This window comes from Melospiza melodia, chromosome 5 (genome assembly GCF_035770615.1).
Source record: "Melospiza melodia melodia isolate bMelMel2 chromosome 5, bMelMel2.pri, whole genome shotgun sequence".
Taxonomy (NCBI): domain Eukaryota; kingdom Metazoa; phylum Chordata; class Aves; order Passeriformes; family Passerellidae; genus Melospiza; species Melospiza melodia.
In genome coordinates this window covers 70,128,264-70,416,621 of record NC_086198.1, presented here as the reverse complement: position 1 = coordinate 70,416,621, position 288,358 = coordinate 70,128,264, and the positions used below count along the sequence as shown (strand labels likewise).

The window sequence follows — 288,358 nt, the reverse complement described above, 5'->3', positions numbered from 1 at the left end:
TCCTGTTTGTGGGTGAAACAAATTCCACTGAGTGCAATGTGGTCCTCATGGGTAGGGCTCAGATGGACTTTGATCAAATTTGGAAAGATGGAAAGCCCAACCAATTGTGTGCTCTGTTTTGTTTTAAACAGGGAAATGGAAATTGTTGCATTCTGGTCCTGGTTATACTACTGATCCATCATACTGGGTAATGCATCTACTTGTTTCAAGTTTCTATCTTACAAAGGAAGATAGAAGCTTGCTAGAGTGTTATGAAGATGAGCCAGTTACCATTTATGCAGAGGTTTACACATGTGAAGTGTAGGTTTATCAAATGCTGTATGTCTCAAATTGTTGGCATTCTTCACAATTGACCTTTTTTTTCACCTGTCTTGAAAGCTTTTCACCTATGCTGCCCATGAGTCACCTTGTTTCTCCAGGAGTTTTTTAATTTCACATAGTTCTTGTTGGCTCTGTCTACTCAAATCTACAGAAGAGTAGAAAAAGTGTTGCTCATTATTATTGCTGAGTTCATGACTGATCCTGTAAGAACAATATCTAAAGGCAGCAGTCTGGGCATACATGTGTTTCTGAACAAGAGTTTCTTGCTGACAGGCCTGGTTTGAATGTGAAGTTGAATTTGCCGGTAGTTGGATGGTTCCAGTCTCCTGTCCCATCTATCTGTCTGTATAAATATCCACAAACCTTTGCAGATGACCCAGTTAATAAAAGATAATATTAAAGAAAATCCACAAGCCCCTCAGTCTATACCAGGAACACCAGCTGGTGCTGCTTGATGACCCCCAAGGAGGAGCCTCGTGCCCAGGAGCAAGGCTGGTCACCCTGATATGGCACCTCCATGTCCACTTTTACCCCTTGCCACTTGAGAGAGAAAAGAATCAAGATTGAAACCATCATCACTGATTATCCAGGAGGTATGTCACCCTAAATCAGAAAAATATTTCTAATGTTTGAGATAGGAAAGAAACAAGTAACGTTTCTGTAGTAGGAGCCTGATTCTGATTTTGAATAACAAAAAACTGTTTCTGAGTAACATGAAGGACAAAAGGAAAAGAGAGAGAAAGATTATCAGAGACATATTCCTTCTTAGTCTCAAATGTACTCTCATCTCTGTATTTCATTGTGCACTTTTTTGACCCTGATATTGTCAGTGCGGTGTTTACCTTCCATTATGACATCAAACCATTCCTCAGTGCTTACGTCTTGGCTTATGTCCTAAGAAAGGAGCACTTTGTTCTTCTGCATTCTTTAATGTTATTCTTCACTCTTATTGGCAGAAATATATTACTGTCACTTGCACACTGACACAAATTTATTCTTTCAGTGAAAGTTGTGCCCCAATTAAATTGATCAGTGCGCATTTTATAAAAATGTTTCAAGATAAAATGGATCAAGTCAGTCAAATAACGAAGTAGTCCAATGATTCATTGCAGCTGAAATCTTTAGTTATATTAGTATTGCATCTTTAACTTATTATAAAAGCAATTTTCTTTTTGCAGCCCTGATTTTCTTACTGCTAAACACATAGGCCTTTATGACTGAATTTCTTGGAGTAGGGAGCTGTATGACTTTTTTGCCATGTAACTTTTTTCCTGTTTTCAAGGGCAGAAGAATATTTGCTTGGTCTGCTGCAGGCTGCCCCACTGTGTGGGTCACAAAAGCACTCTGCATGGCACCCACAGGTCTCCCACTGGGAAAATTGTTTCCTTTCCACTTGTGTCAGCATTTTACCTGCATTTGCAAACCAAAGGCCACTTCCTTATGGATCATTTCATTCTGAGTGATGAGACATTCAGGTGGTTTTTCTGAGAAAGATAGCATAGCATGTCCTAATGATTCAGTGTAATGTTTTAAAAAGTCAGGGCTTATTTCTAGATGGATGTGGTCATAGTTTTCCCTTTATAAGTGCATGTGCCAATTACAGCTCGACTGTACTGCCATATGAATCAGAAGTGCCTGTGTAGAAACCTGCTGATGTGGGAGTTTCAGGCATGCTTTAGTGGAGAGAAGCTGTGACTCTACCCCAAGAGCATTTTGGAAGACAATCTCATGCTCTGTTACAAATAGAAAAAAACACTACCTGCACTAGGTACACAGCACAAGTACTCTTTGCAATATCTAACCATGAAGACAGGTAAGACAGAATGTTACTTCACTTTGAATGAGTTCCTGTGAAGAAACCACAGAGCTTCAGCTACAGGCTTCATTGCAAAAATGTTGTTTAGGTACTTGGAGCTATCTCTTCTTGGCAATTATATAATCCACTTTTATAGCAAAGGATATAGGAAGGGGACTAATGAATTTACCATGCTATTATGTATCAAAAATTCTAAGGCTAAGAGTTTCATACAGCAGCTCCCTCATGCCCCTGAAGATACACGTACGAAATCAGAACCATTTGGTTGAGAGAAGACAGCAACAATTAAGGATGGAGGGTGGTTTCCATGTGGTGAGAATCAGTAAGTTTTCACAGCTCTCAGCAGACCTACACTGCAGAGAACTCGGCTGCTCAGATTCCTACATGTCTTTTTGTCAAGGATGACTCTGCCCTTGGACATGCGTGCCAGAGTCCCTGAGCTGCTGGGAAGCCCCAGAGCAGAAGACACAAGACTGAAAACCTGGACTCAACACATGTTAAACATGGGGGAAAATCTCAGATTCTTAAGTGCCTTCCTTACTCTGAAAGCTAGATAGCACTGATGAAATGCCTTGATGGAAATTTTCCATAGCAATTTTCAAACAGGAATTTGCAAATGTATTCAGCAAATTTAGAGGTTTATAATGGAATACAAGAGACATAAATTGTCCTACCTTTTTAAATAGGCTTCAAACAGTGCAATCTACATACAATCTTACAGCTGTCTGATTATTTAATCTCATTATTTGGTTTGCAGTATTTCCTTTATGATGAGCCTGGCAGCTAAATGGGACTGGACTGTTCAATTTAATGGCTTCCATTAGATTATAAGGTCCCACTAGAATGAATGGAGAATTATGAGCAATTTAATTCATGAAGAGCAGCAGTGAGCACAGGCTGAATTTGAACTCAGGGGCCATGAGGAGCAAGAAATAATTTCATTAACTTTAAACTGCTGTTAGAATCCTCATGAGATCTATGGTTAGAAAAGAAATATAGAATCTGAACATCTTGATTTTTTTTTAATTAAATGCTTATTAACCAGTCATACCATTCTCAAATTTAGATAAACAGCTATATTAAAACATAGTGTTTGAGTAAAGCAACTTTTGGCTACTACCTTGAATATATGTTCATTTTCATTGAAATAAATGGCAGAGCTTTTCTTCCATTTTCCCATCTCCAGTACTGACCAGGTCCAGATCCTCAGCTTTATTAAAGCAGCCTTAATTAAAAATCTACTGCATTCAAAGGGAAGATGTCCCTTTGGATTTCAGAAGAAGCAGAAGCAAGACATATAAGTGGCTATTACACTACCCACCAAATATTTGAAGTATGCTGCATTATTCTAAGTTAATATCAAAGTAGCCAAAAGTTTAAAGAATTATAGAAGGGATATTCTCATTTTTGCTTGTAAAATCATTTATACTTATAATTTGTCTTAACACTGCTGTACCTCCCAGGAGTCACTTTGGAGCTGTTAGTGGTGTTAGTTAGTGGAACTCCAGCCCTTCTCAGAGCCAGGTGACTTAACTGGAACAAGACCAGGTGGTTTACTGGTGAAACAATCAACCTGGGTAAATATCTCAGGGTCATACAAGCCAGTGGGCAAGGGAAAAAGGAAAAGTTGTCTGGGGTGTGGATGTGTGCCAAGGGCATCCTGAGGAGCCTAAGAAAATGTAGGAATTAGGAGCTCTGGGCTTTATAGTCCACATGTCACTGATGTGTTGTGCTACTCCAGTTCAGGACTTCACCTGGATGAGCACATGTAAAGGGATCTACAGACTTGCTCCCTCTCCTGTTCCAGAAGGCATAGCAGCCTTTTTGAAGGGAAAAAATTAGAGTTAATTAAGTAAATAATGATTACATATTATGTTGGAATCTGTAAAATGTGAGTTTATAACTTAGGTACACGGTAAACTAAAAATTTTCCTTCTTGATGAGTTGCTATAGCAAATAATAAAAAAAGATCTTTGGGAGAGATTTTCGGCAGCTTAAATGCAAGTGATTTATGTGAAAATAATCATAAAAAAAATTAAAGAGTAGATGTAGTTTTCAATTTAACTTCTGTTTTCTCTGATATCAGAGACTGGAAATTTACTTCCACAGAGACAAAATACATACTGATCAGTGACCCAGGCAGCAAAGAATCAAAAGAAATGTAGCATGAGAACATTTTTCAATTTTTTTAAACTTTACCATGCCTTTTTTGAATTCTCTTTGCTCCCAACATCAGAGAGAGACCCCTGTCAAACATACTCCTGATCAAACAGCCTAGAAGAAGTTTTTATCCAAGCTCCTTGTTTACAAGTTGTTCTTACACAAGTTGTCAGTTTACAGCCAGGGACTAAAAGAGAGGAGAAAAAAATACTGACCTCAAAACTCTGCTGTTCCATGATGAACCACTCTCCTGGAGCTGATGGCTTCTCCAGAAACCTGGCTCATTTTTGGTTTTTTCTGACTCAGTTTTTTTGGAAATTGTCCTAGAAAGCACAGGCAAAACTGTCAGAGAGCTTATAACAGCAGGAAATTCATCATGAGCTACCAAGGGCCACGATCCCCACTCTGCATTTGCAAGCACAGTGACATGCACTGAGCTGAGAGCTTTATTGCGCACTTTCAATTAACGCACACCTGGTCACTGCCTGTCCTGCACAGCTTTCCAACACAGCACAATAAAAACTGCTCCAGCTGACTTCAGTCAACACCCCAAAGCACACTGAGTTGTAGCATGCAAAAGGGAGGATTTCTTTCCCATCTGCTCATGTGTATCAAATATTGCACAAATGTAACGATGATAATTCATGCCCATTGGGGTTATTTGGATAAAGTGCTTTGTTTTGATCTCAATTTTCATCAGACCCTGTGCATCAGGGCCTGGGCCTGCTTTGTTCACTGACACTTGAGGTTTTTCTTGAGATACAGAGGGTTTGCTTTGTTAGGCTTTTTATTAAATTCCAATTATTGAAGGATGGCAGGTAGGATTTGGAAGAAAGAAAAGCAATGCTTTTTTACAGGAGGAGACTACAGTTCCAGTGTGAATGATTTCAGTGTGAGAATTCATCTGCTGCTAAGAAAATAAATTTTCTTTGAGAAATAAAATCATCGTTTTCTCCTACTGCAACTCCTGCAAATTAATATCCATGCTACAGTCCAGAGGAAACAGCAATGGGAAGAGAAGTTTCCATTGCAAAACACTTGGGTGGGAAAACACGGGTTTAAGAATATTTTTTACAAAGTAACAAGTGGGATGATATTTGGTGTTCTCATTAGCATTGCAGGACAGCGCAGAGCAGAAGGATGCCATGCCCTGAAGCTCATGCCTGAGGCAGCCACCCATCTCTTCCCCATCACCCTCCCAAATAGGTTTCCAACCTGAGTGCACGGTGTTCCTTGTGTGTGAAATTGTCTATTGACTGAGAAGCAAGTAAAAGGGGGTGATGTTTAACTGTTTAGAAAAAATCCTTGCTACTTAGAAGTTCCTGTGTTACACACTTATATTTAGTTATTTATAGTTATTTAATCTGCTGTATCACCCAGCAGGAAAGCGGGCACAACCTATCCAGCCTTCACCCCATGTCAATGGATTTGAACCACATGGCTTACAAAACTCAGAACAGTCCTAGCAGTGAGGTTAGTTGGATGTGCTGCTTCTAAAGACAAGTATTACTTATGTTTTCACACCAAATTTATAAACTTGGAACTGGTTTCAGGTCTGGATTTGACAGATCTGTGGATTTCCTGAAATTTGGGAATGCTGAGTTGATTAGTAGAAGGTTAAGTAGAAACTGAAGAGTTAAAGGCAACACTTGGTAAATGTCCCCAAAGGAAAGGACTAAGTAGAACAAAACATTTTTGTTTCACGTAGCTGATACAGCTGAAACCAAGGGACAGTGACCTTGTAATGCAAAGTCCTTGACTTCACTTATTTGTTATGTGAAGTCTCTTAGTTAAGCAGAAAAGCCTCCCAGTGACACAGCTTTTCTTACTTGTTCAAAGAAGCTGAGAAGGTTTTGTGGAGTCCCTTCCTGACTGTGTGTGTGCTGTGTGTGTGCAGCAAGCAAAAGCAAATTATTCTGCTATAGCTAGACAGCATTATAAAATTAACATTCAGCTAAATTAAGATTTTCCTCTAGAAAAGATCTTATATGCTTTTGCCTTTTCTTTGTTTGGTGACCAGTTAAAAGGGCCTGATAAAAACAGACATTGGAAATGAGCAGCAGCTTTTTGAGCCACCAGCCCATCACAGTGACAGCTGAGGATGGTTCACTTCTGCAGGGTGCATATTGTTTGTTCCAGACTCAAAACGTGGGTTATTTGATCCATACAAGCTCCAAATGCCCATGTGGGTGAGGAATTGCCCTTTATAAAGGGAACACAGCATTTCTTACTCCTCTTCATGGACATTAACCACTTCCTTCCCAGAACAGTGCCATGACTTAGTTGACTTCTCTGCTCTGCAGATACGCAAAAAAAGATTAAAATGAAGAGTATAAAACCCAAGAGTAAAATCCTTCAAGGACAGAGTTTTAGAAAAAAAATGTTTCCATAAAAAGCCTCACCTTTTTGCTATTTAACTTTATAATGCCATTAAAGGGATGTTTCTTTTTTCTTTTTTTTTTTTTTTTTTTGTTTTTGTTTTTGTTTTTGTTTTTGTTTTTGTTTGTTGGCGTTGGTTGGTTGGTTGGTTGGTGGTTGGTTGGTTGGTTGGTTGGTTGGTTGGTTGGTTGGTTGGTTGGTTGGTTGGTTGGTTTTTTCAGTATTGCCTTATGCTTGTTAGGTCAGTTTTGCTGATATTCATGTATCCATGTAATCATTCCAGGGCCCAAGATAAGTAATAATAAGTGCTGCTGTAAATAACATGATAGCATCTCATTATCTAAGGCATACATGGAAAATTATTATGGATAACAAAATACTTTTGGGGGGAATTAGCTGAGCAGATACATGCAGAATGAGGCAATACACAGTGCATAACCCATTAGCTTAATTCCTATCTGTAAAAAAAGCAACCATAAACTGAGTAAGCTTGGATAGAAAGTTTCTTTCCCTTGTAAAGTTTCATTGCTTTCTAAGGAAGTGATCTTTAATGGGTCATTTATTTCATAAGCTGTCTCCAGTAGAATTTTCTCCCCTTCCTTTGAAACCACTAGATGTAGCCATGGTGAGAGACAGAGAGCTGGACCTGGTATTTTTTAACTCTGACTTCGGTTGGCCTTGTGAGGGTGAATGTTGCTTGAAAATAAAATCCAATAGTACTGACCTTTTATGACAAATTTGGAGCACATTTGTATCACTGAATTAATTCCTGCCACTTCTGGGCATTTTTTTGTTGTCTTGTAAAGATCTTGCGTCAAATAGCAGTTAACTACTCTTAATGTTTACAAATCGCCCTCCTTGAAAGGAGTGCTGCAATTATTAACTGATGAGTGCCTGAAAAAGGAAAAAATGTGATAACCTAATTATTGTGCATGTAAGAGTAATTTAGGGGGCAACCTCTACTTCTCTGATCTAGCCTCCATAGTTCTCTGATGTGTATAAATCTTGGCTTACTCATTTTCTAGCTGAGAAATGGAGGAAGGGAGAGGTTGCATTTTTTGTCCCATGTAATAAAATGAGTTCTTGACAGGGATAAGAATGGAAAGCTCAGATTTGCCTGTCCAATCTACAGCCCTTGCTGCTTTCCTGAACATACTCTCCCAAGGGCTGAGTCCTCTGAATGTACCCAATAGTAGGGGCTAATAAATCATTGCAGAATTCACTGAAGTTGGTGGACTGACATTGCAATCCCTTGGAGAAAGAGAAGATAAGTGCTCTTCCATTCAAGGAGAGCTGGAATAGTAGATGATACTGTCCAACATCACAGCAGTAGTAGGAAAAATAAGGTAGCCCATACATAATGACTAATAGGAAGTAAAAATCCAACATCCCAATGTAAAGGGCACAAATGTCACTAGAGTACTGCCACCTTGTTCCTGTACCTTGGGTTTTTTCCTTAAGAAATAGTATAATGAATTAATATTTAACACAGTTTCATGAAAAAAATTCACCTGGGACATATGGCTTACTATTATACTGCAGGGATTTTGAGTAAAATACCTTTGGATAAATAAAGTTCAACTGTATTTAGAGCATGATGAATGGTTTGTTCTCAGCTCAGCATCAGTAGGTGGGGTTTGGCTGCACAAGAGTGAGAGCCAGAGATTCACTATAATAAGGAAACACATTTTCCAGGTACATTATTTTTACAAGTGTCATGACAACTAAACAGAGACATGAAACAGTGAACCTTTATTCACAGCCATTACCACACCAAATACTGGCTGGGCACAGTCTGTGCTCTGCAGTACCACTTCTTTTAGGACAAACTGATTGTCTTTCTTCATCCTCTGTAACTGCATTTGGGAACAATAAATAAGTATGAATGTGTAATTTTAGTTATAACGAACAGTGTTCTCTAAGTCGCGGCAAAAATACAATTTAATATAAATATTGAATATTACTCTAAAGCATGTTAATACAAAAGTTTGGTTGATTCAATGTTGATTGAAACAACATGACAGGATAGTGATGCAGTATGCCCAGAAATATCCCATAAATGTCAACAGTAGAATTAGCAACCTGTGTTTGAGTATTTAAAAATATCACAGTTGTAAAGGTTAGGGGGAAGAATTCTTTTGGGCTTTATCTTGTCCTCAAGGCCATATTCTGAAGGGCATGGTGCTGCCTTAGTCAACACTGGTCTCTGCCTCAATTACTCACCTTGCAGAATTAAAACAGACTGTGACCTCACCTCAGAATACTTTTGTTCATCTGAAAATATACATCCAAAATTAAGAAAGAGAAATAAACCATAAATAAGTTACAACATCCTTGCTTTACCTAATATTTTCTGCTAGTGTATAATAATTAATGATTACGAAGGGGCAAAAGAAATCCAACCCATTCCTTGGAAAGTGAAGTGCTGTAACGACAAAATTCCTGAGTAACCTCAACTGTTCCAGTGCATTCCAGGCAAGATGAGCTGCATTAGAGAGAGCAAGGCATCAGGTTTTAGTGGATCAGTGTGCTACAGGGTCTGCACTTTGAACTGCATCCAGTGATGCCTTAAGTTTTAGCTTTTATATTCTTCAATATAAAAGCTAAAATTTAAGCACTGCTTTAGTGTATAACTCTAAAATTCCGTGGCCTGTCAGCTGCCGTTCTCCCATTTTATTCAGACAAAACAATTTCTCTATAGGCCTGAAACTCAAGGACGCCTTACTGTCTCAGGCCCCAAAAAACATAAAGAAAAAGTGAATTGGGGGGAGCAAACTGAGGGAATGTGATTACATTACCTGAAGGTGTAATTGGACAATTAACCTCTGATATGCAAATAGACCTAACTTCTGTCTGAAAAACTTGTGATTGTAGTCCACTTTGGGTGTAGTCTCTGTGAGACTCCTGCACTGCCCAAGGTGTAACTTGTGAAAGGCTTTCAATAAATACCTACCTTTATCCTTTAGCTGTCTAGCCTCTGTTCTAGGTAGCCTTTCCAGGCATCACCAGAAGTGAAGGGGTCATCAAGGTAGTTACTGAGGAGATGGTGAAAATATTCCTACAGTTCAACTGCTCTAGCTGAGTGGTGGCCAGATTCAGCTCAAGTTGAAGTTATTTAAAATATATAAGGATTTTGGTACACATTACCCAATTTCTACCATTTTCACCCAATTAAGGCTTGAAAGTTTATTTGATTATCAGGTAAACTGCCTTGAGGATGAAAAATGCTTCATAAATGAAAGTGAGAATTACATGATTAGTGAATAAATAAAATTTAAGATTATATTTTGCTCCCGAAACTTGTTTTCAAAGAGCAGAGATAACCACACATTCAGTAACAATAGTAGTAGTTCTTCTCCAGTGTTCACAGTGTTCCACACATTACCATGTCTTACAGCTGCACAGAAATCACAGCTCTGCTCACCAGAATTTGTATGAGGATGCTATAAGAAACTTTATTCCAGATTCTGCTATTACTATTCCCACTGTTAAGCTGCGAACCTACCTGGACCTTCCTTTCAGCCATAGTGATGTGATTGGTAGTAAAACTTGCTCTCTAAGCATTTGTGATGTCTGGTTTGCAATACTGGGTGATGTCTGTATCTTCTGTTTCCACATCTTTGGTTCTGCCCTGTACATGACTTGAATATTTCTTTTCATATGTGTGTCAAATTAAATCCAAAGGCTGTTTCACTCTGTCTTATTCCAAATTTCATTCAGCTTTGACCTCTTTATTTTACTCTTGCAGTGATTTGGAAAAAAGTCTTAATCAGCCTCCGCCTCTTGACTTTTATTTGATCCTGGTAGGTCTCTCCATTCATCCTGGGCCAACCTGCAAACTCTGGGGTTTTGACTCCTTTGCAATTTCTGTATTCATGGTGAGATGAAATGCACTATTAGCACCAGGTGAAATGTTTGTGACTGGTTAAACTCTGCATTGTGCAGTGAGGCAGTGAGGCTGAGTGAAATTTAACAAGGTGAGGCAGGGATTTCAAAGTACTAGTAAAAAAATTAATAAGAGGAAGTTTTTTCCAGAACAGATAATGGAAATGTCGTGTTGCCATATATATATATATGTGTGTGTGTGTGTGTGTGTGTGTGTGTGTGTGTGTGTGTGAGTGTGTGTGAGTGTGTGTGTGTGTGTTGAAAATGGTTGTCCTATTTTTCTTGAATTGGTACAAGATTTTTAAGTTGCACACAAGCACTCAAGGAAATTGATATCTCCAGAATTGTGGAACGTGGTTTTCTATGTCATGTATTTAGTAATATCTAATAAATATCATTTGAAGTCTGGTGATTACATTTAAATGAGTAACCTTACAATTTTCTCCTACCATATCTGACTTTTCAATTCAGATTAAATTATATTTTTTAACATTTCTCCGGTTATCTGGTGCACAGAACATAACCCTGTTTAATGCAAAATGATTAATCTAATTCATACAAAAGAATAAGGAACAAAGATACAGGTAAACATCATACAGCTTCTAGGAAAGTGCATTTCTGAAGTGAGAGAAGTTCTAGTGAAGTTCACATACAATGAATATGAATCCTGCCACTGGCAACTATTTCTTGGTTTCTTAATTTGTACACCATTAATTCTATTTCCTCAAAATGTTTTAAAATAATGGATTTGTGAATATTTAGTTCAGTCATCTCCTTTGTTTTAAATTTCTGTCTCCATCCTGCAGTCAAACACTTATGTTCTAATAACCCAGGAATAAATTTGAAGGTACTTCAAATATTTTTAATTTTAAAAGAAACATGTACTATGAGATATGAAATCCTCCAACCCAGTCCTCTGATAGTCTGATGTGCCATAAATCTTACAGTGTGTTAGCTATAAATGCAACATGCAGTTTGGCAGCTATGTTTGATTTCAGTTCCTTAAATGAATATGAAGGGATAAAGATAATCCATTTAGACAGGAGCAAGAAACTCCAGTCCTTTATTTACCTCACTTTTGAGAATGTAAATTGTGTTTGTTAATGAACAACTAAAGGAAAATCAGCAGACAACAGGAACCTTTCAACTCTTGGACAAAATTTTAGACCTCAGTAGCGAAATCCTTTTCCACTCCATTAGTCACAGGTAAAATCCCAGGCTGAAAGGGCTCATTGTTTCCTGATTTAAAGGTAGTTCAATTCTGGCTGATTTTTATTCTCTTCAGTTTTAGCTGAAACTTTGAAGCTCAAACATTGACAAGGCCAATGGTGGTGTGCTTTAACTGGGTACAGCTCAGTCATGCAATTGTATGTATATTCTACCAAGACAGCTCAGAAAATACTTGCAAAACTTTTTCTTTTAAGATACTTCAGATTCAATCAGCCCATGGGGGGAAATATTCTCGGAAGTCACTTAAAATGTGTTGATCACATTAAATGAAATAAAAAGCAAGCATCAGTATTCTTGTCATCTGTAAGAACACAGGCATCTGACTTTCAAAAACGTTGTGTAACAACCAACATCAATACTTAGCCTTAGTATGGCTCCAGCTGAAGTCAAAACAAATTGAATGGAAGTGAGATCAGCTACAGAGTTTATTTTATGTAAAATATAAACATGTTAATAGGAGAAAATACTGTTTTCTTATGTTACAACCTTAATAACCAACATGATTTTTATCTTACAGTTCTGCAGGTGGTGCAGGGTTCAATTACATGTACATGATGATTAAAAAGAGCAGATATTCATCTGTACACATACACCGAATATTGTATGCTGTACTAGAAATCCAGTATTTGTATGTGTCCCCAACTGAGTGCCTCAAATTCTGCTACCTCTTGTTCCATTTAAAAAACTAGCACAAAATTTAAGTAGTTTTATTATGATTGCATCATTTTGACAAGGTAGAGAGGGACTATATATTTACAAACAGATACACATATTCAAAGCCTCTGAAAAAAACCAACCCTTTCCATATTTCATCATCTTCTCTTTCTTCTTCCTGCTACCCTACATTCATATCCATACAGGATGTGGTTGCTTTACTCCTAAAGCATCATGATAAGTAATGGAGCTTGTGTTAGGTCTTTTTAAATGAAAGCCACTGAGATTAGAAAATTGTCTCCAGGAAAACCACTGGCACCTGTAACATGGCATCCCTGATGTTGCTCTTGCTGTTAGAATGAGAGTTGAGAGAGGACTAGGAAACAATTTAGTCTGTGGCCAGAGTCTGGGGTGGGACATTTCAAACATGAACACCATTGCAAATACAAAGCTGAGGTTTAAGCTCAGCCCCTCCAAGGAATGTGTACCAATTAATGAGATTCTGGGGAGTGGGGACAGAGGGGTTGCAGATACTCATTAATTATCTACTGCAGCAAGCAATGTTTTGGTGAACTGCAAGATGTCTTCATGAAGGGCTTAGTCCTGCCACTCTGGAATCCTATGAGAAGGGTCAGGATTATCTAGAGGATGGAGATTAGAAAGCTGCATGTCAGTCCAGCTTCTCCCACAGAGCTACTGTGCTATCACAGAAAAGTTACTTTTTCATATTCTTGCCACCTGCCACAACCTTCATCAGAAGCACTAGGCTGTTAAATTGACTGCAGTGAATGGCACACACAATTTATTTTACATAGTACAATAATCCCAAATCTTGATAACCAAATGAAACAGAATTTATTGAAGAATTATAGCAAGAGATCATGAATAAAGGGAGTTATTTGCAGTTTTGTATTGAATCAGTCAGGCAAAGCCAGCAACCAAACCTCCTAGAGGGTTAAGAATCATTAGTATGTAAAATGGTGTGGGTTTAGCCAGATGGTCCCATCAGGTGGGCACATACCTCCTGATAGGTGTTATTTGATCCTGTATGCAAAAGAACTGTGCTATCTGAATACATTTTGTAGACAGGTTCAAGCAATCTCTTTGAAGTAATGCATACTAACCGAGAAGAAATTAAATGGGTGTCTATCAAGACTTGCCAAGGGCTATTTACATAGTAAGGGCCATGTTAAATTGAGAAGAAACACCTCAGGATCAGAACAGATGCAACAAGAAAAAGTTCTGGTCTTTTCACTGATCAAAGAAAATACAGTATCTAAAGCACTAGGAATAACCCTTGCATTAACAACACGGAAAGTCACTGGCTTTCTGATATGGACACCACAGATGCTGCCCTCTAAAACCCATCATTTTACACAAGCATTTATCTTACTTCATTATCTCTTTGCTTCATATTGGCCCAAGTGAAGAGAAGAAAGATGCAAAAATTTGCTCTCCTTGCCAGCACACACACAGTAGCCAAGAATAATTGTGGCTCATCAGATTATTCACAGTTGAGACCAAACAGAGCATTTATAAAGCAGCAAAGAGAGCAATACCTGTATTATCAGCTGACTGACAGCTGACTCTGTGTCTGGTAAAAGAGAATTCTCCTGTAAGAACTAGAGCTTTTCTAAATTTTAGTCATTGATAACTGTGTCACAGATTGAAGTACTGCAGTCATCCCCAGATGGGTCAGCAGGCAGAGAGCACAAGAGGCTGTGAAATGTGCAGAGTGCAACTCATCAGGTACGTCTTATACATGAACAAATATGTATGAAAATGCTTGGGCTTTCCAATTTTACAATCCAGCTAGGACTACAAGCCTAAAAATGGAAATTGAGTTGTAACTAGAGATATTGGATCACAAGCAAACAGTTCCAAAAGCAGTAAGATAAAGGCAAAATATTAAGCTGATTGGAATTTCACAAGATTGACATTGTTGCTTAAAGTGCTTGGGTTGATTACATTTTAAAAAATACATAAAAATTAAAGCAAAACAAATAGTATTAACCACATAAGTTATTATACAAATACAGTAACAGACCAACAAAAGAAAAATAAATTAAAACAAACTCTTCTAAAAGATATTAGCAAAGAACAGGTACCCAGCCAAAACTTAATAAAATTTCTAGTATTCATTCAGCTGTAAGACACTGCTCACAACTACCAGCCACATGCAGCAAAAAAGAGATAAAACAAAAAGGGTTTGCTGTTGAGAGGCATCAAATCACTGGCAGCTGCAAGCTGTCAGCTCAGGTGCCAATACATGAAGTTGGAACAGAAGAGTGACTGAAATGTAATGTCTGAAGAGAAAAGGTTGTGGTAACACTTTAGGATCCATCATGTAAGGTGAATTTCAGTTGAATTTACACTAAACCTGATAAGAAAGGAACTCCTGCTTCTTTGTTTTCTTTGCTCCAACTGCTAAAGGAACAAAACTTTTCATACATAATCTAGCACTCTGAGGTAACTAAATTGTTAAAATAGAATTGACAGGAGTAATTTTGGGACATAATTTCAAAAAGGTGTTGTGTTTCATTGGTATGGCTTTTCCATCACTCCACTCTTCTGCCTCCCTCTGCTATATCCCCACATTAGAAATGCCATAAAATCCCGACAGCCTGTTCTTGGAAATACAGCTGAGTTCTGAGTTCATCCTGTAAGATAACTGATTCATCAGCACTGCAGTGCTGTGGAAACACAGATAAGACAAAAATGAGGTTTTTTCTCAGTAAAGAACATTGTAATAGTATTTATAAATGGATAGTGCATCTCAGCAACAGCATGGGAAACAATTGAAATACTCCAATTGTTGTTAGACCTAATATACCTAGAACTGACACCATAAAATACAGTCATTTTAGGGAAGCACACAATAGTATTAGAGATCTGTGCTAGCATTTTGTTTTCTAGCTGCTAGCTGAAAATCTTTTATTGTCTTAGGTATTTTTCCATTATTTCGTAAGGGACTGGAAATCTATGCATAAGCATAAGAGAAAAAGGATTATGCTTTATTTAATCAACTGAAATACTTTACACCATAAGACTGATCCTGTGGGGATCCCAGTCCTGCAAAACCTGAGTGAATGTGCTTAATGTCACAAAGAAGAGTTCCTCTGCCTAGACTGGCACAATTCATAGAGCTGTGACAGACAGCTTTTGGACTGATGTAAGACATTCAGCGCACTGGAGACTGGATCCAATCTACAGAATTGTGACCACAACTTTGTTAACCAAAAGAAAATGCTCCTTAGTTTAGCCAATGTTAATATGAACTGTGTATTCCACAATGCTTCAGAGCTGATGTCAGACTACTGATGCTGGACTGGCGTGATACTGGTGCTGTGATCTTTCCATGGGCCAGCATGAATTAAAAATGCTTTTTCATACTTTGTGAAGCAGCTTATTCTAGTAATTTTCCTCTCAATAACTTACTGCAATGATCTGTATGTTTTACAATCTAAAGCTGTCTTGCAGTGGAGAAAAATAGATTATTATTCTGCAGTTTAGCATTTAAATATTAATTCAAACCATTAACATTTTTAAAACCAATTTGCCCATAGATCTATTGAAATAAGGAATATGTTTCCTAAAATGAAACTGATTTAAAAATTATTTTTATGAAAATTTACTTTTCATATAAACATGAGCCCAGAAGATTCAAATTAAGACCTTAAGAATATCTGGGTTTTTTGGATCTTTCAAAACAAAAGAATGCTGTGAGAATGTTCAGCAGTAAACTGCAAAATACAGACCTTTGGTCCAGCACTGATTAATGCTGACCTAGAAAGTGATTTCATTCATAGTAAGGAAACCTTATTCATTTTAAAAGTCCAGTAATTTTCATCTTTTTATACAGAAATTCTGAATGTTTGTAAATAAATCAATTAAAGAGGGATTTGCAGGTTTAGCTTTTCAGAGGAAAAGCTCCCGGGTCTCAGTGGGAGTTGAAGTCTTCTGTAAGATGTCTGTCTTCTGTATTAGAGACAGAACATTTCATTCTAACATCAATAAAAGAATAAGGGCTGCATCCTAATTATGCATGTCTTGAACCTGCATACCAGCCTTCATTCATGTGAGTGATCTCTGTAGACCACTACTCTCATTCACTTAAGTCCTCTAAGGTTACATTCTATGTCTCCCTTCTTGCATCAGTATAATAACATGATAAATCACAAATAATCTTTGCTGAAAAGTCCACTTCTGTTTCTCATTTAGTGTAAAGTGCTACATTGCCTTAGTTTAAAAAATGGCCATTGAAAAATCCAACTGAACTTCAAATGATGTCACAGTAGAAGCTACTTAATTTTCACCAATATTTCACAAAAGATATTTCACATTCACAGTAGAGAACAATGAAAAACACTATTATCTTTTCTACAGAACACTAAAATATGAGATGCAGCTGAACTTCAAAAGCCATTTCTTGAAAGGGATTGTTGGCCATAAAGTGTCAGGCAGGCTTCTTAAAGAAAAAAGACAAAAATCAACATTGTCTGATAAATACATAATGAGTGAATAAAATATAACAGGTAGAAATAAATTTTGTGGGGTGAGAATATTTCCTTATAAATACTAGAACTGTCAGTCCCCATGAAGACAAAGAAGAGTTTTTTTGCTGTATGTCATTGGAATAGGATTTTGGCTACTGAAGTTCAAGAATTGTATAATGGAGTGGAAGTGGCAAACTGAAGAAGGTAGCTACCCAGCATGACCACTGACTCAAGCCACTATCAATCCCTTCTCAAACCCTATTGATACTTTCTTCTACATCTATTCTTTGCCAAATTCAGGTATTCAGGTGAATTCAGAAATTTTATTACCCAGTGCATGACAAGTGCCATCCAAATTAATCCAGAAAAATCACAAACTTGGTCTTTTGTACTAATTTTGAAATCCAGCACTCCAGATCCCTATCTGTTTCTGTGGTGACAAAACTCTGTCAAATATGACCAAAATGTTAAGGATGATATATACATGACAGCATGTACACTAGTGGTTGGTATGCATCATATTTCTAAGAAATTGACTCTGTCTTGAGAAATGAAAATGGGACCTACAGATGTTGAGAAAATTGCAGGATCAAGTTGTGTCGTATGTACAAACAATGCTTATTTAAATGGATTGGATAATTTCAGTCCTGATGGATATGTTACATGTGAGCAGTGTTGCAATCACAACACAATCCAAGTAAACTATATAATTTTAACAAAAATCTAAGCTCAATCTTTATAAAAGCAACTTATCTCTGTATCATATGTGCGATCTTACTCCCTTTATTCCAGTGCTCTGTAAGTTCTGAAATCTCACCTCATCTGTACTATCTCATGACAAAGTGGCTGAACATACAGAATCACTTAGTTCCAGTGTAATTTAAATCCCTCTATGTGAATTTTAGGTCTGCAGTTACACTCTGAAAGTTTTTAACAATCAAAATTTAAATGATTTTGGAAGAATATCTTTTCTGCAGCAGAGTAACATGTAAAAAAATCCCCTATACAGCCACAACTCAAATAAACATGAAACTGATTTTTTTCCTTACACTTAAAAGGGATAAGTACATGTCAGGATGTATTTAAAGGAATGCTTTGTAAATCAACACACTCCAAAACCATCTAGAAAGTTTTAAATAATTTTGTCCTAAATGTAATGAACACTTTCATATAAAATACTACTCTAGCTGGATTGGGTTTAACAGTTGACATCCAAATCTTATTATCTGTAAATGTTAGTCCATATAAATTCCACTAAAATCTGACTGCAATTAGCTCTTCAATCAGACTTAAAAACTACAAACAACCCCCCCCCTCTAAAACAAAGTTCTGAATGTCAAGACTGGACGGTCACAGTCAGCATCACATAAACCATGGAACAGGAGACAGTGTATTGTTGTTCAACCATCCGGGATGTGGGCTGTGTAAAAGTCACTCTGGGGGAGCTGGCGCCTTCCTCTACGTGCAGCATCCTTGTGTGCAGTCACCACGGTTGCCAAGTCACTCTCTTGACTGGTAGAATAAAATATAGCCAGACTCTGAATTTTTTGATATATCAGAGGTCAGACCGTAGAATTCTTCAATAGCTTGAGCGTCTATTTTCTGCAAAATAAATATTTTATTAATATGCTGTTAGATAAAACAAATACTAAGTACAGATTAAATTACTGCAATTAGCAAATACTGTTTGCAATTTAAGCAGTGAAAGGGTAAAGATTAGGGGCTGAGCCTTGCTGATCTCACTCATGAAATTCATAGGCATGTTTCTGTCACTGAACATAACTGAATTAGGCTTTTTCCAATAACAGAGACACTCCTTGGAATGCAGTAATAAACACTGTTAAAACACATAAATGTGACCATGTTTCATCCCATCTTTCTCAAATTTTCAGAAATCTTTCTCAAGACTTGCCCCATCCAGCATCCCAGTTCTTACTTTCCTTACCTCTCGGGAAATCAGACTCAAAACCCCAGTTTTGCCAGTGGGCCACAATGACATAAAAGGGTTTGCATAAGAATGAATTTCAGAGTGTTCAGACAGAATCTGCAATAGCTGTGGGACAGATTCTACTCTAATCTACATTCAGGCAATCCCAGATCAACAACACAATTCAGACTTTCTTGTAATTTCCCTATTCAAAACTAAAAATTCTACAGAAATACTAGCTTTACCTAGTTCAATTTTACCAAGTGAAATGGTTTTAATGAATTAAATTTATTTTTTTAGATACAGAAAACATTCAAAATTAAACTCTTCAAGTCTGGTATTAAAAACATTTGATCTTGCTATGAAATAAAAAAATCCCTCTGACACTGACAGAGCACAAACTACAGGACTAATAATTTTGTTCACAATTTTTCTTCCTAACAGAATTGAAATAAACATTACAACCAAACTGTGGCTTTGTAGACTGTGGCTTTGTAGTCTCTACCCAGTTCTGGATCAGAATTTTAACCCCAAGCAGGGAAGCATACATTAATAAAAAAGTTGTGCTCATGACCTTCAGCATACTGACCTCTACAATGTCATCATCAAACAAGAGCCAAAATCCATGACTTTTCACAATAGTAATGTAATGCCCTCGATTAGGTCCACTAGAAAGAAAAACAAAAACCCAAAATATTAGAATGTACTATTGAGTCCATTTTGAAAAGTCACATTTCTTTATGAATGCAGAATTATAACTAAATGTTATAAAAATCATGATAAATCCACCTGTAGTGGTACTCTAGACATTTAGTCCTTTCCATTTTTATTTTAAGTTGTTGCAAAGCTAATCAGCTGAAAGCTAAAGGTGTTATTTTCATCTGTACCAGGACCATTTAGCGAATTATCCTACAGAACACTTAACAAGTTGCTCATGGTAGGCATCAAATGCATTTAAAACTGCAAGAACTAAGCATAGGGGGGGAAATGGACCAAAATGATCTGTTGTGAGACCTACATGATGACGTGTATGTCTCACAACAGATGACATGAAGACACCCTTTGGCCTTCAAAGAGTCCTGGCTCCCAACTTTTTTAAGGGGTCTTGTGAGGAAGGAGGTAGTTTTATCAATTTAAGCCAAACTTGTGACTTTTGGAGACCTGAGACATTATTTCTTAAACAAGTACAGATTTACAGTGAGGGATGTTGGTTAAATGGTCCAGCCCAAGACACGTGCAAGTCCATGCAGCAGCAGGCTTTAAGTCCATATTTTGTCAGGGGTAGCTCAGCCCTTGGCCAACACCTGCCAGCAGCCTGTGACACAGATGGAGGCCCCTCACCTTCCACAGTGAACGACCACAGCCACCAAGTCGTACATGCGATCCAGGTTGACGGCGTCGCCGGAGGTGTTGAAGAGCCGCAGCTCCAGGGGAAACACGACCCGGTAGGACAGCTTCGTGTACCTGTGCAGCTGCTCCATGTACTTGAATCTCTTGAGGTGTAAGGCAAGAATCATTGGCAGTTTTTTTACTCTCATCCTGTGAAACCATTAAGAATGCGTATAATGAACACCAGACCAGTTGAAGGCCATTCTCTCTTCCCTTAATAAGCAAATGGCTGCATTATAAAAGCACTTTGTAAGTAACAATAATCAACTAGAAGTGGCCTTTACACTAAGACACATGCCTTTAAATTTTTCTGCAGGCTCTCTCATTCACACAGAGAATGCATTTGGGATGAAAGGTTTCTAGGTATTTAAACAAAATAAATATCAAGGAGTAAGTTTGCCAGAGCCCAGGAGGAGCATGGGGAAACAGCCTGCTCTTTGCTTACCTCTTCTGTGCCTCTTGTTTACTGCAGCAAGTTTCACAGTAGTATTTCTGTTCACTACATAGTGTCTCTGTGTTACTGAAGTCTCTGTAAAAAAATACAATCATCAGCTCTTTAAGGATATGAATACATTTACTTGGGCTGATGAACTGGAACCCAAAAGACACACAGGATGAAATCTTCACCCATTCCAGTTTTCTAAAACATCTGAAGCGACTGTACTGGGGTTTGCAAATGGAGTTAGGGTATCTGGCTGCTATGACAAGTTATATTGGGAGTTGAAGCCCTCTGTATGATACCAATAAAGGTCAGGTGTCTCAAAATGGGGACCTCGGTCTGGTCTCTCACATAAAGGTGCTGCCCAGATTTGGGTATAATCACTCAATTCATTCTATTTCTTTTTAAATTATTTGCAGAATAAAGCAACTTTAAGTGCACTTCTGCCATCTCCAAATATCTCGCATTTTATGGTGTTCTTCCATAAGAAAGATTTGAATCCTCTTACAAAGAAGAAATAAATTGAACTTAGTTTCCTGCATCCTCTAACCTTCTGAACAGTTATCCAGAAGTTTATAGATTATACTTTTCCATTTTCTAAAAAAGGAAAGAGGCAGCTGGTATAGAAAATTTTGTAAATCCTGATCAAGTAAATACACTTGGAGATATTTCTGGATTGAGCTTTTAAGGTGACAAAGGCAGTGGAAGGCTGGTCTAATAGCATCTCTCAGCTCACAGAAAAGATTTGCTGGAAGTCACAGTGCTGATATGCTTTGGAGCAAAATTTAAGGTGCCTAACACCACTTAACGGTAAAAAAACCCCAGTAATTATTTTTGTCATCTCTTGTGTTACATTGCAGCTGAGCAGGAGTTTTGAGAATTGTGAACGCAGATATAAGCACCTATCTTCCATTTTAAACACATGGGTTTTCATGTAACTTTGGGCCCTAAATAGCTATATTAGAATTCCAGAACTGTCTTATTGAGCGTCCCTACCTTGTACCTGACAGGTTTCTGAACTTCAGGCAAATTCAGACACAAATAAATTCACTTCTATTACTGCAATTCACATTCATGGAGGCTGAATCCCCACTGTCTGCAACTTCAGCCTGCTCTCACAGCAGGCAGCACCAGAATTGTCTTACAAGACAAAGGGAGGACTCTGGGTGATTATTTCTTCCTGACATCATCACTACAGGGGTAGGTGGGAGAGATGAAGACTACAGAGTTTGCTAGGGCATAGATATTAGAAGTTAATTACCTAACCTCATAGAAGCTTAAGGTTGACAGAGCATGACAAAGAAGCACTTCATATGACTGCATAATATTTTTTAAAACTGAGATTACTTTTACTGATTTATTTTCTTTATAAGGTCTTAACACTGAGGAGAAAAAGCTGAAATTTAGAAAAAACACATATTTTGAAAGATAAGTTACAGCTAAATTTTGATCATAAATATTATTTTTTATCTAAAAGAAAATAAACATTGTTACTGGGAAGGATTTGCTTCAGTAGTAAATACTGATCTCAATATGTGATTTCACATTTGAATTTAAACATAAAATTAATTTGATTCAGCAAATTCCTCTGAAAAGCATGGTAACCTTTCAGGTAAGTGAAGAGCTGAAATTTTTGAAAATATTAAAGATGAGTTATATGTGCAGGGAATGTAAGGCTCAGTAGAATGTGCCTGTGAAAGTTTTAGGTTGGCTGTTAGAGAAAGAGTCTCATATTTATTTTCAAGGCCTAGAGTCTCAATTTTAGAAAAAGCAAACAAATTTGGGGAATTTATTAGTTTTCTTCTCATCTCAAATTGAAGCAAGGAAAAATGTTTTTCTAACATGAACAAACATGTGCAGATGGTAGAAATTTGATAGATATTGGTTTGTTCTATTCCAAGTCTCCCATGGAAGTTAATTAAACTCAAAGAGTTTCTGAATTCCTTTTAATATATACTGGTTATTCTGATGCTATTAATATCTATTATTATTATTATTATTTATTATTAGTAGTATTTATTTATTTATTAGTAACATGGTGGTATCCATTCTTGGTAGTATTAGAAAAATATGTTTCACTGAAAATGGTTAGAATTGAAATAATTTCAACTTCAGTAACTCTTTCAGCAATCAAGAATTTTCAGCATGGCACTTCTAATAGATGTTGAACAGTTAAAAACAACAGATCACTGGCTGGAGTTCCCAAAGTCTGCATGTGCAAGAGCCACAGCTTTGCAGAACCCTTCTCTAGACCTGCAAAGCTAGCTTCAAGATATGTCTAACTCTCTCCTGTTCCATTAATAGTCCAATCTGCATTCTGCTTATATGTTATTTTAGCAAGAAAAAGAAATTTTTAAATATACCTGCTCAAGATGTACTAACTTATCATTGACCTTGTGCTTCTACAGCCTCTCTGCTACAGTGTGAAAGATGCTTCCTATTGCTTATATGCATAAATAGTATTAATTTTGTGTTTTAAGACATGAGAGAATTATTAGTGTAATATCAATTATTACACCAGTCAGGATCAAACTGACTGATAAACATTGCAACTCCAAATGGAAATAAAAACAATGGATACATACTATATTTGTTATAAGACTTTTATTGCTTTAGGCCCAGCTGTCTGTCCTGTTGGTTTAGACCATGCCAGAGGCTTGTATTATTTCTGTCCTTTAGACATCTTGAGCACTCAAGGACTTTTTACATTTTGAAAAACTACAGAAATAAAAGAACGGTCATCTGTAGTGGTAAAGAGATTCATTATACTTAAATGTTATCTTGCACAGCTTTTCTGTATTTGACCTTTTAAATGCAGCAATCCTTAAAGCTATTAAGACACAGCAAAGCAGTTGTTAAAAAAAAGAAAACAGCAAAGATTGCAAAAAGAGTAATAACTTGGATGTTCTCATTGAAAGAAACCACAAAAGCACTTACATTTTGTGTAATAATGCATAATACCAGCAGCAATGAGAGGAAATCCATATTTTAACTGAATATATGTTTTCTAAACAGAAGTTGAAATGTTGCTAACATAAAACACAATAGAATAGATGAGAGGTGATAACTCTCCTCCTATTCAATTTGTAAACAGTGGCCTGTACCACCTCAAGAAAAGAAAAATTGGGATTTTGCTTTCCTTTATTTCCAAAAGGAGCAATGGATAAACTTCAAAATACATGTCATGCTGTGGGAGTAAAGGCTCTACACTGGAATGCATAAAGAGACTTAGGGCATTCATTCTTCTCAGGATTGTATTGATCTCTCTTGGAATATTATGTCCTGTTCTAGACAGCAACTTCAAGAAAGACAGAGTTCAAGAGAGAGGTGCAATAGGAGAGAAGGCTGAAGAGTAATAAACATGTGTAGAGATCCAGAGAAGATGGCCTAAGAAGGAGAAGTTGAATGACCTTAGGCTGTTTAAATTTTTTAAAAAGTGATTACATTCTTCCTGTATGTAAAAGGCCACTGAAGGGGAATGGGGGCAACCCCTGGTTTATATCTCAAGTACTCAGGGCAAGTAGAAATAGGCTTGAACTGAAACACCAAATATTCATATTACACAGCAGGAAAAACTTCCTAGTACTAAAGAAGGACTGGGATAGACAATCAAGATAATACTGCTGAAAAGATCTTCTGGAACAGGTTGGATAAGCATCCTCTCTGACATGAAATAGGGGATAACCTCCTTGGAGTCACTTTCAACTCCACCATTCACTTGTTGGTTGCAGTTGTGCAGATGCAGTTCTTACATCTCTTAAGCCACAGTCACTGTCTGTTCAGTAGAAGAAATGCTATTGGTATTTTTAATGAAGTGTTTTATCTGCCTTTACATAAAATGGCCATTCCCACCAAAACTTTTCCAAGAAGATAAAAATCAAGAATGTAAATAAAAAACTGGAGAAAGCCGGACAGATGGTAACATCTATGCAGCAGCAGTTTTTAACATGTTCACCAAACTCAGCTGTAAGAAAATGTCAGAGCTCAGTCTCCAGTACCACAGAACCAAATAAAAACTCAGATTAGAAAGGGCTTCCAAAGGCATTGCAGCACCCTTGCAGCTAAGTGGGATTTCAAACTGACTTTGAACACCATAGGGAAAGGTAAGTAATACTGGCAAGTTCAGGGTAGTGGCTCCAGCGAAGAACTCAAAAGTGTGCAAACAAAAACCTGTAATACCAACAAAGATTCAGCTACTGGAAGAGGCAAAGAGACTACAGGAGAAAAAGAGAATGCACTGCTTTCCAAAGCCTCTCTTTGGTTTGCTCACCTATTACAGGCACGCTAATTAATGCAGTGTGGGCTACTTGAGGGCTAAGGACTGCTACAGCATCCTAAGGGAGACTGAACAGAAACTGAGAAGGAAAAAAACCTTTCAGTTATTACAGAAGCTACTTAGTACAGTTGTCATATTCACAGAGAAGTCACTGCTTTCTGATTCAGGAAATAGTTAGTACCTCACATTCTTTCTTTCTTAACTCTCACCTTGGGATGGCACACCAGGAAACACCTCCTAGGCATTCCAGGATAACTGAATAATGCAATTTCAACCTTGATAGCAATTTTGAATTTTGAAGGAGATTGACCAATTGATAATCATTACCTTTGAACAGCAATACATTGTCTTAAATATAGGTTTATTGTATTAATGTCAAAACTCTGGACTTGTTAAATCTCTCAGAATAATCACTCATGCAAGACTGAAAATTTTTTTGATGTCTAGATTTTTTAAGTTAGGGATATACTAGGAGCAGAACAGAAATTTGGAATAAAAGACGTCACATAATTTTAGGATGAGACACAGAATAAGCTATTTCTGATAATAAAATAGACTTTTGAAATATTTTGCCCTCTATGGACTCTAGAACTCATTCTGCAAAACACACACTTAACTTTTAATATGTCTACGAATCTTAATCAACAAAGCACTTCTGTAGAAGCACATTTAAATCTCTTTGAAGCCAATTATAATTCTGCAGCAATTCTTCCAGACAACAAAGCAATCAATTATTTTCCCTGAAAGTTGATTTATTTTCCTCTTTCAAATAGAAACATTGAAAGAGAAAGGGCGTAAAGCAAAGTACAATAATGTACATTTTGTCATTAGAGGAAACATACAGTTTAAAGTTTTTTTCTCCCACTTTGGGTAAGTTCAAATCTAAATCATGTTATTGTACTTTTCTTTTCTATGCCTACTAGACCTGAAAAATCTGGCAGTTAGAGTTATCTGCTGAAAAGATGCATTCATTTACCTTAGACAGTGTGTAATCGATGTGTTCTGCTCCACATCAACAGAAAGGTCAAGAAAATCTTCATCTTTGCTACTAACCTGTTGCAAAACACATACATGTAAAACAGAGATGCCATACATCTAAATGCTGTTTATATCTTTAACAAATGCTAATGATATTTATTTCTGTACAAATTACTCTTAGATAAAAGTAATTAATTTCAATGCTTTAATTTTTTTTAGTTCAGTTTGAATAATGTTCAGTATGATATTTATTAGTAACTCTACTAATCCAGCTTTCATATAATTTAGCTTCTGTCTATTCCACTTGTCCAATCCCACCAACCATGGGCCATCAATGACAGCCTACTGTTCAGTAAAGGTGAAGCATCCTCCCTTATATCATCTGGGATTGGTGCATTAAGTTTTTCCTTGTTATGTAACACAGCCTACCTTCTTTTATTATCAGAAAATTGTTTACCCTTTGTATAACATATTACAATATGCATTCACATTTTATCCTTACATAATTATTTCCACTATTAAGGATGCAATGAAGATAATTTCCAAATATATTTCTGTTACAAAAGTCATACTTTACCATGTTATCCTTTCTCTCTAGTAAGTATTGAAAAGTGTGGGTTTATATTTCTGGTTGACATGGCTACATTTCCCCATTGGATATTGTTCCTGGTCAATATTTTGATTTAAAAAAATTAAAATATTAAAGGTAAAAATGGCTCAGTGATAATATTTTGCAAAATCATTTTGGTGTTGCCAATCTCTTTTTTAGACAGAACAAGAGGAGAAAAACTTTACTGAGGAGTTTGTATCTAAAATATTTAAGTCAGAATATTTTCAGAACATCAGATCCCGATTTTTGCATTGAAAATTATTCATAATCTCAAAGGTGAAGTAATATTAACAAAAAATCATCCAAATGGCTAATTATTGTAATACTTCAACTGAGTCAAAAGACTGCAGAAATACTGACTGCATATGAATTCAGTCATATTCATAACCATGTTTTTATACAATGCTGCATGAACACCCCATGTTTTTGCCTCCTATTGTATTTCTTTAGAATAACTAAATCAGATGGGAAAATAGTGAAGTCCAAATCAAGAACTTCTGTGAGGAGATGAATCCATTGTTCCGGCAGAAGTCCCTCACACTCAGATTTTTGCAGTGCTGTGGATGTGATAGTTATGTACCACCTTGAGCTCAAATTTGTTGTTATGTCAGGGATACTAGAAGCTTGGTGAATGCAGCCCATATCAGACCTGAATGCAGAGAAACACCTTTGGCTGGATTAATTTTGGTATTATCAGGGATGTACAGAGGCATAATGCACACCCAACTGAAATGAGCAGCAGTTCTTCAAACAAAAATCTTCCCTGAGACGTGACTTGACCCACAGAGGACAGGAATCCACAAAACTGGCAGCAATCGACTGCAGTATAAATATACAGCTAAAATTTGAAAGATAAAGCAACAAAGCTTCAGAGAACATCGTGTCTCTACAGCTGGAGCTAGAGTTCTGTCAGACACGCTGAGTATCATGAGAACTTAAACACTTGAAAAAGTCCTTGGCAGGCATTGTGCTTCATCAGAGTGCCTCAAAAAGCTAGGAATTCTGTTATTGATTCCTGCACATCAAGTATTTCCTGGAAGGGAAGATGAACTACTTAGAGCTAGAATAATACAGATTAAAACTAAAGGTAGCTGGAAAACCAGATTCAAACGGCACTCTTTGTAAGTGAGAATAAGAATTGCTGAAATCTGAATGACCCTTCATGTACTACTTAGGAATATTTTAGCAAAGGAATAACTTTCATTCTGTTTCACTATTTTCTTAAGATTTCAAGTTACACTAATCCAAGGAAAACACACTGGAAAAACATCCTGAGTAGTTTATAGTATTTCTATACTCAGAGGAAGCTACAGACAAGATACATTTTCTATAAAGCTTCATCACTTTGAGTTACAAGTACAGAATTGTGCAGTTATGCTGTTACCCAAGGACACATCCTCACTTCACCAGTTTCTCAGAGTAAACATTAGATAATGATTTAGAATTAAGGCACAACTATTTAGAGAAGCTCGTCAGTTAAAAAATAATTCTAACCTTTCACTTATTTTAACTTGCTATTACCCAAGATTTTATAGTTGAAATAGATTGAATAATTAATTTTCAGTATCTCTGTCATGTGTTCACTTATACAAGCTTGTTCCAAACTTGCTCCAACATCTTACGTCAACTATCATTGTATCTCTTCTCCTCACCATCCTCCTCTGACCAAGTTCCTGGAAAAGCCACACATATTTTTTGGAATATCATTCTTTATGATTAGAAATATCAGACTATATTCTTTTACACATCTGGTAGGACATGGGTAGAGTTCATCTCACCAAACTTCAGTTGTGTAAATCTCAGCTTGCTCTCTGAAGATACCTTCTCTGGGCACCTTCTCCCATCTTAATGCTGCTAATCTAATGTTGTGTTTTCTTTGAGGAAGCCCATAGTAGCAGCACTGATCTTAGTAAAAGTACGTCATTCTTGGGCCAGATCAGTTTGTTAACCCAGTTCTCACATTGCTGCACTAACAATTGCAACAGCTTAGTGACACCATGGAGCCAGGACAAGCTGTATGGAACAGAACACCAGATACTGCTAAAAACTTTGTTTCCTGAAACAGCCTAGAGAGAGATGGAGAGAGTTTCCTGCAGAAGCTCCTTCACAATCTCCATCATCTGCAGGAGTAGAGATAACTAGTTCATCCTTGATGCCTATCAACTTTGCTTTACCAAGCAAAGGTTAGGTGATATTAATTCCAACCTTTGTAGAAGGTGTCACTGTTCTCCCCAAAGATTTTTTTTTTCCTGTGGTACTCTTTCATGCAACCTCACAGGAACAATTTAAAAAAATTATTTTTTTGCTCTTTCAATAGGAGCATGTGTTTGAAAAAGACAGTAGTAATCAATAGGAGACTTGCAATCAGTTTTCCCAACAAAAATTAATTTTTACTTATAGCTCAAACATAAAGGATTTCAAACTGACATCATCCTCTAGAAAATATTAGGGAGATAAAAGAAAACGGTTTGTTAAAAATGAACCCTGTGTATACCTGTCAGACTCTTAAGATGGAATAAACAAAAATCATCTTAACACTTCACTTTTATAAATATGATGTGAATAACTGTTCTCAAGGTTACAGTGATACGGAAAGGTACTGATTCACTAGCAAGGATTTTAACTGTAGACATACGTATTAGGACAGCAAAACTTGGCAGAGATTAGCCAAGTAATGCTTAGAAAAATAAATTTTTAGAAAAGAATATACTCACTTCAAGAAGTAAATTCTACAGGAATATCCACAATTCTCAGATGTCTGAAAAGATTCATATATTCATATATACAAAATGTATCTATCTATTAATGGGCAACAACAACAAAAAAATCTATCCCAATGCTTACGGTTTCACAGTTCAAACATCTAGTTTCGTTAGTCAGTGTTCCCTGAAAAATCTCATGCACCCAGGTCAGTTCTTGTTTATTGTTCTCTTCAGCTTCATTCATGTTGCCATTTTTCAGTTTCCCATTTTGCTTTTCCTGTTTCTTCTCCTCCTGCAAAATGTCTGCAATGGTGTTGAGCAGGTAATTTAAAAACTCATGTGCATCCTGCTGCATGTAGTTGTCAAAGAGATCTGTGAAGAGAGTCAAGATTTGTACAGCTGAATATCCTTTCCTCAAAGAAAGAAAATCATATTTTTCCCCAAGTACTTGTACTGGCCCTTGCTCAGCAAAATATTTGGAATCATCCCAAAGAACAGTTTTGCAGCCAGTCACCCTGGTTTCAATGAAGTTACTTTGGGGGAAAGCTTCATCTCACCTAACTCAACCTGTCTAGAATAGTTACACTCATCAGAGTTGGTTGTGTAGGCTCCCATTACAGTCAATGAAGTAAGCAAGAGAGTGACTCATCCTAAATTACTTCCTTACACTAGACACTTACTGCCTAACTTTAGTCAGCACTGACTTCCATCCCCATATTCTGAGTCCCTCAGACACTCAGGAACATCACAGAGCTTTGACAGTAAGCCACATGGCTGGGAAAACTGAGGCCATAGGATGCTGACACACACTTGTGTACTGTGTCTGGGATGGAGTTACCTTTCCTCACAGTAGCCCACAGGATGTTGTGCTTTGTAGGTGTGCCTAAAATGGAGGTGAAGATGTACCAGTGTTTCAGCTGATGCTGAGCAGCGCTTGCACAGCATCAAGGCTGTCCCTCATCCCACCCAAAGTCTGGTAGACTGGGTGTGAAAGAGGTTGGGAAGGGGACATAGGTGAGGTAGCTGACCCAAAAACTGGCCAAAGTCATATTTTGTGCCATGTGACTTCATGTTCATCACTAAAATCTAAGAGAAAAATGGGTGGGTTTTCATTATTAAGATATATCTCTTCCAAACAAAGTTCTACGCATGCCAAGGCCCTATGTTCCAGGTAGTATCTGGAAATCATCTGTTGATGGAAGGTAGAGAATAAATCTCCTTTGGTTTTCCTTTGTTTCTGCATGTAATTTTTGGCTTTTTTTTTTTTTATTAAAATACTTTGATCTCAACTCATGAGGTTTTTTCCTCTTATCTTCTCCTCCCATCCTGCTAAGAGGAGGAGTGAGAGACAGGCTTGGTGGGTACTTGGCAGCCAGTCAAGGTTAACTCACTTCAAGTGATAATAATAACACCACCTAACAAAGCTCATTTTTCACACACAAGTCTGATGAGAAAAGACTTGTCTTGTTCAATATGAATTCCTTGCAGGAAGAGGGGAAAATATCCCAGTGGTGATTTAGTACAGATTTCTCCAGTAAAGGCTTAACTCACCTACCATGTCAAAGAAAAAAGAATGTGCGTTCCCAGAAATGTGTATTTTTATCCCCTGCTCCTGAAAAAGTTCACATGGATTTCCTCAGAAAATATTGTACAGAACCATTGGCTTTGTAGTGTCTAGCCTGGACATATAAGCAGGGTAATACACACTGACTCTGGCACTAATTTAAAAAAGCTGAAAACATAAGATCCAGTCTTTACAAGTGATCCCCAACAGTGTGGGGGCATTTATCACTAGATGACTCACAGTTAACTTTTTCATGATTTCAAATGTCTGCTCTGAAATGAACAGTCTGCCCATTTATATACTGTCACCAGGAAGCAATTTCTTCCAGGTGTTTGACTCATACTTTTTCTCTTCATTCAAAGCCTCTCTGTTTCTAAGCATACCATGCACACCGATATGAATCCAGGCCAAAATGGAGCTGTGACAGGCTTCTCTATCTCAAGATGTTCCTCATATCCCTTAGACAGAACTACTACAAGATTAGGTGTATGCTGTTGCCAGCTTAATGTTCAAAAGGGGTCTGATGTTTCACCAAGTGTGTCCACCACTTCCAAGAGCCAGAGCAGCAGCTGATGTGGAGTGGATTGACCACCCCATGTGTACCCGGCTCCTTATCCTCCATTGCAGACAATTCCTCTGGAATTGGTGGTGCCTGCAGCCTTCCTAGGTCACACAGTTTCTGTACTGCCAGCTGGCCTCAATGTTTCTCTCTGACATACTCCACAAAAAAAAATTTAAAAATTACAGCAGTGTCACCCTATTCCCAGCCCTAGCTCACCCTACAGGAAGGTCTGCCCCACCGTGCTGTGAAAACATCACTAATTCACACACCTCTGGGAGCCTATGAAATCTGCTATGGTTATTTCAAGCATAATATCATTTACACAGATGCTAAAATAATAATACACCCCACAAAGTACTAAAAGCAATTTACAAATCTTACCTCTGTTTCTGGTTAATATGATCACATTGCTCAATATTTATTTGTACTTCTTTGATCAATGCATTAATACCTTTCAGTTTTACACTTACCATTCTCCTTTCGTAACCTTGATATGAACTTCTTTGGTGGAATAACTCCAACTTTTTTCTTCTGAGTAGCAATACTGTGGAAAAGATCTGCCAGGCAAGTCAAGAGGTTTTCCTTCTTTTTCTGTTGGGCCTTGTATGATAATACATTTTCCCGAAATGGCCGGCAAAAATACAATGCCTGCAGCACGGAGTTACAGTAGCAGGTGTTCCCAAACTGCCATGCAGAATTAAAAACAAGATTAATCCCTGCGCATCACAACAAAACTAGCTGTTCTTTCAAATTCTGACTCCTGTCACTGTCACAAACCAGCCATTTTGCCATATAGTAGTTGCAGTAGAAATATATTTCCACATCCACCACGACACTTCATGGAAAAAACTGTGGTGTTCTAAATTAACTAGGATACAAAGTAAAGGTTTCCACTTGTAAGAAAAATATTTTTTTGTACTAGATTTCATTAAGTTTATTCCATATCTGGGCTCTATCTTACTGCTCAGTAGCAGAATGACTAATGTTTTCAATGGAAAAAATTATTATATCTATATCATTTCTATGGGAACAAACAAGTGATTAAACACTCTTCTCATTCATTTTCCCCTTGGTCAAATAAAATCTCCTCCTAAGAGTTGCCAATGCAGAAGGCTGTACCTAAACTTGTTCATACTTTCATCACTTCCTCCGTCCTATTTCGCACCTAAAATAGACTTTTAATTTTATTTAAGTGTATGTTCTAATCCCTGGAAATATTCATAGAACTGTTCTCCCTGGGGGTGTATGAAGCCATCTTCAAACATCTGATACAGTTTTACAACCCACTTTGCCTAAAATTGCAACATGAGCAGCACTTGAAAAAAAAAAAAAGACAATCCTGCATTAGAATAAGATTGATGAGACCAGGGGAGAGAGAAAAACAAAACAGAACCAAACCAAGGAACTAAGCAAATTTCAAGTAACATCAAAATTGACCACTTACATTGACCAATCCAAAGTAGTGTTCATTGATTGGAAACTGCTCTGGGCCAATGTCTTTTTCCAGAGCAGAGGCATTGGTGCCCTATACAAAGGGGAAAAAAAATGAAAAAATGTCAGAACACAAACCAAACAACAGCAACAACAAAACATTAAAAAGGAAGAAATTATTTAGAATATTAAGATTCTAAAGTACAATTATGGACAGTATCGAGACAAAAAATAATTAATTCCTTTTAGCTATGATTAGCCACGCTAACTCTGTCTCACTGATAGGCGCAACAGTCTCATGAGCCACTAAAAATATTTGCAAATCTGGATAGTTGAGCTGGCCTGACATGGACCCTCTAGTAACAGATGACTAGAAATGAACAGGTCACAGCAGTGGTTCTTCCCACATCCACCTCCCCTTTATTTTTACTGTGTTCATGGCCATCTGGATCCCATTACTCTCTTGTCTCATAAAGACAGTAGTTGATCTTAAATACAACCCTAAAAACCAATTCTTAGATGGAAGGCAGGTTTTCTAAGCATTACTGAAACTCCTCTGAATCCCTTTGAATTAAACATCAGCCTGTAACAATACCTGGGTTTCAGATTGGCACCCAGTTCTAGTAACACCACAGATGTTGAAAGCAAGTGTAATATATCTGTTATTTTGTCCTGTCTAACATTAAAGAGCACATAAATCCAAGATAGATCCCTTAGTATGTTCAGCTGTATCTTCAACATCAAAGTTGTTTAAGTAACTGCTGGTCTGTAAGCACAACCACTAATTTGGTATGTTACCTGTCATTTTGCTATATTAAAATGCCCATTTTTGAACAAGCTTAAATTACTAAGCAAGTAAGGTTGGTTGCTGCCAAAGCAATTGTCATCACTCGTATACACATTATAAGCTTGCCCCATCCTCTGACAGCCTCACTTCAGATACTTACAGATATTGATGAGTTCCCCTCTCAGCTCTCTCTCCTCCAAGCTGAACAGGCCCAGCTCCCTCAGCCTTTACTCACAAGAGAGATGTTCCAATCCCTCACTCATCTTTGTTGCCCTCCACTGGACCTGCTCCAGGAGCTCCATGTCTCTGTTGCCCTGAGGAGCCCAGAGCTGGGCACAGTGCTCCTGGCGTGGCCTCACCAGGGCTGAGTAGAGGGGCAGGATGCCCTCCCTCAGCCTGCTGGCAATGTCCTTCCTAATGCCCCCCAGGCCACCTTTGGCCTTCTCATCCCCATGGGCACACTGCTGGCTCGTGGACAGTTTGTTGTCCACCAGAACCCCCAGGTCTTTCCCTTTGCAGCTGCTTTCCAGCAGGTCAGTCCTAGCCTGTGGTGGTGCATGCGGTCACTCCTCCCCAGGTGCAGGACCCTGCACTTGGCTTTGCTGGATTTCCTCCCTGCCCATGTCTCCAGCCTGGCAAGGCCCTTCTGAAGGGCTGCACAGCACTCTGGGGTATTGGCTGCTCCTCCCAGCTTGGTGCCATCACCAAACTTGCTGAGGAGGCATCTGCCCCTTCATCCAAGTCATTGATGAATAAGTTAAACAACTCCCAATATTGAATAACGAGGGACACAAGTGTCAGGCCTCCAACCAGAATCTGTATCACTGATTGTGACTCTCTGGAGTCAACCAGTTCTCAATCCATCTCACTGTCCACTCATCCAGACCATACTTCTTGAATTTGTCTATGAGGACATTGTGAGAGACAGTGTCGAAAGCCTTGGTGAAGTCAAGGCAGATATTTGCTTAGACTTCATCAGCTAAAATTTTCAAAGTAACTGGTAATCAGATTTAGAATTCTCACGTCCCTTCCCCATCTTCTCCCCAAGGCCTAATTTCTGTTTCCTTACTGCACCTACCATCACCACTGCTTGCCAAATCAGATTATTATTTCATGCCAACTCATTAAAGGAAGATTTAGTCAACAGCATTAGCAGTGTGAAACTCAGCACAGGTACTCTTTGAGAATTTACAAGCCTTGAAAGTAAAAACTTCTCCTTAAAGTTGGCAAGTTCCAGAAAGCTCCCAAGATTTCATATTTCGTATTCCCTTCTCAGATCTTTTTCCATTCTCTCACTTTCTCTTACATACACAGAGTTCATTGCTCAGACCAAGTATATGTTACTTCTCAGAAAATCCTTTGAGACTGAAGTACCTTACAGACACAGGCCTCCATTAGAAGATTCATAAGGGATATATGTTCTCACCAGACTCTGCTAAGCCTTGGTGGGAAACTTGGGAAAAAAGATTGATTAACACAAAGCAATTATTGGCTACCATTCAACAGAGATGACAGTGTGATAATTATGTAAGTCTCATATGAAGATTAGTTTCATTGCTTGGAAAGTCAGCCTTGCCAAAGATGCACATATTCAGCAAACCATTCCAAGAGGGAAGAAGCTGATAAATATTTGCCTATCTGATATTAGCAGTGAAGCAAACAGCCACTGTTACCCTCAAAACCTTGTCTGATACAAGAGAAACATGACTACAGAAGATTAATGCAGCTTCTGAGGAAAAACATCTTCACATTAATACTCATTGTACAGCATTCAGATCAAAGCAAAGGTTTTCTTTGAATTCACTTTGAACATTACAATCGAGTTCCCTAAAAGAAAAATGAAATGGGTGTTTTTTTTCCAGTTTTGTAGGAAGTATTCTCCACACTGAAATAAATTCTCCCTCTACAGTTCATGGAAAATATTATCTCTAAAAAGTAACCTCCTACACTTTCATGAAACTACAGGTTAGTGTATTCTGTTAGACAAATATGATGCAAGTGCTGTGCTAATTAGTTGTCCTACATTACTCATTTGCCTTTCCTCCAGGCCAGGGTTTCTTACTCCAGAGGATGCCAGATGGCTGGACAAACCCTTTCTTGTATTTAAATTTTCTTGTAAATATTGTGAGAAAGATCAAGAATCAGGATTAACCAAACAATATTATCACTGAAAACCAAATAAATTAATGATGCATACTAACCAATCTTAATATAAAAACTCCACATTGCACAGAAATTTCTAAAGTACTTGCTGTTGAAAAAAACACATGCTTAGTAACATCTCATCATGGAGCTTTTCTACCTCTCCCAATCCAGGCCTTGGCTGTTGCAAATATAAAATAAAGTACAATGTGACAGCGACCCAACAAAACATGAGGTTAAATTCAATTTTTGAGTAAACTGACATAACCCACTCAGATTTCATTAGGAGTAGGGCCTTCTTGTATCAAAGGTAATTTCAGTTAGATTTTAATTTATTCTGAGGTCTCCAAAAGGATACTGTTAGATCCAAGGAAAAAGAAGTCTAGGAACATGGGTAAGAGGCACAAAGACCTGATGCTTCAAAGAAGGATATATTCCTTATATGGAGAAAAAAATGTAGACAGGTCACTTAGTAAAACTCCAACCATGTCACACTGTATATAAATTACTTGTTTTGCATATGACGTCTCCTTAATAAGCAGTTGACATGAGGACAGAAGAAGGAAATTTTTCCAAGAAAGTATACAAGGAACTGTACACCCAATCCAGGTTTAAACTGGAAAAAGTATATTATTAGGGATGTGTTAAAGGTGGTTGAGAATTCAGATTAAATCAACCATATAAAATGGAAAACATATTCATTAGTCTACTGATGTTACTCTACAGCAAACATCAACCACGACTGCTTTTCCAGCGTATTTGTGTTTGTTCTCACTCCCAGCAAGTAATTTTGATTACTTCTACAGTGAAAACCTGCTCAGACATTTTAATGCAACCACTCTCTATTGTTTTTTAAAAGCTTCAGCTAGGAGAAATATCCTACCACAGCTGAATCTACTGTAGTTCCATAAAAATAAGCAAGACCAGCAGTGTAGCTACAGAGCCTGAAATGAGGAGAGGCTGCATAAGTCACTGAAGTGGGATTTGGGAGTATTAAATAAAGTCATATCAGAGTATAGAGACAATAAAGGAGACTGGCTCCTTCTTAAAAGAATACACTAGTGAAGGAAATGCAGTGGAGTGACTGTGGTATGCAGACCTTATGAGGGTGAGAACTAGGTCAATGTGGAAACTCCTACTGTGCATTCTGTGGTGTTGGAACCTTGATTTCCCAGTTTTACCACTTAATTCAACAATTAATATTCAGCCCTCGTAAAAAGACATACAGCTAGAGACATAGCCAAGCACAGGTCAATTCAGGCCAAGATTTTTGCCACAGCATGGCTCCAAAAACATTCAGCCCATATGACCTATATTTTTTCCTCTTGTTATTTTGTCCTGGACTTTCCAAAGAATAAGACTGCTGGTTTACTTTTCAGTTTAAATTTCTGAATATGTTGCAAAGAGTTTCATTTGTGCTTTGGATCACATGAAATAGATTAGGTTAAAAAAACCCCTGCTGTTCCTTTACACTTTAGCATATATATAAAAAAAAAAGTCAGGATAAAAAAGAAGTCCCCAGATTAGTTCATTAAATCACATGTAGAAAAGTAATGTAAATACAATTATTTTATGGAGGATGAGAAATGGACAAGAGCTAATAAGAAAGATACTGTCAACAGAAGACAGCAAATCAGACTAAACTTTGTACTGTGACAGAGCTATGAAAATGGCTCTAACTTTCTAGAAATATACATGTGTTTAATTTAAAGTAAACGGATACAGTAAAGAAATTAGACCCTTCATAAGCCCCCTATTAAGTGGGTATCACTAAATAAACAGAAACATGGTATGAAAAATAAAAAATTAATTAAATTTTTCTTTGTACAGAATAATATGTCTGTACAAAGACCAAAAAAATGAAATAAGAAGAAATATCATGTTCACAAGAAAATCTAAAAAATGTAACAAAAACATATAAAAATTGAATAATTAAAACAGAAACTTAAATACACGAAGAGCAAGAGATAATGAAGGAAGATGACTGGTCCGTATGAAGGGTTTCGGACCATATACATTTATAGACTAGATTTCTTTTTTCTTAGTATTTGGGGAAAGCAAGAGCAACACAATAATTTCTTGAAGGGAGAAACTGAAGACTTAAGACAAACTAATGATGATGTTTGGGCTGGTAGAAGAAAAATTAGAGTAAAAATAGAAATGGCTTCAGGGCTAGGCAGCCTGAGTTGAAGGATTTTGGAAGGCACAGCACATGGAAGGGAAGGAAAAAAGAGAATAAAGAAAGATGAGGAAGACCTCCTGGCTAAAAAATGGCAGTGATGGATAACTCAAAAGAGAGGAGGCAATTGTAAAAACCTGAAATTAGTACCCAGAAGCAACAAAGAACCAAGAGTAAAAGGAGAACTAGCAATAGCACAGCATGCAGCATACATGCAGCTGCTTTCAAAGATGCATCACCTGTCCCCAGTGCTGGTCTTTGGCTATCCTCAGGAATGACCTCGACTTTCAGAGAGATATGGTGAGTAACTGAAATAGCTGAACCAGCCTTCTTAAAAACTCATCTATATTAAATGCCAAATGTGAAGAATTTCTGTAATTTTATAAAGTCTAAGTCCCACAAGATGGTTGAATTTAACCAGATTAGCTCTCCCTTCATTCTGTGAGGAAGTGCTTTTTGTTCCTCCAGCAAAGCTATTTTGGGTCTTTTTGACCACAAGAAGAAAGAGGAAAGAGACGAGTCTATGAAAACACAGAGGAGATCATAGTAAACAGCAAAAGAACCTTGACTGACTGAAAAACCACTGTGTATTCAAATTTTTTTAGGAGAGATGCTTTATCAAAATATATCTAAATAAATTATTTTTGTGTGTTTTTTCCAGAGAGTCTTCTGATCATTAAGGCAAATTATAAGAGCTTGAAAGGAGAGGCCTAACCTTTTTTCTTGCTGGGTACACTAAGCTATCTCTATTTACAGACCTAAGTATCACATATACCACAAATAGCTTCAGCCCTATTCTGTGTGGTTTCCAAGAAATGGATAAAAATTGCAAGACCGGAAATCCTGAACCACTTAAAACCTTGGACAGAGTTTTTAAGGTACTCAGTCTTACATAGCTGATAAACTTGGTTTTCTCAAAGCACAAAGCAACCAAGTACTGCAAATGAGGTTCTATTGAAGTGCTGCAAGTCCAGTGTCTATATCCATAAGTAATTAAAAAAAAATATTGACCTTTAAACTTTCCAAGATTAGACAGCTTTTACCAAACTGCAACTCAAAATTCTCTTGTGAGTCTTTCAGTATCCCCAGCTTAGTTTTTCTTGGATTCATGGCACCCAGGCTTTTTCTGGAGGAAGCAGCAAGACCATTGGTTTTGGCCAATTTCCTTCTTCAGAACGCAGAGCCTCAAGATGGTCTCATGAGTCAAAATGAAACTAAGATTTGCCTACAAACTATTAACTTCTTCAGTAACATTTTTGTCTAGACCACCTAGACTGCATATGTGCTGCCTCAGAGCATTTGAAAAGCAAGGCACCTTCTAAACTTCATCACAGCTGCACCAGCTGGGATACTCTGATAACTTGGAGACAGAAGTAGGAATATGTTCATTAAATCTCCATACAAGGTTGAGTAATGAGGGCTGCAGCTATGTTGCAGGACAGGTTTAAAATTAAAAATAGTTTTTACAGTATTTTTCTTTTAGAGAAATCCTGTAAGGACCTGAGACAAGTGCAAGATTCTGCACATGAAGAGAAGAATCACCATGTACAAAATGGGAAACAGCTGACTAAGGTAGTAACATTTCAGGGAAGGAAGGAAGGAAGGAAGGAAGGAAGGAAGGAAGGAAGGAAGGAAGGAAGGAAGGAAGGAAGGAAGGAAGGAAGGAAGGAAGGAAGGAAGGAAGGAAGGAAGGAAGGAAGGAAGGAAGGAAGGAAGGAAGGAAGGAAGGAAGGAAGGAAGGAAGGAAGGAAGGAAGGAAGGAAGGGGCGGAAGGGGCGGAAGGGGCGGAAGGGGCGGAAGGGGCGGAAGGAAGGAAGGAAGGAAGGAAGGAAGGAAGGAAGGAAGGAAGGAAGGAAGGAAGGAAGGAAGGAAGGAAGGAAGGAAGGAAGGAAGGAAGGAAGGAAGGAAGGAAGGAAGGAAGGAAGGAAGGAAGGAAGGAAGGAAGGAAGGAAGGAAGGAAGGAAGGAAGGAAGGGGAAGTCTATGTGTTGTACAAGAAGAATAAGCCACAGGTATGCAGTGTTACTTAAAAATTTCCCCATAACCACAGCAAAAAATGTTGACAACGTAATCAACACTTGCAGGTGGTAGTCTACAAAGATCTTAAAGTAACTTTCCTGTTTAACTTGTCAGTGGTAAGACATCTTACATCCAGGTTTGGGTGCCTGTGCCTGGTTTCAAGTAAGATAAAGGTAACTGGAAAGAATCCAAAAGAAGCCAGTCAAAACGGAGGACCCAACTCAAGAGAAAAGTGACCTATAAAAACACGTTTAATGGGGTTGTGTTGCATAAGACAGAAAAGGCTGCATAATGCAGGAAAAGGGCATGACAATATTTTCAAGTCTACAATTTGTTACAGAAAGAAACTAGTCTGTTCTTGGCCTCAGCAATGGCCAGGATGAGAAGTACCAAGTTCAAATTACTGTAATGTAGATTCCAGTAAGACTTTAGGAAATGCGATGTAGTTCCTATCATTGGAAATCTCCAACTTTGTCTGACCTACATCAGGAATAACACAGGTTTATCACATTCAGTGTACAGTGGGAGACTTTCTTGTCATAGGATACTTTACATACAGTTGTTATGTGTGAAATCAAAAAATCAAGTTAAATACCTGAAACATGCAATATCCAGTAATGGCTGGTTTGAAACCCTCAGCACAACAGCCTTTTCTGCAATGGCTGAGCACACCCAAGTCCATGCTTACAGTGGAGTCCTGACCCTGAGGATGCTTCTTCCCCAGAAGCACTGATATCCTGGGGTGTTAAGCACGTGATGTATGTAATAAATGTATGTAAGCATACCTACAAAACAGCCAGCCAAGGACAGTTTCTGCGGCTAAAGGAAGGTCAGCAGAAGAGAACTGGCTCACTGCTTCTCTGACTGGCCAGGACTTAGACCCCACAGACTGTGCCTTGTCAAATCCATCCGAACCGAACCTCCTGTGTGGCACTTGCCCATCACACACAGTTAATCAGGGTCCAGAGTCTGCTTTTAATGTCATTTCTTCCACAATTCAGATTCACTCAGCCTTGCTGAGCTATAACTAAGAGGTTCCTTTACTGAGGTGTTTAGTATAATCACTGGTTTATTCTTAATTCAGCAATATGAAGCCGAAGACTACGTGCATCTAAAACAAACACACTGTACACTACATGTCGTGTTCATGAATTGTCCTTTTGTACTTACTTTCTAAACAGCTAGTAAGTACATAAGAACCACTTTAGCCATTAAAAGGTATTCATGCAAGACAAACTTCAGCCATTACTCAAGGTTATACTTTGGGAAGTATATATTAGGATGTTTCTCATTTTGCGTATACTCCTCAATCCAATAAAAAATATCTTTTATGGACTTCCATTCATCTTTTCCTGGAATGCACACTTCCTGTCTGTTAGTCCAGTGCCCATTTGTCAGTCATACTCTCAAGTTTCTCATTACTTCATGAAGCTATTACAAAGATTACACTTCATATTCTCCATACTTTTCATATTTTTGTTTCTATATTTTCTATGTCATATTGAAATTGTCACTCTTGAGAAAAACTGCATTGCTTGAACTGTCTACATCTTATCCGATGTAAAAATTTATTTTCCTTTATCAATCTAAATATGCCTTCCGATAACTGTTTTTATTGTCTGGCATGTATTATTTTGCCTTTATCTGTATTTATGGGAAGATATATGAGACATGAAGAAATATACACTGCAGGTTGTCCAAATGAATAAATCCAATTGAAAATCATAGTGATCAATTCTGTAGCCAAATAATATTCTTACTATTCCTGTATGAAACAGGATTTTAGAATTTCCGCGGCATTAAAATCATAAGTTTTTTTTGTATAAAGCCTTTTCCAAATCTCTAGTTCGAGTCTTCATTCTGCCAATGCCCTATATGCAAACAAATGCTGCCATTAATCTCTAAAATCATGCTATTAAATAAACAAAAAAATCCCAACATTTATTCTTATTTGTTTCCTGAATGTAGAGACTCCTAGGCTTGTATATTTTTTCTCTATAACCAGTTTCTAGAATTGTTAGAAACACTTTGTTTGTTTGTTTATTTTAAAATGAAAGCTGCAATTCACAGGTGTTCACATAATTCCTGATGAATTGTGTGAATGTTTTCATGCAGAAAAACAGCTATTTTTCTGAAACTCATGAGACTATGAGAAGAAAGAGTAACATGATATTCCAAAATTAATCCAAGGAATGGCAACTTTTATTTCAAAGGATATCTATACAACAACTACCAGGAGTAACTATGAGGTATCTCAGATAATACCTTGTATCAGAGAACACTGAATGTGTTTAGATTATTCTGTTCATTAATTGTCAGAGCCCTATGAAGTTCTAATTGGAATATTTGAGATACTATTACAAAAATATGAAAGGCAGGGAATTAATGCCTGTTCTCAACAGAATTCTAAAAGAGAGAAATATGATCCACAGAGCTTGTTAGCCAGATTCAGTAAATGTATGTCAATACATTCTGAAATGGTTAGATGTCCTTCACTGCACATAACAGTAATATCCCTAGGCCACAGCTGCAGCATGAGCTTAACTCAGAACTCAAGGCTTTACCTAAAGATCATCAACTGAGAAACATACTGCAGAGGATTTCAGTAAGCATGAAATGCCAGCATGCCTGTCTACCCATGAACCAGAATTTGGTACTTGAGTCATTGGGTTATTCCACAGAAACAATAAGCAAAGAGAATTACAGCACATCCCTAGCTGGTGCCTACAGTCTCCCAGTGTTAGGAGGCACTGACTGTTGGTATTCCCTCAAATAGAGTTTTTTCAATGTATTCTATGCTTCTTCACATCTGTTGTAGCTGTCCTACATAAAAGATGAGAACTCGTATACATGGTATACAAGTGTATCCCTCAGTGTGAAAATGGTGTGCAGACAGAGTGAATGAGATTTCACAGGGGCTGAAGGGCAGGTAAGTTGAACATCCTGTGGACTACACCTCCTTCTCAGTGAACATGGCCAACATGCCCACATAAGAATCCTACTGATCCCTCAGGCACAGTTGCCTTCATCCTCTCCACCCATTCAGAACAAGTTTTAGCTCTTAATTCTCATTAAACAAATCAGTGAATAATAACTAAACTATTGCTATTATTATAACTTAGAGGACAAAACTGGTAAAAGACAATAGAGGAATTTTGTTTAATTCTAGAGAGTTGTGCATTTAAATATTTACTACAAGTAAATGTGCCAAGTGGAAACTTCCCCAGTCAAATATTTGTTTCTTACTGGCTAGCTCCTACTGTGTCTATCTCAGCATGTGAGAGCTTATCCAGTGAATATATAGTACTAAGGATCTTTTGCAAGTGAGTTAAATACTGTTCCTGTCTTTCTTGCTTCACTACACTTGTTTTGATCCTTCCTGAAAAGACTAATGACCTCTACCATCTTTAGGAGATCAAAATTACAACCCAAGATATCAAATATCAGGCAGTCAACTTAATAGCAAGCATACATCCAAAAATGCTGGCTAGCCAGGTTTTTCAATTAATTCAGTTAAATTTCAGTAATATTTTTCCCTTCAGGACATGCGAGCAAACATTGAACAAACACACTCAAAAAACTTTGTCAAGGACTACCATTGAAAACACAATCTAAGTTGCATTCAGGGAAGGACAAGCATTTCAGGACCAATTGCTGCCTCTGTCTCTCTTCCTCTACTTCCCCCACCACACCTAAAAACCAACCAGATATCTTTGTTTAGATTTTGGGGTTTTTTTCAAAAAATGGAAAACCCTCTGTGAACACTCTAAAACGGAATGGGAAAAAAATAAAGACCAGAACACCCTTTTTAAGATTACTGAGTTTAACCAGTTAAAAAACTTAGAAACCTATTATTATGTAGCATTATATAGAAAAACATATTATATTGCTAAAGAACTATACAGCTATTTCTTAGTCCACAGCTTGTCTGTAGCTCAGTTTTCAAGCACTACATTATAGTGCAGGAACAAGGTCTGGGAATCAGCATCTCAGCATCTTTCTAGATAGATTTCTACAGATGTCCTAAATCAAACTATATTTAGGGCAAATATTTAGGTTTTAAAAAGGCAAAGGTTTACTTTTATACCTCTAGCCCTCTGGAAGGTTGTCATAGCTCCTTCTACAGACCACCGAGTTCAAGTCCATCACCTCATCAGAGTGGACACATTTTTGGAGGAGCCATAATGCAACGTTGCCAGCACTTGAAAGAATTTGTATTTCTCTTACAGCCCCAAATTCCTGTAGCTGTCTAAAACTCCATTGTTTTTGCCTAAAAGAATTTCCAGTCCCTGAGGGTTATCCAGAAAAAACTAAATGTGACCAACACAACATGGCATCTCTAAACGCTAAGTACACAGACCTCAAGGAATGTGTAGCCTTAAAACATCAGTAACATTGAATAGACTACACCTTCTGTCACAGTACCATCAGCTAGAATTGTCTTGAAGTATGAATCCTGGTATGCCCCCTTTTCTGCTTGGGGCTCTCCTTCTTCCCTTTAGTCTCTCCACCTCTCAGATGCTACTTTTACAGGATTTACTGGCAATGACAGCTGAGCAGCATACCCCTGCAAGAACTTCATCAGTTCTGTTGTGAATCTGTTCAGTCTTTGGGAGAACTGTGCTGCATGCAAGTGCATCTGTCTGAAGCACATGAAAAAATCAGAGTTCCTAGTACTTTATACCAAGGTCTTACATCCACCTATGAGTCTCCAGCTCCCCTTCATGCAGTGTTCTTTTATAAAATTTGCAAGGCGTCACATCCACCATTAATCAGCAGTAAAAACTGGAGCCTGCCTCAGAGAGAAGGTAAGTGCATCTAGGTTTTCTCCTCAGTCCTGTACCATTTCCTGAAGCTCTCTTTGCAGTATTTGTGGCTCATTGGACTGGAAATCATTAAGAACAATGAAGAGTTCAGAAAACTAGTTACTATTGATGAAGAAAGGTGAGCACCCAGGTTATTATACCACAAATCTGGATTTTGTATTAATTCTTTTAACCTCAGAACCAACTCACCCTCTCTGCGTTTCAGAGCAGGCATTTCAAAGGGAGGGCTGAGGTTCAAATGAAAGCTATGCATGGGATTTCCCAGGCATCTCTTTTGCAACAAAAGACCAATCGCACTTAAGTGGAAGTGTGGACACATGGAAGGGGAGCAGGCTTGCACTCTGCACTCCCTCACTCAGACCCCGCAGCAGCCAGGCCTCCGGGGCTGTGCCCACTGCCTTACCCTAGAGACAGGCTCCATTCTCCAGGGCAGGTAAATGGCATGTGTGGCATCAGCAGCACAAGGCATGCTGGGGTACCACATGGAGGGAAGCTGGCAACTGTGTGTAGCTGCTCTTGAAGAACCTGGAAATAAGGGTGAAAAATACAGACTAAAAACCCAAAATGAACAAAAATAGGATTCTCTTCTGTTTGCATTGAGATGCTTAGCACGCAACTATTTATTTGGCAAGTTTGCTACAGTCTCACAGTATTAAAAAGTCTTTGACAGAGTTTGAGCTTTTCCTCCTCCTGCCAAGAAATTTCAAAAACCTAAACCAAATTAGGTGCTCCAAGTTTGTTAGAATTAAAATTAAACCCAAACATAATGCAGAAAGCATCGTTTCAACTGTTCCATGGGGAGAAAAGTAGCAAAGTGAACATAACAAAAATACAAACGTTTCCTTGTTCCTTCCTAATTGCCTAATTGGTTTTGAGAAAGCTAAGTGATTCAAGAGTACTTTATAAACACCAGTTCTCTTCGAGCAGCATGCAGTGCAAGTTAAACCCAGTTAGCTCTAAAGCAAAGACTTCCTAGAGCAACCACCTAGCATCGGGATCTAAAAGTGTTATTAGGCATCTAATCATCCTTCTTCTCTGTGTAATCTGGGGAGCTGCTGGCCCTAGGAGAGCGCAGGGTGCCTGCCTGAGAGGGTTAAACAGGGTCACTGATTTAATGTGGATTCAGAACCCAACTTTGGTCCTTTCGCAGTATTAGGGCAGGAGGAAGGGCAGGCGGAGGAAGGGCGGGCCACGGCTCCGTCTGCAACGCGCCTCGGCCGGGGTCAGACCCGCTCCGGGGGCCTCGCACCGGTTCTGCATCTGCGTCCCTCCCCGGCCCACGCCCGGGCTGCTCCCGGAAAACTCCTCGGGACATCGTCACTCTCCTTCGGCCAACTCCATCCCGGGCACTTCTCGGCAGCCTGCCCGGCTCCCCTGCCGCTGGGGACGGGACGGAGCTGCGAGGTTGGGCTGCGCCCCGGAGCAGCCCCCAGCCGGCCCCCGCAGGGGCAGCCGCCCCGCCCGCCCCCCGCCAGCACTCACCATATTACAGATGGAGGCGATGTTTCTGACAGTCATTAGTCTAAAGGTTGCAGCGATCCCACACCGCCATCTTTATAAGGTGAAAACAGCCCCGCTCATGGTGGGAAGAGCGCAGGAAGGGATAGGGGGCGGCGGCGGCTCCTGCTCCGGGGCTGGGATAAAAGCGAGAGGAGGGGACTGCACAGGCACCCTTTGCGCCCGCAGAGCGGCGAGAAGGACGGACCTTCCCGGCCTCCCTCCTCCGGCCGAGTGACCGGGAGCTTCAGCAGCGCGGGGAGAGCGGCCGCATCTCCGCTCCTTCCGCCTGTGCCGCTCGCACGGTCCGCAGGGCCCCGGGCTCCCGCTGGAGCGCTCAGCCGCGCCTCTGCGCCAGCCGGCACCGCGCTAATCTCTCCCTTCCTCCTCCTCCTCCTCTTCCTCCTCTCCCGGCGGCTGCCGTTGCCGCTCGCCGCTCCATCGCAGCGCCGCGCCCGCTGATGCGCTCTGACAGCGCCGGGGACGGGAAGGGAAGGGAAAGGAAGGGAAGGTCAGAGGCAGTGCCGGGCACAGGGCACCCAGCGGGCCTGGCGGGGCGGCCGCCGCCGCAGCCAATGCGCTGCGGGGCCGAGGGGGCGCGGGGGCGCTGCGCCCACCGCCCCTCCGGACGGGCCCTCCGACAGGAGCCGCGGTGCTTTAATCCCCGGGCCTGGAATGGCCACGGGGCTGGGAATCCCGGCCTCGGTGCGTGCACAGCCATACCGGCAGGCAGCGGGGTGAAGGACAGGAAGGCAGGACGACGTGGATGTGTGGCAGGAACGGCGGCACTGTGCTTTGGAACATGCTCACCCCGCCTAATTAGGAGGTACACAGGAGCCCAGGCACTTGCAAAATCCAGAACCGTAGGCTGGAATGTAATTTACTGCCCTCAGTTGGTGCTTTGTATTGCCATTCATGCAGATAACATTTATCTTCACAGATGCTCTTTTGGGACTGTCCCCGCGCCATGTGCTCACCACAAATTCACAGCATCTAGCATTTATATGACACAGTTAATGTAATAATCTCAGGTTCTCTTCAAACACAAGCAAGTCGAGGCCCATGCCTTTCTCCAAGGCAGAGCAGTGTAAGTATATTAAATTCACACACGTGACAATAGGCCCAAGGTTGTTAAATAGCTAACTGGAGGTCACATAGCAAATCTCTGAGAGAAGCAAGAGCAGAGTTCAGCTAGGGCAAACCTCATCTTAGAATTCCCCTTTCCTTAGCAGATGATGCTTTTTTTCAGCAAGAGCCTAAGGCCCGTTTATTGTTCCTCTGCTATGCTGGGGAAATCATTCAAATAAAGAGAGAACTACTAACATTTCTACAGACGCCTCTGTTCCTAACAGCACCTGAAGGGTGGCATGCTCATTCCTGGCTACACCTTTCATTTCATTATGCTAGAATAAAATAATTGCAGCCTATAGAGCCTGGGTCCACAGCCTTCATTTACAGGAAACATTCTGAAGTCAGTATTTTTTAAAATTATAATTTCAAAAAAAGATCTATGATTACTAGTAAAATCTGGCATCAGCAGTAACATCTAAAGATAAATTCCTGCCCTGAAAATACTGTTAGGTAAGTGGCCTTAATCCAGCTCACTGTGGACAAGTGCCTGCTTTATAAAAATGGTATCAAATTTGGCATTAGTTGGTATCTTGCTGAGAGTTTCAGCAAAGAAACTCAAAATTGAGTTGTCACAGAGACAGAATTTTCTTTCCTCCTTAAGTTGGATTAGTTATATTAAATCATTGCAGACATTCAACATACAGGATGGAGAAAGATTTTTGGACATAATGGAGTGAAGTCCACAGGGCCACTAAACTGCTTCATAAATCCGCAAATCACTATGCAAAAGAGCCATTAAATAACATCACTGAGAAAAAAAAAATTGTCTTTGGTATAATTCTATTAAGTTTATGGTCTTACATTATGTGTGAATTTGATCCCAAGTGTTTAATTTGCTTAAACTCAGAGGACTGGATTACACATAATATGACAGGTTTTCTCAACATAACCAGGGAAAATGGGAGTTAAGCCAACATGTCAGGACTGAAGCAATCAAGGTCTGATTAGTTTCCAGTGCATTTCTAAGTAGCCTGGACAGTACTGCACCATCCCTGGTTTTTAAACTGATGCCTGTTATTACACAAGCCTAATTACATATTCTTTGCTGTAGCCTGCTTATTCCAATTTACTGTGGAGAATCATAATTGCTATCAGTGAAAAGTTATGGAACAAACAAATGGGTTTGAAAGGTAATTAAAAATTTAAATGACACAAAATGCAGTATCTAATAAAGCCATTTGCCTCACGTATATTTTAATGTCAGTAACATTACTTCCATAATACAAACCCCAGAGAAATCATATAATGTGTGAAGACAAAAAAGAAAAAAGTGGTATTTCCATACATCTTTTTTTCTTAAACGCCAATTACTTGACTTCAGGGTAAGTTTTCTGTTGTTTCTGTTCGTTAAACTTTTTTGACACAAAATTAAATTGCTACTGATTAAGCACTTACTGGTTGTTCAAGGGAATATTTGTCAACATGCACACGCATCATTCTGTGAAGAATTCAGTATCATATTCCTTAATGCTAATATAAATACTTTCATTTAAAGGTGGACACTTTTCTTGTCTTTTTTTCTGAAGATAAATAATAAATATAGAGAATAATATACAAGTGTAATTGTGTCAGTTTGAAAATAGTCTAGCACTGTCTTTTTTGCTCTTCAGACATATCAAAACAGGAAAGAAGAAAGAAACTTTCATGCTGGAAATGGACTAGTGTCTGGTTTTGTTTTTTTCTGCTGTTGTCATTTTCAGGAATAGAAACTTTATTCCTGTCGCTGTTTGAAGATAAAAAAGTGCTAAGCAATGCAACAGATACTAGTAACAAACTTTATAGGAATTGTATAAATAAAGAACAGTGCACAATTGTTTCCACTCCAAAGCATTGCCCTATCTCCTTACAACAAACAACCAACCCTGTGTTTCTTCTTAGTGTTAGACAAAGAGAAGGAAAACAAAGGACTATTTATAACCTAAGAGTGCTTATATAATTTCTGTTGAAAGGTCAAAAAATACCTCCTGCATTTAATTTTAGATCTGTCTTGGTCTCATCTGGTTTTACACTTGAACATTTCTATTTCACTGCATAAAATATGGACCTATTGTAAATATCCTCTTTGGCTAGCAGAGGCATGGATTTCCATAACATTTTCCACTAGACTTTTCAGAGTATTTTGCAAGCATTCACTCAGAGTTGTCAAATTATTTGGTGGCAAGTTAATATTAGTTTCTTTTACAAAGCAAGAAAATTGCCAGCAGAAATGTAGTGACTTGTCCAAAGTTAACACAGGAGAGTTGGTAGCAAATCTGAGACTAGAATATCTGTTCATTCTGTGCTACAAAGAGGATATTGCATTTCCTCTCCAGAAATCTTGTAAAATTCCACAGAGGGTTCATTTATGTTTTTCTTGTAATAAACTTGGGTCCAGAAATGGGTAATCATCAGTCAGTTTGCTGAACAAATGTTTGGAACAGATCAAATTTAGGATATTTTTCCAACCAATTAAAAGGTCATTTTAATGGAAAAGGGAGTTAAAACAATACTAAGGCTTCCTGAAAGCATGGAAAATACATAAGAATTATAGGAGAATTCAGATGTCTGAAATATTACAGTGCTGACAATGTAAGTTTAGAATTTTACAATTTTTAAAATGTTTTGTATATAATATTAAATTATGTTCTACCAAAAAATAGCAAAATATCTTTAACAAAATGGCAAATGTGTAGACAGAAGAATGAGAAATCGGGATTTTCCATGAAGCTTGGCCTCATTCCAGAACAGACTGGTGGCTTTAGTACAATGCCAAATACCAGCTTGCTGCCTATGGATTGAATCTGTGGCACATGGCTCACAGCTAGTCCATGGAAACCACTCCATCTGCACCTGACATTCTAATGGCAAGAGTGAGTTGCAGTCCATGAACAATTCATGGAAATCCATAGAAAATGTGCAGAGTCTAAAACCAAAATATCAACCCAACTTTGGAATTACTATTTTTCTTTAAGACTGTCATCTTCAAAGCAACCCCTACCCAACATTTTCAAATTATCTGAGAAATTATTTCTCTTGATTCAAAATACTGTAAAACTTCGTGTTTTGGTGATAGTATGACTTGTCAGGATTCTGAAGATAAAGCATAGAAATAAAACTGCATTAAATTGATCCCTGAATCTTGCCTATCTTTTGCTAGTTTAAACATTTTAGAGTTGGCAAGTAGAGAATACCACCTCTTCATTTTTCTCAGAAATTATTACTTTACAGAAGAAAACAAAACACTTTATCCATCTTGTGGAATCCTCTGACTCCTCCCCCTCAGGGACATCCCCAGGGCCTTGCCTTGGAAGAATACATCATAAAGTTTTCCCCACCTCAGCCGACAGAGAGGAGTAAGCCATGATGCTCTGCAGCACTACTGCCAATCTACGTTAGATTGCCTCCCCCATTGGCCAGCTGACAGTGCCCACCCCGATTACTCCTCCCTCATCCCCCCTACAGGGCGCTGCCCTTTGTCCTTTGCTGTGCCCTCAGGGCACTGGTCACTGACCCCGCGCTGAAGTCATGCAGGCCACATGGTTCTCTTTTGTCTCTGCTCCCTTTGGCAGGGTGGATGCAATAAACTCCCGCTGGAACAGACCATGCACAGAGCCTCCCTGTCTTTCCTCTGCTGAGCTCTCTGTGGTGTGTGTGTGTGTGTGTATGGGCTTGAAATGGCTGCTCTGGAGACCTCACTCTGAGCAGCTTCTGAAGGAGACCTGTCAAAGAAGGTTGCAGCACTTCTGCCACCCTGCCACACTGCAACAGCATCTGACATCATCGTTTTTTGGCCGCACACCACATCTGGAAGGTCAAAGACAGCAGAACAAGACAGAAGCAAGTACATGGATGTTGAGGTACCAAAAGCTGGCTGAGTAGATACAAGGGGTTGAAGAGTTCTCTAGTGAAAGCCATTGCATTCTAGTCTATGAAGAGGCTGTTAAAGCCTCTGCAGCCAGTCCGAGTCAGTCATGGCCTGGAGCTGTGATTATCTCGTCATACCTTACCCCTGCCCCTTCCTTCCCCTTGAGTTTCAAATACACTGTGTTAAGAGCTTGGAACAGTGACTGTAATAGAACTTCAGTGCTCTGTAAATAATACTGACCTTCCCCACTCTCACTACTCAAGGAAAAATATTCCCACCTTTCCAGAAGGAAGACTCATGAAGAATGGCCTCTTCATCAGGTATATTATTCAGCAAGGGAGCTCACAAGAAAACTTTACTGGCATTTTTCTTACCTATACAAAATGTGTTTTCAGGTGGAAAAACACTATTTAAATTCTAATCATACATATTAGCTGGAAAGAGATAACAAAAACTTTTAACCATGGAAGTAATTTATCAAACAAAAAGAGACTCACTGAGCAAAAATAACAGAAAATTGAAGTTTTTACAGAAATATATTGATATTTCTGCCTCTGAAAAGGAAATAATCATTCTGGCTTGCCTTCCTCTTCTCCAAAGATTGTATTTATCATTTTTATTCTCTTTTACAGGCTCCAATTTTAACTCACAAACATTCTGAGGACAAAAAGAGCCCAAAGGACAGATAAGCTGTAACTGGCATTTAGTCTATTTTCAGCGTGAATTTAAAATAGCCTTTACATTTTATTAAATTGTGCATAAATCAAATTATACTTTTATTACATTACATTACATCTCAAAGTTTTAACCAAATTTAACCACACACAAACACACACATACACACACATATATATAAATATAAATAAAAGTCTTTTACATTCTAAGATTTCAAACATGACAATTATTTAATGCTACTGAATACCAATACTACTTTGCAGGTAATTCACCTGCAAAGACTGATGGACACAGTGAGGTTTTACTTGATTGATTTTCCTTCATTGTGGAGAAAGACAGTAAAATTGAAGTGAAATGTTTATGACAATTGCACATTGTGGTAAGCTCCTGATGTTCTTAAACAAGTTGTTTTCAAGAGTCTGTCTTCTGTGAGAAGCATCAAAGCATAAGAGACTTTGAGACTTAATTCTTGCATGTGACAAAGAGAGACTTGGCTAATTAGAGCATCACTCTTCAATATTTGAACAAATTAATTCAGGTCACCCACCTCCTCAAAAAGCTCAACACTAATCTACAAAATAAGACACCCTGCTGCCACTTAATAAATTTCAAAATGCCCTCATGATAACTGGATGTCCTACAAATTCTGCTCATGACCAGGCCTGTATTTCTCCCAGTTAGTTAAAATTAACCTGTACCCAGATCCACCAATATTGTGGTCTTTCCCTCAAGTCCCCAAAGTACCCAAGCTGTGGGCGGACTCAGTGCCCAGCTGAGAAGTTCATTCAGATAAAAGTTACATCCCACACACATGGAAACAGCAGATCTGCCTGCAGCCTTGTAGGCAGCAACTTAGTGGCTACAGCACTATAACAGGAAATGGGAGAACTAACCTGCAAGTAAAGAGGCTCAAATCCACACCTGATCCTTGCAGTAATTTATTAAAGGACAGTTATTTTGTTCTATAGAGCAGCTTTGGAATAGGACAGGCAGGTCAGGTAGACTCTGCATTTCTTCTCTTGAAGTTGTGCCGCTGTTAGACACAAAAGTTTCATGGAGCCAGAGAGAAGGCAAACAGTACAAACTTTGTATGGGGAAAACAGAAGAAAACTTCTGAGGGCCAAGGAAAAGGTGTAGGATTATGTGAATTATTAAAATGCTCAATTAGGATGGATACTGATCACTGGTTTGCTGTGGATTGCTGGTTTTCTGTGTAACAGAAGTGCCAGTTTACTTTCTGTACTGGAAAAGAAGAAAGCAAACTTGACATAAATCCCACTGGCATAAGTGCTAAAAATTTAAAGATTGAATGCCACTTCATCTTTTTGACTACATTACGGAAAAAGACTGATCTGACTTAGGTGTCTGACCACAGAAAATAGTCATTGCAAAAGGAGCCCACTTGAAATAACTTAAAACTACATGTCTCACAAATTTATCTCCAGAGACTGATTTACCTGCAGTCCTAAGACTGGTTTTGAATCTGGGTGTACAGACAATAAACTGTCAATGGGTTAATCTGCAACAATGTTTTGAGCGTCAAGAATTAGAGCAGGTAACTAGAAGTGGAAGGAAACGATTTCTAGAATCATCCCTTGATTGCAACTATGTGACTATTTGTTTCAGGCTGCATCAGATTGGTTAGCTCTGTTGAGAGTGATTTGAATGCAGGGTTCAGATTAGAGATAGCGGGCCAACTCGTTGTTTTCTTTCTACACACTTTACAGGTGGAACACGGCGTGAGCCAGGACATATTCCTCCTCACTGAGACAGGAAGGTATGAATTATCAGCAATATACACACCTATTTGAGAAGCAGGGACTTCCATTCAATTCAGTTTGGACAATGCTTTCAGACACAGGGTGTGATTCTTGGGGTGTCCTGTGCTGGGCCAAGGGTTGGACTTGAAGATCCTGATGGGACCCTTCCACCTCAGTACATTCTATGATATATTGTGATTCCTGCCTACCAGCTTTGCGAAGTCTCTGTCCTACAAACCACTAATTCCCTGTTTATGCTAATCTGCTCGTACTCACTCCAAACCCTCTTAGCAGCATCCCCAGACGGGCGGCCCGTTCTATCTGGGGCAGAAGAGCCGCAGAGCTGCGCACCGTGCCGAGGGCTGGCTCGCAGGCCAGGCCTGCTGGCCCGCCGTCACGGCTGGCGGGCAGCCCGGCACAGCTGCACGGCATGGCCAGGGCATTAGCGAGGCTCGGGGCTTTACCTCGCCATCCTCAGACAGCTCCTAAGCCTCCTAAGCACGGCTTAGACAGGAGTTTAGACAGAGATCAGCGGTATTTAATGCCTCAAACCCGCTACACAGCTGCCACTTCGCACCGAAGGCACTTTTGTTTCCCGGTGTTAAACATCTGCGGGCACCCAGAACTCGGCCCGGGGAGGAATGGACGAGCGTGCCCCCGCAAAAGCCTTGATCTGACCCATGGGGGCCGCCGCAGGAAGCTCAGCTGCTCAGCCGGGCCGGGCCGGCCCCTCAGACGCGGCCGTGGCGCGGCCCTGCGGCAGCTCCCAGGCCCTCCGGCTCAGCGCGGCTCGGCCGCGCGGCCCCGCCCCGCCCCACGCGAGGTCACGCGCGCTGTCCTCGCCAATAGGCAGCGGCGGCCGGAGCCGCGTGGGTCTCGCGGGAGCGCGCGGCGGTATTTAGCGGCCGGCGAGGCGCTACTCCGTCCTTCTGTCCGCCGGCTGTGGGCGCGGTAAGGTGAACGCGGCCGCTCTCAGGGGAAACCGCCTACCCTCCGCACGGACGGGCTTTGGGCCTAGGGGAGGTGGGACACACCTGTGGGGTTTTCCCTTCACATCTTGCCCTCTCGGAGCTTGGCGGTGCTCCGGGGAGTCAACACAGGGGGATAGAGCAGCTTTCCCTCACTAAAACCCAGTGCGGAGCCCTTCCCTCCGCCCTGCATCCTGTCGTGAGGCACAAATGGCCCGCGTCCCTCCATTCCCCCCTCGCGGTCCCCTTGCTGCCCGGCTGATGCCTTTCTCCCTCCGCAGTGTGTCCCGAGGAAGCGGCGAGCCCTTCAATGCCCGCCATGGGCAGGAGCCCCGGCGCGGCTGGCCCGGGCAGGCCCAGCGCTGGCGGGCTGCGCTCACGGCCTGGGACGCCCATGGGTGAGGGACACACCGAGCTCAGCGCTCCTACTGCAGCCTGGGGCTGGTAAGAAAAGGCTTCGGGCTTCCGAAGTGGAGGGCTATGAATCCTGAGAGTTTTTTAAAACAACAGATATATGTATGGGGTGCTGCCCTGTGTCTCTGAGTCAAAATAACTGTCTACGTTTGCACTCTTCTGTATTTTAAGTCGCAGCTATTAGGCTGCACAAACCTTGAATCTGAATCACTGCGTTTATTTAGTTTTTTAATGGGCCGCATCAAAAAAATTGCAATTGTAACCTGTGATGTTTAAACTGTAGGCACTTAGGGCTTGGGTTTAACTGGGCTTGATAATTGTTCAAACAAAGAAAAAACCCCCTCTGTCTTGGGCTTTCCCTGAATATTCTAGTCCACCTGTAACAGTATCATTTGATGTCTCTTGGATGAGTGCTTTATAAGTTGTAACAAGGTGTGTGTATATATCTATCTGTGTGTAGACACAAGGTAGCAATGAATTATCTGGCAAAGATTCAGTCAAACCTACAGGTTTATAGTTCACCTCGGTAGCATCAGCACTGAAAATAATTTAGGCTTAATAAACGTTACATTGTTTAGGATTAAAAGTATATTTTAAAAAATGTTAAAAAGGCATGGTCTATGTTGTTTAACTGGGCTAATGAACATGCCTTATCAACAGATTGAACCAGTAATTGCCATTTGCTCTAGGTTTTGATTTAAAAATAAACTTCTTGTAAATGGCTTGCAACAATATAATAGCAACTCTGTAGAATAAACTTTAGAGTTTTAACTTTAGTTAAACAGTATTAATTATAATTTTACAATTTTTTTTTGTGTTCTCTAGAGGCCTCACATAGCAACCATGCTTGAAATGTTTTAGACGAGGGTAATCACACCTAAATGTGAAGCAATGCTCAGGACTTCTTAGGAATAAATAATGCCTTCTCCTCGAAGGTAAGTGTGCTCTGTCTAATGACAATTCCAATGGTATTTCAAGCAAATTATAGTATCTCTTAAATAGTATATTCAGATCATCCTAGTTGATTAGAAAACACTATAACATGCTAAAATCTACTCCCCTTTTATGCTTTGCCCTCTTAAGTCTGGCAGTGTCTTAAGTGGCCAATACTGAGGGGTATAAAAGTTCTCTTGCAAACCCAGAGGTGAGGCTGAAACTCTTCTTTGGATCATGCTTAGGAGGAACACATTTGTATAACTGCTGAACTTCAAGAAGCTGCTAATCAACTTTGTTAACAGTTTGTAGGAAGATTTTGAACTGTCCTCTTGTTATGATAGCTGAATCTTAATATCATAGGTTTCTCAAATCTGTGCTTTGTGAACCTGTGTGATTCGTGCCTTGAGTAAAGAGTTTCTCATAAATTGTTTGGTCTCCAGGTATGTAATTGTGAAAAGGATTATCAGGTAATAGTGGCTGCATTGCCTTCTATTCCTGAAGGAGTTTAATTTACTCCTTGCTGGAAGACAAAGCAAAATAGCTTTGACTGGTGAAAAACTTGTGTGGTAATTCTTAAAACTTTATATAGATTTAGCCAAAAACAAATAGCAAAAATATCACAGGAAAGTCAATGATAGTTACTGATCTGCTTATTCTAATATAGCTGGTCCTCTGGAATGGAATCCATACTAATGGTATGGGAAATGCAGATCCCATCCTGTACAAACCAAGTAATTTTGTTTAAAAAAAGGCTCTGGCCTAAGGTTAGTGTCATGTAGAAGATTCATGTAGCTCAACCTTAGAGCAGTTGCCTGTTTTGTGTGTGCATAATGCTGACTGCAACTGAAATAGAACTTCTTTTACAGGGATGAAGACAACATGTGCCAGGAACTGACATTAGACATCAGTTTATGATTTCCTGAGTGGATGATTTTTGACTTCATACAAGATGATTCCAGTTGTCACCTCTAAGTATCATCTTGGAAGTAGAATTGAGACAAGCAATGGCTTAAATGATATGTCTTCAATGATAATGTTGAAACAGGCATCTCACCATTTGTTAAAACAGGCTTCCTAACAAAAACTGCTGTAATTTGACTGTTTGTGGATTAATTAAAATAAGTTATGAGTAATTATTAAAATAAAAGTATGCTACCAATACTTTGTGTTTTGAAGTTTTCTTCTTAAGGTATTTTCTGCATGAAGACTTTGTTTCTGTGACAGCACAAAAGTGTTTACATCCATGAAACATTCTTGCCATGTTCAGACTTGATTAATTTAATCTTAAATTTACAAACCCATTGAAAAGGCCCTCTTAAACTTTTATTCTTGGTATCTGAGTTATTTCATTACACTGTATGTGTTTGCATGTTCTCTACAAAAGAATTATCTCAAACTGAAAAGAACACGTTACCAAGAATCCCATTCCTTGCCTATTTTAAATTAACAAGGAAAATGTTGTAATATTCCATGTAAAGTACTATCAGTGAGAAGGTCCTTAAAAAACAAGATCATCATTGTTGAGCAATTAAAAGCTTGTATATGCTTTTCAGTAGCTTATGTCTTAATACTGAAAACATTTTTCTTGAAGGTAGATCTTGAATTGATTTTGTGCATCCTGCACAAAATTTGTGTTACTGCCAGTGCTTTCCTAGAATGCACAAGCAAGGATATTTAGTAGAATGGCTGTCAGGTGCTCACCACTGCCTGTTTAGGAGACTGAGATGGTGTGGATTTAGGAACTAATGTATTTACACATGTGGTCATATTGAACCCCCATCTAGACAGGAAGTGTTTCTTTTTACCTTTGCTTAAACATACACTAAAAGGGTTGAGTAATGATCTGTGGCCTTCTAGGCTCACCCAAGTCTGCTTGTTTTAATAAGAAACAACTATACAGAAGTACTTTCTCTTCACAATACTAAACTTGACAAGTGTCCATTTCCTCTTGCAAGAAACAATGTATCATTTCTTAAACGTTTTTTCAGTTGTAATAGATCTTTGTCTGCTGTGGCCATGCTTAAGGATTAATTTTTAGTCTATTCAGTCTTGTGTTATGGGGTTGTGGTTTTATGTCTCTGCTGCACAAGATATCTAATTTTCCTTTCTTAGATTCAATGTTAATTAATAATATTCAGTACAGACTGATTTCTGAACGTTCACTCCTGTTGTCCTTAACCAGTAAGCTTGTTTACATTTGATAGTTTGGCATGATGATTTCAGTGAGCTACACTTCCAGAATTTCTGAAGGAATTAGAAGCTATCTTAGAATTAGGGTTGGAGTTTTCCTTTCCAGATTAATTTATTGTGCAATAAATGGCATTAAATTCCATATGCTGCTCTGTCCACAAGGATCTTGTCTGAATCAAGATCTGTTGGGGTCTGCAGCCAGGGTTAGTTCTGAATATTCTTTTTTTTTGTTTTAGTGGTTTCATTGCTGTCTACTTTCCACTTTTTCCCCCCTTTCTTAAAAGTTTCAAGAAGTTTAATTGCAAGCATTCTAGGATCTACCTCTTTCTATTACTGACAACTAAATTTGTTTTGTGTCAGTATATCTGATGCAGAAAATAAATTTTTCACATTAGTGGCTTGCACAGTATATTGGCACTGTGGTATAAAAGCTTCCCAATAGAATCACTGTTAATGAAGTCAATTTGTTGCTCCTTTGGATGAAATACCCACATGCCACTAAGTGCCATAGCTGCATGCAAGGTCCAGCCTTTGCTGTTCTCTGTTTATGAGACATCTGGTTTGAAAGGCTAATGAAAAGAGAGTCCATTCTAGACATTATCTACTATTCTGATTTCACACAGCATAAATGGAGTAAGTTTAGTGGGTTTAGTACATCTAGAGAGAGATCAAGAATGAAATAAAGTCTACTTGAGACTCCTTGGTGAACACTTAGTTTCAACAATCTTGTTCTTCAAATAACTAGGCAAACCTAAGGCGTTATTCTTTTAAAATGGATCTGGTTAATGCAAAATCAAAGCAGAGATTATATTTGCAACTAAAGTATCAAATTATTTCACATATTTATAAACCTATCTTTTCACATTTAGCTGTTTGTAATCATTAAGTTGGGGCCATTGCTGTATGCTGGAAGCTCATTTTGAAGAAACACTCATTGGAATGATAAGTCACTTGAGAGTACTTTGTTCTGTGACTTCCCATGAGTATTTATAAGAAATCTCTCCTCAATTAACTTTGGGTTGCTCCTATTCCATCTACAGGCTTTTGGGAATATAAATATGTCAGTTCAGGCATCACCCACCTAAATACATTTATGATATATCACATTAAAGTAGTGAAGCAAAACAAAGGGATTAGTATTAATCTAGGGTCTAAATCCAGTAACTTCATTGGTGTAAATGAGCTCATTCACCCTGACCACCACCTAGGGGGGACTGTGTGCTTGGGGCGGTGCAGTTCACCAAGAAACCTGGCTGGTTTGCTGAATGCTGTGCTCTAAATGGAGTGATAGCATTTACAATTCTCCCTTTTGTTACTCCTTGGAAAATGGAAGACTAATGGGAGAAAAATAGGCAGGTTTGCCTGAGACTAGGCCAGGGCTACCAAATTGCCTTACAGCCTTGTTAGGGTAAATGACAGGAAACCATACTTGGTCATTTTATACATTTTTATATGTATGCTTTGTACAACAGGGATTATATGAGAGATTTGGGGAAAATAAATTCTGGCTGTTGATAGCAAATGTAGGAATACTGCTTTGGGTTTTCTTTGACTAAATCTGCAAGAAGGTTAATCTGTTCATCAAGACTGGGGACTGTCAAACAAAAGGGGAAATATTTACATACCGATTTATTCCTGTTCTCATAGACAATTGAAAAGCATGATATTTCCTATTTCACTTCCTTTCAGTAAGTAGTTACAATTGATGAGACACAATGATCAAAGGAATGAAAAAAACCCAAACCCTGAAGAATATAATTATGGAATAATGTGCTTAGCCTTGGACAGTTTTCTATACATAGGTCTACAGGAAGCAACATTGTGTTATATTCTGTGCAAGGATCTGGCAAGGCATAAAAATGCCTTTTTTTCAGTGATTTTGTAGTTGTTTATTTTGGTTTTGTTTTCTTGGGAGACCACCTTGAAAGTCTGGTACTCTGCAACAATTTTAGTTCTGAGGAGCTTGTCAATACCAGAGCTTGTGTGATTTCCGCTTAGTAACAGAGATTTGTGATCTCAGGGGTTTGTAGTGCATTGTTTTTGATAATCTGAAGTTTGGATGCAGGTATTACTTCATCCTAGAATAAGCTTTATGACTCTTTGTGGCCTTACATTAACAAATCAACCTCACTGATATTCAGTGGGAAGCTTGGAGGTAATACTCAAGTAACAATGGCTACTTGCTGTCCTAGCTGTTTTTCTGAGTTGATGGTTAGTTGACTGCATCTTCCTTACTTTTCTTCATGCTTTCTCATAACGCTACAGTTGTATCCAAGATCCCTCACTTCATGCAAACAGGGCGAGAACGCTGGCTGAATGCACTTGAATCAAAGAAACAGTGTGTGTGCATCCCGTGCATTCTGGTTTGGGTCGATGCAGGCAGACATTTCTTACCACACTAGAGTTTACAGCATGTTAAAATCCTGTTAATGCTTGTTACATCTCAGATCTATATAAACCACATTTTCTTAAAACATTCTACTTTGGGTTTCAGATGAAAATCTCATTGGATTTTTCCATGCATCAATACTTTTGCTTACCTTGGTAAAGGTGGCCTGACATTTGTTGCTGCAGAGAGGACTTTTTCTGTTCAGTGGACTTCAATGTAAAGCTCAGAGGTTTCCTCCTATGCTTTGATAATAAAATTCTACAGCATTGACTCAATGCATAAATAATGAACACAGTAAAACTCAGAATACTCATACATTTTCAGTTAAAAAGTATAGAAACTGTCAACAATGACTTGTTATCTTCAGATTGTACTGTGTGTTTATTGTAAGACACAAAGTTATTTAATTGACCACACATTCTAATAAATAAATAAAAGCCTACTGAATCATAGGCCACATATTTCAACAAATATACTTTATTAAATATATGAGCAGGAGTAACTGGAAATAGGCAGAGGTCTAGAAACAGCAGTGTACATAAAACCAGGGAAGGAAAAAATGCTGGGAGTTCCTGCTTTTCACACTGCCTGGGTTTGGAGACAATAGGTCATGCAGAGCTCTAATTTATTTAACATGGTAGCAAGTGAGGTCATTTTATTTCTTTCTCAGTGGTATATTGTGCACTAAAGCAGAAATGGAATGTGGCCTATGATTCAGTGTGCTTTTCAGACTTTCTACTTCTAAGTGAAGACTCCCAGTTCAGGAAAATGAAAGAAAATCGATAGCTCTGCAGAAAAAAAATCTTAGCAAGCTATTTAAAAAGATTGCCAACTATAATGTACTCAGGATTTTAGTAATGGATCCTATTAGGCTCATCACTTCAGGATTTTGTTCCTCTGAAGTGTAAACATAACATTCACACAACATGCTTTACTGGTAAACTGACTAGAAGAAATAAAAGCCAAGTACAGCGTAGAGAAGGATGCAGTTTGTTTCCAGAAATAATGTGTTCTGTTCCACATACCCAGACTGAAGGTACTGATTTCAGGTCAAGTGTGGCACAAGCTTTTTAGAGTTGCTGGCATGCCCTGACATACCATGACTTTTTTTCTGCATACTTCTTTAATTAAGTTAGCTCATGCACTAAATACTGTGTAGTCCACAATTTTATAAACCCTTCTCTTGAACTTCTTGCTCATTTTCTTTGGAAATTGCTAGGGGAAAGAAAGCATGCCAAGAATTCACCATAAAGCCTTGAGAATTTGAGTATGTGTATTTATGTTGTAGAGAGGGGTTGATGGTCTTCCTTTTTGACGAGAATTATTACAGATAAATGCATATTCATTTATCAGATGAGAGCTCTCCCTCCATAATTGGATATAGATTTTAGGTATGAAATTAAATGGTGAAGAAAAATAGTGAATATATTATACACCCTCCTGAATGTACCATGTATCTCAAACTGCTTCACAACACTCAATTATTGTGCTGCTGGCACCTCAGGAACTGTAAGCAGAACCAGCAGTTGTTATGAAGTTAGTAACAGCTCCCCTGTGACCCTTGGACAGGACCTGATTTATGAGGAAGAAAATATAGATAGGGGACCATTGTTTAATGTGTGAGGTTTTAAAGAAAATTGTTGTATTTTCTTATTAAATGAAGATGTCATTCCATGTAAACTGTAGCATGATGGAAGAGCTGCTCTCTTAGCTCTCTCTGGCTTTAGATTTATCAATTACACGTTGAAAAGGCTGCTAGAGTCTGGCTTGAAATCCTCCAAAAAATAAGGTATGCACACTTATTTGGAGGTCACTAGGACCTGTAAGAGAACTAACAAAAATATAGAGCAGAAATTCAGTCAGTTTCACCATAATTCAATTAAGCCCTGCTTGTTTACCTCAGCAGAGTCAGACCCCCCCTCATCTCTACCAGTCTTTGTTATCTGTCTGAGAAGATCTGAGGTTCTGTCCTCAGTCTTGCCTTTTTCTTATCTCAGTAGCTCACCTCACCATTCCTGCTGAGTGCTGTGCTGCCAGGTGCCCAGACCTGGGGTTATATAAAACTGGGTTATTTATACAATTTTTTACTAATTTTCATGCTGTTAACCTGAACTCATCTCTGATCTTGTTCAGCAGGGTGTCATAAATTTCTAGCCTGACTCACACATTTTCTCATGCATTCACTTTGCATTTCACTTTAAGAATTACAATCTTTATTCTTCCATGTAGTTGATCCACCCTTCTGTTGACTTCTGCACTCATTTTCATTACACTAGTTTTTGTTTTCGTTCAGAGCAATTGTATTATTAGTAAGTCTATCTTAAGAAGGTTATTTAATGTCCTGTATGTTTGTGTGAGCACAGAAAGAAAAAATGCCTTGCAGTTTGTAATCAGATTCATGAAAGTAGTTCTAGACTGTGTTTTAAGTGTCTTTGGTTTTATTCAGTTGGATTGTGTGATAGTTTATATATGTTTTTATTGTCTTGAGATTGGAGAACAAGTTGGACTGCTTGAGAAGGTCTCACATAAAATTCAGTAGTACAAAATGCTGTTGCCATTTTCTCGTGGAAAAATAAATGAGAAGTAAATATTTCATGTATTGAAAAGGGGGTGGAGAGAAGTTGTTTCTCCTTTCAAGTAAATTATTTTCAGTTGTCTGACTGCAAAGCTCCAAGTAAGAATATCATATGGATCATCTGTTTTCTTATATCCCCAGCTGCCTTTCAGCTCCATGCTGGCAAAATTTCTTGTGGTAGATTCCATAAATTGCATGTTTTGAAGCAATTTAAAATAAAGATTTTTAGGGTAGGGTTTTTCAGAGGTATTCACAACTGGATTATTTCCAGTCTTTCTGAAGAGTTTTACTGTTGATATCAATAGAATAAAATTTGGCCTGCTCTGAATAGTTTGAAAAACCCACTGCTGGTAACTAAAATAAAATCTTTGGTATTCCTTAATCTCTTCAAGTAGCAGGGTGTGTTTTCTTCAGCCAGGTAATTTGGATTGCCCACACAGAAACTCTTGTAATGTAATTCCATACTTATATCATGAAGCCAACAGGAAAAAGCAATTTATGACCCTGTCAGCACTGAAGGAAATACAGAACACACAGATGTGGTTGTACACTGTCTTTCTAGAAGTGTTAGTTCATGCCCTAGGTACCATCAAATACATTAGAAAATATAAATGGTCTTGTAAATATGAACTATTTTGAAAGGCAGAAGCTTGATTTGAGAAAATTTTGTTACTCACAATGCCATTTGTTAAGAACCTGAGCTAGTCCTGTGTAATACTTTACTGCTTGATTGAATTTTGTTTCCTAAAATACAGTTCTTGAGGTAGAGTTATTATTGACAGCTCACACCCATAGTCTGTAACACACTACAGTGCCAACCTGTAAATCAAAGCACCCACAGAGAATAGAATTTCTGGAGAAAACATAGATTCATGTGGAGAATGGTATGGAAGACTCAATCTAGTGCACAAGGACAGGCCCAGACTGTAGTGTGCATACCTCAGTGTCATCTTGGGGGCATCACAGGGTAAAAGAAAATCCTATTTAAACAATATGTAATTAATTGTAATTAAAAGCTAGATAGAACATAGAATTACAATTATTAAACAAATCTACTTAGAATATGATAGCTTGAGAAAGCACCATGAGATGAGTGAAAGAGCTGTCATAGCCATCTTACACAGCAGTATTTAATTTCAATTTTACTTTGAAACTGGAAAGATACCACAAATTTAAGATTTTTAGACTCGGACTGAAGAAAGGTGTAGATATGATTGTGTGAATGCTTAAATAAAAAAATAAAAAAAAAAAAAGAAAAAAGAAGAGAAAGCAAAGATTCAGTGGTTTGTGTTTTGTATGTTGTTCAGGAACCTTGAGAGTTCGGTTTGGTTGCTCTGGTTTAGAATACTTCAATAAACACTATTAGCTGAGTATCTCTTAGTGTGGGAATTGTATTTTGTCAGCTTCTTAAAAACATTAACTGAAGGGAAAAAGGAATCAAAGTGCCTGCTAAAGAGATGTTAAATATTTTCTGTGACATTAGTCTAATCACCTGTTCCACCCATAAAGTGTTGATGTAAATGACTTACATAATCTAAGTTAAAATGAGAATTAGTTGGTTCAAAGCTCATCTAGAGCTGATATAAATTTGGCAAAAACAGAACAAAGGACAGAACAAAATGCATACATTTTGTGAAACTGAGTAGGTCTAGTGTGCATTACAGCTAAACTAGTTTTTATTCTTGTTCAATAGCTTATGTACCAAAACCAGAAATATTTTACACACCTCTCACATTTCTGGTCTATAACATTAGCAAGAGGTGGGACATTCAATACAAGTCTTTGGTTATCAGTGTCTGTAGATTTGTTGTTTAGGAGTCTGAAATACTCTTTGTTCACAATCATAATCTACTAGAATGATGTCTAAAACACAAGCTATATGATTAATTACATTACATAAAAACACAGTAAAGTTGCTGTAAAAGTTCAATCTGCTATAATTTGCCCTACCTCCCTCTGGCCTCTTCCCCCCCCCCCTCCCCCCCGAAAAAAAACCCCTCATTTTCTGGCAGCTTGTCTAGAAAATGAGTTATTCATTTAGGTAATTGCTGTAATTCAGCTGAAAAAAGCCCTCAAGTGTAATGTCACCCCTGCTTGTCAGAAAAGAAGTGTGCAAATTCAGCAAAACCATCTTTAAGATTAAAAAAAAAAAAAGTTTGTATTGGCTGTGTGGTTTCTGTGCTGATCTAGCTGGAAACAGAGGCATTTGAGCTCAGACACTGCTGGCTCCTTGTTCAGCTGTTGCCCTGCTGAACCCAGTGCTGCTGGGCTGGGTTACCCCATTCTCCTTCTGCTTTTGATCCCAAGCTCTGTGGAGCAGGTCAGTTTGTGTAAACAGGAATATGGAAGGGACCTGCACTCAGAATGGGTGGCTGCTCAAGATGAATCTGAACAGAGGTAGAGGACTCATCAAGAACTGAGCAGGCCCTGCTTCTCTGGGATTTTATGTCTTCAGAGGGGAGTTAGGGAATGGGGAGGGAAAGTAATGGAAATGGATGGGGCCTCACTACAATGGTATACCTGTGACAGTATCCTCCCAGACATTTGTAGAACAGGAGAAGGGGACAGTTTCCTCACTCAGGAGCTCATTTCCTGTTCTCTCCTTGGAGCTGCAAGTTTACAAAGGGATGTGATCAATGCAGTGTAAAAAAAACCTCCGCTGTAATTTATATAGAATCAGCCCTTGTTGTGGTAGCAGAGAGGAACATGGTGAACAAAGCTGTAGGGAATACCATAAAACTGCAGCCTTCTTGCAGTATGCAAATTAATCTGCTTATATCTAATTTTATGGGGGAGTTTGTGCCATGGCATCTGGATATATTGTAAGGGACCTGGTTCTCTATGGTGGTGGGCATTCATCAGCAGTGCAGGATGTATCGTATTAATTATTTTATCACAAAGATAATTTTGGTCTTCTGCAACACTTTCATACTTCCAACTCTTTCATAGCTGGAATTATGTGTAAAACAATAGGAGCAATATAATTATACTTCTATAAATAACTGATTTTACTGCATTGAGAAAATTAATTCCTTCTGGCATTATGCATTACGTCAGTGTACCCTCTGTGCCACAGCCAGACACCTTGGCTACCTGAGGACAAACGTATGGTTTTGTTTAAAGATGTGCTTTTCAAGGCATTGTAATTGTTAGGTTTGCTGCACACAGCAGCAGAGATGCTTTTCCCAAGTGATGGCTTACAGCAGGTCTACCCTGACTCACAGCAACTTGAAAGAAGCTTTCCAAAATCCCAGAAACAGTAAAAATTCTAATGAAGTGTTACATATAGGATTTTGAAACTGAATGAATTGTAACAGAATGGCTTCTTGTCTGGTGAGGGAAATGTTAGTGTATCAAATCTAGGATATTTTGTAGAAGGTAGAGACTTGCCTTGGTCAATTTCAATGCTTAAATCATGGGTTGGCCATGAAGAACGAAAACCTGAAACAAAATGAGCGACAAAACGCTGGACCATACTAATGAAAACCAAAAACCACTGAAAAAAAAAAATGGACAGCCTTCCCCCCCATTATTCTGAATTATTATTAAATATTTTTTTTTTTTCAGTTTTAAAAATCTCAAACTTAGACGAAGCAAGGGAACAAGGGAAGAAAATGATCCGGAGGGTTGCATTAAGGTTTGCATGAGCCTGTGTAGGGTTCAGATCCACTGTTAAAACAACTATGTTAATAATCAACACTGAGGTCATGAGGAGTTGGTAAGATTGGATTGGAGATAAAACTACTGACTTTCTCCTTTTTGCCTTTATTTTGTAACTCAAAAAACCTGACAGCTGAGGTATTGTTGCTAGTAATAGTAATCTCACTGTAGAATGACTGCAGGTTTACGCCAGAACCTGGTGATTCTTTTCTTGTTGAGACAGGCAGCTGGTGCACAGTTTTGTACTCATCTAATCTCTCAGTGTACTGGGAACAAGCACACAGGTACATTTTGTTCTCAGAATAATTTTTGAAGAGGTTTCAAAATCATTCAGGTATAATCCTTCACCATTGGTGTTCCCACTAGCCTACCCTGTAACTTACTCCTTTCTACATATACAACATTTAGTAAGTAAACACAAAGAACTTTGCTGGCCTTCCCCTCTGGTTCCAGTGCAAGGGCAGAGAACTCACCACCACCATACTGTAACACTTCAGATAATTTTCAGCTGATATTGAAACACCAAGAGACAAAAATAGCTGCATGTAAAGTGTTGTAAAATCATACCTCCAAGGCAATATTCAAATTATGATTCTATTTAGAAAATAACACCTGTGTGCATTTGCTGTTAGAACACCTAGATGGGAGGACAAAAATCTTAAAGAACTCCTAATTGAGTGAAATTTGGCTGGCCCACATTTTTGTTTCTGCTGATCATCTACTCTGGTTTAGCTGCTCCTACAGCAGCACACAAATTCAGGCCTGGTACCAGAGGCCCTTTTCAAGAATCCTGCCAATTCAGTTTGACTGCCTAAAATTCTTGTACCTTTTCTATGTTCCTAATTTAAATTGGCAATGCTTGTGAATGGTATCAGGTTGTCAGCACTAGGGAAAAGAACTGTTCCTTTTGTTCCTAGAACTAGTACAGTGTGAGCTTTCTCATCGGGTGACACAGGATGACTGGCATGAAGAGGAAGGAAATAGTCCCATCTTTCATCCAATTTTTTTTTTTTTTTGAGGAAAGTGCTGAATAACTAAATCCCTTCTTACACAGAGCAAAGGTTCAGTGTAATATATCCCACAGTACATCTGGACCACCTTACTCAACTGTTAAAGAGCAATTAATTTCTCATAGAATTGTCTTCATATTTATAATGTCATCAAGATCAGAGTGGCCAAAAAAGAGCATTCTGAAGTACTTGCTGTTAGTCAAATTCCATAAAACTGCTATCAAGGTTTCTTTGTTTTACTATCGTGGCTTAACCCCAGCTGGCAACTAAATACCACACAGCCCCTAATTCACCTCCCCCCATCTCCAGCAAAGTTTCTGGGTTAAGAACAGTTTAATAATTGAAACAAAATATTGTAATAATACAAAAAACAGAGAGAGATGGAGAGAGGACTAAACCCCAGAAGAAACAACTGATGCCTGGTACAATTTCTCACCCCTTGATGACTGATGCCCACCCTATCCTGAGCAGTGACAGCAGCTCCCAGCTAGCTCCTGGTGTTTGCCTACTGAGCATGGCGCTCTGTGCTATGGAATATCTCCTTGGCTAGTTCAGGTCAGGTGTCTTCCCTCTGGCTTCTTGTGTACCTGCTCACTAGCAGAAATGGGAAACTGGGAAGTTCTTGACTTAGAGTCAGTAACAACCAAAATATCAGAGTGTTAGTAACAAGACTCTCATACTGAATCCAAAACACAGCCCTGTACCTGTTGCTAAGAAGAAAATGAACTCCATCCCAGCCGAAACCAAAACAGTATCCACCCCTCATTCTGTATCATTTACATCATGCTAGGTGCCACACTTTCCAGTGTGCCATTAACTGTTCTGTCTTGTGATAGATGCATACATAACAATCATTCCCTTATTCTGTTGACAATGTCTATAAAATCTGTTGAGTTCATTTAGTTTGTGACCTGGAGCTCCTTCTGTCATAGGAGTCTGTGGTGTGTCATTTTGGACTGTTGCGTGTTAAAGCCAGTTCTGATTCTGTCACTGCTGCGCTTAACCAGTTTTATTAAAGTTAATTCTTTATTAACATGATGATCAAAAGCAAGTCAGGTCCTTACCCTCAAATTTGGAGTGATGGATACAGGCACCTAATATGGTGATGGGCATAAATCCACTGTGGAAATTATAATATGCCACATTATACAGCAAATAACATCATACATTTTAATTCACTGATCATTATTGTCCAGAATCCAATCCCCCCTGGGGCACGTACTGGAGTGTTCCATCCTCCTGCAATTACCCACCAAGTGCACACAGGTCCTTGAGCAGAAGCAATCCCATGGACAGATTTGCCTTTGTCTAAGGCAGAAATAACCCAGACTGTTTTCCTCTGCATATTTTTAATGTGCACAGCAGGAATTCTATCCCCCTCTACAGTACATAACAGTCTGCTTTGAGCAGGGCCAGCCTGACTGACAGATGCCCTAGTGTTGACAAAGGAGGTGGCCTTTGCTAAATGTGTATCCCAGTGTTTGAAGGCCCCACCACCCACAGCTCTCAGTGTAGTGTTTAACAGCCCATTGTACTCCTCAGTCTTCCTAAAGGCTGGTTCGTGGTAGGGAATGTGATATACCCACTCAAGCTGCACTCTTTGGCCCAAGTGTCTAGAATGTTTCAGAAATGAGTCCCAGTGTCTGACAATTCCATCTGTGGTATCCTGTCTCCTTAAGGCTTGCCTTTCAAGGCCTAGGAGAGTATTCCAAGCAGTAGCATGGGACATGGGATATATTTCCAGCCATTCAGTGGTTTCTTCCACCATTGTAAGCGCATGGTGCTTGCCTTGGTGGGTTTGTGTGAGTGTGATTTAGACAATCTGCCAGGCCTCCCCAAATTTATATTTCAATCTTCATCCTCCTTACCAGAGAGACTTTAATCACTTGGTTTTCTTAATTGCAGGGCATGTTACACATTCATAGTTTATCTGTGTGACAGTGTTCTTGGTTAAGTGCACCCACTGGTCATGAACCCATTTATATGTTGCATCTCTTGATGTCCCAGGGTGTCATGGACCCACTGAGCTACAAACCATTAACTCTTATGATGCCAGTACAAATCCACCTGAGCCAATTCTGTCTTAGCAACATGATCCGTCTGTTGTCTATGCTCCTACTCTTCAGTGATCTGACCCTTGGGTACAGGAGCATCTATCTACATGATGTACCTTCACAATCAAGTTGTCCATCTAGCCCAGATGGCTTTACCTCTGCACTGCCAGTTATGCTGCTTCCATTGCTGCCACTACCCCCACAGGGCATCTGCCCCCCTCCATGAATCAGTACAGAGGTGAAGTATTGGGCATTTTTCTTGTTCAGTGATGTCTGATTAACCCAGCTGGATGAGTTGCACCTCTGCAAGTTGACTTACCTTGTCCTTCAGCAGTTTCCACATCTTGTCATAAGGGATTTCAAATGGAAAGTTTTCTTTCACCTGTGATGCTTTCCTACAGCACGATCCATGATTAAACAAGGCATATTGTTTTTCCCTTACCAGTTTACATACTGAGCATAACATTTTATGGTGTAAATATCCCCTTGGCCAGTTTGGGTCAGCTGTCCTGGATGTACTCCATTACAGCTTCTTGTCCACCTGCTCACTGGCAAAGCACGGGAAACTGCAAAGTCCTTGAACTGGAGTGTGCACTACTAAGCAACAAAATATCAGTGTGTCATCAAGATTGTTCTTGTACAGAATTCAAAACACAGCCCTGAGGCAGCTACTGCGAAGAAAATGAATTACATCTCAGCTGAAACCAGGACACTTACTGAGAAAAGGGAGTGGTACTCTAATTCAGATCTAAACCATTGTTTTTTCATGTAAAGGAAACAAGTTTCTTGCACCTCTTCTCATGCAACAAATTCTCTGAATAGCTTCTCCTTAGCTGGCAAGCACCTTCCTGTGCCCCCACAACTCCCTGCCCGGAGCTGCCTCCAGGTTGCCTCCCCCAGTCCTGGCCTTTTAAAATGATACTTCACCTCTGTTTACATTTTCTTCAGCAAGCCTGCAGCAGAGAAGGGAAGGTGAACAGCAGGCTGGGTTAAATTATTTTCCCTCCAAAATGTTAGTTTTGAGCCTCTGAGATGTCTTCTTCCTGCTGCCCACTGTCACCTCTCCTCTCTGCCAGGTGAGCCTGGCAAATCCACAGTCCAGCTGCTCAAGGTAAAAACCACTTAGAAAATAAGTTGAGTAATAAGGAGCCACATAAATTTAAAAAAAACCCCATGTACCTAATGCATTATTTATAAGCTAGTGTAAATTGTTTACTGATTCATTTGTGTATTTTTCACACAGGTTCACTCAACAAATATATTTTTTGTTTAAATATTCAACAAAGAAATGTTTCTGTTTAAATCTATTGTCAAAGTGAAGCAAAAGCATGTATAGCAAAATTACTTTTGTTAATCTTAGAAAATTATTTTTGCTATTATTTGTGGACTTTGGATCAGAAATCCTCTGTGTTTAATGTGTTCCCCAGTGAACAATGCTGTGTAATTAGGCCCTGATATTTCAGCAGAAAAATGCTCTCTAGCCTGCTGCCAGAGCAGCACGCTCCTGCTGCACCTGCACAAATCTCCCTGATAAGGCTGTTCCAATTGGCACCTGAAGGAATGTGGTGTAGATCAGCAGCAAGTCACCAGCACAGTGGTTCCACTGTACCCTCAGTTAAGCTGTAACTGATATATAAATAGGAAAAAAGGCTGACTTTTTGTTTGTATCAAGCAGTGCATAGAGTTAGAGGGGATTAGATTTGTATTTTGAAAAGAGCAAATTTCAGTGGCTTTCAAACTTGGATTTGGTTCAGATTCTGCAACAATGGAAAAGGTTTGCAAATCTAAACTCAAGCAACTTTAGAATTAATAGATTTTCCTCTATAACTTGCATTTCTTCTCATAGATAGGACCAAATGAATAATTTTCCCATTTATTAAATGTAAACAACAATTATAACCATTCTTCCAAAAGTCATGTATTTTTCTAGCAGATTCTTTTGAGTATGGATTGAAATTATTTGTCCTACATTAACACTTAAATGATCAGTTAGGATCCAAGCCACATTTTGCTGAATGCTGCACACAGTTGTCATGCTCAGGCAGTCTGCATTTTGGTAAGCTATGGCAATAAAACATACTCATAGGAGGAGAGAAATATTTTCCTACCCAAATACAGGTCACTGTAGAATCGCACAGAGCAATAATTGGCCAATAGCACTCAGAGGGTCTGAATCACAATCTTACGGCTGCTGCTCTTCACACTCCCTGTTACAGCCTGGATCTTCATCAAATGTTAGAGGTGATACACCAGCACCTAAAAGAGTAATTGGTAGCCATGACTCCCTTCATTTAGACAATTGGCTGATCAAGGTAAATATTACAAGGAAGATCAGATTAATCCTTGAGGTTATTTTTCTCAGAAACCCCATGCACTTCTAGCTGAATTGTTATCAAGAAATCAGAAGAGACTAAGGGCTAGAATGGGCCTGGGTGACTGATTCTACAGCTTTTGGATGGTGTGGCTCTGTTAGCAGGTTGTGTGCCATGTAATGCTCATTTCTTCTTTGCCCTGCAGTGCTAGAAAATATGCAGAACAGACTGAGACATTGGATTGTCATGGCAAAAACCTATGCATAAGAGCCTTTATAAAATCACAAACTATAAATTGCTTTTCCCCCCCTTTCTAATATCTGAAAACCAGATAAGCTCTTACTGAAAAGCTTTCTAATATCTTTCTGCTTTAGCTCTCCAAACAACAGGCCACTGGGACAGTGTTGCTGTGAATAGACCACATCTCTCAGCAACTTGAAGAGCTTTCCTGACTATTGATGTTTCCCTGACTCAAGTCCAGACCTGTGATAATGCAGCCCCTTTTGGAGCCACTTTTACTGAGATATCTGAGTAGTTTTGGAGTCTTGAGTCCATTTATCTTTGTGATAAAGCTACCCAGTTAAGGCAGCAAGGCATTCAGACTGGAATCTCAGAAATCAAAGATTACCAAAACATGCCTCACCTTGTTAATGTTTTACTAATTGTATGATTGTATGGATGCATTTTTACCTTTTGTATTTTTTGGGATGCAGGGGGAGAAATGAGGGCAGGTGGGGGCATATTTTGTTTTACTTATATTCCTAGACACCCTGATCTATCACATTTTGAGATTTAAAATCACAACCTGAATTAAATCCCCATCCATTTTTAGCTTTGTTGTTAGTACTTGAAGTATCATCTGATGTATTTTGCAGTTATTTAATTATTATCCTTTTACCCAAGGTGAAGGAAGACAACACAGCATATAGTTTTCAGAAGGTTATTTACAAGATTCTGCAAGAGCCATCCTCTGACCCGGGCTGTGTCTCCACCTTGGCAGGAGTGGGGGAACCTACAAAGGAGTTCCACTGTGACATGGTCTCAAGGTCACCATGGCTGCAATCTCAGGGCAGGCAGCTCTGGGTATATTAGAGCCTTACAGACCTTTCATGTGGCACATACACTGCTACAATGTGCCACTTTCATGTGGCACACACACCACCGCTGCAGCAATGGGCTCACAGTGATACAGCACTGCAGGAGATGGCCATAAATGTGACATAGCATGTGTGCTACATGCCATTTCTGGCGGCACCAGTTCCCACCAGGGATGCTGATGAGAGTCTTAGGGTTCTTTTAAAAAGGTTAATGAGGGAAAGGAGACACAAGCATTGCGACTGAATTTCAGAATAACCCCTACCAGATTACTCATAGTTCTCTTACTGAGGGTGTGGGGGTGTATTTGAAGTGTTTCTACAAGACCAGATACATCCTACTGCATTATTCATGGAAAAAAAACTCACTTACTTTAGCCTGAAAGACGTGTAGGAGGAAAAACTCAGTTCAGTTTGTTCACAGCATGAGATCACCTTATATTCTTGCACAGCCAGTGTGGCTGTTGAGTTAGTGGTGAACCTGTGTGCTGCTCACAGCGTGTGATGCCCTCCTGCCATGTGTGACACATTCACACAGGTGTCAGCAGGGCAATGCTCATCCTTTCTTTGTGGAAAAGGTGAAGTTAAAAAAATCGAGCCTCTACTTCAGGACACAGTGTGACAGAATGAGCTATGTACCAATCATTTTAGTATCTGGTATTTGTCATGTGCACATCCTAATAAAATCCAACTTCCCTCAGTTTCAACAACTTGCTGCCTTTTTTAGTAGCTTAGAGATGGGAAGGTCAAGGGCAGATCCAGCTCAGAGCTCTGGCTGATTTGTTTCTAGCCCTGAGATGCTGTCAGTTTACAGACCACTACTGCAACTTCCTTTCCTTGAATCCTTTCTGGAAGATGATCTTAGATGAATTTGAGACAAGGCCAGTTTCAAAGTGCAAAAGCTCTGGAAAGGTGTTTTCATGTATTTCCTTCCTTAAGCCAACAGGAACTTGGCTAGAGGAGCTTGATGAAGAAGGTGGTGTACAATCAACAATTGTTGTTTCTGAGTTACTAGTTAGATCTTTGCATTGCTAGTCAGAAAAAAAAAATTTAAAATATCTTCCAATTTATTTGTTTTACTTGCCCTGTTTATTAATTTGCACTTCATTATCTTAGTCTGGGAAAGGAAGGAATTTCTCCTTTTTCATTATTATTGTTAGTGACAAAATGTTCAGATATCCATCTTAAAAATGAAATATTCAGTAATGTAAAAAGAAGTGCTTTTAAAATGAAATGGAAATTATTCATAGCTGTTTTTATTTTGCTTGTGGGGTTTAAACTTAGGCAAAGTTCATCTAAATAATACCCTTCAGATAATGAAACTCTGGCAAATATCTCTTTATATACTGTTATCCAAAGACTCGGTGATGTGGCAGTCAATAGCTACACACATCTATATCCACTTTCCCTGTAGTTAAATAAACTTTTAAGGACAATGCTCCATTAGCTCCTGATCATCAATCTTCATGTAATAATGGAGCTGTTTAAACTCAGATAGGCTTGTCCCTGCCCCCTCCCAACTACCACCCCATTCTATTAAAATATTTACATTGTAATAACTCAGTAGGGTTTGTGTTTTGGGGTTTTTTTTTCCTAAATTGAAGGCCTGTAAGTGGGTGAAAGTATTTTAAAGCAGGGTGAGACTGAAGGGACGTGACATGTTATTGAATTAAGGGCCTTAGAAGGTGAGGGCTGTGCAGTCATAAATTTCAGGAATGCGGATGTAACTCTCTGAATGTGTATATGAAGTTGACAGAGTTTGACAGCTACCATCTGTGAACAATAATGTATAGAGCACCAGGGCTGCATGATGCAGACTGGAATGCACCTATCAGGCTCTAAGGACTGTAACAATTTACTACTCATTATCAGCGACCGTGGTCATGATTAGCTGCAGGGGTTGGAATGAAACTTGGAAATTATGAGAACAGAGTTCCCCTTGTTAAAGCAGAATAATTACTTTAATACATATGAAGAGAAAACAGGCAAGAGACTTCCTTCTTTTTCCTGCTCATGAAAACTAAAAAAATGCACAGTGAAAATGGATAGACTGTTACCTCCTTCTGCATCTCTTGAAATATGAGAAAATGGTGATTCTGTATTCATTCCCTTTCTGTTCCAGGGCTTTCCACAGCTCTGCAACCTTTTCAGAGAAAGGTTGCAGAGTTATGTCCCTGCATAGAATGGCAGGGACATAATTATGTGATAACTGTGTTAATGCTACATTCATTTACCAAAGCTGATTTCTTGTGGTCTGTGCTTTCCTGTGCTCCATCAGAGCATAGCATTGTGGCCAAAACATCCCTTTGAAGCACAGCATCTTACAAGTAAATTCTCCATAAAAAAAAAAAAAAGAAAAAAAAATTCACTCTTTTCTCAGAATTTGTAATGCAAACAAATCTGTGTTTTCCCATAGGTTTATATTTTTCTTGGTAGACACCTTAAAGTACAGTGGAGCTGGAGCCACAGAGAAATATTGTGAGAAATATTATCATTTCAGCCTGCCCAAGCACACTGTGTGTTGAGACTGAGAGACATTTTATTGCTTAGCATAAATACACATGGGTCAGTCCCACTGGAAATTGTTTATTTAAGCTGAGAATCTGTCCCAGGAAATCAAGGAAATTATCAGATAAGAAACAGAAAGCATACAGACTCCACAATGTATACCTCAATGTCCACAAGAATATATATCCATTCCCCTTCTTTTCCTGCAAACATTTGCTTTTCTTACAAAAATGGCATTAATCCTAGTCTACACACATTAGTCAAGAGTGAACTCCGACACCAGTTTAAGATCCAACAAGGTGCCCAGATTCCTAGGAAGGGCATTTGACTTAGAAAAACATCCAGCAAAAACAACACAATGAAAGAGAGAAACAGCAGGAAGTCTACTGAGCAAGAACAATATCATCCATCCTCTTTCAACTGAAAGAGAGAGGTTAAGGTTGGTTAAGAAGAATGTGTGACCAGACAAGAAAAGTATAGTAAGCAGTTCCTGTGATAGATGGTTTAAATTTGGTTGTTCCTGCCTAACAGGGGTGGGGGTTGTGGGGTTGCACTATGTGACCTTGCTGAGTCCCTTTTACAGATATTTAACAGGAAAGGACAAGGTTATTTCTCCATTGGAAAGGTTGTGTGCTTTTTCATTATCTGCTTCAGAAAAATGTACACCACTGAGGTTATCAATAGAAAGCCATTAATAAAGACACGTCCCTGAAAAGTATTGACTTACCCAGACCTGGCTTAAAGATGTGCCTGTCACAGTCACAGAGATGCACCTCAGCTCGTAGATAAGGGAGCTCTGAGCTGGCACCTCTCTGGTGCCTGGGTACCTTGGTATGTTTGTTTCTGCCTCGAGATGACTGCAGGCTGAACATGCAATGGCAAATGGCTGCAAAAAGTGGGACAAGGGGACACTCCTTGCTCTTGGTGGGAAATTTTGCAAACATCAGTCAATGCATACAAAGCCTGACTGGCAGATCAGATTGTTTTCTGAACAGATTATTTTCAACTAGATAAAGTGAAAAGAAATCAGTTTAACAGCAACATTTTATTCTTTTTTCTTGCAACAAGCTCTATCTCAGAAATGGAAGAAAGGTGTGTACTTTAGGTTTTTGATGGAAATGGTTTGTGTTCCAATGGAATAAACACCATTTTTTTCCAACTAGCTCTAACTACACATGTGTATAAACAGACCCTGAAGAGAATTGACATGCAGATGACTCTGTTACTGGTGTATGAAAGAGTAAGGAGTTTAATGATTCAGTGCTGTAATTAGTTCTTTTGATAATTATAATCTTGGGTTGTATCTTGTATAATTGTCAGGTAAGTGATAGCCACTGGACTGACAAAGCATGAACACAGAAAGCTGCTTCTTCTGGGGCTACTGATGTGTCATTTTGTGCCTTGCTTTCTTGTTCAGAGCCTGTCTAGGTGCCTGTGAACCCAAATTAGTGGCATCAACTTCATTCCCCCCTTAGAGTAGGCTTCCCTATTGCTTTGCCCCATTCGCTCAGCACCTGTCCCAGTGCAAATAAAAGTCTTAATGATGATGGTTTAAAAATAAGTTAAGCAATAGGCAGGAGATTTTAACCAGACCTTCTGCCCACTACTTGCTGGGCTGTATTTGAGACAGTCTAAAGACAAAGAGTTTTACTGATTATTTTTGATCTTGTCTCCAGTCATTCCTCAAGTGGTTTGAATCACCCATAGAGAAACAGGCTGCCAAGCATTTAACAAAAAGTACCAGTCAGGAGCCTTGGGTCTGTGTTCTGAAAACTTCCATCCCTGCAGATCTTTTCTGAGACCTTTTCTCTTAGTATCATGGTTAACATGGATGTGATATGCAAAACAACCCCCCTGCTAACAGTCTGTGATAGTGTTTGATGTTACACGTGCTTCAGTTTTGTCCATAGCCTGTTCAGATTTCAGTGGGTGAGGGAGAGCTCTGTTAATTAGGCACAGTTATCATTTGCATCTACTGCCTGTAAGACAGAAAACAAGCCTACACAACATGATGGACAGACACAGACTGGAGCACAAACCAGCAAACCAAATATAAACTCTCCTGGGGCATTCTCTGTAGATGTTACAGACACATGCTGGTGTGAAAAGCCCTTTCTACCGGCCATGTTTTTGATGCTATTGTTATCTGTAGCAGCAAGATAAAAGCTTGTTGAGGATTTCCACTCTATTTTATGTCCTTTATTTTGCTGTGTGGACATGTCCAAAGGCATTGAGGCCTTTGAGGCTATTGCAGCCTGTAGAAGAGAACCATTTTCTAACAGTGCCATTTTAATGCAGGTAACCTACAGAGCAGTAAAGAAAATACCATTAGCACTGAAATTGCCTGTAATTTTCCTCCTAGCACTTTGTAACAGGAGTATTGCTATGTTATTTTACCTCCCTTTTTTATGTGGCTGTAATTTCTGAGGTTTTGGGATCACATTCCTCTAAAAAGTCTTTATTTGCTTTAAAACATCAGTATATAACATTAAAGTTGGTAAAGATGCTACCAAACAACTTAATGCTAAGTTACAAGTATTCCTTATCTTTACCAGTGTTTGTTCCTTTCCCTATTCCAGCAAGCCAGTACAGTAGTGAGTCTGGGCAGTCTGATCTCATTCTCTACATCTCCTGCTTGCTCATTTTAAAACCTGTGAGCCAGAAATTTGTCTTACAAGTTCCCCCAGCTCCTAGTTCTCCTTTGCATTCAAGCGGTCTAGTAGTGATTAACCAACTTGTAAACATGGTAGGAATTACTACTGAAAATGGGTCTAACCTAAAAGATGGTAATCTCAAAGGCTTTTGTGGCTACTTCATGCCCTGCAAGTTCAATCTCATCAGCTTCCAGAATTAACACATTAATTTCTGTGATTTGGTTTTGGGACATTATGGGGTTGTTGAGATTTTCAACCCATCTTATTGCTTTTGCTTAAGCAATAACTTTCTGAAGATATTTTCGAAATGTGGAACATCAGTGTAACTCAGTGACTGTTTTTTTATTTTCATGGATTTTCACTATTCCATGCTTTGCCTCTATTCCCAAGACACTGATCTGTAGATCTCAGAGGGCAAAAAGTTAATTCTAAAAGATAAGCTACCTTATTGTTGCCTGCCCTTGCAAAACTTAAACTTACTTTTAGTTTTACTGAGTATCCTCCTTTCCACTCAATCGAACTTTTAAAAGTATTTTTATTTCTGTTCAAATATCTGCTATAAAATAACCTTTGTGCAGGGTTCTAGTATGCTGAATATACACTGATCTTTGAAAAAAAGAACAAACACCTTTTACTCTGTGTATTTTTTGTTTTATTTAACTCAATTATTTCTGAGATGGTATTTCTCAGGTTTCAGGTACAAGGCAGATTTTAAGATACAAGTATCATGATTCCTGTGAATTTAATGTTTAGTGACATCCCTGAGTATCCAGAAAACAGATTCAAAAGTAAAACCTAATGCTGTTCTTTTAATAATAAATCTGATAATGAATAGAAAGCTTCAACCTACAAAAATGGGCCAGAGCAGCATTAAACATCTCTGGCAGAGAGGGCAGAATTAGCAGCAAGCCTGGGGTGCAAGACTCATGCCAGCACACTGCACTGGCCCCATATCCCCATATCCTGGCTACCGGCACCCTGCTTAACAAATAAGAGATAATTGAACTTGACCTTCTCTCCCTCTGAGCATTTCAGAAGCCTGGATCCCTGTCAGTCTCTATCCCCTGCTGTTCTCAAAAGCAGAGCTGGGCCAGGGGGAGAAAAAGAACACCACAAAATCCATGCACTTGCTTATGACCTTTACCCATCCTCCCAAACTGATCACTGTCAGGCTGCCTTGCTGCTGAGTTTCGAGACAAAGCCATTCTTGAGGCCACAAGTTATCACCACTGCAGATCTGACCTTGTGCCTGCAGTAGTGACAGGACTGGTTGTGAAGCCACGTCTTTGGGCCACCCCTGATTTCACCCAGCAAGAGAGGGCTCCAGGGGAGGTCTGGACAGTTGCCACTGTGCATATTGACTCATTATAATAATACAGGTTGGCTTGGGCTGGCATCCAATTTGTGCTCTAGTGAGACACAGAGCATTACATTCATCAACAGGGCAGCAGCCCCTTCCTGTCCAGCTTGAAGTGTGAATGAATCGTTGGTTTGCCTCTGCCTATATGGGATATGGTATGCTAGCAACAGGCATTGTTGCTAGAGATAACTCCTATTTTTCAAGAGGACTGTTCATATTAATTATTCTTACAGCTGGAATGGATGTATACAGCTCCTAAAGTCCTTTTACCATTCAGAGTTAATAATGCCAATGAAGACTTCTGTATTTCGTTTAATAACAACTACAGTTTTCAGTTGTTAGTTTGTTTTTGTTTCTTTCCTTTGAATATTTAGTGCTGTAAAGCATTGTCTGAAAAGATATAAACTCTTCTGGAGCAAATGCCTCATTCCTTCAGCTGAATGTTACAACAGTGGATGACACAGGGAGGCGCTTTCTTGAGTGTTCTCTCTCTCTGGCCTCTGAAACTTGTTTCTTGTTTGTGCTATCACTCTGCTTTGAGAAAAGAGGCAGAGAATGCCCTGTCTCCATAGAAGTATCTAGTCCAGGTGCTGGAGGAGACTCCTGAAGGGAGCAAAGTATGGCTTTGACTCATCTAAGGCTGAGGAGAACACTGAATGTCTTCTGCTTTCTGGATGAGCACTTCACCCTCTTGTCCATCATGGGCAGTCATAGGCAGCCTCCATCATTCTGCCCTCTGAGGAGAAAAAAGTGAGCTGAAGATGTGCACTCAAAGAACTGACCCGTGTCTCTGGGAATCACTATCCCCAAGTGTCTCAGTAAAGCTGGGTCTAAAAATCTTCACAGCATCAGTGCTCATACAACCCAGATCATCGTGTCACCCTTTGGACATAAGGAATGTATCCTTATGGCTGGCTTTGTATCCTTCCTACTAGCTCTGATAGCAAAGTCCCTGTGAGGCTCTGCTGGGCCACAGACAGTCCTGTGGATGTCCTCCTGAAGCTGCTTTGGCCATCCCCCAGGAGAGGATGATCACCACTGACAACAGGGCAGGCAAAGCCTCCAGACTTTTTGCCTCATCCTTAATTTACCTGTTGGTAGGTGGCTCTGCCAACTTGCCAAATTTTTGAAAGTTTATTCCTCCTAGGGAATCATGGGACTTCACTCCCAGAAAGCTGCTCCAATATTCTTCCTTAGCCAGCACAACCTGGCCTCACTTGCACTCTGAAAGCACCTGCTCTTTTTTTTTTGCAAGTCATCATTTTACTAAGGATGCCTCACACCTTGATAGTGCTTTTCATCCACACAGCTGTGTGTACTTGATGGTGATGTGAAGGATTATTGCCTCATTCCAGAGAGGGGGAAAATGGAAAATCAGGCAATTCAGCTTGCTTTTGATATAATTCAGAACTGGAAGAAATACAGCATTGCAGCTAAGAGCTAGGTGAACATTTCAATATTTCTGGTCAGTTGGAGAGGGCTAACTTCATATTTTATAGTTAGGTAAAGAGCAGAGCATGTGCATTTAGGAATGCACATTCTGTGGCCACAATTAATTCACCCCATAATATCTATTAGCAGACTTGGTGGGAGGGAAAAAGGAGAGGGGGAACCATCCTGGCTTTCTTGAAGACAATGAAACGCTGTCTTGAGTTTTCTGCAATTAGGAAATCATCTACAAGTACCTTTTTTTCCTTTAATATTGTTTTTCTGTACGGCATTTTTCCTCTTGTTAAAGCTGATTGAATACTGGGGATTTGAAGAAGCAAGCAAGGCGCTAGCAGGAGGCCTAAGAAACCTCCTGGAGCAGTGGTGCTGATCCAAGAACTCATGTCTCTTGTATCAGTGGTCTTGTTTGGGGTTTCTTGGAGAGCCACACTAATCTTATTCTGGCTCTCTAAAAAAAAGCATGCACCACAAAATCATAGCCTGCTGGTACTTGTTACAGCACATATTGCTTCCATTTGTCTCCTTGGAAGATACTGCATTTCTTTACCCACAGTTTTTCCCCTCTGTGGGCTGAGGTATGTCTGAGCTCGGAGCAGCTTGCCTGGGCTGTGACTATGCTCTGTGCCATCTGGGCCTGCTCCTTCTTCACAGTGGCTGCAAGGCAGGACATGTCAGCTGAGCTTGGCAGGGGAACAAAAGCCGTTTGGATGCTATAAGGAAAACAACTGCTCCATGGTTTGGAGGCTGCCGCTGGATCTCAGGGTGAATCAGAGCGTGTCCCTCCCTGTTTCGCAACACTCTGTTCCTCAGGGCACAGCCTTGCAGCAAGGCCAAAAACAAGCCTTGTGGCCTATGGATTTTCATCTTGTAATAACAGCTTCGTTTTCTAGACATGAAGTACATGTCCTCAAGTAATATGTGATGAAATGTAAATTCTACATGTTCTGTAGCCTCACTGCCCGTGCTGGCATCCTCTCCTTGGGAGCCTCAACAGCCTGCACACCATCGTGCTTCAGCTTCCTCATACGCCCCCAACAAAGCCAGTCTTGAGGCCACAAGTTTCACCTACAATCCACCTGCAGTATCTTATGTGATCTTTATGGCAATTTGCCAGGGTAAAATACATGAGCAGGTGTTGAGGGGACAAAAAAAAATCAGGAAAAAAACCCTTGTGAGAGTGAACAGATGAACTTGCTGTGAGAGACAGGGCTTCCTGACCTCAGACCAGGCCATTCATCTCATTTCCAGCACCACTGACTGCAGTGTGCCAGTGCCCATGCCACTGGTGAGAAGACATGAGCAGATGTGACCCCGAAACTGGAGCTGCCTCTGCCTTCCTCTTGTCACCATTGGGATGGCAGCCATCTGCTGCCTGGGGTGTCCTATCTGCACCCATGGAGGATGGGGGAAGCTCTGGCTTCTTGCCCAGCAAGCCCTCAGGTCTGAGGGTGGCCTGGCACTGAATCCTGCAGGAAAGCCACCAATACAGATCCCGTGCTTTTGGCTCAGGATGCCAAAATACTGCTCAATGCATAGGGTGGGATCTGGCAGACAAGTGTGAGGACTGGGCTCAGCATGTGACTTGGAATGGGACAAATGTGGTGGTGAGGAAAGGCAGGGGATTTGGTTGGGCTTGGCCTGGCGTTGGGCTGGGTGACAGGAAGATGGAGTAAGCAGGTTGGGATGTTCTTCATCCTGAGGTGTGACCAGACAGACCCATGATCACTGCTGGTCAAGGAGTTGGCCAGCTCTTTACATCTCTTTTTGTTTGCCATCTCTTTATATTTTGATACCTACTGCTGTCAGTGGTGGCACTCAAGTTAACGTTGGGCACCGCAGGTCTAGGAGGGCACTCACAGTGGTTTCAAGGATGTAACCACTGAAACAACTACCTGGAAAAGTATGTCTGTATGGCTCTGTTTAAGAGACCTGTGCATTATGGACTACAAAATATTATAGTGTGAATGCATTCTTCCCGCAGCCCCACTTTCCATATCCAGCTGCCTGCAGTGTCTTTCTCTTTCCCCATCACAAGTGCTGGCTGTGATTCACTTCCTGTGCAGAATTTGTTTTCTGTTCTCTACTTGTTGGATGTTTCTTCCACCATATTCAAAGGATTTTTCCCTGAGAATACGTTGGGCAATTTTTAAAGTGCTAGTGGAGCTATAGGCCTGAATGACAAACCAAAACTCACATAAGTTGCCTCTGCATTTTTTTTTAATGATAAGAGATGACAAATAAAATATCTTGGCTTAGTACTTCTTTGCTAACTAAAAGACAGCCTGTCCTAATGTGAGGAAAAATTGTAAGCTAAATTGGTGCAGATGAGATGCTGTACATCTTGCAGAGAGTCCTGGAAAAAAGGTTTCTTTCTGTAAATGCAATCTTTTATTATAACTTTAAACAAAGTTTTGTACTTCTACAAAAGATTTAGTAGCCAAAGAAAATGGGATATCCATTAATACATATAGATAATACTGTATAGAGTATATTTTCTACATATAGAAAATACTGTATGAGTAGAGTTTGAGAAAATTATGCTTTATTGTAACAGTTGTTCTGTTTTTCCCCCTGGAGTATTTTTACTGAGCATTGACTTTTTTTTAATGAGTTTTTATTTCAGAGTTAACATTACAACCTCTCCCAGATCAATAATAATGTAGTTGTACTTCTTGCTGAGAGGACAGAAGAATGAACTGCAACTTCAGTTTTTTCATAGCTGATTCATAGACCAAAAGAGAATGAATCTTTTATGTGCCACTGCCTCCTGGTATTTTGAAAGAATACATATTTTGAAACAGCTGAGATTGCAGTTACTCTTCAAGTACAAGTGAAAAACATTCTAGTTATATGTTAATGTTTTATTCATTGCTATATGTAATATTAATGCAAAATACTTCCACTTCTCAGTTATAAATCCTATTAACAGTTTGTGAGGTTTCAGCTATTTCAGATGTCAAGATGTTTGAGAATGTGGGATTTTAAGCAGTGAGTCAGCTGTTATCTACATCTACAGCTGAGCAGTATGGCTGGAATAATACCTATTTGACTGGTTTTCCTAATTATTTGTGTGCAAAATCTATTCCCTTTCACACCCATGGGAATTAAGGAAAGCTGCTGACAATAACTACTGTGGAGAATTACTACTTGCAGTTAGACCTGCATATACAGTGATCCTTTGTCTGGAATGCCGTAAAAACCAATGTGTATCGAATTTCAACATTGCCTAATTTTCCAGTAGTTGATTCTAACGGGAACTGCTCTTAAGCCACCATTCTTTTCTATTGCTCTTAGCAAGCATATAGCTTGCTTTAGAGCTACCTTGATGCTGATTCTTAGTATTCTTTTCAGCAATTTGAAATAATGTCTTGAGTCACCAGTCAGTCTTGGCCAGAATTCCTTTTCAATATAAATGAAAAAAAAATCTGTTTTACAAACACAACTGTGAAAAAGCATATATTTTCCCAGACTTTCTAGATACTTTTTTTCCCCCAACTTCAGACTATGGGAATGCATTCTGTAGTCTGTAATTCTGTTCCCATACAATGGAAATTAATGTAAACTTTTATTAATACCAACAGTGGAATTAAACTTCTAGGAAAACACACATGGCACCAGTAGTACAGTGGAATATAATGAGGCATTTTCTTACATACTCAAATAAAGAGATAAAGGGTAGTACTTTGCATTTAAATGCCCCTTCATCTTAAATTTAAAGTGCAGTGTTTCAGTTGACACTTTGGAGACTTTAGCTCCAATCCTCCCTTTGCCAGTTAATAAGTGAGGGCAGAGGAGTCCTGAGGTCAGGCAAAGCCCACTGGTAGCTAAGCTGTCCTGAAGCCACTGCTCTGCAACCTGCTCCAAGCACAGGGAAATGTCCCTGATGCAAAGAGCACAGAGTTGTTGCGAGGTCTTGTCAGGAGCAACACTGAAATGAGGATAAGTCCGTGGCTATCTTGATTGTTTAGGTTATATTATATATATATTGCAGAGATTTTACGTTTTGTAACAACAAAACCGAGCCCAGTCCTACTTCCTAAATGGTGGTTTGTCTGCTGCTGAGAGCCCTGGAGAATCCCAGCCACTTTCTGGCACGTGTAAGGCTGCCATCAGTCCAAGGCACCTGCCCTGTCTGGACAGGGGGAAAATGCTGTGCTGTACTTGCATCCTTTCTGTGGCCATCCCATAATAGTGACTCCATGGAAACCAGAAACTAAGGAAAACCCACATTAAACCAACAGATCCAGATGGAAATCCCTCTGTCTTTAGCCAGCTGGTTTGTTCTCTGGGCCTCATACTCTCAACAAAACGTGCTGCCCTAGCACGCACCCAGGAGAGAGACATTTCTCAGAGGAGCTAGCCAAAGTCCAGGTTTCCTTTCACATCTTCAGCTGAGTCCAACAAGAATTAGTAGTGACAGGCTTTGTTTTGGACAGTGTCAACAAGAAACTTCCTCTTGAGGCTCTAGTTCAATCTGGATGGAATGACAAATACTTCCTAGGCAGCTGGACAAAACTCCTCCAAGCTATGGTGTGTCAGGGCATGGGGTACCCAGGCACAGCCTGTCTGAGGCTCTTACATCCCCAGCTTCTAGCTAGAAGTTAGACAATAAGCTGCTCTCTGTTAGCATTTCTCTTTCTTATTTGGTGGAGATTTCTGTGATTTATTCAGAAGAAAACATGACCAATGTATTCATACATTGAGAGTTTCTACATCTGTTTTTTTGTTTCTGAGGAATCAGAGAGACTGAGTTAAAGGTAAGTGGTAGTTCAGCCACAGAAACACATCTCCAGGCTATTCTGGGCAAACAAGATTATTTCCTTTCAGAGTTCCTGAATATCTTGGGCAGAAGGCAAAAGTGCTCTGTCGTAGTTTAAGAAACACATGGAAATATTTTCCTTCTATCTGTAACTGATGCTTTTCTTCCTTCCTATTATTAATGTGGCATTATACCTCAAAATGTGCAATGAATGTGCTGCAGCAGCAGTGTGCCCTGTGACTCGGCCTGCAGGCTGCTGGGGAGGCCGTGCCAGGCTGAAGGGAGGAGAAAAGCTGGAGGATGGCAGCACCAGGGCCCCGTCTCCTGCCTCGCCTGGGGACCCATTCCAGCCATTCCACGCCACAGCGCTGCAGGTAGCACGGGGCAAATAACTCTGGGCTCTGAGCAAGAAAGCAAATAAAAAGTGACCATGAAAATCGCCCAACCAGTTAAATCTGGTTCCAGCCAGGAGCTAAGTTCTACCTTGAAACACTTAAATCCCATTTGGAGGGCATAGATTTACATTCCAGATGAGGAATTAATGGCTTTTGCACAATATTCTCAGCAGAGATGCCCCAGCATACCAACCTCTGTGTTTTCAGTAGATGGAATTTGTAATTCCTCCAGGAGCTGCATTCTTCCAAGTGTTACTTCTATTTTTGCACTGACTACTTGCTTTATTTAGGAGGAAAAAAAAGAGAAACCCAAAAACCTGTGCTCTTGTCAAATTGTAGATGCTATATGAATCATCTATATAATAACACTAAACCATATTTCTCTGTTGTGGTGCAGTTCATCATCATCACAAAGGGGTTTATAGAAAACAAACATAGATGACAGTCTGCTCTTAAGCTTCCTGTGTTTAATCCTTGTGCATATTTAGCCAGCTGAACAGTGTACTGTTGAAAAATGGATTGTTATTAAAATGTTGGGTGTTGCAGTAGCTGCAAAGTCCCATGTTTTTTTACTAATAAAAATGAATGCCATTCCTCTGACAATTTTTGGCTGCTTATCTGCAGTCATCTGCCTGCATAGTAATTGTGTGAATGTTAATGACGATCCTGAAACTTTGATGAATAAAATGTTTTAGGACTGTTAAGACTGCCTTGTAGGCAGCAAAGCCTGCTCATTTAAATGCTTTAAGACACACATCCTTCACTAAGTATCACCATGAGCCTCGAGCATAATAGAATATAGAAATTTATGGAACAGAAACACAGTCAAGCAGAATATAACCCATTTCCTGTAGTCTGCATGCCTATATAGCTTTTAGTAGTGTTTCCCAAATGGGAATAATTTACTTTCCAGTTTTCCCTGTTACCTTTTTACTGTTTATCTAGTTTGGATATTGACAAAATGTTTTGAATCACCTGGTTCCTTACGGAAATCTCGATGGTTTCAGGCTTTTTAGAAAACCGTTACAAATTGTTAACAGCAATTGCATTTGTAAAATGGTATGCAGATCCATTTCCTACTGAGAGGCAAGATGAATAGAGTAAAACCCACTGCAAAGGAAAACCCTCTCATAAGGAAAACCTTCTGATGAGCTGCTCCTTGCTCTAAGGAGCTCTGCTTTCCTCCATGATCCCTCTCATGTGAGCTGGCAGCAGGTTATCATCTCCTCTCACAGGCACCATTTGCTAGGCTAAGGGAGTCTGTCCTTCCTTCTCTCTTCTTGTAAAACTGTCATTTCCCCCCACCCCACATTGCCCTCACAGCCCCGTGCTGCACCACTGGCACCTGGAAGAGCTGAGCCTGGTACTGCAGGAGCTCCCACCCGTCCCACCACCCTTTCCTACCAGGACTTGGCCTGACATGATCGACTGCCATGCTTGCAGTCTACATCATATTCAGGTCATCTCTTTCACCTTGTTTTTAGGGAAGGCCTTGGCCCCAGGCTGTGAAATTAATAGAAGAAGGCTCAGAGATGTTGTCTGAGCCTGATGTAGGCTGAGATGTGGTTCTCTCAGTCTTCCTGCCCAAGTTGTTCCAGTGTCCTGAGGGATTTGATGCTTGTTCAGGTAGAGAGAGAAGGACTCCTTCTGTGCTTCAACTGTTCATCTCAAACTTCAGGGCTACAGTCTCTGCTTCAATGCTGTGTGTTTATGGGACTTTGCCACAGAGTATTTGGGTGTATAAATTATGGAGGTATTTCAAAGTGAGGTAGTTGTAGTGGCAGGTACATGCTGGGCTTAGGCAGCCTAGTCCACTTGGAGTTTGAACTGTTCTCATGCATCTTTGCTATACACCATGATAAGCCTATGAAAGAGTTAGCAATTCCTGTACAAAGGGAATGCTTCCTGTGTTGCAGCATGGGCTGATTAATTGAGGATTTAAAACAAATGAAGAACAACAACCAGATCTTCAAGTGTATTTAGGTTCTCTGTTCCTATGGGCAAATAGAACACAGACTGCCAGTATGACAGGAGACAGTATAATGGTAGGATATTATGCAATTAAGGCTCTAATAAAATGCATATGCCTGTGGGAGGATGAGTTAAGGTTGCCCAGGCAATCTTATTTCTGGCATTATCTATATTTTCTGCAATTGACTTTGCAACCTACACATTCACGCATCATAATAGCTTTCTGTTGTACTATCTAATTTACATCCTTCTTGCTAAAAAAGTTATATTAGAAATTTAAAGTTTTCAGTACCTTATAACTTCAGCACAAGGCCAGCTCAAGCCGTGTTCAGTGAGGGTGTGTGCCATCCTGGCTGAAACCCTGAGCAGGGCAGGACATGAGAACCCAGGGCCACTCAACAGCTGGCACGTGCTGCGTGCCCAGAGGCGCCAGCTGAAATTTGGGGAGGTGATAATCAAAACACTGCCTTCCCTCTCTGCACTTTCAGGGATGCAACTTCTGGGTCACAATTCCACAAACCTAAAGGATCTGCATAGGTTAGACTTTAAGAATGAATATGAAACCAGCTCTTCATTTACTTACTAACTGAGAGAAACTGTACCAGCCCCAGAACTCCTCTGCCAGTGTCAACATCATCCTACAGCTGGCCTGGCACAGCAGGACTTGTCACTGACCTTCCCTAAGGCAGCCCAGGCATTGGCCTTTTGATGAACTGACTCTGTTGAGAATCAGGTGAGATTGAGAGTGGCTGGCAATGTGGCTTTAATCCCATAGCTTTTAGAAGGCTTAATACAGATTCTGAGGCATTCCTAATATGACAAACAAAAAATTTGCTATGTTCTCTCATGTACCTTTTTGAATGAAGTATTAGAGATGGTATTAATTCAAGACATTTTGCCATTGAGGTTTTTCCCCCCACTTTTCAGATCAAACCAGCACTCTGTGTGCAGAACAACTGCTTGTACTATGGGGCCACAAACCAGCTCAAAAAAATACTGACAGCAGATGGGCAGCCCTGAATGAAAAACAAAACCTTTGAGCTTTTCACTTCTTGGATTAGAGTTGGGCACCATTACATAAAGAGGAAATGGGAAAAAAAATGCAAGCTTAAAAGAAGATAAAATCTGATTAAAATGCAGACTAATATAATTGCGGAACATTACTCAGGCTTTCTTGTGGACAGAGAAAAATGTCTGCTATTGTGCTGCTATAGAAACTACCTCGGGCCTGTGAGTAGGTGAGAGTGCATGGAGCATGTCGTTCCCTCTCTCCCGCCTTTCTCTGCCCTGGAATGAAGATCATATCTTGCTCTGTAAGCTTGGATTTGCTGGCCAGGAGATCTCTCCCAGTACAGAGAGAAGTTGTTTTCCTGCCCATGTAGTTTCTTTTAATATCTCTGCTCCCTCCCTCTTTTGTTTTGCTCTTGGAAGGTGGCGCAGGACTGTGTCGGAGGAGGGATAAGCTCCAGTCTTCCCAGGCTTTTCACAGGGGATGGCTCACTTGGCTTGAAAAGCTGGGACCATGGAATAGGTGTTGTGCCATGGAAAGGGAGCTTTCTTGTATTACTCTTATAAAGCCACAGAAAGATCTCACAGTGCTTTGGAAAGTAAATGCTCATCTGGAATGAGCAGCCTTTGACCATGTTTCTGCACATCGTGTCCACAGCACTCGTTCCTCTGAGGAACTGAGCTGGAATTACCAAAACACTACGGAACAAAGCAAGGTTTACTCCCTGGCTGTCCATGGAAGTGTCTTTATAGGAAGTGTAAAATCACATACAAATATACCCTCTGTCCAGTAGCATAAAATAAGGCCAAGGAATGTGTCCCTGAACTGTGGAATTGTTTTCCCACTAGCTCTGCCCCCATGCCCATCTGGGCTAAGTAATCTCTGACTGCAGTAATTTCTGCCTGAAAGGATGATGTAAGAAATTTGTTATTGAAAAGACTGGTGGATGAGAAAGCCTGTCCACACCACATTAGAACTCTTTCTGGTCCATAATACTTAAGAAATTTGTTCAAATTTTGAGAAGATTATTTACTGCTGCTAATGAATTCCAAGGTAGCATAAAGTACTGAAAAATACATCTCCTCTTTTATAAATGCATCCTTCTTTTTATTACAGATGTAATTTTAGTTTTTGTTCCAATACCTTCTTACAGAAATTGACTCAGTGACTCAAATATGCATTTTACAAGAACATATTTTGTATCTCAGTTTTTCCAGAAGTTCTACCTTTCAATCTGGCTGATTGTTTTGCTTTTGGTATTTGAGACAGAGGAAGAAGATTCCATTCTCCAGTTATTTTAGCACTTTCATCCAGCCCCTAATTAATCATCTCCTTTACCAAACCTGTTTACTGAGGCGTTGTCTTGATTTCATCATCCTTTCCCGTTTCCCCTTTTTGTGGTTTATACCACACTCCTTCATGTGTTGGAGACACCACGGCTGTATGCATTGCTATATGTTAGCACATTTATTTATGGAATGACGTTAGAACTCACTCTGTAGGCCTTTAGAAGAGATCATGGAATCTCATTGCCCCTGAAGTCAATCACACCACATATTTCCTCCTATAAAATCCTCCAGCTCAATTTTACAGAAGTTAGGCTTGATTTTGCTCCTTCCACTCTTGTTAGAGATCTGTTCTCATGTTTTGCTACTCTGATTCAGTTTATACCCACTTATTCTTATGCTGACATTGGCCCTCAGTTTTATCTTTCCTGGCTTGTCCATTTTCTAAGCCCCACTTTTGTATATTTTATTTTGTCTCAACTGTTCTTACCTGAGCCATGAGCTTTACTTTCTCTCTGATTCTCCTTCCAAGAGAGGCAGGCAGGGGGGAGTAAGCAAGCAACTGTGTGGTACTTAGTTGCTGACTGGGGTTAAACCATGACAAACACAGATTTACTCTTGACTGGATGACAGAATCACACACTGTACTGCAGATCTTTCCTGAAATTACTTACCTGACATTGCTGGGTTTACACTTCACTTTTTAAGCAGGTCCTACTCATCTCAAGATTAACTAGTCGCTCTTATCCAAATGCTGATCTTATGGCCAATGGAAAAAAAAATTTAAATTAATCTCTGCATGTCATTAATGTTATTGAATTTAATTACATTTTCATTAAACCTGTTCCAAGAGACATACAGTTTGTCCAATATACTAACTACTCCCAGCTCTGTCAACAGCAGATTTCATTAGCTTGCTTGTGTTCTTGATGACACCATTGTAATGAAAACATGAAGGATGACAGGAGCATTGATGAATCACACAGAGCCCTTTCCTTCAGTCTGACACCTCCCATACAAAACAACCCTCTGTCATTGTCTCCTGATCCATATGCTCTTCTGCTTCAACAGCTGTTTCCTGTCTGGACAGTACCAGATATTACTGATCCCATTTCATTTCTTGAAGAAAAAGGGAAACACAAAAAGATATCTTGCTGAAGCAACATCTCATGTAATTGCATACCTTATTTTTATTTCATTTATTCTCATATCTTGAATTATTCTTTCCTTCAAAATTTGTCTAGATTGTTGTAAATTATTTCCCTCCCTTTCTTCAATGCAAGTATTCCAGAATGACTTGAGTGCTAGAGTGAAAGTTTGTGCTCCTTTCACCCTCATCTCCACATGCTTGGCCTGTTTGCACACTGGATGAGATTGATTGTTTTCCCCCACTGTGGTAATTATCCATGACTTTCTTCCCATAAGTCATCTTCCTTCTGCATCCATCTTTATTAAAACTAGAAGCAAAATACTTCTTGGTTTTCTAAGTATTGCCAGACTTCCTTCAATCTGTATGCCCTTCTCACCACATGACTGCACCGCCCTGTTTCTTTTTTCTTGGTTGAGGTTACTACGTCTAGCTGACATTATTTAACTTCTGCATTTCCCCATCTTGAAGACAAAACTTTCTTAGGAGAGTGATTATCTTCACTTTCACCTTTAGGTTTTCTATTTCCAATGACCTTAATTACAAAGATGCCACATAATCTTCTATGAGATCCTGTCCCTTTGCTCAAGGTACAATGTCCAGTTCATTTCTGCTGCATTGGCATAAAGAAATCCAGTCTTTTCTTCGCATTCAAGTCCTTGAGTCCTTCAGCCTTGTTGATTAATTTCTAATTGTGTCTCTTGCCCTTTCCCCTTTTCACTTAGAATACCTTTCTATAAATCCTTTTTACCCATCTATTTATTTTAAACTGCACCTCTGAGACAATTTCCCCCCGCTATGACCATAGTAGCCTTACAATACACCCACAACACACAAAGCTAATCCACCATCTCCTCTGCTGTTGGCCTGGTGGCTGGCAAGGACAGCAGCCTCTCTCTTGTACCCAGCACTGCTCAGCCCCAGGTGTGGTTCACAGTCTGCTCGCACCTCTCAGGGCAAGGCAGGGCAGGGCAGGGCAGGGCAAGGCAAGGCACCGGGAGGTGTGGGGCGGCAGGGTTCGGTGTGTGACCCATACTGACACCCGCAGGGCCGATGCAGCCGCCAGCCTGGGCACCAGCCGGGCGGCTGAGACTTTATGGACGCCGTGCGCTTTTCGCTCAGCCTGGCGGGATTTTGGGAGCTGAGATCTTCGGAAACGCTCGATCCGTCGCCGTCAGGGTGCTGCGGGCTTTGACTCCCAAAGAGCGGGAGGTCACGCACAGACACAACCTCCCCACTTCCCACATCCTTCCCCACCCGAGGCGCGGGGAACGCCGCGCCCCCCGCAGCCGCTCACGCTGCCCGGCACGGGCGGAGCGCGGTCGGGGCGTGTTTCGGGCGTGTTTCGGGGCGTGTTTCGAGCGTGTTTCGGGGCGGGTTTCGGGGCGCGGCGGGGCGGTGCCCGGGCGCTCTGAGTGGCCGCCAGGGCCCGGGGCGGGACGCGGGGGCGAGAAAAGGGCCGGGGTCTCGGCGGCGGCAGCTCGGGCGCGGGTGGCGGCCGGGATGCGCCTGACGCAGAGCATGTGCACCATCGCCGAGTGCGCGCCCGGCGGCGACGGCCCCGCCACCGCCCGGCCCCGCCTCGTCAAGATCGCGGTGGTGGGGGGCAGCGGCGTGGGCAAGACAGGTGAGGGGCAGCGCCGGGCCGGGCGGGCGGGGGGCTGGCTGGCGGCGGCGGAGCGCGGCTAATGGTGCCTGTCTGTGCCTGCCCGCAGCGCTCGTGGTGCGGTTCCTCACCCGGCGGTTCATCGGCGACTACGAGCGGAACGCAGGTAGGCGGGCGGCGGCGAGGCTTTGTCCCTTCCCGCCGGGACGGGGTCGGGCGGGGGCACCGCGGGGCGGCGGAGCGCGGTCCCGGCCGCTGTGCTGCCGGTGGGGGCCTCCCCTGAGGCTGCCTGGGCTGGGGGTGCGAGCCCTGAGGGAGAGCGGAGCCCCAGCGCTGAGCCGGGCACAGGTGGGGCGGGCAGAGCTCGCTCCCTCCCCCGGGGCTGGCAGCGACCCGGATCCCCGGGGTTCCGCGGCTGCTGGAGCCCTGAGAGCCCCTTCCCTGCCCGCTCTGCTCGCAGCCCTCGGAAAGGCGCACGCCAGGCACAGCCACATGCGGTTGTGGTGACAGCCGATCTAGGGATGGGTTGTACTGCAGGTCTCGGGCAGAATTTGCTTTATGTGGTGGAAGTACCCCTTTTTTGAAAGAGTCTTTTAGCTAAAAGAAGCAAACATTCTGTAAACCTACTACTGTATTGCTCTCTGCAAACTGAGTGCCAGCAGCTGCATGGGCTAGGCAGAGCCAGTCATAAAGGGGAAAATGGAGAGGTGATGTTGCATACCTCATCCAGTGAGTACAGTGCAGAGTCTGAACTAATGCCTGTGTAAAATAGACAGCTTTCTGTTGAGGAAATTACTTGGAAAAAGCCAAACAATAATGAACCCAGAAAATTTTACAGGCCAGCTAACAGGGAGCCAAAAAATGTATTTGTCTTGGTTTAGGACAAATTTGGAGGAAAGCTTTAAAAGTGGAGCTTCACTAAATGATGGAAATATTAAATGACAAGAAAACTGCTTTTCTATGTAATGAAAACTGGTTGTTTTGCACTCTTATCATTCAAGATCAGATGGTTCTTAAGTGTTAAAAGTTCCAGGTTGCCTACCATTTAATGCCCAGCTTCAAAACAAGTAAATTCATCATTAAATCCCAGGTTTCTAGCAATATCATAAGTATTGTTAACACCCAAAGAGCTTATAGCACTAGTTTCTTGCTCCATGAGGGGTGATAGGACTTTCCCTACACAACCAATGGGCAGCAGAAGTAACATTTGTCTGTAGAGTGGTGACCATACCTGTGAACCTGTTGGTGTTCTTGTCAGGTAATCTCTACAGCAGGCACATCCAGGTAGATGGAGAGATGTTGGCCATCCAAGTGCAAGATACTCCAGGAGTTCAGGTGAGCTAGATGCAACCATGCTACCAGAGTAGCTCTAAATGTTTGTGTGCTTGCATCCCTCTGCGCAGCATCTTGTTGTGGTCTTTCTGTAAAACGTTTTGCTGCGTGTTTCAGAGTTTGGTGTTCTTTGTGGGAGAGGTGGTAACTTGTGTTTGAACCAGTCAAGCCAGCTGTGTTGAGAGACTGTTTCAATGAATCATTTGTGCATTGGAGGCCTGTTACTTCTGAGTGGCTGAATTACTGAAGTGCCTTGTATATTGGGAACATTAGGCACAAATCCAGAAACAATTCAAAGTGGTATATGTGAAATATGGTATATGAGAAAATAAATGTCATGACCACTGCCCAACAAGCTTCATAAATGTGTATGGCAGAGTGAAGTCTGCTACATTGTGGCTGTGCTCATTAGTGTGTCACAGGCTGAAGTTTTAAATGTATAGACCTGAGTAATGCTGGACTGTTGCCTTTTTGAACTGGGCAACACTCCAGGTCTAAATGCTTCCAGCTCATATCTTTGCTTCCCCAGACTTACTGTCTAGCCAGTTAATTTCCCATTCTGTGGAACTACAAAGTCTTTCTCTGCATGCAGAACTACTCAGGTCAATTTTCCATTTGAGTATAGCAAACTCCAGTGTTAAATTCCAGCTTTTTGCAGCTGAATCAACATCTGCATTTACTCGGTATGCTCAGATTAAGTTCATACTTACCATGTGAAATCCAAATATATGTCTGAAGCTGTAAAATGCTATTTGGCTTTACAGAGTCCTGAAGACAGGTTCCTTTAATCTTTTGTGACTTCAGCTATCTAATTTGAGACTATTCATTTTTCAGATCCATGAACACAGTCTGGATTGTAATGAGCAGCTGAACAGATGCATTCGCTGGGCAGATGCCCTGGTGATTGTCTTCTCCATCACTGACTATAAGAGCTTTGAACTACTCAGTCACCTTTACCATCATGTTCGACAGCTGCACCCAGGGAACCTGCTCCCTGTCGTCATTGTGGCAAACAAAGCTGATCTCTTGCATATCAAAGAGGTGGAGCCTCAGCAGGGACTTCAGCTGGCCAATATGCTGGGCTGTACTTTCTATGAAGTATCTGTCAGTGAAAACTATAATAACGTCTTCAATGCCTTCCATCTCCTCTGTAAAGAAGTCAATAAACAGCAAATAACCAGCACCCCTGAGAGGAGGAGAACATCTCTTATTCCACGGCCAAAATCACCCAACATGCAGGATCTGAAGAGAAGGTTTAAGCAAGCTTTGTCTGCCAAAGTGAGGACTGTCACTTCTGTTTGACAGCACAGCCCTTGGTCTACCCAATGTTTAGCTTGAGATTGAAACCTGGGGTGTTTAATATTGGCACGTGTAGAATCCAAGATATTGTGAAAGGAGGATTGTTTGAGTAGCCTTTTGCATGGTAGAAGTCTTTAAGCAGATGCTTAAAAAAAGAACAGTATCAGATTAGAAAAGGGGAAGAAAAAGATCATAAAACCACCTGAAAAAGTTGTACTTTGCAACTTGCTGAACAGATATTTTCATTTGGAAAGGGACCTTTTCAGTAAATGAAACCATTTGCCCTTTCCCCAGTTGGACAGATTTGGCTTTCATTTGTGCAGAAACAACTTTTTTGCTGTAACTCAACTTGAGCAGGGAAATGCCCTGAACTGCAGGTCCCTGTTCAGAAGTAACCGCTTGAGTTTTGTTCTCACATGGATGAAGGACAGCATGATGCAACTGTTTAATTTTATTGCACAGTAGAACTGGTTTTGTTCTGTGTATTTCAAAACAAATAAGCAAACATCAAATGGCTCTGTAAAAATAAGTGTAAAATAAGTGGACAGGACTGAACATCAAGACTGTAAACAATGGTCTTTATTTTTTACTAGCCATGTTATTGCTGACAACTTGACCTTACTCTTTGTATGCAAAGCTATTGTCCACAGGGTGTAAACATATCTAATTGCAAACAACTTTTACTGTCTTAAAAAAGTACTTTCCAGACTAAATGATCCAACATGGAGCTTTTGAGGAATGTGTGTGGAGTGATAGTCTAATACAGATGCCATTCTAAGACATCCTTTTTTCTCTCTCTCTCTCTCCTGTGTGCAGTAGGTGCAAAAAGAACAAAAGGTGTGAAGCATGGCTGGCTCCAGGCAATGAAGCTGATGGCTTGTTCTGAGCTGAGCCAGACCCTCTTCCTTCTTAAACATATGGCAGATTTTATATAAATACTTAATTCTTTTTAATATTGAACCAATGGTGTTCAGAGCCTAAGGGCCTTATACACATGCACTTTAAAAAGCCAGTCGTGCTTTTGTTTAAACTGTAACTTATTTATTTTGTGTACAGTTACTCCTCCTAGGGAGTGGACTTTTCATTCTTACTGCCTGGTACAACATTAAATTTTTGAATTGCATGTTTCCTTGTGTGTTCTTTGGAGGTGAGAAACAAGGAGTAACAACCAGTGAAATGTTGAGACAAAGTAATAGCTTTCTTAAGGTAGTTAACATACCCTGCAGAAACAGCAAGGTGTCCTTTCCTGCCTATGCTGTTGCTTTATTAGCATAAACCACAGGGGTTTTGCTCTCACAACTGCTTTACAACTTCCTTTTAAGAAATTCCTGTAGGAGAGGAACTGAATAAGGCAGAGACCTTTCAAATTAAAATGGGATTCTTCATTTCCACTTGTCAAAAATACTTTGGTCTTTAGTGAGAAGGGAATAGTGTGAGGTAGGTCAAAACCTGGAAGAACATTAACTCTATGTGACTGCTACTTTCTTTACAAAAATCAATGTTTTGAGCTATATCACTGTGAAGACCTTAATCAAATTGCAAGTCTTCAACTACCTTTTTCACGTTTAAAGTAGCTTTACTAAAAGCCTGCCTGAGGGGGATGTTTGTGCTGGTAGTAGGCTGATGGCCATACAGGCTCACCTTGTTAGCACACAGCTGCAGTAAGTGATGCAGGGAAACTCTGACAGGGCCCCTGACAATAATCTTTTGGACCATGAGTTACTAGCCAAGTGATTCAGGGTTGGAGTTGCAAACAAAACTGAGCTTATACCAAATAGTGCTTAGCTTATTAATAGAGAAGTAAATCAATTTCCCAAGAGTAGCTTTATGTTTTCTCCTCTTTTTGCCTTCTGAATATTGCTTGGTGTTGCAGGCAGAGGACTCAGACACTCTTTGCTGTGGTCTTGCACCTGCCCATTCAACTTTCTTCTGTACTGTTTCTACTCATGTGGGACTGGCAGGAGATCCCTCATCCCTTCACCTTTTCCCCCAGCACAGGGTCCCTGTAGCTGCTACAGCTATTTCCTACAAATAAATAAGCTTACTATTGCACTAGGGCCACTGGAAAGTCTCCACTGTACTTTTGGTCCATAAGCAGCATCAATTACCACAGCTGTGGCCTCACTGGCTGAGAAGATTTCTCCAAAGTGTGTGTGGGCCTGGAAGCTAGTGTGTGTCTCTACTTGACCCAGAGGAAGTGCAAGATCACTGCTGTCTGCTCAGACTCAGCCCCTGCCTCCTCCATACAGTAGATGGCCAAGTCAGAGACCTGAGGGCATTTGATGAAAGACAGGTGAGGGGGTGAAGACCACAACCAGCAGCCTCCAGCAGCTCAGGAAAGCAGCAGCATCTCAGAGGTGGGAGTACCTGAGCTCAGCAATGGCACTGAACACAGGCAAGCCTTTCTGCTATGAGCTGAGTTTAGGAAATGTTCTAGGACCAAGATAGACAGTCTAGATTCCTAGGGGCAATCAAATAATACAAAAGTAAAAGGGATTGCAGGAATATGCACTTCTGGCATGTGTAGCTCTGCATACTAGGAGAAAAGGAGAAGGCAGATTAGGTTTGGCATTGTGAGAGCATTGCTTTATTGATTACAGAATTTATGAAACAACCATATTCTAAGAAAGATTGAACAGTACAGAATGACAGAAAAACCAAGAGACCAACTACTTGCTTGCCAGTTGCTCTATTCAAACTATTCCTTGAGCTTTTAATATTGCAATCATAGCATTTCTCATTTTTTCTAGCACAAAGTTCCATTCTATAGTCATTCTTATAAATTTCTCTTCCATAGAGGAGACATTGTCTGTGCTTTATAATCAGTCCATTGTTTACTTCCAGCCACTCAAAATTGAATTTAAACCAAAATGCACCCTTTTCTGAAGACCATAAACATTTAGGAGAACTAATGCTAGCTAGTGAACAAAATTTAAAAAACTACTTCCCATTTATTCTTCTGGCATAATAAAGAATGCTGTGATAGAATGAATGTCACTTAATTTCACATTCTCATCTCAGTGTAAGCTGTAGTTGTAGCATAACTTGGATGAAGTAAGAGGATGCAGCTTTAGAGCTCCACCATTTTATGTTGCAATTCAGAAATCTCGGTGCTATATGCAATTCTCTATTGGCTGCTGCTCTTTCATCACAGATTGTAGCAAAATTTTATAAAGAAAAGTTACATAACTGAATTTGATTGCAGCTATTTCATGATCATAAATTAAAAATAAAAGCTGTTTTCTAATCAAGCTTCAGAAATCTAGCTCAAGAAAGAATCTGTGCTGTGGCCTCTTGAAAATGGGATCATGCCCTTTTTAAAATTTTTTTGTTCCTTCTTTTTTAAATGCATGTGAGGGGAGGATTCTTTTGGGGTTATCATCAAACCATCACAGCCCATATGGCCTCCTGCATAAATCTACAGAGATGTGTGCCATCAGAAACTGTCTTTTCTTCTGGGACTGTGGGTGGAGAAACTAGAGCAGGAAACTGAAGGCTGAGAGAGAAGCAGCCATGTAACCCAGCCCTTGAGTCTGGCTCTGCTTCCCTGCTTCCAACAGTCCTGCTGAGAGAGCATGGCCAGGCTGGGAGCTGTGTGCCAGCCACATCAGGGCTCTGTTCCATGATCTCTCTGGAGTGAGGAACAAAGTGCGAGTAGATGCTGTTAACATTGTATAAGGCACACATCTTGCAAGGTAGCATGACAGAGGGTGGATTTTGCTAACCTCTCACTCCCTCAGCAGCATTTCCCACCAGCAAGTCCAGCAAAACCATCAGGAAAAACGGTACTGGTGGGGAGGGCAAATGGTGCATCACCTGGTTCTCAGCTGCTCCTTTGCTCGGGAATGATTACAAACAATCACCCTCACCATGCTGAGCGAGGCTGGGAGTGATTCAGCACTGCGCAGTGCTATCGTCAGGGAGGGGAGGTTGGTTGTTGGACAAATGGACCATTCTGAAGAGCCGCCCATGAGCTGCAGGTGTTCCCTTGCAGCCAGATACCCTGCTGTTTTACCTGCAGCTGTAATTGCAGCAGTTGACACATCAGTTTTTGGAGGGCTCTTGAGAAGAGTGACAGAGCAGGGATTTGATGTTTCCAGGCAAGGCACTCATCTTCTCCACAGCCTCCCCCGTCAGATGCGAGCGTCAGGCTGGAGACGGTCTGAGGCAAACAACAGCTCCACAGCACTGTGTGGTGTCAGGAGCACAGAGGAGAGCACAATTACCTGGAAGAAGGGGAACAAGAAGCAACAAGTCAAGCTGAGAGGGATTGAGACAGTACTAATGAGCCATAGACAGTAACTGTTTGCTTTACCCAGCTCTAGGCAGGCTGTCTGCCTCTGGTGTTTACTGATAGAGCAATGTACCTTGTCCAGCAAAACTGTCTGCTGGCTAATAACTGCAGTTAAATCTCTTTAAGGAGCACAATGACTGCTAGCATTGTATGCTTAATGAATGTGTGCTTTGACACATTTCTACCCATATTTTACCTGGTGATTTATTGTGACTGCCAGTGCATTTACTGTGAGGCACCAGCTGATGAAGCTGCGGTTTCCTCTCCTACAGCACAGATCTGAGTGATGCCTGTTTCCTCTCAGTTGAAGGTAAGGTGAGCAGCACAGAAGTGCCTGCTGCAGGAAGCCAGACTCTCGGTTCCAAACCATTTTTTCAGACCAGGCTGTTCTGCGCATCAGGCTCAACCTTGAGCACTGTCAGATGTTATCACTTTGGTTTCTTCCAGTCTTTAATCCCAGATGGGTCTGATGAATGAAAACATTGCTCACTACAACCATGACAGACATGCTGCCAGGTGCAGGTATCTGTTTTCCCTGAGTGAAAACCAGTATGTAATTATGTGGTGTGAAGGCTTCTCTGCAGAGCAAAGCTATCATCCAGGAGTGAGTGTGTACACTCTTGCTTGGAGGAGCTAAGCCAGGGTTGAAATCATAGGACACTGCTCTTACTGAGCCCCTAGTTTAGCAGTGTCCATAGGATCAGGATTGCAGGCTGGGATCTGGGGGCAGATTTAATCATTCTAGCTCACTTGCAAATGAATTTGCTTTTTCAGCGCAAAACCAAGGAGAGGAAGCACAAACATCAACAACAGAGTATGTGTGTCCATCTACTGCAGCAGCTATCAAATGCCTTGTGCTGTCCATCATGTAGCTTAAGTATGTGGTAATGCTGCATTTCAACTTTTTTTGTTGCTCTTTCTTTCATCTTTTCACTTCAGATACTGAAAAGATCCCTTCTGTATTGGTGATAGCCTCCCCCTCACTTCTCCTCTTCCCTTGTCCTCCCACACAATCTGCAGCAAACTGACACTGATTATCTCTTCCTTCATAAGCCTGAAAAAGTCTCTGTAACTTGCAGATGCCAAAGGCTGACACTGTCTTACTTATGTTACATGAGAATCAGACTATAGTACAGTATGTGCTCATCTTGTTATCATGCAGCTTTAACTCTGAAAAACATGAAGGGACATGTTACTAAAGTTTTTCTAGTGTACAAGCCAAACATCAACAATAGCCACCGACAGATAAAAGCAATTTCTTCTTGGAGTCCTACTATTGAATCCTCAGGAGATTTGTGCAACAAATAGCAAGCCCAGAGTGAAAAATGAGATCTCCAACTTTAATGTCTCAGAAAAGATGCTTGAATACATCAGGACTTCTTTCCCTCCAGTGTTTCCAAGGGCTTGTTGAGGGGGATAAATGTGAATGTTTGTTCTTTCATTTTTACAGAAGAGAATTGCCCAGATAAGTAATGTCCATCTCTTCTGCAGGCAGCTCTCTTCAGGACAGTCCTTTGCAACCTTTCTCCTTGTTCCATACCCCATGCCTGCCTTGCACCCTTCACCTGAAGGGCTCTCCCCTCCTAGTGGCAGCCAAGGTGGAAGAGCCAGGAGCCCCCATCCTGACCCACTGAACTCCAATGGGAAGTTTCCCCCTAGCACACCTGAAGGTAGGGAAGGATGGAGCTAGCATCTAAAGGGGCATCTGAAAGCTTATCAGTCTGCTGGCCTCAGCCACGACCACATTGTAATGCTGGGAGAAGGGAGGGAGAAACATGTTGGTTGTATGTTGGGAGAAGGGAGGGAGACACATTCTCTCATGCTCTTTCCCCCTTATTACTCTCCTGATAAGCAGAAAAAGAGAAGTAATTTCTTCCTTAAAAAATAGGATACTTCTCACTAGTTATGGGGAGCTATTTACCACCATCCAAAACCAAATGGTGCATAGGAAACACTGTATTTCTTTGTGCTTCTTCATGAGAAATAAAATTGTCATTCAGATTCAGATGCAGAACAGTTCTGTGGATGAAAACATGTGTCTCTTATTCCACATTTAAGTGTCATTTGCTTCAACTCCAAACAGTTGCTGAAGTAATCAGTGCATCCTGTCAGTTTTTCTTCAATTCCTTTACTCAATTTTTGTGCTTACACATTTCTCCAGTTTTCCAAGAGCCAGTAATTAGTATAAATGTTAGTGCTTTGTTTGACTGGAATGGACTTGGAAGGCCAGTGTTTCCCTGAAGCCTGAACCTGACTGCCTGAACAGCACAAAAAGGCTCTGTTAAATCCTGGCTTGAGTTAGATAAATGCCTGGCTTTTTGAAAAGAAAGTAATCCTAAACAGGTGGTGTATATTCACAACTATAGTGCAGAAATCCAGGTAAAGCCAACAAACTTACAAACTCTTTTTTTTGTGAGAGATTTGCACAACTGCTTAGTTTCTTCTTTCTCTTCCTCCTCCCTCCTCTCCCCCAAAGTTCTTTCACCTCTAACACAGCACAGTTGGATAAAGGGCAAGATGCAGCAAAAGCTTAAAATGCTTTAGGAATCTGCCTCAGAGGGTGACCTGCTGCCAGGGTTAAGCCAAAGCAAAGCAACACCAGATCCCATGTCACCACTGTCAAGCCTTAAGTCCCTCTAGAAAGCTAGTTGAAAATCTCCCTGCATAGTTCTCAACCAACTCAGATGTTAACCCTCTGTTTATCTTTCAGGGTGTCTTAATACATTTTGTGTGTGGATTAACTTGTCCATCAGTGTGTCACAACTCAATTCCCTCCAAGAAGGAAAATATAATTTGCTATTTAGAGGAGATTAGCAGCAGACTAATGGGGAAGAAAGGTGTTATCAGATTCTAAGAAACTTGCTAAAATGGTACTCCATCTTACAAAATACTGCTTGAGACTGCCTTGCAAAGACAACTGAAACATGGAAGCACATGTCAGACTGAGGGGCTGCTTTGCTTGTGGTTGGCTCCATTTTGCTAATGATTTCTCAATAATCAAAATTCCCTTCCACAGGACTTGAAAACAAGATGTTTGCCAGCCACCCTGGAAACCAGAGTTATGTTTATGATGCAGCTGGTTACACAGCACTTTGGAGTCTTTGTATTGCCTTGTGTATCTGCAGTACTCAACAGACACCTGCTTGGTCCTCCACAATTAATGATGATTTTTAACACCTCAGGTGCCACCAGAGCTCACCCATCCTCCTCCTCTCCCTCCTCCATTCCAATGACAGTTACTGTAGTCAAGTTCTGCTGCCAGAGAGCAGATGAGGCAAAGATCAGCCACATGGACATTACTGAAGGCTCACAGTGGGAACCATCCCTTCCAGGAGTCCAACTGAGGTGCAGAGACTTGGGGCTTTCTCCACATAACCTGCTTCAGGCTACTTAAGGTCAAGTGGTCTGCTATCAGAGACAGCTGGCCAGACACATGAAGAGTACAGCTGTATCCAGGTTAATTTATTTTGCTCCTCACCACTGCTAACTGGCACGCCTGCAGGATTACCACTGGTAAGTCACTAGGTGGTACCCAGGCTCCTGAATATCCCTGCACTATGTCCTGTAGATGGAAGCCCAGGGACCCTGTAGCTTTTTGGACAGCAAATGTTTCTGTTTATAAAGAATACAAAGAAACTAATCTCTTGAGACACGATGGAAACTACTTCAAATTAATGCTAGTCTGTTCTGAACTCTTCAACCTAAGTTTGAACTTTTGTTGCTGACTATAATGTGAAAAAACAAACCCTTGGTGCCTGAATACTGTTGCCTACAGATGTTTCACAGCAAAATCCCAGCATCATTCCTGCCGATATGGCTGTGGCTTTCTGTAGGTTTGGTACCAGTGCTATAGGGAACACTATTTGATGAATTTTCTTAGTTTTTGTTTGGACAGGAACTATATGCTTGGAGCTGTTTGTACCTGAGTACCAGGTTTGCGTGTTGCTACCAAATCCTTCACCATTTTGACCTCGGAGACTGACACTCCTCCAACCATAAAGATGATCAGAAGAGGATGATCACTAGGGTGAGGGCGATTCACCTGGAAAATGAAGAAAAGCATTATTTGTACTCACTTCATCCAGGTCCATCCAGGATGATCAGCTCCCTAAGTGGCTAGAGGAAGACCAAAGAGGAAGCTCAGAAAGAAATATTCATGGAATGCTGTAGCAGCTGAGAGGGAAATCAATGGGGAGGATGCCCAGTTAGAACTAATTAGCTGTTTCCAGGGAAATGACGTCTCCACGGACTCCCCTGAAACCTATGGGAGTTTCTCCTGAAGTCTCAGGGTTTCTCCCTCCATTCCTTCTTCATTACTTTCCTCCCTTTCCCAGAGAGGGAGGAGAGTACTTGGGTGGATGTTTACTTTGGATACACATACACAGGAGACTTTAGGGAATGAGGGGTAAATTACTACCCAGCAGAAGCAAGGAGTCCAGCCCAAACATGCTAGAATCCCTGCCTGAGGTCAACATGGAAAGGAATTTTATGCAATGTGTTTTCACCAGTGCAGTGAATTATCTTTTACAATTCATCCAATAAAAATAAATAAGGTCCATTGAAGTATAAAATCAGTTTACAGCTTGTTTCAATTCAGAGTTTTCAATGCTTCTATGACTACCTTTAGCTCCAAGAAAATACTTGTTTAATTTTTCCTCAATTATCTTTAAAATGGCACAAATATTCCACTTCAGTTAAGACCTCATAATTAATTTTAAATGTGAAGGTGATGCTTTAATTAATTTTAAATATGTATTTTAATTTTAAATGTGAAGATGATGCTTTACATCAGTTTCCTCTTAGCCACTTCTAGAAGTTTGATAACTTTGCTGTTTCCTAGCAAACTGTTTCCTTCTTGAGAAAACACACTCCCCTGACACTACCTTGATCCAGTCTTTGGGAGGGATGTCAACAGAGCCCATGCAATTGCTCTTGTCACATCATCCTGGAGCATGAAACACTCCAAATGTTCGGTTCAGAAAAGCGACAAAATAGTTTAATTCCTTTTTAGACTCTCTGCCTCCTCTCCTTGTGTGAGCGTAGGCTTTTAACAGCATTCACTTGACAGAATGAAATTGGTGTCAGCCCATGTTTGGGCAGAGCAGGGCTCCCTTGCTTTCCCCACCACAGCAGCTTGCTTTAATCCTTGTGGCTCCAGATCCTGGGGGTACAGCTCCTCTTCTTTTCCTTATTGTGGCTTTCCTATATTTAGTCTTTCGGCACTTTTTCATCCTGCAGGTCTGTCAGGCTTTATGCCTGGTAACCTTCAGCAAGGACTCTTCCTTTTGAAGCCAGCACAGGGAGATGCTCTCTCTCCAGGCTAGCTGGCTTTGATTACATGGGACTGGTTCCCTATTCAATGCTGCTCCCCAGGCAAGGAGCTCTTGAATTCCTGAGCCTTTAAAACTGGTACAACTGCCTTAGACAGATGTATTAGTGAGCTGAGTATTTGCATACTGGGTGTTTATTCTCTTGCTCTCTGACTTTGTTGACAGCATATATACCACAATTCCAGGTCCGGAACAGGAGAGTGGTCCCAGCACCTCACCTGCCTGGATAATACCCTTGGGCACATGGTGTGATACTTGGGAATGGTGTTGTGCAGGGCCAGGAGCTGGACTCGATCATCCTTCTGGGTTCCTTCCAACTCAAAATATTCTGTGATTATGGGATTCTATGATTCCTAAAATTTTTCCTAGCAAAAACAAACTCATAATAAACATGCATGCAGAACACTGGGCATACAAAGGACACCCAGTATAAGAATTGGAAATCATGAGCTTTCAGGGTTATGCTAAAGAGAAAATGTCTTGACAAATCATTTCCTTCAGTCAAAATAAACCTAGATCCAAACACATGGTGCCTATATAAAACTTACTATTTTTCAGAAGACTAAAGTTCAAACCACAAATTCCAGAAACGCGTATTAAAAATGCTATTAGGCATGCAAACTCTAAATTAAATTAAAACAGAAATGAAAAGGTCTTGGAATCTGTAATTTTGTTATGCTATGTGTAAGTGTTTTGAAGGAGGACAGTACTTTGGGTACAAAATATTTGGCTGTGTTAAGAATGCAAGTTTCTGCCAATTTATTTTTTTTTTCTTGTTTGATAATACAACCACCCAAGACTCTCTCTTTTGAAGGAACTGGCTGCATGTAGCTGAACACAACTCATTCCAGTGATAGAGAAGAAGAGCTGAAATGGATTGCAGCAAAAGCAATGAACTATAGAAGGATCTGGGATCCTTCTATAGTTCAGTTGATTTGGGACATTTCCACTGCCTCTGAATTTACTGTGAAATTTGAATTTTGCCAAAATCCCTGAGAGAAATTCACTTTCAATTCAAAATGCCATACATTAAAAAAAAAAAATCAGAGAGCTGTCTCAGACATTTAAAAAAACCCTCAAAACCATTATATTGACATGAAAGAGTCCAAAGGAAGGGGGATGGTGCCCCCAGCCAGCAGTGTCCCAGTAGGACACCAGGGCCTTCTCCCCAGCTCTAAGCTCGCCATCCAGGGTGTGCTTGGGTGGTCAGAGGGCTCTTTGCTGGTGCATGTGTCTGTGTGGAGGAGAGAGAGAGGAGGAGGAGGTGGTAAAACAGGGTAGCAGTGGTCAGGAAAACTCTGAAACTGAAACAGGGTCAATAAAACCTTAAAACGGAAACTGGAAGGCATTAGAGGACAGGTGTTTTCTCCTGTCCTCCTGTGGCTCATGGCAGCTCACAAAACACAGTTTTTTTCTGAGAAAAGTCAGCAAAAACAATAGTTATTGTTCTGTAACTCACCCAACAAAAAAAAGCAGCACTGATGATTCTGGTATTTGTGACCAACCAGAAACCAATTAATTTAGCTCAATAACTGGAAAAAGGAAAACATGTCAATCAGCAGAAACTAGGCTGCTGTGTAGGGCAGTGGGTATCAATGATAGCAAGCTCAGATGATCACAAAACATGTCATCTAGAGCAGTAGTCAAAACAGGAGTCCTTGAAGCCAGGAGTTGTTTTTTTTCCTTCCCCATCCCTTAGCTTCAAAACAAACATATCTGCCAGACAAAAAACTTCTGGATGAGAGATGTCTTTAAAAGTCTGTCCTGAACTAACACACCTGAGGCAATCACCAAAGTGTTTTTATGTGAGTTGGCATTTGTATTCAGGCATTGAGAAAGAAACAAAAATAAGGAAGCTCACAGAATAATTACTGTGTTGATGGTGTGATTGTGTCAGAAATACAGGCTGGTCAGACACTCATTCATGCAACAATTGAGCACATGCAAGCAAGCCAGGCTACAAACTAAGGGAGCAAGCATGGACACATATTTGTGAAGTATATGATGATGCCTATGAAATGTTTACCCTACACAAAGTTCACTTGCTCATTTCTTAAATATTCCTTATAGTAGGATATTTGTCTTACCAGGAAAGATGCACTTACAGGTACATATTGCCATAATTACCTGTGTCTCTCTCTCTTTCACACACACACCCACCCACCCCTTCTAAAAGTACAGATTAGTCCTCAAACTAGTTAAAGGTGTCAATGTCTCCATCTAACCATTTAGGCCTTCTGAAGTCCTTATATTCTTATTTTTTCCATTTAAAGAATAACCTATATTTGTGCTTAAAAATTCAATTCTGCAATAAACAAATACAATGAAATCAATAGTATTGTGAAAATTACTGGTAAATGAAACCAATAATTAAAAAATTACTTGCTTGTAACAGCCTGGTTACTTTGTTTGATAGTGGAATGTGTTTTAAACTATTATTATTGGAGTGTTGGCATAAATTTTTCAGTTCTGACATAAGAATGGAGATATATTGGGTCACTTTTTCTATATTTATCTTATGTTGTCTTAGGGCTTTATTATTAGCTTTGAAGAACTGAGAATTTCAATTTAGGAACCTAACTGAATGTATCTTGGAAATCTATTTCAACTGTGGAAACAGATTCCTGAGAACAAGCACTGGATTTTAGGCTTACTTGATTATGTGCTCAATACTAGCTTTATTTGAAACAACAGAAAAATAACGTGTTTATTCTGATACTGGGTTCTAGAATAGCACCAACACAACAGTCAAAACTACTTTTGTCACCTGACTTTAAATGCAGGTCTAGCAGGAATTTTCACAAAGGAAAAAATAAAATTCTATTACCACAGAATCACAGAATCAAATTGGAAGGAGCCTTGTATCTCATCTAGTTCACTTCCCTGCCCAAAGCATGGCCAACTTCAAAATTATATCAAGTTGCTCAGGGCTTTGTTTGGCCAACATTTGAATATCTCAGAGAGGGAGAATTCTCTGGATTTAATCACTCTTCCTGTTAGAATTTTTTTCCTTTATTCAACTGGAATTTCCCTTGCTGCAACCTGTGTCCACTGCCTCACACAGTTTGCTGATGTCTCTTCTATGTGGAGGAGTGGTGGTGGTAAAACTAAAGGAAAAACACTGGGCACAATATTGAAATGTACGGTACTCATAACCATACTACTGATATGGTTTGGTGTGAATTCAGGGTTGTTTTCAATGGAGAATTCAGGATGTGCAGTAAAACAAGGCTGAATATACAACATGCTGGCTACTCCACACTTCAACTCTGTAAATATTTAGCAGACACTTAGCATGAGCTAATTTGTAAGGCAGAGTAAATTCTTGTAGAATGACTGTCTTAAAACATGCTAAGAGGATCCACAAAGAAATTTCTAACTTACAGGCTTCCTTCCTTCCCCTATGGTACAAGTTGCACCATACCAAATTATAGACAAGGTATTGAATTTGGAGCTCCTCCTTCATCCCCTGTGAGACCAGATTGTTCATACTTACTTCTCTCCTATCTCAAAGCTGCTGAGTGTCCTTAAAGTCCTTTGATGAGGTGCCATGTGGAATGCCTTTTGGAATGCCAGGTAGGTAACAGGAACTGACACTCACTTATCAGTTTGTTTGTTGGGTGTCTCTGAAGAGCTCTAAAAGCCATGTGAGTCAGGACTTCCCTTTAGCAAAGCCACATTGTCTCTTCCCAGATATATCATACTTATTTTGGTGTCCACCATGACCCTTATTTAGATGTTCAGTCTGCTCCATTCCTCTTGTTTAGTTCAGCAGGTGCTATCTGTCTGCACTGTACCTGAAATGTGATGCCTTAAGCTATTCCCAGCTCCCCTTCAAGAATTTAACTCCCCTTACCTTATCCCCTTAAATTCTGCTGAGCAGTGTAATAAAGTCAGCTACTGCTGCATGATGCTCCGACCTCAGGAAAACCTTACAGATGAGCTTGGGAAGGCTGGTTTACCTTCATGAACATGCTGAATCCAGTTTTAAGGAGATCAGTGAGGCCTGATGAAATGTGCTCAATATCAACAGGATCGGGCCGATCGGGATTGCAGACCTCTTCCACCACCTGTTTCAGCAGAGGTTTGTAAGAAGCCTGCACAAAGAGAAAATGCATTGTGAGCAAACCTGTTTAGACTCAGTGCAACCATGATTCGAAATATTTTATTTCTGTTAAAGGTTACAGAAATAATTATCCCACAAATGAAAGCATTCAGAGAGGTTGTGACCTTGACTGCAGATGGTGTGCACCAGCACACAGAGTGACAAGGAAGAAAAGGGGGATTTTACTTTCTCTAGAATCTTTTAGGAGGTAATACAGAAATGGATAACCATACAGATGGTGCACAGAGACACTGTTGCCCATTGTGCACCCAGATCTCATTCCCTTTCTAGTGCTTTTATAAACACCTAAACAGGGACTTTTTTTTAATTGACCACTCCTACCTTATTCCAAGTGTCATGTCCCCACGGATGTCTGGATACCAGCAGGGAAGGGAAGAGACCAACCTGCCTCTTTGTCCCTCATGGGAGAGCACAGCTAAGGAGTCTCTATTAGTCCTTTAGCTTCTATGGCCATGGCACTCCACATAATACTTCCACCTGTGGAAGACTTCTGAACAACAGGCCAAAAAACCTCACCACTACCATGAATGTCAGAGCTTCTGAGAAGTTAGGGGCTAGGAGAAGTGGAAAATGTAAAGGTACAAATGATCAACATGCTGGAAGGTCTACTCCAAAAGGATAAACCTTGTATCCTCTTCAGGATCCACAAACCCTGTCTGAAAATGAAGTAGTAGCTCAATAATCTCCACATTCCAATACCAAGGTTTAAACCACTCTGACATGCTGAAAAAAATTTAAGATAAAACTTTTAGGAACCAATGGAAAGATGTTTAATGAAAATTCAAGCTTGATTTACAGATGGAGTTTTGTTTTACTGCTTTGAACTTTGCCCAAACTGCAACACCACCACGATCATTTCAGAAAGTGCAACCATCTTAGAAAATGAGCAGCTTTAAAATTAGCAGACTTATTTGGTTTTGGGACTATCCCAGATATATATCATGCCTTAGATTACTTAGGGAAATCAAGTGCAACATCATTAATTTTGCAAAGATGGTATCTACAAGAGACATACTGCAAGTAAATAGTAAAAATTGATGGAAAATAAAACACAAACCACTTGGCTTGAAACTAAAATTTTCTGGAGTCATTAAAGAAATGTTTTTCATCCAACACTTTAGAATGAGAAACAAAGCTTACAGTTTTTTTAATACAATGCTGTCAACAAAGATTTATGCAACTCATCTAGTTCTTCTCACAACATGTGCATAATTTTTAGCTGAGCCAACAAAGCAAATTACAGCAGACACGAGCTGCGGGATCTTCTAGAACATGTCAAGATTTCTGTCAAATCTAGTCACGCAATAAACAACTGTTTGAAAATACACATGTAGGCATGAAGTCCTATTTATAAAAATCTGTTTAATATCTTCATAGATGAGGAACAGAAAAACATTAGGAATGAAATATTTTTGGAGCAGAGATCAAATCACAGTTTAACAGAGAGGTTTACTCCACAAAATTAAAGGAAAAACATCATCTGACTGAAATGAAAAATATCATTCAGACAAAACTCTCTACTCAAAAGATGTCAAAAATTAGCTATGATTTTGCATGTCTGAATTTTCAGAACCAAATCTCAGAGTCCTTCAAAACAACCCAGTCAGACTACACAGATACTAAAATACAGATAGTACAATCCCCTACCTTTTTTAAGTATAATGATTTCAAATATTAAAAAAAATCTTTTATGACTTGAAATTAATCTACTATATTTGTAGGGTTTTTTTTCCATACAACTCCCAAAACCTGCATTGGTTTCTTTCTCATATAATGAAACTTGGATCAACTTTAAATTTTGGCAGGCACAGATTTGTTTAAAATAGCTGTTAAAAATCTCAATAGCTATGGGACACACATCATATGAGATTATAAAGGGGAGAAGAGAGAGAAACAGAGACAAAGAGTGAGAATGAGGAAAGGAGAGTGAGGCATGGAAGAAGGAATGGAGAATGGGAAGGAGGAAGGCAGAAAAATACCTAGATCAAGATGAAAGTAGTTTCAATAACAGGCAAAATTCTGTTCTTGCATGGTCACTACATGAACTAATTTGACAACCTGATGAAAACATTTATCATTTTATGTAAGACATACAAACTACAATGTTACAAAAAGTCCTTCTAAGAGGCTATCCAATTCCCAGTTACTTATCCATAGAAACCTTTTTTTGAGTCTTAAGAAGAAATGGAAGCTTCCCGGCTTTTAACAAGCAAAGTGAAAAAGTATGTAGAGGCTAAACCCACTCCCATAGCACTAAGCAGGTTTGGCAATGAGTGTGGTCACAGGACAGGCACTGCTTCTTCTGAGGAGCTGAACTGACTGCACACAACCCCTGCCAGCCAAAAGACAGGCCCATTTCCAGAGAGCTGTAACTATCATGGACAGTCACATACTGCCTGCTTATTTCTACTTCTATAAATCTCCTGGACTTCCCTCAGAAGGTTTGTCCTACTCAAGCAACTAGATCCCTTGCATGGCTAGATTAAGGGGATGCAAGGTGTTAATATATTCCTTGCTGTGTTCCAGCACTTATCCCTAAGCAAGCAAAGTGGATTACATCCAAAGGACATACTGATGCTAATTACACTTCCAGGAAACTTTCCTTATCTTCTCACTGCCCCTGCACTGAACTGTATTAAATGTTTAACAATTTTCCCCATTTTGGACACCAGACTGGTTTGAACTGCTAGAAGACTTCAGGAACAGGTTTTCTTCATCTTAGAAATTTCCAGTGACATTTTGCAACAGTCGTGTTCTTCCAAAGCAATGCTTAATTTGAACTACATTCCTTTGCTGGTCTACAGCACCAACTATAGCACCACTAGGAGTTTGGAAGGATTTTTTTATGGCTCAAGGCTAGAATCATGTTTTATGATCCCTCTCTAAATCACTACTTTCTGCTGTAGAACTCTATTTTTAACTGGGAAAGGTCTTCAGGAGAGACAGAGAGAAGGAAAAACCACTGTCTATTAGTCCTGATGACCTAAAGCAGGATTGTAGATCATCTGTTCCTATTTCAGAAACAGAAGCTGCTTTTGTGACCTATTTACAAACAGGTTTGTCCCTCATGCTTACAGGGACAGGAGAGGAAATACAACAAGAATATAGCTGCAGTATGGGTGCAGACATCCTGCTTCACTCTGCCTTGAGCAGTCTAAGTCGAAAGCCATCTTGACCTAGCCCTGCCTTTCACAGGCATTCATGTCATTCCACAGTGCTGCAGAGCAAAGCCCAAATCTCTTTCTCAGAGCTGACATTGATATGCATATGCCTGAGCCTGGACAAAGGACTTGAGGAAATTTTTGACGGCTGGGTCAATTATAAAATCTATGCTTAACTATCCTCTTCATGGGCAGAATGTGTATAGAACTAGCACATCCACAAAATTAGTGCTGTAATTTTGAGAGCAGGCTAGAGAAATAACAAACACAGGGAAAAAGACAGCTACACTTGCCTGGTGGGTGTTGCTGCCTGGATTATGTATGGAATGGAATTGTTTCATGGGCACTCGGACCCTGGCAATATCCCGGAGGGACCGGAAGATACCGTCCACGGCATCTGTGGCTTTCTGAGATGTCAGGTTCAGCGACGAGTCACAGCCTAAAGAAATAAAGAAACACACAGCTGAGTGAGTGAAAAATGTTCATGTGTTTTGATAATAAACAGTAGGAAAAGGGTAACTGGGAGGAAATTTTAAATTATTTTCATTGTATTATATTCTGGAAACTTGGGGGCTTTTTAGGCAGCATGTCCTCAGCATGGCACAAGTCTCTGCAGATAAGTAAGAAGGCAAAAATTCTGGACAGCAGGCAAAGTGAAGAGTGCCTCTCTTTGTAACCTCCATCACACAGCACTTTCATCAGCACAGAGGATATTTTGCTATTCACAGGCAACAGAAGGTTCCATGCTAGCAGACCCCAAAGAAGAGCCCCCTGTTATGTGGGAAGAAGCCAGCTGTTGGCTGGTCTGCTTGGGTAACAGCCATGAAAAAGGGAACTGCTCCTGCCTGGCCAGCAGCCTGCTCACTCCAAATACATTTCCTACCTTTGTGACAAGAAAAACGGAAGAGTCTGTGCTAAATACAGCAGAAAGGTCAGACAGACTTTGGAAAGAGCTGCATTATCACAAAAAATTTCCTATCCCTCAAAGTGGCAGAGTTATTACCTCTAAAGTATTTTTCCAATGCACTTCTTCTAAGGTATAATGCTTATCTTCCACTAAGGCTAAATTCCAATTACAGGACCACCTAAAATGTCCCTCTGGGTGGCCAGACAGGGCCTTGGAAAAAAGAATGTCTTAGTCTTGGCTCCATCCCCCTCACCATACGACCTATATTGCACATAAGCACTGAAATAAATGCTTTCTTAAATCCACTGCTGATGAGAATTAGCCAAGTGAGAGGTAAGTGGGTCACCTGATATTTTTATTGCCTTGTCAAGACAGTTCTACTCCTCTTGACATCTCTGCCTGCCTCTCTGCTTGCTTGACTCTTCATCCTCGTGGCAGAAAATCCATCATGAAATAATTCTTCTTGCCACATGCTCACACCAACACACTCCCTCCTGCTTATTGCTGTTGTTCTCCAGGCATGATGCTGTAGTGGCTTCTGAGTCCATCCTCCAGTTCAGAAAACAATCCTGCACCAGCAAACTTCTGTGTCTATGCAGAATACTGCTGAGAGGACAAGGTCCAGCTTGCACTGTGCTGCACCCTTGGAGCCTGGCACTGAAAACAGGCATCCAGACTGTCAAGAAGGCACCTGGATTTTGGGGTAGGAGATCCCTGAACAAACTTTCTCTGCAACTGACAAAGGACAAAATCCTTATGTACTTAAAAAAATCAATAAATAGGTGGTAAGTTCCACATGTACAGGGAATATTTGACAGTGAATCTGAATTACTTTCATACCTTGGTGTTCTACACAGTAAAAACTATACACAATATAAACACACACACACACACACACATACATTTGTAGAGCTCTGAAACTGTTCCTAAATGATGGTGATTAGACACTGAGCTATCATTTGTCTGAATATCATTTGTTGAGGAGAGGTGTGGGAGCCCTGGAGCACTGGGCTGTGCTCAGCTGTGCCTTCCAGCAAAACCAGAAGTGTATTTCCTGGAGCACTGGAGCATGGAGGGGCCAATGTCCATTTCCAGTGTCCAGGTCAGAGTGCTGAGCTGGACCCAGTTTGGGATCCCAAGGTGGCACTGGAGGATGAAGATTCAGTCTGGCTGTCTATGGCTGGCCTGACAGAGGGAAGAGAGGTGTACTTTCAAATTTCTCTAAAATGTGACTTCCTTGGGACTTTCCATCAAGAGATATAATGTCTGAGGAACCACGGATATTTATTTCCAGCCTGACATCTGGTACCTCTTTTTCAAATGTAAATGTAAAAATAAGTTTTCTTAACAATTCCTTACTGTTGAAATCAAAATCTCTGCAGGCTGCTGTCTACCTGTTGCTCTAGGGTTATAGAGGGGAGCCAAGTTTCTTTCCAGCCTGGAGAACAACAGAAGCTTGTTTTTACAAGTGGCAGGCAACTACAAATCACCTCCCATTCACACCTCCCTGCAAATGGGGCTCTGCAGCATATGGAGAGCAGAACACAGTCCCTCTTCTCTGCTCGCTTCAAGCTCCCAAGAAATCTGCCCCTTTTACAGCAGCGAAGAGGTGGAATACATTAGCTGCTGCACAGCTCATGTACTAATTAAAACAAAACTTCCTCTTACTGTTTTTTCTTGGGAAGTTAAATGCCATTTGGAGAGCATGCTGAATGGATTCTTTTGAATCCCAAGCTCTATTATACATGGGAAAAGGTGTTTAAATAAAATTTTGGGATTTCCTGTTGGACTTGAAGAAGCCCAGTTGGGGAGAAAAAGAAAATCACCACTAACCTGCAGAGGACTCAAGATTTTAAAGAACATAGCCTAGTTCTGCAGTGGAGAAAATTAGTCTGTTGGGAACTGCATTCAGTGCCTACCAGGATGACACTTATGGACTTTTTCATGAGACAAAGTACATCTCCTCTTAAGCAGCACATCTGCATAACCACTATTCCCACAATTAATCCATTTTCAAACAAATTTTGAAAAAAGGAGAATGAATGGAGATGCTCTTTTCTACAGTACTGAGTGACCCAGGAACCAAACAGGACCAGCTTTCCTACTGATTTCTGAAACTGGAAGGAAAATGCTTTAAGAAAAGGACATGGCACTGTGAACCCATAATAGAGATTCATAATTAAAGAGCAGCATGAGATTGATTATCCTCCCTCTACCTCCAAAATGTGACAAATGAGAATTTCAGACCTGAGTTTGAGGGAACCTTTCACTGTTCTTAATCTCTTTTGGTACACATAAACAAACTTGCTCTTTCTCTAAAGCAGTATGATAATTATCAACATTTTCGGAAGGACTTTGATAATTCAGAGTCATCACTAGGCCTATGATTCTTACAAAGTTGAAAGTTTAGGAAAGCTGAAAGTTAAACACTCCACTCTGTTGTATTGGTATTAACATCTGCTCTCTCCACCTTAGGTTCTCTCTATAACCCTTTTACAGAAATAAAGCAATGTAAACCCTGCAAACCCTGGAACAGAGCCAGCACCATAACCAAGCCATTTCGGAGCACACATTGAATCATGGGCTAAAACAGCAAACTTGCACTCTGAGGGAGAGAAAATCCAGCATCAGGATTTCATTATGCAGGATTTCATTATTTTCTAGATATGCAAAGTGAAAAAGCATATTGTCTTGTCTCTTGTCAGCAAAAGACAGAAGAACAAGAGAGATAAAGGGTTCCTTGAAGGTTAGAATGGAAAATACAGCACTATTATATTTAATAAATTTAAATCTTCTATTTTTATACTTTAGGTGATAGCATAGCAATGTGGGCCCTTCTTTCTCTAGTAGATAAATCTAAGGATCTACATACGCACATCCAGAGCCATATGTTTTACAATAGTTTTGGTATATTTGTGCATCAAGAGATCTTTTATGCAAAATAAATTACAAATGTGTACAGTGACACAGATCATTGCTGGTTTTTGCAGGATAAAAAAAGTGTAAAACCCAAAACTAGGATGTAATTTGTATAATTCTTCTGTCACTTTTCTTCCCTATGGATTCTGCCACACATTTGAATCTTTATTCTTCCATCTGATTTGTACTGAATTGTCTGATACTCTCTGATGCATCTAAAAAGTGAAGCTGCTAAGTAAGTGTGACACTGTGGGACAAGGAAGGACAGGCCAGAACATGAGAAATCTACCATTTCCCTATAGTTACACCAGCAGAAGGTGAAAAATTGTAATTGATTCCCTTCTAGTTTGGGGGAATTCAGAAGAAAGGTGTGTTCTACAGCCCTTGAGTGAAGAGAGTGTCCAGAAGGGGCAGACAGAGTGGTGCCTGTGACAGCTTCCCTGCAGCACATCCAGCCCCAGGGCTGCAGAGGCTCCTGCTCTGTGCTCACTGTGTCCTCTGCATCCCCAGCCAGAGCATGTGGGGTGCTGGATGGACAGGCGGGCTCACCCCTATAAACTCCTATAGGCCCTCCTATGCACTTGTTACAACAGTTCCATATCCTTCTTATGCTGGGGATCCCAGAGCTGGATGCAGCACTCCAGAAGGGGTCCCACAAGAGCAGAGCAGAAGGGGAGAATCACCTCCTTCAACCTGCTGGCCAGCCCCTCTTGATGCAGCCCAGATTTTGGACTGCCAATGCCAGCAGGCAGAAAAGATAGGGAGCAGGAGGAAAGAACAGAATAGCAGCATATGGGAAAAACATTAGAAAAAGGTGGGGGGGAATGCACACAATATCAAAAATCAAAGCTCTGTGCTTCTATAATTTTCATTTATGATCTGATCGGCACACAGAGAGTGAAAACAACGATGTGTTTTGAGGCAGTCACCAGCACCATGCAGTGCAAGTGATGGTATGGATCTGGTGTCTATGACAGGAGGGGACTGAGTCTGATCCACTTCCAAGGAAACCCTGGAGGGCAGCATTGTGACCAACAAAGATGCAATTTGTAGTTTTATTCTCATCACAACAAACATCTCCCATTTGAAAGAAAAGCCCAGGATAGTTTTTTTTTAAGAGTAAACTAAATCTAGAATCTTATATCTCTGCTTCAGCTTTTAAATATGCATCCACACTCAGCACTCAGTGCTGAGCATCCAGGGATTGCACATGTATGTTTCCAAGGGCATTTGAGCACATTATCTGATCTTTATTACATAGGGACACATCCTACAAGCTCTGGAGCTCCCTGAAGAGCACTGTGCTTGGAAAGGTTGTTTTTGACATCAAATCTTTGAACCCTCTTCTGGAAACTGCTCTTTGGTGTACAAGGGACACACAGACCATGTGGATAAGAACTTTGCTGGATCTAAAGCTGCACATGAAAAAAATCTGGCCACTAACCTGCATGATTAAATATTGATTTAAGAGCTACCTTAGGAGAGTAATTTTTTTTTTTTTTTAATTTTGGCCTTGATATCTGTCATTTGGATATTTCGATTCTACAGGAATATTTTATTGCCTTCTTCTTGCCAAAATCCAGCAGCACAACTTGTAATATCAACTTTTATGAAGCACTGCAAGCTTGGTACTGCTGGTTCTCATGTTACATGAAATTAAACCTGTCAATTCAGTGAACAATTACAGAGAAAAACTACAGAACTTACTACAATAAATTACGTTAATTAATTGCAGGAGGAATTCAAGTTAGGCTCAGATGTGCTTTCTGAAGGAAATTAATGCAGCAAATTCATTCGGGAACCATTCAGTTGCTCCCTCAAGCTGCCTATATCTTAATTAAAGGCCACAGATGCTAATAAAGCCATGGTAAATGCTCTCTAAGTCCAGTAAGGCCTCCCCACAATGTTCTTGCAAGAATTCAGTAAAACCCCAGGTTTTACTAAACAATATAGAACTTTATGAGCATACCACCCTAGGACCCATATGATCAAAAATCCTTGCTCAGTCATTTGCAAATTATTCTCAGATACCCTCTTTTTGTCTTCAGAGCAGTGGCTGCACTGTGGCAAGCACTGATTTCTACTCCCATCAAGGACATCCCTTCCATTCAGGTGGGCCATTTGCCAACAACTTCCAGTGATGATACAAAGTTTCACCCTCGGATCTACTGCCTCGCACCTTGAACACAAGGTACTCCCGGAGGAACCACGTATGTGAAGGACAAAGGACGAAGGATGAGGTTTCTGTCCAGGTAACAGCAGGTGAGGCAGTCAGGACTATCGGTCCTGGTTCTTCTGCACAGCTGCCTTGACCAGAAGTCCACACAAGCATGAGAGTCTAGTTGCTTTACCCATTTGTATTCAGATGGGAATGTCCGGAAAACAAGATCTGTAAAGGCCCTTATTTTTTAAAAAACCTTTTCTTCTTTATGTTGATTCAAATGAATCCTACTTTTAAAACAGTAACAAAGTATTAGTATTATATAAGTATTTCAGTATTTTTATTTGATTTTTTCAGTACTTTTTTCTTGGATAATGAAAATGAATACAATCAGTGTTTTTAGCGTTCACAGTCCAATTTGTTTGTGTATTCCTCAAACTGCCAAATCAGGCTTGCTGATTGGACATAATTGGTAAATGCTTCCTTCGGAAAACAATGGCCAGACCTAGAATTTGTAAAAATGCAGGAAGCAGTTTTAACACACGGATCTAAGAATGATGATAATGGAGAAGTGTCCAAGAGACATTTTCTTTCCCAGTTAAGTTCTGAGCCAAACTCACAGGACTCCCAGTATCCATAAACTAGCGTAGGCACCTTTATACAATAATGTAAATATATAGAAACATAAGACCACAATTAAAACTAATTACTGTAATCTATTTATCAGCTAGTGAAATAAAACAATATTTTCAACAGCAAGAAAAAAATGATCACATTCTAATGCTATGTGTAATTATCTTTTCCAAAAGGCCTCTTCACCCAGCATACTACAGCACAGGTGAAAAGCCATCTGAAAACTGATAAAGACAGTCAGTTTTCTGGGCACCTAGGTTGCATTTAATGGGCAATATTTAATGACAGAAAAAAAAAAATAATAATTGCAAATTAGACTTAGCTACATCAGATATTGCTACCGCCTAAATAAAAACCTAACTCCAGGCTCAGTTCAGAGCAGGTTTGCTGAGGGAGTTATGACTTACTATGGCCTGCTGAGCACAAGCTGATGAGAAGAGAAAGTCAAGTGGCACATCTCCCAGGGGCTACAGCCATTAGGAGGAAGAAGGAAGGCTTCCCTTTTTTTCTATACTACCAAGAACCTGCTAAGTCATTAGAGGGAACAATTTTCTACCTGGCAGACTGCAAAAGACCTTCTCTTGTCCTTCCATCAGTAGTGCAAGAACCATGACATGCTGTGCCTCTGCAAATGTAGCCCAAAGCTGACTAGGGTGTATGAAACCATTTACGATGCTGAAAAGCAGAGAAATGTGGCTTGTGATGCTCTGCTGGAGACCTAGAGACCAGGGGCTGTACTGGGCAAGGATCAAATTAAACTTTTTTCTGTTCCTGATGCTGCTTCTCCTGAAAAAAGACATTAACACTTTGGATATTGAAGTGAAATATGGGGCTAAAACAGGGTAAAGGCAGAACAACTGTTCTTTCACGCTGTAAGTGAGGATAATTGTGTGACAACTAGTGTAACAACTTCCAGAGAAAAGCCAGGAATATTTCTGGTAAAGGACTTAATTGCATAACACAAAAAAACAAAAAAACAACAACAAAAAAAAAACCTCAAACCTTTTTAACCTATAATACTGAAAGCAACAGCCAAAATTTTCCACAGTGAAATCAGAAATTCTACTTTAATGGCAACCTGCCACACTGCAAGTCACACATGACCAAGGACAAAAGGACTAAGAACTGGAACACTGGAAATTTCTGCATTCACACTGTGACAGCACTTGTCCCTCACAGGAGCTGTTTTGTCCTGCCACTGTCAGTGGTACCATGCACACAAAGAACAGGCCACGTTCTCCCTGGTGTCCCAGCCTTGCTGGGAGTGCCTCCAGCAAGGAGCTGAGGCTGCAGGAGAGCTGCAAAGAAGCCATGCCTGAGTCCTTCATGGGCTTCATAGGGCTGGTCACATGTGCCAGGGTTGAATCCAGGGCACAGAGTCCCTGCTCTGCAGACAGACAAGAAGTTACACTGGAACACAGCCCTCTCAGTTCTTTCCATCACAGCCAAGAGAGATCACGGCAGGGAGCTTGTGTGGTTTGATCCATGCACAGCATCTACTCTGTGCTACCAGCTCAACTGTGTTGCATGCTGTGCATGAAACAGGCCCACTGGAGACAAACCCCTGTCTCTGGTACTTGATCTACTGAATAAATGACCTAATATGAAATTACTGTGTTTCAGATGTTTCTCTGAAGAATACACGGAGAAGAACTGCCACTGTTGGTACAGATCTTCATCTATTTGTAAAGCACAACGTTGTGCATGTGGGCTTGGGATGCATGAGTCAATTTTTGAAGCTATGAATCATGAATTTAATTTTAGTATAAAAGCAACATGTATTATCTGTTACCTACCAGAGTCTGATACTAAAATGGTTTGCATTTAGGTGAAAAGGTAAATGATAACTTAGCCTACAGTATAGGTGATTATGGTATTTGGAATAAGCATTATGTCTCTGATGAGATTAGGAAAACCGTGTTTTGCAGAGGCATTTGCTCTTCATGAATCTCATGGAAAAATTTAAGCAAAACCCACGTTGCATTTGGAGTCACAAAAAAAACAGGGGAGGTTTTTGCCTGTTTCTCTCTCTAGCTTTGGTTTAAATGGTTGTATTATTCATCACCTGCTGTAAAACTATTTCATTTGAAATCGTGGTTGTAGTACTGTCTCAAAAGATAACTCTTCTTGTTTTGGGAATATGTCACATGTGATTGAGGATAACATCCTATAAAAAGTACCTTCACAGACTTTTTTAGTTTTATTTAAGTATAAATTATTTAAAAGTCCTCCTATGTTCATCTATGCTCATAACCCATTGAAACTGCACTGCCCTTTGTAATGCAAACAGCTCAGTCCAAACATTTCAGTCTATGGATGAACAAGAAAAGGCAAGCAAGTAAAAGGCCTGGGAGAACAAGAATAAAGCAATAAGAAATGCAAGTTAGAAAGAAAGAACTGCATGAATTAGCCCACTTTCTGTTAATTTTTAACTTGAAACTACTTTATACAAGACACAAGACAGGCAGCATGAAGCATACTTTGGATTAAAAGCAAAATGAAAGAAGTGAGACTGTGGAAAGGATCTGAAGAGAAGGAACCCTGCTATGGGAAGATGGACCAATGCAGTGCTATTTTTTCCCAAAGAATGAACAACACAACCATGTGCCAAGCCACCCCTTCCTCTGAGTACACGAGGGCTGAAGCTGCCCTAAGACACAGCAGATCCCCAACTATGAATAACACAAAATTATACAATCAATGCTCATTTTATTCTTCTTCTTGTCTGTTAATTAGAAACCACACTGTAGTGCAGATGGCAAGTATCAGTCAATGAAGAAAAAATTAGCAGCAGTACAAATCTCAAGTGCATGTAGGAGTATTCTGGACTATTAAGTGAAATGAACTCATATTCATAAAACAGATAATTCATAATATGTGCAATAGATTAAAAAAAGATGCTGGCAGAGGTCTCAATTTAACAGAAAATGTAAACACACATTCAACTTAGAAGGTGTGACAGGATGAAGTTAGGACAGCGGTTAAATGCCTTGTTGAGTTACTTTATGGTTTAAATTCAGAATTAATTGTGCTATTTTAATTGACAAACAATTGAATGGCTTGTGGAGTTGGTCTAAAGTGTTTCTTAAGCATAGAAGAAACAGCGTTTTTTGTCTTTAAAACCAATTGAAAATGTGTGTATTAGTGAAACACAGCTTTTAACAGAGGTTTGAAGAAACAAGTAACTGACAGAAGATGCCTGAGATCTGTAGTCATTTCCATTTAGTATAAATTGTTAATGTTTTCAGGAAGAAGAAATAATGAAAAACACTAGTCATCTTGTAGTCAAGTTTCAACACCTGCTTATTTATTGTTGCCAAAAGAAAAGGATAACTTGATTTATGTTCCAAGTATGTGGCAGAAGCACAGGGATTTTTTGCTTTGAATTGTGCCTGCCTAAAAATGAAAGAAGACTTGCAATTTCAGAATTAACTGGGGGTTTTTTTGGTTGTTGATGTTGTTTAGGAGACAAAGACATTACTAAGTGCAAACAACCAGTCAAGTCTGATGGTCTGACAGCAGAAGTTTAATCATGAGACTGGTTTGTGGCAGCTGAATGCCGTTTGCTGTCCTGGGACTGGGCAGGTGCAGGGTGCTCACACAATGAAAACTATCTAGCCACAATAGAAATATTAATATATAATATATCTAAGCTAATAGGTACTCAAATGATCAGTAGACATAGATTCGCTTCCATGGATATGTAATGAAGCCTATGGAGGAGAGGAGACTCCTTAGGCTCCTGCCATAACCATGCTTCATTTCAGATAGGGAAAATACTAATTCTGATTTGATGAGTTTCCATGGAAGCACACTTCCTTTCCTGTGCCACTGCTGCTTGATGGACACTTTACAGTTATTCCTCCTTTTTCCTCCTGTTATAAGGATACCCCCCCCCAGAAACACAGAGGGAGATAGAGAGGACATGCACAGTAGAGCAGCTGAGCTCAGTGCTGCCACCAGAGCAGCCTCCTAGAGCATCATTTCCCCTCTCCCCACAGCCATGGGGCTGGGCAGCGGCCAATGGCACCTCGGGAATGAATCACCCCCGAGTAAGAAAGTGTTTACATTTTCAAGCAATGAAAAATATTACATGAGGAAGCTTGCCCATACTCTTGATTACTATGGGGTTTTTTTGTCAGATAAGAAGGGCTGCTTACTGCAGATTCTGTGCCACCTTACAGCCTTGGCCAACATCACGGTGATGTCCTAGATCACTTCATTAAAGTTTTTACCAACCTCAGATGTAAAATTCTGACAGCCTCCATTATCTGTAATGGATGTAATAATATCTTATTTTCCTCATATTTGTGGCACACCTTAAATTTTTTTTAACAGATTTTTATTTTTACACCAAAGTGTTAGAAGTTAAGCTATTTTATATGGCATCTGAAAAAGACACTGTTTCCTTGCACAGGTATTTTGTCTCTTCACTGGGCCAGACCAGCCCTAATAACTGGACAAAACCTGAGAGCAGAGCCTGGAAATCATTACACAGTGATCTTTATGCTGGAGGGAGATGGCAGAAGACAGCACCATGCTCAAGCTCCTTGGTTGAGCTCAGTCTCTGCTGCAATACAGCAACACACCATTTTCAGCTCCCAGGAAAAACACTGACTCACAAGGATGTCACCTCATCCAAACTTACCAGGTTTGCCCATTGCAAGACTGGAATGCTGCATTTTCTGGGCACAGTGGTTCTGCATCCAGTTCCTGAGCTGAAGGGACCCACCAAGCAGAGCACACAGCAAGGAAAGATTGCTCTGAATTAGGTATAATATCATATTTGAGCTTCTGCTGCAATGTCCCAGTCTGGAATTGTTCTGTCACAGCTCACTGTAACTCTCTGCACTCCCAATCAGAAATTCAATTAGGCCATTCTTTGCTCTTGCAGAACAGCATTAGCACTTTTATGTTGATTCTTTGCCATTAAAAAATATGCTAAAGTGGGATTAATCTCTAAGAATTAGCCATCTTAAAAACAGAAACCTGGTCCATCCTCATTATCCCATCCCCCAAAATCTCCTGAAAAGGCCAACCTGTTAGCACTGAATAGAGCTGGACTTTCTAGTTTCACCTGCTAACATCAAACTCTGTGAAATAATTCCCACTTTCAAATAAAGGGCCAAATCATTGACATGGAATAAGCTAGAGCAGTACAAATCTGAGATAAGAAAAAAGAAAAAGTATTAATCTGTAGACTAAAAGCACTATGACAAGCATAAAGAGGCATGTGTTGTTCATCTCAAACACAGCTATTAATAGATGCTACCGTCAGCCCCCAGCACATTCAAAGTCAGAAACGCTTACTCTGCAGATATAAATAAACTGTCCTACTTTCTGCTTCCACCAGCACTACAGAAAGGAAGAAGGACAGAGATACTAGCTAGAATATACCTTTTCCTGCAAATGATAAGTGGAATACGACCCTTTTGTGAGAAGTCTTTAATATGTATAATGCTTGCTTAATTTATTTGAGCTTTATTACATGGCCTTTTTCAAAGCTTCTCCAGAGTGTTGATCATAAAATTCAGGGTCTGGCCTTCACAAAGATTACCTCAACAAACGCTTGTAGACAAAGGGAAACAAGTGACAGCAGAATGAAGCAGAAAAGCAGTAGGATACAAAACTTCGATACACAGAGCCAAAATGGACATAGGTTGGCTTAAAAATCTGAGCATGTTTTTGCAGAGATAGCTAGAAAAACATATTTGCAGTTGTAAGTTGAGCAAATTTGATATGAGTCACAGCGGCTGTAAACATGCAACCCCCACAGAGCTGTTTGCAAATTGTTTCTCTCCATATATCCACTTGGTTCAATTGAAGGCTGAATAACTGAGTAACTGCACAACACCAAATATAGCACATGAATGTAAGGGAAGAGGAAAAATTATACAGGAACCAACAGTCGAGTCACTTGCCTTTCAAACAGGCACAAAGTTCAATCAGACTTTGAAAAGAAAAACTAAGTGTGAAAAAGGAATGAGGAAGTTGGACACAAGCTGACAAATGCAGGTGACAACCTAGCTTGCTGTACCTGTATTCTGGGTGAGAAAACTGAATGTTCAGCTGACAGAAGTCTGGTAGATGATTATCTGATTTCAGTTAAACACTTGATACAATGCTGCCTGGAGAATTAGTTTGGAGTGAAGAGATGGGACTTCATGAAAGAGTTGGAAGGAACAGAAGCAGAGACAGCAATGGCCTGGGTGGTGCAGAGTCTTAGTGATGTTCCTTAAGGATTAGTCTTACTATGTTTATTGATGACTTTTGCACAAAAACTAGGAGGGTTGATGACAAAGTAGTAGTAGTATTGCTAGAGGTAGTAGAAGCCAAAATATTGTACAAGATATGAGTTCTGAAGAACCAGAAATGAGACAAAAGAGACCAATACAGCAATACAAAATGAGATAAACCCTACCCAGGCCATCAACTTAGTGGGCAATAATAGAAAATCTCTCCAGCTGGGACTCTGTGATCAAAAACAACAAGAAGAGAAGAATCTGAGTGGCATTAGTTGATTCAAGGATGACTCTGGGCTACCAGCACTGCATGAGACATGCAAAACTTATCAGATAATATACTTCTTGTAAATACACAAGATATGCTAGTTCTGTCCTAAAAATGGTAGAACTACAACAGAAACAATTCCAGTGCAACAGACTGAAAGCAGATGTCTAAGGATGACTACAGAAATAAGAAAACATTTTTATCTGAAAAAAGTGGGGCTTGTTCAGATCAGCAACTGGAAAACTGAAGATAAATAAGCTAGAAAGTTGAATGAAGTATCCAACCACTAAAGGAGCCTTTGTGTGAAATTAGCTTAATACATCTGGAAATAAAAGCAGTTTCAAGATGGATTTTGATACATTTATAAGTGAGCTTACACAATATATTTGCCTTGGAAGAAGCAAGGGGTCTGGTTTGGTGGTGAGAGGAGCACCTCCTTGCCCTGTCTTTCCACATACACCCCTGATCATTCTGAAAAATTTTTTGTATTTCACAGATTTAATATTACATCAAGGAGAAAAACCATGCAATTGCTCAAACTCTCTATAAATGTTCTCATAAATGCTAAAGTAGGATTTTGACTATTAAAAGTGCAGCAAAGTCTGGCAGCCTTTTGCAGTCTAGCTGCAGGCTGCCAGTGACCAATTTCACCAGGCACATTTTTCCGCCCTGACAAATGGCTCAGCAGATACCTATAGGCCAGCCTGTCTGAGAGGTTCACAACCCACTAATGACAAAGTGCTCAAAGTGGGAATCAATCTCTAATAGAAATGAAAATATTTCTCCCCACAGAAAGTTATTACAGTTCTCCTTCCTTCTCCCAAAACATAAATGTTGAGTAAGTTGTCTAGCCGTTGAAAAAGCCTGGTAGGAATAGTAAAGCCATCAGAAAACACAGCTCTTTCTTTAACTTTCCTAATAAACCAAGCTGCTTCTGTACTGAAATGTGGAAAGGTCATCTGAGAGGCAAAGCAATAAAATAGTCAAGGCTGAAAGTAAAACAGGCAGAGGAAAACACTTCAAACTGGTGTTTTGTGATATGTTTCTAAAAGGCAGGAGAAGCAAGAAGTTTTGTGGTGTACGTGGGATTCTGTAGAATGTGCAATTTATTCTTGCAGGGAAGGACTTGCATCACATATTTCTGGGTAGCATGGCAAGGCAGACTTCACTTCCTCACTATTTAGAAAGCTTAGCTGAGGAGAGAAGGATGAAGCAGGGGATATATCTGTTAAAAAGTGTATTTTAAACAACTCCTGCTGCCTGTACTCCAGAGAATGGGGAGGTGGCATTTAGCAACTGCCTGGTTCTACAGCCAGAGACATGCATTTCCTTGCTCCTCTGTAAGTCTGGGCAAGCTGCAAACCCCTGAGAGATCATTGCTCACACATGCTCTGCTAAGCCTTGCTGGATTTTCACCATTAAGATGTCTAAGGATGCTCTTGCCAAACATACTCCAGTCTTTAACAGGACATAGTGCTAACAGAACAGTCCATCCATCACTCCTAAAGTGCAGTAAGCTGTGATCTGTTACTTCCCAGCTCCTAACTGTGATCTGACAGCTAAAAATGTGTTATTCTCAAAAACACCATTAGCCCGGCACATTTCCTGGGCTTTGCCCAGACCAAGGCTGCTCACCCACTGCACTGGGTTATACCCACTGCTTCAGAAAGGAGCAGGTTACTAATGACACCCAGGCAATGATGAGGTTGTGTCTAAAGATAAAGTTCATATAGGAAATGAGTTATAGAAAGATAGTTTCTCCTTTTTTTTTTTTTTTTTTTTTTGTTTTTTATTGTTTAGGAAACTGTTAAACCAGAGAGGAATTTAACAAAAACCAACTATACTACTTACCAATAAATCTATTTATTTTATTAAACCTATTCCTTGCCAGGTTAGCTCCACAAAATTCAGCATCCTTTTTTTATAGAAGACTCAGGAAAAAGACATTCATACTTGAGATGCCTAAAGGGCTCCAATCACGCTCTTCATATTTACTAAGAATGTAAACAAAACGACATGACCTCAGTAGGAATAATTTACTCCATACTTTTCACAAAAGACAATAAACATATGGATGGAATTACAGAAAGGGAGTCAGTAAAAAATACTAGTTCATCAGAGAAATTGTTTGCATTATAAAAAAGTGACAAAAATAGGTAAGCACATAAAATGGGTGAAGTGCAAGGAAGAGTACTCTTTTCTTTAGGAAAATGTTTCTTGATGTTCTTGCTGAAGTTTCAAGAGCAGCTGCGGCAAGAATGCGAAAGCAGATGTCAGGAAGCAACAGTCTGTGTGTCATATGCAATGAAGGAATTCTATCAGGTTTGTTTTAGGGAGCCTTAAAATGCTATAATGGGCAAAAAAAAAATCACACAAAAAGCATTTAAAAGCAAGATGATTATAAATGTAGAAATTGCTAGAAATATGGGATCTAATATGAGGTTTATTATGAAGCACAGTAGAGAATCGGAGGCGGTGTACCTAAGAATACTTGGTAGCAAGCACTGAGGAGGAGATCAGGATGGACTGGGCATTTTCTGCCGCTTGGAGATCCTGCTCAGTGTGAGAAGTTTCTCTGGAACTGTCCCCTGGACCTGAACTGCTGCCCTCAAGATGGAGAAAGCCGGAATAATCAGAACCAAAAATACTGTGTAAGCGACAGTGTAAGCAATACAGTCTGAAGGTCCAAATCCTCATGGTTCTGTGCACCTTTCAGCTCTTTGGATTTTGCAGAAGACTGAGTGACATAGAGCTACACTCTCAGCTCCAAAGGAATATACTTGGGGAGGATACATTGAACACTACTAGATGAAACCTCAGAAGACTGAGCAGCTGAGGGACATCACAAACTTGGTTTCTCATTGGAGAAACAAATTAGGTTTAGCAGACAATCTTTTTACTAGCTTGTATGTAAGTGTTGCTTTTACATCTTTATGGGGAACAAATCCACACAAAGTTACTCCAAAAGCACTATTTGAAAATGACATCATCAGAGCAACATTAAAAGGAGATTAGCAATAAATTTGGGAAGAAGATTTAAGAACCAAAGGCTCCAGGAGAATTAGTCACTGTTTAAACACATAATTAGTCTCACAATACTGCACTAATCTGCTCTGCAAATATGGCTTAAAAACTGTTTTAGAAAGGCTCCTTTGGCTAATGGAGAGGTGGGAGACAAGGACCTTGACTTCTAGAGAAGCGCTCTGGAGATCTCTGTGTGGCTCAAATGTCCTTCTTCAGGCAACCACTGATTTTAACAGGAGCCTATTCAAAAAGAACTGTGATTCAAGTGACCTGAACTGATAGACTCTTTTTAATTTTATAGACACCTGCAAATTAGAACACCAAAGTTAACTTGGTCAAAATAAAAGCCAATGACTGAACTGGCACATAGAATAGCCTGGATCCTCCTGGGATGCTGGGAATCATAATCATTGTGATGCTGCTGCTGCTTTCGGTTTTTCTGCTTTTAAAATGTTAAATGCGTTAAAATCAGAGTTTATTGTTCACTTGTTACACTGTGTGTAGCTTCTACAGCCACTGCATTTACTTCACAAACTGAGAAGATCATCTGCAAACACTGCATATTTCTTACAAATAGGATTTGTTACAGGATTTTCACTGCTAAAACCCCTGTGAAGTATTAAAATACTTTAAGAAATGAACTGTATGGGTTGCATTCTACTTTCAGTGAAAATGCATTTCATCCCTTGCTTCAGCAGGAGAAACACTGAAGCAAAACTGAGCTTCAATGAAAATTGCATTATAGCTGAATTAATAAAAGTCAGAGATGCTGGAAGTGTATTTTACACAGAGCATATTTTCAGCTAGGAATCAAAAATGTTATGATAGATGTCAGCATGATAGGTGGCCAGATAAATTAAACCTTTCCATCTCTAGGCACTAAATTTAACTTGTTTTTCTTAAGAGAACTACTGGCATGACAACTTGCTGTATGGGTGGAGAACCTGAATGCACAGGGCATGCCAGAGCTGGTCGCTGCACCCTGAATAGCTGACGAAGCCTCTTTGCATCAGTGGCTTCAGCCTGGCCCACTTCAACAGGTAGACAGATGTATTTAACCAATGGATCATATGTCTAACATCAGATCAGTGATAAACATGCACTAAAATAGGCAGTGGGTCAAATTCTTCTGAAGAACACACCTGCATCCCTCTGGATCATTTAGGAGAGATAGTCCAATGATAATACATGGAAGCTGTAGTTATAATAAACTCTGGAGTATATTTTAAAGGTGAGATTTCTTCCTTTCACTTTAAGAGTCTTCCATTATAAGATGATGGGGAAATTATTTCTGCTTTGATTAGTCTATTATTATGCAACCAGGAGAAAGAAAAGACAGGCCAATAAAATGCACTAGCATTAAAGTACTCTAAAGTGTATATTGTATGCAAAATCACTGCTTTAATAATTTCAGTTCATAGTTCTATACATAAGATACTGTAGACAACCCTGAAACAGAGACTGAAGCCTAATTTGCCAACAAATTCTGAAGCTCAACAGGCAGACTCACACTTTTTTCACAGCTGGAACCACTTCTCAGCAGTGACAGCCTTTAGATCTTCACCTCCAGGTTACATCTTAGCCCTCCAGTAAGTGCAACAATTGTTCAGCAATCCAGTGACTTAAAAAAACCCACTGAACACATTTTAATCATATCTTCAGCAGTTTGCAGCTACAGGTAAGAAAAGGGTACTTGTGTGGTGTGATCAGACAGCTCTTGGCAAAGTACAAGTAAAGGATGTTAAGTCACTGCTTTGATACGGGCAGCTCAGGCTTTCCCTAAGTCTCCTACTCTGCTTCCTCTCCTTTCTTTAGAGAAATCCCTTTGGTAATTCAATATTGCAATACCCTTCAAATCAAAGGAGTTAAGCCAATTGCTCTGACAGACATCTAGGAGATTCCCCACCCTAAGAATGAAAGAATGAATTTTAGCACAAGTCAGCGTGAAAAAGCTACTTCAAAGAAACAGCAATACAACCCACAATTCTATAAACTACTTCAAATGATCCCTCTACACATTCATTAGACTGAAAAGGGGCATGCCATTGTATACAACCACTCCCAGCCTTAATGCTGCCTTCCGGCCTCTGAATGTTCAAGGCATGGCCTCAGGGAAAACAGAAAAATTTAGAAAGAAGCAGAAGATTTTTTAAAGGTAGCTGTCTACCCAGTCATCCTCCCTTGGGTAATAGCATGAGTCCCATCAGCTTCTATTTGTTACTCAAAAAGAGCTCTTGCAACTGAGATGCTAACTGAAAAAAAAAATTAGGAAGAACTAAGAATTGTGTGTTTAGTAATGTAGAAAAGTGCTGGAAGAGACCCCTTGTAGAAAGCTGGTGAACACACAGGCACAGGCAATTATCTGTTATTTGGTAGTGTCCCAGCACATATTCATTTGTGCTTTTAACCAGTTAAAGGGCTTTCTTAAGTCAAGAACTTAAATTTGTCAAATTGTGTTGCATCACTTGCATAGAGCTTTTTTTCCCTCCCCTTGAGGTGAAGTTTACTGATGCAGTATATCTAGCAGTAAATCTATGTAGGCTGGAAAAAGGTCAGCACTGTGCATGCAGAGTTTTTAGGCTTATAAATCTGGTAAGAGTGATTTGGATTAGTTTGTTGATTCCCAGTGTTTGAGCCTGAAGATTATAGAAATCAGATGAAGATAAGGCTTTTGTCATGTTCCTACAGAACTCACTCTCCAACAATGTTTATTTCTAATATATTTACCAGCTCTATTATCTTTGAAAGAAAATACTTTATCCAAAACAAGTTTTAAACTAAAAAACTTACACTACTCAAACTCTAAGCCTAAGAATATCTAAAGATCTAAAGATTACATATAAAATAAAAATCACACAACCAACTAGCCAAGATAGGACAGACATTTGGTGGTGGTGTTACTCCGGTTATCCATGCACGACTGTGCTTAAAGTCAGTTGTGTGTTCCCTTAAAAAATGCATGTAGACAAGCTGAGAAGTAGTTCTGCCTCACTTTCAGGAGTACCTTTATGGTATAGGCACTAAATCCCATTAGTTTCATCTGCATTAGATTTTAGTTTGGGTTAGGAATTTTGATCTTCTAATTCCCATTTGCTGTGCTTTGATTTTCATTAGAGAGTAACCTTGGAGTGCATGAATAGAATTCCTTCTCACTGAAGCTAAACCAAAAATGCCCTCCAATGACTAATTCATATCACAGGACCAGACAAGAATGAGTCTCCAGCTCATCAAGCTGGATTCACAGCATGAGCTGTGACAGTGTGTATGGAGAATAAGCAGAAGGGAAACAGAAAGTTACCTCACTAAAAGAGAAAATGCTATGATACACACACTGAGCTAAGTGATTTAATGAAAGAAAAGTAACATTAGCAGGCAGCAAAGATTTGCAAAGCTGCAATGAAACCTTCTGCTGTTTGAAAAGCTCTAAAAATAACAAATGACCATGCTGCTAAGTTCCATAAAAGATAATGGTGTGTGGAAGTAAACATTTCAGAATTGTTAGCATGAAAAAGGGAGGAGATTGATAGAGACTGGAGAGAGTGTTTCTGAAAAGGAAAAAAAAAAGAATGAAAGGAAAAAATCTGAGTGAGTCTAGGTCACCCTTTTTCTGAAAGGATGTATAAAGCAAAGCAGACTTGTGCTCAAGGAATCACTAATGTCATTAAGGTCAGTCTTTAAACAGACCCTGTATTTTTTGGTGTCGTTTTGATTGAGTTCCTATCTACGTCTTCTCTTTAAAAAAACCCCAAAACAACAACAACTACAACAAAAACCCAAGGCAAATTGTTTTGCTTGCTTTTTATTTCTATGCACTTACTGTGTTTCATGTTTTCATTTAGCTATGTGAGTAGAAAAGACCTGCCATCAGCTTATGGAGCTTGCAAAATAAACCAAACAGCAAATGTGTACTGGTTCAATAGAGTCCTTCTCTGCCCTGTGTCTGTGGTTTGGGTCTTCAGAACTGGTACAACTGTGTTGAGACATGTGGAGCTAGGATGAACCCTCATGCTGACTTCTATGTCAGTGATTGGTGCATGGATGTTAGGAGGGGTTTAAGGAGCAGATGTTTCTCTCTTCCTTGTACTGACAACTGCTTGTACAGCATCAGGTGGCATAGTGACCCCTAATAGGTTTGTGTTACAATAAATGATGGTCAGGTCTTTTCTAACAGGTCCTTCAAACCAGGCAGTAGGAGATAATTGCATCCTTCTTTGTTAATGCTTCCCTATTTCAAGAAATAAAGGGATCTTTAGGAAGATTATGACATCTGAAACAATCTTTGAAGACTAAAAAAGGCTGTAGGTCAGCTGACCAATTTGTCTTATACCAGTCGCTGATGATTTCTGTGTCAAAAGACCAGACTGCCAAACCCCTACTTCCATTGATGAGTTGGCCTTGTGCTTTTAAAGCTGTGTTTCCATGCTTTTGTAGAGAGGAGGGAGGGATTTCCTCCTGTTTGGAGGATCACTTTCTTCCTTTGCTTACAATCATCCCAGTCACCCTGTAAGACACAGATTGTTTTGGTGGGAAATCAGAGAAAGGCAAAGCTCAGCAGGTGAGCCTCCTTCCAGGAGAGGTGGGGGAATTAGGCTGGCAGGATGCACAGCAACACCGGATGCTTATTCCTGTGCTCCTTGAGCTGTACATCATTGTGGAGACATTAGAGCACTGCTGTCTGTGAAAGAATTGCACTAAAAGGCTCAACTTCTGTCCTGTGTCAAAGGACAGAGGAGAGCAAAGCTGTTTCTCCTCACTTCATGGCACATGCTTGGAGTGCCTCTGGATTAAGTGGTGCCTCAGCACATTCCCCCTGCTCAGCCACACCACAGATCCCAACACATGCAGCTGGATGCAGTTCACGAACCCATGAAACTGATTCAATGCAGCTCAGGAAAGATACCTGAATACATGTGTCTAATACCCCAGATTATCCTTAGCTGAATTAAAAAATGCTGTCTTGTTTCATTTTCAGCCCCCATAAAAAAATGGTCCTCTCTTATCACAATAAATAAACCCAATGTGTCAACACAAATAAAATCATCCTCCAGTTTTAGCCACTAAACAATTCTGAATTTAATTTACAGTGTGTCTATGATACAAAAACATTTATTTGAAAAAAGCAAATGGAGTTCTAAGAACTTCTCTCTTGTCACCGATGAGAACAAAACATGCCTCCTAAATGCCCGTATCCCTGCTCTGACAGTCTGGGTGCTCAGACACTCCTGTACTGCCCTCTCCTGTTCAAGCTTCGGTCTGCTGGGTTTGGACAAAAAATAGGCAACTGGACAGCCAAGTAAAGAACAGATTATTTTCTTTTCCTGTGAGGTAGGAAGTAATTAAGTTTTAATGCCAGCTGTCAAAACAAAGCTAGATTTGATTTTACAAATTTTAAGAAAGGATAGGAAATTATAAAGTGGATGGTAGGTAACAGCACAGACTGCACTGAGGACTGAAAGCAACTGCTTAACTGGATACAAAGCTTATTGTGATTTCTATTTGTTCCCCAATCTTTCACCTCTCCTGTGTCACTCCATTCTCAAGTTTAACCAGAGTCATCTGAAAGATGCTGCATGAGGGCTACCCAGGGAACCACACACATTTCCTGATAACTCAGGGAATAGTGTCAGACTTATCATGCTCAGAACTGCAGCTCTCTAGTGAGAAACACACACGATAATAAAGCCTCTTGGGCTGCTCTTGCAAATTACATTTGTCATTAAAAAGATTTTTGGTATTCTAGGGCAAAGACTAAAAGCTGGCCAGGGTCTGCTGTTGCATACCCTCTAGTCCTCCAAGTGACAGAAATTAAAGTGTGGAGTCTCCAACCCCATATCCTTTTTAATAACTTCTTCAGGTTAATGGCAGTGAGAATACAGACGATTCTTCTTAAGAGCAGATTTTGTATTTACGACTGGCCAAAAGATGCTACAAATTTTTTTAACTAAGAAAAACTAAACTGTATTAGCAATTCCTCTCTGGAGGAAGAAAAAGACTGTTTTTGTCAGTTGAGGACTGAAATACCCCAAGTGCCTTCGATTTCCCCACTGCTTTCCTAATGAGCACACTGACCTCTGCTGTCTTGTGAAAGAGCCTGTTTGGGACTGCAGCAAGGAGAATTCCCTGCCTTCCTCCTCCTGATCCCTTCCCTGCCTTACCCGCTGAATGAACTTACTGCTTCTTATTGTTCTGGATGTAAAAGGAAGACAGAATGCTTCTGGATGTCTGTCTGTCTCAGCAGTGGAAAATCTTGGAAACTCTGCTCTGGGTGGGCATCACCAGCATGTCCCAGAGGTGCTTTTATTGTCCTTCACTTTTTTTCAAAGAGCAAAGTGTTGATCTGAAGGCTCCTTAAGTAAACAATGATTCACTTACTCTCCTCTAAGATATGGGGATTTTTTTTAATCAACTGCAACCATGTCAACAGCTTCTCACAGCAGAAGAAGAACTGGTATCCATTTAAATCCATTCTGGGAATCATAAACAGCTTGTTGACAGAGGTCACATCCACAGGGGAGCTCGCAGTTGATTAGTTCTCCTTGACAGAGCTTTTGCAGGCAGCACGACTGGCGCTCCAGGAGAGGATTTAAGACAGGGATGTGCTGAACTAACCAGAAACAATTTCAAAAAATTGTGTTGTGTCTGCCAAGATGTCTAAATAAATGGGAAATGAAAATAGTCATGAATTTTGAACTCAGCTTTGCTACTTTTGCTGTGTGCTGTATGTCTGCATTTTTGATGTATCAGCCTTTGTTCCCTATGCTGTGTCACACTGAATTCACAGCTTCTACCTCAGTAAAAATACCTCTTAAATAATGAATGACATGAAAATGCTTCCCATCTCATTATTAGGTTTGAACTACTTAAGTGCAAATAGTAGGGAGATTTTTAGTACAATTGAGACACAAATCTATAAGAAACCAGCAGTTCATCAGTTCTGAGGCATTTATTCCTTCCCTTCAACCATTTTACTGCATAAGCTCCTTCTTAATTTCCTTTATAATTCTTGCCACTGGATAGTATTGACTGAATTTCTACTTACTTGCTATTGTTTTCTTATCACTGTATATTTGCAAAACTCTTAATAAATAAACAGAAAGAAAGATAATGTGCAAGACATTCTAATAAAAGTCCCAGTATTATTCACATATATGAACGTTCTACTGAATTAAAATTTATGAGTCAAATATTTCACAGTCCCTATTTACCCAGGCAGTTTACACTAGCTGGTGTCTATTAGTACTCCAAGACAATGTCCCTTCCAATTACATTTTATACCTTCACCTGTACTGTTCTAAATGATTGTCATTTCTCTGTTAAATCCAATTCTTTAAGCTCCCCTCTAATGGTTCTGTCCCCAAAGTATACCTCAGAGTTTCCCCTACTGGTGAACTTTGATTGACACAATAGGCAATTCTTCCTTGGCATATTTAAGGCTAACAATATTTAAGGCTAACTACTTGTCAAAATGATCTCATTAAGTGGAAACAATTATCAGACCTCTGAATAAAAGGTATTTTGCAACCCTTTGCTCATATATTTTCAATACCTCTTAACATACAACCTGAAACAGTATTTGTTTGCCAAGGACTTTTTATGTATATATATTTCAGTTCTGTTTAATATCTTTCCAGTTCTGTTTAATATATTTCCCAAATACCTCCATGAGTGGATAGAAGGCATCCTCAACAAGTTAGCAGACAATGCCAGGTTGGGTGGGGGTGTTGATTTGCTGGAGGGCAGGAAGGCTCTGCAGAGGGATCTGGACAGGCTGGATCCATGGGCTAAGAACAGTAGTGTGAGGTTCAACAAGGCAAGTGTTGGGTCCAGCACCTGGGTCACAACAACCCCGTGCAGTGCTACAGGCTGGGGGAAGAGTGTCTGCAAAGCTGCCCAGCAGAAAAGGACCTGGGGGTGCTGGTGACAGGGGCTGAACATGAGCCAGATGTGCCCAGGTGGCCAAGCAGGCCAATGGCACCCTGGCCTGTGTCAGCAACAGTGTGGCCAGCAGTGATTGCTCCCCTGTACTCAGCACTGGTGAGGCCACACCTCAAATCCTGTGTCCAGTTCTGGGCCTTTCACTGCAATAAAGACACTGAGGTGCTGCAGCGAGTCCAGAAAAGGCCAATGGAGCTGGGGAAGGCTCTAGAACATAAATCTTATGAGGAGTGGCTGAGGGGGCTGAGGTTGTTTATCCTAGGAAAAAAAGAGGCTTGGGGAGACCTTATTGCTCTCTAGCACTGCCTGAAAAGAAGTTGTAGCCAGGTGGGAGTCACTCAATTCTCCCAGGTAACAAGGGACAGGATGAGAGAAAATGGCCTCAAGTTGTGCCGGGGGTGTTTAGATTGGATATCAAGAAAATTTTCTTCTCTTAAAGAGTGGTCAAGCATTGAAACAGGCTGCTCAGGGAAGTGCTGGAGTCGGTAATGCTGGAGTCACCACCCTTGGGATCATTTAAATGATGTGTAGATGTAGCTCTGAAGAACACGGTTTTGTGGTGGACTTGCAGTGCAGGCTTAATGGTTGGACCTGATGACTTAAGGGTCTTTACCAACAGAAATGATTCTTAAAATTTCTCATTTTGTGATTCTATATATAGGCACATGTAGAACAGGTTTCATATAATGTCTGACCTTTGATTTCTTACCATCCTAATGTCAGCAAACACATGCATACAGATAAATAAAATGATTGAAATGAAATGGTTACTGAACAAAGAGGTTTCACCTAGTGTTACAAAAGCTGATGTTTCTTAATATCCATATATATCAGTGGCTTAAGATTTTAATGTACCATTAATTGTAGCAAAGGAGAAATGTTGGCATTTTGTGGACTTTCCCCACTGTCAGCATAATAGCAGTGAAATATCTTACTTGAAAAGAATTACTTTTCATGCTTCCACAACTGCACATTGTTTCATAAAAAGCCCAACCAGACAAAAACCTCAACCCACAACACAGAAAGAGGTAGAGAATGTATATACATTCATACTGCCTTTAGTAGGAGTCTATGAACCTGAGCTACTCTGTAACCACATTTCCCATATCAGGTCTTAGTGCAAGTCAGCACATTGTGCTTTTGATTACACCAGGGTCTGGATTTTGCCATGTACTGAACCTTTAGTTGCATGAAATGTGACCTTTCATTATCTCTGGAGCCATCAGAGACACGTAGTTCTGGATGAAAGTGGCATGCATAAGTCCTTCAGATTCTCATAATTCTGTCAAAATGGAATACTTTTTATCCAATTTCTCCTCAAAAAGTGTATGCGCTTAGAAGGAAGGAGAAAAATATTCCATCTGCTTCTGGGAACAGAGAAGAGAAATTTTAAATATTTTCAGCAGCTCTCTTGCTTATCTGTGCTTTAACACCTAGAAGTAGCTGGGAAGCTTTAATCCAGGTTTGAGATTAGGTAGGTATATATTTTACTGTGTCTGTTCAACATCAATTTTGATTTGGCCATGTCTTAAATGTTTTTAAAGCACACAGCTGTACCTTATGAATAATGGCACCTGAAATGCTTAGGAGCAGCTTGGAGCATCCCAGAACTGTGAAGCTTGAATCACTGCACCTACCTCCCACCTGGGGGTATTTCCACGGTCTATGCACAGCCCAGGCAAACCGAGGCAGAAGCAATGACACAGCCTGCCCCAGAGCTCACAGAAGTTCATAGCAGCCCTCTGAGAAGATGCAGCTCTCATGTCCATGCTGCAGGCTGATGGCTCCTGAACTTCCCATGCCTTTAGGAGCTGCCCTGCCAAATGTTGGGATGGAACAGTCCTTGGACAGGAAGAATTTGTACTCCCATGGCTGCCTTCTGCCAGGTCTAGCAAGGAGGAAACACAGGCAGCAAAGCTACAGTCGTGCATGAAAGGGGTTCACTTCCTGCAGATTTTGTAATGGAAGGAAGCATTTTAAATATCAGCAAGGGAAGTGCAATTTCTTCCTGTACCAACAAAGGGCGCAGAGGAGATGAGTGACTTCTGACAGGCCCCAACTCCATTCCTGCTGAAAGCAGAGACAATGTTGTCCTCTCTCTGCTCTTTCCAGCGGCATTGCTAGGCATAGTGTCACACAACATGCTCCAAGACCCCCTGCTCTGCTCAGGGAAGGCTCTATTTATCCCAAAAGGCAACTGGAAAAGGAAAAAAAAAAAGAAATAAAAAGAAGACTGATTAATTGAGCCCAGCTCAGGAGACAGATCTATGAATTATTACAGTTCTGACCACCACAGCAACACAAGTCCTAGGATGTGCCAAGAACAAATTAGGCTGTCTGCAGCTGGGACTTCTCCCCAGAAAAAAGGCCTTTTTTCTAGATATAAGAAACAAGCAGCTTTGCCAGTGCTGGAGAACACACAGATAAAGAGTCCCTCCTGAACGTCTCACTTGGAAAATTCAAGGCTTTAAGAGAATGAAGATAGTGTTGTTGTTGGTTTTGTTTGTTTGGTTTTTCTTGTTTGTTAGTTTGTTTTGTCTTTTGGCAGGGGGAGGTTAAATTAACTACACAGCAAAAATAACAAACTAAAATTCCACTAAGTTCATGGCCTTCCATTTCCATCACTGTGTATCAAACACATGATCCTGGGGGTTCCACAATGCTTTAAAACAAGAGGCGCTCCTACCTCGACTGCACCCAGGTGTTCGTGGGCTCTGGGTAAAGAAAGCAATTATAACATCACTCTCAAATATCCTGCTAATTTTCCAGTCTCATTTTGTCTGCCAGACACAACTTTCCTTTCTCTTTCCAGAGCAAAATGAGATATATGTAAACAAAGAATGTGGCATTTGAGTTTCACTTCCAAAAGCAGTTCTTCAGCAGAAAGAATGAGAGGTAAAACATTAAATCCCAGGAGCCATTGGAGTCCCAGAGCTGCTTGGACATCCCTTAGAAGGAAATGGAAATAAGTTCTTCAGATTATACTTTTCTGTACACTGGTAATCAAAGCACTTAGCTGCAGCGTAGAATTAATTTGAGCCAAAGTAAAATTTCAGCCATAGCCAGGCTCGCAACCATAAAGAAAAATATTAGTTCAAAAGAGATAGTACTTTTTAACTGCTGTGATTTGTGTCAAGCTATAATGAAGGGGCAGAATGTTTAGTTTTCCCAAGTTAATCTCTCTGTGCTGCTACACAGGCACATTGTTGATCCCTGGATTAATTTGTGGTGCTCCAGTATAACTTTGTAGGATGGCTGTTCTCGAGTAAGCTGTGCTGTGCTGAGGAAATTCACTTGAGCAGAGATAACTCACGTTAAATCAGCTGTCAAAATAAAGCCAAAGAAATCTGAGAGTAGTGGTGCAATTTCCTAATATTATCTTCCTCACTCATGTTTCATTTACCTCTGGGACTGTAATTGAGTTGCTACTCGGTGTAAACCCTTTGCTCTATGGTCCAAATGGGAGAAAGTGGCAAAGTCAATCTGTAATATCACACTTCAGCATGCCTGGAGAAATTGAACCACACTCACATTGAACATCTGTGACTATTTTTGGTATCCTGCTTGGGTTTTTTAAAATGTCCTAATTTCTAACCAGTTAGTAATCTATAAGGGAATTTTCCATACTGACCTCTGGCCATTGTTTGTGTACAAGCCTTGGGTGATGGCTGTGGATGAAATACAAGCATATTATCCAGAGGGTCTCAGCCAAAGACAGTTGATTGCTGGCACGTTCCTTACTCTGCTCACTGAGCACTAACATGTCAGAGTTAATTCTGCAGAAGCAACATTGACTCTTCCCTCCAGCAGAACTGATCAGACACTGGTTTATTGGCTCCCTTGTCTGTTACAGAACATTACACCTCCAAAGCAGAGCGATGTCAATAGAAACTGTTTGAGTCTGAATAGAATCAGAATTTTCTTTCATTACTATTTATGTTTTAGCACCTGATGAAGAAAATTTTTGAAGAGAGTTGTTTAGAAGAGAACAGTTTATTAAAAAATAGTTCTGTACTTTGGAGGAATGCTCAGTTAAAGAGTAACTTTGTCAAAAATGGAATACAAAAAAATATGGGATTGTTTAGCACAGTGAGAAATAAGCTTGGAGAATGGACTTTCTTCCACTCAGTATACAAAGGATATCACTGTTTTAAGCCTTCCATTTTACCCTTGAAACAGGCAGTCTTTGACTAGATAAATGGTATCCTTCACTAAATTATTTGTTCCTCTAAACTCTCTGCAGCCAAATAAATAACATTAGAGCTTTACTTTGCTTAATGCTGGCAGGGAAAATCATCTGCATAATTTAATTAATCTGAGTTATTCAGTGATTTCTGAACTAGCATTAAAAATTTGGAAAAAAGGCTTCAAAAATCCACATGCAATTTAAATTTTGAATTCTTTCATTGGCTTTGGCACGTCTCAGGTTCATGTTTTCAGTCTCTTTTCCCAGTCACAAGAAATACCAACTTATTTTTCTTCTCAGGTAGTAGATTAAACTCAGCTGCTGGAGTTTGAAGTGGAAGACCAAAACCAGTCAGACATGGACATGGGGTGAGGGGAAGAGTTACGATCGAGGGAAGATTTATGACTGACACTGAGCCTGCCACCACTAAATGGCACCAGGCTCATTTCTTCCAACAACCTGGACGTGAGAAAGGCTGATAGAAAATGTTCTTTTTTTCCATGCCCAGAATCCTTAAACAAATGATTTTTTCCCACATCCCTCTTGTGTTTCTAACCCCATTTTGACAAAGCTATGGAGTGGATATCGGAGCACCAGGCTGTCTCTGCTCATTGAAGATTGCCCCAGCAGCTGAATGATATTTGTGTCCACACATGCCCTTGATTCACACTTGCACTGAAGCAAAACCACCTTGCAGTTCCTGTTGTGCACTGTGCAAGGTTTCACAAGGCACAGCCAAAGAGTCCTCTTCATTCATTCAAGCAAAAACGCCCCCAAGACTTTTACAGCAAGTAAGACGATCTCTTTCCTCTGAGAGTGGCATGTCTGCAGATATTCAATTCCACCCAATAAATGGAAACCATATGAACATAAGGCAAAGAAAAGTGCAGCTAGTTTTCACTGCACCCTTTCCACCAAACACCCCTCCAATCTTTCCATGGGGAAAGCTTCTTCTGTAGTTGTCAGACCTGTTCATGGCTTGGGATAATGCCAGTACAGATGTGGCCCCTTTTGTAGGTCCCTGAATAGTTGTCAAATCTCTCTTTCACTCTGTCCTTTTTTCCCCTGGTTTCTGTACCTTGCATATTTATTTTCCTTCTCAGACTTTCCTAAAGGTTTAATTTTCTCTCTGTGGATTTTGCCACGTCTCCCAGTGCTGGTTCATAATCAAGTTTAAGGTATCTGAGCTCTTTTACTTCAGGGAATGCCAGTCACAGCTGTCACTGCTCTTTAGGGAAACTGTGCAATTCCAAGAGGCCAAAACCCAACCAGCAGCAAGAGTCCAATACCAGCCTTCTAATGCCTAAACTGAAAACACCCAGAAAAATTACCTCCTAGCCCTGAGAGATGTGCCTCTGATCACTCACACAATAATGACTGCAGGAAAGAGGTAGAGAGCACCTTTTCCAGTGGCTGACCCTGCAAGAGGTGCCTTACAGTACAGGCACTGCAGTACATCTCCTCACTTGCAGAGCTGTTAACATAAATATAGTAGGAGATGCTATGCCTGGAGCTCAGACTTCAACTGTTTGCACACAGGTCCACAATGTTCTGAAATGTAAATAATACCCAAACAGCTCTAAATTACTGACTTAGGAAAGTTGGGATGTTGTACCAAAGGAAGCACTGTGCTCTACATGACCTATATTGCTGTTCTTTAATCCTCTACAGAAAGCAGACAGGACAGCTAGCCCTTTGTTATTACCTAGCACAACTGCACTTACGATATTAGCTAATTTTCAGCTGCTCTTACAACTTCATCTGGCAAGATATACAGCCACATTTCTGGAATTGCTCATAGCTGTACAGTGGGATCCTGCCTTCACCAAAAGGTGCTGCTGACTGACTGAGTTGGGCACTGCCCAGGGACTGGAGAGGAAACATGCCTCTCCTATCAAGCTCACTTATTCAGCCAGAGATGTCCTTTAAATAAGAAATCTGTAGGCAGTTGTCCTTCCCAATTTGCATGGTTGTCATCTTTCCTGTTATGTTTTCGTTTGCTTGTCCCTACCAGACAAAAGACCTGCTCTCCCTTCTCCTGAAGTCAGTGGGAATTCTGCCATCAATTCCAGCAGTAGCTGGACTGGGGCCAAAATGTTAGCCACTCCACTTCCCCTTAAGTCATTCACAAACAATACTTCTTTGATTACACACCGAGCCTGAGGGGTCCCAGTTATCTTCTACCCTTGTCCTTTATATCTCCAGTATCTATGGATTCCATAGTGCAGGCAGGAACTGTTTGAATAGAAGGGCCTTAATCATCAAAAGTACTTTTCTTCCTCAGCTGTGTTTTTTCTCAAAGGGAGTTTGTTGCTAATTCCTCTGGGAATGAGATGGGGAAAAATGAAAAGGAAATGACACCACTTTAAAGAGAAGCTAAACCAAAGAAACCCCCAGAAAGATACTTTCTGACATTTGTGTACTAATGTACCTATGATCAAATTCACCAGGAGAAAAAATATCCTGGTCACATTGGAAATGGCAACTTTTAAAATTATACTGGATGCACAGATGATATAAGCCACAAGGGTAACCCTTGGCCAGATTTTCAAGGTGGTTTGCAATAGAGGGCAGTGAATAAGAAGAAAAGGGAACCATATTTATTTAGGTAACTGCACAGAATAACAAGTCCAAAATAGCTTCAATTGATTCTGAGTATCTTCGACTTCCAAACAATAATTGTGTTGTCCTTTAATTAGACACTGTGATTGCTATACTCTTCAATAAAGAGAAGGGATACCTAGATATTTAGTTTTTAGCCACAGAGGGAAACACCACACTATGTATGGTTATGCCTTACAGATGGCATTTGGTAAAGCATGAAATGACAACAGGAAGCAATCAGTCTGACTCAGAAGACTAACATAGGGTTCTATCCAAACTGAATCTTGCAAAAAATATTCTTGCAACTGCAGAACTGAGGTTAGTATTGGTGCTGAGGTTAGTATTATTTATAAAAACACAAAGGAATATTGATTCTGCTGCATAGCTGAAGAGCTTTACTCCAATTTAGACACACAGCAGATTTCCTACACTTCAGATGAAATATATTATTAACTGTCCAAATAGGACAGATGAGAATTTGGTTTTGGTTTTGCAAAATGTGCATGCAGTGAGGGTGATATGACAGCTGCACTAAACAATATTATAGCTCTCCAAAAGGCTGGGTGGGCATTACAAGAGAGGAAAAAGTACATTCAGAAAGAGTCACTGTATTTTACTCTTCCACCAGCAGCAGGTGAATAAATGAATAGATTCAATATAAAATCAACTGACAATATTACTAGGTTGTCTGTTTGAATTAAAAAGGCTGGGTACGGCAAGGCATCCTATTTTATTGGCTTTCTCTGATTAGATATTCTTAGAGTGACTTACAGGACTGTGCTGATTTGGGCCCCTAATATTTTGTTGACAAATTTTGTACATGACATAATATTTGGGCTACTACATGAAATCATGAATGAGTAATGTCAAAATACAAATTCTTTTTTTCATGCATGCAGGCCTTATTAGATATAGGCCACACTCTAGAATGGTGGCCTTTCACAGCATACTTCAAGAAGAAGGAGGCAAAGTATGCTAATTGGCAAAGGAAGTTCTAAATGAAGAAGAACCAGCATGTTATATTTCTATCTGGCACACAAAGTTAAGGATTTAACTTTCACATCATAGGAATGTTTTAGGAAAACCATCAGCACATCCAACCTGACTCTTTTGTAAGATTCCACTGTGATATGCAGAATTAGAAGGGAAGAGTGTAAAGAAAAAACAAGCAGTCCAGGCTCTAAAAATGACTGTGAGGGAAAATAACTGTCTATACAGAGATGGTTGAGGCTACACAAGCACATCCAGCAGCTGGACTTTTTTTTCCCCCAATATTCACTTTAGTACCATATAAAACCAACCATCTCTTAAGTAATTCCTCAGAAAGGTTGTGGGATCTTACTCTTCCTGTTTGGCATTCAGTGAAACAGAGCCATTGAGGGGATTTTTATCATTGGTCTCCCTAGGATGGAGAGTGGTAAACATGGAGGAGTGCAAGCTCACTTGTTCGATGTATTTGCAGAAGACTGTGAATGCCCAAAGAGCACAGCAAATCCTGCCTAGCTGCAGTCACCTGGTGACACTGCAACACATCTCAGCTGGGCTTTCTACACTGGGCTAAAATACAGGGCACTGCAGGAAAGGTTCCGAGATGGACTATGGGACGGAACCCCATAGTTCACATTCAAATCAGCTGTGTGCCAATACTGCAGATTTGATGGTGGGACAGGGTTTGCTTGTGATCACTGCCAGCCAAGAAGGGTGCATTCCTTCATCCCTCAGCCTCTGTAGAGCAATGCAGGTATGTGGCTGCACGGTTTGCACACAAAGGGAGCCAAGGGAACAGCAGATTAGTGGGTTGCACAAAACCAGCTCCTGAGCTCTAATCCCGGTGGTGGTGCTGCTGTTAACCACACGGGGTGGCCTGGGGCAGACCTATTGGATTGACACATCTGGGAGAAATAAAAGGCTTTCATGGAGGCTCTGTGTGCTCTACCCAACTTACCTTTTTACTGCACATTTTAAAATATCACACACCTGATTTGCCTACTGCCAGATCTCTTTCACACGAGTTGAAGGAAAAAAGGCCTGAAGTTTGATCTATACTCATTCACAGCCACTTCAAACTAGTGACAGAGGTGTAAAGGGACCTACCTGGGAACAAAGTATGAGAGTCAAATTCAACATGTGATCCCTCCAGGCACACTTCCAAACCTACCACTACCTTTTACTGCTTCTTAGCAAGACTTATGACTAATGAGGTGGGTTTGTTACTAGAAAGCATTTCTATCCTTAGGAGTTTCAAAACAGATCTGTATCTGAATAAGGAAGTATGTAAATTTGGTTATTTTAATAATTATGAAAGCTGAGCTATGAATAATCCTGAACAAAGCCAGGCAGATTGTAGGCTGTACAGGACTTTCAAAATGGCAAGAAGCATTGGCCCTGCAGAAACCCAGCATTGCTATTTATGCTGAGTCATGATTCATTTATTAAAGAGATTACAGCAATAAAACTTATCTGCTTGTTTTTTCAATGTTTACCCACTTCTTTTCAAAGGTGAAAAGATTTTGTTTTGTTTTCCAAACAGCCCATGTAAATTATTTATTAGATATTATATGTCATATCCATGTTACGTGTTATATTATAAATGTACTACATTGCCAAGGATTTGAGACATGCTGTTGTACAGGATGCTGTTGCAGTGAATGCAAAGGTTGATTTCAGATGTCAAAACATGATTAAGCCATTTTTCAGTCCAACAGGAATTATTTTTTCCATATCCATATTTCATTTTGATTCCTAACCACTGGCATAAGCCTCATGTCAACGAGCATGCCATCTTCCACATTCCTCCACACTTCCCTCCTTCAAACTGAATATACCAGTCTGACAGACTTACTGTTGGGAAAAATCCCCATGTGACTATGTGATTACTTTAATTTGTCAAGGCCTAACAAGTGATTTGGGCCTCTGGGAATATTATTACAATCAATCCTGCAAGAAGCCTGTGCATACGGATGGTGGATTTGCATACGTCAAAAGTTAATTTCCTCTATAGTCACTCAATTTAATCTTGGGGAAGCACTCAGGAGTATGTTAAAGACAATGTTCTAATGGAAAGTTTTCATCTAGCTGTAGAACTCTCTGTGATAAACAGTATATAAATTAACTCAAGTATTTACATTGCACTTCTGCAGAAGTTAACATTTCTGTCCTAAGGCTCCATTTATACTGTTTGTAGTTCAGAAGTTGAAGACCAAAACACCTTCATGAAAACAAAATTATGGTAAAAATTACGAGCATGTTTCTAGAAGGAAAACACGTCAACAGGAAGACATTTTACTGAAGCCCCAAATGCTTGTCTGCTGTTTTAGAGTGATAAATATTTTATGATTACTCACATATAAATTTTCCTAAGCTGAACAGTGGAAGACATGAAAAAGTGGCTATAATTTCACATTTCTACTTTGACACTTAGGACAACTTAATTTCTGTTACTGAAACACTATTACACAAACTACACTTGCTGTAAAATCTTCATACTACATCTCCTGTGCACCTTATGAATTTCACTACAACTTCACATAAAAAAAAAAAAACCAAAAAAAATCTGATTCCTCTCATAATAATAGCAAATAGTTCCAGCTTTCCACAGCTGCAGAAGTTTGCTGTCCCTAGAGATTTGTCATGTTACAGCTCTTGCTTCCAATCAAAACAGTGACATAGTGGCCATGATTTACAGCTTTCAGGGGCTTGATTAGGGGATAGCACGCTACTGAGCAAATAATAAAGAACTTTTAATGTGCAGCAGGACTTTTAATCTTTACACCCCCACAAAAAATTTAAAAAAAAAAATCTGGCCCAAAAGCAAAGGGAAATAGGAGCTGCTATTTAAGACTTCTCTTCTTCTGTTGTTAGGTTTCAACAGAAAAGATCATCCATAAATGAGACTGGCTCTTTAAACAACTTCATCCTTATGATTTTAAATGGTAAACATCTGCACTATTAACAGTAACAGATCGGCAAAACTTGCATGATAGCAGAGAAGAATAATTAAAAGGCTTAGCATCAGACTAAAAATGACTCTCAGGTAAAATTGGCAGTTTTCTGTATAGAATTATTAAGAAATAAATAGTGAGAAGAAAAATTAAAACCATGATAATTTATTTTAAAAGAGAGTGAGCTGATATATGAAAGGAACACTTGAATTTCTGTGTTCAAGCAAAATGTCTTGATCAGCATCAAGAATAAAAATCACTGTGATGCCTTTTTGTTGTTTGCATTGAATTTGCCTAAGCAGAATCGAAATGGCAACTGCATAAAAATTCCTGAATTTTAATTTTCTGTTAAAACAAGACTTAAAACAGCCTACAGAACAATATAAAATTACATTTAGTGGGTTGATGATGTTTTGAAATTTAATTAGCTGCCATTCAAATCTAGCAATTTCATTTTGAGAAAGTTAAATCTATTGCATGGGATTTGAGTAGTAATAGAGTGATCTCAGCTTTCTCCAATAAAATGATATATTAAATGAGTGCAAAGAGCATGTATTCTAACTGCTAGTTTCTATCATTTTATGATAAACTTTTCACTGTGATGTGGAATGAGACACCAACAGTTTAAGGTCTGTATTTCTGAAAATGCCTGGCTTCATATGCATGGTGATTTTTGGATTTCTGTTTAAAATGCTGGCAGCTATGAAAAACGAAAACCACAATGATGCTGAATGGATTCACCACTTGACAGAGATCTTAAGCCACAAATACAAATGGTACATGAAAATTTTATGAGTTAGGGGGTCCAAGAGTGAAATATTTGCAAATGGTGCTATTCCTCTTTCTGCAGCTGTAGGGATATATCTGGTAGAATACAGATTAAAAAAAAAAAGCCATGTTCAAACCCTTAGCTGCAATGCTAATTCTGAATATACAGCTTAAAAGTATCATTATCGCGTATGTTACTTATTAAGTAAAAAGCCTGAAGCTATTTGTCTGTCTACATTTAATCTGATAGTCTATTTTTCCTCCCAATAAACTAGTTTTTAACAGTCAGATTCTCCAGTATCTGTGTTCTCTGATAGCAGAATTCAGGTTTGGAGAATTGTTTCATTTTCTGCAATTTGGAGCCTTCAGCGAAAAAGCTGTTTACTTCCAACATGGTTATAGAGTGAAAATGCATCTGCATTTATGGAGTTAATAGTCCTCTTATTAATTTTACTCTGCTTTTTTTTTTTTTTTTTTTAATAGAAACCTAATGAAAACCATGTTTATGTGCTCAAAGGCACAGAGGAAATTCATTACTCTGAGGAATAACACACTCCACAAGTGAAATGAAAGTAATCTTATTTATGACAGGAAGGGGCCTTCACTAGACTCAACTCCACCACACTTGGACTGATACTGGCTGCATAAAAGAAGCTGCAAATTCAGGAATCGGTTTCAAATGTAAGCCTCATCTCAGCAATAAACACATTTGCAGTTTGGTCTCGCAAACACTTAAAATCTGCTGAAGGGGAGATACCCAGTTATTGTATTTACTATAAATAGGTGACAAAAAGAATGCAACAATTACAAGTAAAGCAGGGATATATTTGGCCTCTCATTCTGGGTGCCTTCCTTCCACTTAGAAACGAGCCTCTCTGTTCCTTGGTCAGCATCCACCCCAATACACACCCACCCAAGGCTGCTTGCTTGTCAGCTCTGGCCCTTTGCTTTGGGTTCAGCAGCGGTGCTGCAGCAACTGAAAGCCCCCAGTGCAACATGCACTGGGCGTGGGGAAAGAGAGGCTCACAAACACACTCGCCTGGAGAGTCCTTGAGGAGTGGGAGGTGGAGGGCTGAGGGGAAGGAGAGGTGCTGCAGGGCTGAAGCCTCAGCTTGCTAAAGGGCTCCATGCCCAGAGGTGCTCGAGGTGACCTGCACAGCCAGGTAACTGCCCAAGCAGAAAAGGGAAATCAGAAATGCTGAAAATGATTTACTGTCCCATCCACCCAGCCCTGTACACATGTGTGCCTGAGCATCTGGCATCCATGCGCATGTATGCATGTGTGTCTGAATTTGAAAGAAAAAGAAAAACCTTCCTGCAAAAAGAGAAGATAATGAGAAAATGTCTGACAAGTTATTGCTACATCTATTTTGGTGTGAGATTGCATCTTTTTCTTGAACAAAATCAAATCAAAAAAGAAAAATGTTTCTTAGTACTGTGAAAGTCAAACCCTATGTTCATCCCATTTCTAGAGACTTCAAAAGAGAGCTTTCATTAATGGAAAGTTGTGATGTACAGCAAGCTGGAAGGCTCCACATGCGTTTGCAATTTCTGTATCTAAACCCACATGTTTTACATTCCTTGGGTTTCTTCCCCGAATTGCCTTGAGCTAAAGGGGCAGGCGGGAGGAAGGAGCAGCCGCGCCGGTGCTCCCAGGCGGCAATGAGCGCCAGCGCCCACCAGAAGGCACTGTGTGCTAACAAATAGGAACACGCCGGGATTTCTGGAGGGAATTGACTTTTCAGTTCCCGCCGACGCTAAAGACCCAGCACAAAATGTGTGGATTTCTCCTCCTCGTGAAGGGCAGCTGCCTTTGTCTGCCTGCAGATGTTTGGCCAGTTGCAGTTTGGATGCTTGACCAGCGAGTGAGATAAGCTCCTCAGCCGTGCACAAGGAATTAACTGATATTCTTGTACATCTTCCCCAGAAAGCAATTTATAACACTGAAACAAGCTTGACGAATTTGAAGATTTAGTTAAAGAAAAACATATTTAGCTCTTCCTTTGTTATATTGTTTTTGCAATTACAGTATGTTTTCATTGTATAGGCACTTCACTTTTTCCTCATGTGATCTAAATTCCCCCTCTGCTTCATGGCACAACAAAGCAATGAATCCTTTGTTTGCAACATTGGTCAGTTGTCATGGAAATTAATATGATTTCACAAATTCAACAGTATGAACATTTTTGGATCACATATTAAGAGAACAGGATGTCATAGACAGACCACGTCTTTTAGAAATAGCTTGGTATGCAGTGAGTGCAACAGAAAAAGGATATTTTGGAAGAATATAAAACTTTTAAAACACATAAAAACCCCAGAGTCTTGCCTTGGTATAAAATATTTGAGCATTTCTCCCAACAAGCAAGTTGTACTTTAGATCTTGAACATTCCTCCCAACAGGAAAATTGAACTTTAAATCATTTGCAGCCTTTCGTTTGCACAGAAGATTTCTCAATCTCTTTGTCTGGATTTGAACTTGTCAGCTAGGAGAGCAGAACTGAGACTCTCCTCTTCCCTTGACAAATGATCTATTTGCTGACAGAGATGAGCAAGGGAGTGGACAATCTCAACAGTGTTTTTCTACAGCCATATTTTATTCCCCTCTTAACGTGAACACAAAAAAGCAGAAGCAGCTGCATTGAAGAAACAAGTGAAGCTGCTCTTTACAATGTCTGTAAACCTCAAAAAGTGCCTGGCATGGGCCAAAATTCTCCATGATGACAAGGCTAAGGGCCAGCACAGAGCCATGGCATGTGCAAGGTCACTGCAGACTTAGATCTACTTTCAGGTAATGCATAAACCGAGGCTCCTACACGATCTGGCTAAAACACTGAGCCTTGTGAACAAGATGACAGATAGTGCCAGACGCCTCCTTGGGTTGTGGGAGCTGCCAGACTAGTCTCATACAGCTGAAAGATGTTGTACAGAGAGATCTCTTGACATTATCAGAATGAAATTAAGTTGAACTGGCAATAACAACAGAGGTAGTGTATGGAACTGCTTGCTTTCTAGCTGGTGCCTCTTCTCCCAAATTAAATTAGCCACCTCCTGCCCCAGCAGAAAGCCACCTTTCCACTGCTCGCACATACCACCTGCCTTAGGCTGTCAAGCAGGAAGGCAATGCAATTCCCTCCCTTTCACATGTCTCACAAGCTGAACAGACTTGTGTCACAAAGCACAAGCCATGCCAGTGATCTTTGCTCAAAGATATGGAGGTGGAGTTTATAATGAGTATGTTCACTCTCTTAAAAGAGATTTTGAAAACAATGCATGCTAACACTTGTAACACCTGTGCTCTTCCTCTTTTATGCATGCCACACTGATGTTAAGCACCTCAAAATGTTGAAAATGAAGGAAAGCTTGGGTGAAATTGTCTGCCTTAGATTTCACTAAATTCCACAACAATCCATAACCTACTCAACGTAAGAGGGAACAACGGGGCAAGTGTTCCCTTGCAACACAGGAAGCCAGTCTCAGTGATAACCACCAGTCGACCCTTTTCTGCCATGAAAGAGAAGTCTAAATTTATTAAAAGTATTCCTCAGATATTCCAGAATTTATTCAGTTACATTTTTTTCATTAGTATTTCTGGTTATATTAGAAAGTTTGTGGAGTACTGGTATCTGAAAACCAATATTCCCCTGGAGCACTTGTAGTTCAATCCCTTGAGTACACTTTCAAGGAGAACTGGTTCAGCAAACAAGTTTAATTTTACCTCTTGGGCACACACCTCACATCTGGATTCAACGCTGGAGTGGGGCCACAGCTCATAAAAATCTGTGTAGCTTTAACTCATGAAGCTACTACTCCTAGGTAAAAGAGTACAATTTATCTTTACTTTGATGAGTTTCTTTGTTAGATCATCAAAATTAACTGCCAGGACGTTTGGATTCTGCCACAGCATGGATGTTAAATAAACCCACCAAATTTTAAGCCCACTATGAGACACACAGACTGAATGAACTGTGTGAACACTAAACTGGATTTAAGTAAGCCAAGCTACAATAATGTAATAACACAGTAAATCAGGTATGATGAAGAAAGACTGAAACTACACTAAGAGAAATGTGAGGCTGCGCTTTTATTCAGTACAGTTGTCCTACAGCAAGCAACTGGAGGAAAATGCCCTAAGTTTGAGGAGTTTCATTTCACCCTCCATTAGCTGCCTAGATCCTTCGTCACAATAACAGAATTGATACAAGCAGCATGATTTTGGAAAGGTGGGTGCCTTCAAAGAGCCTTTTCTCAAGCTATAGCCAGTTGCACTTAAATAAAAATACACCAGCCAGGTTCCCTGGAGTACTCCCCTGCAACCGTTCAGCTGACTACAGCTTGCAAATGCTTTGGGTTCATGGCTTTCCTTCTTTGTACCTTTCCCAAATGCACAGACCTGAGGGTGATGCCAACCACGAGTTACTGGCATCCTTTCAGATCCCACTCAACCCTCCATTAGCTGAAATACAATCAAGCTTAGAGCTGACAATTTGCATCTTACTATTTTCTTTCTGCTTAAATAGGTCCTTCCGGAAAATGGATCTCTGCATTATCTGTACCAAAGATCATATGTAAACATTAGAAGAACACTCAGAAAATACAGCCTAGCTCATGCCAGTCTAACCTTGCTCATTAATCAGTATGTAGAGCATATGTTCATACATAACTCTGGGACTGTACTTGTACAATCAAATTAACCTTTGGACTGCTGGTGTTTGACCATAATTTACTGCATCTAGTTTTCAATTGCATATACAGGGCTGCTAATAGTACAAAAGTAAAAAAATACTATCCCATAAAAATCATAATCACTGATAACAAAGCTGATAATGGAGTAGAATGTTTCGCTTCCACTACGTTAATATAATTACCATTGAACATCCATAATCAGTTGTATCTGTGTCACAGAAAAAATGTTTTATTTGCAGCCTTTGCTGAAACTCAGCCTAGAAATATTTCAGTTGGGGTGGAAGGCACGAAAGAGCAAAGGCAGGGAAGGAAGAGACAAGTCAGTAACTTTCCCAAGACACTGATTTAATTTAAAAGGGTAGTAGCTTTTTTTTAGTAGCAGCATTGTTCCCACATTGCCTGCGTTAGTTCCACCCCATTGCTAATTTCTGTTTGAATGTCATGTCCTGTGCAGAGGCTAAACAGAGCAGTCTTCAAAGCCTCCCTCAGCTGACTCTGTCTTGCTGAGCAAGTAGGAGAGACCTCTGATGAGGGAGGATGGCGTACGCTTGTCAGGCCAGGAAGAAGGGACCAGCCTCCATCCAACCCAAACCCACAACAGGACTCAATGCTTGTCAAGCCAGGAAGAAGGGACCAGCCTCCATCCAACCCAAACCCACAACAGGCCTCAGCAAGAGCCTCCCCTACCCTGAATGAGCACCAAGAGCACATCTCATCTGAGGAGACACCAGCAGTTGTTCCCATTTTGCCTGTTTGCTTTGAGCAGCTCTCTCCACTGTTGGTGCCCAGACAATAAACCAACAAGTGGGATGTGTATTGACCTCAGGTTTGCCCAAATCCACAGGGCAACAGACATTTCAGAAACTTTCAGCAGGGCCAGCAGATAAGTGTGACCAACCTTGCATGGCACTGCTTCCATTTGTGTGGGTTCTCATGATAAATCACCTGTCTCCAAATAAGGTCCTATTCTCCTCTGTGACCAGTGAGTCTGAATTCCAACCTCAATAAAAGCAAAATGCCCCTTTGTTGATGAAGAAATTATACAGGTGAAACAACAGCACTCAGAAATGCTGAGCTGTTTTCCTTTGACATATACAGTATTGGTTGGCAGGGAAAAGAAAACTTTCCATTTTACAAAATAAACCTACTATATAGTAGCTTTATCATAGTTCATATTTTTATTATAGTTAGTTCTACATATAAGAATATCCCACTAGAAAATGCAGATTTTACTGTGATTATCTTAGAAATTACTTTAATATAAACCCTATGATATTTTAAAAATAAAACTATTTTTCATAACCAGGTTCAGCATTTAACCTTAAAATATCAGTGCAAAGAGAGAGAATAAAAACCAAAAACAAACCCACAGAAAAAACCCAAAACCTATTTCCCTTTCAAAATCATGGGTTTTAACTTTTTGACATATGTTGGGGAACAGCATAGGAATTTCTTTTCAAAGCAATGCATCACTGCATGAATGTTTTGATAAGGATGTTGTTTTAATTGCCTGCTTTTACATTAGGAACACAGGGCAAACTGAGGTGTGTGTGCAAACACAATATTCTCAGCACAAAACTGTGAGAGTCCATCTACAGTGACCTGTTCTGCAGAGGAGAACTGTTCTCTGAAGCTCTCAACAAAGTCAGACTATTTCAACTTGCGTTCAGCACAGCTGAAAAAAAAAAAACTACATAATTTGTTTCTCATTTCTTACAGAAGAACAGTAAAAGAATGTTCATTGTGTCATATTTTGCTCCTTCCGTAGAAAAAACCTCACACAATAGTTTGTTTCCTTCTGCAGTTTTTTCACTTTATGTAACTCATCACAATCTTTTATTGCTAAAAGAAAGGCCTCATTGCCAAGAGATGCAATGGATTGCCTGGTCTCCTGCTAGGGCTCTTGGCTTGAGAGAGACCCAGATAGGAACTGAGCAACACCTCCTGAGCAGCCATGCCAAGACAGCAGCTGGAACCCATTACAGAGCGGGACAATCCTGTCCAAACAACTGAATGCCAGGATCTCAGGGTATGAAAGGCTTAGAGGACAGTGCTATAAAAATACAAGGATCTTCATGAGAGTTTGGATTTTTGGGTCTAAAAGAAGTTTTGCAGGCTACTGAAAACATTCCTATAATTTTGTTGTTTTGATAATAATGTGAAAGGAGCTATTCCCCCAGTACTGTGGCTCTGTCAATTGTCTTCTGGGAGAAAAATAAATGAGAAGAAAAGAAGACTGAAAGTGTTTCACAATAAAATAAGGAAAAAAAATTAAGCTTAGAGCTAGTAACTATCTCCTAACACCACTAAGGAAACAGAAATTTTACCCCAAAGTGTTGTGCACCTCTGTTGAGGTATGATAGGTTTGCAATAATTTTCAATAACTATGACTTGGATTTCAATGAGACTGGAGATAAGCAATTCTGTTCTGAGAAACTTTTGAAGGTAATCACTTTATGGTAAGATCTCAGTCCAAACACTGGAGAAAGCTGAAAGATAGGATATGTGTAGATAACCATCTACTGCTGGAAAGCAATTCAAAACTTACCAAAGGACAGTTTGGGATAGAAATATTTCAGTTAGGAAGCGGGAGGGAGTGGGGTCTCTGAAATAAGGAAAGAGCACCAATCAGCTCAAAATGCAGCAGTCTGTACAGCCTCTCCCTTAGACAGTTCCAAGATGCTGGTTTTTGTCTGCAAAGTCTGTGGTGGTCCCAAAGAGCTGCTGCTGATTAGCCCACATCAGGAGCAGAGGAAGACTGAGAGCAGTCAGCCACAGCTGTAAAAGCCATGCCAGAGTGACCTGGCAGGAAAGACAGAGATGCCAGCATCCACTCACCAGCAGGATGGAATTCAAACACTCATTTCCACCCTACATATTTCCCCAACAAGGAAAACTCAGACCACAAACTAACCCTGACTGCCAAAACACCAGCACCTGAAATGTGTTTTGCTCCTTTTTTACACTGACTCAGTTTCTGTGAGGCACTCAGATACAGCAGCCTGGGAATAGATTGCTATTTAGTAAGGACTTACAGCACAGAATAAACATCCACAGATAGAAACCTGCTGTTTTCAGGGTCTGCCAGACTCAAGCCAATACCAATGGCAGTTTTCTCAAATCACTCCTGGATTCTGTTGCATTTGCCCCTCTTATTTTTGATAAACTTTGAATCAAACAGCAAGTCTACCTTTTCAAGTGGCCATATTTACCCAAGGCAGAGCAAGAGAAAGATTTGGGCTATATTTTTCATTACACAATGGCAAGAGCTATGACCAGCAAAGCCAACTGCACAAACAGCTGCAACTGGACTGTATAGGCAGAGTAATCTCAGCAGGACAATCACCAGAAAGCAGCAGAGAAGAAAGGGTGAGAGCAGAGGTGGAGGAAAGACAGCCCAGAATGAGAAACAAAACTACCAGAGCAAATATGATGACAGTGGGTTAGCTAAAAATATGCCTCTGGCCTAGTTAAGTGATGGAGGGAGAAGAAAAAATTGTGGCATCTCCTAGGAGAAAAAGCCTGCCTGTGGTGGGGAGTGAGGGAATTGCTGTTCTGGCTGTACCTTTGGGCTGGTTGCAAAGCAACTCAACTCCTGCCACTCTGGGGTCATGAACAGTTCTTCTGTGGGGAATGATGACAAAACAACTTTGTAGTTCAATGTGGAGCTCAGGTAAGAGGAGACATTAATATCATCACCTTCTTATGATCTTGTATGTGGTAGACAAAGCTTGCAGGCATGAGAGGGCTTGCATGGCATAAGGGAGGCTGCCCAAGCAGGGAAGATAAAACCAGCCTAAACACCTGGGTCTGCTGCCTAAGTGGTCAGAAAATACTGAGAAATTAGAAAAGGAAAATGGGCCCCAGAAAAGAGCTGAAAATGACATTTGTCCAGCTTCAGGAAGCTGACAGATTCTCAAGTTTCTGGGTCTAAAACCCAATGCAAACTCAGGAAAAATAAGCTCATGCTTTGAAGAATTATGTCTGCACAAAACAAAGTGGAGAATCACACTTTGGGACACAGGGATATTGGGGAATCAAATATAAAACTCAAGATGAGAAACAGGCAGAGAAGGAAAATGGTATCTACAATTTCTGGCTTTAATCATCATTTAAGAGCCAAATTTGGAGCAGCTAAGACATGTGATGACTGCTTGGATACTCCTGAGGGACAAACTTGGCTCACAGAGAAGGAAAACTACCCCTCACATGGGATGGATGGGAGCATGAGCAGGTCCCAACTATCGCATTCCACCAGCAATTTATGGTGTTTAACATGGATGCACAATAGGTTTTGCTCTTCAAATGCTGCTTTCCCTTTTTTTGTGAGGGAGCTTTTATGTATGCTCCTGTCCATACAGCTTAGAGAATTCACTTTTTAAGCCTGTAATTTTAAAACAATCTTCAGTTTATTTTAACAACACATACACCAACTCACTTTTCAGTTTGGTGAGGTTGAGAGTGACAGCAAGCAAGCAACTACTGGCCTTGTCTACTGCAGATTTAAGGTGATAAGGAGAAAGGCAAAGACTGAACATGGGCTATGCCTGTGGAGGCTCTGCTGCTGTGCTGTTTCACTTTGAATGTTTGTAAAAAGCCCACAGCAGTTATAATCCCTAGTGGAGGTAGTGCTCCAGCCATAGACCAGAATTAAATTAAAGTGAGAAGCACTGTTTGTTTGTGTCTGGGTCAAGAACTGTTGCAATCAGACCTCACATTTCATGACCATGATCAGAACCAGACCATTTTTCCCAGGGGATGTCAAATACACCCAGTGAAATTGTTTAGATTTTTGCTTCATTTTTTATTTTCTTTTTTCCCCACAAAAAAAATATATTTGATTGCACTGAACAGTTTTTGCATTTTCATGGAAAGGATTTTCTAGAATTTCAAGCTCTATTGCAAAATAAACCTGCAGGCTGAATCTGAAAATACTCCCCTCTTTTCTGAAAGCCTTGTGTGCAAGTTGACCAAATTCTAGTCTGTTCATGCAGATTTCAATTTAAAAACATTAAAAGGAGAAATGAAATTAAAAAGTAACAAAACAAACAAAAAAATTCCATGAAAGTTATTAGTGTATACTATATGTTTTTTATCTATTTGATTATGATAGTTAGCTCACAAATGGCTGCTTTCCCCCCACATTCTTACTTCATGTTATTAACAAAAGGAGTTAAGGCTGCTTCTGGTTGAATGCTCAGATTACTTTCAAGGGTGGTTATATGTGAATGTAAGATTTACTGTAATCCTTTATTTGAGGAGTGTTCCATCATTCCTGCAACCTCTGAAGTTCTTTTTAATTTTTTTAATACTCTGTAAACATTCCTTACTTTATACATGACTATAAATGTCATATATGGTATTTCCATGGTTTGAAGATATACAGTAATAGACATACATATATTTTTATGTACATATTCATTGCTGTATCAAAGCCAAGATGGTGTGCACCCCCAAATAAGAAAAGCTTGCAGTTAGTAAACCATCAGGGGATCTATGGAGCAGAGCAAGACAGCTGAGATCAATGAGCAGATCTGGTCCCTGCTATGTCAGCTGGAAGTTGATTGCAGTAGCTGTGCAAGGTTGGCATTTACTGAGAGGGGAGACAGAGTCCCCTTCCCACAGTATCTCAGGGCTTTAGGAACATGATTGCCTAATCTCCCCTAGAAATGGTGCCTAATGAGCAGTGAAGCAAAAGGCAAAGATGCTATGGGGAGCCTTTACTAATGGATTAGCCGGTGTGCAATGCATCAGAGCATCAGCAATCAAGCTGTTTAATTAATGAAAGACATCTCTTCATGTGAATTACTTCAAATTATTCTTGATATTTTTCCAAACCAGCCTTGCTGCAAGATTTGGCTTACATTTAACTGCAGATCATGAGCTGCTTAACTTAGTACTACCAACCCACAGTTGTGCATTTAAAGGAATACATTTTCTTCAGGAAAACATCTCTGTACATCTGAGGTTTTACCTCTGAGATACCAAAATTGACTGGTTAATCTGTCATGAGAAATAGCAAGCAGATAGCTTCAGAAGTAGGGCAAGTCTCATCCTAAGCATTTTGAAATGCACACACACACACAAAAAAATCCTTATTCACAGAGTAGGACTGCATGGACCACATACACCACACATGAGCCTCAGTCAGAGCTTATTTGAAGGCAATTATGCTAAAGGATCCACTGTTGGGCAACACCCAGGTAGTTACATCTGCACTGCCCAAGCCTGTGCCACGTGTCTTTGCTAATAACTGTTTGCATTTCCAGTTGATTGGTTTTTCCTTTCCTTTTAGGATTTTAAGCTTCATGACCTGCTAATGTAGTTATGTGGCTACCAAAGTTTCTGCTACAAATTCTATTCCAACTCACTGCAGTCAGTCAAAGCTGATGAGTAGCAGCATATCATACTGCTGGCATGGAATACATACATACCAGGCATGGAATAAAGAAAGTTTAGTCCTAAGAAATTTGGTTCCCAAGGATTTGCCATCAGCTTCAGCAGATCCAGGATTTCAATTGCTACTCCTAGGCCTTCCAGAAAACAAAATAAACTCTACAACACAAGCTCATTGTTCTAAACCTTGAAGGGATATAAACTGTAGTCCAGTTCATATAAACTCTTTTTTCATACTACTTACTACTTTTCAGTAATAAAATCCAATAAACCTGGGTCAACCTATTATGAAAAATTAAGTAACACAATATTTTTAGTTTTTGAATGAATAAAGATACTAAGACTTGCTAAGCAAGTACATAGAATGTGCAGTGTATTTTTAAGTGTTTCATAAGACTTTTAACATGTGGTTTTACAGAAACACATGTACACCAGCTGTGCAGAAACAAAAATAAACTGCAGAACTCCAAGGACCCATTTTGAGGTATCTTTTAGGTCAATCCTCTGCAAACTAAGAGTCTGAATCTGTACAACTTAGTAAATGAAAATCTCCACGATTTCAGCTCCTAAGTAACATATCCTGAAAAGTCTCCAAAGCATAGAAACTCAAGCACCTGAGTCAAAGGTAGGAGGGTAATGTGCAGTCAGCAAAATTTTCACTTTGGTAAAGTGAAATACTTGTCTGAGACACTCCCCATTCGTGGAATATAGAAAGGAGGGTTGATCTTCATTGCCCCACACAATTCTCTCTTCCCACAGGTCCCAATAAAATTGTGCTTGGCACAGCCTCAGTGCTGAATGTGGATATGCCTTTTGATTCCCTTCTTCCCCCACTGCTATCTATGCCTGTCTGGTCAGCTATTGTACAATTTCACACCATGATCAAATTATACACCTCTCTTTGAATAAAGGCTGTCTCTAAGCTTACTTTCTGTAATTTAAATGATCTTCTAACCTACTGCTTTACAAGTATCATGGAGCAGGTCAATGAAATGAAGCATTTCCATGTCAGGTAAAAGGATGAACTTTCCAGCACTCACCAGTGTGGCACTGGAAGGAAGATCACAGTGACTTTGTCCAGCCAACAGTGCTGCCAATGCACTGCTGAATATAAAATTATCTCATGCTGGGGCTGCAAAACTAATGGAAGGCCTGCCAGCTCCAGGAAATCTAGGAAAGATGGAAATGTGTTTTTTACTGTGGTGAAGTTAAGGACAAGCCAACATGATGGTGAATTGCTTTGAGAGTGGGCTGAGTCATGAGACAGGGGTGAATTAGGGACAGGCATCACCACAGCCCCCAGGGAATCTGCAGGTGCTTGGGTTCCTACTATTTGAAATTACTGGAGCTCAACTGAAGTTAACCCTTAATTAAGGACGAGCCTAGACTTAAAAGAGGGACTCAGAAGACATCTGACCATATCAGCTGCTCTCATGCCCATCTGAAAATAAAGTTTAATGTAATTATAAATGTACACAAAACATAAAGCTAAGCAGCACTAACAGCACAGCCAGGAACAAGCTGTCTTCACAAACTTTGACACCAGGTGATCTTTTCAAGCATGTCAAATCTTGGCAGATGTGTGACTTTTTATCCCAATACCAACCCAATGAAAGGAACTTGTGGGGCCTAAGAAGTTCCTTTCAGCCAGTCACATCCTTCAACATCATTCTCACTACTGCAGTGTCCCTCTCCAGGCTGAGTGGGCCCTGCCCTGTATGTCTGAGTGGTGCCAAGGAAAAATGATGCTGAAGGTGTCAAAATTAATCTTTAAATGTCTTCTCTATGAATACAATCACAGGCTCTAGAGGAACATTTAATCAGCATCCATTCTTTTGCAATGTTCATAATGTGTGGAAGTTTTCCAAAGTATTTTGTCCTCATAATTTTCCTCTCAAAAGTCTCAATAATTCTTATTTAGTACAAATAAACATATTTTCCCTTAGTCAACAAAACAAGAAATGTCTTGAATGTCAACATTTTTTGAATACTATGAAAGTAAAAAAACTTGACTATTCCATTTTTTGTTGAGATTTCAGATATCTGTGAGCAGGACTACATTATTTTCAAACAGATTTAGTTTAAACTCCTGACCCTGTTAGGCTTTAGATTCTGCCCTTTCTACTGAAGCTTTAGCAAAATTTTTCTCATCCTGTCAGCTGAAAGTTCTACTTTGTTTCCTTCCATTAGTGTGTGAAATGCAATTAGTTTTATCATCTTTGCAGGACAAAAAAGGTGACAAGTGGATTTTCAAAAGTACCTTCTGCTATTTCCATGCAGGTTTGGCTTGCAAACTTTGTTTTCTTTTTTTTTCTTTTCTTTTTAACTCTTAAACTGTACTTAAGTGTTTGTTGACTACATTCTAGAAAGGTTTTAGAACATTATACATCTTCCAAATATTGCTATGAAAATGTTGTTCTATTTATTCAGATGCTCAGTTGTTAAAAATACCTTAGATTTACTGTTAAAACTACAAAAAGAAATAGAAAGTTTACTAAAAACTGCACAACACAATCAAACAAATGTTAATTAAAAGGTTTAATTATTCTATTGTTACACTATTTTTCAGAAAGTCCTTTTGACTGCATATTTTCAGAAGTAACACCACTGAGATGCTGCTCAAGGAATTATAAAAACATACAGTTGCAGAAAGTTATTTTCTCTATCAACTGATTTTTAAAAATCATCCAATCATCCTTTTCATTATATATATATATATATATATATATATATAATATCTCCCCAAAACACAATGAGTTTTTATCCACTTTAAATGCCTGTATTGCACCATTCCTCCTGACAGAGGACATCTGAGTACCTTCCAGCATTGCAATAAACTAGCCCAACAACCAGGCTTTTGCCAAATCAGGCCCATGGCTGCATCTGTTAATCAGATGTCCAGCTGACTGAAGGCTAATCTACAAACAGCCAGAACAGAAATAACTGTGGGCAGATATAAGACAATTTTGGCTAAGTGGGGTCTGAAGAAGGCATGTTGCAGCAAGAGCTAAGCAGAAAACAGAAAAGGAGGAACTGGCAATGGGGACAAGAAATGAATGCTGGGACATGTTACCAGCCAAAGCACAACTACATAATCACAGATCCCATGTCAGTGGCCAGGAGTTCAAAGCAAACCACAAATAAATGTATCATGTTCATGCACATCTCCAAGGGTTGTTTAATGTTTTTGTTCCCTGCATTTCTGCATGTTCTACAAATAAATCATCCAGCATTTTGGAAACGTGTCTGGCCTCTCCACTTCTCTAATTCCAAAACATTTCTACTGCCAGTGCTACCATATGATCAAGAAAAAGCACCATCTGTCTCTTCCAAATGTGGTCTTACTCCTTTACCACTTCCACCTTACAGTTTGCATATGCTGCTTGTCACATACTTGCTTCTTTCCCCCAACTTCTTTTCAAAGCCCAGAAAAAGAAGGGGGAAAGGCCACCATAATGAAAACAATACATGGTAACCATGATTTAAGTTCTTTCAGGTTAGCATACAGTGATTAAAATTTCCTTTTTTTTCCAGTTTGCAAATCAGAGTTTCAGATATGCATGCAAATATATCTCCCTCGTATTGCAAGCTTTTGCTAATTAGTTTCAGAATTTTCAGAATAGGAACACTCATGAACTCAGAAGAGTGTTTCCAGCATTATCATGCAACATTGGTTCTCAGCTGTAGTTTCTTCTGGTGCTCAGATGTTCAAAACTCTTACAGAAGCAACTAGCAGAAGTACCCCTCTTTCTAAAATTGGATAATACCAGAATACACCCTTTTTGTGGTCAGAAAATTGCTGCTGTGTCTCGATGGTGCAAAGAAGAAATAAATGTGCAGTTCTTTTTCATCCTTGAAGATGTATACCAGAGCAATTAGCAGAATTTCCCTGTTGATTTTTACTTCATGGCAAAGAAAAGAACTGTCAGACCCAGGCAGTACGACAGTAGGCAGCAAGTGCCAGTGCTTACATGGCAAAGACACAATGGGGAATGGTATTTTCTTTAGTTTAAGAGAATTGTTTACTAGGTAGTGACAAAGTTTAACTAAAAATAGCAAAATATTTCTTTATGGATCGGGAAGGAATATTTTTATTACTGTGAATAAATAAATGTACATATATATACATATCTATATATACATATAGATATAGGAGGCTGTATATATACATATAATGCATATATATTAATATGTGTGTATATATATAAAAAATGCATATACACACATAATGAATATGCACCACTGAAAATAACTCTATCACCCATCTCCTGTGAAAACAACCTAACATAATCTTGTAGTTCAAAACAAAACTACAAACCAAACACCTTATTTTCTGTAATCTTTCATCTTGGTGGTTAGAAGTCCACACAAAGAAAGCTTACCTAAAGTACAGCATTCAAAATATTGTATCAGCCTCCATACTCCACATTTAGCATTTCCATAGAGCCTATTGCAACAGACTTCTTTACAGAACTGCTGCTACTGGCTCCCTGCCACTAATAAGTTGTTGATCACCTGTGGTTAGGAGTCCACTTTCCTGTAAAGCACAGATTTGCCAGTGCTCACAGATCCACAGGTCAGCATTCCTGGCAAACATCTGTAACTCTTATGCACCTCGGACTGAGTCATTGCAATAGGTGTCAGACCCTTGCAGGATGTGCACAGGCACCTTGTCTGTCCAGTGTCACCACACAGTATCACAGCAAGACATTACAAGCTATGATGCAAAGCACTTGGCCAGGTAGACCTGACCATTTCTGAGACTGTCTCATCCACCAGGTGGGTTAAATTACTAAATTTGTGAAAGGGGGTTGTGCAGTCTAAAGCTCTGCCCTGTACTTTCCCATCTTGTCTCAGAAAACTTTTGACACTCCTTGCAGACACAGGCAGATTATCACCTACAGTTGGGATATATTAAGCTATCTCATAATCAAATGTGCATTTGAGGTTTCACTACAAATACAAGAATGCTCCTGGAGATTTTGTAGTGTTTTTCACTGATTGTGCAAGGCACAAAAGTTATTTTTCAAGTATATATTACAAATTTGTAATTAGCTATGTCACCTTTAGCTCCTGTACTACAATCAGTAAAGTTCTTAAATGTACAGTTGATCACTTTTTTTTTTCATACAGGTAATAGAAAAAGTCATTAGAGGCAGGACTTTTCTAAATTTAATTTTTATGAACAACAGGAAACTTATTGAGATTGTAGGCAGCAGTTACACTAGCAAAAAACTTGAAATGGCTGAGTTCACCTGCCTCAGTATGAGAAAAGGAAGAACAGGAACAAAAAAAGGATCTATGTTTAAGAAAACAGGCTGAAAAAATGAAGCAACTTTGTATACAAGACTACAACCAAATCAAAACTACAAGCTAAAAAGACTCCAGGAAAGTTACTCTATCCTAAAGGACACAAATCAAGACATAAGCATAAATTTCCCCTATGAGGCAGAAAACCTAGAGAAACAGAAGGAGATTCTCTTGGCTAAATCATAAGGACTTTGCTGCCTTCAGAAACAGAAAGTCATGGGAAGTGCAACTCAGCTCAGACCACTACAGATGAAATACAGGCACTTGGGCAAAATCAGAATGAACAAAGGTGCTTCTAACGTCCCCTGGGAGGTATGGCAAAAAAACACTTGGAGAAAGAAGAAAACAGGAAAGGAAAGAAGACATTTCAGAGAGATGACAACAAAAATTGAAGATTCCATTATTAAATGCAAGGTAAATATATCCACAGTTATTCTGAGAAGGTTAATAGGCTTGATGCTTCCTTGCTGCAGCCTTTGTTAGCAAAGATAGCATAACCAGATGATTAGAATAATCATGGATAGACTAGAGGAAAACCAGACTAGATAAGCTGAAACATTTTCATGTCAGCTGGGTCAGATGAATTGTACCTGAGAGAATTTCAAGAAGTCAGTGAACTAATCTCAGACCAATTACAGGCTTTCTTTGAGGAGGTACAGGCAGTGGCTGAAATTTCAAAAGGCCAGAAGGAGGCAAGTATAGTGCCTGGAACGATCCACTCTTGCAAACAGTGTGGCACCACGGCAGAAGAAACAAGTCCCAGACTAGGAATTACAGACAAGTACTGTGTGGGAGAAACAATCTATTCTTCTGCTCTGCAGAGAGGACTCTTGCAGTATTGCTCCTCATTGTGACCATTGCACTTGAGGAATCACAAGGAAAACTTGGAGACAGCCCAGAGAAAAGTGCCCAAAATCATCACACAGCTAGCAAAACCAAGAATAAGAGACCTTGGTTTGTTTAGTCTGGGGCAGAGAAGACAGGAAGGAACAGAGGAACATTTTTCAAATACTTTTCTTAGTCATGCTTTACCTAACAGACTTCTATGGCCAGTGAGGCTGGAACTAAGTTGCAGAAGATTTAAGGTACTGGATGTTAGGAGAAACTTTTATAGTGAAAGGAATTATGTACTTGATTCTCTGGGAAAGTTTTGGAAGTTTTAGGACAGTTCATGGCAATTTTGAAGAACTGTTCTGAGAAACACCTAGTAAGAAGGATATAGAACTAGGCCTGCTCAGGGTTAGCAGATGCACTGAGGGATGTTTCAGGATCCTGTCAGACTCCATCTCTTGTAGTGCATAAGACCTGGGACTTGGGAGCATGATTGTCTCTCCCTCTGTACACATATGTACATATAAATATCTTACCCAATAAATCTAATAGATGTATCGGTATGCAAATGCTGATTCTGTGCCTCCTCAATTCAGTTTACAGATCTTAACTGTGTCAAACAGAGGACAACAATGAACTCAGGGCACCCCTTGAAGTTATGGGTGGGAAAGGGCACAGGATTGCAGCAAGGAATTCTCCCAATGATGACCAACCTGCCCTAAATGGAAAAAGAACATGATCTGCCAGATGCGACAATGTCAAATAGTTCCAGATGTGCTCCCAATGAACTTGGCAGTAAAAATCTGGTAAAAATTTGTCAATGCTGTAATCTAGCTAGGGGATTTGTTGTAACACAGAATAACATTTACAGATTGTTCTTGGTCCAACCTGACACGTTGATAAGCATGGGGTACAGCAAGAATGCTTGTCTTGCCTGTTTCAATTTCATCTGCCCACAATAACCCACTTGAGTTTGAAAAATAATTTAAATTTAAATTATTTTAATTAATCTCTTTATATATTAAGAGAATGGGATAGAAATATCATCATATGAGATGCCTCTGGAAGGAAAGAAAACAATCATAGCTCAAAAAATTAGACAGAGAGTCAGGAAACTCTTGTTTGTAACCATTTATGTCATGGCCCTACCCTTTGTTATCCTGAATGTTTCACAGTCTCTGTTTTCACATCCACAACGATGAGGATGAAGGCATTGATCAATCTTTATACACAGTTTCAAGATACAAGGCTGGAAGATAAGAGTCAAAGTCCTGCATCTAGAAATCATGAATGCATTTATCCAAGGGTTTGATGATTACATGAATGGATCAGCACACTAAATAAAGGCATGAAACAGAGGATGAGACCTTCTTTCCCACCCTGGCATCAAAAGGCTGATGTAGTACAAAGGAAACTGACCACTCTTTATTTTTTCAAGGAAGACTTTCTGGTACAAAACTCTGGCAGATTACCATAACACAGCTCTCCACAGAACCTTTTCACAACTGTTGGCATATAGAAAATGGCGTCAGGAGAAGAAGCTGACACAGAAATGCTAAAAACCTTGTGCCCCTTTTAGCAGCTATTGGATGCTGCATTAAATTAGGTGTGCCCCAGATTGTTTCTCTTAAGACTCCCCATTCCCAGAGCAGTGTATTAAGTCGGAAGATGAAAAGTGATGCAAAGAGTACCCTAATTCAACACAGTCACTCCTCCTCATGTTTTGCCTTTGTTTCTACTTCTTTAGAGCTATGGACCAAAACTGTATTCAGTGTTTTTCCACTGTTCGTTTCGAGAATTTTGTGGTACAGACAGATTTTTTTTTCTTGTTGCACCAAAAGCTATGGTCAGGGGAAAAAAACCCAACAAGTCAAAAGCCAACAAACAGACACTGATTTACATGCATATCTATCTATATCTATATCTATATCTATATCTATATCTATATCTATATCTATATCTATATCTATATCTATATCTATATCTATATCTATATCTATATCTATATCTATATCTATATATCTATATCTATATCTATATCTATATCTATATCTATATATCTATATCTATCTATCTATCTGTATGTATGTATGTATGTATGTAAGGTAGAATCACAAAATTACAAACCTGAAGGATGGAAAATTCCTACAAAGTAGCTTTTTGCCAATAAATATAACATTATGGAGCAGGACTAACAAAATTATGTGTGTCTGACACAGGAGGGATATCTGAAACCCTTCATTTCAAGTTGGAGATAGCCATCTCCTCCTGCTAGAGCATCACTTACGGTAGGGAATAGAGTTTTGGTTTTCTCATTAGGAGGGGAATTCTCTCATGAGAATTCTCAATCTCAGTAATTCTTTTTAAAAACCCAACAAAAATGGAGCCCCTAAACTGAGACTGAATGTGCTTTTTAGGTCATGGTACGTGGCAGCATTCTCTAAGGATGGTTACTATAGACAGACCCACAAAGGTTATGAAAATTATGGGACAAATTCTCAGCTGGATTAAAACAACACAGATGCTCATACTTATATGGAACTACCCCAGTTCATTCCTGTTAAGAATTTGCCAGTTGTTCCAGATTGATATATCTATCTACCTGAGGGGTTAACAACTTCAAGCCCCTCAGATACCATGATGACAGCTCCAAAGACAAATGGAAATTGTGTTCTGTACTTGAAAGCTCATCATCATTACTTACTACTTACACAGCATCAACAGCATGTACTTTGGGACTTGACAAAAACTGTCTAAAAGTCAAGTCCCAAGATTAGTAAGTACCTACTGCTGTTGTCATTCTATTAGATGAGCAAAACTGTAGCCCCCCTTTTCAGTTTAATTACATCTGTAAACATAAGAGCATAGCAGAGCATAAGACGCTCTCTAATGCTAGACATTGTGCACCACCTTTCCACTTAATGAAGTGAAAAGAGCACAGAACTGTTTTTGGAAATGTAAATATACTGAAGGGAAACCAAATATTTTCAGTATCTAAAAACCTTACACTGAGACCATCCTGGAAATTTGAGAAGGCACAAGAGTCAGTAAAGCCTGCACAAACAAATATACCTAGCTGCTTAGAGCACATTGTAAGCAAGACTTTTTAGTTGATACAATCTGTCAGAGAGGCACAAAACAAGCTGCTGAAGATCTAAGAGAGAAGGCTGAAACTAGTAAGATGCTCAAACTACAAACCACACAGCTCTCCTTTGAATTAGCTCTGACCTGACTCAACTGACCTTGAAGAGCAGAGAATTTGAAATTGTGTAAGTGGGAGCTGTAGAGGATCTCAGCTCACTCTGGACCTTACAAAGATACCCCCACATTTTTCTCTTAGCAATTTCCAGGGCAAAATGCCCTTTTCATCTTCTTGCTAAGAAATAATAGCATGCACACCAAAGCCAATAATTAGTATATGCAAGCAAAATCACAGAAAACATGCATTGTTTGATGGCTGAGTCTGACTCCAGGAGCTGTTCCCCATGTAGCAATCAGATACAGAAAACAGAGCTGGCACTCTCTGCATCAGTAGATGTTAGTATTCCAGTGCTCAAGACAACACAGATATACCAGTTTTTCGTGTTTCAAATGACACAAGACCTTCCAGACTAGTAAACAAGACCTTCCAGACTAGTAAATGTCTTCAGGGTAGAGGAATAGCTGCAAACTAACATCTGCCAACAAAAAGGAAGGTTCTTTCTGTCATAATTATCAGTTGTTAACCTCATGGCCAACACTGCCTTTTTCAACTATTCAGACTGAAATATTTACATGCTCATTTAAAATTTTTTTAGCACAAAATATTTTCTGATAGTTGATGTTTGTGTTAGTTTCAACTTTTTTCAACATACACTTTAAAGGTGGAAGGTATGACTAACTTGAATTTTTCAAGCTTTTGGCACCAGAAGTGCTTTGTTATAGCTTGGATATCCACTAAATAGAGCCAAAATGTTTTTGGAGGTGTTGAATTTCCACAAAGTTTTCAAACTTTTCTAGATCACTTTTACTTTTAGACAGTTATTGACAGTTTAGCACTTTTACTTCTCTCTGATGACTGGTGATGGAACCCAAGGGTTCAGCATGAGGCTGAGTCAGGGGACGTTAAGGTTGGACATCAGGAAAAGGTTTTTCACCCAGAGGATGTTTGGGCACTGGAAGAGGCTCCCAAGGGAAGTGGTCACAGCACCAGCCTGACAGAGTTCAAGAAGCACTTGGACAATGCTCTCAGGTACAGGGTGTGACTCTTGGGGATGGTCCTGTGCAGGGCCAGGAGTTGGATTCGACGATCCTCCCTTCCAACTCAGCACATTCTGAGACTGAACATGCAGAAACTGTGGGTTCTTTTTCCTTTTTTGAAGATTACCAAAAGACATCACTGCTATGACTGCAAGAAAATGTACATTGGAAATTGGTGGGAATGAGGTGCTTAGGTTTCAAGAAAGCAGATTTTAACAAGCTCTAGGAAGAGATATATTTTGGTACATGAATGAATTTATGTAATCCCACTTTCAGCAATTTGTAGCTGAAGAAGATGAGTGTAATAAGGGTCCTTAAGTTTCCAAAATAAAGACGACATAACAGGTACTGAATTAATGAACATTGGTAATAGTCCTAAGCAAGCGGAAATAAAAACATGGGAACACTAGGGACCACATGCAGCCCTGGCAATGTGGTAATACTTATATGTCTCAAATGCCAGAGTTGCACAGAATAAAGTTTTGAAGGGACTCTAAATGCAGAGAAGGAGAAAGCTGTAGAAATAAAGGAGATGGAACTCATGGTCTTAGGGAGTGAGACACAGCAAGAGATTTCCACAATGATGCCTGTACAAAAATACGCCATACTAGCAGAAGAAGCCATTTTCAGTTTGAGAAAGACTTCTTAATATTTCAGGTCAGATAACTCTATGATCAGAACCAGATGTTGCATTACACTAACTTTTTCTTTAAGTCACAATACTAACCATTTTCTACAAAAAATTGCCTGTGCTTCCACCTATTTCAAATACCCCTTAATCATGCAGTTGATCCATCCCAGAATACTCCTTTCCATGACACTGCTATTGTCGCTACGAAATCCACCACTAGCTCAGCAAATCTTGTAATGCTCCCACAGCTGGAGAACTCAATGGCATATCAGAGAAGGATCACTCTGAGAACAGCAGGAGTTTTTATTTCCTTGTAGTGGCCATTTCAGACACAGGCACCACGCTAAGCCACAGTGTGTTCCTGTATGCTTTTCATATTTCCTTGAGGTTCTGAATAATTTCCATTTAAGAGAAAACAAAACCAAAAAAATACTCTCCTCTCATTCCAGTTCAGGTTTGGCATTTCCAAAGTGCAAGCACAATCTTCACATTTCTTACAGTATTCTCTTGAAGTATGTATTTTATAGCAACAACTCTAAACTACAGAAAAATCTACAAATATATAAAAGTGATGAGTTCAGATGTTCATAAAACCTGAGTCACTACATTCCTGTATAAGAACAACAGATGTTTTCTATTTGCTTCTGTGCTACTGTATTTATTTAGCTACTCTTCCTTGTAAGAGCAAAATTCAAAAGGAAAGGGGAATGCATGGTAAAACCAGGCAGCAAGTCATGAGAACTGGATTTTTAGCAGAAAATGTCTCCTTTACTTGAGCAACTTTAATATCCCCATTTATTTATTAAAGAACTCTCCCCACACATTGAAGAATTGAAAGCAACTGACCTCTTTAAAATTCTTTAAGCATAAACATTAAAATACTGGAGCAAGCCCAATTTTTTTCTTTCATAACACAAAAACAAGACTGTGAGTTGGATTTGACACATTATCTGTGTGTGTGCAGCTTACAGCAAGGTCAACATCAAGTGAAATGAAATTAAATGATGAATTCTGGGTAGGGGGCAGGAATCACATAAAGGAATCTGGCTTAGCTATCTGTGGTTAAAGCAATTTAATTACTTAAGGGTGTTTAAAGCAATTTAATTACTTAAGGGTGTTGTGCAGCCAGTCAGTCTCTATGGCATGAACTAGCAATAATTATTTATCTTCATGGCATTTTCATAATGCATTTTTGTATTTTGATGAAAAAAGAAAACATATTTACTGCACTGACATTTTTCAAATGATAAATTAAGCATTTTTACATGCTCAGAAAAGCATGAAGTGAGTTTGCTGCTACTATAAATTTAAAGAATAGGTGAATTTTGATTGTATGATGGAATTTTGGTTATACTGAGAAGTTTTTTTCAGTGATGTATTATGATTAATTTAGAATATGCCTCACTTAAAGTTGTGGGGTCATATGCAAAATATTCGTAAAGGCTTGATACATATCTACTCAAGGTCTAAAAATAAAGCCTCCTTTGCCTCCCTTCGTCCCCAGCTCTGTCTCTCCTGCCACATCCTCTTATCCATTTCACACTCTGCTATTGCCAAGGTCTGTGGAAAGCATGGGAAAGGAGATGCTTGGTGTGGAGTGGCTGGGAGGTCACCCAGCACATAACTGCTCGCAGGCAGTGAGCTCTGCTCCCAGACTCTTGTCTTCAGGCTGCAGGGTGGTCGGAACAGCACCCTGTTCCACTGGAGCTGATGAGCCAGGCCGCCAATATTCCTGTTAGCATGAGCCAACTGCTCCGAAATAACAGCCCAAACTTCAACAAACTGCAGTCAGTGGAAAGGGAAACTGTAAAAGCATGATACAATCACTGGAAATCTCTCCTAGCAAAACCACAATTTGCAACAACTACAACTTGTGAGTTATTGGAAGACGTGTAAGAGCATGTAGTGTATCAGCAGCCACCTGCTATCACATGGCTGCATATCAAGTAGTGTCTTTTCTCAAGTGAAGTCTCTTGTTTCTTTCATTCAGTTTTTTTCTGAGGTGAAGCAACACCTGGCACAGCTATTAACAACAAAACACAACCAGCACATAAAAAGAAGATGCATGTCTGCTTTGAACGTGCTCAAATGAGAAGTGCTAGGTTGCTGAATGCATGCTGAGTTCTTCGGACAATACTTTCATTTTACAAAATAGTTCTGTATCATGGGATTTACAGCACTAGGCACTGAATAAGAGAGAAACATCACAAAAATTTAAACTCACACTCTAATGCAGGAAGATTAATTTCATGTGGCTTTATCTGTTTAGAATGAGTTGAACTGCAAAGAATTATCCAAAGCTTTGCTTAGGATATCATGTAAGTTTTATTTTTAGCTTAGAATATCTACCATCTCTAAAATGAGGTTGTACAGACAAAAGCGAAGTCACTTTTTTATCCATAACAGCAACATGAAATGGAATGAAAGGACTGGAGATAGTAGTATTTTAAGACTCCTAAAACAGCCAAAGAGGATGAAACTTGACATTATATATTAAAACATAAAATATCATCCTAAAATCCACCATGATAAAGAGGCATTTACCTTACTGAATGGCAGATTAACATTATAGCACTAGCTGTCAGAAATTGGAGGTATTAGAGTTAATTTTTTAATCACTTCCATCTTCTTTTCATCACATGGGAACATCTAAGGGCTGAACACTGAACTTTTTATGTTCATCTTTATGCAAGATACTATTGCTGGCAAAGCTGGAGCAAGAAGAAAACTCCTCTTATAACCTCAATTTAACTTCAGACGGATGTACATGGTACAAAGCCAGTGAAGTGATAAATAGTTTCTGGCAGCTCACCCTTCCTACCTTGAGTAGTGTTACAGTTTATCATTGGGACTCGCCATTCACCACAGGAAACAGGGGAAGCAGTGTCGTGTTGTCTCAGGCTATATTCACAGATACTTCATAGAAATCCTTGGCAAATAGTCAGCAAGTACTAAAAAGCATAAAAAGTGTCTTTATTTTGTGAACAGATATATCTCTAAAGGATCCGCTAGGAAGCCCAGGAGAGGGGAAGCCAAGGCTGGGGTTAAAATAGCTGGTTTATTCACTTCTGCACAGAGCACAATAGTTTTACTGATTCAATCCACTAGTCATTTGCTAATTTTGCACCTTGGACATGAGTATGGACACACATACAAATCAACATTTGCAGCAAAAGCATGTGAAATTACTATTTCTCAAAGCAAGTATCAGTTAAAACATTTTAAAGATTCTTATTACTATATGTAATGGCTTCTTTGACAATATTGTAACTTAAGAACCTAATTCTGCAATCATTACTGCCAATAACTTGCAGCAGCAAACTACTTCAGTTGACAATTTGCAAGAACACAACTGAACTCTAGTTACAGAAGAGGACCTTCAGTAATCTGCAGTTGTCATTGTCCCAAAAGCAGAAAAAGAGGGATTAATAAAAATACTCTATTTTCTCTTCAGTGGTAGGCCTTAGCAGAACAACATTCAGAAAACTGCCCACAAATCTGTACCTAAAGGGGCCCTACAAGAAAGCTGGAAAGGGACTTTTTACAAGGGCATGTAAATGGGGAATGACTTTAAACTGAAGTAGGGTAAATTTAGATATTAGGAACCAATTCTTTACTGCGAAAGTGGTGAGCCAGTGGAACAGGTTGCCCAGGGAAGTTGTGAATGCCTCATCCCTGCTCAAGGACAGGTTGGGTTGCTTTGAGCAATCTGGTCTAATGGAAGGTTCACTGTCCAGAGTAGTGGGGTTGGAACTCAAGGATCTTTAAGGTCTCTTCCAACCCAAGCCCTTCTAGGATTCTGTGATTCTATGAAATTACTTGCCAATAAAAGTATAGCTGATGCCACTTTTCCCAGATCTCAGGTTACTCCTCTTTTACCACCAAATTTTTGATGGCAATTCTAATTAGAGAAGTTAATAAAAAAATAACTCATAGAAATTAATGTCAGAACCTAAATGACCCCTGCTGTAATGCCACTCAAATCAGTTAAATTGGTTCCAGAATTAATTGGAGTCCATGTGTTTAACGTTTGTTATTTGAACAAAGAATGAAAAAGGTGTCAAATTTCTTGACACTGTATTTCTAATTAAACCAGCCATTGTGTGAGCCTTTACATCTGCAGGATTCCTCATGGAAAGAGCAGATCATGTACAGCATAATGAGTATCAAATGCAGTAAAAATCCACAATAACCTCTATAGCATAGAATTTGGAAACTGACTGTTCATTTGTAAATTATCTGATCCTTCTCCCCTTCCCAAAACCAAAATTTGTCTTCCACACTGGAAATTACAATTCAGTGAAGGAAAAACAATTAAGTTAACCGACAAAATAAATTGCTTTTGTAAAAAATAAATTCCTAATGGAGACACAAAAACACAGCTAAATTTCACGAACATAATAAAAACTGCACAGTAACATCTCACACAACAGAGGTAAAGCCACTGCCTCGTGTTTGTGCTATCTGCAGAAGGCTCACCATCAGATCAGACCTAATGCTTAGAGACCCCAAAGGGTCTGTTTTTAAGCAGACAGTAAGGAACATTGAGGTAGGAGAAGTGCAGGGAAGGCATGATCCAGCATGGCTCAGGCTGCTTGTATACCTTGATCTTGTGGCCCACTGCTCACCCTGTCCCAGGAGAGCCTCTCTACACCACCCACTGACAAAGAGACAAACCCCCATACAGGTTCAGCACTGTTAACAAACACTATTCCTGTCACCAGCACAACTCTGGAAGGTTCCAAGGCCTTGATCCAGTTCCTCCTAAACAGGCTGGATCAAGCTGAAAGCCATGTGTCAGCATTTCAGCTGCTTCCTCATCACCTACAGCTCCTAATCGTGCTGATAGCCTCAGATCCCAATTGCTGAAAGATGGCTCTGTTCCTTTCCACCTTACTGCTTTTGACAAAGCCTTCTACAGTGACAAATGCCTGTGATGGAGGCTTTTCTTAGGTCAGCAGAAATATGGCTGCCCCCTCACCCCCTCATTATTAATGTCCTGCTTCACAGAACCATAGAATATTTGGGTTGGAGGGTACCACCACAGACCTTCCAGTCCAAGCCTTCTGCCACAGGCAGACTCCACTAGACCAGGCTGCTCAGAGCCCTGTCTAGTCTGGCCTTGAACACTTGCAATATTGCAAATGATCCACAACTTCACCACTAGTTCTAGACTGGACCTTGCTCATTTCAGACCTCACTGAGAGCACTTTAGGAGGAAGTGTTACCTTTCACAGTATGGTGAGAGTTTTGTAGCAGGTTTTACCGTTCTGTGCAGCGAGACTGAAAAATTGCCTAGGGACAGTAAAGTTACACATTCTTGAAAAGCAGATTAATGGCCAGCATGCAGGTGGGACTGTCACAACCATGAAATAAAAGACTGTCATATGCCTACAAGTCATTATGAGACTCTCAACTTTCTAGAATATTCAATGTACTAGGACTATAACAGGTACACAATTTTCTTTAGAATTGCAGATACACATAACCTGCATTAACACTAGATAAAATATGATAAATGAAGTAGAAGATCAACGGACTCCTTTTTTCACTCAGTAACAGGCTAAATGAAAGAATCGGTTAACCACTCTAAAACTGCTCTTGCCATCGTAATAGAGGATTTTTAAAGTTGAAGGAGTAGACCACAGTGAAATTCTATGCCTGATAAATAAAGTATTTTGCACACAATCTAATTTTTTTTGAGACTGGGAATGCCATTATCAGCATGATCTGAGGTATGCGTGTCTGTGTGTACATATGCACACATATGGACACATTTTAATGCTTAGAATAATGTAAGTGATCACTTTCCAGACAGGAACATGTGGCTCCCTTTCTTGCTGTGTGTCACGCAGCCAAGCAATGAATTTAGACAGGCTTTCTACTTGGAGGTTTGGGTTTATTATTTTTTTAGAAGTGCCTATTTTAGAAAATGTTTTTGCAATAGGAAAATGCCTGTAACTAACTAAGAATCATGACACATTTTGAAGGCAGCCTCAAGTTACTTACTGCTATTAAATTAGGTACTAGAGCAACTGAGCAGGAAGGCACATGAATTTCTAGCTGTTGCGTGTATATAGCATGTATACCATACAGTTACAGAAAGAAGTCTTCCTTCTGGTCATTTTTTAACATGATATAATTCATCTATTTGAGAAAGATGACAAGATTTGGGAATCCCTCAAAAGAACAGCCAAAAAAAATGCAACCTGATTTGGCTATGAGATTTGCCATGCCTCTTTCAGCTGATTTTCTTCTAAATCCCAGCTTTCAACAGAAGTTAGCATTAAAAAAGCACATCATCATCCTGAACATTTTTTATCAGTCTAAAAGATATAATCTATCCTTGCCGATGCACATTTTTTAAGTGAACGGGGAATGTGTTCATTGGTCTGGGGACGGGAACTTTTACTAAATAGGAAGACATGGAAACAATTTCACAAACCCATGAACCCTCCCAACTCCCTTAGGATGAAGTGAAAGTATGAAGAAGTATACTTAAATGCTGTACATGGCAGGTGAAACCCTACCTCTGTAACACTCAGTGAGTGCTCTGCCATTGGCTTCAGGGCTGGGATATCATGCTGCTCTCTCCCACACTTTTCTTTTGAAATTAATGCATTTCTATGCTTTCCAGTCCTTATTAGTGAAGTCAGTTATTAGGGCCTTTTGCTGTTCAATGTACATTCCCCTTTTCTACTGAGATTTTAGCAATTTGTTTCGGTAACGCCTCTGTATCTGACATTTATTAGAGCACAAATCTATGTTAGATACTTGCTAGCTCATCAGGCCCAGCAGCAGACTACTTGAGTCAGCTTGACAAATGGCCAGAGTTCAGAGTCTTTCCATAAATAATGACTTTGTGTTGTCAGTTATTTTGGCCCACGCTTACAGCAATGAGTTTCCAGAGCAGATGGAGCCGCTCTCGGCTGCCATCCCCTGTCTTCTGAACTTCCTGTTCTGTGCATGGTTCTCATCAGCATCCATTCTGCAGAAAACACCTACTTCATAAAGTTGAAATATGTCTTTTTTAAAGCAGAAAGAAAATGGATGAATATCTTCTGTGGTTATAGAATTATAGAAAAAAAATCAAACAAATGTGCATTTGAATGAAAGTTTTAACCACACTGAAAGCTATGCACTGTTTCAGTTCAAAAAGAACTCTAATCTGAGCTTCAAATGGATTTAAATTCTATTACAGATTATTCAGAAATTTCATCTCTTTCATGTAAAAATGCTTTTATGATCTTTAATTCTTGCTCACATAAATGTTATTGAAGTCACTTTTATTATTAACTTCTACATTCATAAAAATATGAAATAGTTTCTTCTATCTTATAATTTTAAGGGCTGATTGCACAGCAGTGTCTAAAGTGACCTTGAAAGTAAAAAAAAAGCATCAATTCTCTGCAAATTAGCTCCCCTGCTGTCACAGTACATTATGTGCATTGTGTGATTCCCATACACAGCTGTTCACAATTCTAACAGCTACGCTTTAGATGCTGCTTTGCAAAGCCTCTTTATTTCAGTGCCCTTAGAAGTTAAATATGGGAAAAATAAATTGTAAAATACTGTAGATTTGTGGAATTACCAATTAAATGGAAGTTTTAAAGACGTTTATATTTACAACAGCTATGTTTCCTTACAGAAGTTTAGAGACAGATGTGTAGCCAAATCTAGCTACAATCCTAGACGAAAATTGTTTAAGGGAAAAAATGCCAAAGACTCATACTTTCTAAATCTTTCAGTGTTGGGGTTCCCAATTCTCATTGCTTGGAATTGCAGAAAGGAGTCACTCCCTTCTCTTAGCACGTAACAAGCCCACTTTGAGTGGCATGGGACCATTGCAGTGGTTCCAGCAGACCTGGCCAGATAATGTTGCACAGTCATGGCACATAATCCAGGCATGTGCATCCCATCTTTCAGTAAAAGAAATGTCAGCTATGCAAGAGTCTGTACATGTGCTGTGCAGCCCATGCATGGAGAACCCAGTGTGCTGGGGACGTGCCAGGCCAACTCTGCATGCACAACACAAATGCACTGCATAGTTACTGCTGCACAACTTGTGCTTTGGTGGAAAAGAGAAGAGAGGGGCACCATGAAACAGTGCCATTCCTTCCTATTGCCCCAAATTGTTCTCCAGGTCATCCTTGTTGAGTCTTCAATTTTTCATGTCATTAAGAATGGAGGTCGCAATTACACAGATCTTGGCAGTCAGGCACATTTCAAGCACCCATTCTTAAAGGGAGGCTGAGCCACACCATCCACGCTGAAGCCAGACACAAGAAGATGGAAGATGACAGAGCATACTTGGCAGACTTTGCAGCTCTTCTACAGACTAATTTATTCAGTTCATCTCACTTTACAACCACTCTGAACATCTTCTGGACTGCATTATAAAAACAGCTTCTAGCTATTGCTAAAGTACTATCAGTCACTGTTTGAATCTATATACTCCTGGCATGTAATGATGCTGTAAAGCCAAAAAAGACTTACTTTGCCTTTTTGTCTGAAAGCAAGACATAAGCAGGAGAATATATATATACTGTTAGGGAATGTGCCCATATTAAAGTGGATTCTGCTCTGACCATCTTAAAAATGTAAAGATTTTTACTGTATTAGTAATGAAGATTTGTAAAATATAAGACCTTTGTCAGCTAGAAAGAATAGGAGCCCCTTCTCATCTTCATTCAAAATGGTTTCGTAAAAGGAGTCTTTGACAGTAATTTTTGGTAGGCATCAAATAATAAAAACTTTGAATTGTCCAAATCCATTATTTTAATAAAATTAGAAACACCTGAGGGAAGAAGCATGAAGGAGAGGGAAACACTGCTCATCACCTGAGTGTTTTAAATAAGCTGAGAGTACCTGCCTTTTTCCTTTAGGAAAGAGAGGTGGGTGTTCAGCAAAGCTGGAAGCACTGCTACTCAGTTTAAACTGAAAGAGAGTATATTTAGATTGGCTGTAAGGAAGACTTTTTTTTTTTTTATTGTGAAAGTAGTGAGATACTGGAGAAGTGTCCAAAGAAATTGTGGACTACCCATCACTGGAAATGTTCAACATCATTTTTAACAGGGCTTTGAGATGATCTTTGAATTCCATGATTCTATGATTCTACTTGATTCTTCTCTGACTATAATGTCACACAAACAACTTCACTAAGGCACTCCACTTGGACAGAGGGACAAGCTGAGGTGTGTATAAATGCATTTCCTGGAGGGGAAAATCCTCAGCATAAATATAATTGCAGCTACTTGGGCAGCAATAATTTACTGTAAACAGAAATGTATTAAAGAGAGTGTATAAAAGAAATGTATTAAAGCTGACTCCATGTCAAAAAATGCATGTAGAAGACTTCTCTGGTACCTTAGAGTGAGCTACTTAAAGCAAAATCCCCCAGGAATACCCATATGTGTCCATTAACTTAAACAGAAAGCTTTGATAAGTGAAAACGGGAGATGAGAGGATGATCTACTTTGTAGGGAAAAAAGTTAATCTATCTCTCTGTCTGTATTTTAAGTAATATTCTATAACATTTCCCTAAAAGCTCAGAATGAACAGAGTATTTCTATGTATCATAAGGGCATATCCAGATGAAGATGTCTGCATTTCATTTTTTTCCCAGTATCATCTGACAAACATACTTGCTATCATATAGGCATTTCCATGTTGCAGTCCTACTTTTTTACTTTTTTTCCACCAATCTTCTTTGAAAATATAGTGAAGTTCAATGTTTTTCATGTTAAGCATGGATCTGTGCTGTATAGACACCAAATGGAGACCCCTCTGTCTTTTAGAGCTGCTTGCTCTTTGAACCACATTCCAAGCTGAGCTTGGAATTTCCCTGTTAGTTCCTTGACAAAATCTCATCTGCACAACCATGAAGGAGCACAGTGACATGCCTGCAGGAGGAGGAGCCCAAACAATATCCTGCCTAGCCACTCCTACACCCACCACAGGAGATGTTTCAGTGCACCAATAACCCATCTGCACAAGCCCAGAGGAGCACTGTGGCACAATGGCAGGCGGGGAACCTGAATGGTTTCCAGACAACATATCTCATTAGTAATCTCAACATCTATTTTGACCAATGAAATTCTGCCCAATTTCTGGTTCTTTGATATTGTCCAGTTTCTTTCTGCACGGCAGCCCACCTTCCCCTGTACTACAGCACCTGACAACAGCAGCAACCTGCATGCATGCACCTCTAACATGCTAAAGCCATTTACGGGACCTTATAACTATCCTGAGTGCACCACCATTGAAGAGCTTTGCTAGTTACCTCCCTGGATCCCAATCACTTCTCATCATGACCCACTGCTGTTCCCACATCCAACCACATTTTGTTAAAAAAACTGAGCCTTAAAAATAAGATCTGAAATGTGTACAAGTACACAGCTATTGAGGACACAGAGTCCTTGCAAATGACTTTCTAAATGATACCTGTTTTCTGAGACCTTTCTCAGGCCTCTTTCTCAGGCACCAGGAACTGATGCTCCATTTCACTGCCTGCTTTGTTGTAGAACAGAAACTGCACATAAATAAGTCAGTTCTAAACAGACATTGCTTTGAAGAGACTCTTCTCAAAACTGATCTAGCTGGCAGATACTGAAAGAATTACTACTTTGGCCATACCAATTCACCCTAAAAACTAAACAGAAATATACACTTCTGGAAAGCGGTATAAACTACCAGATTGTTATCAGGGAGGAAGAAAGTTATCTGGAAGTGTCATTTATACTGACTTGAGAATGGTTATCAGGAATAAACAACGCAAGATCTGTAGCAGAACAAGCGCATCCTGTTCAGAAAAGCTATATAAGGAAGATTCTGTGCCCCAGCCACAGAGGCTATATTATCAGGTCTTTACAGCACACTTGAAATAGAGCCCTGTGTAGCTCTGTTTTGAAAGCCCCTGAAAACCTATTGAAATGAAGGATAGGGGGAACTGAAGAGGCATCTTAATTAAACAGATTTGAAAAAATATCCTTCTTCCTTCCAATCATTCATGGACAAAGCAACCGGGCATTTCTACTTCAGCAAGAGTAAAATATTCAGGAGTTTTATTTCAGCTGCGAGCCTGGGAACTTGGCCCTTTCATCTTGGTGTGGCAGAAATATTTTGAATATGCTCTTGTCTTGTAAAACCAAAAAAAGGGGGAAAAAAGAAAAAAGTCTCTTCAAACACCTGCCAACATGCCTAATATCAGGGCTTCACCAAGCAGCTTTCCTACTGCAAGGGTTTGCAACAAATTGCATGGGAACTTGCAATAAACAGCATGGGAACTTGCAATAATGAGCTTCTTTCAGATATAATTTGCTTGGAGTAATAAGACAGAGTGAAAGTAAGCTTAGTCTGTGGAAAGAGCAGGAGATAGGACCATGTAATTGATGCAACTAGCAACTGTCTGATCAGTACAAAACTCCCATACCATCATCCCTTGGAGGATTTGGAAAGGCCATCCAGAATTAAAGACAATACTTGCTTGAGACAGCAGAATCCATTGCTGCCCAAGTGCCATGTGGTAAACACAGCCTCTCAAGATGAATTTGATGCCAAAAGAGAGACTTTACAGCCAAATCCAGCCCACATTCAAAATTATAGCAGCAATTACTAGTTGTTGAATTTTACTCTTCCAAGGCAAAGCACTGTGGAGAATATATGGATATTTATGTTCAGTAGCAACTGGAACCTGGAGTTCTCACCAGTTTCTCAGTTTGGCACATCAAGCCTTTTGCCTCCTACCTTGTTCCTCACCTTTTTGAACACATTCAGAGTAGCAACCCAGCTACCAGACACTGCATAATCTCACCACACAGCTGTCAGGAGAAAAGTTTTCCCCCTCACCAGATGAGTTTTACACTGATCCCTAGGAGACATATTCATAAACACAAGTCTATAGAAAAAATAACTCTGATGTAAAATTCTTAGAGAAATATTGGTGCACTTGAACTTTTTATGTCAAAAAAAGTTGCAACACCTTAAATCCTGAATGACTGCTCCAGTCAGGAGTTTTGTAAATATTGTTTAGGTGACCTGTGACATGAAGCAGATCAGAGGATTACTGGGAGAGGAGTATCCTTTGAAGTGTTCAGCTGTGAAGTATGGCATTTTGATTTTTATTTCTACCACATCATTACTGCTAATAGAATACATTTCAGCTATTTTTTATATACATATATAATTCTGGTATTTGAGGGCTTTTTTTCTGATGAAATGGTGCTAACTTTAAAACCATGATACCTAACAGTCTGAAATACCAACATGTGACTGTTTTCATCCTGCAAACTTTGCTCAGGCAAGAGCACAAAAAAGGAAATCAGCACTAGATCCTGCCTCATCTCTTCCAGCCATGAGTAGACTTTACAGGGCACATACCTTCATGGAAGTGCATGAAGGTGCATATGTGCACCATGGAAGTGAATGTGTCTCCTGAGTCCACACTTGAAAATTAACACAAGAGCTGTATTTGAAACATCTCCACTGATAGCCTCTAAACTGTCTATTATTTTATTTTCTGCACCCTCACATTACAGGAAAACAAGAACTCTGAACAAAATTCTTCATACAAAAACTCATGGTTTAGACCTTTTGTTTTTTCTCCTTTTTCAACTTTCCCAGATAATCCTGGTTCCTTGTACTCTTCCATATATTCATTTCCCATTGCTTCATTTTGTTTTTTGTCTTGTCTATTAGCTTATAGAACCGAGCATAATAAAGAGAAGAATGACTTCATTTGTAAGTCTCATTCTCAACTTATGCAAATAAAACACTCAAAAATGCTAATAATAAATGAATTTATTTGACAACTGCTGTCCAGGCTTAATACACAGCTAATCTCCTACTTGCAAAAGACTTTATCAGATGTCATTTGTACTGGGTACAAGCCAGAGAGAGAGTTATATACTCTATCCTGCATTTGAGTATGGTGAATTTCTGCAACTTGTTTCCTAAATGCGTAAGATTATCACACTATTTCCACATTTTCAAGCAGAACAAATTGAAGGAGACTATGCACTGAATAGCTCCTTCCTCCTCCCATCACAATGTGAGAGAGGCTCCTCAGCACATTTCTGATGATCCAGGTTTTTGATGGCTACTGTCCTATCAGGAGAAGCAGCAATTTACCTGCAGTGCCATTAAAAACTGAGGTGAATTCCTTCATGGGTCACTGCTACCTCCTGCAACCCCTGGCCATGGGCACTGTCCTCCTCTGTATCCCAGAAGTTTCCTGCCTGTGCTTAGAGGTCTCATTACAGCCATCTTTTATACTTCACTATTTGTGCCAGTAGGAAAGTAAGGTTCATAAATATACCCACTTTCCTAAATTAGGTATGCTGTCAGCAACAGCAGTGTATTTGATAAAGTAATTGTTTTCAGTAAGTTACATGTGAATGTAACTCAGCTGCTTCCTGAAATTCTTCCAGAAACCTGGGATGAGTATCCTTCAGTGCTAGTGACTTAGGGAAATTATGCTTCCCTCCCTGGCTTATCTTTTTTTTCTTTTAAAATAAATACCTGTCTCTGCTGGCAGTTAACCACCATCACCTGCACTGACATGATCATATAGAAAACCTCTACTACTTTCAGAGACAAGAGGATGAATAAAAAGCAGGTATTAAAAATTGCCTCGATCAACAGTTTCATTGAAGTTGAATTTCTTTGTTTATTAAGATTCCAAATTGAGATCATGCTATTTTTTTTTAAAGGGCTATACTTACATAATAACCCCTATTACTGTCCATTTGATGCTGAATTTTCAAAGAACATCAAAGTACTAAACTGGCAGAAATCACTGGCTGAATCCTAGGGATCCACGTTTTTTGAAGTATTCATCTTTTGGCAGCTGCAGCTTCTTCTGCAGGTGCAGGGAGAACATTTTATTTAAGTCACTTCATTCATGTAGCTCAATTCAAAGGCTAGTTCACTTGAAGCTGAGAAAATCCTTGCTTGTTAGATACAGAGAACCAATTTCCAATTTAGGGATAAAAACCAGATAGCAATGGATGAGGTCTAGCCCAGTGAAGCTTTTAGGACAGTATGATCTGTCAGTTCTATTATTGACTAGAAAAACTTGCATTTAAATTTATCAAAATGCCTTTGAACTCAGTTTTTAAAAGCCTTCAGCACATTTAAAGAAGCTTTGTATAACTGATTAAAACCAAAAGACTGTTTGCAGTTTTAAAATTTAATTTCACATTCCATCTGGGCAGAGATTGATACAATTTATGGGGAACAAATAATCTATCCAAAAAATGCAAACAGAGGCTAAGGTATGTAGTCTCTTAAATAAATGTGGCTGCATGAGACATAATTTTCTGGGGAACAAAAGAAGTCTAACTATTTTGTTGAAGCATTACTCCCTTGTGGAGCAGCATAACAAACAGCTATTTAGAAAGAATAAAGTATGAAAAAATACTGCAAGGACTTTAACAAGCACATTGCCAGCACTGTGGTATTATTTTATAGCACCCCATATCCTTGAAGTGATGTTTCTGAGGGGGGATATAAACATGCCATACTGAGGCACTATAAAATTCCAAGACAACTGGAATACTTGTCCCAAGGGACCATTGCTAACTGGTTCTCCTCTTGCTGTATTTAGTGGAGGTGTGTGTTAAAAATGCAGTACTTTATGGAATCATAGAATAGTTTGGGCTGGAATGGACCTTAAAGATCATCTAGTTCCACGCCCTTGCCATGGGCAGGGACACTTACCACTAGACAAGGTTACTCAGAGTCCCATCGAACCTGGCCTTGAGCACATCCAAGATGGGGTATCCACAACTTCTCTGGGCAACCTGCTCCTTATAATTTTTCATAGTATCTAATCTAAATCAATCCTCTTCCAGTTTAAACCCATTCCCCCTCATTAAATCACTATATGCCCTTCTAAAAAATCCCTTGCCAGCCCTCTTATAGTACTAGAAGGCTGCTATTGGACCTTTCCAAAGCCTCCTCTTCTCCAGGCTGAACAGCCCTTGCTGTTGAAAGGCAAAATGCAATTTGTGTCTAGACCTCTGTTCCACAAAGCAAAAACCAGGACCTTCAGCAGCACAAGATATCTCCTGAGACAACACACAGGGGGCCAGGGAGCTCCTCTCCACGTGACTTCCCGCCAGGAAGAGGAGAGAATGATGTAAGGGAGGTAGATTAGATTAAAATAAATAAAGGAGAGTATATAAAGATATAATCAATGCCCTAGAGAAAAATGCTGTGGGGATGGGGAGGAAAAAGGGAAGTGGGGATTAGCAACCATCCAACAACATAACTGATAGCATGCATTTCTGCTATTATGAGGAGATAAAAGCTGCAGGACAATGATAGAGCCAGCGACATGCTGAAGGGCACCAGAGGGACTGACAACTTCTATCTCCAAGGAGTGCCTGCTATTTTATTTCACCAACAATTCAACAACCAGGGTAAAGACTGAACAGAAAGAGCAAGAGGATGCTGTGATGAAAGCTATGGAATTCATGAATTTGGCTGATTAAGTGCTAATCATGTGGAATAGAGTTCATGAAACAAATAGTTGTCTAGGCTGTTCAGCAGGCAGGGTAACAGCAAGAGTCCTCAACCCACCCAGCACCCTCTGGCACTGCAGACTGACTCCCTCAGCCATGCTGTACAAGCTGGTAGACAAGCTGCACTGTGATTCAGAGCAGGGAATTAATCCAAGTTAGAACCAACAACCTGTAAAAAAATGCTGCAAACTACTCTAAATCCCTGCTTTTTTACAGGGTTACAGTTTTTCATTACTTGTCCTTAGACTAATGGCCAGAAAACAATCTCCTTTCTGTTGAATTGTCCTGCATAGGGGAATTTTTTGCAGGTGTTTGAGAAAACTGAGCAAGCACTTTGCATTATTATGTTAATATTTATAATACTTCATAAATAATTATGGTTATTTCAGGGTGACCTTTTGCTTTTTCTATGCTGCCTTTTACAAACAATGGCAGTTGCTTGTGGTGTAGCATTTGTGTGGATAAACTGAGCAACCCTATCTGAATAAAACACCACTTGTACTCATAAATAAGAACATAGGCTATAAAGCTTCATGCACAATTTGAGGTATATAAAAAAAATCTGCCTCTTCCATTCTAAACCATGTTAACACTTGTATTCAAGACTATATTTACAAAAAATCTACTGTTTCTTATGAAGTGCAGAAGATGCCAAAATCACAAAAGCAAATGAGCCATTTAGTTCTATTTCCCCTTGGTAGAGAGAAAACAGAAGCAAGACCCTGCTTGCAAGGAATGCAAATTGATTGTATGAAGGAAGTTATGAAACGAGCTAGTGGATAAGGCTGTGTTTGGAGGCACATTTTCTTCCTCCGCCTATTCCAATGCAAAAATCCAGATAACAATGACTTGTAAGCCAGCAGCACTCCCTTCTCACTTTTGTGCTAATAAGTACCTTCCTCTTTGATAAACAGGGTTTAGGAACAGAGCCAGTATTCATGGTTGCACCTCTCCATTTCAATCACCAGCACTTGTCCTGCCCTCCATCCAACCCAGAACGTGAGAGAAAGCATGGACTCCAAAACTCAGCTTCTTCTTAAAATAAATCTGAACTTCGGATGCCCTCAGTGATGCATGGTGCCCTCCCAAGGACCTTGTGGCTTTATGCTCAGTGTCCAGAAACCTGAGCTGAGATCCCCTCTGGGTCCATCTGCAAAATAGCAGAGAAGAATTTCTACCTGAGCTGGGACTGCAAGGGAGTACTTTGCTCACAGTGAATGAAAATTGTACTGAAGTGCCTTCAGTGATAATCTTTTCAAAGTAGCTGGTGAATTGTGTTCAAAGAAGCTACTCCATCAGCTGGACCATACAGCAACCTGAAGAAATCACATGGACTTGACTCTCAGGGGTGAGGAGCACCAATCTAGCCAGTCCTCACTCCTGGGCCAGTAGTGACAAACATCTTTGGAGATTCTGCCACCATTAAAAAACAACCTCAGGCACTTAATACGAGCAATTAACCACTAATACTACCAAGGTACCTCTGCTACTGAACTGTATAAAGTGTAAGTGAAAGCCTTGCCCAAAGAGCCCCTCAGCCACTGCTGCACCTTATATACAATATTTGATACATGGTGGAAAAAATGTACCCAACAGAGGCAGGAGCACTGATCACAGGCATAAGCCAGCATGATTATTTCCACCCTTCAACAGTAGCTCTGTTTTCACTAACCCAGACACAAACACAGAGGCTGATACATCATACAATGTGATATATAAATATTTTCTATCATGTCAAGGGAATAATTTAGCATGGAACAAAACTGGAAAGCAGACAACATTTTAGCATAATGATATCAATGACTTTCAATTTCCTTTTCGTACCTCCAAAAAAAAAAAGCTATTTAAAAAATAAAAAAAAAATAAAATCATTTATTTTAAATAAACTAAAATAAAATTAAATATTTTCATACTATTATCACATTTCAGTAGCTTGTGCTTTTTATTGCTACAAAGATGAAATTCACCCTCACACAGAAAAAAAGGTGTACTATCATTAAGGTTTCCAGTAATGTTAATACACCTGCTAAACAAAAGCAAGTAAAAAGGTTTACATTTTCAGACCCATGATTTAAGGACTTTATGTCAACTCTCAATTCAGACTGCAATTTTCTATCTAACAATGTTTTTCCTCTTCTAGGACTATTCCACCTGTGCCATTCAGTAAGGATCCAGGCAGAATTTAGCCTCGTTTAGTGGAGAAAATATTCTGCTTCTCTAAGCTTTTTCAGAGAGAATGATGAAGATGCTTGCCTTAAAATCAAGCTCTAAAATCAGGTGGTTTTTTTTTTTCCTTATTGCACACTTCTTTATCCTGAATTCATTGGTTGTCTGGGATATTTTGAATTTTAGGGTATCTTTTCTTCCCTTTCTTTTATTTGTAAAGCTATTTTAAGCCCACAGGATTACTCAGTTATAACGTAATGACATGAAAGGGCCTTTTGATACAGCCTTTTGATTTTCAATAATTTCATGTTTTCCTCTGAACACTAACAGAATAATGTTGCATATTATCTTGTCCTTTTTTTTCCTTATTGTGAAACAATACAATACAGTACAATTTACCTAAATTTCTAATTTTTAGGCTACTGAACTTTCTAATCCAAGTATGTTTTCATGGTTTTTGATATAGGGCTTCTTAATTGCTACCATCATCTTCATCACATCTTTCCAAACATCTTCATTATACATATAATTGTCCTATCATGATCAAAAGACTTTAAAAATAAAGATCAAAATGCTTTTTTTATTTCATAAATGAGCTAGTGTTTGCTTTGTGATTAAACACTCATGCCCCAAAATCTTACACAGTGTTTTATTGCCCACCCCAACCTCTCATCACTCACACTGCTGTGGGCACAGGGCGGAAATGCCAAGATGTTTTCACCAGGGTTAGGTGAAAGGTAACTCTCATGCAACAAACAGCTCAGCTTTTCTTGTGGGGTGTTTATCTCTGTTTTTCTTGAGGGGTTGACTGGAGATAGAATTAGTACTTCGGGCTATCATTGGTTTGCACCAGACCAGTTTTTATGCTGTAATCTCTTCTGGTTTGGCAAGCAAACACAACAGTTTATTAAGGGCATGACCTAGAGCATGCAGATGTAAGTGAAGAATTCATATTGACTTCAATGATCTTTGGGCTGATGCCTAAGGAAACTCAAAAACATAAGCCCTATTTAGTTAAAAATAGCAATGCTCTTGAGACTTTCTAATGCTTTTAGGGATGAGAACCATTCAAATCAAAAAATAAATTTTCAGCTCAGTGTTAAGGACCCTGTGGACAGCTGCCATCAGTAACTATACATGCTCTTCTATAAACTTTTAATTTGCACAACCTGCAGAGCAGACACTTGACTGCATGACTTGCATTCAAAACCAATGGGAAATGAGATTTGCCATAGATTTAAACAACAGCATCAAAAGCTTGCACAATTTCACTCAATTGCTTACAAACTCTTCTTCTGGCAATGGTATGCCTTGCAAAGATTGTGAAATCCATCTAATCACTTTATATTAGAAAGTTGTTGCAAGACAAAGAAAAAAAAGAAGAATCAAAATTAAATTACACTAAAATTAAGAAGAATATGGAGTTCATTCATTTATATTAAGCTAAAAGGAGATAGAAAATATTATTAAGGGATGTCTTTGGAAAGTCACAGTTTTAAAAAATCCAAGAACATTTTCACATTTGCTTTCCACTCATTTAAATGCTTTTCTGTGTAAAGAAAAACTTATCTGTCATACCAGAGGTGCCTGCATCTTATGTGAAACAACAGCATAATTTCTCCACTTCCCAAACTCTTTCACTAGGAAATCTTTTCAAATTAAATGAAAATCTTTCAAAAAATCAAGCAGAAACTCCCACAAATTTTCTGGTGAATCAAATATAGAAATACATTAACATACAGATCCCCAGCAATAGCAACTTATTTATTGGTGCTATATGCCAATTAAAATCAATTAGTATTATTAGCTCATTTACATTTTTTATTTGTTATTTTTTAGTTCATATCAGTAACTCATACTCTATGCCTAAATCTTCCTTAAAATGAAAAGGCACATTTTTAATGTTAGGGAGATAAAAATAATTTATTAAATAAGAATTTAGAAAAATAAAAAAGACACTCTGTTAAAGCTGAGAATATTCTGCAGATGTTTTTATTTTGGCTACATCCTGATATAGTGAGTCTAAGAGAGAGATATTCAGGCAGTGTCTCTAAATGCAGCAGCTCCCAAAGCAGGGTTTTCATATGAATTGGCCTTACAGCAGAAGCTGGTACCAAAACAGCACCCACCAAGGCATGAGTGTGGAATCAGTCTACCCAAAAAAAAGCTGAGACCTGGTAATCTGGCAGACAGATTTTCCTCAGAACAACTGAAATGCAGCATTTATCTTTTAAACCCAACAAAGTAGTAAGGATAGAATGAAAATCTAGGCTAACTACACACAGGGAGAATTCGTTCATGGCAATTTCTTGGTGCAATTTCACATTGCTTTTTTTTCCAGCACCTTCTTGCAACAGCTCTCAAGCCATTTTATACAGCAGATACTGGGATCAAATTCAGCCTAGTGTGACCAGTTGTCCTCCAGTTTAACCCTTTTGAAGTCCTTACAACATAAATGGTGCTCATGGGCTGTACAGTCTGTGAGACCAATATGTTGTTAAAGGTTGATACAGGATAAGGGTAGCTTGAAAGGTGCAAGCAACTTTCTCCTCAAAAGTCTGCCTCTAAAAGAAATGGTAAACTAATAACTGAGAGACTTGCATGTTTCAGAAATAGATCAGGCTTACCACTAAAGAAACAGTTATTAATTCAAATACACCATTGTCAAAACAGTCAAAAGACGACGCAGAAACCAAAATCACCACCAGAATAAATCCTGCAAGTGCTGTGAAAAAAGCAAATAAACGTATTTTATGCCACTATTTACTATCCATAAAGAAAGCCCTACATTAAGAAGGGGAAGTTAAAAAAGCAGGGGGGTTGGGGGAGGGAGGGGGGTACTTCTCTGAGATTAATTCTGCGTCAGCTCTGGGGCCTTGAAAGACTGCCAGCTGTCCGGGCGTACATATTTTACCACTGAAGTCTGCTTTTGTTTCAGAGACCCCCAAAATGATGTAATCCCCAGCGGAAGACTGACAAGCTTTGAGATATTCCAAAGCACAGATGACAGACAAAATAGCAAATAATCAGTGCAACTATATTGAACATTATCTTGAGAGAATCCAACAACAGAAACCTAATGCACCAGATAACAGCGCTGCTTTGAGCAAACCTGGAGTAGAGCATCACAAAGATTTCTGCAAAGAAGAAATCATTCAAGAAGCACAATTATCTACATGGGTGGAGGGAAGAAAGATGGAGGGGAACATATGCCTTTCATAATTAGGGGCCTGATTATACTGTAGCCGAAAGGGATTTTTTACATTTTAAATTTGATTACATTTCAGAATGAAGCACACTAATTGGTATTTCTGCAGTCTGTTTGAAGAGAACTTCATCTACTTAGGGAGGGGGAAAAAATAACAAAAACCAGTGACCTTCATATCATCTATGTTTAATATCTAGTTCTTTTGCCTGAAGTATTCATGGTTTCCCTTCAATTGCTGAAGCTATCTCTGGGAATAAGTGCTTTATGACTCATTGCAGTTTATCTCCAGAAAACCAGGAATGAGATACTAGCAAAATATACTAGAATCAAATAGATATTAAATCCAACAATCACAACTGCTACTAGGAAAAACAAATTAAACCAGTCCATCCACCAGTATAAATAAGAGACTGGAAGAAATTATTTGCACAGGCAACTCCCAAGATCACACCTTAAACTCAGGGCCATCGAGAGAGTTAATTAGGGTAGGGACATGTGCATTAAAAACTGCAGAAAGCCCCATTCACTAAAAAAATCAAAGGCATAATGCACTTCCAGTTCCTGTCTATCTGCCAGAAACACTGTGTTGAGGGAGAAGATGGTAATTGGCATGACAAATAAAAGCAAAAGTAACAAAGAATATATCCTAAAACTTATAAATGAGTATATATTACCATGTATACATATTCTTCTTTCTCAAATACATGCCAGAAAAATGCATATTTCCTGTCTAAGCCAAAGAACTGAGAAGGAACCATCATAAACATAACTTAGGGGCCATGAACTCAATGTAAAATATCCAGACCTTTGGACAAGGACAGTGCTGGTAAAAGGACATGCAATTCCAAGATAAAATAAACTTCCAATACAAGAGTATTTCTGAAGAAAAAGGGTTTTGCAGAATGTAAACAAAAGAAAAAAGCCAAAATGAATAATTATGAACAGAAACAAAGCAACATCTAAAATTTGCAGCCTGACCCTTGTTGATCAAAGCCCCCAGGAACAGATTGGGCACTCACTGTCACCATCCTGCTGTGGCCCCGGCAGACAAACCATAAGCCAGGCAGGGATGTCTGCTCTGTAAGTACAAAACCAGCTTGGTGAAGAATGGCTCCCACAGCTCTTCCTTGGAAATGGAGGGACAGGTACTTCTTAAAGCTGGTTCAAGACACCTAACTAAACAAGCAGAGTCAGACCCTCAAAAAGCTCTTTCTGTGTGCCATAGAAAGGCAGACAGACAAACAGAGAGACAGACAAGGTTCCTGTTTTAAACCTGCCTTGAAGTAAGGTGACAGGAACAAACTCAATATTCTTCACTTTCATTCCTGGTCACTACAAGTAAATGTTTTGGGGGCCCAGTGTAGGATGGAGTTCACATAGAGAGTTTTAGAGAGCTATAAAAAATAAGCATGTCTTTGTTTCATTTTCTTCTTTTTAATTTATTTTTTTCCTTCTTAGAAATTAATTTCATAACCAGTTGTGGATGGAACTGTGTTCAGTATAAGCTTATCCTGGGGAATACGAGTGAGATAGTAAGAACATGACATTTTCACCTGCAGATAACAACTGGTCGCTGAAGTCTCCTCACAAAAAATGCCTGACCTGAAATTAGGAATAACAAAGCCTAAGAAGATACTTCGCCTACACGAATGCAGCAAAGGTACAAGACAGCCTGCAGGTGCGGGTCTGGGGAAGCCAATGGCAAACTTTAGGAGAAGGTAAACTATTACAGCGACCTGATGAGGTCTTCATGGCGAGAGAGAAGGACGAGAATCTTGTTTGATGATCAGAAGGCTGGATTTATTGATATATAATATATGATACATTATAACTATACTAAAAAGAATAAGGAGAGAAGTTGCAGAGGCTGCTAAGCTAAGAATAGAATAGAAAAGAATCTAAAAACAAGAGAGTTCTCTGTCACTGTGTTCCAGAGAGCTTGCCCTGTGGTTGGCCCTTAATTGTACACATGGAACATGAACCAATCACAGGTGCATCCTACTGCATTCCACAGCAGCTGATAATCATTGTTTACATTCTCTTTCTGGGGCCTCAGCTTCCCAGAAGATGAACAAGTCCCAAAGAAAGGATTTCTATGAAAAAATGTCTGCGACAGGTAAACAAAAAAGCAAATGTAACAAGGAGCTAAGGGCTGGATACATGCGGGCGACTGCGAGACAGAGGCAGCTAGCTGGAAATGGGGGCAGATGCAAAAACAGATGGAGAGGGAAGAATACGAGATAAATGGAGGAGGAAAACAGTTGTGGTATGAAGCCACAGAAGAAGCTAAAGGAATATAGGCAGAAAATTGCAAATTGAATTAATTTTTCGTAAGCCTCAGGACTCTGTTGCTGGCAAATACCTGCAAAGCCTAGGTAGTATGTTTACCTGCTGGTAAACATTTGGTTTGGAAGACAAGGAAAACAACCTGTCATTGCATTGATCACTTCACTAGTTCAAGCAGTAGACAGCTATGATGTGCAGACAAATTATTTGAACTTGCCAGTAAAATATCGTTCTCTACAGTCAAAATGTTGTTTCAGCTTTTAAGAATTTTGTTTGCTTACTTCATAAATTATGTTGAAAACATCAAAAGAACAACAGTGAGCTAGTGAAGGCAAGTGCTCAAAAGTTAACAAATTCCAGAATTACAGTTCTTTAGCATGAACAGCATTAAGATGCAGAAGCAATCAATTAACCCCTACAACTTCTGCCATTCCTTCTTAGTGCACAGGATTTTCAGGAATGTGGGCAGAGTATGGAGAAGATGACAGAAAGGTGCAAAAGATGAAGAAACTGAAGAATTTGTTTCACTTCCTCTGACTCCCAGGTCTCACCTGCTGTTAGGAAAAGCAATTGGAGGCATGGCTTTTAACTCTTTTGCACCTCCACTTTATTAGACCTCCAGTCTAATAAAGATAACACAAGATATCTCCTTTAAGATAACACAAGAGTGCTTCTGCCATTTCTATATATTCTCCAATTGCTCAACATTTTAAGAGAAGAGAGTCAGAACTCTCTCTGGGATCCTGGCATATCTCTGGGGTGCCTTCTGGTACAGACATGCTGATATTCAGTAACAGCCTGGGAAAAGAGATGTAATCCAGGAAGTGCAGCTTGGGGAACTGGCAGCAGCACCTCTCTGTGGCTATAAGCAGTCCCCAAGACTCTTTTATAACTCATTCGACCTCTCTCTCAATCTGTGTTATTTTTTTGAGGTCTTGGTGGCTACATCAATACACATGGTATACACAGATCTGTAGAACAAATATTCACAGACAGCACCAGAAACAAAAGCCTGAAGGAGATTTGAATCAACAAGGAACATTCACATGTTATATCCACACATTCCTCACTTTAACACAAAGCCAGGCAAGTCAAATTCCTATTTGTATTGTTTTTCCCTAGGTAAATTTGTCTAATAGGTTGTGACTGGCTGTTGCCACCTCTCATCAGGCAACTTCTTCCAGAATGTTTAATTTAATGAATAAAGTGGGAAAGTAAGAGAGAATGAGACATCTGGTACAAACTAGACTTAGTGATGCATTTAGCTTTTAAAAATTGTGTACAACACAAACATCATTCTGTTATTTACACCGAACTCTCAATTAAGAAAGCTTTCTCAATCCAGTTTTAATACATTACTTTCCTTGCCTGACAAAATTATATCTGTGAAAGGGGAGGTGGGAAAAAATCCTTAGGCTATGATCCTGTGAGCTTTCCTGTCTTGACAGACCACAGTCCCAGTGTCTGCAAAAGAGAGCAGAAGGGTCACAGCAAAATGTAACCTGACCTGAACTTTAACCACCAGAGGTGACATGTACTCAACTATAAAATTTAAAACTAAACAAGAACAAATAGGGCGAAAACACTATAAGAGTGCCTTCTCCATGTTGATTTAAAATTCAAGACCATAAAATATCTCATTCTAAGTTCTTTCTTACTAGAGCTTGAGTACACATAAAGAGATTTGTAAGAAAGTACTAATTTAATAAGGTAGAGTTTTTGAATTTCTGGAATACAGGACAATATTTGGACATAACTGAAAATGCAAATAGTGGTAGCACTACAACATTTATAAAGAAGGTATTTAATTTTGATGTGGAAAAAGGTTTAATTAGGCCAGTTGACAGATCAATGAAAATATTTATTCCTGCTTATCCCCATAAGTCAGAATTGATCCATACACAACACCAAAACAGTTTGATCCAACCCTTTAAACTTCATCTTAGGACTGTTGCAAACATAAGGAGAAATATATGTTTTCACACCAATTTATACAGAAGCAGAACCTAACACTTAAAATATTGTGTATATGTGAAAGTATGTAAGAAAGTAAATTATCTTGACTAAAATGAGCAGTTGAACAGTGGTCCAAAGCCAAAATCCATTAGTCTCCAAAATCTTGAGATAATCAGATTATGGGTATGCTGAGTGAACTGCATGGGCAAGTGATGCATGTTTAAACTATAAATCCCTGAGCTATTTATTAAATTCTAGAAATTCTTTTAAATTCTAGAAATTATTTTTCTAGTCCTGGTTCTTCTGTTGAGATGGCAAGATGACCAACACAGCAAAGGTGTTGCAAGATAAAAGATTGCATGGTTATTGTCCATTATTCAAAAATATTTCTTTGGTTTAACACTGCAGAATGGCAGAGCTGTGTAACTCCATTTTATATGTGGGCTTGACTCCTTGAAATACTGGATTTCAACATATTGCATTACCATTAAAATATGTGGAGATTGTTACGATGACATAGGCTGACTGCCAAAATTCAAAGAACAGCATTCACCTCTGATAAAATCTCATGGTTTCAAGAGAATTATCACCACCACTGAGCTGAAAAAAATAATTAGAAATATCTAAAGATGGTAATTATTCCTCCTTGCCTCTGCAGAGGCAATGCTGTCTGTCCTTGTGCCTTCAGATCCAGAACACATCATGCATTTAAAACAGATTGAAAATTCACAAGAAGAAAATTCACAAGAATTAGAGTAGAATACTTAGAAATTCTTACAAGAAAGCATTCTAATGAACCAAGTGACATTTTGCAATCTACAGCAAATGCCTTAACATTTGTGTCTGTATACAAAAGAAAAACAATCCTAAAACAATCTCACTAGTTTTCTGTCATATGGGTGATGACTAGCAAATCTTTCTTTTTGTTTTGACAGTTATTTAATACTTCACAATTTTTGGTCTCCCAGGCTGGGTGTGCTCTGCAAAACAGCAAGAATTTACTCATAATTTTACAACATGATGCCAAAACTTGAAGGTTTGAGAAGGAAGTGATTTGTGTGAAAAGAAGAAAAAAATTATTTAACCATGCCACGTACATACAAAAGTACCTTCTAAAAAGTTGCCTGATTCTGAAGAGGCTTCAGTTTTCATTTTAAGCTTGAAGCAAAGATATATTTGGATATATTTGATATTAGAAGCATCTTCTACATGCCATCGAAATTGCATGCTGAAAAAGAATATAAATCATTAATGAAAATTGCAGGGTATCAGTTTCCTGTTGCAGTTGGCTGTCTGCTAAGTTGGCAGTGAGACAGCGGCCTGCAGAGCTGCAGGCATATGTCTCATGTTAAAAAAAGAAAAAAAGACTTCATGTTATAAACACATCAATGAAAATTACTATCCAGTTTGGAACCAACTGAGAGCAGGTGTTGAAGACAAAATAAACAGACAACATACGAAAGGTTCAGAAAAAAAATCCCCAATGTCACTGGCCTTCCATTGGGATTGTCTTCTACCATAGATTTTAATGTACATCATGAAGTCCAAATAAAATATACCTGCATGTGTAGAAAGCAGCCAGATTTTCTCATGTTTAGGACCATAGCTTTTTAACAGTGATATTTAAGCTACACCTGAAATTTTTAAACCTATAAAAAATATGCCTATGCAAATTTAGATATAAATTAATCCAGAAAACTACTGCAATTTGTCTTTCAAACAATTGACTAGAAACCCTTCCATGTTTCTCAGCTGAAAAATAGACCAGAAATCCACCAAGCAAAAGTCTGCAATTGATTTGGTTCAATTGATTTGGCTCACTCATCCTCCACTTGTGATCCACAGATTTTGAACAGAAATGGCAAAACCCTTTAGAAAGGTCACAGCAGAAAGGTACTGTGGTCTCAGAGAGCTCGAGGATCCTAAGGAGAGCTGATAAAATTCAGGATATGTGCATCAGCTAAAGCAGAGCAGATCATTGCTTCAGTGCATACCCAATTTCTCCTCATTTTTGCAGAGATCACAAAAATCCCATAAACCCTTCTGACTGTTGTGTAAATCAGATAAATATCTTGAGACATGTGAAGTGACCTTTTATTGCTCAATGGCTCTGTTACCATGAAGCAAAGGACTGAAGTGCTGCAGCAGTGGCAGCATCTCAGGATTAATTAAAGTGCAGGTGCTCCCTAAGCACCCCCTGAGCTGGGCAGACAGCAGCTTTGCCCGTGTCTTCCCAGTGCTCCTGGCAGGGTGAACGTCAGATCCACCACCATCTGGGACTGCTGGACCACAAGTGCTTTCCTCTGGACCATGTCCAAAACACACTGAGAAACAGAGATGCCAGGAGGTCATTTTACACACAGTCAGAGAGGGGTATTTTAGGTGTCTATAAAATCAGCTGGGGCAACAGGAAAAGAAGCTTCCTGAACATCCAACTTTCACTTCTGAATTGGGAAGTAAATGATCTGGATTTTCTCTAGCTGCAGTATTAATGCCTGCATGCTTGCATGATGAAACTATTTAGCTCTAACAACAGAGAATACATTTTGTTGCCTAACCCAAAAGGGAAAACTCATTCCAACTGCATCTTATCTGCATGCCAGCCTGGGAGGACTCTGCAGGACAAGGACCTTCTCCTTGCTGTTGGAGGAGACACAGGGAGAGCGGGAGGAAGAAACATTGCCATAATCTGAGGTTTTTTCTATCATTTGATTAGAGCCAGCCTATGAGAAAGATTTTCTCCTTTGAAATGCACCCATGGTGAGGCAGCAGCCCTGATGTTTACACAGCCTCAGCACACCAATATTTGCAGCTTCTCTCTCTATCACAGCAGATATGTACAGATAGCTCTACACAGATCATACTCTGACATTTCTGGCATTTGTCTTCACTATGGAGCTGCAGAGCTTGCAGGAAACGGAACAGAGATTACTAAAACAATGGAGCCTACAATCATGCACATAGACAGACTAACCCCATGGAAAGAGGTCTTCTTCCCACTTCAAGCCAGAGTGCAAAGCTGTCCCACTAAAATTAGGCATGAGTATGACTCTTTACATATTCAAGAATTAGGACTAGAAGAAGCTAATCAGTATTTCTGAGAGAAGCCTATTTGGACCTTCTAAATGTTTAGCTTTTTGATGTGTTAAGGTATTCTCTCACTCTCTGTAACCCCTGTGAAATCTTAACATGAACCATTTAGCTTATTGCGCTGGTTTGGACAGAGATACAGGTAATTTTCATCATAGTATTGGGTATGAGTCTGGTTTGGATTTGTGCTGAAAATAGGGTTGATAACAGATGGATATTTTAGTTGCTGATGAGCAGTACTTACATAGAGTTCAAGGCCTTTTCTGCTCCTCACCTCACCCCAGCAGGAGTCTTGGGGTGCACGAGGAGCTGGGAGGGGGACACAGCCAGGACAGCTGACCCCAACTGACCAAAGGGATATTTCAGACCATATGGAGTCGTGATCAGCATATAGAGCTGAGGGAAGAAGGAGGAAGGGAGGGCTGAGACATTTGGAAGGATGGCATTTTTCTTCCCACGACATTGTTACAGATGATGGACCCTGCTTTTCTGGGGATGGCTGCCCATGGGAAATGGTGAATGAATTCCTTGGTTTGCTTTGCTTGTGCACACAGCTTTTGTTTTGCCTATTAAACTGTCTTTATGTCAACCCACAGGTTTTCTCCCTTTTAGTCTTCTGACTCTCTTCTCCATCCCATGGGAGAGGAGTGAGGGGCTGTATGGGGCTGGCAGGGGTTAACACAACACTTAAAAAGCTTTGTTTTGGTAGCAAAATAATAGATGCCTGTTTACTAAACCTACTGGCAGCAATTTCCACACACCAAGAATCATGGATCAATTTTTAAACCTGAGTCCTCTACCCAGACATGCAGGGATGCCCCAGAAGCATCCAGCATTGCTTACACATGGCTCTTGGTTTTTTGTGCAGATAATGCAAATGCAGAGCTCCTGAAGTCTGAATGGGCAACATGGAAGGTCTTGAGAAGGCTTGCAGACAGCACAACTCATTAAGACTTCTCTAAACATTAAAAACAAAGAACTTTTAATTTCTTGAATTATGTAATCTTTGCAAATTCAGAAAAGACTATTATTTTTTTTCTGTATTTCCCTAAATGACAGCAAGCAACAACTTGGTTGCAGATGTTTTAGTTTTATTTTGGATAATTACAGCCAGCTATAGTTCCCAACTTAAATGCCTACACTACACAGAAACACCAGATTAACCATTTCTCTAATCTGTCTACTTGTCGCCATAATATGTTTCATTTTTTTCCAAGTCACAACTATTTTTTCCCATCAGTTCTGCTGCAAAACTCACAGATTACATGGAAATAAGATAGGATACAAGGAAGGGGGTGGGCTAGCCTCCCAATGGACTAGTGCAAACTTTATTAACTGTACAGAAAACATTTGTTTTCTGTAAAAGCATGGAAACTTTAAAATCATTCAGAATTCACTCTTGGATTTTATGTTTTAAACAATGGTTTCTTTTTCTGTATGAATAAAAAAATCACTACCAGATACCTGAGCTATACCTCCACTGTGAAGCTGGGAAAACTCTTTCCTTCACAAAACAAGTGGCACATTTAGTCTAAAGGAGATACAGTATAACTTTAGCCAATTTCATACCTACCCACCTACCCATAATATAGCCAGGTTTGGGAAATTGTTGCTCCAATCCAGCAGTGAAGACCACAACCAAATAAAAGTGTGTATGTCTGTCCTCTGAGAGAACTGGCTGTCCCTGTCTAGGAATGCAAACATTTATTGCAAAACGAGGAGCGACTTTAGAATTAATGACACTTAGGCCACAGTGGCATTAGCATGTAACTTCATTAATATGAAACATCTTCCCCAAAAAATCATGTGCTGAGGACAAGCAGAACCAGTTGAGAAGTGTCTAATGCAATATGGCAACGCCTACACTCCACAGAATCTCAGAGTCACAGAATTACAGACTGATTTCACTTGGAAGGGACCCTCTAGCTCCAACCCCTCTGCCATGGGCAAGGAATCCTCCCCTGGCCCATCATCTTTATTCTGGTCTTTCAAATTTAACCCAAATCTATGAGAAAAGAGGGAGAAATAGCATCCAACCTCTCCTCCCACAACCAAAGATTCAGATGTCTCTCCAGACAAATAAAGAGACTTATGATTCCCAGTCCCTAGATTTTTACACAGGTCAAAAAGAGTACAGTACACACTTCAGACAGCTTGTATTTCCTTTATGCAAGACTCTAGACATTAAAGAACTCTGCATTTCCACTTTGGTCTTTACTTAAAGATTTCTCAGTTTGCTTTCCCTCCACACACATTATATAACACACAGAATTAGAAAAAGCAAGAGACAGGTCCAGAAATCCACCTTGAGATTAAAAATTCACAGCAGTTCCTGGCTCAAAAGAAGAATTTTATTCCTATTACACCTGTGCTTAAGAGGATGCAACTGATACAGCCCTATCAGGTGAAAGTTACTGCACATGGGCAGCACAGCCAGCTGCCAGTGCTGGGGCTGGGCTGGGAGTCCTCAGAGCACACCGTGGAAGGCAGATCTGCTCTACAAAGCTCCCACAGAGACTTGTAGATGAAAAAGAGAATGGCACAGCTGAAAAAATAGACCTTTATTGCTTTGTGGCTCTATTAGCATTACTTTTGCAGACGTTTGCATTTGCACACAGCTCTACACAGACATTTAGAAAACTAGATGAACAGATAAAATGATAAAATAAATATGCTATTTTGCAGCGGGTTTATTTTCAAACAGCTGCCAAAAAGCCCCACCCCTAAAGCTCCCAAACCTAGCATTCTGGGAAAAGCATCATTTTCCATTATGCTCTGGTCTATTCTCTTCCCCCTCCAGTTTGTAACATTCTGCTGGAATCAGTGATGAAGAACATATGTTTGAGATAAATTACACCCAGGAGAAATCTTGGAACTGTTACATTCAGTTTTATTACCCAAGGCATTAGGATGCTCTTGCACTACACTTATTATTTAACAGTTCCATTAAACAAGACACTGCTAATGTACTTTTATATTATTATGCATGCAAAAATTAGTATCATATTTCTTAAAACTCAATGTGTGATTAATGCACTCCATTTTCATTTTACTTAAAAGTTCCAGGATATTTTTCAGTGCTTCAATGAAACAAGGTGTTACATAAATGCAGAATGCTATTGTACAAATATTTGAGAAAACATATGTTCAGGCAACAGTAAGGTTGAGTATCCTAACACTCAACATCCAGGAAATTGGAAGGGCTTGTGCTTCTTACACAATATAAACTTGTGCAAGTGCTGCATATGGAAGGTATTCTGCAGAGGGCTGTAACATAGAGTGCCTTAGGGAATCCTAGTGTGCCCAATGAGACAGACAGGCTCTGTCTCTGACAATTGTTTTCTTTGCACTGCTGCAAATACTAGTCCAGTTTCACTAGGTAACAACAAATAGCACAAATATCCCCTGTGCATCTGTGGGCTGCCTCTTTTGGGAGAGATTTGCACTAGCTCTGGGAGGCAGTCACATAACTGAAGATTTCCTATAGGCATAGACTCATGCATGCATCAATAAGTTTACATTTAACAAATATAATAGGAATAAAAGATAACTCATATAAACCTGACTAATACTTTGACTGATAATTTGATCTCAAAAGACAAGTCTAAAGCTTTTAATAGGTTTTGCTTTGTATTTTCAAGTGACTCCATGGGAACAACAAATAAAACCAAGAAAAATGTGTACTTGTCAAGACTGTACAACTTCCATGCTTTGCAGAAAAGAAGAAAGCAAAAGGCTGAGGCAGCAGTTCAGAGCCACAGCTAAGATATGGGTTTTAATTTAAATTTCAATTTAAATCAACCACAGAGCCTTAGTACAGTGTTGGGCCCAAGCTAAAAACATCAGGCACCAGGTGTATCGGGAAGCAGAGCACAAAGTCCCCTCTGCCTAAAGACATGTAATCACTAATACCTCAAAATGTAATTTAATGACTTTCTGCTTCAAGTTCCAAATTGAGTCACAAAGCTGAGAGCACCAGTCCCCTCCATCAACAGCAAACTGAGAGCCAGAGAAAGTTACTTGCTGAATATCATAAGAGTCTCACTTATTTTATTAGTACTTCTTCCTCATGTGAAGAATAACCGAAGCTATATTGTTCTAGTTCTCTGTGGTGCTCAGTCCATGCAGTGAATGCAGCCATGGCTCACAGAAAATACACTATATGATCATGAAATGAGGGCTGTGCTGCAATGCACACAGGAGTCAAAGGATGGTTACATGGCAAAATTATTTACTGGCATTTCTCAGCTTTGAAGTGCTTGGATTTGCAGCCTACCTATTATTACTTCTGTGTGCCTTTTTTACAGGCAACAGTAAATTTTGCTATCTCTTGCTATAACTCAAGCTGTCCAATCATGGATTGCCAGCAGGGTTTGAAACTTCATCATGGAGGTGAGGAATGAGCCAGCAGGCAGTGTCTCTCAAAACCCACAAAAAAACTGGCATAGTTTTCTCTCCTGATCTATCCCATTTAACATTCTTCCTATTACTTACCTTGATGGACAGGTGAAAATAAAATACCATGAGCATTTTACTTTGTTCTGATCATGAATCAATACTTTTAAGCATTACTGAAATTTATTTTAGTCTATAACTTTTGTGGCCCCTTAAGAACAAAAAAGGTTTTCTTGTTTCCGAGTTAAAAGTAAAATGAGGGCAGAATGCTGTAGGTCTGGAACACGATCTGTCTAGACTTGTGGCTGTTGGTAACTTGCAGAGCTGTGTTGACTTTGTGAAAATATGCCAGCCTGCATCTGCTAAAAGGAATTAGTCTGTAGTTCATAGATGTTCTGCTGGTAGCAGAATATGTCTTGGCACTGTATCTACAACTGTACAAAAAGGAGAAACCATCACTGCTCTCTATTCCCTGACCTTCAGCCCTGCTACAAAGACAGTCCTGCTGTGCCTTTGAAGGAAAGTTTGTGGATATTCCTTCAGTTCTGAGTTGCTTTGCCTCTTAAGTAGCAAGCAAGCTACCTAAGGTTCAGAGGGCAGCAGGTTGTAGAACACACGCCTGGCAAAATAGAGATCAAGGAGGAAAAGGTCTAAACCTGGTCAGGTTTTAAGTCTTCCCAATTCCCCTGTACTGCAAATACAGCAAATTGCAAATTCAGCAAATTCCACTACCACTGACAAAGCAAATGGTTGGATAAATAAAGGCTTGAAAACTACCTGTGGAGTATTCCTAGAAATTTCATGTGATACTTTGCTGCCAACATGACGTTTATTTCTGGTTATGACAATAGATGTTATTTTCCTTTGCCCTCTGCAAAGGAATAACTCAAACGAATAACTCAAAAGAAATAAGATGTCAAACCAAAGAATGTTGAAGAACCAAAAAAATATCAAGCAATGAGTATGGAAAGTATGCAATACTGTCACCTACTTGTGCAGATTGCACAGACATGGTTGTGCTAAAACACAGATAGAGAAATATAAGGATGCAAAGACTCTGGCTTTGTGTTGCACTTAATTTCATCACATAATAATGATGGACTTGGTCTAAAACTACCTGTACTGGGTTTCTTCGCAGCTTCTCTTTGGTACTTGGCTGAAGTTTTAGAGACTTAAATCTTCACATACTTACATTAAGCACAATGAAGAGAAACAAAAAACTGTGATTTAAAACTCTGATTATTGGAGAAAGGGAAAAATACGAAAACAGAGATTTAGAAATTACTACATCCCATTCACTAGAAGACATCACTGAAGCTGCGAGGGAAGGAGCATTTGGTGGACAAGTTGTGCAGTACATATTGAAAAACAGGAAGGCAAAAGCCTACAAGAAGCCTGGAACACTGTGGGCACTGTGGCCAGGAGTATTAAAATAACACCACAGTGCAAATATGACTGAGTGACCTCATTCCTACCCTAAATCCTTGAACTATTACAGTATTTTACACTCAAAGCAACTGCAGACCAGTGAGACCACACCTGTGTTTTGAATTAGAAGCGTCCATAGGGAATAGTACCAGAATAACCAACAGCAGTATTATTCCACTTCCCCTGAGACTCCCCACTTAGGCCCATTCTTGGAAAATGCTTTCAATTGTATGCTCCTCTGAACATCTTGATTTATGTTCATATGCTCCCCACCTCCAAGATGACCTCATCTCAATATTACTAAATACTGAGAAAACTGATAGCAGAAAGTGAGATCCCCTCTGCCATGCTAGGCCACCCCTGAGCTCATTCATTTAAAATTAAGTTTTTAGCAGGTTTTTTTTTTCTAAAATGTGATACCAGCAACAAGAGGTTAGGGTTTTCCTATTCTATGAGTGCTCATCTAAAAAAAGGCTTACCATGCTATTTTTAAAGGCTAATGTTCATGTTGTTTCAGCAAAATGCTCAATGTTGGTTTTAGACACATTTCTTCTTTTATGCCAGACAAGCCAGCTCCTCGTATTCACAAAGCAACTGTGGTTCACTGAACATGTTTCCAGGATTAATTCTGACTTCCCAGGGTCAACTTTACACCAATCAATGACAGAAATTGTGGAAAAGATTACCTTATGAAAACACACAAACTTAGGAAACCTTTAACAAAAAGAACAACTTGTAGTGCTTTCATCAGACTCAGCACTCTTCAAGGACAGCCTGTCAGCATTTGGCATATATGAACAGAGGAGATGGAACAAATCTACAGGAAATCCTTGTGCTTACTCATGTACTCTCAGCACCACAGACAAGTCAAGCCATTTTTATACACTTCTCCCAGTTCACACGTTCCCAGACATCCAGTTTCTCACCACAAAAGCAGAATCTTACCTGTAATTTTCTGCAGCAAAGGAGATGGCTCTGGCTCATCACAAATTGCCTTGACAAGGGCCCTTTTCACTTTTTCTTCAGCTATGTCGAGCTCTTTTCCACCTTTGATTTCTCCAACCACAGAATATATGTATATCAGCAAAACAAGGAAGTCCTCACAGGCATAATCATCTTTTGTCCTTTCGTTGTAAGACTTGATCATTGGCAATAACTGGTTCAAAACACTGGGCATTTCTGACTCGCCAATAGTCTGAAAAACAGAAGGAAGATTGTGTCAGATTGTGTCAGATTGCCTCCATAGTGCTTGTAAGTTAGGACCAGACATCATTAAATATTCACACTCTCAGTAGTCAGCAGATGGTGATGTGATTTATTTGCTGCTCAGACAGTGAGTTTATTAATTGTCTACAGTTTTTTTCTTAGGGATTCACAATAGCAGCCTTTTAGCACTTGAAAAGCCTTAATATTAGATCTTTCTAAGTGCCAGTATAATGAGAGGATGAGAGCATCCATCCCTTGGTATGAATAGAAATGGTACAAAGTACAAAGTCAAACACTTCCTCTAAATTTTAGGCTTTATCCTCAAGTTTGATTTTGTACATGAGCGGGGGGTTCAAAGCCCACATTCCATTGACTTGCTGACATCCACATCATGCAACACCAGCACTGGCATTTAGATCCATTGTACAGTTCTCTGCCACTCAAAGCAGGCCAATGATTAATTGTACCATCAAACTGCCACCCTACTGTCCACAAACACCTGTGAATGAAATTTCTACATGCTAATTTTCTGCTTTGGCTTAGCTGGGAACTCAGCAGCAGGATCAGGTGAGAGGTGGGAACACTGCAAGGCAAACAGGAGGAACACGCTGCTCTTGGATGGGGAGGGAGGTGTGGGAGGAAAGAAGAACAGTCTTTCTCTCCTGGTGGTAGTGATTGCTCAGGTCCATCCAGGTCTCCTGCAACACCAGTACCCCTCCCCTTGTTCTCTGATTACCCAAAAGATCCTCTGTGACAACCTGTGGGTCAGTTCACAGTGTACAGTGAAACATCAAATCTCTTGTAATCCAAGGAGTCAAGTTTGCAGGCATTTATTCTTGGTTGTTATTACAGTAACTTCACAAAGACTCGTCATGGTAAATAGGCACCAGAGCCAATAATTTACTCTTTAAATTGATTCACAATAAGTAATAAAATAGAAATCAAACATACTAGGAAGAGACACAAGTTTAGACAACAGCAAAACCATGCAAGGGCTTTAGGAACACAAACACTGAAAGCTTTATCTCCTGGTGTACTTCATACAAGAATTCAGGGGGTCTGGTTGTATTTTCAGTTGTTCTTTGTCAGTCTCAGAAACACTAACAAGCATCTAATAAACTGTCATTTTTATACCTACACTGATCCACCACAGATCTCAATCATTAAGAAAGCATGAATTACTTAAGTTCCAAGAAGCTTTTTTCCAGGCTGTGCTATAAGAAACTACACTTCTGTGGACTTTGGGACCCCACCCTGCTCTTGACATAAAAGTTTTGCCATGGACCCATCTCTCCTGAGACTTCAGTGTGGTCAGATGTTATGTTTCCATTTGAATACATACCTTGGAGAAGAATTTGCTAACTATCCACTACTCCTAACAGTAAGAGCAACTGCAGACTTGAGGCAGTAAATTACAAAGCTGCAGTGGTCAAAAGCATGTGGGAGCTAAGAAGGAACATTCTGAAATCCAGAAAGGGTTGGCACCCTCTGTGTTTGGGCAGGGAGTGCTAAATCACATACACAGTAAGTCCAAGCACTGCTCCACTCAGGAAGGAAATCCATGGTGTTTGGCACTGGTCTGGCATGTGCTGGTAGCTGGGCCATCCTCAAAACAAGGCTGTTTGATTCCTGGATTTCAGCTGAGCCCTGCCTTAATTCAGTATTATCTCTTCTCTTCTGAAAAAGTTACACAAATAAATTCTCATCTGGAGTACAGATTCTTTCAGATCCTAAGATGGATAAAGACAAAGCTTCAAGCAATTCAGAGGTACGCATCTATCATAAGGAAGCCATCTGCAATGAACAAAAGCCTAATAAGCCCCAAAAATCTAAGAAATCAAGATAAACCTATGTGTGGAGTTATTCTGGAATAGATGACAAACTTCAGTATATATTATCCTGAATTCATTTTATGAAGAGGCAAGACCTGTGCCAGGTATTATTGAACATCATCTTCTATCTAGTGGCACATCATCTATGCCCCTCCTCCCCTCCCAATCCACAAACTCTACTTCACTCCATCTCTAAGTGCGTGGCATGCTGCTGCAGCACCAAGATGAGTTCTTGAAAAAGCTGTATTTTGCATGCACAGATGAGCCACAGGCATGGAGCACTGAGGATGCCCATGGCTGTACAGAACAGTAGAGTCAGTAGCTCCTGCCTGAGGATCGTGGCTCCTGCAAATACACACGTACAGCATCTTTGGCAAACTTTCAAACATACATGATTAAAACAATCATGTCTTAACTTTCAGGGTGATTTACTGTAGGACAGGCTGAAACTCAACAACTTCAAGTAACAATTGCCACCTCTTATCTTCAAAGTAAAAATGAAAGAGGAAAAAAAAATTAAAGAGCTGTAATAAACCATTAACTTCAGAATGCACGTAGGGTCTTTCTGGGGTATGAACTTCTCTGGAATGTTTCTCCCCTTATCTCTTGGGAAATGGCACCACAGAGGACTTCAAATGGAACTTCCAAGTTTTAGAGGCTATTTTGTCCAAACAGGCCAGTTGTACTGGACTGTGCATAAAAAAAAAAAAAAGCGACTCACAAATTCACTGCAGAGCATGGCTCCACGGGGAGTTGGGAAATTTGCCTCAAACAAAATCCACTGGCAGATAGTCATTATCTGGCCACCTCCAGTGATTTAGGGGCTCCCTGCACCACCTAACAATCAATCAATTACCCTGATTGAACAGCCCTAGAACACAAGTTTTAAAAATGTAACTACCCATGACCCAAATTTCCTGCTGGTTATGTTGGCCTCAAGTTAGCCCCATTTGTCTATCATCAAGGGAGCCAATAAAAATAATAAAAACAGGTCAATTCTGAGCTTTCCAAAGACTGTATAAAAACATCAGCGCTGCTTAATGTAGAGCCAGCTAAAAGGGCCCAAGTTTGAACACTTTCTGCTCAGTTGCATTGTTTGGACATTTTAATGCTCTAATCATACATTCTCCAGAATTCAGAGAGACTTTGTGACAGATTTTTGTTGTTTTCCATCTCTTCCCTCCACCCTCTTTAGTTATTTATTTTTAGAACTTAAGTGGTGTAATAAGTTGATGTCCCTAAGGAAAAATAAACTGATGTCAATTTGCTGATTTTTGCAAAAGGCCTGAATTTTGGCAGATGGGATAATAGCGAAGAAAGTACAAATATATTCTGGGGGGTGGGGTTTAAACACTGAACATGACATTGTGCTTCAAAATCTTATTTAAAATCTTATTTATAAGATCTACAGGAATTAGGAGGAAGTGTAATAATCCAAGAAAAAATGTTTTGCAATTCTGTGAGAGGCATTATTTTCAGTATTGAAATAACTGTAAGAATCTAAAGCCATATGTAGCATTAGACTTATTTTTCTCAATAGAAAAAAGAGTGAGTTTGGGAGGAAGAGGAGGTTCAGAGTTTACTTGAATTAACATGTGTCCCTGACAAAACTTAGAAGAGAACTGAGCACTGTAACCCCTGCGCTTCCAGCCCAGTGTCCTCAACTCGTCATTAAAAACATTAAAGCAAAAATCAACTTCAACCAAGTGGGATTTATTTTCTTTAAAATCCAGGAGGAAGGAGGAGATACATCTTGAGAGACTACCTCAGTCTATTAATATTCTAGTGGCTTCTGTTCAGGAAGCAAAACATGTTTAATTCCTTCAGAGGTTGCATGAGTTAAACAGAACTTCTTGGAATGGGAACCACACAGCTTTATACAAGTGAAGAATTTTTTTTGGGCAAACCAAAACTAAAAACCCCTAAACCCAGCTACAGGTAAAACCAGTAGAAGAATCAGTGGAAACACACAAGCCCTTGGGTAATTTGCTGTCCCAAACTCTGGGACTGGCCTATTTAAACACAGCTCCTTTTATTGATAACTTAGGTGGCGAAAGAGATGTGGAATAAGCAGCTTTCCAATGTTGCCCCATTTGATTTTTCATGTTTTACCTGGGCTTGACTTGTTTGTGGTTTGTCATTTGGCAGACTGCATATTAACCTTCCCCCTTCCCAGACAGAGGCAAGAACATTCTAACTGCTAAAAGTGACAATGGCACCAAAGGAGAAGCTCATGGGTATGTGAAACTGGCTCAGATCCTTTGATGGTAATAGATCTCTGCAGGAAGAGTCATTTTAGTAAAAACAACAGGCGCTGCCAAACTAAGGAGGAGTCCTTGCTGCCTGCAGTGCTCAGCTGCCCATAAATCAAATGCTGCTACTCGCTGTTTTACACTGTTTGGCCATCTGAGATTTGGGGTTGGTTGCACATAATTTCCATATGGGTGGGAAGATGTCTGTACTCCCTGCAAAACAATTATTTCATGTATTTAGTTTTTATTAAATGGCCTACATGTGACTAGTGATTTCACACAATAAATCAGTTAAGTATGATCTTACCATTCAAATTACGATTTGCCACATGAAGCTCTAGAAATTATTTTAATTATTGACTTAGGCAGGTTTTGATAAAAGTGTACCTCTGCTTTGTCTTCTCTTCACATATTTCTAGGGTATCATTTAAGAATAAGCAACCCAGAACACAAAACAGAAAAAAAAAGTTCTTCAAAGTACCACACTCTCACTATTAGGAAACACTTCAATCTGTGTATGCCAAAGTACAGAGCATACAGTTACTCAGACAGGTGATTTTAGATAACAAAAGTCCACTATCTATGTATTTCCTTTGTCAGGAAGTAAAGTTTTAGTCTCAAACCTATGTTTCCAGCTGGGGAGGGGCTGACAAAGCCTCTCCTTGCAGGGAGAATGAGCAAACTTTGGCCTTAGGGGAAAGCAGACACAGCATTGAGTGAACTCACAGCAGATTGAGAGTGGAGGTGTAAGATGCTGGCAGTAAATGGCTGCCTCCAGTTTAAAAAAAAGTGTAAGCCATTCAAGATCAGGAGACACCCAGTGCCTTTTGTTGGAGACCAAAACAGTTTTATGACTTGTCCTTGCCAATACCAAGAGACCGCACCTTCCTCTCTTTAATGGCAGTGTCTGTCTAGTCACTTGATAAACGATACAGAAACCCACCACGGATACACATATAAAGAAAACAGTGCAGAACTAAACTGCTAGTAAGAGACACAGGAAACAGTAAAAGAATCTAGGATCTGTCTCTTCTGTCATTACTTTTAATGATTCTTCTGTTTGAATGAAATATCCCTACAGAGCCAAATCAATCTGCCCTCTTTTCTGCATTTATCACCCACTCTGAACATTGCCCAAAGAACTATGTTCTCAAAACTGGAGAGACAATTTTCAGGCTCTCCCTGTAGAGAGACAGCATCTTAAAATTTTACTATAAACAAATGAAAGAAAAGGAGTAAGCTTTCCAGAAGCTATTTTTGACCTGGCTCACACTGTCAAAGATACAAATTCACATTCATCCCTTGCACATGCTCTCCCAATTAGACTTCATTCTCACCTTCCACTCACCACACCAGCCTCTTCCTTGTGCACCTGCTAGAGTGTTTCTGTGACTGTGCATTAAATCAAATCATTCTAACCATACTGGTTCTCTGCTTGGGTTTACTGCTTGGCCACAGAAACACACTAGTTGTCAAGGACAAAGATTGGACTGCCTCCTTATGCAACGGTGCCAACTTAAAGCTTAGATGAGCTAGAATTTAAGGTTGCCAAGACATAAAAGAAAATTATAGAAATAATCACCTGCTCATAGGATGACTTCTTCAATACACTGTCAAATGCCCAGATGCTTAATTGGTGTCTATCAGCCAACAATACAGATAACAAAAGCCCTTTGATATACCTGAGGAATATCTATCTGGGATGTTAGAAGTTACTACAGAACACAGTGACAAGTCAAAGGCAAGAAGAAATTACTGACAACATAAAACTTTTTAAAAGCACAACATCTGTAAGCTCTTCTGGTCAGAGATAATTTTTTTTACCATATCTTGCATAATTCCAAAAACACAGCATTGACACTTAACAGCTAATATGTGATAACAACACAAGTATTTAAAACAGGCTCTTCAAGCCCTATCATTTCTAAAACCAAAACAAAAGCAAAGCCCAGGACAGTTCTTTCTGCCAATAACTCCCTAGCCTATGATCATGACCTAAGCAATTGGATTTCATCTGGATCCCACAGCCAAAGTAGTATATTCCAGTATTTTTCTTTAACTAATATCCTTAGGACATAAAAGAAACTATATTTTGAACAACATAAGTAAGATTTCTTCTTAACACATTTCTCCTGTCTTCACTGAGGACCACAGTTGTCGACAATTTCTTCTTTTTAATCTTACAACTTCTTCAGTTATTTCTGTTCCTGCTGCTACAACAAGCAGATTCTGTCACTATGTCAGTACTGCAAGACTTAGATATTTTAAGAAAATTCAAATGCCCACTGATATCTCTTCCTCCACAGCACCAAAATTACCTCATTGCAGTGAGTTATGCTGTTGGGCAATGTATCATTACATGGTATGGTCCAGTTTTTCCCTCTCTCTTTGGAAATCATCGACATGTACAGCTGTGTTAAGATATTTTAATGGGTTCATGGGGGCACAGCAGCAACAATGTACTGAAAAAAAGGGTATTTTATAAGTCTGGATTTTATTAGATGAATCTCTGCAAGGATAAGGAGAATTTTACTTAAATCACTCATGTCTGACATGAGAGACTCATCAGCAGGTTAAAAAGGGAATACTTCCAACCTACTCAGTCAAAGCTTTTAGCTGTGATAGCTTCTACAGACATGCTTGGTAAAAACATGAATCAGCAGAATGAAAAAGGAATACAGACACAGCCAAGATAAAATCTGTATCAGAAAAAGATCTTGATGCTCTGCATGTCAGGATCTTTTGAAGCTGTTTGTTTCTGTAAGTCTCTGAATATTGAGAAAATTGCTAGAACATGGTAGGGGTTCAAAACTGAGAAAATCCCTGGGCACAGGGATAACATAGTATGCTATGAGGTTAAACCTCATCAATTTTGAGGGAAACAATGGGAAAACCTTCAACCACTACAAAGCAAGGGATAAGAATCCAGAGGGTTAGAAAACAAATAAAAGGGGTATAAATCATGAAAAATATAGTATAACCAATTTGGTCATTCAATAGATCATGTCTGCAGAAGGAGGGGATTCTGTCCCAAGAGATGTGTACTGAAAAAGATTTGGGAGATGCTCAGGACAAAGAAAATGATTGAATTCCTGCTAAGATGACTAGCTGTAATCATTCAGGTTAGAAAAATAGATGACCCAGTAGAGAGAAAAGGTCTAAAAAATCATGAGTGGACCTGGAAGGCAGGTAGGAAATGATTGCTCACTCTGTCTCATCACAACAAGAAAGAGGCAATATACAAAGCTGGAAAGGAGCCAGTTTAAAGAGCAAATTAAATGGAGGTATTTCCTCATGCAATTTGCTCAGATGTGGAACTTCTTGCCAAATGTTGTTGTGCTGCTAAATTCTTACTTGTGCTCGCAAAGATGATGGGAAATCTCACAGGGCAAAAAAATTCCTTCAAATATCAGTAAATACACAGAAACGACAACTGTTACAGAACTCATAATGGTTGGAACAGGGAGAATATCATATAACCTTGTCCTCTTCTCTTAATCTTCTGCAGGCAGCTGGTTTTGAGCAAAGTGAACTTTTTTTTGTTAAACAAACTGGCTCAGCTGCATTTTTGATCCAATCCGTAATAAACATACTTACATCAAGGCTGAGGCAAAAGGACCAATGTCACTATAAAAGACAGTATCCATGGCACAGAAGTAGGAAAGCAGGTTTACTAAAGCATGTGGCAGTGTCAGGATTAATTCCTATATATCGTGCTGAGTCTTAGAGTCTGTATTTCTAAGAGGATGTGAAAAACTAGAGATAACATTGAAAGGAGTTACAAAACAATTGAAAGGGTGAATTTCATAGTGGGAAACAATTCCTTACCAAAAGGAAGAATAACAATTTATGTGTCTCTTTGGACAGAAGAGACAGCTCTTAATCTAGTGAAGAAAGGCACAGGAGGAATGAGAGAAGTTGAAACGATGTTTTTTCCAGTTCTCAAGTTGGTGAGGATGTTCCAAGTGGTGTGCACATTTTACAAAGACTTTTGAGGGTGAAAGGGCAGAAAACAAGCAGAAAGCACAGACTCAGTGGTCTCATGGAATAGAATATTGTACATTAAATACATCTGGTGAGTAGAACTACAAACTGTTAGCACCGTTCTTGATTGCAGTGAAAGGAATTGGGAACTGTGAGGGAAAAATACTTCAGAAACAGCAGAAAGGATGAAAGCAATACATGCTGTAAAGGCTGTAAGCAGTGAGTCATAAAATGAGACTAACAGTCAAAACAAGCCCATCTTCCTCTTTTCCTTCACAGGAAAATTCTTGCCTTTTCTATCATCTCTTTTCTCTCAAATCTTCATTTTATGTCTCCTCCTTCAGTCCTATGTTAATCTAGCATCAAATGTTCCAGAAACTCCTCAGAGCTGCAGGAAAATCTCCAGACATTTGTGATGGGTCAGACCACGGTGGACACTGGTACCAGAAATGAAAAATGAGGGCTGGGGATGAGGGTAAAAAGGCAAAACCAGTCATATCAAGTGAAAAACAAAAGGAATTTAGAGCCTGCATGACTGTTTGGGTCCATCTGAAAGACATTTGTTTTCTGGCTTTCTGTGTTTAAGTGTGTTATCTTACCATCAAACTTTTAAAAATAAATCCAGTCAACTTCTGTCCCTAGAAGCCTGATATTAACAGACAACCAGGATATCAATCATACATTGCCACAATGCCAGTTTGCACCAAAGCATCACTTACATAATGATTTCAACTAAGGTTGGGCCAAATGTACACCTGGTATTTTTTAGTGATACTTAGAGATCATACTTTTACATAAAATATGATGAATAGAGGTACTATTTTGAGCAGAACATACCCCATTTTGCAGTATCCCTGAGATTAAAGAAACTTGGTGAAAATCTACCACTAAGACAATCTACACTAAAACAAAAACTGTTGGAATTTACCAAAGTAATAGTGACTGAAACTCCTTGATGTCAAGAAACTTGAAAGACATTTAAAACATCAACTTGCATGAGATGGTTGTGTGAGACTAGGTACCAGATCATGTTGTTCTAGAAATTTAAGCAGTAGCTAATTTGAAAATGTTTTGCATTGTATTTGAAATATTTTAGACCTTGGTTTGCAGATAGTCAGACATAATACATAAAAATATATGGACATGGGAGGTTTGCAGAGGAGACCCCACTGCTCTGTCCACAGCCCCAGCCCCAGCTGGAACCACAGGAAGGAGACACAATGGCAACACAAAGACACAAAAGGCAGATTATTGTTCTGCTGCAAAGCACCACGGCTAATCAGTACAGTAAATGTTATCACAATAGAGTACTGGCATTTTTAGCCCTTGTACAAGGCTCACCACACTTCAAGCAGGATTCAGGCTTTCATGGTGATTAAAGGCAGATGTCATATGTATAAGTTTTTAACTTAAAAATGCCTGGCTCATTTTTGTGTGTGGAAGGAATCTTTCATTCACAGAACATCCTCACTGGAGGATGCTCACTGTAGCCTGATTTGCAAATGAAAGGACATTTTTTTTATCTCCTAAGGTTGGACAAAATAAAAGAAAGTTAATTATAGAACCATATCTCACTCCATCCTATGAAATGTAACAGGTTTAAACCTTTAATTTTCCTGTCCAGTTTTTTAGTACCATGAAAAACTAATCATCTTTCAGAGAACAGCAGGTGGCAGAACATTGATACTCCAAAGAAAAGGACATTTTTTCCCCTATAAATGTGTGAACTGCAGCAATAACTACTCAGCATCTATATAATATTAAACATCAAGTGAAATACAAGCATAGGCAAAATGACAATTATGGTGAAACACTATTGAAATCCCACTCTTTTAATCTTCTCATTCCATCTTGGAAGTGCTTTCCTGCTCTAGAAGCTAGCAGTTCTCTTTTCAAGCACAATTTAACTCAACCACCTACAAACTGTTTCTTCAGCTCCCTAGCTGGGCAGGAATCTTCTGTGCTGGTATTCACCTGCAGTGGTGAGCAGACTGCACAGCCAGGGCTGGTGTGGGTATGTGAATTTTTAGGATGCTTGTTATTAGAGAGTACATGCAACACCTGCTTGTCAGTCATGACATGATGTTCTTTGCCTCTTGGCCCACATGTCCTTCCTTTGGTTGGCATGTGGCAAGTCCTCTCCTCTTTTGGTTCCTTTCACCATTCCCATCATCCCCACATGGAGCCAGGCCAGCTGGGTGGCACTGGCAGGGGTTTTGCTGCTGGCCCTTGCTCTGGATGGAAAAGATGTCGGACTGCTTTCCCAGTGCCAGCTGCAAGGGCCATGTGAGGGCATCCTGGCCATGTGCCGGGGATTGCTCCTGCCACACCTCCTCCCCATCCACTTGTCCAGCGTGAGCTACAACTAGAAAAACCATCCCATTTTCTGTCCGCCTGGGATTTCCCTCCCACTCAGCCAAACGCCTGAGTCAGCATAGCTATCCCTCATGAAATCCCATTTGCACAAAGGGAGACCACTGGAGCACAGGACATCTGGTCCCAATATCTAAAACCACTTAAATCATGCATGCCATTCCAAACATTTAAGGACTTCAGAAGTTTTCAGTTTTTTTCATATGTATTTCCTAGTTGTTTCATGCAGAAAGCATTTATGTTCCAAGTTTCACTCTAAAGAGGTAGGCAAATGTATATTCCACCTCATTTTAACTTGGAAAAAAAATACTCTGCTTTAAAGATAAGACTAGATCTGGCTTAAGCTACTTTAATGTTAACTACATTTTAAAAAATTATTTTAACAGGCAACAAAAGGTGGTTACTATATTCAATATAAAAAAAGTCCCAAACCTATTCAATAAAGAAAGAAAAACCCCACAAATTCAGCTGTATATGCTAGAAGGTGAGGTTCCAAGGTGTTTTTCAGTTAGTTACCTGTTATGATTTTTGGTAGCCAAAGAAAGGACTCCTGGCCCAGTGGTCAGCACTAGATTGATCCTCTAGAGACCAATGCTCAGCTCCAAGTCCAAATGTGCCCTTCTTGCCTTTCTATACCTGTAAGCAGTGGTAGCTTCCCATGCTACCAAACACTAATTTGAGTGCTCTGATAGCCTGGTGCTGAGGCCTGGATATGAGAAAAAACTTTCAGTGTAGTTAAGAGGTCCCTTTACAGCCCCCATGTACATTATGAGCCATGGTACGCTGATGCCAACACAATGGAGGCAGACTTGAGTCCCCTGTAACCTATTTAGAGTGAGCTTCAATAGCCTTCAAGGTGTCACAAGATGGAGCTCACCATCAACTGGCTTCTTTCTACAAAAGCCAGTATGGGTATGTCAGTGTATCTCACAGTCTCTCTTGCACAGGTCTTAAAAAGAGAAAATACAGCATTTTGATATAATTTCTTTCCTTCTTATCTGGCTCCCCACACTTCAGGAAGGGGGTGCTTCCAACCTTTACCATTGCAGCATACTCGTACTACTATAACAGCAGAAAAATCCAAATTTCTTCTTAAAGTATACTAGAAAATTCTAAAATCACTCCACAGCACTCCACTTTTCTAACAAGCCATCTGTCAGTATGCTCTCAGGACATGACAATCAGACTTCTGGGTCCTAAGTGATACTCTGTATGGAGACACCACTGCAGCAAAAAAAAATGGAGGTCTGAGACACCCTAGTTTGATGAGAGAATCCAGAGTACCTTTGTTATATATTGTAATGCACACAATACTTTAAATCATTTATCTGAGCCTTGGATCATATTTTGGAAGGCAGACTAGTATTACAAAGCTCTTTTAGACACTGTTTATTAACATCAAAATGAAATATGAAAAGCACTTTCTGTTAAATCCAGGATCTGAACAACTCTTATAATGTACCCTAAATGCAGTAAAATGGTATTGCAACAGCTAGAAATAACTGTTATTACTAAAAATAATTTTTTTACTGCACTAATGTATGTTTACTCCTTCTAAAAATAGCTTTTCAAAACATCATCATCACAATTAAGTTACCCAGAAATGTTACCATGTGAGTTAGCACTCCAGTCATCACCTGGGACCCTCACATCCCAGACTATTTCTAGTTTTCGTGGAGCAAGCATTTTGATCTTTCCCAACAGAAAGTGCTGGAGGCCCTAGCAAAGATCACATAGCCCACAAAATGTCTCTGCTACTGTGTAAGAAAAGCAGCATGGGAAGGGGGTGGGTGAAGATAAATGTATACACAGTTGCTTCTATTTAAAATTCCACCTTTCTTTCTTTTTTTATAACTACTACAAAAATCCTAAACTAGTCTCAGAACAATCTCTTCTCCCGCCTCCAAATAACGTCCCTCTGCCACCTCAGTCATGGCCACTTCTGTCAGACCCTAGCAAACTACTGCTTGGTGGTCTCTCTGTTCTACCCTGAGTCATATTTTAATTACTAAGAGCATTGAGAAGAGATCAGCGTACAGATATTGGCGAATCTTCAAACAAGAGTACACGCTGTCCATTTTCTTCACAATGAAAAAGCTCTTAAAGAGATTTTGATAAAGATTTGCCTCCTGCTTGCAGCCCACGTTTGTAATGTTTATATAAGTGAGAGATATAAATCATTTTCAAATGAACCCCACGGTTTTTAAACCAGCCTCGTTATAAACTGCCTGTTTCCGTTTTGCCTGCCTAAGCAAGCAATGCAGGGCCTGCTTGGGATAGACTGGAACTAATTTAATGTGCTCCAGGTTTAATCCCCATCCTCCCGGCTTTTACTGGCAGATTTTACACAGAGGACTACTGCTGATTTTAACAATGATTCATGTGATAAGTGGGTTTCGACTTGTTTTTCCACATCAGAAAACATGGAAGAGAAACGCCACCAAAATAATTTTAATAAAACATGGCCGAGACGGAGCAAAGCTGAACTAAGAATAATTAAACTTTAACACAAGGGAGGAGCGCGGGCAGGGGTCTGCGACGAGGAAGGCGAAACAGCGGGATAGAGGCATAGCCCCCATGGCGGGACAGCCCTCACGGGGAGACGGGCCCCATGGCGGGACAGCCCTCACGGGGGAACAGCCCCCATGGCGGGACAGCCCTCACGGGGAGACAAGCCCCATGGCGAGAGAGACTCACGGGGCACAGCCCCCACGGGGGACAGCCCTCATGGGGGGATAGACCCACGGGGGAACAAGCCCCACAGAAAGACAGCCTCCACGGCCGGAGAGTCCCCACGGCTGGACAGTCCCCACGGCTGGACAGCCCCCACGGCCGGAGAGTCCCCGCGGGGGAACAGCCCTCAAGGCCAGACAGCCCTCACGGCCGGACAGCCCCCACGGCCGGACAGCCCTCACGGCCGGACAGCCCCCACGGCCGGACAGCCGTCAGGCTCCCGGCGGCACCGGGCGCTCCCGGCGGCGCGGCCCGAGCGCCCCGGCCACAGGCGCCGCCTGCAGGTGGCGCTGTTGGAGCGCGGCGGGCGTGGAGCCGCCGCCTGGCAAACGGATCCGGGCTGGGCTCGGCCCCTGCAGCCGCATCCCAGCAGCAGCAAAATCCTGCTACGTCCTTTCTGCTGCGGACATGCTGCTTAGCTCTCTCTCTCTCTGTGTCTCTCTTTTTTTTTTTTTTTTTTTTTTTTAATTTGTTTTAAATTCACAGGAGCAAAACATGTTCATTAACACGGCACACTGAAAAAGGGACAGCAATTACAGATGTAATAGCTGTTTATTTTTTCAAAAGGTAACTGAATGACTGATGCAGAGACCACGTAGATGCTATTTTGCAATCATCTTCTCGCGTATCGAGTTCCCTGCTCATTTACATAAACCAGATGTTTCCCCGACAAACCAAATTCCTTGAAGAAAAACCAGAAGTTGCTATACTTCATGTCCAAAATGAAAGATGATGTGAATGTTCCATTAGCCACTAAAGGCAAATGTATACTTAAAGTGCAACAGTTTCCTTTTATTTAGCACAACTTTTGTGAGGGCTTAGATGATCCTCGGCAGAAGCATTAGAAAAGAAAAATGAAGCTACTTAAATTTACCCACTGGCCTCAATAGCTTCTACTTCCCTTGGGAGTGAAATGTCTTTGCCAGATCTTGACCCTCGAACCAGTCCACGGGGTGGACAAATACTCTGAAACAAGTAATCAGAATTCCTCATTCCTGCAGGAGAGCTGGCTCCTGGAATCTTTATTTCTGGTACCAGATTCCCAGAGGATCATTGAAGAATAAGAATGATTGTTTTACTAGTTTAGTGATAATTTAAAACTTGCAACCTTTTAGTACACGTGGGTAAAGTGAAGGACATGAAAAATACATATTTACTGTTACCAAAAGAAAAAATTATTGTCAGGAAAAAAATCTGAAATCTCTGTTACTAATTCTTACTGATTTTACCAAAAAACAGATTGCTAAAGTTCTAGATTACTACAGGAACAACAATGTTTTATACTAAACTGAAGTGCTGAATTCATGGAGGATGTCTGAAGGTTATTCTTGTTACTAATCTTCCAGAGCATACCCTTATCCTTCAATAGATGGATCTACCAACTTTTGGTGTGAAGCTATTAAAATCCTCAGGCACAGAGCAACAGAAAATTTGCACTAAAAGCAACAAAAAAAACATTTAGCCTGAGAATAACTAGTAGGTAACTGATCAACAGTCAAATGACCAATAATAATCCAAACATCATGAAAAGAGCAAGGGTAACCTCCAAAAGCCAGTATTTCATGCTGTTTCAGCAAAGAGTGTAATTAAATGTAGAATATTTAGTGCCATGGCCACAAAATTCAGAACAGGCTCTGATGCTGCAGGTAGGAATGTAGAAATCACACAGCAAAGGCAACTTTGCTAATGGCAATGGCAAAACAATGGGTAAAATTTCTTGATTTAAAAAACATTGGGAATCCTGGGAAGTTCCAAACTCACTCTTTATCCTGAGACTGAGGTATCAATGGCTTTTGCAAGAGCTGACTCAGCTTTCAGCTGTAAGAAGTTCTCCTTGGAACCAGCACAATCCTCCTTTGAGCACAGGCTAGCAAACACTGAGCCAACTGCAAAATAACTGAGACTTGGAGTCCACCAGTTCTCAGTCTTGAATTAGGTCACACGTTTCACTAGCCACCTATCTCATCTAACTATACCATGAACTGAGAAGACAAGGTTATTAAATGTCTATATCAAATCACTCAAGGAACGTATGTGGTAGCTTCAGTAAAGCAAACCTGAAACAAAATACTCCAGAACAATGTGTTACAATTAACCTTCACTATTGGTCCTTCCAAAAGACACTGTGGCCCTAGGAGGGCCATGTGGCCCTGGTTGTGTGTCAGTCATGTTTCCCTCTCCTGACAGCAGCAGAGCACTGCCACAAAGCCCACAGTTCTCACATCCAAATGCTCCTGCACTGGCCACTGAGACAGCCCTACCAACTACTGTTAAATCTTCCACGTCCACAAAAGCTACTCTGGGTGTCTCAAAATCCTCTGTACTTATGTTTCCACTTTCTGGCAAGAATGATTATATGAACGTGATCATGTAAAGGATAAACATCTATCCACAAACTAAGCCTCCTGCCAACACAGACAAAAAAAATTACATGTATAACAGGGGGAAAAAAAAAGTTAAAATACTATTTTGGCTGCATCCCTCCAAGCTGCAATGATCAGTGAGCCTTTGAAAGACATTCCTTCAAAATCACAAGTTCTCAGTTTACAGTTCTCTCCACATAAAATAACGTGGAATCATCATATGCTGGCAGAATTTTAACTCAGTCTAGAATGGATTTCCCCCCCAAATCTTATTATGCAAATAAATAAACAAACAGCATGACTGATCCACCATTATAACACAACATAATCAGAGCAATTCTAAGTCAGCATTTATGCCTTTTTTTTTTTTTTATTAAGAGGGAAAATCCAGTCTCTCAGTGTATATATCAAAAAGATTGCTCACTTTTTTTGTTCCCAACTCTCACAAGTAATACACACTAATTACCATCAGACCTTTACACATCTGATATCACAGGAGAGGGCTGAACCCAAGCCCATGCTACATAATTAAATTCAAAGTTTTCATCTTAGAGCAAAGACCAGATTGACAGCATGGTGAAGCAAAAGCCTTATCTACACCACTGATAAAGTAAGTATGCAAAAGCTCAGGAGGTTAGGGGTAGCCTGAGCTCCCATACCACTCAATCTCTGCCAATTTGGCATCAATTAGACCCCTAAGAATGAGACTGATACTCTCAATTTACTTGGTATGTGCCATGAATAGCCAGGATGCAACAATGCCTTTAAAGCAATGGTCTAGAACTACAACATTTCCTTGCTTATTACTTATCAAAATCAGTGACAAACTGATTTTTCCAGTCTCTCATCTGATGTTTTTCAAAAAATCAGTAATGATCATTGCCTGGCTGCAATATTTGTGATACATTGCTTTATCTTTTAAATAATGTTGTAGTCTGCCAGATCCAATGTCAGGGCTTCACACTATTGGTGGAATTTTAGTATTATTTCTACTAAGTCTTAAACTTTCGAGAACTTTGAATTATTTATATTTAAAGCCATCCACTCATGAAGAACAAACAACTCTTTCCAGGGATATGATATAGATACTTTTAAAAAATCATGGTGCAAAACACAAACAGCTGTAAAAATTAAAATACCAAGTCAATTTTCCTGACACTACATAACTGTTCCCTTGAGTGTGTATTTTGTTCACAATAAACTGTAATGTGTGAAGAACTGAAAAAGAAACTCAATGTATTTTTCTCAGGAAGTTTTTCCCCAACAGATTTTTGTCAGAATTACTCTCCTGGTCTGTATAACATCCTTTGCTTCTCAGTCTTCTATGCCTGCTACATTATTCAGCTGCTAGACTGGTGAATTATGAGGTTATGAGTAAAATGATGTTCAGTATTTATATAAAGACTGCACTTAAGATGTTTTTTTGGAAGAAATGCAAAAGCAGCTTGCTTCTCAACAAAAAAAAACCTAAAAACACATGCTGAAACAGACATGGAAGGCTGACATTACCAACACTGAGGAGCACTTGGAACTTCTGCAATGGGTGGGGAAAAGTTGGGAAGGGTGGCAATTAGAAATGTTTTGGAAGAAGAAAACATTTTTTAGGGTGAAAGTTAATTTTTACTGTGCCAATCACAATTTAAGTTAAATTCAACTTTATTTTTCCTCATTCAGTTTATGATCTCATCTAGTCATCAAGGATGATTGATGATGTTTCAGCATTTGGGCATTTGCCAGTTGCAAGTAAAAGGGAATTATTTATTTTTCTTTAGCACTATACTGCTGCCATTAACTGTATCCCACCCCTTTTGTTTACAGCCTGTCACTGAAGCCACAGTTTTTTTTTAATGTGGTATAAGCTCTTGTCTGGGGTTGATAGTGTAAGTGATCTAGCAGACATCTTGCACAAAGAGCATCATTTTGCACAGAAAACACACAGCCTTTACTTCTGAAATTATCCCTGCCACTGGTCCAGACAGGATTGTCCTCTCCCATTAAAATGTGGACTTCAAAGCCGTAAGTGAGCAATGGACGATGTCAGTTTCCTTGTGGTAAAACTACATTCATTTAATCCCTTTAAAAACAAACAAACAAGAAAATTACTTTGACCTTTGCCTTGGCACAAGGATTCTGATTTGAAATGTGTATTACATGTCTAGCACGCTGTAACTGTGTCCAGCTGAACTGGGCCAGATTTATGTGCAATTAGGAAAAAAGGAAACCAAAACAATTTCAGTTTCATTTTTTGTTAATATCAAAACATCTTGTAGCAGCATTAAGTTTTAACTGAAACACACAGAACAATGAAAAAATAAAATAACTGGAGAAGCAGTGATCTGATAGAAACTGCATTAAAGAAATAATATGGATTTTCTCACTTGCATTTTTTCTGGATTAAACTATTCAAAAATGTATGTTTGAATGTCCCCACTTTGGCTGTTCATAAGCCACAGGGAGGTTTTTTTGCATGAACTCTTCAACCTGAGAGTTTTAGCAGAAAAGCTTCTTTACAAGGCTTAATTAAAAGCAGGTTTAAGTCAGGGCCCTCATTCAGTCTGGGTTTTATTTTGGCCTTCACTCTGTGTCAGAAGTCAAGTCCCAAAAGAGAAATGAAGGTCATTATTGAGTCAAGAGAATATTTTCTCCTTCATTCTAAGCCCAACTAAACATGTTTCAGGTTTGGGTTTAGGTATCTCCAAATGAGATTTTATATAATATGCACCTAAGGGTGAAACACAAGAAGATGCTAATCATGGTGTCTAACTTTGCCCTACATAATAAATAATGTGCCAAAAGCACACTGCAATCTTCTTTGCGTGCAACTGGTTTGGTATGGGAAATGTACATTCTAAACAGATGGAGTTCACAGTGAGTGTACTTCTCACTGTCAGATGTTCACCATAAATGCAGCGTCATTGTCATGAAGCGTGCTAAATAGTCATGCAGCCACACTACAGAATGCACTGAGCAATGTACCAAACAGAACTGCACTGGCAGATCTATCAGAAAACATTCAACCTTTTTTTTTTTCCAGAATGTTTTAAGTAGTAGCTTCTTGGAGACTTTTGACATTGAATACTAGGCTAGTGGGTTTTAGAGCATGCTCTGCTTAAAAGCAAGATTATATTTTAGTATGAATCGCTATAAAAAAGTTCATTCCTATCAGTCATTCTAGTGCAAGGAACAAGGACCAATAGCCAAGCAGTTAATCACTTCAGCTAACAGGAAATGTATTATGTTATCCTTCGTGGTTTTGTAACTGGACAGTAGGCACAGCCTAGTGCATCCTGTTTGCAACCAATAGCAGAAGCAGATGCAAGACTGTGATATTTGTCACAAGCATTTCTAAGAACAAAAACATGGTGATGCTTTTCAAAAGGCTTTTCAATGTTCACCAGATGTGGAGCACATGTGACCCTTGAATGTGAAAGAATAATGTGACAATAAAGTTGAATCAATACAACATGTGCCAGTAATCACACCAAGATGACATGCAAATGTTTTAAAAACAAAAATATGTAAATTATTTTTAGTTCTTCGGGACAGAAAAACCTGGCACCTGGTCATCCATGAGTTGCTGTTTTCATCCTCATTTGAAAGCCCATCTGCTTGAAATATGTTTCTCCCTGTGTGAGACAGCATCTAGCTTTTGTATTTTTACGTAAAGAAATTCCATTCCTGTGCCATTACTTACTGAAAACAATTAAGAGATAGATTTAGAAGATTTTAAAAGATTTAAAGCTTTCCTCTGCCTCTATGTATTTTATGAAAATAAAACTCCTATGAATAACACATGCAGGAAAATGATAAGAAAATTAGTGCCAGGCAAGAGTGCTTCAGTGATGTCTTAAAACTATGTCTCCTCTTTTGACTTACAGAAGGGAAATATAATGAGAAGAGGCACACCACTCCATGCTTATCTTTACTACTCTAAGTCTACCCATCAGATACTAAAGAAACAATTCATTTTTTGCTAGTAATCATTTCTGAAGGAGATCTTGCTCAGGCTATGGATGAAACACATATGCCTAGTGATAGGCTAGGAAACAATTAATTTCACAGAGGCAACAAAACCATTTGCAGATGCTGATGTTTGAAGTTCAAACTGATAATCTTACATGGGTGAATTCATACAGAGAAAAAATTTCATTCCATGTTGCTCAAAAATTGTATGAAATCAGAACCCAAAGCAAAACATTGAATTTTTGCAAGCTGTTAACAGACTTCCCCTAAAACACAGGGTGGCTTCCCAATCTATACATTTGTTGCTAATGCTTGCAGTCAGACCCCTACAAATTAAATATGGGCAGATATGTCTTCAGTATATTCGACCTCTACTCTGCAGATGAAACTAAACCAGCATGCAAAGCCAGACTTGGCCTATGCCAGTGAGTGACACTGCCTTGCAGCAGCAGCACCGTGTGTCCTTGTGCAGCTGCTGTCATCTCTGTGGAGGCAATGAGAAGATGAATGTGAACCATTTCTCTCCTACAGTAGGTAGCTTCTCAAACAGCCTTTTCTTCCACAGGATAGAGAAAAAGCACAGATTTCCTACAGCTGTGGCAGAAGCCAAGGTCTCACCAAGACAAGCTTAGAGAAACAGTAGATAAGGGACACAGAAGGTGCTGAGTTGCTCTAGAGGCTCTCCAGAACTGTGAAATTCAGATGTTTCAACTTGAATGTTGTGTACTGACTTGTTGAGCATTGAGTATTTTTTTGTGGAATTCCAGAAATTAAATAACCTGGTCAGAAAAGAGAGTCTGGGGAAAAACCTACACAGAGAGAAGCAGGATAGTCAAATAAAGTGAGAAAGCTAAGAGAGATTTTCACTTCTTTTTTTTTTTTTTTTTTTTTTTTGTACAAGAACATATATTTTGACATTTCTCCCTATGAATCATATAGTTACAATCAGAAGAGTTATGTCCAGCTGAGGCTACTGTGCAGTAGAGATAATGAACTTTAACTAGTGGTACATGATACCAAGAACTTTAGCTTCTTAAATATTATTTGTTTGGGATGTAAGCAGAGACTTGCAGAGTTTTTTTCATAACCATATCTGTTAAAACAGATGTAAGAATGAAGGATTTTTAAAAATATACTTTTAAAACCAAACAGAACTTTAAAAAAATTATGCCAGTGAGAGCCTGGTCACCAGGGACACCAAAGCCAAAATTAAAATATATGTTAATGAAAAGTCAGTTGAGGATCTGTGCCAGTCTTCCTCAGGGATCCTTTATGTTAACCACACTCTGATACTGTTACTGGAAAACAATATTCTGAGCAGATACATTTAATATCTACAGCTATTATTAGTTACAGGTAGCTTAATACAGTATCTATATCTTCCCAAACTCAACTGTCTTATCTCTGTTTCTGTGCTGCAGAAGAATACTGGGTTAAGAAATTCAGATAATGCCAGAGACAATTTTTTTTAAAACCTGAAAGAAAATGCTCCTTATTTTTTATCAGAGAAGAACATTTCTGCTCCATTCATTATTTTTTATCAGAGAAGAATATTTCTGTTCTGTTCAGAAAAGGCAACAGTACTATGCAAGGGTAAATCAGATGCAACTATGAAACATGCCTGAATCCTTTGCTGCCTATGGCTTAGCAGCTACCTCATTTTCCCTAGACTTGAGGATGGGTAGGGAAGAAATATAGAAGAAAAACTGATGAATAGAATTAAGTCATGTTTGGAGAGTTTCTCATCTCTGGCACATTACCTTCTCCTCTTCTCTTCCAAGTGCCCTCGTTAAAAAGAATTTGAAACTTTTCCCTTCCCCAGAGACTCAGATTATAATTTATTACTTATCTGTTATCTACATTTTATTTTCCTGAAGAATAAACCTACATCAACCTGACAGTTGTGCTGAATGGCAATGGTTTATGGACCAAGTAATTTATTTATTGTAACTATAACCATATGTTTTAACCTGCTACAAAATCATGAAATACTTCCCATCGATACAATACAATTACATTTCTATACTGAATTGCTTAATGTGAATGTACAGCATTTCTGTACTTCAAACAAATAGTGTGAGGACATAAACAGCAGTTAAATGTATTCACGCCTTATTAGACACAGCTGCACAAATGGGCTGTCGTATTTCATTAGAAAATACCATACAAGTTTTACGTGTGCACAGTACCCTTCATTTCTGCAGGCAACACCACTATTTTAAATTACAGAACACTCACAGAACAACATGCTATTTGTTTTAAAGGCACACAAAGGCAAACAATCTGGAATGAGGTGGTGCAGGGGAAACATCCAGAGGAAATTTAATTTTTTCTCCCATGCCTACCACATTTTTATTTAACAAAGCATTTTTATTAAATAGACAAAAGAGTAAACAGAGACTACAATGCTACAGAAGCTTCAGAATAGGAAATGCAGGTAATTTCTAGTATGGAGCAAATACTTCCTTCTGCTTTTTGGAGGAAGGTGGGATACAAATGAGAATCAAGCAGTCTTATTACAGTCTTGTTAAATGCACTTTTGTCAGGTCTATGGTATGCTGACTTTGATGCTCTTCTACTCAAATATGGTGCCATGGAGTGAAATAGGGAGGCTTCTGAAGAGGCATCTTCTTAGACAGAGAGAGTGCCTAAAGAAACCTCATGGCAATGTAAGGTAACTGGTAGCTGAAGAGATGTGAACTGGAAAAAACCTAAAGAAAGACAACCCCTAGAGGAAAACCTCTTTTCATTTCCCAGGAAAACTCATGCTTGGCAGTAAGTACTATACAGGCAGTGGCAAGCCAGATTTGATTTTAAAAATTATTCTCCATTACCTACTGCAAAGGTAAAATCCCACTAGTTTTTTGCTGGCCAAATCAGCATGCTGCTTTCAAACATGACTTGCTTTTCAAACCTAGAGAAGGAGAGCTGAGCCCGCCTTCTTTGCTGGAAATGAGCAAACAATAGCAAGCAAGTCTATACATATACAAACAATTATGTTATAATTTATAATGAAAAAAATCTACCATGGCTCCACAGCTAGACCAGCCACAATCAGCTTGTTGTGTACTAGTGTCTTTTTGTGTAGCTTCCTTTGGCAGAGGGATTTTCATTGAAAACAACAGTATTGTGAGTTCTCCAACACACTGCCAGTTCCACTTCACCACATAAAAGACAAAATCTTAAGTCAGAAAAAGAAGTTAAGTCCTAGACCACCCTGATCTTAGCTGGCCTGAAAGCTCAGAAAATTAACACCACCTTGTTTTTCATCAAATAAGCAAAATCAAATTAAAGAATATACTTGTTTTCCTGCTGAAAATGCACTTCTATGTCTATGCATGATCCATGTGCTTGGAAATATCTGACCCAAGGAAGTGTGGGGGGCCTGTTGAAAGTTAATAGGACTCATTAACGTGGGGAGACAAACAGTGGCAGCCCCACTGTTAATTTTGGATATTGCCCACAGTAAAGTTTTCCACTAGCTTTCAACTGTATTGTTTCTCTGCTTTCTTCTTGCTAGTCTGTAGGAAATAATCAAGTATATCCTACAAAGGAAGGAAAACCAAAGTGACAGACTAATATAATCACACTCAAACCCACATATACAGTGCTGGCACTATCAAACTGGTTTGCAGATAAGAGATTTGATAGGTGATTATTGCCTTTGAGCTAAGAAACCCTATGATAAGCAGTTCCTATGAATAAAGTTCTCACTATACACTGTGCTTTGTGGTGTTGACTTCATTATTATTACAACAGTATCTGTTGGGAGGGAGGACACAGGGGCTGTAAAAATAAGGCAATGCTCATTTCCTTTAAGACTACAGTATAGTTAGTGAAAGCACAAAAAATCCAAAGGTAAACACAGTCTGGCTTTTAAAAGGGGGCAATATCCAATTACAATTATTAGCTAAGAAATCCTACATATCTCAAGAAAAACCCCTTGCCTTTCCTACCTAGCCTATGACAAGCTGAGTGAACCATTTTGACTGAAAGCATTAAAAAAAAGTACACCAAACAAGTATTTTTATCAAATAACTATGAGTAGCATAGTGAATGAAATTGATACAAAATAAAATGCTAGAATTCAAATGGAGCTCTCTACTTCCCCATCTCTATTCATATATGACTTTGCCTGCCAGTAACACTCAATTAACATCAAACTGATGAGCTTATTAGCAGAGACTTAACAGCACAAAACCACACTTGATTCAGTATTCAGCAAAGCCTTGATAATTAACTTGTCTATCAGGAGGCTGATGAATGGGCATTGTTAATGGGATTTCTGTAGTTAAGAGGCAAAAATATGAACTAAAGGAATCTGCAGTCTCATACTGCTTACCTGTGACCACAAAGCAACATCTTAAAAGGCACTGCTTACAAGTCCCTGCCTTCCAACATAAAAGATGCTGCTGCCAAGAGTTCTTGACTCCTCCACTTTGTTGGATCCAAAATAATGCATGCCATTTTTCTGTGGGTTAATAAGCCATGACCTTTGTCCAGGCTATTGGAGACAATTGCCATGTAGGAAAAGTGCTTTTTAAAACATATTTCATGTATGACAGCCTATCCTGTACAAGTAAAACCAGAAAGAAGCTAGACAATTTTTTTTTTTTTTTGGTGAGGGTGGTACAAATCTCCTTAAGAAGCAGACACTGGAAACCAGATCCTGCATCTAAAGGAAACCAGGTAGTAGGCAACTCTTACCACTGGAGCACCGTGTAGAGCAAAGCAAGGACTTACTGGGAGTACATGCAACAGAAGCTTTGCCTCTTGGAGCACAATCATCAGTCAAAGAATAAATGATGATTTATTCGATATTATTAATACTGAGTCTCCTCACTACTCCTCTACATATGCTGGGAGGGATTGTGGGCACCCACCTTTTGGCACAGTTAACATCAACTCTTTCAGAAAGTAAGGAGTTAATGTTATATTTTAAGGAGGAAAGTCACAGAGGAGAAAGAATGGCAAGTGACAGGCAGGGCCATAGCTCTGCACAGGGATTCCCAGACTGGTGAAGGACTCTGGGTTTCACTGGTGGCAGTGTTCATGACACTGGGAGTAATGCTGCCCTTCTGCAGCATGGCTTCACCAGAGAGCAGCTGCCATGTAACCACAACATGTTGTCTAAAAAACCTGGCAAGTAAAAGGTATTAATTGCTTAAACCTCTAACAAAAGAAAGTGCATTCGTGTAGAGGGGGTGATAGTGGTTTTCTGCTACTCTCCCTGAAAACCTGGCTCCTATTACAGTAATTTATACATTTTTATTTTACAAGAAGTATTTTTGATTTGTATATAGAACATTAATTTAACAGCTCCAATTGACTTAATATGTTTCGCCCCTTCCCATAAGGCTTTAAAAGTTTTTCAGATGTTGACATTTGTTCAGGTAAGAAAGCCGTTTCTTCATTTAGTGCTCATTTTAGAGGTTCTAGGTGACCTGTGTCTGGATACAAAATATTAGCCCTTTCAGAGGGTGAGGGAGGGAGATCTTTGTGTTTTAAATGAGAGCCATAATGGCAATACTTGGCAATTTTCAGACCAAATACTTGGCAATTTTCAGACCATTTCTTTGACAAGAATACTGAAAGATATTCTTAATTCCCATGTGCTATGGTAACCACACTTAAAATATTTTAACCCCTTGTCAGCCAGAGTTAGAAAAACTTCAAATAGTTTTCTTTCAACAGATTAATAAACAGTCAATAAAGACAGCTTCTGTTTACTCTCAAAGCATTTATTTAATGTTAAAACAAATCGTTAACTGTATCTTATTTGTACTTTCAAAGTAGTATGAGCAAAAGCATTCTACATACAGGAAACTATTTTAACAAGAAGAATTCTACATATACATATAGAATAAAATAATTTATATGTGTATATATATGCACATACATATCTTTCTTACTGAGCAGAACCACTTGGAATGCCTTAATCCTGGCATGTCAAACTGGGAAATGACCCATAACTAAGCTCCCTAAGCCCATGGAATATGGATTATAGCCAACAAGCTCCTTCTCTATGGTGTGTCATAGATGGTGACACAAAACCAAACACTCTGAAAAGAACTCATCACTTCCTCTAACTTACTTCACTCTTTCACCTCTATTGCTGTAGTACCAAGATGTCTCCAGGAATTTAGGGCTCTGCTTTATAGAAATGTTTAAGAAACACATAAACACATCTGAATTCCAGTTAAAAACAAGGTAGCATGAGCATAAGAGGCACTGAACAAGCAAAAGGAATTGAGACCATGTGAGACAGGTGTCAAGATACTTCAGGGTTTGTATATACCAGTTTTTATGAAAGGCCATGAAATTAAATATAAATTTCAAGTAGAATAAAAACTTAAGAAGTTAAAGGAAGAATCCAAATGGGTTTGCATGTAATGGAGTTGACTGCAGTGTAAATGCAATAAGTCTAACAAACAGATGGCTAAATAAAAACGAACAGTAAATAATTTGAAAGCTTAAGTAATTGATACATGACTATTTTTACTTAATCAACAAATTACATTTGATTGTTTAGTTGTGTAAGACAGAATGTGTATCAGTGTCCAAACTACAATTTCATCCAAAGATACCAAATTCCAGAGGATGACCTTTGCAATCACCATGGTATCATGCAAGACTCCCACCAAGACAATTCATTCCATATGTAGCTTTATGTTGAAAAGTAACTGAGCTAATTTCAATTTATTTTTAAAATGTAAAATCTCTAATTGTGGGCAGCTAACACTATGGGTCTTTCCAAATACTGTTGGAATATCACTTCTGAAGAGATTAACTGATCAGCATTGTAGGCCACCAAAAAGATAATTTATTGCACTGAGCTGAGCTATGTAAATATAAATTACACATAGAAAAAGCAATATAAATAATAACATCAAGGAATGTCACCGATTGTAATCTAGTCTTTGTAGAAGTGAAGGTCTCTCAACAGCTGACATTAATTATTCTTGCAGAGCAAGAGCAAGAACTACAAAAGCTTTTCTATTTTCTCACTTTCTAGTAAACTGCTTGCTTGAGCAGACCAAAGCCCATGCTTAAGCTCTTGGTATACACCAGTTTAGAGTCAATAAATGTTACCTAGTGACTACTGTATACTGTAGAAAAGCTGAGGAGTCTAAAAACTACATTGAGTTCTAGGCAGGGAAAATTTGTAAGCTGTCTTAAGAGTTTCCAAATGTATTGGCAAAGGTTTCTGTGCAGGCATGCATGTCTGAGGAACGCCTAACCTATTATGTGCAAATAAATAATAATGTCACCCTTGATTAAGTAATGAGTTGTGTACCTTACATTTGCAAAAATGGTAAAGAGTCACAGCACAGGATGACATGGTTACTAACACCCTAGCTATTAAATCTTGCTACTAAAACATTAACTACAATATAAAATACTCAGCAGTATTGTGATTTTTCCACTTCTTTTTTTTCCCGAATTTGAACGCTAATATTCATAAGAGAATGATGTCATTGATTAAACTCATAACCACTTTCTGCCAAAAGGAAAATAAACACATTGGAATGACATCTGGCATTAAGTCTCTGTTTCCTTAAAAACATGTTTATACTTTCTGTTTCTCAAGACACCAAGGAAAACAATAAAACAATTTTACAGCACCAAATTAGTACTAATTAGTACTTGGAATTTTAAACATGAAAATACTGTACTGTCAAGAGCTCTCCACCCTAAGTGTATGTACACAGCTTCCACCACCAAAGTATTTGACCTACTTGTATTACTACTAAGAGTGACTAAAAATTCCAGTTGCTTTTGCTAAAATATTAATGTTCTCTTTTTTATGGTAGCTGAAAGGACTTTTAGTCAGATAGACATCATAAAGGTAGTTATATCCACTGATCTATAGGAGGAAACTGTGAAAGTGTTAACAATTTTTGGTTATGGATTGATTTTGTGAATTTGTTTGGTTTGTGGGTTTTTATACTATCCTTTATTATTGATTTAATTCAAATTACTCTTGAGATTATGTGACATTAATCAGCATCACAAAACAAAATTTTGACAGTTCTGAGATCCAATGGTAGCATCATGGTTTTTACATCAATGCTGAAGCTGTCTAATTTCCCAGAAAATTGTGAAATGTTGGAAAACTGGTGCAAAAACTTTGTGGCACAAAAAATCTCTAGAAGCAAGATTTCCCTCTCCAACACTATAATAGCAATGAATTTAATAATCTTTCAGATACATTTATTTTTGTCAATTCAGCTATTCTAAGACAACAATGCTGGTACATTTGCAGTTTTAGAAGGAAGTTTACCCCAGATACCTTAAAAAAGAAGGGAATGTCCTCATCCTAAAGAAGAAAGACAGCTTCCTCTTTTGGGAGGGGTCACTGAAAAAAATCCTAATCTTGGAAATTAAATGGTGGGGGTTAATAAAATAAGACTTCTACTCAGTATGACAAGTACTTTACTCTTAAATCTTGAGAATAAGTTATGCCAGAAGGATTCAGCAAATTCTAAGAGGTAGCACCCAACCGCAATTTTAGAGTAGAGCCATGCAAAGAGGAAAGACATTTTCCCTTGGGGCACATTATGGTCCTATTCAGACTATCTGCTGGGCACTTTTAAACTGAATTTGGAGACAAAAATCCCTGCTCAGTAAATATATGAGTAGTATATCTTAAAAAAAGCAAGGTTTTTTTCTCTCACAGTGTCACATTTTGTTTAGTCTGGAGACAGCTCCTCCTGTGCTTTTGTATTTCATGGGCCCAAGAAAAGGACCAGCTAGCGTGGCAGAGCTCGGGAAATGCAAAAGGCTTAAGTCCTTTAACTCAGAGGTTTAAATCCTCTCCCCATAAAGACATACATTTTAGAGGAACAGGGAATATAGCTAAGAAGTATGGAGTGGCAACACTCTTTCTTTGTTACCTCCCTAAATACTAAATCTTTGCTTGCAGGGAAACAAGGCAGTCACATGAGGAATACTGGAGAGTTACAGGCTGTGTGGTGCAGCATTTGGTCTCTTTTCCCTTTCCCATTTATCAGTTTTATGGATGGTTAGAATGAGAAAAAATAGAAAGAGGATCTCAAGAGAAGAAAAATGCAATGGGGTAGGATATCTCCTAGGTAAATAGGACAAGCTGTTTCAATTCACACAGTATTTAAAACTCCTCAGTAATGAAAGCTCTATCATGTGCAGAGGTAGAGCAGTAAAACACAGAGAAAACCTGTGATTGACAAAATGAATCACTTTGATGCATTACTCTTAGATCATGATCCTCTTTCCTTTGAGGTCAACACTATGATTCCATTGAAATCTAATTTCATTCTCAAACTACTCATCCATCCCAGTAAAGAAGAAAACAGCACTGTGCTAAGTATGCAGCTGCACTTTTAGCAGACATTCAGTCAAAATCAAACTTCCTTGATGCAGATGTAAAAAATTTAATGAGCCAACATAAGTCTGGAAAAATGTAGAGATTTTAGTTACGACAAAATAGTAAAGTGGGCTGTTTTGAACTCTAGCAGACCATTTTTTCAACTGAGTACTTGCAATTGAAAAGGATAAATCAAGGAGCAGAGAGAAAAAGAATAAACCAAAAAGGTTATTCAGTGTAATAGTTAGACAAAAGGTTTCTTATTAACAATGTGGTTTTTTTCTGAAAAGCACAAACTAGATTAATCAGAGAATCATGAGAGCCATCAGAGAGATCCAGTAACAACAAAAATTCCAGCACTGTGCAGATTTATTTTTTTGGGAAATCTGAGATTCTAACATCAACTGTTTTTACTGCATTATCTCCTTTAGCATCAGCTGGAATCTGACATTCATCCATCAGCAGAAAATCTAGAATTCCTACATTGTCAGAATCTAACAATATTAGTCCCAGTAGATCTTTTACAAACAGTTGTCTTCAATGTTGTTCCAATATACAATAGAAACAATACTGCTTTCATGTTGAAACAAGTACTTTTTATTGAGGATTCTTTAAGATTTATTATTTTAAACTATATGAAACATAACAAATATGCTAAAGAATTTCTCAGTAGTACTGCTGAAATAAACTATCACAGCACCAAATTTAGTGCAGTGTGCTATGTACCAACCATTCACAAAGTAATGCTCTGGATGATTTTTTTAAAATAAAAATATCTCTAATGTCTTCTGGGTCTCAATACTTTGCTCTCCTTACATACCCCTGTAAACAGTGCAAAGACAGGCCATGCACTCAGAAGCAGATAATGCATGTCAGATTTTGTCTTCAAAATAGTCTATATAATTCAAAATAACTGTTGCTTGAACTACTGAAAACAAGTATGTACTTCAGGAACAGTTAGAAATGCTAGCCTAGAAAGTTTGCTTTGGCTAACACAGTTTACCTTAATATGATGGTGGAAGGCAGAGGGTATAATCCAAAGCCACCTATGATTATGAGAGTGCTTGTTAAACATTTCTTTTTCATGAAATATGTAGTTTGGTTGTTCCTTACCTCTGTTTTCCCATTCTCTGCTGATTTACTGCATGGCTTTTATATAGGCAGCTGTCTGTTGTTGTGAAAACAATGCTGAGCTTGCAGCTTTATTTTAATTCTAAAGCTGAACTTTAAGATGGAACTTAGCCAGCCTCTGAGAAGAGCTATGTGACATGACTCACTGTGGGAGAGAGAAGGGGACTATGGGCTGTCAGTCCCATCCTCTACAGAAAAACTATAGAATGGCTAGAATGAGTTCTTTTACCTGAGGTGTTTTTCCTTTTTTTAATAAAGTAAGTTGCCTATGATACTCCAAAATACTTCAGTCTTACCAAGAGACAATAGTTTTGAAAGTGAATTTAGACAAGAGCTTGCTACTATCTCAGTTTCACAGTTTTTTGCTTTCCAAACCTTGCAGGAAGCCATTGACTACAAAGCTATGAAATGAAGTATGGGCATATTCTTCTTGAAGGACCAGGGACTGTACCCTGCTGCCAGAGATGATGAGGAGAATCAAATTGGTTGGTTGTTCCAGACACCTGATTTTTACAGAGGTATGTGGTTTTCACTCATTTAAAGCTGACTCATAAACTTCATTGGGAGTTTACTCATCAAGACATGCCTCTTGTTAGGGTTTCAGAAGATGGTTAAAAAATAAATAGTACAGGAAGAAAAGTTTTGAGCTTTCTGTGAACTTCAGCAGAAATTAGCTTCACTAGGTTCTTAGAAAAAGCTCCTCCTTTGTTTGGTACATCTCCAAAGGTTAGTAGGATAAAGTTCAAAATACCACTAACTCTTAATTTCCTGAGAGCAATCCAAATGTGATAGAAAATGGTATGTAAATAATACTGTGGTCACAGACAGGATGCCATAAAAAATGTGATGGTGGGAAAAACTGAGGTTAGATGACAGTTTTGAACAAGAGAAACCTCACTCTCCTGCTGTGTGGAATTTCCAACTCAAAAAATTAAACACGTTTTACACTTACATAGTAACAAACTCCTCTCTGCATTTGATTCAGCATGTTACCTCAAGAAGCATATAATGATAATGATAATGATAATGATAATGATAATGATAATGATAATGATAACAACAACAATCCTAGGCAATGCCAGAATCAATATCTTCTTGAAACTTCATATAAATGTAAAACTGTCACCCAATTCAGATTACTGATATGCTTCACCTTTAATGCCTACTCTTTTGTTTATATAATTTCTTAGACACAGCTATAAAAGAATAAATATGTAGGTTACCATTCCTTTTACCTATTTGGTAATAAGGAACAGCTCCTTAGCAAGACATCCCAATGCAGTTCTTGATAAAAAAATACAAGCTACAGAATGCAATGGAAAATATTAAACATACCTGCAGAAGTAATCGCTCAAAGGCAAGGAAATTGTCCCATTTGGAAGTTTGGGGGTGTTTCAAAGTCTGGACTGTGGCCAGCACAAGCTGTAGAAGACCACAGTGATTCTCCAAAGCTTTGAGATTGTTTCGGAAAAGCTGAATGTATGAGCTGAGCTGTTCGGGGGTGACTCTGCCTGTAGAAAGGAAAACAGGACACAGCATTCAGTGGAGACAAATGCAAAACTACATTTTTTTAAATTATTGTGAAAAGGTTATAGAGAACTTTAGAGGCCTCTCCACTATGGGTCTGATCTTAGCTTTGCTCCAATCACTGGGAGCTTCAGCTGCAGCAACAGGTCAGGACAAAGACTTACATCATCCATGAATTGTGCCTTGAGATATGCAATATGGTAGGTTTTTTACAATGTACAACAGATGGTGACATAAAGGGTAATACTTTTGTTTTCAGACAAAGAGGGACATTCATTTCAGCTAGGGAAATAATATTTGATGACTACTTCTAAATAATCTTTCTGTTTTTACCAGAAGTCCAATGGCAATTTGTGAGTTTTTTACTTTATAGCAAATTCAAATCTTCTCACCACTTCCCGAGGGTACATTTTTTGATTAGTCTTGACTCAAGAAACAGATATAATGTTAGTGACACAAGGAATGACTTTTGGAGCTGTTCTTGGAAGGGACATTTCCACTGTGTGACCCTTCAGTTTCTGACATGCAGTAACCACAGCATGATTTCACCAGCTGTTTGAAAATAAACACCCCAATGCCCACTCATGGTCCTGTAGATCTTTTCTTATTAGAAGAGCATGAGGGGCGCCATTTGGGCCAGATGAACATTACAGGATTAGCTGTTTATCCAACATTAAAATGCCAGCTGAACTGCTCAAGCAACTTATATTTTGGAAGGGATCTCTTTCAGGAAGGAAGGCAGCTCAACTATCCCAAGAAAATCACCACAGATGGCAATTACACACGCCATCAACAGACAGGCAAAAATGGTGTCAAAACACCATCCTAGCTGCAAGTCTGGATTGCGACCCAGGCCAGGGCTGGTTCCTGGAAGCCTCTGCCAGTAACAAGTCATCTTCCTCAAGCAAACCAGACCTAAAAAGCAGGGATATATGAGCTAGAGTGAGGAGGATCCTTTAACTTAAATGGGACAGTCTTTGGTGCCAGGAAGTCATGAGGGTGTCCTGATGCTTATTGGTTCATAGCTTACAACATTGATAATTTCAGTCAGAATTTTTCCATAAAGGAAAAAATCTTATAAAACTGCCACTGTGTTTCTTCTCTGTGTTAGGTTATATCATCACTTAACAAGGCTCCCCATTTGCCTTCATCCTTTCAGTATCATATAAATGGCAAATAAATTATTCCAACAGTGAATAAATGTTGAAAGGTCCTCCTCTTAGTTTCAGTGATATCAAGGGCGGTCTTTGAAAGAGCATTTAGATTTGGAAAAGCTGCTAAATAAAGCAAAAACACACGGGCTCTTCATGTGAATTTTAATGGAAAGCATCAAACCGAAAAGTCAGCAAATTAACACACAAATCAAGCTGACACCACTCAGTGGGCCAGAGGGCTGACAAAAGGCTTCCACGGTTAGCCCACATAGGCTAAAACAGCAACCATGGCCATGTGTGTTTTTAGACTAAACACTGGAGCTTTCAGTCTTATTTTATTTCTTTTAAAGCTGTGTCAGGCAGATTTACACGGTGATTTGAAAATGTCAGTCCATGATGCCTTGCAGCATACCTTTGATAATGACTGCATTATTACCCAGAGCAGTGCTGATATATTGTAGCATATTCAAAATCTGATAACTTGCTTCAATTGAGAAAAGGTGCAGTTGCCAGCTCTTCCTTCATATGAATCAGAAACATAGGAGGGCTTTCAAGACTTCTGATTTCAATTTAAAAAAAAAAAAATTCAAGAGTTTTGTTCCACATTGTTCCTTGTGAAAGCGAATCCAGATGAAGCACCGGATCAGTTTGAAAGCCATTCAGCACCATTTCAGATAAACAATCAAATTCTTTCCCACCCTCAGAATACCACCAAAAGAAAGTCCAACACATATGTAAGTACAAGGAAAATCCTGACCTTAGCAAGTCATTAACAAAACTTATACTGGCATTAAGGAGTGCAGCATCTCATCTGTGATATTTACAATACCCCTAGAACCACTCAGATCCAGGATTTGAGAGTTCCAGCCAACTTCTACACAGCAATCTCCCTGGACAGCTGGCTGATAAATTTAGTTCCAGTATTCTACTATTCCAGTAGCTGAGGAAAGGAATTTGGGAAAGTAATTGGTGGTAATCAGCAATTAGATGACTTTTCCTGAGGCCTAAATCCTCATCATCTTCCCTGCTGCTTGCTCACAGAGGGAGATTTCAGCACAACAGACTACTGCTAATCTAATTTCAACCCTACCAGCCCTTTGAGTTTTTGAAGTCCCTTTGTTGTTTCAAATTGTTTTATTGCAATGTTGCAGATGGGTCGTAAGAAATCAAGAGGAGATCTATTTCAACCACATCATGTCTTAACTGTCATTTTGTTCTCTTAAAGCATATTTCAAGGTTCACAGGCAGAACATGGCAACTACTGGCAAAAGGACTTTAGTGCAAGTGCCTTGTCCTGCTCTCTTCTTCCTGCTCCATCACATTCACACACCTCTCCAAACTCTAAATCCATGCAGAGTCAGAAGTTTGTGTGGGCATCAAAGCCTGACTGTGAGAAATATGTTATGCTGACAAAGCACTTGATAATTTTTAAATTCCTGAATGGGAAAAGGAAAATCTTGAATTCAGCCACTGTTAGGATTTAAAAATACTGATAACCTTTTTGAATAAATGCCAGGAATTCCATATTGTCTAAGAAATAACCTTTGCCATTAACAGTTATCAAGCAGAATGTGTGAAACAGGTATATTTGTCCCAAACTCAGTCAACTACATCCCAATACAGGACTTGAAAAAATGACATCTACTGAAAGCAATATTAAAACAAAACAAAAACCAACCACGCACACACACAAAAACAACTACAAACCTCAAGAACAACAACACCACCACCACAAATCACCCCAACACTTTGAAGCCTCAAGCCTCTTCACAAGTATAAGAGAGAGGAAAAAATCAGTAAGGTAGTCACTGGGAAGTATCACAGAGAAACCCAAAACTTAACAGATTATAGGAGGATGGGAAGCAGGTAAGAAAAACAGACTAATGATGTTTGGAAACTACTTCAGCTAAAAAACAACAAATGGCTAGTTTGGCACAATTAACATATTTGCACACTAAAGAAATGATCTTGGGAAACAGAATGAAATAATAGGGTAGGAAATGAGACTGGATATTACAGAAGTAACAGAAACAGGACAGACTCATGACCAATCTCATTACTGAGGAACCTGTCCTATGCAAAAAACACTGAACATCAGTGTGATGAAGCAGTTCTGTGTTTTAGGGCTCTGATAAATGGAAGATAAAAAGTAAGACATAGCAGAGACTAGACTAGCCTAGGAAAAGAGAAATCTAACATTTGTGTCAAAGAAACGATGAAATTAGCTACCTTACTTAGCTGATATCAGGACAAATGTCCAAGAAAAAAAAAAATCTTGCATCACATGTAAAACTGGGATAAAATGCAAAGTACATTTATCAGAGAACATCACGTCAAATTGAGATGTAACCAACCAACAAATTAATTACAATACAAATGGATTTAACATAGCATTAATTGTGCCCTAACCATATTTGAGTGGGAATAGAGTGGGATTACAAGAATTGTAAGATACCTAAGAAACACCCAAAAACAGATGGCAGGTAATATGCAACAGAGAAGTACTAGTATATAAAAAGATAAGATAAACTAAGAGTGTTCTGTGTGCTTGTACATAGTTATAATACAAATTTTGGTAATAAATGGTGCCAAAACAGGTGCTGTCAGAAGCTGGTGGAACATCATTAATATGGAGAAAGAGCAGCCAGCAGATCTGGATTGCTTTGAGTATTGGACAAATGTAAGTAGGATGAAATTTATCAGTATAGAAATGATGCATTTTGGGGGTAGGGTAGCGCTATAAATGCAGAGTTAAAACCTGGAAATGACAAAAGAAGGAAATAATGTCTAGGCTTGTTCATTGTAAAAGAGCAGGTACAATTCCTTTCAAGTGACACAGTTGTAGTAAAAACAGAGGCCATAGAATGCTTCAATGTCTAGAGGCCATAGAAATGCCTCAATACAAAGCCTCTCCTTCCAGGAGTCTGCTCTGTGCAGCTCAAATCATTCCCGTTCCTGGAAGTTTAACTCAAAACTGTGATGCATGCACAGAGAGGACGCTATAACAATTAGGATGACAGAGAACTAAAGTTAGGAAAGCAAAACAGAAATGTCTGGCTTATATGGGCTCCCTGCATCAGCTGGTAAAAAAATGAGGTCTCTTTGAATACATAAAAAATATTTACATGAAAGTTCAACACTGGTACTACAACCAATGGGGATAAATAATACATGAATATATTTACACAAGACATTAAGAAACATCACTGTATCAATCAGTCTTCCAGTAGTGGAGGCAAACAAATATAACTTGCTCTAACGTGAGTTTTGATGAGTGTCTAATGAGCAGCTGCATAAATGTTCACAGGCTTAATTCAATATAAATGGACCACTTCAATCCTTTATTCCTATGGTAATTAATTTGTAAAAACACTGGTTGAATTCCACCTCCAACTTTCAAGAATTTAGAGCAGATCTCAAAAGAACTGCAGAATAATTTTGCCTACTTGTCAATTACAGAAAGTGCTGCTTGGTTCTGTTTTTGTTTTTATTAATAATTAATTGAATAAATAATTTTTTGCTAAATATGGAAACAGCAGCACTGAATATCAACATTTTCAGTGTTTTACCATATCAAATATACACAGTTCATAATACATGTACAAATGATGTCATGCACAATTATTGAAGGGAAGAAGTATTTCTGTTACTGGCAAAGCAGATCACTCAACACAGACATACTGTAGCAGAAATTACCAGCAAGTGATATTAAAGGTCTGTCAAAAATCTGGGTTTGAGTAGTAAAAGAAGGCTGAGTGGAACAGAAAGACTTTCACCTCAACAGTTAAACAAAAAGTCAACTGGGCAAACCACATTTGTAGACATTAAGACACAATTTACCAGTATGACTTTTTTTCCATTTGAAATTAATGTTGCAGTCTATGCAGTGCAATGCAGGCATTGCTTCAAGAATATAACTATTTTTCAAGATGGATTTACTGGTAGAAGTAATTTTTTTAAAATTAGAATCCAAAAGTGCTTATGCATCCAATAAAAATTTATGGATGAACAAGATGTTTAAAGAGCAAAGGTCAGAATTATCAATGCACTGTTCCAAACATCCAGGCCTTATTTTTTTCATATAACACTTAGTTAATTATCTCCATAGGGACAAGGAAACAAGTAAAGAGGAAAGTACATTTTGAGACCAACTGAGTAAATCCGTGGATGCTCTTCCAAGACTGCAGGAACCGCCAAATACATACAGCTTTTAACTTTGTTCAGTTTTATGCAAGAACACAGAGCTTCACTGGCTGGAATCCTTTTGCTGAGGTTCATTTTCCACTTGAAAGAATGAAGAATAAGAAACAATCCTGGCATGCTTATGCTCATAGACAAGATTTTTCAAGTCAGTAGAGGGCTGAAGAAATCCAGATAAATTGTTTTCCTTGTCCACAGTCTAAGCAACATAGACCTATCTCTCCCAGTAGCAATGCTGGACACTTCAGAGGAATGTAGAAAGCTCTTGTACTCCACAAAGCCAATTGGGCAACTGTGCTGCTAAGAGAGCTGGATATTTGACAGAATCAGAGCAATTGAGGAGGGCAGATGTTGCCCCTTATGTCTCCTTGTTAGTCTAATTTCCAGATGCTGTTATTGACTCAAAATACTTTTGTACTTCATGGGAAGCTTCAATAACAATATTTTAACAACAAGCACCAGGAAAATAATTCAGTCTCAACTTTTGTTTAGCTTACTTCAAAAGTCATCCAGCCTTTAAACTGTTAACAAAGAAAAGAAGAACATCAACTAATCCCTTGTTCTTTGGAGAGAAGGAAAGTAGGCCAGTATGGGATGCTGTTTGGCTGGCTTCTCCAGAATAAGGATCTGAAGAGCTCTAAACCTTACAGCAGACTGAAAACAGATGTCTCAGGCTTATTTCTAACAGCACACGTTCATTTCCTGCAAATGTGAGTCCATCTGTCCTGGGGTTTATGGTCACTTGTAGGCCTTTCCCTTTTTTTGTGGCAGAAACACCAGTACCCAGATAAGCCCATGGTCACAGGTGTGAGTACAAAGAGCAAGTCCAGGATAAATCCCTTTCGGGAGTCTGAGCAGTCCCTGAAGTACATCCCAAAGTACACTGCCACAAGGCAGGGGCAGGCTCCTGCTGCCTGCTCCCACAGCACTGTGCCATCAAGGAAGAGCTGTGATCAGCCCTGACTGATTCCCATTCCTCTTGCCACCTTAACAACATCTGCAGAACACAGGTATTGGAGGTCAGCCACTCTGCCCTGTCTGTCATAGGCTTTCTAGTATATCTCAAGACCGTGAGGGAGGCAAAGCCTGCCATATCTCACCTGAAGGTGTGTATTGCAGTGGCTTTCATGGAGCCACAGACAATGGTGACAACTATGCTAATGCTTAGCAAATTCTGCAATAGAGGCATATATCCAGAACAAAAAAAGCTGAACTGTATTTACTACTCAGCTAGCACTTGCCATGTGAGCTTGAACATCTACACCCAACTTGGCTTCAGTCCCATCAGCTGTAGCATTGAGTTGGTTATCCCAAAAGCAGTTTATTCTCTATCACTAGATGTGTATGGTGTCATTAAATCCTTGTTTTAACAGTGTTCCTATAGAGCCCAATTATATATGGACCAAGCCATAAGCTTGCTGCTTTAGCTTTCTCTCCTAATCAGCCTTAATTTTTTATTACAAAACGGAAGCCACACTTAAATATGAGTTCTGTTGACTATTCTTTTGAAATTCTTTTACATGCCTTCAAACAAATAAAACCTAATCAATTAGGTGGGACAAATATAACGAAAGCACTCTAATACAATCATCAAGATTTTCACTTCTAAGCATCTAAATCCAGACGTCTAAATATGACCCTAGTTATGATTTATGACTCCTAGACCATCTACAGTTTCATGTTTTCAAATACATCCTGAAGGCTTTGACAAATATATAGTTTAGGTGCTTCAATATGAGTTGATTTTTTTTTCTTTTATGTTCTTCAGAACTTTGTTTTTAAATGTTCTGGCCCTTCAAATGATTGTTTCCTTCTCTGTGTACTCCACCATTCAGTAGATTGTTAAGTCAGTATGCACAGAAAAGTAACAATCATATCTAGCTAATGTCTACAATACACTCTGATTGCCCTTCTAAATATTAAAGCAAATTTAAAGAAAAGAGAACTCCGTGAATAAACAGATGAGATCTTGTCTTCCAGAATTAAGCTTCCCAGGGGTTATCATCAATATTAAACTTCCAATTTAATACTGGCATATCAGAGTTTACCAAATACTCCTCAAAATCCTGAGTAAATATGCATAGGGGTGATTTTATTACTTAGTTTTTACCACTTCCACCAAGTTAATAAATGCAGAATCCAAGGCCAACTCCCAAACAGACAGTCTCCAGCCCTTAAAACTCAGTAACCCCTGGAAACAGTAATTCACTGTTTCTGCAAAAGGACGTGAAATCTACAAATTTGGCTGAATCATATCCAGAACACTTTAAACTTCTCACAGAAATGAATCAAGTTGTTTGTCTTAAAAATAACATTCCCGAAGGAATGTCAGGTGGCTTGTGCATGTCCTCATTTAGCCCTACGACATATGTTCTCAGACACTGAAGCACTTCATTGTGTTCTTGGCACACTGCCCCAGAGAGAAGGAGGTCATTGTTCTTCTTTGGTACACTATTCACAGAACTTATTATTTCTCTTATGATTTCTGGAAGACTTCTGCAGCTGAGAATATCCTAACAATCATTTTGGGTGGTAGCAATTAAATAGGGATGGAAAACATGATGATGTATGAGTATGTACATATGTAATTCACCACGTCTCTGGTGTAACGAGTCATCCTTGGTGAGCCTGAATGAAGAGGCTTACACAATTATACTTGGGCAAAAAAAGTATTGGGCAACCCACAGAGTTGTACTGAATTGCCATGTTCCACCTTCGGTTTTACACTTACAGATGTTGCAAGCAAACCAGCATCTATTTTATCTTCGGTTTAAATCCTTTGGCACACGCCCTTCTCAGTGACACTTTGGTCAATTTGGACACTTCTACATCACTTTCAGTCACTTTAAGTTTGTTCCCTCTCCTTTTTTTAACATAAGCAAATTCTAAAGTCCTTTCTGTGATTGTCAGACACAGAAAGCACATTACTTAGTGCCCGTATCCTCAACAGTGTTCCATCAAAGTGCAGGCGCCATGTGATCCCACTGCATGCCAGAATGAGCATCCCCCAACCCACACTAACCAAGTCTTCCTTGTGTAAAACACAGTCCTTGAGGCTGATCCACCCTACAATATGAAGATATCACAGCACACACTACAGCAAGTTCTATCTTATTTTCAACCAGGCTACTTCCCCACAGATATAAGAGAACAGCAATTGCAGTGGATTTCATTTTCTGAACTTGAAGTACTTTATTTTTCACCCAGATACAAAAAGGCTTAAGGGACCTGCTCCTATATTTTTAGCCACATCTTGATTGTCACAAAAGGAGAGTCTACTGTATAGTGGCGATTTTTTTTTAAAAAAAAACAACCTTCAAATTCAAAAATCAAAATATTTAGTTTCAAGACTGAGATGATACAATAGAACTCAATATCAGCAAAAAATAAAGAAAGCTTAGCGAGTAAAAAAAGTCTGGTGTTTATCTGAAAAAAACCCACCAAATAAATTTTAGCAGAGAACAGAAGATGGTAATACAATTACTTCTTTTGAGGAAGTTGCATCAGCATTTATAACTGATACTTTACAAATTTATATGTGTGTGTATAGATACTTCTTTTCTTTTTAATCAGCTTATTTCTACAGAGAAGGACTTTTGATCTAGTTATATCAGAACTGACTCACAGATGCTCAAAAACCAGAAGAAGCATTTCAACCTTTTCTGGACAATTTGTTTTGTTTGATATAAAATTGTTTGTTTAGAGACGTAAGAAACTGACTTCCTATTGCTACAGATTCCAGAAAATGAACAAGTAAAGTTAGTTGTGAAATCCCTCAAAACAATACCAGTTGCCAGTATATGTACAAGTAAATGTTATTTAAATTTTTAAGCCTTTCACTCTAAATAATTTTCTCTTGATTTAAACAGTATAAAAAAATTAGTAACAATATGGATTTTCATTAAACCTTTGCTTCAAAACTTCACTAATGTTTAACTGCACATCAATGTTTACCCCCAACTATCATGAACATCACTGAAATTGTCTAGAGAAAGCCACATTAACATAGGCTTTTCCTTATACTTTTATTAAGACAAAAAGACTTCATATTGAAGTTTATATAAGCTTTGCAGCATGACACTGGGAAATAATACAAATAATGAAATTAGATACTTATAGAACTTCTGCAAGGCCAACACTTGTGTTTACTTTTAAATTTTTAAGAATTGTCTTCAATTCTAATCACAACCAGACACAGAAGGAGACTTGGCCCCATGTTTATATTTCTGTGTTTTGGTTTATTTTATACAAAAAAAAGTTGATATGAAAATAATGAAAAAATTAAAACTTTATCCAAAAAAAATCAAGGATCATAGAAACACTAATGTCACACCAGTCTGTTCTTAAAAGTAACAGTAAGGTTTGCCAAATAGTCCTGCGCCCATGTGCCAACCACAATTTAATCAAAGAAAACATATTACCAACATATTTTTCTGTTTCCCATTGCTGCACAGGGTTCTGCGTTTCACTTCCATCTGCTAACTGTTTCACAGCAGTGAAGGGCAAAGTAGATGAGGTATGAGACACAAATACAATAGGTTTCACAATTTTATTAGGGTTTGAACCATTACTGATATTGTAGCACAAGAAACTATTTAGCATGCAGTACATTATTCACAGAACAAGGAGGGAAATTGAGACAAAAATACCTTTACTAATATTTTGAAAACTAACTTAAATTATTTTTGCAAGAATATGAAGTCTCAGAATTAGATATAAAGTAAAAAAAAAAAATCAACAAGAACTTAGTGTAAAATGTGGTATTTAGTACTTCAGAATGAGCTGACATTTTTCTTTAAACTTAAATCAAGAATGAGGACTCCCAATATTACACTTCTTTTTTTAAGGTAAATTCACACAACCCATAATTAAGTAGTCATAAACAATCAAACAAAAAACCCTAACTCAAACTAACCCACAACACTCAAAACAAATTTGAGGAACACTTGATCTGCTAAACAAGAATAGCTAAATGCCGCTTACAGTCACCTGCAGGGAATACTTTCCTAAAATATGGAGGGAGAAATTTTGCCTCCAAATAAAATTCTTGTAAGAGCGAGGCTACAGAATGTTCCCCAAGATTTTTTTTTTTTTTAATTTCAATACTATTCTGGGTAGTTGCAGTTTTGGATTAAAATGCTTACCTATTCTGCTTAAAATTTATTTTTGCTATGACTGCACTTCACATTATCAATCTCAGTCTCCTTCTATAACCACAGCATGCTTCCTTGAAGAATAGCGCAGGAATTGACTCCCAGGACCCCTTCCAAACCCATTCTCAAAAGTTGTGGCTGTTGTTGCAGTAGCAGAAGCCAGTGGGATTGCACATTCCAAACCCTTATTTTCATCTCTACAATTCAGATGAAGATTTGGTACTCCAAGGTACTTTTTCTTCAGACAGGATATGTAAATGACAAAGATGTTCAAGCATCCATTTTTAACTGTCTTCTCATCTCAAGTGGATTTGAGTGTGTGCATTTCCCAGAAAAAGAAATCCTGTACTTTGAAAAGCTGATCATTTTCTCCACAAGAGTGGTTAAGACCAGTGCAGAGTAACCAGACAGGCTGTGGAATTTAGTGGCCAGCGCTCAACCCACCATACTAATATTCAAAATCCAGCTGAACAAGGGGTACAGTCTATCTAGTCTAACTCTTAAGCTGTCCTTGATTTGACTAGCAGGTTGGACTAAAACTTCAGAGATCCCTTCCAATACAAGATTATTCTATAGTTCATCCCTACTTGTTGATATCCCTCATTCTGTGCTATGATGGAAGCAGTTATCAAAAAAGGCAAAATTCCTGCCAGACCTTATCAATCAACTTTGTATCATGTAATTCTTCCTCTGGAATGCACTTGATAAGAAAGGATAAATAGCTGTGCTCTCAAAATATGCTTTCTGCCACTGCCTTATCTTCTTTACCACCAAGCTTCTGCCACACAGTTGCCTCCACACCAACAGCTGTTCCCAAGCCCAGTAAGAACTCAATTCAATCTTCAACCTGCATAGGATTCACAGCAAAAACATAAATATTTGCTCCTCATAAATCACATGATTCTTTCAAATACAGGAACCTGTATGTGCTAGACAGGAAAAAAGGGCTGGATAAGTTGCAAATATGCATATGGATGTCTCTCTACGTGTAATTCCAGTTATTTTGAGGTGTGCTTGTTTTTTCTTTTGAGTAACTATTTTAAGCTCTCAAAGATGCTATTCTGAGGTGGGAGTGAAAAGAAAATGAACAGGCACAATATCCAGTTTGAAAGAAGTATAATGACTAGCACAAAGATGGATCCTCAGCTGGTGATGCTCCTAAACAACACTACATGCTAACACAATGTCACTTACTGATGAAAACTAAACTTCTGCTCATGAATGTCTCTCCATCTCAGCTACTGTGTCACATCACCTGAAAAACAGAGAACTTTGTTGGTAGGAATATGAGGATCCTTCATCTTTTCTGTTACATCTAGTGAGTTACAGAAATTTGAAAAGTTTAGCTGTTTAAGATACTCTTAAGCATGTTTAAGCATACTCTCTGCACATGTGGAGCTGGGAACATTTCTGTCCTAAACTGGCAAACCCAGATGACTATCAGAGGATGGGACCTATTTAGTTAGTTAGGTGAACCCTCAACAGGGTTGAAGCCCCGAACTTCAGCCTGTTGTAACAATGCAAAGTGAAATAGCCATAATATCAATGTCTTTCTACAATTCTCAATGTGGTAAATACTGTACAGAAACTATCTTCATCAACAGTACCAGAGAAAGCCTGGTATTATCCCCACAATACTCAAAGTACATTCCCCTGGAAATGCAAAGGCCTATACAGAAGCCTCCCAAATAGGAACATTTCCAAATTTTACAGAAACTTGACTTCAAAGTCTTCAAAAACTTTTAGCACACTGAGAAGCAAAAAGCCTTCCTGCCTCCAGGGGTGAATGATGCAACAAAACATCTGCTATATTGACCATCACTGAGGTTGGGAACATTTGCTTCAGGTCAAGACTATGTTTTTAGCTGCACTACAGGGAAAAACCTGTACACTACAGGAACTCACTATTGCAATATGCTGGAAAAAAATACACTTGGCTAGAAAGTCCCACACTGCAGGACTTCTCTTACTTTTAAAGAGACAAAGAGCAGATTAATTGAAGTTAAGAATTGGCTGTTCAGGGTCCAGGGTGTACAATGGAAGGAATTCAGGTCTGAGAAAAGCAGCATTCCCTCTCTCCTTGGAAAAATTTCCTAGAAGATCAGGGAGCCCTTGAAGAGGCAGTGTGAGACCCACTGTTAGACATTTGGGACACCTCAGGCTAAGCCAGGCCAGTTACAGTTGAGTTGGTAGAAGAAGCCACTCACTTCATGAGGCTGCCTGGAGGAGAACTTTGGCTGCTGCCTTACTGATCCTGCTACTTGTTCTCCCAAAGGATTTGGAGACCAGGTAAACAGGCATCAGAGAAACATAACAAGCATCCCAAGAATCAGTCTATAATACCATGTCTTCTCTGCAAAATGAGGAGTCATAGAGTCTCCAAACCCAGCTGAAATCCAGGTACCCATCACTTACAGAGACATGCTGCAGAATGGATTCAAATACCCCACAGACCACACTGAGCTCTGCAAATACCCCACAGACCACACTGAGCTCTGCTTCTTTCTACTCCCTTGCAAGGACTTCAAACTTAGGCTGGTGATGTCTCCATCACAAAATTGTCCTAATCGTTGGATTTTAGATAACCGAGATCAGACTTGCTTTATCTAGGAAGATATATATATATATATATAGATATAGATATAGATATATATAGATATAGATATATATATATATGTACTTACCCACCTTATTAGCTCATCATCTGGGCTGGTAGCTTTTATCCTTAAAATTTATTCCAGAAATTTAGAGTATTGAATATTGGTTTTGATATTCAATATTTTATTGAATATTTTTATATTGGTCTCATAAACAACAAATAGCATGTTAAACACTGTTGCAGTCCAATGCAACTCTTCATTAAAAAGAAAATAATGTACATTTTATGTGCTTTATGTTTTTTAAAGTATTGATCTACTGTATTGATCTTGTCCATTTTAAGCTACTGCTATAAACTCAAAATATTATTTCGTATTGTCACACTGGAATGTCAGCATCTTCCTATTTCCATCCAAACAAATAATTCAATTCAACCCATATAAACCACCCCATCTGAAAAAGTTACAGCACTCTTTTTTTACTTCACAAAGACTAAGGCTTTGCTAATTTTATAGTGAGTGTGATTTTTAAAACTGTGTTTGTACAATTCAAATGGAAAGAAACCAAATGGCTTTTCTCTTGCTAACAGGGGCTTGTGGAACAGCACACTGCACTTTGTTTCTGTTACTGTACCAGTGTTTCAACTTTCACCAATCTCCATGCCAGCAAAAAGACACAATAAAGGAATTCAGATTCAGTCAAGGTTTACTATGTTCTTTTCAAACAGAAGGGTAAGGGTGCTGCTAAAGCCACAGAAGAACATTTGTAGCAAAGGTTTTACCACTGCCAAATACTATGCTAATAGTAAAGCTTTCAAGGAGACAATAAGGCCCAGCCATGCTCAGAGGATGATTAAGATATGCACCAGACTAATGAAGAATGGAGCAGGAAATTCAGGAATGGAAAAAGCAGCAAACTCTCTGCTGCTCCAGGGAGGCTTCGTTACAGTCACTTACCAAGGAATGGGCAGAAGTAATCCCTTTCCAGTATTTACAATTTCACCCAAATTTAGCACAATGCTATAAATCTTGCCCAAAAGCTATTAAGACAATCTTTTCTTCCAAAGAGCTTTTCAAAGCGATATTTATTTCTTTAAATTAAATATATTTTAAATGCAAGGATTTTTATTATGTCAAAATAATTTACACCTATGTGTTTACACCTACTCAAGAGGCTATCTGACCAGAATTTGGCAAGTATTTACCAGCCCTCATCTGGGTACATAACACACAAATGCAAATACATCAGAGGAAAAATGGAGCTGATGTATTTCTTTAAAAGCGTTGTTTGTTGGCTTTTGGGTTTTTCGAAGTGTGTATGTATATAGATTGACATGAAATATTTTAATGCCTCTTTATTTAAATTACATCTAGAAAAGGACAGCTTCACCTATTTACATGCAAACAAATACTTCAGACATACCCATTACCACCTCCCTTGATACAACTAAAACAATGAATATGCAAATCAAGAACACCTGAAAGCAGAGCTCCAATCTACCCAGCTCAAAAAACGTAACCACAATTGTTGTATCCTTTATTTCTCTTTTTTCTCTTTCATCAGATCTCTTCTCCTCTTTTCCTGCTGATCTCAATGGAAAAATATGGAATTTCCAGTGGCCTACAGACATTTGAAGGTGCTGGAGAGAAGACATGTGTCCCCTTCTACAGTTTTCCTACTCTCCTTCATCTCAGGAGGAGGAAGACACATTCAGAAGATACCAGAAAGCAAAAGCTTGAGCTGTGTGTTCTCCCACAGCTGTCATTGCTCCTGCCACATGCAGGAGGCAGAGAAAGAGGAAAGCTGGTCATCAGGCACATGCCTTGCAGAGGAAAAGTGGAAGCTCATGAACAGAGCAATGAGCAGCCTTTCAAAGCTCAGAGAATAACAGAATTTCTTTTCCTTTCACTGAAAATACAGAAACAGGATGTGATTGAGTTTCCCATCATTGCAAAGGGCTCCCATGCTGCCAGTGTCACAAGTGATACAGGTTTTCAGGCAGGTGGCCACTGCAGGAGGGCTCAACTACACCAAATGGAATGCAAAGCTTTGCTTTCAAATGTAATTCACTCCTTATTTCCAGGGGAAAAACAAAAAAGCAAAAAAGAAGTACTAGGGAAAATACTCTTACCATCTGACACAGCTGGTCTTAGTAAAGAGAGTAAGAGGAAACTTTCATGCTAGAAAATCTCTGACATTTAATATCAGGGCCATAAAAAACTCAGAAAGTACCCTAAGTGTTGAGAAAAACAATGTGCAATCCACTGAGATCTTCCAACACAGGCAGAACCTGAGGTAAAATCATAAAAAACTCAAGTCCAAGCACAGTGAAAGCACTTCCCTTTTCTCCAGCCAGAGTTGCCTCATATCACAGCTGCAGTGGAAGGAGCCTTTCAATACACCACAGCAATCAGAACCAGAACAGGCCACTATGATTTTTTGCTTCTCAGCAAATGCCGCAATTGATAAACAGCACAATTTCCAGCTTCCCAACAAAAAAGCAAAATGTTCTGCAGCATGGTGAACAAGCAGTGAATGCTGTATACATGTCCATTTTAAGAAGTCATTTACCAATATGTGTCATTGCACAATATGACATCTGGGTGTGAGTTTCGGGTTTTCTGCATTTCTGCTCAGTAAGAAATGGTTTATTTTGGTGACTCAAGTGCCCCCCTCTCCTTGTTTCTTATTTTATCCCTGTTTATCATTTACAAGACTACCTCAAACTTTACTTCACCCTTTGAATTTCAACTACAAAGTTAACAACTGATTATGATTCTAGTGCAAGATAAATACACAATTTACAGCAGAACAAAATTCTGTGAATATTACTTTAATCTACATTTCAACAACAACAAAAAAAAAATCAGGAATTTGTTTCACCATCAACTCCTAATATTTCCATACAGCAGTGTATCAGGCTCCTGTATGCAAGACATTCAGTAAGTGTCAGCCACTGTGATTAAAAACTAGGTTACTGCAGCCTTCACTGGATACACAGGAAGGGGACACAGAGGAAAGGGTGGCTAATCTCATCATTCACACAAAGGAGCAAAGGTCAGAGATGGATCATTACCCCTTGAAGACAAGAAGCAATTACTTTTGTAACAAAGATGAATTTCAACATTAATAATAATAATAAGCATAATAATTGTTTTAAAGTGTATGTCACAGAAAAATAGTGGAGGCTTCTTAACATTATTATCGTGAGTACTCACACACATTAAAAACTTAAGATTTTATTGTTTACTGAACCTTCCCTGCTTCAGACAAATTTGTAATAGCCTTTTCTGAGCTACTCCTTTTCCACTTCTTTAAAACAGGTTACAACATTACTGTTACAGAAATCTAATATTTCTGATTAATAATCTATTAAATGCATACTCTAGGTATTTGCAAAAGCCATACAGTATCTTACAGTTGTAAGGAATTCATGACTTGGTTGTACATCTAATTCTACAATATCTTGGCAGTTTACTCTAGGGTCACAGATAAAAGTCTGTTACTCTTATTCCATGAGGACCCTTCTCTCTTGATGAAAAGTTCAGCAAGAAGTAGACCTAACAGTATGCATAAAACAAAAATATTGCTGTATAGAGCCAATACTGGTTTTTATATGCCTGATATATGAATTTCCATGTTTTACTGAGTATGGGACATGATGAGAATGAGGTTCTAAAAGAGGTATTGAAAGCCATTGTGTCTTAATCTGTTTCTCTAATATTTTGAAAAATTGAGGTTTAAAGTGTGTCCAGACATGGATTTCAGCTTAAACTTCCCTGAGCCAGGAAGTCTTAGCATAAACCTCATTACCTATGTAATGTAAATACTACCTAAATAATGCCATCCTATGCAAGAGCTGCACAACTTTCAGTTGCTATTTACAATGTCTGCTTTCAGGACACAAATCTTGCTAACTTTTTAAGAAAAAAATCCTCATGCTCTGTAAAATATAGACTAGTAGCATTGCTAACCATTTACATGCCTTTAAAACCCCCCCTTCTAGAACTCCAAAACTTTTCCATGGTTCTCAATCTTTTTAAGGTTGTTGTATTCTTTAAAAAAAATGTCTCTCCCTTATATACCAGAAAGATCCTAAGGTAGCCATGAAGGCCACCTGAAACCTGTTGACAAGGATGGGGAGGAACCAAGAATGGGTGGGTTTTGCCCAAGAGGGTGATGTGGAAAAAGATAAGCTGATATCTTTCACATTATTACTTTGTAAGGGAGACTATGTCACATTGCTCACCCATGCTCATCTTAATAGGTAAATTTTCTCTGCTTGCAGCCTCCACAAGGTGTCTCCTGGCCTCCATCACAGCTTCCTTTTGTTTGAGGTTCATGAAAGACTCCCAGAGAGCTTTGGCAGCTGGATCACTGTAAGAAAATGACACGACTATAGTAAACATTGCTTGAATAATGGAGTAAACTTACATCAACATTTATATTTTGAAATGAATGCTTCTACTTACTAATCTCTCAGGTAGGCAGGATACAAGCAAAAATAAAGTGATAAAATATTGATTATTCTTAGCAGAACAGTTGCTACAGTTTTACAGAAAAGCTAGATTTTTTTTGCTAGCATTTCAAAGCATTAGAATTCACATATAATAAATAAGCATGTCATTCTAAAAGTAACCACTAATGTACAACCATGAGAATATCAGAAACAGTCCAAACTTCTTCAGTTACTAAAATGCTATGGAAAGGATGGGCTCTAACATCCCCATGAGAGTTTATATCCCAAAGTTGGCACTCCCAATGCTGAAGGCTGTTGTCATAATTTTGATGAACTACTGTCACTTTGGGTTTCATGGATTCTCCATATATGAAATGAATAATTCATAGCAGAAATTAACTGTCCTTATGATTTCTGCAATTACAGATTTCCTTTTTGTTGTTGTTGCTGCTAAACTTAAATTAGGCATTTGTGTAGCTCATCTGAACTCAGTTCCCTGTCAGTCTTCTCCTTCCTCCAGGATACTGCAGTTGTTGCTTGTGTGAATGAATTCAGTGTTCTCTCAGTGGCAAGGGAGGACAGGGCAGGAAAATCCCTTGCTTGGGGCTAAAGCCACACATTGAGATTAATTATGATGATTTTTTTAATGTATTTTTTGTTTTAAAGGAAAAGCTTCCCTCTGTTTTCTCCTCAGGAGACATTTAACTCCTAAAGACATTTTGATAGCATTTACAACACGCTTACAAACATGCCAAAACAAGCTTTGTTTCATGGAAATAGAAATCCATAATAACTCATTTGATACCATTCCAGAGCAGCTGTTCTTATGTTCTGCTGCAACAGCAGGGCTGTATTTAGCAAATCTGTGATGTCTTCCAAACCAGGTAAGAGGATCACCAAGCCCCACTTGTGACATCCAAGCAACCCACATCCTTTGTCAAAGCCTGAGTGGGTGCAAGGACTGTGGGAAAAAGGTTGAGTTATCCTTCTTCTGAACAGATCACAAATGAATAGGAAGTGCAAATTTCACCCTACTGCCATGAGTGACTAATTAAAAAAATAAAAATCAGATGACCTAACACAGTCTTTCCATTTCTCTTTCATACAGTACCACTTGACCTCCTTCTAAACACAGAGGCAGCAGGCAGCACATCCCAAAAGCAGCTGGGGCACCTGCAGCAGCTCCCTCACCTCCATCATCAAGTGCGATCTGAGCACTGGTGCTGTGACTTTCCATGGGCAGCAGCTCCAAGAAGATTACTCACAAGAAAAACTACAGTAATATGTAATGTACAATAGTGCAAGAAATGAGAGATTTCCAAAGCAACTGGATGCTTCAATACAATATAAAAATTTCTTTATGGAAGGGGTTGTCAAGCACAGGTACCCCAGGGAAGTGGTGGAGTCACCATACCTGGAAGTGTCCAAAAATTAGGAGATCTAACACTTTGTGATATGGTTTAGTGGGCATGGGAGTACTCAGTCAAAGGTTGGACTTGATGATCTTGGAGGTCTTTTAATAGCTCTGATTCTGTGATCCTCAGGCATGCTATTTTTACATATTATCTACTAAATCTTCTCCCCATCCAACACCACTTGTAAATGCACTGTGTTGATCCTGTTCACATCACATTCACAGGGGGATGTCTCACTGTCATTTACACCTGGGGCTGAGGTTTGGATTTTATAAGGCCACTGCATTGTCTGATAACTAATCCCTTCCTGAATACACAGTTCCAATAGCAAATCTATAGAGATCAGGAACTGAACCTGAAACAGCAGGAAGCTAGGTTTAAAAATACTTTTTTCTCTACTTGGAAGGGAAAAAAAAGTAAAATTCCTGTAGAAGATCTTTAGCCTATTCTCATTCTCACAATTCTCTTCATCACCATAAATGTAAACACAGAGTCTCACATGAACAAGATACCAGGAGCTGAGCCTTTCAAATAAAGGAAAAAAAGCAACATAAGGAAGCTAAAATAAAAGCCTATCAGATTTTCTACAGGTTTTTGCAGTCTTATCTTTCTCACTCATATAATTCATAAAGGTACTTAGCAAACAGTAAAGTGTGGAAAACTCATCCTAAAAGCATCTATAGAAGTCAATAGAAGAGTGCATGTGATAAGGTTACACCATTTTTCCATAATCCTTGCTTGCTGCTGTCCCTTTCCACGCCATGTGTGGATCAGTCCTGTCACTTCAGAGGACAAGAAAACAACATGTACACTATTTTCTATCATCACTACTAGAAGTCTCTGTTTCAGCTGGTACTTCTACTCGTTAATAAACTATAATACCCCTCCAAAACAACAGACCCATTATTTTAAACTAAACAAAGAAACAAAACATTAAGAATGACTCAGGCTAATATTTTAAGAAAGAAAAAAAAAGGGGAGGGGTGTGGATTTACTTTTTGCTTTTTATAGCATATTCTTTCTTTCTCCTTTAGCCACAGTAAGGTTTTCTTTTATGTCAAGGACCAAAGTTTGCAGGACCCCTGAGAGCTGCTTTAATACATCAAAAATAGCAAAAAGCAAAACAGCTATGGTACAGCCTTAAAGGAAAGGAGAGTCAACCACACTCCTGTATGCTACATCTCTGTCATCCAGATTTTCTGTAGACATTTTTCTTCCCACTGCTTTGCAGAACAATTAGTGGTTTAGATATCATATATATAACTATATACAAGCAGGATGAGGTCAATGTATATCAATAGCTTACACAGTCAACTGACTAGGTCAATCCAGAGCAAACAACTCTTTTTTTTTTAATATAACAGGGGAAAATAGCCACAAAAGTACTTGTATTTTTTCTGCTGCTAACACTTTTCCCATTCCCCTTCTATTACCCTTTCCAATAAATGTTTTTGCTTTGAAAAACACCCACTCTTAACCTTCATCAGTAACAAGACAGGAATAACTGCTGGGAATGAGTCAGTAGGACACAGTACAGGGCTCTGGTGTTGCCCCTTGCCTGATCTGAGAAGTTACCACAACATTTTCCTTTTAGAGGTTTCTAGCACTTGGAAAATATATTATCTTATCTTACCCTTTTGGGGAAACATTTGTCTGCAACTGCCTTCCAGCTCTTGTCATGGTGCCCTTCCCCTCCACTTTTTCCCATCTGCAGTTCCTCTGCTTTGGTGCAAATGCCCCAATCCAGGGACACTGGTAATCAGTGATTTCTATGGAATCCAGTACCCCAATTCAAATTTCTCCCTTGTCTTGCATTCCTTGACTTCCCAAGAACTATGTATTGATTTTACACATTATCTTATATAATATAATACACATTATCTTATAATATATTTTACACATTAAAGTCAACCTTTGCACTCTGAAAGTAGTTTTCTGAAATGAAGAAGTTTTTTGGTTTTTTTTTTAATATTCAATGCATTACAAAAACCTTAAAAGATATTGTCTGAATGATGATGGTTTGCTTAAGAAAAATAAATCCTTTACAGTTACACAACAGTACATCTCAGGAATTCAAAAACACCTTTCAAAATAAATGTCACAAAATTAGGTAAATATTACAGTACACTGTAATATTTACCTAATTTTAACAGGAAAGCACACTGGTGTGCTTTTCTATTACAAAATGTTTTGCAGGGCACAGCAAACCTGACAAAGAGAAGAGAACACTAAAATGCAAGGGCCTTTCAGGAAAATCCATTTCACCAGCAAGGGTAGAGTTTTGCTCACAGATTTGATACCCTGTCCATTTCTTTTATCGCTATAGTCCTTGTATTGTATCTAATCAACCATTTCTATCAGAAAACAGAATTTAATAAAAACAAGCATAGCACTAACTTGGCAGAAAATTTATTAAACAAAAATATCACATTAAGTCCTGAGAAAAAGCGTAAGTCTCTGAAAAGCCCCACTGGACACAATCTACAAAAAGCAGCCTTTGACAGACATCTCATAATTGCAAATTTCTCCCTTTCCCTCACAGCCAAGCTTTTTTAATGAGACATTCTCTGTTCCAAAATTAATTAAAATTTAACTGCATATAATTTGTACTTTAAAACAACAATGAAAAAGATTATAAAGAAAGAGGGAGAAATCTAGAAAACTAAAAGATGCAGCTCCCCTACTTCTGATATTTGCATTCCAGTTTTCAAAGCTGAATCAGGAGGACAGAGGGCATCAGATCCATAGTCTATACAAATCCTAAAATGAGACACCAGCTGGCAATTGTGCCAGGAAAAAGGTGCTGATGAGAACCAGTCAGAGAGACTGGGATGCTCCATGCTGACTAAAGCTTGATGCAGGTGCTTCAAGGAGAGATAGAAAAACAAAGATCAAAATCAATAATAAAATTATTTAGCCATGAGGTGGCTAACTAGCTGGCTTCTCAAATTTATAATATCCAAAGGAAAGACCACACAATGAAATCTGTTGTTTAAAAGATGCAGGGTGGAAAAGCCAAAACCCTGAGCAGAAGTAAGGGTACAGTTTGGTAGGCAGGTTTTTTTGGTGATGGTGCACTAGCTTCAGCAATACTTACACTGTGTGGGAACTTGCTCTCGTTCCCATGGAACTCCTTTCAGTAACGTGTTCTGATAACTAAACTATTTTGTTTGATCTAGACATTTACAGGTTGATTATCAAATGCCTAATCTTGCATCAGTTAAAATAATTGTAGCTTACTCTCTTGATCCGGTCTGGTCCAGTCCTGCAAGGACAACACTGCCAAGTTTAGCTGACAGACAGAAAGTATCCCTATCCCTGATCATCTGTAGGCTTAGAATCAAAGCTATTCATGTTGACAAATTTGGGGAGAACAGGGGAGGTTGGTGGCACTGGGATGTGCTATTACCAAGCTGAAGGCAGTAGTCAGGAAATAGGTGAAATCAAGCACCAGTCAATGGAGAGCAAACTTGCAAAGCAGATGCAAAACTAGAGGCAAAGACAGAAATCTGGGGGCACTTACCCTGAGGGGGCCCAGTGCACAAGACCACAATTTACCCACGGCTGAAATGACATGTGACTTGCTTCATACCACCAGTACTGAAAAATATTTACTTCCCTTACTGCTTCAGGTCTTGTCTATTATTTACAAATTATTAAAATATGGTCTTCCTGGTCTCTAATGCAAGAGCAAAAGGTCAGGAAGTAGTAAGCCTATACTAGAAAATATGTTCATTCAATTACTAAGTGCTCCTCATTCATCATTATGTTTTCAGATGTATGATTAGACCATTCCCAACCCTCCTAACATTTACAGTATTAGTTTGGCAATATATTTCTTCAATCAGCATGAGTAATTAACCAATAAAACCAAGTCAAAGACTCTTGTCCAAGCAGCATACCATAATCACCAGAATTATCAGCCACATATGTAGTCTCTGGCAAGCTATTGCAAATTATTATGATGTGATCTAACTTCCAGTCAAGGAAGATAAAAGTGACATGAATATTATCTATTACTGGATTTTTGTCTGGACTTCTTTGCCTAACAGGACAAATTCAGGTCATCATGTTTTCTCCTTATAAAACATTGGCATTTTTTTCAGTTACATGAAGGCCCTGCCATGCCCCCAGGCTTACTGAAAAACAGGTCAAAAGTCTCTTCCATAACCTTTTCAAAGGCCAAATTGAGAAATCAGTATCTACATACAGTTTCCTTCGCAGGTTTCCTGTAGCTTAAATGAAGGAAGAAAAAGATGACTTTTTACAGGTTTTTTTTGGTTTTAAACCTCTTGGCATCACGTGGAAGCACAGCCTATATCACAACATCATAAACAGCAAAGAACCAGGTGGAGGACATCATATGAGCAAGATGCTAATAAGGAAGAAAGAATAAGCAAATGTTCTTATTTAGACACCTGGCAAAGGACATGGGATTTCAAACAGTAACTTGCTGACATAGGCTCTGAATAGAAGACAGAAAATAACTGTGAGTGGGCTTCAAAAATTAATCAACCAAAATGACAGAATTTCAGCATAACAAAGTAGTCGTGTTTATACTTTCACAGATAAAGAAAATCAGAAGGAAAATTGTGGTAGTCTCAACATGTGATAGATTCTGTGGTTATTGTACCAGTTTTCACCTTTCATCTATATAGCTTTACAACTCAGCTGCGTCTGTATATTTTCACAAGAGGAAGGGAGAAGGGAAAAATTCAGTAAAGATTAAATTAGAGGGTCGTTAATACCACAAAGCTGCCCAAAACTGAGTGACTGCTAAAAAAAAAGGGTGTGCTGCCAAATATTGCCTTTGCAATAACACATTTCTTTAAAGACAACACAACACCCACATTAAGTGCACAGCACTTCAAAAAACAACACCAGGTGGTCAGAAGACCATTACTACGAAGGACAAATCCACTGCTGCAATATGTCATTTGAATACTGATGAAACAAAAAGAAGCACAAGCCTGTGATAAGATGCAAAGATTTGGCTTTGAGCCTGGAGCAAAGGGCCAGGTATCAAGAGACATCCTCCCTCCTCCAACAACAGGGATCGTGTGGACATGCTGTGGAGAATACCAGGTGGATGAGAAGAGCTCCACACTGTCATGGTCCCAGAACACAGCTGGGCTCAGAGAATGAAGCTACTCTTCATTTCACCCTTCTGAAAGTCACCAAACAGCTCCAACATAATTTATCTAAAATTTTCCATATAGAAACAGCTATCAGTATTTTCAGGAGCTCAGTCTCTAGCATGGCTGCAATTTGAGCACATCCCAAGCATGTGCTCTTGATGGGCTTGGCCAATGTGTGTTCAACTAAAGAGTAACCAAGACTTAGAGAAAAATACAAAATCCACAAAATTTTTGTTTTCAAATAAATGTAAGTTGCACATTCCCAGAAGGGACTAACAGTATTTCTAAGAAAGCAAAATAACATTAAGTTTTAAAGTGGTTCCTAGCAGTGGGCTGTCCTTGTGCTGTTGAACATTTTGTACAGTTGGCAGATCTGCTCAGCCTAATTAAATACACTTCAGACAGTAGAAACTGGAACTATATTCCAATCTGTCCTAACCTTAGAAAGAAAAACATTCAAAAAAGCTAATGTCATCTTGGTAGTATGCTTGCAGAAAACTGCAGGAGAATGAAAATTACCACCTCTGCTATAGATTAGCAAACATTTTGCAAAATGGCATAACACACAAAACCTTTTAAAAAACAAGCTCTTTGCAGCCCTTCAACTTAGAACATTATTCTCACATCCTTGCTTAGATGCATCTTAAAATGGTTCCATGTATTGGTTTTTATGATTAGAACATGAAGCAAATAGTACCAAAAAAAAGTGTCCAACAGCCAACATTAAAGAACATAAATATGTTCCTGAATAATTTAATGTTTACTTCCCAGTTTCACTCCAAGCCCTCAAGCCACTCGGTGGGTGTAATCTGTCCTAGACTCAACTGTGGCTGTATACTTTGGCACTGAGTCAAAACACAGAGGTTATTGTTTGATTTATATGCCAAGGGCCTCTCAGATAAAGGGCTAATGGCAGGCTGATAGCTTCAGCCTTTGCATATGGTGTTTATACAGACCCTTCTTTCCCCTCCCTCCTCTCTCTGTATACTCCAGGAAGGCTGTGTCACATCAAGATCAAGTTAATTAATTAACTCATACTAGCATAATTTGATTGATAAAACAATTGATTCACTAAAGGTCACACAGAGTGCTGTTAAAACACCAACTTTTCTGCCTCAACTGCACAAGGTTTTGAGACTTGCATTTTTCCATGCTGCAAACATGAATTTTAAAGAAATAATCTCACTAGAAAAATAGATGAAAGAAGAAATTAATCTGTCAATTAAAGTGTACTACAAAGTTCAGAAAATTATCAGTGCTTCATAAGATACTTAAGCAAAAACTAAATTACATCTTACAACACAATCACGTAAATGAATTCTCTATATTGTTAGTTCTGCAAACTATTGAGCTTCTCCCAAAAGAAAACTAGAGGTCTTGCATATCTGATATACTTTGCTCTTTAGTATATCCAAACCAGGGGTATTTCCTAGTGTATAAGCTTCTATACTGTTTAAATACTTCAGAACACAGTCCTGTATGGCCAAGCTATTATTTATTAGATTTTAGGAAACTTCATTATCAAATTATACAGGAATTACTTTCCTGCAAGACAAAAGCACCATCAATTTTTAATTAAAAACTACAATCTAATTTTAAAAATACAGAAAAAATCATTACAGTAAGACTAAATATTTAAGAACCTTCTGTCACCAATTTATTTTAAAACACTTTTTTAAACAACAGACATGTAAAAAAGAAGCTGCCAGGCATTTTAAAAGCAGTTCTAAAATAATATTTAAAATGTTGCAAATCAGCTTGCAGCCTTCACCAAGGCAGAAACGCTTTGTGCAAAACTGGGAGCTGCTTATCAGCCACCAGTTTTACAATGGATTCTCCTCTGGACTATCTGAAATATCTGTGGTAATAAAAAAGGTGACAAGGAGTTTGTCAGTTCACTGTATGTTGTTCAATATCCAGGTAGCCATACCAAGGAAGTACAGTATTCACTGCACTAACACAGCAGATTCATTCATAAAAAGGCAAGATGTGCCAATAGCAGTCAAGAATTTCTTAATATTTTGCCTCCTCCCCTGATTTTACTTTGGCATGGGTCTCCTTGTGCCAGTAATACTGACCCAGCATACAGAATCACTCTGCAAACCAAACAAGGAGCAATGAACTTCCTTTGCCTGCTCCTTGACAGCTGGGAGGTGCTGCCAGGCAGTTCCACAGGATACAGCCCACGTTTTCCTTCATTACTGGTTTGTCTACAGCTGACTCAACATGGCCATAAAAAACCCCAACAGGCAGAGCATTCTTTGAAAGCTCTGGCTCACAAAAGAAGGGTACATTGTGGAGTGCACCAGGGGAAAGTTGGTTAAAACACACCAATAAGACAAGGAACAGTTACTGTACACAAGTTATTGTACTCAAGCCATGATATTTAGCTTCACAGAGGCATACCTACAGATATGGACACTTCAGGGCAATGCCAGTTAAGTAAACTTCAATTTTGCAATCATTTTCAGACATGGGATCATAAAACAGATTGTTGCTTACTATGAGGAGAAAAGAAACTCACAAGAAGACTCACAAGACACAACCAGTGACTAAGACCAACAGTATTAGGAAAGTGTTCTTTGAATTTGTTATTGAACATCATCAGAGATTAAGTTTCTGTTTATCTTACCAAGAAGCATATGGAAGTATGGGACAGAATTTTTACAAACATAGTAGCAAGGTCTAAAATATGCTGAGAACACCAAAAATCAAAAAATTTATTTCAGACAGACAAAAATTGTGAAGAGAGGGATATCAAACAAGTTTTTAAACATCATCGTAATTTTAAGTTGCAAAACTGCTGTTTTGTAGAAACTATAAACTACTATGTTCCAAGAAAACCATGACCACTATATGCCAAACCAGGAAGAAATATGCTCCCTGTTATCAGCAGAGCATGGGAGAACTTAAAAATAAACATTTCAGGAGGTACTTATAAACACAACCAAGACAGCAACCCCAAGATGTCACAAAACTTCTCTGTTTACCTACATTCCTTGCTTTGGGATGAATTCCTTTTCCTTCCTTTATAGATAATGGAAAGTAAATCAGACTCTTAACATTTGACATATTTTTGGTCCCACAGGTGAACTGAATTACAATAAAATTTAATAAATAATTATTAAAAGGCTGGCAAGGATTCAGTTCACATCAGGAATTGATTAAAAAGAAGGGAAACAAAACCTCCCAGCAAAAGTAAATGATAACATAGCATTCTACATTTTCCCTTTGTTTTCTTAAATAAAAAATAAAAGAGGAACTTACAAGAGAAACGCAAGTCTGATGAGTGCGGTCAACCACCATCTGAAACATGTTCATCTTTTGCCAAACTCACCATCTTCAGTTTTATCAAACATTTCCTCGATCCAAGCATCATGTAAACTTGTAAGGACAAGTATTTTAATCACAGTCTTGTTTCATGTGGATCTAAATATAGATGTATTTGTATATATACACTGTGATACACATACAGTAAGTATTTTGGCTTCAGAAAGCCAAAAAGTTTAACATACACACTTAAACATCTATGACACAAAACAACTTTACTTGCTAATAACCACATGCAGGAGACAATGCAGCTGTGCACGAATGATGTTATTAAAAAGTAATGCAACTCTACTCATTGCTTCCAAAATCAAAGAATTACAGTGTAAACCAATGACACCAGTGTGCATTAAACCAAGACAGCAGAAAAATAATGCCTGCACTGTATTTTACCATAATACAAGTCATACAAGTCAGCAAAAATGCATGCATGCACAGGTACACACAGAGTACCTGAAAATTGCTTAAGAAATCCTCTTATTCTATTCCATTTATTTAGACCAATAATACAGAAATTTTGCTTCAGCTTAATAGTAAAACAGTTAGTGAAAAAAATCTTATAAAATATCCAGAGCTTTTTTGCTTTTTTTATGTAGCATTTTATATATATGTGTGTCTGTCTGTCTGTCTTTTTTTTTTGTCTAATTATTTGGTAACAATAATCCTCTAGCCAGATGGCAAACACAGCACTTTCCTGTGTTAAAAAAGAAAATTGCAGTCCAACAAACAGCTTGGGGATCTATGGGTTCTTATCCCTTTTGATTTCTGTTTATTCTAGCTATTCCCAAGATCATTAATATCCATTTGAACCTGTAAACTTGAAGGTCAACAAAAGGTGAAACATAAGGAAGTAATATAATATGGAATATTCAACTAGATTATATATTATGAAACATTAACACAGTTTCCTTAAACCATACTTTAATATTTTTTCCCTTAGTAGTAGGAAAGATAGGAAGATAATCTCCATATTAAGCCAGAGTTTAATTTGGAGGATATACAGAATGATGAACAATTTTTTTTTGGTTAGTAATTTTAAATTAACTAACTCTGCCTTTCCAGAAAATGCTATGGAATCAGAATGAAATGAGTAGAAAAAATAGTTATCAAATACTCCAGAGATGGAATAAAAATACACACCCCAAATTGGATAATATTATGTAAATATCTTACCACTCTCACAAGCAACATTGCCTAAGTCTGCAATGATTGTTGCTGTTAAGCTACAGTAGTGATGTTACAGGCTGTGTTACATGTATAAGCTTGTGACCAGCAGCACTGAGAAGGCACAAAAGCCTTACAAATACAACGCCTCTCAACATCAAGAGGGACCTGTTTGTGGACTAAACATCAAGCAAAATCTCTGCAATTCCTGAACTACCTTTCCTTTCATAGCTATCCTGCAAATGACACTTGCCAACTATAACAAATCTATACATGCAGATAAACCAGATCCCCTCTATTTGTAACATCAGAAGAAAATACTGATATAAATCGTTGCCCCCTGCATGGGCTGTGGCATCCAAATACAGTACATCAAATCTGTAAAATCAACTGACTAAACAGAAGAGGCTGATATTGCAGGGAGAAACTGCTTGGATCAGGACTCTTTGTCTTCCCTAACTACCCTGTGAAAAGGAGAAGTAGTGCTTAATTTACATAAAGCCCTATTGCCTGCAAATTACAAAATTACTGCATTTAGGTTAATGACCAGTACACCAAAGCTCCCTTTGGAAAATTCTGATTTAAGCATAACACTGTCACACACACACACACTGGAAGTCATGTAAGCAAGCTGACCTAAGTTTCCAACTTCATATGGCAGCTGATACTGCTACAAGGTAATTTCTGCATCAGCTATCAAATATTTTGGTAGAAAGAAAATTCCTCTAAATGAGTAAGGCTGCTCTGGTGAACTACTGGAAGAAGCAACAGCACCAGCATGAAATGGCTGGCAAAGAAGCGGGTTCAACCTAAATAAATTCCTGAAGCCAGCTCTACTCACATGCTACAAAACCAACAGCCAGTTTCACATCTTTACATGACTACTGTACAAACTGTAATGTTTTGTGTCATCATGTTTATTGTGGAAGATGTTACCCTGAGGCAAGTCCTGAGCAAACAAAGGCACATTTGGGAAGGTAAGGAGTGTAGGAAAGGAACCCATGCAGAGCTGTCACTGCTAGCCAGGCTGCAGCATGGGTGAAAGGGAAGCATTAGTCACTCAAACAGCCTGAAACAGAAGCCATGCCTGGCAATTGTATCAACAAGAAACAGAGCATCATCCTTGCCTCAAGTCCTTTTATGACAGTTACTTATCGACTTCAAGAACCTCTGAAGTCTATAATCTTGCATGATTATTACCCTGCAACCAAATGCCTCTGAATGTCTTAAAATGAATTTCAGTGTGTCTTTTTCAAAAGTTGGATTATCTCAAAAACTTTACTGAAAGTATATCAAGAAAAGAGGGATTTTATTAATCTTTTTTTAAGGCTTTTTTTTTTTTTTTTGATCTACAGCAAGTGTACTTAACAAACAGAAGGTTGGATCATTTTAACCCTACTTGCTGACAGCTGAAGCAGAGGGAGCTAGTAGTTTACTTTGAGGGCAATGGAGAAGAAACAAGAGACATCTCAGGAAAGTAAGGCTGGTTTTGACAGATGCCAACTGATCTCTAGGTCTTACTAATCCTTGAAGTCTTAAATCCCACTAAGCTCCATCTTGTATACCGACATGATTTTGAACATGTTCTGTGCAAAGAGGAAAGCAGATTAACTATCCACTGGCCAAAGTGTCCTAGCCCTCAAATGTGGTCAGGACACCTCAAACCAGTTTAACTTTTATCCTTCCTCCAACCCCTAGCTATTCTTTTCAAAAATTATGTTATTTAAAACCACATAATACATATTGTTAGAATTTCTATCTGTTAACCAGCTGGTAAGGTTCCTTTCCTTCTGCAATAGCTTCACAGTAGTCATCTCTGCAGAAAAGCCTTTATTACAGGCAACACAACATTAGCTATTCTAGAACTCTTCCATTATTAAATAGTACTAAAGGGAATCTTAAACAATTGTGATGATACTGAGGCACTCTGTGGATAACAATGCATCACACTTGGACTTGGAAAAACAAGTTTCAGTTCCAACCAAACACATGGTAGTGTTGTCACTTCTTGACAGGTACTCAGACTAAGCTTCTCTGCATTGACTCAGCATGGGACCAGGTCTAGAAGTGCTCCTTCCTAGTCTTCTCTTGCACCCCCACCCCACAGTCATAATACATTCCTTGGAAGTCTTCAGAGATTTCTCAAAAGGGTCTCCTGTAGAAAGAATAGAAAGGTAAGATGCATAGCCTGGAATAGCATGTGGATTCATTGTCAAGTAGAGTTAAAAGCCAAACAAACAAAAACCCAATAAAAAGCCAAAAATAAGAAGGTTATTCCAGCTGTCCATCACCATTTGAAAGCAGAAGTGACACCTGATATTTAGACCCCAGAGCAACAATTAAAGGCAGACTGGTCCAAATAAACAACCAAGCACACCACAGCATTTGGAGGACTGCCAGAAACAAAACAACTGATGAACATCAACAACATCCAGATGAACACTTGCTTCCTTCAAGACAAGCAAATTAAAAAATCACTGAGAAGTGAAATTCTTTCTGTCAGAAGTAGAATTGCTTATTGTGACCTAATCCACTCTGTTTTGCAATTAGCAAATCTGGATATATACTACTTCACAAGGTAAAGGGAACAATTGATGCTGAAAGACTTTCCAGATTTCTCACACGCCTCTTAGCCCTCTTGCCCACTGTAATAAAACAGGCCATCATTCCAACCATACCCCAAAATTCACTCTTGCTCCTTTAATAGTGGCCAAACTCCGCAGGGTGAAGGAAAAAAAGTGCAAACAAATAAATTCTTAAAACTTTCTACTCGTAACCATCACTTAACCCCGTCTGAATTTCAACTGGCTGCCTTTTAGTCCAACAAAATGTTTCAGCAAAATGTTTCATTCCTACAAGCTGCAGGACAGCTTATGCAGAATGCCAGACCGAGTTACTGCATGAATCAACTTAATTGAAAGCTTCTGAGCAGGATTTTGTGCACTACAAGGTACAGCAAAATTCTTGGCAAACATCTCTTTTAAATGTGTATATTAAAGACTTACTTTTCAGGGATTTTAATTTCAGTTTTGGACCAAGCAATGAATTATACTAAATATAAAGTCTGATCCTTACAACAAACATATTGCTTGAGAATATTACATGTAACACAAGAGGTTACTTTAGAACATTCTGCTCTGCATTTTAAAGCTATTGCATAAGGTTATTTTAATAAAAATGATTCCAGGGAAAGAGCAGTTAGTAATGAGGTGCTGACAATTGAATCTACATTTAGGGATTGCACTGGAGTGCCAAGTCCACTTTTACAGATGCGCTGCTTAGCTATCCAGTAGATGTCCTCAGGGCATGTAAGACCAATGTATTTTGGGTCACGTTTGGCAGCAGAGACAGATGAGACAAGTGAAAACATTTACCAAGAACACATCTGACGTGTGTTTTTCTTATTAGAGAAATGTAAGAAAATAAACCCAGATACCGTGGAATACCAGGAATTCCTTCTCCTCCATGTTTTTGATTTACAAGGCCAATTTTTGGTAGTATCCTTTGACCTCCCTACCTCATTTCCTTGCCTAAGGCCTGGAGTCATCAATGCAACCTCTTGACCAAGCCATTTTGAGGACTTAATGTACAAAAATACATCTTCATCACAGACAGAAAGACAACTCTTTCCATTAATGACTCAGTTACCACAAAAATCCCTGCTTAGTATGTTTTATGGTATAAGTAGTTAAAAGAGTCAAAGATACGCTTTTATGAGTTGAGAACAAGTATTCAAGTAGATACTTTGAGATCCAAAATAAATTGTGGAAAAAAAAAAAAAATCTGAAGCAGTCTTTACATCTTAAACCCCAGATCTTTGAACCTGCAGAGCCAGATTCATTGCTAGCATGTTGGTCAAACTTAGATCAGTTTGAAGGCTGAATCCTGCATATCTTCATTATTCCTCTCTCTCAGTTCAAAGTAGCATATTTGTCATAGTTTCAATGCAAACCTAGAGCCCTGGTTTCCTCAGATCTCATGCAAACCTAATATGGACAATTCCAGCCTTCAAAACCAAACTGACAGCTATTCAGAAAGAATAAAGCTCCAGCCTCAGGCTTTCATTTTTATAACCATTTCCATACTCTGGTTGATCTGTCATGAGAAACAGTTAGACTTCTGTCCACATTGCATATATTTACCTGGTGTTCTGGGTATCTTCTCACAACCCATTCCTGATACACTTCTGCCTGCCACAGAATGAGTGAAGAGAACAGAATTTGGTCCTAATCCAAACTCTCTGGATTTTTTGTCACTTTTTGTAGTCATTCAATATTAACTCTGCATCTTCCTCCTAAAATGGGCTTCTGCAATCAGTTTGGTGCCATCTAATTCCCTCCTCCTCCACATACCCTCCTTACCAGCACACCAAATGTTCCATTGATGGTGTTTTCTGACCTGTCAAAGAAAGCCTGAAGCCACAACCCATTCCTACCACCAATAAGAACTGCAGCTTTTTCTGTTGAGGGTAATTTCCCTTTTTTTCAAGGGGTAACTTGAGCTTAAGCAGCCACATGCAACATACACATTCAGGTTATGTTCTGTGGCTGTTTCCAGTTAGTGAAAATGACCTGATATGGATTTCTTTTTCTTGTTACTTATTTAAATAAGTAGTAGAGTTGTGCAGAGAATTAGGTAAGGTCGTAAAACTTCTCTCCCACAGAGGCTGGAAATCTTTCCCAGTTGAAGATCATTTAAAAAAATATACCCACAACCTATGGAAACTTGGTGAAGCACAGTCATCCAGAACCTGCAGAAGGACTGCTTGGGGGTTGCAGTTCATCAGGGTATAAGAACTGGCTTGGTCAATATTCACAACCACTTTTGAAACTGTGAACAATTATAAAGTAGCAATAGCCATTTCAGCATCCCCTAAATACACTTCAGGAAAAATAACAAACACACACACAAGTAAACACTAGACCTAGGGATCATGAATTAGATTCCAAAGATCTGCCATCAAAATAACAGAAGCCGTGCTAAATATTACTTAGCCATGCTAAATATTACTTAGTCATGCTAAATAGCAGAAAGGAATGTTGGATTTCTGGATCAATTAAATTAAAATCAATAGTTCTGTATGTATTTATCTGTATAAAACCAGAGTACTTCTCTGTGCAAAATTCCATCTGCTTTTCAAAGTAAAAGCATCTTCAAGTTCTGACAGGTAAATAGCTGACTTCACATAAACTTAAGCCTGTTTAACCTTTGATTCTTGGTTCATATTAAGTCTGGAATCATGAAATAACCCAAATCATATAGTCAAAACTTGCAATCAGACCAGCTGCCAACAGATAATACTGTTTCCTTCCCAAACATTACTTTGTCATCCAAATGAGCAGCTGTCATTTGTTCTTCTCATCAGCCCATTATGGCACATTTCTCTCTGCTGTAAGATACAGCAGGCTTACTTTATAGTATAAAAATGATAAACGAAAACACCCCTCCAGGTCACTCAGTCACTCTCTGTTCTGGCACTGTGGTTGAACAGCAAATGAGTAATTCTGCAGTATGTAATAAGGCCAATGCATATCACTGCATTTTAAAACCTTGCTGTTGAGGTCATTCAGGAGGCAAACTTGAAGGCAGATGGCCAAACAGACTAAGAGCTAGTGTTAGAAAAATCTCACAACATCAGCCAAAACAATAGTCTCCAGGAGATCGTACTGTAACACAAGAAAGATCAGAGCTCACTTTGGAGAACCACAAAGTCTACTATAAGAGACACAGTCTTCATGCTACTATTAAACTCTGAATACATCTGCAGGAAAATGCACTGTGGCCACACCAAGAGAAAAGCACTTTGCAAACTTGCACAGGGGGAAAAAAGAAACAAAATTCACAAACAAAAACATTAAGGGAACAGAAAAAGTGATGTCGGTTTTAAAAGAAATGCTACACAGAGAAAAAAACCATTGCCTCTATGCAAATATAAAGATCTTCCCATTCTGTCCTGAGTGCAGGCAGTAGTTAAGTCTTTCTGACAGGTCATCAGAAAGAGATTTGTCCTCCTTTATACCTTGCAAGGAATGAGCCTTCAGAGCAGGCCACAATGGCTACAAAGGAACAGCTAGAAGACAAACTATCTGAGGGGTTGTACTCACTGAATTTCCTCACAGGCATTAAGCTACCTTGCTCTGATAATCAGGTGAAGATGAAAGCACTCAGACATGCTGATGGCTGGACTTCAGGGTAAGATTCAGGATAAGATTCAAAGTTATTGTGTCTTTCCATGGACAAAGGAAAATCAAAAACTTGGGACTTAATGACAGAACTCAAATAGAGGGAGAGAATATGGAGAATAATATAAATACAGGGAGTCCTTCTTCAGAACTTAAAATGTCTTCAAAAAATTAAGCATGAAGGGTTCTGATTTTGCCATTTTCACCAAACTGATTCTACAGGCAACAGAAAACTCTTGATCCTTGTACTCTGAGGACTGCTATGATAATGTCAGAGGGCCCAGAAAAAAGAGTCTGAATTTCATCTGAACACTTTCATTACTAAGCCTGGGTAGCCCAGACAAAGGGACAGTTAAAGGTTCTCAAAGTACAAGAATGAAGTCTTGAGCAGTCCAAGCTTCCCACAGCCCCCAGAAGTCCTTTTTGTGGGCCGAGAGGCATAGATAAGGAAGAGCCACCCAGCTGATGCCAAGAGCCTGTCAGCTCAATTCATTCTTTATCTCAAGGAAAATAAGCTTCAAACTTCCTCTTATCTAGAAGACAACTTCTAAGGCTTCTGAGCCCTGTGGTAACAGACAATTGACAAAAACGTGGCACCTATTAGGGAGGAGGATGGTTGGACAAAGAACCCTCGTGAGACTCCTCTGCTGCCTACCTCAAGAGACTCACTCCTGCAGCAAACTGGGGTTTTGCAGAAAGGCAGCAAGGTCTTCTAACAATGTTATGCAGCACAGGCAAGCTAGAGGTCCTGACCTCTTTCCAGAATTTTCCACTCTCAGCACAGCCCTCTCACCCCTTCATTTTTTCCATTTCAATGAGGTCCCATGTTGAAAGGATCCGGGCAAATATACACATTTATTGTAAAATATAATAAATCTTATCAGCTTGTTCATCTCATCCTGTGACAACAGTCAATTACATTCATTTGATTCTGGCTGGTTTGAAACTGAGCAGAAAGCATCTCCTGGAAGGCTTGTCTTGGCTGACAAACCCCAGAAGCTGATCCAGCCCGGGCTCCTATTTCCAACAAGAAGATGCCCTGAGAAATTTCAAACAATGAGGAAACTCTAAATAGGCCTCAATTCAGGACTGTGCTCTAAGCCTGTATGAGTACAATAAAACGGTGATCAGGAAGGCTGCCAGTCCAGGAGCATGGGGGAGACAGGAAGGAATGCTGTGTTTGGGGCTTTCCTACTGCTCGATCCACCATTCTGTGAAGCATCTCCTGGCTGGACTGCTGGCAGAAGATACCAACATAAAAATCCTCTAAAGCACAATTCATCTCCTTGAAAATGGACCTTAGTGGCACAACAGGAGTCCTAGAATCACAGGGCCAGGCTGCAGAAGATACCAACATAAAAATCCTCTAAAGCACAATTCATCTCCTTGAAAATGGACCTTAGTGGCACAACAGGAGTCCTAGAATCACAGGGCCAGGCTGCAATTTCAGCTGTCATTGACGAAAGAAAGTTTCAGAGTCTTATTTAATGCAATGGGATGGTTGCTTTTCATAAATTCTGCTGCTAAGTCTTCCTTCTCTCCCCAAAGTTCTGCTCACCTTGTTCAGAACGGCAGATAGGAAACAGTTGTACCATGGGTGGTGGCTTCTTTTGGGTTAGTTTGGGGATTTTTTTTCTCGGGAGCATTGAGTTTAGGTTTCAAACAATCTTTGGGAGCAGAGCACTGCAGCAGGGACAGGAGGCCGGGTCCCGGGAGAGCAGGAGCGCGCAGCTTCCAGCAGGGGGAAGTGTCCAGCAGTGAAAAGCCGGAAGAACATCCCCCCACCCCTCCCGACCCCAGCAGCAGGAACGGGCAGGGAGCACCCCGCTGCTGCTGCTGCTGCTGAGCCACCACCAACATACCGGGACAGGTCCTAAAGCAGTTTTTAACACGAAGCTGTCTCTCTCCCTGTCTAAAGGACCCTTTGTTTTGGGTTACCCTTCCTCCTCTGCAAGACTCACAATATAGTTGTGACATCTGGATTTTCTTACTGCAATAGTAATGTTTCCTTTTTAATATTAACATTCCAGAAAGGAAAATTACTCGTATTTATGCCATAAATTTCCAGCTCATTCAAGCACTGTCCCAAATTACCTTCTCATTATAAGCTTCCAAAAATGTATGCATGCAAAAAAAAATAGTGGCTTCATTCCTAATTAATATCTACAGCTGACGTAAAGGAAATATTTTTTTAAAAGACTGAAAATACCAAAAGGATCCAAGAACCACACTATTTTAAAAAAACCAAAACACCAATATTCTTCAGCTGTTTGTTCCCTGATTAAAAAAAAAAAAAAAATCAAACAAAAAAAATCCTCAGGAGAATAAAATCAGCCATTCAAAAATCAGCCATTCATTTATTTCCCAGATTAAAGGGAATAATCTCCTCTTCAGTTTATTTATTTCTTGTTGCTCTTTTCTTTGTCATGCACACACAAAAAATCTTTCATTTGAAATTGACATCATACATGTGACTGTTCAAATACTGCATGTGTGTTCTACAGAGATCACTGGAATGCTGTTCCATCAGTTCCCTGGAAAGGGGGCCAGGTGAATGCAATTCAAAACTGCCTCCCCTCCCCAGGGCAACACAGCACTGTGAGTAGGAGTGGGAAGAACACAGTATAAAAGAAAGCACAAATGGAGATCCTGTGTTCAGTAGTCCTGACACCTTAACTCCCTTTTTACCCATCTGCACTGTTACTTGCACCCCCAAACATCAGAACCCCTAGGATTTTTCTGCCTTCAGTATGCAAATTTGCATCCTGAGAAACTCCCTGTTTTCCTGGTTTGGAAAACAAGTTCCTTGGAGAAGAACTACAAGAGGAATCAGAGGCAGAAAGGAATTAAGTGACCTGTCTGAGATCATGCTGCAAGCTGAAAGCAGAACCAGGACTGGAATACAAGTGCCTTCATCTCATGGCCTTCCTTTAGGTTTGGGGTTATCCAAGCCCCACCAGTACCAGAGGAGCATTGAATCATCACATCACACCCAAATGCAAAGATGCAGCTGAAGCAAGGCTCTCTTCTCCATGCAAATTGTAGCATTTTTAAAAAGTACTGATCAGTCCAAAATGTGAATAACAACTTCAGAACTAAGAATGCTTGGGAGAAGTATGTATTTTCACTAACATGAGACACTGAAATTTCATCATTCTATGTCCAAGAATGTCCTAATTTTTAACCCACTCCCCCATCACACCTACCTTTCCACTCCTAATACAAGACCTAAAGAAAGATGTATGTGGGTGCTATGATTCAAACATCTGGCCTGCATAAAAATGCTTTCTGCATCACACCCATCAACATGGCCACTTCATTCTCAACTTGTTATTTCTCCCCCTAATGTAAATACAGATGATTTAGAGGCTCCACCTGCTCTGTCAAAAGTGCCCAAACAGCTCAGCTATATTGCTTATTGAATTGCTTTAGGCATAGCAGCCCAAACATGAACTGTGTTACATTAAAATATTTCATCTTTACGGAAATACGCTTGTTGTAGGAGTCCAATGGTTCTTTGTATATTGTATTAAACACATACATATTTTAAATAAAAAATCTGGACTTTTAAAAAGATTTTAACACCAGACTGAATTCTAAGAAGTCTGCAAACTTCAAACATTGGAGAAAGGAAGCAAGAGTGAAAAAACAGGCAAGAAACCTTCATTCAGAGAGTTCTTAAAATGTGCATAAGCAAATTAAATATTCAGTCTATTCAGCAAAATAGGAGAGCACATCAAAAGCGTTCCTGGCTAATAAAAGAGCATATTGAAAAAGAGTAAACAGATATTCCTTTGGTTGCCCACAGTGTACATAAATCTTTATTTCTCACACACCACAGGCCTGTGATCAGGAGTCAGGCATCTGAACCCTCACTTGGGGTTTTAGGGAGCCACAGGGGCTTCATGCACCTCAGCTCCCAGCTCACAAGAATCAGAAAAGATAAACTTCCATCAAAAAAAACTAATTACTGACAACAAGAGGCTTCAACATGCTAAAAAAGGATCTTAAAAACACAAGATGAGTGCTTTGAGAAACATTGTGACAAAAATGTTACCAAATTTACAGTATGGATTGCTCACAAATACACAGAGCTTGACGTTCATCCAAACAGACAACACCTAGAAGCCACTACATGCATGCTTAAAATCAGAAGCTGAAATCTGGAAGAAGTTCTCCAAAAACACTGTAAGGGTTATCAAAGTACAAAGACCAGCAAGAGAACTGTAATTAATTTTTTCAAATCACCCCTACCACTAAGCTGTCACTACAACTTCACCTCTATTATGCATCATCTGTTTGAAAGGACAGGGTGGCTTCTACTTTTCTGAATCAGACACCAGCAGTTCTCATCAAGAGTGGTTGTCTTTCAAATAAATACCTATGAACTGTTTCCCTTCTGTTGTGTACATCCATCTGCATATAAAAATGCATCACGTATTTTGGCACAATTCTGAGAGAGCATAACTCTGCTATCATCCACACAGGAACAGCAGCATATCAGTGACTACAGTAGGGCAAACAATTACTCTGTGAGATTTTTGAGGCTAATAAAACTAAAAAAAAATTGAGAACTGTAGAATAGTTTGGTGGGTTTTTTTAAGAAATTTCCTCCCTCACAAAGAGAGCACCTTCAAAGTACAGTTACTCAGGCAGCATATGGCATTTACATTTTCATCTAAATCTTTAAAGAAGCCCATTATTTCCTTAGATTTGAGAAAAGAACCCTGCTTTATTTCACCACACCAACCATAAATTATTCATTAATTCAGTTTGCTAACTCTGTAACTGCGCCCAGATGTTTCAGCTGGAGTGGCATGCCATAAGAGAAGTTAAATATAGCAAGCTGTATGCAAGGACCAGACTCTCTCTCTCCCCTCACTACAGCATGCTCAAATATTACTTGAGAGAAAACAATGAAAACATTTTAAAAATATTCTGAATATGTGAGTCTGAAATGCCACACTCTGATCACAAAATTTCATGTGAAAGAGCCCCCACACATTTCATCTGGGTGTAACTGAAGCCGCTGGTCCTATCTCTGGGGAAAGGGCTGGCACTTTCACTCACCAGAGTAAACAGAAAATTTACAAGCAGAGGAACCGTCCTTGCCATGCATCATTTACAAATACAAATGAAGGCTTAAGTTTTCAATTATAAGAAACATTTCTGAGCCAACTACCAAGGGCAACAACCAAGCTGATGAGGAATTGAGAGCATCATAAGGAATTGAATTTCTTATGGAATTGACCAGAAACCTACTGGTGAGAATTTTTAATCCATTTCAGTGCTTCAGAAAAACAACCATTTTACACTAGCAAAGATGATTAATGTTAGCATTTGTAAGCCAACACTGAAAATAGTCCTGTTGAACAGAATGGAAATTACCAACTTCAGCCACTGTTATGGTTTCAAGCACTCTTCATCAACTGTGTTAAGCTAGTTTGGAAGTGCTTATTTTAAACTAGGAACTATCCCTGATCATTATATAGTTGGAGAAGAAGCGAAAAACAGGTTGAACGTCACAGTGTCACTTGGAGTTTGGAGACTCTTTTAAGGCCCACAGCTCTTCTTCAGTTGTGAACAGTGATAACAAGAGAGATTTTCAGAGGTCATCTTGTTCCTTTGCTGTGCTACAAGGCAAGATTAAGACTGTTTACAATATTTGCCTGATCTGTTCCTAAAAATTTCCAGTGTAACAGATTCTGTACCATGAGTTTGCAGAGGGAGGGTATTTTGGAGAAGCTGCTATAGATCAGTGTGTCAATGGCACCACTGCTTTGGTACCAGGTATCAGCTGCTGTCATCCAACATTGCCACACTTGCATCTTGTAGCCAAATCCTGCTGTTCTTTAACCAGCTGTGTCCATATGAGACTGCCAAATATGTCAAAACTAACTACTGTTAACAGAGGGCACCTTCCCATTAGCCAGCAAATAGACAAACAAACCTCAATATAAATCTATACTACTAGCCACCTTAGAACATAGTACAATTCTGTCAACTGTTACTAAAAACATGAATACATGACTGAAGTAATAATTTAGCCATGGGAAGGCATACCAGCACTATCTTTAGTCTCCTCATTGTCTATAATGTGAGAAAGCATAGAGTGGTAGCACAGGTCAACAATCTCAGGGCAGTAAATATCTTTTTTTTTTTTTTTTCGCAATCCACACTGACAGAATTTTCTTTATTAATGGTAGCTACTCAAAGTTAGCACAAAAGGATACCACAAAGTTCTACTATGGACAATGACCTCTTCATTTTACTGTGTAGACAGATCTTTAAAGACATTTCACTTCTACTTCAGGAAACAGTGGGAAAGCAGACAGCAAGAAGCAAACCAGAACAAATTTTATTTAAGCTAGTCACCTTGGCAGCAAGTTCCAACTGAGTCCACCTCTATGAGGAAACATTTCCTCTCCAACTTCTATGGAAGAAAAGAGGTATGCAATACAAAATGTAGAAACTGGACCCAGTTACAGCACATGTGAGAGATGGAAGGTGACAAAGGATCTGGAGGCTCTCAGAAAATAAAGACCATATGCTGCTAACAGTGGAAATCTATGAAATCTTTGTTGGGGGGAAGGGAAGAAAAACGATACAGTGCAGGTGCAAAATCACAAAACAAATCAAAAGAGAAGAATAGAAACTATATTAAATAGCTCAAAAAACCATTTTCTACTATATGAGAAGAAAAGAACTTTTAATCTCCTTTGCACTGTATACATTTCTAAAGCACTGCTGAGAAAAATATTTATTGAGGAGTGAAACCAGCACCTGGTATGTTTCCTTGTTTTTACATAGTAACAGAAGCTGCAGGAGAGTTTTGGTTTGGACAACTAAATGTAGAAAGTCAAACATCAAATCTGATGCATTTTACTTGTAAAGTCTTAGCTACACATTATACATAGCTAAGTACAATTGTCTGAAGTGAATGCTTTTTGGTTGTTCTTTTTAAAGTAAAAATCATGCCCCCATGAAGCTGTCTGTAAACTTAAATTTGTGCCTTATTATCCTTCTCCACAGGTACTGTGTTTGAAAACAGGGATATAACCTTAAATTACATTCAGCATCCAGCTAACTTTATAAAGAGGTTTATGGGAAAAGGAAGTCACCATTGAGACCTACCTGTTTGCACGACCTATTAGGCAGAAAAAGAAATGTCACAAGGAGAATTCTTGATGTTAATCTATACTGATTTCTGCTACAGTAATCTACAGCAATTTAAACAACCCAAATCTAAAAGGTCTTGAGATTCTTCCACTTTTGGAAGTCTTATCTGGCCCACTCACTTAATGCACACATACAGACTATTACATTCCAGCAGAATTACGACCAGATGGGGTTTTGTTGTAAGCTTGACTGTTTTCTTTTGTTTCATTTTTTTAAAGACTTGTTCTTTGTTCATTTTTTCACATAGAGATAACAAACACATTCAACACTAAAAATATAAAAAATACAAAAAAGAAAAAAAGAAAGAAGAAAAGAATGTTTACTTTGGTTGTGCTAAGCAGCCAGGTGCTATAATATTGCAAGTTTCATCTGTGGTCTGCAGTGCTGTAAGTTCCACCATGTTAACCATTACATCAGTCTTGTGGCCAGGAAGTTTAGGAAGCACAGAAAGAATCTTCTCTGCAAGATTGTCACCATGATGACCAACTGCTCCTGAAGAAAATGGAAAAAAACAAAAAAACCCCAAAAACTATCAGGTGCATAGCTAGAAAAACAAATAAACACAAGGAATTGAAAAGAAAATAACTACATGTTTCGGGGAGAAGGACACTGGTACTCCTAATATCAAAACCACATTTAGCTTTCAAAAATATTTTTCTACAAAAGTAAAACTAATTTCTAAAATGTGTAAATTTAAAAGCACCTACAACATTTCAGAAAGATTCATTTAAAAAGCACTATTAGCATTACTACTATTACTGTTAAATTAGACTTAGTTTTACAGCTGTTAGATATTCACTGATTTTACACTTAGACATGAAAAACATTTTTCTTTGCCTAGGGAACTTGTTAAATAATATTTGCAATGGTTATTAAAAAACCAAGCAAATATTTATATATACACTCACATGCATAAACTACTAGGGCTGTGCTTAAAAGGACTATATACAAATTGCATAAATAACTACCCAGACAGGCCAGCCTAATATTAAAATAAACAATTATCAATGGCATGCCACAATCAAGATCTTATCACTTTTGTACGAACTGAGGGCAGCTCAGGTGAAACGAACATGAAATAACTAAACCAACCCAAGTTACAAAGTATAAAATGTCAATTTGACCATATTCCAAGAGAAACTCTGAACTCCAGCTGGCATGTTTTCTTCAATTTTCCTGATTTCAAACACACATGCTTTTCTTTCCATTCATGAACTTCCAACACAGGCTCTACAACCAACTTAGAAAATATTAGGGCTGTGAGCCAAGTCAAAGCAGAAAAACATTATACACACTACAGATAAAAAAAGTCAAGAGAGAGGGATCAGAAACCTTATTGCCTTTAGGTCGGGAACAAGTTGAAGTTATTTGTTGCCTGCCACTTAAGCTATGGTTCAGCCATCAACACAGGGCTGGACAGCAGTGCTGAGCTTAGTTTTGCTTTCACTAGCTTTAATAACAGAAAATTGGGAACTTTTGAAGCGCCACTGAGAGGCAGGAAAAAGTTCTCTCAGGCTATGGTCCCACTCCATCTAAGTCCATCTGTGTGGCAGCTATCTGCTCTTATGTTTTCATCATTTCTATAGACAGAGAATATCTGTTTCAACAGCTGAATTAGCTTCACATGCTCCATAAATCCAAACAAGGCTCTTACATCAAGTACATTGCTAAGGTCAGATTATTAAGTGCTCTTGGATAGCAGAAGCAGAAGACTGTCTCCAGCAATTCTACAGCAGCCAGGTATCCAGGCTGTAAGCCATGGTTTTCCATGGTCTATCCACTTTGCTGTACTGCAAACTGTTGAAAAGAGAAACAAGGATGAAAAAGGAAAATAAAAGTGAAGCCAAACTCTGTGCTGGCAACACCTTTATCCACAGAAAGCAAAGAAGGCACAAGTTTCCAACACAGGGTGGTACTGCAGCATGGATATCTGACCATTCAGCTGGGTTATTACTCATTTGTTTCACCAAAAACTGCAACAATTACAGAATAACAGCAACTTCCCTTTCTAACATTCCCAGCCAGAGTTAGACCAGTGAAATACAGATGGAATGAGCTGGGCTTTCTTTGTGACTCCCTAAGCTGTCTTGTTCTCCAAAATCCCTACATTGCTCCTACTAGATCAGTCATGTGTAAGGCACACTGCAACAGTTGCAAAGTTGCACAGGAAAACCAGCAATAATCTTCTGAACCTCCACCCCACATACTGGAAGCAACATCTGCCTCTCCACACATGCTGCACGTGAGCAACATTTATTTAAACAAGACATTTGGTTAAACCAGAAACACCTCAAATGCAAATAAACCCACATTAATTATTGACATCCCTCCTTTCTTCCTGGCACAGGGGGAAGACACAGAGTACTCAAGCTGCTTCCATGAGAGCCTCTGTCTCATTCCCATAACTGATACTTCTTGGAGGTTCCACTGGTCCACCAGTGCTATTGGCCTTTGCCATGCCTCATCAAAACAACCACAAAACATCTCATGGAGATTTTTAAAAGTGACTGCCACCCCAATCAACTGCATAAATTAACCAAGCCTGAAAAGACTGTTAAACTTCACAAGACTAGGACAAGAAATCACAGGGAGTCACTTTAGACTGCACTGACTTCAGAAGGGTGCATGGGACTAGTTTTGATCCTCTCTACCCACCACTTCTGAGGACAGTCAACAGACTGCTCAGCAGCTTCTCAAGAGCAACAGTGTTCAGGGCACAAGTGATGGTTTTGACTGCTGCCAAAGTACAGACAGACTGAGTGTTCGTGTGACATCAACTTATCTGACCACTGCAAAATAGGAGCTTGCATGCCAGGCTAACATCTAGCTTCCAGGATACAAGAACTCATGTATCATGCTGTTCTAATTTCACTTTTTCTTTACATTATAACTTACAAACTGAAATAGGCGATATTTGATACAAATTGTAGCTGACAATTTGCAAAGTCAACCAACCAGTTCTTTAACAGCAGCCAGAAACTCACTAACTACATCCCCTGCTTCCCCTAAAGTGCATTCTTTACTGTACAGTTTTTAGCAAAGCAATGACACAAATCCTATTGTGTGGCACTAAATTAAAGCACTAAATTAAGCTTTACCTCTGAAATGCACAAGATTTTTCTTCCTTCAGTTTGCATTCTATTTAATAGCACAAATATCACATCCAAATCATAGGAATAATCCAATGAAATTACCAATGAATTCTGGAGGCATTTGTTGGTAACAAAAGAATGTATGCAGGGATCTTAATGTCATTTATGGATACTGAGAATAGAATCTTAAAAAAACAAATCCTGTAACTTCTCATCCTTATTCTGTGAACTTTGATATTTCCTTCCAATGTTGCTCAGTACAGCCCTGATATTACCTCCAAAAAACCTTCTCCTACTGAAGTACAAGATTCTACACTTCCCAGATTTAAGCTAGTACCAAATATCTCTCTTCATACCTCCCCAAGAGTCTCCTTGTCAGGCAGCTCCCTGTCATGCCAAATCTGGTTCTGTTTCTTGTTTTTACTTCTTCTCACTATCTGAGTGCATAAATAAATCCTTTCCCTGTTATCACTCCAAACCAACACTCTTCTCATAATTTCATTTTAAGGTTCCTTATCCAAGTCCACTTTTCTGCAGTCTTCTGATCAATCTTCCCAACCTCAGCACAGCATTAACTGCCTGGATTCATAGCTGCTCTTTAGCACCTTGTGGATAGCTATGAACCCTACAGCAGTTCAAGGATACACAATAGAGAAACTGTGGGAGGAAAAAAATATGGAGGAAAATTCAGAAACAGACAAGCTGCAGGGTGCAACACTGTGCCAATTATTTGCTACATGATTTGTGGTGGCAAAAAATTATGACCTGAATTATTGACTACAAACAGAACCAGGCCCACACCCTGTGCATGCCAGCAGGAGGTAAGTATGACTGGAATAGCAAATGCAGTCATTCCTATATCAATGCACATACCTACAGAAACACTTTCAGGCCCACAGATATGGTTAAGGGTCTGTATCTGCCTAGACAGACATAAAGATAAGAGTGACAGATTCACTGGATCCTTCACAGCAATCCACAAGGCTTAGTCTGAAAGATGCAGATCATTTCCTTCACACCTCAAGGTGGTACACAGGCACAGTTAAGGTTTCTAGCTTGCAGCAAAATGGAAGTGCTAGAAACAAGATTTTGGATTTGCAGCACAGCCTTCTGCCTTACTCTTCATTTCTATGATCCACTGGGATACAAGGGTGTGCAAGTAACCATCATGGCCATAGGATTAAACATGCTCCCAGTGTTGCCAGATGAAGAACTGTTTGCATACCTGGTGGCTTAATACAATTACTCTTCAAACCACTAACCTGAGGAAGGGAACTGCACACTGCTTAGTCTGTAAGATCATGTTAAACACAAACCAAGAAGAACAGGAAAGTAACCAGCTCAGTTATGTCAACTTTTCTCCAAATATGGAAAGCAGCCCCAGTTCATTAGGCAGTTAAGTATGACTTTGGGGTCACTGACCCCCAGGAACCACCACTTAACCAAAGCATTTGAGCAATTTCTGCATGAAAGGATGCACTTGGCACTAGAGGTATTGGCACAGCGTCTGGGGTCATGGAAGCAGCCTGTAAGATACTTTTCCAAACAACTGGATAGTGTGAGTAATGGATGATCTGAATGCTTGAGAGCAGTGGCTTTTAATCCAGGAAGCATGAAACTGACACTGGGACAAAAGATTATCACATACATATCCCACACGGTAATAGCTGTTTTGGAACAGAAAGGAGGACACTGGCTATCACCAGTAGAATACTTGAACACCAAGTTTTCCTACTGGAGCAGGATGATGTGGAACTTACAGGAACTACTGCTTTGAACCCAGCCATGTTTCTCCAAGCTTCAGAAGCAGCCCAGAGATCTACCATCACTGCCTGGTAACCACTGAACAAGTGAATTCTAGCAGACCAGATCTCAAGAGCAATCCCACCCAGGACACAGAACTGGAGCTATATAGCCATGGGAGGACACTGTACAAAACGGAATATGGATTTTTGGTAACATCAGGTCTCCGGGGTTCCCACTGTCTGACACCCTCCCGATGGGGTGGGTATGGGACCTGTAGAATGACAGCCCATACCAGCGGAGGATTTCTTACCAGCGAGGTCCAATGTCCTGTCCACGAAGATGACAGAAGCCTTGTTGGTGGCTGCTCTCCTCCTGTTTCTGGCTGAGGCGTAGCTTGCCAGCTCAGCGGCGACCACCCTGCTAAGGGCCCCCACAGCGAAGCTCTCCTCCCGCAGGCCCAGGGCGGTGAAGAGAGAGTCGAGCTCACCCACCAGGGCCCGCACGGCCGCCCGCAGCTCGGCGGGCAGCGCACCCAGCCCGACCTCTGCGGGGCCGGGGCCGCCGGGGCCGGGCAGCGGCGGGAGGAGCGCTGCCAGGGCGGGCAGCAGGCACAGCTCCGCCGAGACGGGCGCCAGGAGCGGCGTGCCCCGCAGCAGCACCTCGGCGCGGCCGCCCTCGCCCATCCACCGCCGCAAGGTCTCCTCCAGCTCTGCCGCCCCGCCGCCGTCCGCCTCGTCGCCGCACAGCAGCACGCAGTGCCGCACGGCGCCCCGCTCCAGCACGCCGCGCACCGCGGCCGCCGCGCCGCCCCGCAGCGTCCCGCTCAGCACGATCACGGTGCGGGCCGCCCCCGCCGGCACCGCCGCCTCGGCGGACAGCGCGCTGACAGCCAGCGCCCCGGCCGCCAGCAGCTCGCCCGCCCCGCCGGCCCAATGCAGCGCCTCGGCGGAGGGCGCGTCCATGAGGACGGCGGCGCGGTGCGCCCGGGCCAGCGCGGGCTCCCAGGCTCGGCGGCTCAGCTGCCGCAGCACCTCCGGCACCGCCATGGCGGTGACAGCCACAACACGCCGCACGTGCCGAGCGCGCCGCCGGCGCCGAGCGATGGCGTGGCGGGCGCGGGTTGGCTGCGCGCGCGCGGGGCGGGGCGGTGGCGCTCCCCGGCCGTGTGGGAGCCCCGCCCGCGGCGCGGCACCGCCGGGTGACGCCGCGGAAACTGCGCCGGGTCCCCGGCACTCTGCGTGCTCAGCACCCGGGAGGCCAGGCTGGCATCGCTGCTCCCTGCCTTACTGCTGTGTATGTCTTGTGTTAATGTTAACTAGTGCTTTGGAGAAGGAGCTGGCAACACGGAGCGCTCTTGCTCACTAAATGCGACTTTTCTCTGTACAGTAGGAGACGTATGACAAATTATTTTAATTTCACTTTCCCCTTTAAAAGCCCTTTATCTCGAAATCAGTTTCAAAGCTAAGGAGAAAAAGCTCCATAACAAGCACCCACAGTTTCTTCTCCCCAGAGAATGGATGGCCCGCTGGCAAATCTGTGTTGCACACAGTACTCACTTGGGCAGCCTCCTTGGGACACGGCCAGGAAGACACCTTTTCTGACATAGCAGGATCATCATAATCATTTTTAATTATTAAATAATAATTAATACATAATTAATAAAGAGATTAAATACTTAATAAGTTCACCTTCCAGCTTAACTGCTGTTCTTAGGTCTCTTACAGATATAAATGGTTTCAGAACACTAAAAAAACATGAGTAACACCAAAATCACTAGATTTCCAGAAATTAAACCAGATCCTTCCCTTTTAGTGTTCTCCACTGACATTGCTACTCAGATGCATTCTTCCCTTTCTTTGTGCTGTTCTAGCACCAATCTGTTATTTTAACCGTAGGGCATATAGCTTCATGATGCTAGAAAAATATGTAAGTTAATACCCTTCTTGACTATTTGATTTGAAAAATGAACACTAAGAAAGGATGGGGGATAATTAAAACTGGGCCCCTGAGTTTATAAACAAGTAGAATTATCCTTCTCTCAGACTGACTTACCTCAGAGATTATGTATCTCTGAGTTTTTCCTTTATGGTTGAGTGCCACAGACAAAATCTAGACAAATTATGGCTTGCCCAACAATTTAAAAGGGGTTATTTACCTTTAAAACCATTAAAGAAAAGGGAGGGGGGGGGCTGACCTCTTTTAAAAGGTTGAAAGGATTTTTTTCAGATATTATTGTCAAAACATCAGATGCTTTTTTAAGAAAGTTAATAGTTTTTTACTTTATTAATACTGTATGGATTACAACTAGCCAGTGTTGAAAAAAACCAAAAATTACTTGCTAGAAGACAAAATGAAGTTAATCAGTTTAAAGTACAATGGTTAAATTACAGAACAAAATTATCTAAGTAGTTTTTACAGCTTATTTTGTCCCTTGTGCAAGGTGACAACTACTGTGTCAGAAGAACTGTACTACTCAAGGGTTCCCATAAATTTGATATTTTTGTGGGTTTCTGGGGTGTAACGTGAGTGAAGACGGTGATGCAGCTTGCAAAGATGAGTTCTGTCTTCAACCTTTCAGCTACTCAAAGCCTTAGAAGAAACAGCTTTTACAGGCCACAACTGTTCAAAGTGGGCTTTTCCATCACCACCAGGTCTCTGTGATTTCTCTTTAAAGGTCTGTACAAGGAAAACTGCTTGGACGATCTGCATCAAAGTATTTTAAAATATTTTTTGTTCTTAGCCTACTCTTGTGGTTTTCTTGAACGTGTTTTTTTTCTTCTTCTTTCTTTCTTCCTTCCTTCCTTCTGGGTCTGCAGCCAAAGGAAACTATTTGAATTCAGCTGTGCCATTTAATGTCAGCCAGAATTGTGTTAAATGGCAAAGTAAACAAAATAGGAAGGAAAATTCAGACACTGATGTCTATGAAGAGGTACTACATATACACATTTGTCTTATGAGAAACAAGTGACCAAATGGTGGCAAACTGCAGCGGTGTGTATGTGGCCACTAAGGCGAAGTCCGGCTAGCTGAGGTGGCCGACACCCCAACTGCGTAAAGTGCCAACCCCCTTTGGCGTCCTGGCCTCAGGCTGGGCTGGATTGTGGACTGGACTCACTGCTTAAGGACGAGAAGGAACGAGCTGGACATTTGCTGGGGGGAGGGGAGGGCTAAACTTAGTTTATTGGAAAGCCCACGATGCCCCAGCCAATGACCAAGAACAAACGGTGCTTAGGGGTTATAAAGGGAAGGAGTGGACCCGGGAGGGGTTTACAGAAGACCAATAGGGGGAGAAGAGGGGATGAACTTAATACAAATGACACAGTGGAGAGCCCAATAGGTACCAGGTATGGGAGGGGCCCCGGGACCACAGCCAACCACAACCCCCAAAGAGGAGAAGCTTCTGGAATACCAGGTGGAGTGGGGGGATGATTGACTTGGCCCAGGGAGGAGAAAAAAGCATACATATAAGGGAAAAAGGGGCGGAGGAATTATATAACCTAGAAGATTGACAATAGAACTGGCAGGGCTGTGGCGGGAAAACTGAGGAGGGCAGAACCATTTTACACAAAGTGGGGGGGAGCAGATACATAAAATGGGAGAGGAATTAAATGAACTTAAGGAACACACTACAACATAAAACCATTTGCTGACTCCACAACTATTTGCATAAAAAATATGAAATAGCAGGATGAAAACCTACCCAATTACACCACATAATTCATTACCTGTACACAATACTCAGACATTTAATTTTAGGTGAAAAAAAATTTTGAGTGGTTGGTTGTTCATGTGAACTGTCATGCGGTATATGAAACTTTCCAGTGAAATGTCATGCCGTATATGAAACTTTCTAACAAGCTTCTCTATGCAGGCAATTCAAATAAGCTCTCCTCACTGAGAGTTGTGTTTATGTTACAGTCAAGGCCTCCAGTCTGATTTTTCCCAAACTGACCTGCTGTGAAAAAGCAGGTCCCTGTTTTAGTTTTCACATACATCCTGAAACACCACAAGCTCCATTTGTACACACAACTGGTTGAAACTTATTTGGACAGTTGTTGGTACTTAACCTTTCTAATGCATCTTGCAGTTGTCTAGCATTCACAGATGTAAAGTGAGCAAATTACCAGGAAAAATGGCTCAC

General features: G+C 39.5%; 3 protein-coding genes, 1 long non-coding RNA gene and 1 other non-coding gene across 8 annotated transcripts; 3 read left to right on the top strand and 2 right to left on the bottom strand.

The window, feature by feature from the left end:
* Nucleotides 1–12,198: 12,198 nt before the first annotated feature.
* Nucleotides 12,199–46,768, bottom strand: USP46 (ubiquitin specific peptidase 46). Its single transcript, XM_063157285.1, has 9 exons — nt 46,254–46,768; nt 32,833–32,913; nt 31,859–32,072; nt 29,405–29,634; nt 25,949–26,025; nt 20,703–20,786; nt 20,210–20,407; nt 19,458–19,536; nt 12,199–18,543 (listed from the first exon to the last, which is right to left on the bottom strand). The coding sequence occupies exons 1-9, from the start codon at nt 46,287–46,289 to the stop codon at nt 18,442–18,444; spliced, it is 1,101 nt and encodes a 366-aa protein (XP_063013355.1). The 5' UTR covers nt 46,290–46,768; the 3' UTR covers nt 12,199–18,441.
* A 7,807-nt stretch (nt 46,769–54,575) lies between these two features.
* LOC134418667 (uncharacterized) lies at nt 54,576–57,157 on the top strand. Of its 4 annotated transcripts, none has more exons than XR_010027838.1 (4): nt 54,576–54,629; nt 54,928–55,090; nt 55,886–55,995; nt 56,863–57,157. It is a non-coding gene; the product is annotated as an uncharacterized LOC134418667 (long non-coding RNA). The 4 variants fall into 4 exon arrangements; XR_010027840.1 differs by having other exon boundaries at nt 54,620–54,634; XR_010027839.1 differs by lacking the exon at nt 54,576–54,629 and adding an exon at nt 54,687–54,701.
* LOC134419163 (small nucleolar RNA SNORA26) lies at nt 56,131–56,249 on the top strand. The gene has a single exon (XR_010027989.1). It is a non-coding gene; the product is annotated as a small nucleolar RNA SNORA26 (small nucleolar RNA).
* A 36,128-nt stretch (nt 57,158–93,285) lies between the features above and the next one.
* Nucleotides 93,286–97,178, top strand: RASL11B (RAS like family 11 member B). The gene is made up of 4 exons (XM_063157283.1): nt 93,286–93,445; nt 93,534–93,590; nt 94,683–94,759; nt 95,591–97,178. The coding sequence occupies exons 1-4, from the start codon at nt 93,322–93,324 to the stop codon at nt 96,056–96,058; spliced, it is 726 nt and encodes a 241-aa protein (XP_063013353.1). The 5' UTR covers nt 93,286–93,321; the 3' UTR covers nt 96,059–97,178.
* A 1,441-nt stretch (nt 97,179–98,619) lies between these two features.
* SCFD2 (sec1 family domain containing 2) lies at nt 98,620–285,263 on the bottom strand. Its single transcript, XM_063157282.1, has 9 exons — nt 284,528–285,263; nt 279,703–279,871; nt 254,765–254,892; nt 237,219–237,394; nt 205,646–205,895; nt 113,260–113,405; nt 109,642–109,776; nt 104,272–104,391; nt 98,620–100,281 (listed from the first exon to the last, which is right to left on the bottom strand). The coding sequence occupies exons 1-9, from the start codon at nt 285,261–285,263 to the stop codon at nt 100,189–100,191; spliced, it is 1,953 nt and encodes a 650-aa protein (XP_063013352.1). The 3' UTR covers nt 98,620–100,188.
* Nucleotides 285,264–288,358: the final 3,095 nt, after the last annotated feature.

What these genes read in the sequence shown, in the direction of transcription:
- USP46 (XM_063157285.1), bottom strand. Translation starts at nt 46,289, where the DNA reads ATGACTGTCAGAAACATCGCCTCCATCTGTAATATG. An exon ending in TCGCCTCCATCTGTAATATG is followed by an intron (nt 32,914 to 46,253) that starts GTGAGTGCTGGC and finishes CCCTTTGTATAG; the next exon opens with GGCACCAATGCCTCTGCTCT. An exon ending in ACTACTTTGGATTGGTCAAT is followed by an intron (nt 32,073 to 32,832) that starts GTAAGTGGTCAA and finishes TCTGCATGGCAG; the next exon opens with TTTGGGAACACCTGCTACTG.
- RASL11B (XM_063157283.1), top strand. Translation starts at nt 93,322, where the DNA reads ATGCGCCTGACGCAGAGCATGTGCACCATCGCCGAGTGCGCGCCCGGC. An exon ending in CGACTACGAGCGGAACGCAG is followed by an intron (nt 93,591 to 94,682) that starts GTAGGCGGGCGG and finishes TGTTCTTGTCAG; the next exon opens with GTAATCTCTACAGCAGGCAC. An exon ending in AAGATACTCCAGGAGTTCAG is followed by an intron (nt 94,760 to 95,590) that starts GTGAGCTAGATG and finishes TTCATTTTTCAG; the next exon opens with ATCCATGAACACAGTCTGGA.
- SCFD2 (XM_063157282.1), bottom strand. Translation starts at nt 285,263, where the DNA reads ATGGCGGTGCCGGAGGTGCTGCGGCAGCTGAGCCGCCGAGCCTGGGAG. An exon ending in ACCTATTAAGATGAGCATGG is followed by an intron (nt 237,395 to 254,764) that starts GTGAGCAATGTG and finishes TCCTTTCTACAG; the next exon opens with GCAGAGTCACCCCCGAACAG. An exon ending in TTGAGCGATTACTTCTGCAG is followed by an intron (nt 205,896 to 237,218) that starts GTATGTTTAATA and finishes TCTGTTTTTCAG; the next exon opens with ACTATTGGCGAGTCAGAAAT.